We start from the raw sequence: 243,793 nt of genomic DNA, 5'->3' as shown, positions 1-243,793 counted from the left end.
AATTTGTTGCTATTGTTGTTGTTGTTTTGTAGATATCTCTAGATACATATGTGTATACAGCTTTTAAATATATCTATGTTCTTGGCGTTTTTGTTGTTTGCTTTTTGTTGGCGTTGTTGACGATAACGCAGCTGTTTCTTCGACGAAAGCGCTGGCGACTCGGCAATGCCATCGTCATCGACAACGACGACGGCGACGGCGAGCACTCGAAATTTGTGTTGTCATTTTTGTGTGTGATTTAGTTACTTCGACACCTTCTAGCGCTGCGGACGTACAAAACGGGCCAAAACTGAAAACTCTCACAGAAAATACAAAAACAAAAATTCTCAAAATAAAGGAATTCAATGTTTTAAAACGGTAAAAAATATAATTAATTGGAGAAAACAAAATAAAAAAGTTTAAACGAAAAATTAAAAAAAAAAAAAACAAATAGTTAACGGTAAAAAGTGTTGAAACAGAAAGTGTGGCAAAGTACTGGTGTGTGTGCTGGTGCAGCAACAAAGCTCATTTGTTTTTCCTCTTTTACGCCTGTTCGCTGCGGCGTTGCACTCACAAACGGAAAGGGGTAATGCAAACACATAACTACCTTAATATTTACAAAAACAAAAAATATAGCTGCTGGCATATGTAACAAGTAAATATGTATATACAAATTTACCGACTAGCAGTTGTAATTGCATTGAGTTGTTGAGAGGGGCCGCAGTTGTCGCCAGCAATGTCGTGCCCACTGTCAACGCTCAACAACAACAACAATAAATAAACATCTACATCAAAACGTATATATGAATAATATATATATATATATATATATATATATGCATTTATTTAGCATATAGCTAGAGTAAAGCATATAAAGAATTATATAAAGTGCCAAAAATACACACATATGTATACACATACATACATATACATATATATATTTTTTTTTTTATTTAAATGTTTGCACAAAAAATATATCCAATTTGTGTATTCAATTGCATTGGAATTTTGACGTCGTCGTGTTCACCGTTAGCGTATGAACACACTCACCTGCTCCGCGTGCTCTGCTAGTCGGCCTATCAGCCGGCCAGCAATGTCTTCGACGCCATCATCAACAATCTCATGTATTTGTGTGTGTGCGTGTGCAGAATCGTTTTGAATGTTTTCTTTTTTAGCTTTTATTGTGTTTTTTTTTTGTTTGTCTCTCCTCCTTTCTTCGCAAATTTGTACGAATTGTTGACAGTGTTGGTGTGCAGTCACCTGCCAGCACTGTAGCTGTGTAGCTACATGTTATAAGCATATTTCGACAGGCTTTCAAACGACACACATACATGCATATACACTTAAACACACATGCAACAATTTTAGTGCCAAAAATGCTCGTCTTGCACTTGCAGTCGCCGTTAGTTGCAACGAAATTCGTTTGTCCTCTCGTGTGTTGCGCCTTCAAAATACGCTTGGCTAGCTGTTACAGTTGAAAAGTTAGATAATATAATATATAATATAAAGCTATATATAAATAAACAAACATGTTTATGTAAATATTCTTGTATATTTACAATGCGAAAACACTTTAATTGCTTGCCTCGTGCCTCGTGCCTAGTGTGTGTGCTGCGCTTTTGTAATGCTAATATTTCAAGAGTAAAAAACAATAAAATAGTAACAAATAAAAATTAACTGCTTACAAATACAATAATTTAAATAAATAATAATAACAATTGGAAAATATATATGACAATATATCAGTTGTGCAATCATTTATTCAGGCGTATTTACCCACAGCAGTGTGTTAATATGTAGAACACAAGCGAAATGAACGTGCAAAAAGAAAATAGTTTTAAAAATAGCCATAGAAACTAAATAAATAAATAAAAAAGTATTAAAAATAATTATACTAGCAAAGGTGATTTTTATAACTAACAAATTTCTTGAAATTTTTAGTTAACAAAACTTATTGCAAAACCGAAAATTTACTACAAAAATTTGGCAACATTTTTTTGGTACTTTTTTTGCTTTTGTTGCCCTTGAAATGCTAATTTTATAAAGATTAATAATAATAAAAAATATAATAAATAAAATAAATAAATTTTATAAAGTAAATAATATTAAATAAATATCTAATGATAAAAATAAATAACAGTTATGATAAAAAGTTATTTATTTTTATTACATAGAGCAATTTAATGTAATTGCTTCAGTTTGCAATATATAAATATAAACAGTTGAAAAAATGCTTAAAAAATAAATAAACTTTTTTAAAAATTAAATAATATAATAATAATTAATAACATTAAAATAATGGAATAAAATTTAATTTGTTTTAAGAACTCATATTTTGAAACTAAAATAACTAATAAAGTTACAGAAAAAATATAAATATAAGAAAAGTAAAAATTAAGTACTCATAACAGTTACAAAAGTGTTTAAAAAATAAATAAATTTTTAAAGAATTTAAAAAGTTATTATTGTAATATAATAAAAAAATATGTATATAAAAATTTAAGAGAATTAAAAATAATTTAGAACTTAAATTAACTAATAAAATTTAAAAAATATTGTATAAATATGAGATAAGTAAAAATTAAGTAATTTTTAAACAAACAAATTTTTGAAAATATTTTTTTTTAATTTAATTTTATATGAAGTTTATACATAATATTAAAATGTGTTTTTAATCCGTCGGCAGTTTAAGCCAGCGTTAGCATAAACTTAAACTAATCTATCTTCGAAATCGTAACTTTCGAATTCAAATTTATTTAATTATTAATTATCTGCGAATTCACATTTTTCGAACTCGAATTAAATTACAAGTCCGTTCATGCCATCGGCAGTTCAAGCGAGTCCCGCTATAAACTTGAACTATCCTATTTTCGAAAACATAACTTTCGAACTCGAATTTATTTAATTATCTGCTATCTTCTCTACATTTTTCGAACTCGAATTTAACTGCAAAATTATAAAAGAAAACTATTGTTTCCGAACCGAAATCTCTGATTTTTTCAGTTTTTAGTGATTTTTGCAGACCAATATTTAAATTTATTCTATTTTGCTCATTGGGACGTCATACAAATACTCTAAATGTACAATTTTATTACAAATTAACAGGCCAACTTGGTTGAGAGTTTCTTTAAAACTACACTCGAAACATCTCAGCTTGAACATCTTATTGCAACTCGCTTACAAGAGAGCTATGTTTATAATGACTCATTATCCCTCCAAAATGAGTAACTTTGCTGGTATACACATATTTTCTAAAGTACTTTTGCAAAACATGTCTTGCCTTTTAATTGACAAATGCCAACAAGATGTTCAAAATATCATTTGATTGACTCAAACGGCACAGGTAATACCTGCAAGTGCGTTATCAAAACAATAAGCTATCTGAATTCAAAATTTCCAAATATTAGTCACTACAAAAAAGAACTGATTTAGCTAAGAATTTTTGAAATAACAAACGAGAAGTCAAAAAGAACTCAAGATAAAAATCAACGAAGTCTAGTTGAGTTAAAGTGACAGATAAACAATTTATCAGCTGTCTGTCAAATTTGAGTAGATGAAAGCGATGATCCGTTAAGAATATAACGTTAAATACATATTTTAGAAAATGAGCAGAAATCAGTGACCTTGAATTTGCTGCTGCTATCTCTACAAAAGGGAGCTTCAGTAAGGTATACCACGTAATTTGAGAATAATGAAATTTTTTGTCATACGCGAGTGCTTGGGGGCGTATGTGAAGTGAATGTCTCGACTGAAAATCATCTTGAAATTAAACAACACTGATATGCAGTCAAAAATATGAATGTAAACTCCCAATAAAGATAAACAATTATTATTAAGAGGCGTAGAGGTGCGGTCAATGTACGCGGTACTATGCGATATTTCGAACCATTTTTTGAGTAATTCAAAGAATTATTGGACTTGACAAGATAAATTATTTACTAAAGTCTAGCAATTTGTTATATTTCACTAATATTCAGAACTATTTAATAATTGGGGCGTAACGACGCTTTACAATTTCGAATAAGGTTGCCATCCGTTATTTAACTATTGTAAATTTATAAGCATAATCCTAACTTTGAGAAGAAAATTCAAAGGAATAAAGACAAATTAGATATAGAAAAATCTTTAAAAAAACAATTAAAATAATAGGGTTGCCACATTTTTTCAAAAATAAATAAATAAAATTCAAACGAAATATTCTATAGAGAGTTAAATTTTTATTAGAAAAAATATTATAAGACTTAAATGTATAGACTGGCTGATATATTTTCAAAACTATTAAAAATACTAACTGATTTCTTTTAATTTTAAAATAAATTTGTATGTTTACTTAAATATTGCTTATTAAAGTTTCAATTGTTGATTTTATAAATTTTTAAATATTCGTGTAATTTATTAAACAAATTCGTTCAGTGTTGCCATATTTTGAATATTTAAACATTAAAACTTAAATAAAAACTTTTGGAACTTATGTAACAAAGTTCGGAGCGTTAGCTTTTGATATACAACTAATATATAAGTTTTCTAAATCCGCTAACTCCTCATTCTCTCATTTTTGTAATGTCGATTTACATACATATAAAACAATAAATTATTTATTTTTCAAATAATTGAAAATTTAATTGGATATAGCTATGTGTGCGTGCGTGTGAATCTAAAATATTTTATTATATCCGCTCATCACAATTTTTCTTTCTGTAAACCGATTTAAAAATTGGAATATTTCATACAAATAATACTTCCAAGTTTATTTGAAAAATTTCTAAACAAAAAAAAAAATACCTTTTAAAAGTTATTAAAAAATTTAAAATTAAAAAAATATAAAAAACAAACAACAATTATTTTTATTTCAAATAATAAAAAAAAAATTTTAATAATAAGTATTAAAAAATAATAAAAAAATTAATTAATTAAATAAAAAAAATTTTAAAGTATTAAAAAAAAGTATGTAATTTTTTTTTTATTAATATTTAAAATATAATTGTTTTATAATTGTTTAAAAATATTTTTTTTAAATTTCTTTAAAAAAATTACTAGTTAATTTGTCAATATTTTTGCATACAAAATTTCTTACAAAATTTCCATTTATTAACATTTCAATTAAATACGAATTAAAGACCGTCATTATAAAAAAAGCCGCTTAAAACGTCGTTATTGACACACTAAAAAAATTAACTTCATAAAAAACAATTGCTTCGAACGCCATAACACAGCTTAAACCCCATTTCTACTGCATTCGCTTAAAGTCAATTTCTTCGTGCTAAATTAAAAAATATGTGTACACACAACTACATGTATACAAGCAAACAAACTTATATAAATATAAATGCGCGAGTGTGCACGCCAACCCCTTCCAACGGGTCAATTGTACGGTTTATTTACTATTTCATTTAGCTTACGCTGCGCTCACTTGTGGGTTCTTGAAATTTGATTGGCGCTCAGCAGCGCTCTTGCGCGCTCGCTGGCACTCCGGCCCACTCCGGCGCTCAACTCTGGCGCTAGATTTGTTGGCGACGGCACAACAAGCAGTTGGTTCTGACTCGGCTGCTTTTGGGGCTGTTGTCAGTCATTGATTGTAACTGTTGGACGACGCCAGCAAATGACGGTACAACCGCTCCGCGTGCTCAACCAAAACACAGCCACACAAATTATTAATAAAGAAACAACGTTTTTTTTTACGCTCAGCACAGTTCGGTCGTTTTAGCAGCGCAGTTGTACGCCAAAATACATACAGACGCACACACAAACGCGCATAACGACAAGTGTATGTAAACAGTCAACAATAACTACAACAGACAAGAAACAAACCGCCCAGTCAGTGAGGCAGCCAAGCAGTGGGCCAGCCAGCCATTGAGGCACTCAGTCAGTCGGTCGCTCGTCGCTCGGTCAGCTGTTTTGTGTTTTGTTGTCTCCGCTGTGTGCGCTCGGTGTGCGCATCTCATATGTAGCGGTGCCCGCCACCTTTGCGACTACACTTTTATTCGAGCATTGCAAGCGCTAAGTGTTGAGTGTGTCGCGCGCGCGTTTGTCGTTATCGGTGCCGCAACTTGAACATTCTCAGTCGGTTATAATAATTTCAATTTAATTAATTATAATTTATTTTATAGTAAAACAAGTCATACATTCAACTAATAAAAACAAAACATACACACACGTATAGTTTCAAATTCAAATCGGCGTGGAAAAGTGCTTGTGAGTGTGTTTATGTGCGTTCAATTGATATAAATATTCAGATTTAGCGGGAAAGTGTTTTAGTAAAAAATCAGCAAACATAAAATATCATACAAATACACGCCTATACATATATAGAGGCAGGGCGCAACGGATGTTCTAAAAGGCAAGTTAATAATTCTACGAAAGTCAGAGGAGTGGAAGAACACTGTATATGGAATATTCCATATATGGTATATTTTTAAGTGCATAAGGAATATACACATATATATATAAATGTGTGTGGCTGTTGGGTGTAAACACATTATAAACAGTTTTAAGTCGAAAATATATCAAATATAAATATCGTTATAAATATCGATATAATAAAAACAACGCGATAATATTTTTAAGTGCCTCAAACATAAAAAAAATTATTTTGCTAATTTTTAATGTGCCAAGAATTTCACTTATCAGTAACCGAGGTCGATAAATAATTTTTCTACTGAATTGGTATTTATTTTAAAATTAAATATATTTTATAATTTAAATAAAAATTCTTTCCAGTGAAAATTTCAGTTAATTTCGATAAAAATATGTGTTAAATCTTTTGTTTTAACACAGTCACAGTCATCACATTTTTCTACGGAATAGGATAAATTGTATAGTTTCAGCACTGAAAAATACTTGCTCGGGAAAATTCCAAGTTATTGCGATAAAAAACATGTGAGACAAAAATTTTTGTAAATAAAAAAAGTTTTTTATTCAAGACTAAACTGGTCTAAAACTTTCAACTAATAATAAAATAAATTAAATGTGTATACATATATACAAAAGCATGCATAAATATATTTCAACAAAAATATTTTGCATAAAAAATGTTCTTTTATTAAATTCTTCTTTTTTAACTCTAACTTAGTTTATTCTAAACTTTTCCTTTTAATTGAAAAAAATATATATCTACATTTGTTTCTCTAAAAATAATTTTCTACAAGAAAAACCATAAATCAGTCTGACTTCAGCACAAACATTTAAGGTGCCGAATTTTATCAAATGAAACTTCCTCTTCCTTCCCTCTATAGTGTTATCTAAAAATATAAATACGCGTAAACGCTTATCTGCTCAAAGTTTTCAGTTTCACATTATTGCCAGCAAATTTCATGAGTTGCCATTATATTATATTGTATGTGTGGGTGGAAACTACAGCCAAATAGGCGAAAATGACTTTAAAGTTTATGTGCAAAATTGTTAACCTTGAAAAGCTTATCGTCTGCTAGCTGGCTGGGGGCTACGGAATTTGCTAGTGGCTGCAAAGAAGTGTGAATCTTAAAATGTGTTAAAATTGTCTACAAAATGTGTAAATTAAATTTTTATTTAGAAAGCATAAAATTAAAAAATAATAATTTAATAATTTAAAATAAGCAAAACAAAAACAGAATTACTTAAGAAATTGTAAGCAATATAATAAAAATAAAACAATATGTGAGGAAAAAATATACATAAAAAAATATATAATATATTTAAATTTTTTTTCAAATTAAACATGAATATTCATGATTAATTATTTGAATCATAAATCGTGTTTGGAACTTCAAACTGCTGTAAGGGTTTTTTATTTAAATTTTTTAAATGAATTATGCATCAATCAGTCTAATATATTTTAAATAATCTCCCTTGAGAAAATGTTAAAAATAATAATTGTAAATAGTTTTTTTAATCAATTTTACCTTTAATGGAAAGTATGCTTAATAAAGTGTTCAAATAAAATTTTCACTTGCAAGCCAATGACGCCTCGATTCGCAACCTCTCTGTTAGTTATGTTAGGACGTAACTCTTATAAAAATATATATACAGTGGAACGCAAAAGTAAAACTTATTCAGTTGAATTCAATTCGAGTTTAGTACTGTATTCGGACCCCTCCCTATTTTTTCTGTATTTTTATGGTAGTCTTTTTGTTGGACAGGTAGTTTGTTCTATTCGACACTTCTAAGAAACTGATTTTATTTAATATAAAAGTGCAAGTTTTTTTGTATGTAGTAATAATAATCTAGTCCACCTATTTTTAACTTCAGATATATACATATATATATACTTGAACTTTTTTGCCTTTACTATTTTTTAACAATTAATTGTACATATGCTTTATATTTTGTTTCAATTGTTAACTTATATTAAAATTGTTTTCATATTCGAATTAATTTTTTTTATTCATTTTTTTAATTTTTTAAATTTTTTAACTTTTGTTTAAAATTTGTGTTATTTGTTTAGTTTTTTTATTTACTTAATAAACTTTTTTTTTAAATTTATTATCTTATATTTAAAATTTTTTATTTTTTAACAGATTTAAAATTATTTTTGTACTTTTATTTTCGATCAAATTTTTTTTTTTTAATTTGTTTTTCCGTTTTTATATATCTTTTGCAATTCTTACATTTTTTAACACTTCTCAAATTATTTTGCTTTAAAATTTTTTTTTAATTTTCTTAGACTGTTTTACACATAATTACAGCGAAAATTCTAAATAATAGTTTTTGAGCAAAAAACTATTTAGAAATTCAGCGCTTAAACCACTTTCGATAGTTACATTTCACTAGCGATTTCATATTTTTAATCTAGATAAAAGCCTCAAAACTCGTAGTTTTCTACTTGAATGAGCACACGTGTGAAAAAAATCAGCAATGCAAAAATATAACTTTAAAGAATAGAAAATAAACTTAAATGTATCTAAATTAAACAAAGCACTGTTTGGCACAGCTGTTTTTCTCAAGCGAATAGCACGAATTGAAATGCAAATCACAAGCAAAAACAATTTATCTCTTAATAGTAAACACTTGTAGGCTTCATAAAAATTTTAAAATTGTGTTACTTTTTTGGAAAATTTCCCATTTGCAGCGCCGCGCACGTTTTTATAGGCGATTAAAGTATTTCGCACTTCGCTCGGCGCACTTTAAGCCACACACATACACACATACATATGTCTGTATGTGGCATTATCATTAAACGCTTATTCATGGAATTTGAATCGAACCACAGTATCAGCGCTGAATCGTACCATAAACACGCGGCATTCAGCATTGACCGGCGGGGGAAAGCCCGCATCATGCCTAGGCGATTACGCGAAAGTCTGTCTGTCCATTCAAAAGTCCAATGAAACAAAAACAAGCAACCAACTACAAAACGTTGCAAAACGTCATAAGCGGCGGCGGCGCTTTATGAAATTCACGTTTTAGTTGAGTTTTATTTGGATTTGGCTGCTCTCGCGCGTAACGTAAACAAAGCAATTAAAAGTAAAGTAAAAGTAATTACGTCTATATCTATGTCATCTCCAGCGTGCAAGTGTGTTCTGTGCCATTCATTCTTCATTCAATTTATTTAGTTTTTTCCACAATCCCTTATCCACTTACAAAAGCCGTAGTGCAAATTGTTTGAAATGCAAAAACAAAAAACAAAATCAAAAAATCGTTATATTTTCAATGTAAAAGCAGTTAAAAATGAAAGCGAATTGTATTCAAAGCTGCAGCTTTCAATATTTGTTGCGAGCTTTTGCTCGACTCTAAATTGAGTCACATTGATGGCGCAGACTGTTGTCAAGTGCGGTAGAAATGTGTTTGGCGGGAAGTTAATTATATAATTTAAGAATGTACGCAGGTTAGTTTATTTTTACGGTCGCAAGAAGTTACAGTTAATCACAATAATTAAATATTTAAGCGTATACTACATTAAAGACTTCAAACATATACTCAATACAATATAAAGGAAATTTTCTATAATGTGGTGTTCGATTCACCGTTTTTTGCTCGTTAAGTTTGAGCTTTGAGCTCTTACCAAAAAATTGACATGTGAAAGCAGCAACAAAGTTGTACTCAATATATGAAAGATTTTTCGTAACAATAAAATTGTATAACTTTTTACTATTTCAATTCAATTCCTAATTTTTCTTTGCAAAAGCATTGTATGAAGTAAAAAGTGCTCAATTTTCTTAGTGACAAAACCTGACTTACACAATATTTTATTACTATTATTATACTTAAATATTTAGTGTAACTAAAACATGATTTAGGGCCCGACCCTTGCAAACATTGTAGCACTTTTATTGTGCATAAATCTCTCACCCAGTAACTTAGCTATACATTTCAAATTTTCAATCACTTAGGCCACATAAAAAATGTAATTCATTATAATTATATTTTCTTCATAATATAAAATTAATATGCGATTATTTAGAGATTTGTGGTTTAACGGAAATCTGAAATTGGTGATTTTTATAACAAATTGACACGTGATTCCACTGTGTTAAGCAGAAGTTTGCTTTTATATTTAGGTATATTACTCTAAACATATTAGTTGTGAAAAAAGTGATAAATGAAAGCGAAAATAAAACTGAAAGCTTCGTGTTCAAAGTCTTAGATTGTGTATAAAATAATTATTTTCAAGTATTTCACGACCATTTTTAATTTAATCTGAGTAAAGTAATAGTGAAATTTAATATAAAATATTAACAAACGAAGTTAGTTGTATCACGTTTAATTAACAGCTTTCGTAATTAGCACAACAGCTTAAATTCTATATTATTTAATATATACTTAAATTAGATTTTTTCATTTGCTTCCATAACAAAAATCTCAATGCAAATAACTCAATTTTTGACTAAAATTGAGAGGTGAAAAAAAATTCGATTTCTTAAAATTTTCACACAAGTTAGGAGAATCAAAAGTGATTCAAAAATTTTATTCAGTTTTTAATGAGCAATTTTTTTCGAAAACTCTTACTACTACTCTTTTGTTCTTAACCCGAATTTGTCTAAATCTTAGCAGATACTTATAAATAATATAATTTTTAAAAAAATTTCTGCAATGAAAGTACATTTTTTTGAGGTTTACGAAAACAACAGATATGTATATTGCAAGTAAAATGATTGTGATTTCAGAAACTATGAATATCTTTGAAAGGTAGTACACATTTATATTTTTTAATTCTGAGATTAAGTCGCTGTTATTTCTAGTCATTATTTAAATCAATATATTTCTTAAAACAGTTTTACTGTCTTTACAACATAACAGATACTTTTATATAATTTCTAACCTTATTCTACGAGCCGAAGCGCAAAACTTCGTACTACTATATAATATAAATAAGTACCGTTAATGTATTATATATATTGTCGAAACGCGCGACGGTCTTTTTGATCACACTCGATTAAACATTTTAATTTTAACTGCTTCTCTTGCAGTATTAACAGTATAAAAGCTTTCCATCACAATTATGCGTCAAGTAATCCAAAATAAATACAAAGTTTACCGTTGTTATCAAAGCACACATTCATTTGTAAGCGCATGACAAAGTATGTTGTGCAAATATTTACTTTCAATCAATCTAAAAAAGCAGCATTATCAAAGAGTCTTCTTGCGACGCCCCGAAAACTTCCACTGTACACATGTGTATACATAATTATGCATATACATACATATATGTGCATAAGCATTTACATACTTCCTTACACGCTTGACTTAATTACCAGCACGCGTTTTTCAACTTAAATTAATGTTGCGCCGCGTAACACATTTATTGGCAGCGAACTATTTAACAGACCTTCAGTTGACACTCAGTGATTTCGGCAAGACATAAACAACAAAAGCACTACATAAGCATGACTGTATTTGTCGTCTGCGAACTGCTTTAATAGCAATCAATCTTTTTACTTTAAGTTTTATTGCCTTCTTAAGTGATTGTTGTTGTTAATAGTGTTAACAAAAAAACCACTTTTGGTTAAAGGTCATTTGAGTGCATTACTTGCTATACTGATGATATTCTTTCGGAAAATTTATAATTACTTTTGGGTGTGTGCTTTGCTAGCAGCGAAGAATTTAAAACGAAAATTATCAAAATTTCACAATTTAGTGGCTGTCACTATTTGCTTTTGAGTCAGCGAAGTTGTCACCACATGTTAGCAACATTTTTTTATACCACGATGTTTGTAGCACCCAAAAGTAAATGTCGGAGACCCTATAAATTATTTACATATGTACTTGTAAATTGATCAGCGCGACAAGCTAAGCCCTGTCCGTCTGTATATATGCGAACTATTCCCTCAGTTTTTGAGATATCGTTATGAAATTTCGCACCCATTCTTTTCTCCGCTAGAAATTGCCGATATCGGACCACTACAAGTATAACATATAGCTGTCATCAAAATGAACGATCCAAATCCAGTTCTTGTATGGAAAACTTTTTTATCTGACGAGGTATCTTCATAAAATTTGGCATGGATTATTTTCAAAGGCTAGGGCGCAATCTTCGAACAAATTGCTTAGATCGGTTCACTATAGCATATAGCTGCCATACAAACTGAACGATCCAAATCAAGAGTTTTTTATACACTTTTATGCTATAAGAAATGCACCTATGAAGGGTATTATTGTTTCGGTATAGTCGAAGTTAACGTTTTTCTGGTTTCGTAATTTTTTTGTTCAAACGATCGATTTGGAAATCAGATAACAGCCTTCGAGATATTTTGACTGTATATATGTATGCAAATTGTTAAATATTATATTTGTATACGCTTAACAACATTAGTAAGTTGTCTTAGATTTATTGCCATAATTCACGGTGCACTTATAGATACAAAGCTATATACACATTATATAATAAATAAGTATATATGTTAAGCGCTGCACTTGGCTGGCGTCGATAGGAAGTGCCACTTTGAAATGCCAAAAAATTAAAAATGCCCCATATGTGTTAGTACTTACATACATACATACATACATACTCGCACATACAAATACAACCAAAATCCAACTACGCGACAGTATTTGCTAAAAATATGCTCACGTGAGCTAGAGCAAGATATATAGCCTTAAGGTGCACAAAATTCTTGTCTTTTATATATTTGACGGCACAACAACAACAAAAAGCAACAACATTACTTTAGCTAAAAGCTAAAACCAAAAAAATAAAATGTTCAAAATACCTTTCGCACACTCATACATACATGCATGTATACGCCGTGGAAATAACGCGCGAGGCCAGCCGTATCGCATGTGCGCAATCTGCTATTGCAAAGTCAACGCAAACGAGCCAACAAAAGACGAAAGATATTCCGGTGTTTGTTTAAAAATAGGTCTGCCATTAGTAATCGATTCTATTTCGGCAGCCGGTAGTTGATGGAGATACCAGCTACAAAGTCAAAATTTTGACTTAAATGCTGACAGGCGAAAATAAATGAATGAATGAGTGCGTAAATGCTTATGTAAATAGAAATTGTTATTGTTTTTGGTTTTCAGAAATTGAAATTTTTTCCAAATTTTTCGGCGCGTGGATAATGCGATGGTGGCGTCAATGTACAGCATTGAGCAAGTGACAAGCAAGAGAAAACAGCAGTGGCTAAAAAATATGTGGTACTTCGGGAAAACGTGTCGCTACGAGATTACTTGTTAGCACATGTCAATGTATAATATATGGGATTGTTTATGAAGCTGTTACATAATTTGAAATGTCTAAAAATTAAAAACTTATTTTGAGTGGCATAACAGTTCGAAGATCTGTGACAATTGCAAATGCAAGGAAAATGTAGTTTATTATTTTACTCTCTCGCTGAACAATAGGCTTGGTTATGAACAAATCATTTAATATGCATTATGAATTACTATATTTTGAGTTATAAGAACTAGTGTACCTAAGAAACGGCAAAAATATGCAACGAATATCGAATAAGTTACTTCCGAAAGCCATAAAATTTAACTTGTCCTAAAAAAAATCCGTTAAAGGATATACAGTAATATTTTATATAAATATTTCTCCATTTTTATATTAAAAATAACTGTTATCGAAAATTCTCGACTAATCGATAACAACATTTAGAATTAAATTATCGATCAAAGCAATACCATTTTTCAAATAAAAAATTATTATTTGCGACCCACGATGAGAATAGTAGATTACTTTGAGCTTCATTCATGTATGGCAAGATTTATCATTTACTAAATATCGAATATTTATTCTCAAAGTATACAAGATCGTATTTTGTACCCTCCACTGATTAGTTGGCCGTTTATTTTGAAACAAAATAGTAAAAACACATTGTAGGTCATTATTAAAAACAAAAATTATCGAACATTGCGATTCATCGATATCAATTTTAAAAATAGAAAAATAGATTGCTATATTTGAAAGTTATTTATTTTAATCAAAAATTAATCGATAACAGAGTTTTGTATTGAATGATCGATTTAAACATGATCACATTATAATCGATTTTATTCGAAAAATTACATTTTGCACTCTAATTACTATGTTGAGAGAAATAAAAAGTTCCATCAGAGCATTAAATTTATTTCCATATTAAAATCAAAACTTATCGGTAATTGCAATGAATTAATTACAACTTTAAAAATTGAAGTACTAATTATAGCTTTGCAAAATTTTAATCAATAAGGGGAACTATTCAATTTAAATTAGTATTATGAGGAACACGAACCTACTAGGCTGCTGGATTGACCACAAAACGGAAAATAAAATTTATCGAAAATTTTATTAATCGATAACACTTTAAAAAAATATTGATTAATCGATTAAATTATTATAAGCAAAATTACTAATGCACAACTAGATTATGTGGTGAGTTGGACTTGGATTTTAATCATTTTATCAGAGCCACAGCACTTAATAAAGCTGGATTGAGTAAAAAATATAAACTATTTATTGCCGCTCTACACTTGTAATGGATTCTAGCGTTGAGAATACAAATACGTTTCAAATAATGGAGTAAAATACACTATAGAAAGGTCAAATTAGACTCTATAACTATCCTCCCAATAACCTTTACAAAATAAAAATACAAATCTAGTATTCCAGTAGAGTGGTAACTCTATTAAAGTTACGACTTATTGATTTATAATCTATTTTCATACTGTTTGCTTTTTCGAAATAATATATGTATAAATAATTTTCTAAGCATTTATACATATATTGTATACACACAATAAATAATGTATATATAATAATAAATACAACTCGATTTCGACCTTACTAACAACGTACACAAATAAATGCCCGTTATGTACAAAACTAAAAGAAATACATATCATCTGTTATATTTATATAAATAAATAAGCAGCCATATATTTTTGTATCCTTTAATGCGCATTATGTGCTTGGTCAGCATACACATACATAGCATACAAATTTACATATCTATATTTAAATACAAGAACAACTTGATAGAATGAAAATTGAAAAGAAAGCTTGAAATTCAACTTTCGCTCCCCCGACTACCAACTAAAGTGAGCTGTGTGTATTTTAATGGCTGTCATACATACACATATACTTGTGCATACACGAATGTCCCACGCAAGGAGGCGAGCCTTTCACTGCTTCTATGCCCATTATAGTAGCAACAACAATCATAAGCATTTACACTATTCAGTGTACTCAATGCGCACGCAATGCTTTCGCTGGTTACATTGTTGTCAACAACAACAACATGCAACAACAATTTTACATTTATGTTATATACATATGGTATGTATATGTATAATGTTAGCTGCCTGTAGACACCGTCCGAAATAAATGCATTATAAATATGTTTGTCTCTGTATGTATTTGTTGTTGGTGTAAAAAATTCTATGTGAAAAATCAATAAAATCTGGGGCAACAGCTTTTACGTTTACGTACAACCACTCAAAGCGCTCACACCACAACTTTAAGCGCGACCATATGTATTGAAAGAGAAAGGATAACACTCGGCACAGACGTGAGAATATAGAAATATGTACAGTGTTGTGCAGAAAAAATGCACCAACACTATCACATTCACATAAACATATGTATATGTAGTTACATTCATGAAAATATGTCTTCGTTGTTGCTGTTGGAAAATTACTCAGTCTCGCTCTTTCTCTCACTGTGCAATATTTTAAAATTGATTTATATTTAGTATGCAACAACACACACACACGCTCACACATGCGCACTCTCACTCTCATTGGGAGCTACGACAGTTACTCATTTTCCATAAGACTCCGCAAAGTCATTGAATGTTACGTATACGCCATGTAGACGCTATATAATTCTGCTAGAGCAGCTGTGGCGCTAAGTTGCCTGCTGCAATGGCTTTTGTGTTGGTGTTGATTGTGTTAACGACACTGCTGCTGGTGTTGGTACATGTTCCTGCATGTCAGCTGCCCATTAACATAGTGACCCACAACAAACTACGCTGCTTTGGGGCTGAGCGCAAGGGATGCTCAAATATTTGGCACAGAAACGACGTGGTGTCCTGCTAGTGCAGCGAGTGCTCGTGCAGGCACCAGTAGTAATACATGGCTGTAGTTGTGATACATAAAGTTGAGGCTGTGCTTCGGAGACTGTCGTTTACTATTTTGATTAAAAGTTATTTCTCGCTCTCGGCAGCGCTCTCTCGAAACGATCTCTCGGGAGTGGCAGTGGGTTACCCCATACGCTTTGCATAAATTTTCATTGCCATATTTGGCGTAAAAATAACTTGAATTGCATTGACATGCACCAGCAGTCGGGCAGTTCGGCTAGAGTGCAAGTCTGTGCTTCTGCCTTCGCCAGCCGCCTTCGGCAACACACCTGCGTGCATGTAATGAGTTTGGGTTTTGCGTAACCTAATTTTATTTTTGCATTCGCTTTTTATAGCATTCACATAATGATGCTTCGTGCCTGCAATTCCTCAACCAGCAGTCCGCCTTTGGAGTATGTGTTAGTGGAGCTACTCTCGTCTCACTCCTTTAACGCCATATACATACATGCACAACATCTCATAAATTGTTTTTCGTTTGCTCACAAACTTAATTAAATTTAAATTCAACTTCGGCCGCTGTAAAACTGGCATTCCTTTAAATATCCACCTCGTCACTGTAACGGTGTAATCAAGTAGGGGGGGTCGTAGCGATAGTTAAAACGACTTGTTGTTGTTCATTAAGTTTTACATTATTCATAAAAACAGCTGATATTTCGTGTTTGTGTCTGTATGCGCTGGTGTGTGTGCGCTCGTGCGTGTTTCACTTTAATTACATAATTTACCACAAAGTGCGGTGTAAAATTTGGGTTAAATTAACTAATGATATATTGAATGGTTAATTTGGGTGTGTATTATGGAGCACTTTTAATTTGAAAAATTGTGTTTTTGTATTATTTCATGTATGTATGTGTCCTAATTTTATATAATTTTATAATAACATGATGTTTTTGGACATTATGCTTATTGGAAGGAATTATTGTCTCATTCTCTTATAAATCAAAAGCAATTTTTAATGTTTTTCACATAAGCTTTACACATTTCTTTCTTTCAAAAGCTTTACATTTTTGTAAGTATAAATAAAATAATAAATTAAAATAAAATATAAATAAAATAAAATAAAATCTAAACACAAATTATAAATTATAATCGATTATATTTCTACTATAAATATAATTTATAATTAATAAAAATAATTTTCTTTCATAATACGAAGGTATATTCAGAACACTAGTAATACTAAATCATTAGTGCACCATTGACACCAACGCTATCTAGCAAGTCGATTTTTTTGCAAACGTATATACTCCCCAATTTTTTTTTCCGAATCGTGAATGCGATATTAACTATTACTTTAACTAGCTCAAAGAGTGAATTTTTTGTAGTGATATTTTTCATTCCATTACTAAAATATCGGCAAATAATTCAGATATCTCGATTATTATAGAGTGCAATAGGAGATATTATACCTTTAGAAGTGTTGACTTATTTGTTCAACGCTTCATGTATGGTTATCGTATGTATAGTATAAAAATACATACAAAAATTTTAAATGCATCTGTAGAACAAAATCTGCTTAGATTTTTGGATAGAGAGCGCTTAATTTCTTCATAGAGCCTCTAATGACTCGAAGAAATATTTAAAAAGAATTTCTTCTTTACCCTTAGCTCATTATCTAGTCAATGAGATCATTTACCTATACATAATTTTTTTTTTAATATTGTAAAAATAGCAGGTGTGTGACTACGCTAATTACAAAACATCAGCCTAATTGTAGGCAACATTTATTTTTTGTTTTGTGTATGTGTTTTTATTTTTGCGTTTTTTTTCTTACTATGCCAGCAACTTTATAAAGTTGACTTTTGGTTCGCAAAATAATTCAACCAGTACTCCCATTGATTTTAAGTATATTCATATCCATTTATAGCTCAATACGATTATGACGAGAAAAGATTACGCAAACAAAAATATACATGCCCCTTTCCAACACTTCCGACATATTTACTTACACAGTTGGGATTTCCAAGTTAATTTGTGTTACCAAAATTTATTTTTATCATATATATAATATATGTTCATATATATAGCAAATTCAAGTGAGTATGTGGGCGTCACGCAGTTTGTGTAAATAATTATATGTGTAGATTACGTTGCCTGCGTAGTTATGGATTTGCATACATACCTACTTATACATTTATGTTGGTATATATATATGGGTATGATCAAATCAGTAATCACGCAATAAAGTTTATGGGCATCTATCTAGCTTATTTATATACATTAGCTGTATATTTCTACGTCAAAATTGTGTACATTTGTATATAAACCAAAGTTTGTGTATCGATGTGCGAAGTTTTTTTGAATTAAAAACGTGTTGACCACATGTCGCTTTCATCAATGATGCATAAATGCGGACAAAATTACTTTTTTTATTTATATAGTAAATATATAGCAGTAAATATATACTATTAAATATATAGTAAAATAATTCTGGTATATATGCACAGGTGGAAACACCTCTATAGAATGTACACCAGAAGTAAAATATATAATAATAATAAAAAAATAATAATAATAATATGCTATATAATAATAAAGTACGCCCACATATACTTTGCTGCTATTTTTTTAGCAAATAATATTTAATTAATCAAAAATGTTGTTTTTTCTTAAAATAAATCAATTAAAAAAATCAAAAAATCGCTTAGTTGAAAATGCAGGGTTGCATTAGAAAAAAATTGAAGTTAATATAAATAAATTTAGCACCCATTTACAGCCAAATGCATACATATGTAATAATAATATATTTTCAAAAAAAAAATATTCCCCAATTAAAAATAACTTATATATAAATTATATAATATAAATAAATTTTAGTTTTGCATATTCTTTTTTACTAATAAACATTATCCATTCATTAACTACAATATTGCACAATAAAATTTTCGTTTTTCAGGAATAAAATGAAATTAATTCATCTGCCATGGCGTCCATCAAAAATCACATGCTCATTAATATTAATATTTTTGATATTCAAAAATTATTCGCAGACATTAATAGCAAAACACATAGTATTTCACATATAATAAATGTTAACAAAATTTGCGTTAATAATTTATAAATATTCGCATTTAATCGGCAAATCATGTCTAACAGAGATCTTTATGAAAATGTTTTATTTACGAAATGAGCACTACAAATATTTTGGCTCTTCGTAAATAATGATTTTGGTACTTAATTGCTAGATAAGGCGACCAGAGATACACACACACTAAAACACATACAAAGCTTATATAAATGTATAATATACTTGTTAAGTTTCGAATGTACTCTAGAAACTAATGAGTGAGCAAGAAATCGACAAGTGAATTTGCCAAAAACTGTAGCCATGCAACAAAAAACACCAAAAAAAAAATTGTAGCAAAACAATAAAATAAAATAAAAATTGAATTACGATTGTCACCATTTAGCCGTTTTGGCTAGAATCATTGCGCAAAAATGTGGCGGCACCGTCCGCAGCTAAAAATACGCGCTAAAAATAATGCGAAATTCGCAAATAAATCGCCAGCAAAGAGGAGACTGCACATTTATCAAGTTGAAAATGCAGGCCATTTGTAATGCCAAATGTATATGTACATATGTATATAAGTCTGTCTGTCATATAAAAGCCTAAGCCAAAATGTAAATAAACAATCTTTGTGATACACAGGCTGGAGAGTGTTGATGAGAAGGGTGGGTAGGGGAAACTACAAATAATATTTCTTGCATCAAGAAATTTGGCATTTCTGAGAAATCGTAAAAGCCCCAAATGCCAGGGTTAGCGATATCGTCAACAGGCAGCTAGCACGGGATCCAGATGCCTTGTGGTTGAATAGTTTGTATTAGAAGCGCAAATAATGGGTGTTCGATGAAGTAATTGAATAACATAAATTAAAAAAAAAAAAATAAACGAATATAGTACTTTAAAATTAAAGAATTGTCATTCTGAAGATTAGAAAATACCATACTCATAAACTTATTACTCAGCCCGGTTTACATTCTAACATCTGCTCCAGCAACTACAATCAATCACAAACTTCTAAAACGCTTAACTTCGAATAAAAATTCAATCATTTCAAAAATTCAAAAAAAATTAAAAATTTTGTTTAAATTATATAGAGAGTTTCCTATGCAAATCTTTACATATTCTGTATGAAATTTTGCCATGCAACCCTGATTTAACGCGACTTGTTTGTTCGTTTTTTCAAAATACGTACATCACTATTGCTTTTGGCAGTAAAAATTGTAAAACTTCATTACGAATCATAACAACAAAGCCAATGTGAACAGCCGAGATCAATGAGGAGAATTATTTGGATTTGAAGAAAATAAATTTTGGTTTGAAAACTGGTATTTTGATTTCAAAAAAAATAGTTTAGTTGGAAAAAACTCTATAAATTGAATATTCGTTTAAAATTCATTTGTGAAGATATCCGAATTTATGATTTATCTTCGTAGTTCGGAGATTATTTCCATAACTTTATACAAATCGAAATACACGCTGCAAACTTATAAGATATTGCTAACTTATTGCTGACTTATAATCTAGAGAATGAATAGGTAATATCCGAAACCTACTCACGTACACTATTATTCATTCATTTATTTATCCTATGTTAGATTTAATCAACTTCTGGTTTTCCGATATCGAAATATTATATACGAATCTCCGAAATTACGCATTATGCTCTTACTGAAGTCTTCCGATATTGCTATATTCGATTTCAGCCGAATAGTTATTCGCCAAAAATTTCCAGTCTAACATTAAACCTTCTATATATCGAAACCTAGTATGGAATTATATTACTTTTACTTATTTTAAAAAATTGTGGGTAACAAGTCTATTTCTAAAACTTCTCTGGTCGCCTTATCTAAAAATAACGTCGCTTCTTATTAAAAATATTTGAGAGAATTCTAAAAAAATCGAAAAGTGCGCAGGAAATACGCCAACTCACTTTAGTCCACCATTTACGCATTTACCTGCTAAGCATAAAACGCCACTCATCCTTTTTGTCTACTGCAAGCTACTTCGTCTGCTTCCATCGCAGAGGCACCGCCCCCTGTCCATTGCCACCAACACTACGAACGTCACCTCTGTGTTTTTATGTCACGCTGAGCTCTTATTATACAGATTTTCTGTGTCAGTGGCGCAATTCGCCTTAAAAATAGCCAAAAGATCGGACAGATACAAAAAGGTGCAAGCAGACATCTTCGATGTACAGTGTCTGAGTATATGTATGTTTGTGTGGACTGGGTAGTTGATAAATGAAAGTAATATATAAAGGACTTAAGAAATGAAAAAAATACTGCTATGCCAAATGAAGAAGAAGAAGAAGAAAATTATAAGCTATAGATGCATTTATTATACAGACTTATGCAAGTAGCTATAAGTACTTGGCTTAGTTTTCGGCTTGCAAAAGTATGTAATTTACTGCAAACTTGCAAACTTTGCAAACTTCTCTGATGATACTGAGGGGATATGATGAAAAAAAATTATTACTAATAAAAAAAAAAATTTTTTTAATTAAAAAATGTTTATTATTATTTTAAAGAACATTTTTAAAATAATTAAAAAAAAAAAAGTAAATGATAATAAAGGAAAAATAACATATAAATAAAAATTAAGTTAGCTATGCAAGATATTATATACATTTATAGCAACATATTTTGCATATATATGTATATACGCATTCCGCTTCTTAATTATAGAAAATATGCTTGTAAATTGCTCATAAAATTTTCTACTCACAATTTGCCGTTAGTTGTCGTGTCTGCGGCTTCGCTGTAATGGAGGAAAGCGCGCGACGTAATGCACAATTTGATATTTGATTTGCGCCTCAATTGCAATTCTCGCAATGGTAAACATTTTCAAATTAAAATAAGAAACATAAATTTTCAAAGTTCATAAATTTCGTAATTTCAACACACTGCAACAAATTCTCTTACAACAACAGCTACCGCACAATTTTTCTACAGTTCATATACATATAATATTATACATATATATATTATATATATATGTATTATAAGCATGTATAAAGTCATATAAGTGTCTTATATATTCACGTGAGTTATTCTATATAATTATTACATTTTATAGTAACAAAGGGGCTTTTGTTTGACAATACACTTCACATGCGATTTATGGGCGTCAATTTGATTTACGACACTTTTATAGCTTCTATATAATAAATATGTATAATTATGTGTGCTATGTGTGTAGGTGCTGCTGTGAGTTGTTACAAAGTAATTTGCTATTCATTAGATTATGAATTGATTGGTTCATCGGTCACACATAACCACTTTTTGGTCATTAATTCTGTGGAAAAAATGTATTTAAATTGCAAATAATTATCTATAATTTTTTTATGTTTTTGTAAGAGAAAGCAATTATTCTAATTTTTTCACTAGTGGCAATAAAATAAGAACTATTTGTGTTTGAGAAAATTAAATATTTTTTAGTATTTTTTCTTACCTTATTGCTCTAAGCGATGCCCGGAAATTAAAACAAATTTTATGAAAGTACGAAAATGATATTAATAAAAATTATAAAAATAATATTACCTAGATTTTATACCGTGAGCAGGTTGCATTTAAAGTTGCCACGAACTTTGTAATATCCAGAATATTTTCCTCCAAAAGAAGGTGCTCATTTGTCAGAGCCACTAATATCAAACCACTATAGCGTATAGCTGCCATACAAATTGACTTTTTTATGCTATAATAAATACACCTGTGAAGGGTATTTTTTTCGTTGCCGTTAATCGTTTTTTTTTTTGTTTTCCATTGTGTTATTGAATATTTATTTATGCATGTACAACCTATAAATTACCTCCAAACAATCTGCAACAAGCAATAATTATTATTTACACAAATTTATGCAAGAAAAGTTCAAAGCGAAAAGTAATCTCTACTTACACATATTTACACATGCCTATGTGTAATCAAAGTCGTAAACGTGCAACATTTGCAAAAACATTTCGAACATCTATGAAATGCCAATTCACTTCTAAAAATACCAGCAACTACTTGCCCCATTTTCAAGCGAACCAAATTGAGCAGAAAGCTATAAAAATCCAAATTTATCATTTAGAAAAGTAAATATTTAGAAATGCAATAAAATTTGTGCGGGCAGCGTTGACATTGAACGTGAACTCGCATTGGTTGTTTGCTTGATTTACATATTTATTCTCGCTCATTTTTTAATTTTGTTTTTGTTCAAAGTTTTTTTTTACATTTTTCTGCTTGAAACAATAAAATTATTTGTGAAATTCTTCCAAAATAAATTAAAATTACGAGTGTAAACACACGCTACCTAGCCCAGCTAGCGCACAATGAAAACAAAACACAAAGCAAAGCGAGCAAACAACAAATAAATGAGCAGCTAAGTGTGTAACAGTTTCAGATGCCAGCGAGGCGTGTTGCTCCAAGGCCAGAGGATGTAGTCAATGTACTCATAGGTACGAAATACGAAAATCTAACGAACAGATTTGCACGTATGTAGGTGTAATTGTAACAATAGATATATATATTAATATAGATGTGTGCGGGGGAAAATAGCGCGCAATGGATTTCAACAAACAAACTGTAAAGTTTATTTTCCTTGCCTGTTGTTGTTGTTACGAAATAGCAGCATTTTTGCTTTTATAACCCCCAACTCGCTCATATGTAGTCGCATAAAGAATGCTTTAATGAGCAATAAAATGGCGAACACCAAGCACAGCAGAGAACATTTCAAAAGCGCACTATCGCCTCATCTGCCCCCTGTGCACCGTGCGGGAACTAACGGTTGTACGAAAATCTTGCAAACAAATAAACAGCACATTTCTCTGACAGGTAAATGCACAGAGACGTCAAAACTTTGCGCAAAATCTGCGAATGGCTAATGTCGACTGCCGCGGCGGTCGGACAATCACTAAACTCACAGCGACTTAATAATTCAAGCCATAAGCAATTATAACAGCAAGCTGCTGTTCGCCAATGCAAACTATGTGTGTAAATAAACTGAATGAACGCCCACAACACAAATGGTTACGCCACACAGAGGCGAGCGCGCATACACACACACCCATACACACACTAAAAGCCACCAAGTAACTTGTACTCCCATTCCCCGCTCTAGCGCGCTCATTTCACTTTGTCATTTGTCCGAGTAGTTTTGGTCAATTACCGAGCGCTGCCTAGCGGTACGCCTGATTGAATGGAAAGCAATGCAGATTTTCATTTTCATTTTAGTTCCCATTGAAAACTGTGCTGCTGTGGCCAACGCTCGCTCGCTCGTTCGTCGCGCTCGTCATCAGCGCACATTAATTTTAATAAAAAAGAGTTTCAAGTGCATAGAGTTCCGGTGGTGCGGTCGTTGTCGTTAATCAACAAGCAGCCAGCCCTTCGAGCGGACGCAGTTACGTATACGCCTCAGTGTCTGCAATTGTGTGTGGGAAAAAGTTTGCAACTTACATAATAACAAAGCGAAGCTCACACGCGAGTGTGTTTGTGCGCAAGGCGACAATCTACATTTGTGTAAGTGTTTGTGTGTGTGTGTGTAGCGAATTGAATGAAATTGAATGCGTCCTCTGCCAATTAAACGTTTTAACGCTTGAGCGCGTCACTCATACGCCCCGCCGGATGCCTGTGTGCTTAACTTTTGCGCGAATGTGTAGTTTTTTTTCTAATATTTTCAAATGTGCGCGTGTTTTTTTTAATTTTTTTTATTTCGTATAAATGCACATATGCAATCACTGTACTCCGCTTGTGTGATCTAACAAATGATGACTATTTAGTAGTGGCTAGCTGGAGGGTATTGTGTGACTACACAAATGCTTGTACAAATATGTATGTAGAAACGTTATTGTGCATTGATTTAATCAGTAAACACACGTTGGCTCGTAAAGTCGCATGAATGAAAGGTTTCATTGTTGCGTTGCAAGCCTAAAAATGCGGAAATGTGAGCAAATAAAACAACACAGTTCTTAATTGCGTTAGCGTATCTGTCTACTTTTATTTGAATTTCATTACTTTGTGAAAATTTATTACTGCGCAATGTGGAGAAATTTGAGAAGGTTTCGTGATCTAATGAAAATTTACGATATTTTGAAGTTGAATATTTATTTTCGAAAAAACAGTAAGCAATTCTCATCTATTCAACTACAGCCTCAATGTGGGCAACCTTTTCTTTAATGGCAAAATTAATTAAAATAAATATGACTAGATGTTGAATATGTTTAAATATAACTTTTTAAATAAGGGCATATTAAAATATGCAAAAATAGTAATAATTGAAAATCTAAAATTTAAAAAAAAATCTTAAACTGCAAACGCAAGGTTATGAATGAAAAAATTAACTAAATAAATAAACTCAAAAAAAATACAAAATGCTTAAAAGTAAACCTTAAATAATAAACAACAACGAAAAAGTGTCAAAATAGTTAAAAACGAGACTTCAATAATGAACAAAAATAAGAAAATATTTAAAAATATAATAATATAAATTAAGACAGAATTAAATCGAAAATCAATCAAAAAAAAATATATTAATATAAATTTTAAAACAAGTATTTATTTAAAAATAAATCCAAACATTTAAAAAACAAAACCAAAATTTTTAAGCACATTTCAGAATACACATATATTGTTAATAAAATTTAATCATTAAAATAAAACCATCACAAAAAACATATTTTTTACTATTTTTTTTTATAACAATTTTAATTCATATTTTTTTATACACGTGTTTTTCAAAGTTAATGAATTAATATTTGTAAATTAAGAAAATAATATTTAAGTATTCTTAAAATGAAAAAAGTCAACGTAGATAAATAAAGCAAACAAAATTGCAAAAAGATAGATAGAAGCACTTAAACAAACTTTCTAGTACACTTGTTGATAAATAAAAATTAATAGAAAAAAAATTCTAGTTATGAAATTGTAAACATGTTTCCAAAAAATTTAAAAAACAGAAGAATTGAAATAAAATCATTAAAATACAAATATATTATTTAAAGAAATTTTCAATTTCGGAAAAAAAAATTCTAACGAAAAAAATTTATGAATTTTGGAAAATTTTTCTGTAAAAAATTTGGCAATTCAAAAAATGGCAAACTCATAAAAGTTCAAAAATAAATCAATGTTATTACATAATATTTTAAAATGTGTATTAATATTTTTTAAGGCCGCTTTAAAATTTATGAAAAACTATTTTATTCTACTTCTTCTTAAATATTAAAAATACGTATTTGCAATAAACAAATAAAATTTACTTAATTTTTTTGTCGAAATGCATGATCATACTTATTATTTATTTAAATAAAGTAATACTGTTTGTTTTATTTTTAATTTTTTGCAAGAAATGCGCATCTCTATATAATTTTTATAGAGCATATGTTTTGCAAGTAAACAATAACAATTCAACATTGAATTTTAAGTTAAACAATTTTTTTTTATTCTTCAACCTATTGTAAAAAAATATGTATTTTAAAAAAGTTATTACTTTTTGAGAAACATTGTTCAATTGAAACTCATTCTTTTGACCCGCAAATAATCTAATTAAAATGCATATTTATGCCACAAATAAAAGCAAATGTATTAAATGTTGAAAGTTGTGTGATGAAATTTTCAAATTTTCGATTTTGATCAGCGCTTCAAATTGGACATATTAACCACATTACTTTCTCATTTTTTATTTTTTTTTTTCTTGATTCTATTGACAAAATTCTTAAAAAGTTCAATATACGCATTATAATATTTAAAAAACAACAAGAAAAGAAATAAATTGTCAGTTGTTTATAAGGGAATCACAAGCAATTCTTCTTCAGTACACACATATGTATTTACAAGTATGTTGTGTGTATGTGTATATTTAGAGTGACTTCACCGCAGTTAAAAGACATTGACTCGGGCGAACAAGTTTTCAAGTAAAGTTCAAGTTGCCTTTTGAAACGCAATTAAGTGACATTTTAGATAAAATTTTTTAGCTGTTTATTAACTTTGTATGTTTTTTGTTTGCACAATTCTTACTTGTATATCCACTAGTCAAGTGTATATGAGTGATTTTAATTAAAACGCATTCAGGGTTAAGGTACGGAGTGTTTCGAAAATATTTGCATAGAAATCAAATACTTGTGAGATTCATATCTATACTAAGCTATAAGTACGTAAAAGGAGTTAATGGAGCAGGAAATTTGAATATTATTAAAAAACCAATTTTTTGAATAAAATAATCTTTATATAAAAAAATTCTATTGAAATCAATACTAAACTTTGTTCTGTACTTTAGAGAAATAAACTCTTGTTTGCTTCTAGGCACCTAAATTTAGTCAAACCCATAGCAGTATCGGAATTCTTTTTCAAATAGAGTTGCCAACTTTTAATGAAATTTGAGTTATTGAAATGATAAGGTGCATTTGATTTGCAAGAAGTTAAAGCAGAGTCCAACTGAAAATTAAAATGTATTATTACTTTTTTATGTTTAATACTATTTTTTTTTTAAATTATTTCAAAATAGTTGAAAAAAAGTATTAAACACGAAATTTTTAAATATTTTTGCAGCAATTTGCTCCAGAAATTTTTGTATAGATAAAATCAATTTTGTTAAAATTCATAGTTACCGTTTTTTCCTTATGCAATTTTTCATATATTTATTAAAGGATTGCCATATTTTTAAATAGTGTATGAAAAACTTAATTCGTCACTTTTTCAATACTAGCAGTAAAGTGTTTATTAATAATCATAAGTATAGGTAATTTGTATGCAAAGCAGCAAATAACTATCGCTTTTATACGTTTATTTTATAGGATTGCCAATTATGTAATAGCTACAATAGAAAATTTTAATTTCTAATACAAAATGTATCAGAAAATGTTAGCAGTGAAATTTTGTAGTATATTTAAATCATTTAAGAAAAGCATGAATCTTTTTTTTTACAGAGTTGCCACCCTTAATTATGTGCAATGATTATAAAACCAATATGGGTATCAAATTAAAGGTTATAGTCTACATAGTGTTAACAATTAATTAGTAAGTTAGCGCAGTAGAAGTTTTTCTGTTCAAAACTAGTTAGTATGTATATATGTAGCGAGTATTTACAACAAATATGTGCATGCAGTTACAAAATAGCGCTGTTAGCTGTAAACTAATTACAACAACCAAAGGGATTGCCGCAAAAATCACCGCAAACTAAACAACCGCAAGTGCAAATATGTTAAACACATACATACATATATACATATACATACAAACATACATATACACATACACACTTGCATATATATTACATTAGGTACTTAACAAAGCAGTGCAAATATTTTCAATGTCAAGCCAACAAAGTGTCAGCAATAATAAGTACAATGTGACAACCAACAAATACTGAATGTCAAAAAATTCAACAAAAAGCAAATCAAATAAAATATACATGAACTGTAAAACAAAGAAAACGAAAAATAAAAAAAGCAAAACCAAAAATAAAGCTAGTTAAAAAACAACGACAAATTGGCTAGCGGAATGCATTGTAATTGTCAATTTCTGCTGAGTAGATACTTAATGCAATTAGAAATTGTTATTGTAAGTTTTTCTCCTCAACGTTTTATTTTTTGTCTTACAACAACAAAACGGTATTGTAATGCTGTGTGTATGTAGTTTGTACTGTCGCTCGCCCAAACGGAATGCGCTTTGCTACTAAACAAATGTCACGTGACATTTGTAGACGGGTGCATGCTAACACACAGACTTAGATGCACACATACAAAACTTTTTTGTGTGCATACATCTGTAATTCCTTTTCTCTGCTAAATGCGGCTTCCTTGTCAAGCACAACAACTTAGCACCAAGTATGTTTTTGGTTTTGTTTTCGTATTAGTTATTTCCTTTACCATTGCTTCTGGGTGGCTGTGACCTAAGCTGCCGCAAGACTATGCGGACGACTCACATGGCATGCCATGTTCTCGTTACGTTAAGTGCCAATTTTTATTTCTAAATGCGCTGACACACTGGCATTTATTCAAAAGCGAGCAGAAACACCAACAACAACAACGGTAAAATAGCCAAGGAATTACCGAATCGAACAAACAATGAGTGCCACACAAGGAAGGAGTTCTATCACCTCCATACATACATACAGACATATGTATGTCCCACTGAGGCGAAAATGGCACACATATTGATTGAAATGCAAATATTTGAAAAGATACAATCGGCGCTGTCTACTTAAATACAAAAATAGACAGAGAATTACATATGCTTTGAAAGAATGTGTATGTTATATATGCCCACTAAACTAAAAACGTTTTCGATGCAATTTGGCCGAAATCATTTCGAAAAAGTAAGGAATTTTGATTTTTACGTGAAACTTAGCTTATAAAATCGATTAGTACACAAGTTGACGTAATAGATTTTGAAACAAAAATTTTCCAATTAAATCTTCGAAAAATACCTGAGTTATCTTCGAAAAAAATAAACAGTTAACAACTCTCTAAAACCCAAAAATAGACAGAGAACTATATACGCTTTTTATGTATGGTCAGTAAACTAATTGAAGCTTTTTGCGAAGTTATTTTGGGCGAAGTGATTTCGAAAAAGTTACGAATCTCGAATTTTTTACGAGAAACAGCTTACAGAATCAAATAAAACAAAACATAATCGAATAAAAAATTAAATGTTTACGAACTAAATCTTCGAAAAACTTCAGAGTTCATTTCGAAAATTGTTGGCTGTAAAATAAACAGTTTCCGACTCTCAAGAACATAATTTCGAAGTATATGGTTAGAAATATATTGAGCATAACTAAAATAACCAAAAAGATTTCGTTAGGAAGCTTCTTCAAACTGAACTTTCTGAATACTTCAATGAAAAAGTATGAAACAGCAAACAAAAAAATAGAACACAATTTCGAAATGCATACTACTAAACAAATTGAATACAAAAATAATTGAAGAAGTCCTTTCTAGAAAAGAAACTTTTTTCGGTTCAAACTTTTTCGAACTGAATTATCGAGAAACTTGAAAGAAAAAGATATGAAACAGATTGCTAATGCAAAGAACAGAGTTTCTAAGCATAAAATACAAAGCGAGTTTAACAACCATTTAACTAACGATTTTGAAAGAAAAGTTTCGAACTCAAATTTCGAAAAATTTCAAAACCGATTTTTTAATAATATTATATAACTTTTCCGAGCTCATAGCGAAAAATTTGCATAGCTGATAAACAATGTAACATGAAATGCTAATTATTGTCACTACTGTACAATTCGATTTCGAAATATGTAAATACTACTACAAACCAATATAAATGTACATTATTCTAACAAAAGTGTCGATTTTCAATAGTACTAAGTTTTCGAATTTCGAAAGTGCGAAAAATAGCATCAGTTGATAACACTTCTCTTATATAATTTTGTAACAACTTTCACACTCGATACATAACGAACGAGTGCAAGAGATTTCGAAACCATTATTAAAGGCGACAGCATACGAGTTGTCACATATTCGGATATGTTTAACATTTCTCATTCGAAGCAATTCGAAACTGTTTTCTTTATGTGTAATATAATGTGCTAAATTTGAGCGTCGCTTTAACGTGACTATGACCTAACAACCTGACAATGATTTTCATTACTTTGAGTGCCAAATTTTATTTCGATGCGAGTTGATGGCCCGAGTCACTGCACAAATATTGTTGGCAGCTCTTATGACATACGATTTTTTTCTATTACGCTACGTAATACTCGTTTAAACGCCAATTTTTACAAAATACTACATTGACATACTGGCAGTTATTCAAAAATGAGGAAAATTAATGATTCTAATGGTTTTTTAAAGAGTTGGCGAACTAAGCGAAATTGAAAATCTTTCGAAATAAAAACTTTTTAAAAATGAAATTCGAAACTATTTTGTAACTGAAATTGAAATTAATTTCGATTAGAAGTAGGATTTTGGAACTTATGTTAAGTTTAAAATTATTTCCAGAAAAATGTGATGTTAAGCCATTTTGCTCGAATTCGTAGTAATGAAAACTCATGAGGTCAGGTTTATTTGCTGTCGAACTGTTTTAGTACTCAACCGATATTCTTAGGACCAGTTCATTTTTGGTTCTAAAATTCTAGCTCTAACTAAAATTTTGCTCACTAATTCGATCCTATTTAAATAATCTAGTGACATACTAGTCCCTTTCGGTCTAGTTACTATTTTCTACAAAAAGAGCAGTTGAATACTAAATCTTAACTGAAACTAGTATTTTTTGGTCTCATCGGTCTGTATGAACTAAAGTTCTTTTGTATTATTGTAGTTTCATGTTCAAACATTTTCAACAAAAAAATATGCAAATCGCAGCAGTGATTTATGGAATATGATTTGCACTAAAATGAAAATAACACTCATTTGCCTAATGGCAATGAAAATTATGCCATAGGGATCTTAAGAAATGCTCTGCAATATTTATCCTCACACATGCATACATTTTTATTTGCATTTTGGAAACTGCTGCTATCTCTAAACTTTAATCAAACACAAAAGTCCCGTAAGCCAGATTATGCAAATTCTCTTTTTTCGGCCACAAAACTGAACGGAAATTTATCATTTCTTGGGTCATAAAGGCTTTCAACAGCAATGCAGCCAATTTTCTCAGCAAAAAACCATTTAGCGAATTTAGAATTGACGCAAAACTTTTATATGTGCTCTGCCTGAATAATCCCCGTTCGCTCATTGTAATGAAATTAAGGCTTTGGATATGCAAAAAGTTACAATAAATAAATGACACATGTGCTTAGGCATAATCATGCACAAAATACATGACTACAAATGTCGAAAGAGAAAAATACATAGAAATACACACACACATACATACAATTGCTCACACATATGCTTTACCAACACTTAAGTACACCGTACGGCTCCAAACCAGCCATAGACATTGTGGTGACAGCTTTCGAGGGTTAAACGCCTCACCCTGCCTTCCTCCCTCACACCCATTTTGCGCTGACAATTTTCTTTCCACGCCATTGAGTCGATTTGGCGACGAAAATCGTTGTATTGTAGTATTTACTTTAAATAAAATCAAGTCAGCAATAACGCAAGTTACGAATGAGGCAGCAGAGATATATGCATGTGGTAAACAACAATAACAACACGGGGGTTATACGCAGTGACTGGAGTCAAAGTGTGTCTGTTGACATGACTACCAATCCTTGTTAAAATATTACTTTACAGTAACACATATGTGAGCATTTACACATGCATAACAACACACACATACACATGCATATGTATATATATGCACATATACATAGTGTGTACATAAATTTTTACTTAGACGCCTTGCAATCATTTACTCGCAACATATCTGCGACAGCAAATCTAAATGGAGCAAGACACAGTTATTTATACACAGCCACACACACATGCGAAACACATTTACATACATGCATATATTCTTAGTGTCAATTTATGTGTGCGTTGGGCTGAAATAAAATATTATGGAATTTTTAAGCCTTAGATATTTTATAAATTCTCTTTATGTCATTGCAATGGTGTGAGTGGAAATGTGATATGTGACATACGCACACACACACACAGCGGCAAATATAATTCACAAAAAGTATTTGATTACATTTTACAAGGACTTGTTGTCGGTGTTGTTGTTGCTGTGAAGCACTTTAGCAAATTTTCGAAGCGAAAGTGAAATCGGAGCAAATGTATCGAGAAATTAAGTGGTTGCCATAACTTTTACAGCAAAGCATTTGTGATAATGCGGTTAAAGTATGAGAAAATAGAATTTGCTCAACTCGTCGAAAGCAGCAAAGTGACTGAAATGCTATTACATAACTTTCGGTTTAAGCGATTTTTCTGAAAGGCATTGAGCTTTTGCTATTCTAATGACATTGTTTCATTGTGTTTTAATTCAGCTTTAATTTCATGCGGTCTCAAAAAGCCTTAGAATTGAATTTAAAAATAGAAAAATATGTGTGACAAAAAAAAATATTGCGAATTCGAAGTCAATAAACCAAAAAATTTTACAAATATTAACTGTTGTCATAATTAATTAGTCATCAATCATAATTAATTTGTTGTTCATGTTATTCTTATAATTACTTTGCTATTAAACATTTTATTTTGTTGGCATGAGTTTTATTAAAAAAGATGTTTAGATAATTAAATTGATTTTAATTTACAATAACTTCGTTTTTACTTCAAAAGCTCGGCAGCTTTTATTGATATTTAAAATTTGATAAATCTTTTGCGAGATTTTTAATAAGGCCTTAAGGTTTCACACAAAGCACACCCCACATTGTTAAAGTGAAATCACCAGTGCCAGCCAATGAAAGTTTGCACAGCATATTTATTTTAAACTTTAAAAAATTTCATAATCCTCTAACGTGTGTGAAACGTAAAAAACACAAATTATAGATAAACTAAAATATGGTTTGAACGCATTATCAAAACATATACTTTCAAAAATTGCTAAGAATTTCATTTATACTGACAATGAAAGCTCCGCTTATGAAAGCTCTTAAAACAATTTATTATATTACAATACAATTAAAAAATTCAAAGTCATCCGGAAAGTCATACAAAACTTTGGCATTCCAAATTATATTATATCAATTTCTATTGTTGCATTGAAATAGTAATATCACAATAATTTCGTTTAAAAAAATATCATATTTTTTTAAATTAAAAAAGTGCATTATTAATGGCAACTTTGATCTTAAATTTTCTTAAAGTAAGACACTGTGACACTATTTTTTCAATTTTCATTATTGGACTGAAAATCCTAAATTTTAGAACCTAAAGCTCAAAAGGGGTTAGTATTAATGGGACTCCCAAAATATCAACATAAGTGTTTTCAGAAATCAGTTATTTATTATTATGCCATATAAGTCATTATCAGCCCAATATCAATCTTAGAGAAAAATTTAAAAAAATTTCATTTGAAAACAGCTTTCGGGGAATTTGAAGTTGAAACTAATTAAAAGCTTTCCATCAGTCAACGTAGTTAATGTTTACAAAGTTTATAGAAAATTAAATTTTTAATAAAAGTTAATTTCTCTGTGAAGTATAATTGAGTTCATTTTATCTTACTTAAAAGGCTCATGGTCACATGTTCCGAAAAATTAATACTTTGCACTAACTCAGTTGTTTCTATTAATTTCATTGACTCATTTTGATGAATTTGTTGTCACGTGAAACCACAAAAAACTTGCGAAAATTTCATATATAAAGCTATCACATTAAAATGTGGATAATTATAGATTAAGCAAATAATACGGCAATAAAAAGCTTAAGCTCTCCACAATAAAGGCAAAGGGAAAAAACCTGCGACTAAGGTTACAAAAGCGCAATTATTTTTCAATTCAACTTGTTTGTTTTTTTTGGCTGGCGAGAATTGAGTCAAGAGCATGGCGCACATAAATAAAAATCATAGCAATAAATAAAACCGAAAATTTACACCTTCGAAAAATGTCTGACACTGCACTATGAAAAATTTGCTAAATAATTTCGAACAACAACAACACACGCGTAGTTTTTGTTGTGCTGATGCGTTTGCTGCTGCAGCGGACAGTCAAAGCAATGCGGCGCAGAGATTTACGACAGCTGTTTAGCATGCTGTCACGGGCATTCGTGCTACCTAAAAGCAACAGCAACAATAACAAAAAACAAAACAAATAAAACTGTATTTAAGACGTTGCAGCATTTTTCCTTTTTTGTTGGCCTTAACGCAAAAACGCCCAAAAAAATTATATCAAAGCGAAATCTTGAAAATATTCTAACAAAATAGTAGAAAACATTATAATGGTAGCTCTGAGCTAATAAAAACCTGAAAACTCAAAGCTAATGCAAGCTCACAAAAAAATATATTTTATATAATATCCCCCCAAAAAAGGCAAACAATTCATATGGAAACAGCGAAAGCTCTGTACTAAGGAAAGCTCTCAAAAACATATATTTTGTTTTATGGGATAAACTAACATTTTCTCTCAAGAATTGCTAACAAAATTCATATACAAAAGGTGAAAGCTCTAAGCTAATTAAAGCCGTTAAGATTAATTTTTTATAATATCCCTAAAATATGGCAGAAAATTTACATGAAAACATGGAAACCTCTGAGCTAATAAAAGATTTCAAAAATATAAGTTTTAGTTTTATAGTAAAATTTAACATTTTCTCTCCAAAATTGCAACAAAAAATGCATCTACAAAAAATAAAAGCTCTGAGCTTATAAAAGATCTAAAAAATTTATTCTCAAAAACTAATTGTTTATAGTATCCTTCAAAATGGCAAAAAAGGTAAAAGCTTGAGAGCTTGTTTTACCTTAGAGTAAAAACTAATATTTTCTCTATAAAATTGCAAAAAATTCATTCTAATAAAGGTTAAAGCTCTTATCTTATGAAAGCTTTTACAAATATGATTTATTTGATTATAACATAAATAAATATTTTCTCTCAAAAATTAAAAAAATTTAAGCTAATGAAAGCTCTCAGAAATATTATTTTTTTAGGGTAAAATTTAATATTTTATAAATTTTTTGTTACAGGTAGCCAAGACAAATCTCCAAAACAAATAAATGCGAAGCTATTAACGTGAAGAAGAAATTACACAGCTACACAAACAACGACAAAGCTCCCGGAATACTTCGATGAGTTACACAGCAATAGCAAATACAAGAAATAAGTAAACCAAAACAAATAAATGCGAAGCTATTAACGTGAAGAAGAAATTACACAGCTACACAAACAACGACAAAGCTCCCGGAATACTTCGATGAGTTACACAGCAATAGCAAATACAAGAAATAAGTAAACCAAAATTTGAAAAACCAAAAAACAACAAAAATACAACGTATACAAAGAATTCTCAAACAGTTATAAAGTAAACTCAAGAAAGCAAGCTTAATATATACTACAACAACAACTACATAATACGCGACAACAACAATAAGAATGCGCTTAAACTTAAAAACCCCCAGACGACAACCACAAACATAAACAAAGACAGACAGACGACCACAGACAAAAGTCAAGTCATTTCGGAATACGAAATTACAAATTTATAAGAAATTACCAAAACAAAAGCAAATAGCAATAACAACCATTAAATAGTTTGAAAAACGTGCAGCCACCAAACGCGAGCGATTAAATTTGCACCCAACAACAACAACAGCAGCAACAACAAGCATAAAAAATAAGCAAATAGTATCGGCTTGCGAACAAAAGGCAGTGGCAAAGGACCAGCCAGACAATTGAAATAAACCTGCGACCCATAGCAACAACAACAACAATAATAATATTAGCTGCAACAACACGTTCGTTATAATTAAATTATCACGACGCGACAGTATTCGATAACAAAGGCAACAACAAATCAATATATTAACATTGCTATAAAAACGGCAACAACAATAACAAACAGCGCAATTTTAAAACGGTGACAGCGCCATCTACTTGCATACAGCCATACATACCAACAACCTGCAATTAAACAAATATAATAAAATAAAGTGCGTCTGCACCAACGGCAATTACGATTGAGCATACATTGTAATACAAACATACATAAAATAAATCACCAAGCAGTCGCAACAACAATAACAACAGCAATAAGCAGCACATCAACAGTAACAGCAACAGCAACAAAATGCATATAGAAATTCAGGTGGCGTTAAATTTCGTGATTTCGTATCTTTATAATAAACTACCAAGGCGACGCGTAAACATTTTCGGCGAAGAGCTCGAGAAGGCGTTGAAGGATAAGTTCCAAGGTCACTGGTATCCGGAGAAACCCTTCAAGGTGGGTACTTAATTATTGCGTAGAAATTACTATCTAGATGTAAAGTACTTGTAAGGACATTCTTGAAAGCTGAATTAGAAAGCTCGTGCTGGGATGCAGGAACAGTTCTAATTGTCACAACAACAATAAAGCTTGGCCAAAAATGTTCGAAATAGAGCTTACATTGCCATAAATTTCACAGTTCGTGTTATTTATGACCCTAATCTTGTATCTATCATTGTAACACCTTGCCTGAATATAATACTCTAGTAATGTTCATATTGGACGCTATTCCTAGTTTCAAACAAATATCCATATATGATAGGGATTGGTTCTCAGCAGGTAATAGCAAAGAACCGAGAGAGTTTTCGCCATTTAATTACTCAAGAATGGCTTAAAGCTTCATGTTGCAAAGGTAACATTAAGTCAGAGAAAAAGTTCGAGCAACCGGCCAAGTAAACAAAGGAACGAATTAGAAATTAACCTATTTATCAATCATACTACCATAACTGTGTATGGACTCTACAGTTCTTCTCAGTAAAGAAAACTGCTATACCTAGTGGAGGACTGGTTAGAAGCACCTAAAGACCCAGTCAAAATGTTGTAGTAACTTTTTATTATAAAGTTAAGCCCATTGGTACAGAGCACAATAGGTCTCAGGTCGCAATGCAAATCACAAAATACTCTATAGCTACAGATTTAAATCCACGAATACTCTGAGAATACTCATCCGTGGAAAAGATTTTGGTAGTGTCATATACATTTTTTTCATAATTATTTTTTTTCGGGTTAACTAGAAAACAGTTTCCGTTTGAGTCAGTTTTTTCTTTTCATTACGATTTTCGCTGAATTTTCGGAAGACATGTGTTCCAAACAAATCACTGAGAGGCAGTTAATCATTTCTCGGACCTAATGTGTAAGTCAGAGTTGATTCTATGTAGAAGACACGTTCAAGGATTCATGATAAAGTCCAAACTTTTATGACAAGTATCAAATAGCTTGAAATTATATGCCCAAGCTACTCTCCAAACACCGGACCTTAAGCAATGATAAACTTTTGACCAGCACACTACTTTTTAGAGGATTCTAGATTTTAGAAATAGATGAATACTAAAAAAAATAGATTGTACTAATATTTAATTAATGACTCCTAGTTTTACTAATACCTAATGTTTCAATCCACAATTCAGGGATCGGCATTCCGTTGCTTGAAAACAGGCGATCCAATTGATTCGGTTTTGGAGCGTGCTGCGCGCGAGAGCGGTGTACCTATTGCTGATATTTTAGAAAATTTACCAGCTGAGCTGTCAGTTTGGGTTGATCCCGGCGAGGTCTCGTATCGCATTGGCGAAAAGGGTGCTGTGAAGGTAAGTTATTTCATAGTTTTGTTTTCAGCTTATTTAATAACTGTTTATTGTCTGCACAGATTCTCTACTCGGAAAATAGTGACAATCATGAAGACAACACATCGGCCGATCGTGAGGTCAATAAGACCTTCAATCCTGAAGCGCAATGCTTTCGTCCCATCGATGCGGTCAATACAAGCATGAACAACTTGAGTTTGAGTCCAAAGACTTCACCGCATGCTGGCTCATCGCCACATTCGGCCTCCTCCAATTCGCCCACCTACAAAGGTAGTCCCAATCCGGCTGCAGCCGCAAACGGTTCGTTCATGCAGCGCACACAAGCGCCACTAACATTCACAACAGCCACTTTTGCTCAGACCAAATTCGGTAGCACCAAATTGAAAACCAGTTCCAAGCGTACCAATAGGTTAGTACACTCACACACACATACTTATACAAGAGAGTAACGGTTTCATTCTTTTGTTCGCTCCTTACTCACCAGCAGCAGTTCGTATCGCATGTCGCCCACTGAGTTCTCCAACTACATTAAACAACGTGCCATGCAACAACAGCAACAGCAACTACATCACGGCGGCCATGGCGGCCCGAACTTGGCGCAACCACCGAATCATTTCGGTCCCATCGGACCCGTCTCGCCAGCACGTTCACTCTCGCCGAATCCACTTTCGCTGGGCCTAGGCCAGAATGGCGCCACAGTCGATCCCTTCTACTTCCCCAACATGGCCACCATGGGCATGTATCCACAATTCAATGGACATCGAAATGTCTTCGACACGCATTTCCACGCCGCCGAGAATAACGCGCTCTACGGCGGCGGCGCTGCCAATCCAGCCAACGGCGGTCACGGCAAATTCAACAACTACCTGGATCCACATGGCTTCTACGGCCTGGGTGGCAATCAGCATTTGCAGCAAGCTGCTGTGGTGGCGGCTGCTCATCAGCAGCAGCAACAACAACAGCAATCGCAAATGGCACCACCACCCGGCGTTGTGGGCGCACCGATGTCGGCACAGCAGCAGCAACAACACATGAATGGCAACAGCAAACATGTGGTTGAGAAGAACGGCGCCGACAACAACAGCAACGGCAATAACAATAGCAATAACGGCATAACTGTGACTGTGTCGAATGGCAGCAGCGTTGCAGAAACAACAAACACCATCACCAACAACGCAGTCAACAGCACTGCCAATGCAACAACACCAACAGCCGTCAGTCCGTCACCATTGGCTGCCGCAGCCGCTGCTGCCGTCGCTGCCAGTGCTGCCGCCGCCGCGGCGGCCAATAGCAGCAATCAACAACAACAAGACTCAAACAACTCGAAACTGATCGATGGTCTCAACTCGTTCTATTCCAATGCAGCCGGTCCCTACCAGCAACTGTTGGTGGCCAACTAAGATGTTTGTAATATATTTTATGGTTTTTTCACATTTTTTTACCGTTGGATAGTAGCAGCGTGGGCCTTGCATAAGCGCATAGCGCCGCTGCAGTAGGCAAGCATAGAATTATTTTTTTAAATGCTTATTTTTTTAGAAGCAAAAAACACTGCAAAAGCAAAAACAAAAATTAATATAAATATATATGTATGTATATTGTATGTATTACAAAAACAACATAGCTAATGTGAAAACAAAAATAAGGAGAGGGAGCTGTAGCAAGAAGACAGTGCAAAGCGTAAACTTTTTTAAAGAAAAATTATAGAAAAAATTCAAAGTTATAAATAGAGAAATTCTGCTAGTGTAACTGTAATTATTACAACAAAAATATGCAAATAACAAAAACAAAACACACATACATACGTACGTACATATAAATATATTTAAGCAATGCTGGCAAACAGCATGTGCAACAAAAACAGTGCAATATAACTGCAACAACAAAAACAAAAATGCAAAAAAAGCATAAAAATAACAAACTACAACCACATATAATATATAAACATATTGTATAATCGGCGCTTTGCAAGCAGCGCAGCAAAAGGCACGAAGTTTTGTAATTATGTATGTACTAGCGAAACCGACGGACGGACAAGAGAAATGCTGCAGCGCGTTGTTTTTATAAATCATTTAGCTATTTATAAAGAAAAAAACAACAACAAAGAAAAGAAAACCTAACCTAAAGTAACACTATCAGCATAGTATACAAATTTCTCAAGTCGTTTTTTTATTAACTAGTTGTAAACGGGACAAAAGCGGAAGCGGAAATAAAAACGCAAGCGGAAGTGGGTGTAGCCGGGCATGTAGCTAAGGCGCAGTTGGCAAATACATATAGTAAATGATACGAACTAGATAAAGTCTTATTATTAATAAGTTTTAAAATTAGTCAAACAAAAAGTGAAAATCGTTTTGCTGTTTTTTATACCCACACATTTTTCTAATATTCAAATGTTGTATGTATTACGTAAGAGAAAACAAAACAAAATATATATATGAAAATATGAGAATGTTAAATGTTTTATAATGCTATATTATTGTATAACTACTTATTACTATTATTATTATATTATATTACATTATTATTATTATGATTATTATCAACATTATTGCTATTATTGTAACTAAAAAACAAACAAAAAAAAACCAAAAAAAAAAAACCAAAGTGAAATGAAAGCAAATCTAGTGAAAACAACAGTTATGTAAGCTAAACCGGCGAATTATTGTAGAAGCTTCAGCAAAAACTTAAGTGCCGATGCAAAAGCTTAAGTACACATGCATGAGGCACACACACAAAAGCGCACGCACGCTGCTGGTCACGCAGAAGCAAGCAAACTAACGGTATATCAAAGAAAAAGAAGGAGTAAGGAGCAGGAGTAAAGTGGCAGACAAGGCTGTAAAGCAACACTACTTGTAAGAAAGAGCGTACAAAAAGCGACTTAAAGTCAGTAACAATCAATATGCCATAGCTGTATGTGTATATATTACAACAACAACAATAAGCAACACCGCTTTCAAGTTTCGTGTGCGCCAGCAGCGTTTATTTAGCAAATGTACCTACAACACTTCGACGGTGTCCGACCTTAAGCGTTTGCGCATGCGAGTGTGCAACAACAAAAATATGTAAACTAACAATTGTGCAATACATATTATATATACATATAAACACATATAATGTTTCACCAAAACTACCTATTATTTGTCTAAAATGTTTGTAGATAAATTTTTTTTTTAATTTTCTAATTAGTTGAATTTTTTAGTGCAATGTAATTGTTTTGCATAGATTATTATAAATAATGTTAAAAAGTACATTTCGTAATGCAAATTAATATACATATGCATATATACATATATAGACATTATATAAAAATATATATTTTTTCATATTTTTCTAATTCAATTAAATTTGTTACTGTGTATAAAAACGTTTTTTATTGCTATTACTATTATTATTATAAATATTTTAAATTGTATTATTACTAAATGTTATTATTATAACACATAACCTACACTTACCTATAAAAACCAAAAATAATTATGCTAAAAAAAAGAAAAACAAAAACAAATAGCAAATATGTTAGGCGTTAATTGCAAAAACAAATACAAAAGCAAAATTATTATTACAAAATCAAGCAAAAAAAACAACTGCAAAAGCTATGAGCTGTTAATTTTGTACAGAGTCTTTTGCTAGTACATTGCAACACACACATACATACAATAATCGTTTTTATTTTTAACATTAATGATTTTTTTATACTTTTTATACAAAACAAAAACCAATGTTTGTAGTGATTATAAATTCTGAAACTTTTTTATTGAGAATATAATAAAAACTTTTCCACGTTACATAAGTTAATGAAAACAACAAAAATATAAAATGAAGGACTTTTTCATTTCTATAATTTTTAATGCGGGTAGTGTGAGTGTGAAGGTAATTGTTGAAACATGGTGTTCGGTGGTTGGTGCGGAAGCAAGTTTAGTGAAGTGTTGATAGTCTCCTCTTTAACGATAAATTTATCGATAGTATGCATACTTTTATTGTATTCCAAAACTTTTCAAAAACTTCAGTAAATTATTTTTTTTTAAGTTAAATTTTATATTCACATATATATATATACATATTTTATTTTCACTATTATAAATATATGTATATTTAGCTAAACAAAAATATATATTCTTTAACTTGACAAAAGTATAATTTTTTCGAAAATCCCACACTTTGCTTTGAACAGTAGAACAATGTAGGAAGAAACTAGTGAAATTTAAATTTTTTCAAACTCAGTTTCTAGTTTCAACACTATTATATTATATGCGTCTACTGGCTTCTACCTTTTCCGCATTTCTTCAAATTCTAAACCATAACCAGCTTTCTAATATTATTTTAGTTTATAGCTTGAAAATATATTTTAAAATAGACGTTATATACATAATTTTGAAATTTCTAAACCCCAAAACTTACAATAATCACTTATATATTTGTTTTCTAACAAACAAAATGAAGTTTAGAACTAAAACAAACAATTTAATACCAAGTGAACGTAGCTTCACTTTTATGAGTGTAGCTGAATCGGTTTCTTGAAAGATAGATAAAAAAACCACCATTTTAAGTGTCTATTTGCATTTTCCAAATCAAAACCTTAACTTAAAAGCATTGACAAAGTCGCATCCTCCCAAAAAAAAATACAAAAAAACTATTTTTGAATTTATTTCCGTTATAAACGGCTTGTCAGTTCACTAATAAATTCCTACTATTCTAATCCAAAGTTACTTAAAAAATATTAAATTTCACAAAATTCATTAAAAAAATTATTTTTCAATATTTCAACTCTATTCAAAGTCAATAAAACCTTAAAATTATCAAAAAAAAAAAGTTTCAAATTACAATAAAAGATAAATATATATTTTGATTCTTAGAAAAACAGTTTAAAATTATAAAAAAGTATTAAAAATATATTTTTATTCTTGGCAAAATGTTAACGCGTTCTCAAAATCTTCTAAATACCCTTTCTAAACAAAATAATATACCAAATGTTTCTAAACTAAACACACAGTTCATATAATACCTCTAAATGTCTTATCGAGCGAGTTCTTGTTCAAATTTTTCTATTAAACTAAAGTTTGAAAAAACAATTCTAAACATCTTGATGTTGTCACTTAAGCTCAATTTCAAAATTATAATTATTCAGTTCACTTACATACACCAAAACAAATTCCGAATTGTTCCAAATCTTCTGAAAAAAATCGTTGACTATATAAAGTTATTGAACCAGTAAATTTCTTTGAAAAAAATTCTTTCTAAACTACAATCCCGAAATTCAAACCGACTAACTCCTAAATATAATATGAATTTAACCAAAATACTACCAGTTTTGAGAAAAAAATTATTATAAGTCGTTTTTGAAATAAAATACCTAAACATTTTTAAACTAAAAACTTAACCACCTTAAAAGTGTCTTTTCGAAACTTTTCCCCTTAATGAAGTATAAAGCAAACTCACATCTTAGAAAAGAATGCGTTTGCGTTACTTTGTTTTCGAAAAAAAAAAATGTATTTTTTCAGTCCATCATTTTGTAATGATCACTAAGTGTGAAAGCTTTTTATATTGCTTTTAAAGCTTTCACTTGTTTTCAAACAAATATATAGTATTGTTTTCTCATAAATAAACTCTTATAGCTTTTAAGCTTTCACTTGCTTTAAAATAATTATATTTTGTTTTTTTATTTTACTGAAAAATGAAGTTGTATATAGTTTTTTAATTGAAAGATGAAAGTTTAGCTGCTTAAAACTTTTTGAGCTTTTAAAGCTTTTACAGCTTTAAAACATGTATATTTATATTCTCACAAAGATTTCAGCATTAAAAAAAAATAATATGTTTATTTCCTGAGTAATTAGTTATTAAAAGATGAAAGCTTAACTTTTTTAAAGCTTTCACTTAAATCATATTTTTTGTACTAAAATCATTAACACGCTTTAACACTTTAGTTTGTTTAATTAGACGATACATTTAAAGTGTTTTTAATAATATTTTAAAATAATATTCTTTATAACGTTTTTATTTATTTTTAACCATACATTTTGTTAAATTTTCAAACCACTTGTAAATACAAAAACACTTATTCAACAATTTCTAACAAAAAAACTAAAATATTTAAAAAATATTGATGTGTATAGCAAACCAATTAAATGAATCTAATGTGCTAGCGTTGTTGTTGTTTAAATCGACAACGACACCATTTTTATAGAAAAAAAAACAATATTTTTTAAACCATTAGTATAAAATTCAAATTGAAATGTAAATTACGTAAACATAAATTAAAGATTAAAAATAAAATCATTTCAATAATATTTATTACGCTTCGAACTCCCAAAATTATATAAAAGTTAACCAATAATTGTATATATATATATATAAAATAGTAAAAAAAGTACCCAAATTACGCCCCACCCGACGTATTATTTGTTGAGGTTAGATAAAGTACGGAACACCACGCCGAAAAAGGAAATCTCAACAAATATTGTAAGACTGGCGCTAAAGATTTTTTATATGAAATTATTATATTAGTTGTACCTTACTTTCTAAGACAACACACATGTAAATCTCTACGTTTAGACGAATGCCTGGTAAAATCGAAGTGTCGGCGTCGGAAGTGTAGCAGCAGTTTTCAATGCGTGCGCACGAAATGGCGGCGCGCTGCTCGTGTTAACTTGCAACACACGACGAAACGACGCTTTGTAGACACAAACGTACCTACGCTTAGTAAATAATATGAATAACTGTTATAATTTGTAAAATTTGTTCAGTTACATAAATATTTCAAACTAACGGAATGCATAGAAAACTTGTATAATTCAATAATATTTGTGTGTTAGTTGTGTGTTGAAATAATTTAACGAATAACTCTTTTTTAACAAAACTCAATACAACAAGTAATAAACACTTTACGTACCTTTAAACAAATTTAATATATAATATATATATATATATACATACTTACATATATGAATATGATAAAACTGTGTATTTAAAAAACTGAAAATTATTTTAAGTGTAAAGAATGTACTCTAGTAGTTAAGGAGCGCAAGTATTTTAGCAACTAAAAAAATGTATATAAATATATAAAAAATATTTCATACAAACATACATACACATGTAGTAAACTATCGCGAAAACAAAAATTAAAATATATAAATTATAAAAGCAAAACCATAGAGAATTACAAAAACTCAAAAATTATAAGCATAGTGCATACTATATATACTTATATATATAAATATATTGCAGTAGTGAATTTTTTATTCTTGTCATAATTTTTGTACTTTTATAATAAAACTCAATTAGAAAAAACATTTTATTTCAACACAAATGGAGACATATACTAACAAACAAAGCGTAAATTTGTGTAAACTTTCGAAAATCAAATACAAAAAGCGACACAATCACTTCAAAAAATAAAAAATACACTGAAAAAAAGAAACACTAAAATTACTTAAGTTCTCTTAAATGTGCGTAGAAATTTAAAAAAAAAATGCATATTTTATTATAAAAAATTATAATTATATAGTAAAAGCTATATACTATATATATAAATTTATTTAAGCAATTTTTCATATTTTTATAAAAGTAAAAAAACATAATTTGCTGCTTATACTGGGTCTGGTGAGCAATTTAATTTAAAAAGAAAACAATTTATATGAATTAACCGCTGCCAATTTCAGTTTATTACTTCAAATAGTAGTGCAAATAAAAAACAGAACACAAAAAACAAAAAACAAAAAGTTTAAAGAAAAAATATTTATTTGTTTTTGGGATGAAAAACTAGCGGCAAGAGATGGGTAGAGTTCTGCTTACAAATAAAAAAAATGTATAGAAATATAAAAATTGAAAGTAACTGCATAAAAACAACTACACACAAGCAAATAACCACAAACAAATTTTTTCAAGCAAAAAATAATAATTAATAAATAACTATATCAACAAAAACAGACACTCAAAATTTTCAAAAGTTTGTCTCCAAATGCGAAGAGTTGAAACAAGCAGTAAGCAAGCATGTAGGCATAGCTGAATGTAAGCAGTAACTGTTAAGCAGCTTAGCAACTAATGGGCCTGTAAAGTGAAAAATAATAACATATTTTTTTAATTTTATAAACGAGTGAAATGTCAAATATAAACACAAAAACAAAAATAATACAACAACTTAACTAAGCAACACACAATTATCTAAACTCCATAACGGAAACTGCAAATTGTCTACCAGAAAGTATTAACTAGAAACTGAAAAAGTAGCAGCAAACAAAAAACCACAAAAAAAAAACATAAAAAATTTTAAATATTAAAAAACTAAATATAATTTATAAATAAAAATATATATATATTATAATTAATTTTTAAAAATTAAAAAAATTAATTATAATTAAACAAATTAATTATAATTTTTTTCTATACAAACAAAGCAAGCAGGAAATGAAATTTGAAATTTGCAATATATGTTTGGAGTATGTTGAGCTGGCAACACACACACGCCTACACGTATACAGTGAAAAATGCAACAGTGTATAACAATAAGTAATGTAATTAACTAAAAAAAAACTTGCATATCAGTAAAAACAATAATATTTCATAATATTTGTACTACTACAATGTAAGGTTATAACCAAAAAAAAAAAAAAAACAACAAATATACATAAATTAATTAAACAGAAAATACACGCAAAAACTTCAAATAAAATATTATAACTGTATAACACAGTAATCTATTTAGCTAAGTGCAGCTGTACCTATACAATTTTTGCATAACTACTTATATGTATGTATGTAGTTTCTAGCTGTAAGGTCACATGTCAAGTTTATAGCAAAATGTAAAACAAGCAGAAAAATAGAAAAAATTGGCAAAATTTTAAATATTCCATTTTTAACATTTTTCGAAATCTCTACGTATTTTTTTCAAATACAAAATTGCTAAACTCCAAAAAAAAGCAAAAACAATTCTCAATTCTGAATGTTTTCAAGCCGTTTTTTGTCTCTTTTATACCTTGCATGTAAATTCCAATAATAATTACGCTTATATTACATATGTATGTGTATGTAAATACGTATAACAGTACAATATTATGTGCGTTTGCTTACGAATATACCTGTGTATTAAATATAAATATTCATATGTAACCAATATTCACTAATAAATACCCAAAGCAAATACCGAATAATCAATTAATCCAAAATGCAACCCTGCAACTGCATGCAAAATACATTATTACACATACATACATTTAAATTAACCGACTTAGTGCTTAGAGCATTGATATTTCGCTGTGGTCCAATTTACCACCTGAAAGTATGCAAAGTGAAATTTAAAATTTACAAAGCAATTACATACAATTTCGGCTTATATATGACACAATATAATTTTTGTTTAACCAAAAAACATAAAGAAACGGCTTGACAAGGGTTAACGCAGTATTTGTAAATGATATAGAAAGCTCTAAGTTGTTCCAAAGCTTCGTAATGTAAATCCAACTGGACTTTAAGTATTTGAATAGCTAACTCAAACCGTAAAGCTTTTCGAGCTTTCATTTTCTAAATCTTTTCTTTTTTCTACTTTTTTTTACATAAAATTTTTATTAGTAAAAACATTTTAATAAATAATATAACTATATTATGTTATTAATAAACTTTTTCTAAATATTTAAGAATTTTTAAAATTCTAATTCAGAAAATTATTTCTTTTTTATTCATCCCTTTTTATACAATACAAATATGTAAGCTTTTTTGGCCCACTTCTAATAAATTTAAAAGTTTTAATATTCATCTGCGAATCAGACTTTTGACCAATCGACTCCCACTTAGTTGAAAGCTTTCGAATACGTTAAATCAAAATGAAAACAAAACTTTTATTTGGTAACAGAAATTTTCAATTAACTTGATGCTTTATTAAACTTAAAAAAGCTTTGTAAAAGGTTTTGATCGATCGAAACCTACATACATAGGCGAAAGCTTTTGAATACTTTACAATAAAAGGTGCAGAAAAACAAATTTTCAATTAGCTTGAACTTTTTAGAAGAAGCGTTTTGTTTGTCAATTGAACCTTATATAGGTGAAAGCTTTCGAGTACCTTATAATAAAAAGTACACACAATATATATGTTAGAAAAAAATTTAAAAAACTGGCTTCTACTATAAACTTTCAAGGAAGTGCTTTCATAAACTATAGCTAAGAAAGCTACCTAAGCTAATTATCCTTTTCGCGATTCAGTTCCATTTATAGCCGAAATTATTTGAAATTCTTTTTACAGAAAATTTTTCATTTTCTGTTTTTTAATCATGCTTTATATCTAAACCTTTATATTGAATTTTTTTAAAGCGTTGCTTAATATTTCAAAAACTTTCAAATTCAATATAAAAACTTATTTCAACCGAAAGCTTTTTATTTAATCTTTACGAAAAAGTTTACTTAAATCTTTTTTTAAACTTTTCAAATTAAATATGAAAGCTCTTTCAATCGAAAGCTCGAAATAAAATTCCCTCAAAGCTTCTTTAAAAGTCCAGTTTTGCAGATTTGTACATATAACATTGTATATAACAGTAATTGAATGCTTGGTCGGACAATTAAAAAATAGGAAAAAATTATTGATGTAATGAATACTCGGTAATAAGTGCGTAAGCTTACCGAAAAAAAACTTTTGTTACCGAAAATATGCAGTTACAAGCGAGCTAAATAGCATGTAAAAGTAGATAAATGTAATAATCTCGCGTTCAACTTGTATAAATAGTACGGCAATAATGAGACGACGAAGCACGAACTGGAGAGAGCGCGGTCAATGTTTGCTTTGAAGTAAATTAAAACGGTAAAACCAAAATTAAAACACTAAATAAAGTTAAAATAATGCTCAATAGCAAAATATATTAGTTGAAACAATCAGAATTCGAGGTAAAAACAAAACATTAAAATAATATATTATATTTAAAGTGCATAGCAACAAAAATAATGGCAAAATCCAAAATATCTAAGCATAAAACATACACACCTACAAACATACAGCAAACAATAAGATATGTAGCAATTCATATGAGATATTTTTAATTACTTCAGGTACCTTTTTTGTACATGTATGTGTATGTTTATATAAAATGCTCTAAAGTACCTGGTTCTCTTACATAAATGTCGCACAATTAATTGAGAATTAATATTTATTAATAAAAGATAAAAGTTACGCTTTACCTGCTGGAATAAAATATTTCTATGTATTTATTTGAGGCAAATAAAAATACTGTACATAAAATTATTATGTTAATTAATGTTATGTAATGTTATGTTGTATTATGTTATGTTTTGTTAAGTTATGATATGTTGTGTTGTGTTTTATTTTGTTGTGTTATGTTATGTTTTGTTAAGTTAAGTTATGTTATGTTGCATTATGTTATGTTAGGTTATGTTATGTTAACTTATGCTATGCTATGTTATGTCAAGCTATGTTTGTTTCCCTTACTTTTAACAGTCTAGAAGTTTTGCTTTTCTTGAATTCATTTAGAGAGCTTTAATTTTTAATGTTTCTATTAAGTTTTTTGAATGCTTTTATATATAAAATAAATAAAAAAATATTTGGCCAGACATAAAGCAGCGAAAGGTGCACATTCTTGATCTGAACTCGTTTAAGATTAAAATTGTTGACAAAGAAAGACGATTTCTAAAGTTCAAGTGAAATCAAAGTATTTCAGCGTTGCCAGCAGTTAAAATATTTGCCAATTTTTATTAATTTTTTTCGAAAAAAAGCAACTTAAATATTAAACTAATGCTCTAAAATACAGTTGTTGTACAAAAAATAAATGTTCAATAAGTTACACAATGTAAACATAACCTAACAATATTATAACCACTTAAATGCGACATTTTTATACATTTATACGACTATATATGTGTGTGTTAAATGCCAAACGAAAATAGTGATCATCTGTTTGTGAATATTCTTTGAAAAATCTACGTGTGAATCCTTTTGTAAAATTTCAAGTTAATAAAATAAAAAATAAAATCGTAAGCACTGCAGCAAATTCGAATATTGGCAAAAGAAAAAATATTATATATATTTTTTCGTTTTTTTATCTTTTTCAATTTTCAAATAAAAAACGTAATCTAACAAAGAGAACTTTTAAAATGTTTACTATTAGCATGTAAAATTTGTAGATTTTTTATTCGCATTTCTATTTGGCATACAAACATACATAAATGTAAATTATGAATATATATATTTGTATTTGCAAATATGCAACTTAACTGAATATATCAAAAGAAAGAAGAAAAAAATCAATAATTAACAATATAAAAAACTTAAATTTAAATAAACACACTGATAAAAATACTTACTATACACATACACTGAGAAGAAAACACATACAAATTGTACTTATGAAGAATATTGTAAAAAATAAATTAAAATAAAAAATATGTATGTAATAAAGTAATGCAAAAATGTGTATATTAAAAGTGTTTTTATACTAATTATTTTTATAATTGGCAAAACAAGTTTTTTACGTGATTTTTATACTAAACAAATACAATTTATTTGAATTTAAAAATATAGAAATGAAAACTAAATTCAACAACTGTAGGCAACTAACTGAAAACTTATACTCAATTCAAGTAGAAATCATGCAAAGCAATTGATATTGAAAACAAACAAAAAAATAATAATAATTGCAAGAATAAAAAAATATATAAAAATTACAGTTATCGCACTGAAATGAAAATAAAAATTAAAAACGCTCATATTTGAAAGATTAAGCTAAGAGCACACGCTACTGAGTTTCCCCAAAAAAAAGAGTTCCAAATTCGGCCATAAACTGTAAAAATCACAAAAACAGTTGCAAAAGCAAAAGCAAATGTGCTTCACTATTTTTCAACAGAAGTCAAAAAATTTCGCTCAGTGTATACATGTTATAAAAAACAGCTGTACTGCAATTCTTTACTAAGAATTTCACTGCAAGAAAAAAGGTACTTAAAAGCTTTTCTGTTCGCCGAGCAAGTAACAAGCAACAACAGAAATATTTTGCAAAAACAAATGTGCTGGACACGAAACATTTTGTACGACTATAACTGTAAAATGACAAAAGGATTGATTTGTGAGCAGGCCCTATCGGATATTGACTGTGTACTGGAAAGTTGTAATGGGAAAATACAAAAATTTTACTATGAAAATTATACAAAATAACAGAACGATTTGCTATAAACTTCAAAAATCATTAATTTTTACTTTTGTTATTGTTGTAATATATTATATATATATATAATACATATATTTCATATATTACTGTTTTGAATTTATTGAGAATTTAGGAACTGATTTTAGAAATGGCATTTTTTTAAGTGTAACTTTAAACTCTACTCTTTAAGTAAATGCCATCTTCTATTCATCACAACTCTGCTAGCCGTTTGAGCAGTGATCGCTTGTAAAATAAATTACATGCGATCACAAAAACAAAATTTTACAGAGAATACTTCTGCGTTTAGCTTATTAAAGCGACATAAAGTAGTATAACCTCACTTTCTTAATCTCTTTGATCAATGGCGGTTGTCTGTTCGATACACCATTCTTCAAATTTTGCCAATAAGAAGGCAAATTCAAATTATTTTCAAGAGCAAAAATTCAAGTGAAATCTTCCATAAGCGAACACTGGCGGGACCAGCATTACTGTACGGTTAATAGAGTTGTCTGCTTAATTGGTTGTTCTTAATAAACATAAAAAAATGTTGAGACCAGTCAATGTGCACAATTAATGAAGATGTCCGCTTAATAGAGCTTTGAAGTAGATTCACTTTTTGTTCTTGCTCTTTTTCCCATATTTTTTTTTTATTATCTTGTTTTTTTGCACTAAACTGTTTTTGACTTTTTTTTTAGACTAAACAGTTTTTATTGCTGCATTTTTTATTTAAATTGTACCAAATTCTGCAAAACTTAAAACATAATAATTCGAATAGCGAAGAAAATACAAAACGCAAGTAATGATAACAAGTAAAACTCTCAGATTACTCCCACCAAATAAATTTTGCATACGAAAACCGAAATAAAAATAAAAAATAATAATAGTAACTGTAAATGAGAGCCAAATCGCTGCTGCACTGCAAATTAGAATCACAATGCATGCAGTGTTAAAAATTCCAAAAATTTTAAAAATAAAAAATTAACAAACGCTCCTAAATATGAACAACATTTTGAATGATAAAGCTTACAAAAACAACCAAACAACAGCTTATTTTCAAATTTATAGAGTACTCTTCATACCCAAGCAACTTTACACGAACAACTGTAGAAAAAGAAAGAGAATAAAATGTAATTAAAATAAATTCCACAATCCGCGAGTTGTAGAAAATTAATGCTCATTTTAATTAAACTTTGGTGTATATAATTTAGTATTAAATTTACTATAATTTTTTAAAGCAAAAAGAAAATGACAACCGTAGTAAAATGGTAAAAAAGTAGCTGAAATGCAAAACAAAAACAAAAACAAATTTATATATATTTAACTTAAATGTAATGTAAGAGAAAAAACAATTAAATCTTACAGGCGCTACAATATGTACATGACTAATTAATGGAAAACAAATTAAGCAAGCATTAAATTTAAATAACAGCAAAGTAAAAAACGAAAAAAACCAAAACACTAAAAAGAAATAAAACGCAAATGTGTTTGAAATCAACACGATCATGTAGTCAAACGTCATTGTCAGAACCCAAATACCCGAAGAGCGGCAACGCGCGAGGAATTCAACTTTTTCATACCAAATCATCAGCAGCAATTGCAAAAACAACATTTTCATATTTGAAAAATCAAAAAATGCGCAGAATTGTGAAGAACACTACGCATATTCCAAAGTCTAGCGGCATTTCCAACCTCTAAGCTAACTCTAGTCACTAGAGCTATTTAGTAAGCGTCTTAAAGAGAGAAACAAACATTAGCAGAATTTACTACAAAGAATTTATTACAAAAGTACAGTTAAAGTAAAATTCTGTAAATGCATATTTTGAAATACGTAATTTTTTCAATAATTTTATATTTTAGAAAACATTTTAGCTACTTTTCGATACCAACTTTATATATACATACATTTGTAGATAAATCCGAATATAGGTTAGTTTTTCATGAAGATACTTATTTTTTTTTTAAGATACTACACTCGCACATTCGAAAAAAAGCATTTTCTAAACTTACTTTAACGAGCATTATAATTCGACTTTTACCCTAGAAGGTTGCAGAAATAAATATAATAGCAGTATGACAAAAGTTTGCAAATTATTTTATTTATGCAACCTGCTATGGTAGTGTTGCTATAATAAGCAAAAAAAAAAACAAACATTCATACATTTGGCAAAAACAAACACTGAGCAAAATAGACCAGCATAAATAAATAAGAATAAGCAAACAATGTGAAAAACAAAAGAAATTAAAATACTTATATAAATAAAACATTGAATGCAACACTTAAGAATTTCGTAAATGTAATTGTATTCAGATTTCTCAACATAAAATAAAAATACAAAAAAAAAAAATAATATAAAATAACATAAAACAAAAATGAATAAAAATAAAAACTATATATTATATATGAGCATATAATTATATATACATATGTATGATCTGATCCATATAAGTAACAAGTAATAAAAATAAAGGATTGAGTTATTTAATTACAACTGTTATTTGCATTTTTAATTATTCGGTAAATTGCGGAACGGTACTGTACAATTTTTCACAAGTTAAATACATACATACACATATTTATGTACATAGGTAGCGAAAGCATTCGGTTCAAAAATTACCATTACAACTTACAACAAATCTACCCACATGCGTAAAAACCCTAATTATGTATTGAGCTACATATCTGTGTGTTTGTATGCAGGTTAGTATACATTTTGTTGGTACATATATTTCCAAGTATACGAGCATATGCTCGAGTACCCCGCAGATATGACGGTTTGGCATTCTGAACAACCATCTGCTGCAAATATTGCAAAAAAGGTACTTTAGGTTATGCCTGAATACTTGAAATGAATGCGAAACATACCAAATCGACCAGTGTAAATAAAAAATTATATAAATTATATTAATTAATATTTTCAACACATTGGATAAAGCATAAATATTCTTGCTTTTTATATAATATATAATTTATATAATTTTTTTTATACACAAGCCTCATTAAAACTGCTGGTACGTTAAGGGTTAATAACATCTGATCAAATTTAAGCCGGACTTTTAAAAAACAACCATTTTACGTATTTTAATACAAATCTTTATTATCGCCTTGAAAATACTCTCCTTTTGCACCAATACAAGCATGCCAACGCTTAATCCAATTTTCCATACACTTGTTATAAGACTTGTCTGGGATGGCCATCAGTGCCTTCAGCGAATGACTTTGGATGGCTTCAATGGACTCATGACGCGTTCCCCGTAGCATATTTTTCAGTTTCGAAAACAGAAAAAAGTCGAAGGGAGCCAAATCTGGCGAATACGGTGGCTGAGCGATGACTCTCGTTTCGTGTTTGGCCAAAAAGTCGAGCACCGTTATGTTAGAATGTAACGGCGTATTATCGTGGTGTAAAATCCATGAATTTTCCGCCCACAAATCCGGTCGTTCACGACAAATTGCTTCATGTAGACGCCTCAAAACGGCCAGGTAGTATTCCTTATTGACCGTTTGACCCTGTGGAATGAATTCATGATGAACCACACCGCGGTAATCAAAGAAAACGATGAGCATCACCTTTATTTTGGACCGACTTTGACGTTGTTTTTTCGGTTTCGGCTCATTATTGGTGCTCTTTTCGGTAGATTGTTCGACAGCTTCGACGTCATATTCATAAACCCATGCCACGTCCCCAGTAACTATGCGTTTAATGAATGTATGGTCCTCAGCTACATTGTCAAGCATCTCTCTTGCCACCTCTACTCTACGTCGTTTTTGCAAAAGATTCATCTCTTTTGGTACGAGTGTATCATTAACACGCTTCATACCTAAAACATTAATCAAAATTTGTTGAGCCGATCCATAAGAGATGTTGAGATCCTCTGCTATCTCTCTGATGCCTACCCGACGATTTTCGAGCACTGTTTCTGTAACTTTATCGACGTTATTGTCATTAACAGAGGTGGATGGACGACACGCATGAGGCAGGTTTTCGATGACTTCACGACCTTCGCTGAATGCTTTGTGCCACGCAAATACTTGTGATCGTGATAAAGTGTACTCCCCAAAACACTTCTGCAACATTTTAAATGATTCCGTAGCCGTGATTTCATTGGCAACACAACATTTCAAGCAAGCCCGTTGTTCAATTCTTTTTTCCATGGTAAAAATTGCCAAACTTTCTGGGTCGCAAACAAACAACTGTCAAACACGTAATAATTGACATAGAATATCAAGTTTTAACGGACATAAAATAGGTTTCACTTATCGAGGAAAAATCTTTTATCGTTTCGGTTTTCGCGCGTAGTTTAAATGGACCAGTCTGGGTCAAATTTGATCAGATGATATTTATTTTCTTACATTCCTGCATTCGTATCTACACGGCTGTATTTATTTACCTTCTATGAATTGTTAATTTGGCGTTGCCGTATAATAAACATATAAATAACCTAAACTGTAGCTTTCCTGATTAAAGTCAAAATTATTTAGTACCAAAATCTTTTTATATTTGATATAGTTATCACGCTAAATTTAATATTTCTAGTAAGTTCATAAGCTTGCTGTACTCAAGAAAACATCCTAACGTATAGCATACTCCAAAATATCTATAAATGTTTTAGAATAACTGTACATTACAAAGTAATTTATAAGCAATTACGATACTCAAATTCTTTTGTAAGCAAAAAGTTTAAATTTTACTAATATAATAAACTTGTTGGTGTTTATATTTGTGTAAACGCGTTAAATATATAGATTACTTACAATTTCATTATTGTATTCAGCAATTCAGCGAACTTCAAGGCATCTGGCATCACGCTTCGCCATATTTGTTTAATATGGTAGTAGCACACAGCAACCCTGGTGGCGTCGTTCGCGCCTGTTCGGTCTTTCAACGTCGTTATATGGTCGGCATTTTTCACTACTTCATCAAGATCTTAAGAGGAAGGAGGAAAAGCAAAAAATTTGCACCGATTAATTTAACAAAGTGCGGCATCGGTGGTTTCAAATTTGTATCTCTATTTAACTGCAACTAAGTAAAAAACTAAGCATCAAATATGTCTGACGAAAAGAAGGTAAGTTTGTGCATCTGCTGAAGCTAAAAAATGTGGAAAAGTATAACTGGGATCGTTCAAAATACAAGAAACAAAGTGTACTTCTGTCAAAAGTGTGCGAACTAAATAGAAAAAAAATGTGTATGACGCCGACAACATGGCGCGGTATGTGCGGATTTAGGCGCTTATACTGTGAAATATACTCGTATTAAACATTAAAGCGAAATCAGAAATTTGTTTGTCTATACGCACACCTTGTCTAGAGCCTGTTTCTGACTTAATTTGTTAACTAAATTTGTGCTGGAAGAACCTGGCTTTGACCTAACCTTAAATTAGCTTTGTTTTATCATTTGACTGCCCAGAGTTCTCCGTCCGTGCTATCATGACGGCAGGCAACGCGGTATCAAAAAAAATATATACATGAACGCTTAGTGGTACCACTAAATTTGCAATTGTGATTTAAAAGGTATATTTTGGATCGACTGCACAAATATGAAATGCAAGCCCTTCTATATGGTTGCACAGTGGAGCAATCGTTTAAAAGTTGCAAAATTTTGCATCCAGACTTTATAATTTTTTAATAACTACTTGTAATATAATAGCTGAAAAAAACTAATTTATATTTCATTATCTCTTATTTCCAGGGAGAAACAGAGCACATCAATCTGAAAGTGTTGGGACAAGACAATGCCGTCGTTCAGTTCAAAATAAAGAAGCATACACCTTTAAGAAAGCTTATGAATGCATATTGCGACAGAGCGGTAAGTCAATGAAATTTAAATTTACTTATAGTATGGAAATACTAATTACTTGATTGTTTGCTTGCAGGGTCTGTCGATGCAAGTAGTACGGTTTCGCTTTGATGGTCAGCCAATAAATGAAAATGATACACCAACATCATTGGAGATGGAGGAAGGCGACACCATTGAAGTATATCAACAACAGACGGGAGGTCGAAATTAATTTTGAAATTAACCAAGAAAATCTATAATAAACAAAAACTTAAATATTACAAAAAAAAAAATCAATTTAATAATACATGCAGAAATGATAAGAAGTTAAAATAAGTGTCATCCAAAATATGCTGAAAAATACTATCTGAGCAGCAAAAATCCCTCTCAAACACAAAATATGCTGCTCAAAATTGAATCGGCTCACATTTCACAATTACAGTTTGAATCAAGAAGTCGTTGATCATGTGCGAGACGAAATCCAAAGCCGCTCAAGAGTGCTTGCAACAGAATGGATCACATCATCCATTTATAAATTTTACATTTTCTAATACTTTAACTTAACGATTATTTAATAAGCAGTTTGTATCGAATTACTTTTAATTTATTAATGGAAACTAAAGAAAGCATTTATTATTAGCCAGACAAAACCTTTCTCATTATTTCAAAAATCCTTGCCGAGTAGAATATGTTGCAGTAGACGCGAGCGGTGCGGAACTTACGAGTTTGGTCACATATCTTGGTTTGTTTTTAATGCAAACGAATCGGTTGAAGATACAGACGAATGAACGGCAGGTTTAATTTACATAAGTGAATTTTTAGATCATATAACTGTATTAAACAAATTATAAAAATATACTTATGAGTACATAAACAAAACTGCCTACATGTTTCATTATTGAGAATGGTTTTTACGATGACTTCAGTTAACAAAATATTTATGTATATATACATATGTTAGACGTGTCTATAGTGGTGGTGGTTGGTACGAAAATATTCGGTCATTTTGTACCACTGTGCGTTTGTGAGTCATTGCTGTGAGTAGTGCTTGTACAGTTGCTTCAAAACATGTTCCTTAGAATGTTCAAGAACAATGATCATTTGCGCCACCTATCGTATGCTTGAAATAACGTACTTCTAACCTAACCATCCTAGTGGGACCACCAATATTTCAAACAATAATTCACGAATTTATATTTAATGGAGAAATTAGTCATAAGTACATATGTACATATGGATCTCTTAACTGAATTTATATTATCTGAACAGGAGCGGCTTCAGATTAATAACCGGGCATTTTTCATTATACCCTGAATAGGGTATATTAAATTTGCCACCAAGTTTGTAACACCCAGAAACATCAGAGAACCTGAAGCATAAAGCTACCTTACAAACTGAGCGATCAAAGTGGATTGTTGTCCAAGGCAACGGTATAATCTTCGAAGAAATTGTTCAGATCGTACCACTATAGCATATAGCTGTCATACAAAGTGACAAATCAAAATCAAGTTCTTGTATGGAGCCTTTTGTAACTGTGGAGGGTATTTTAGCTTCTGTGCAACATTTTCTATTTTTTTATTAAAACGTTATTTTCTAGAAGTATTTGGGATTTCAAAAGATTTATTATATTATATAACATTATATATATTTATACAATACCTCTTCATCACGGCGTGTGTCACAATTTCAAAGCAAACGATAATGATTTTGAATCTGGGTATAATTTTTTTAGGGCCCCGTCCGTTTATTGAATTTAGAGCGATTCAAAACTTACATGATTATTGTAAACACTTAGTATATGTTTGTTAGCGTACAATTCTACTATGCTAAGAGTATACATACATACATGTGTAAAAATATTGCACTATGTGCTATTGATAAACGTTTGCCTTTTGCCCGACAGCAAAGCTCGGCCTCCTTCATTCAATACAATCATAAGTTGTATTACAATAAATATTTTGATTTTGTTGATTTGCATACGTGTTCTATTAATTTCGTTAGCAATAGTTTTTACCTTCTGAAAATAAAACATTTAACATCAAAATATGCATTAATCAAGAGCTCCAAATATTAGTATTGCAAAGCAGCATATACATATTTTGCAATTCACTTTCTATAATAAGAACTGCAGAGCTAAGTAGAATTACTAAGCTGAGTATATTCCTAAAACTTCTATATTGCAGAACCAAATGATTAGGTAAAGCCGCTTAGAGCTTCGAATCGGTTTTGGTTTTAGCCTTGTCTTTAACTTCGATAATTTTTTTCATATGCTTTTTGCCCGCCAAATGTTGTTGTAACGCTGCTACATGACACATGGACATATTACAGCACTCACAATAATAGGAGCCGCTTGGTGTGCGATACATTGAGAAATCTGTACTTGGGTTACTTTTTTTAAGGCTTTCTAGTATCGTATCTTCGGTTTTAACCAATACAACTGGCGCACTGGATACAACTGGACTTTGTTCAAGCGACTCGTCCAAGCATAAAGTTTTCAACTTTTTTTTGTGTTTTATGCCTTTTAAATGCATTGACATCTGCACCTCAGACGTAACATTAATTTTACATATTTCACAGCGCAGGGATAAAGGTTTTACTTTGAGTGTTTCACCGGTGGACACTGAAATTTTGTCGATAGAGCTAGCCACAATGTTTTCTGGCGCAGATGTTTGCATAGCAGTAGTGTCGGCAGTGGACACAACGTTGATAGTTGTCTCATCGGTTTGTTGCTTAAATAATTCACCTATACCAAAACGATTATCATTATCGGTTTTTGGTATAAATTTCGTACCAGTTCGAATCCATTTATTTTCAGCATTATAATAACCAGATCCGGATGGTTGTGATATTTTGCTAACGACCAGTTTATGTTTGCGACCCGCATAATGTTGGCTTGCATGTGCCAAAGAACCGAATTTCAAATCACACACTTCACAATAGAAAGTATCTGGTCCGCATGGACCGTCCTTAATGAATCGTTTCACTGTCGGCGCAGTTAGTCCTTTTTCAATATAGTTTATTTTTAACCAATTTGTTATATGACGATCATGTTGTTTAGATTCGTAATGATCTTTGGCACTTTTTGACGAATTCATTTGTACGCCACACAACGTGCAATGTAGCGGATGCAACAATTTGTTCAAATCTTCCGGATAGCTAACATCCCGACCGTAAAATATGACTAACTGGCCATTTGTGGGAGTTTCTGTCACAACGTCCTTGCTGCCGGGACCCACATCATATTTACGTTTTAGTGGTTTTGGGGGCGTAATCGGTGCGCTGTTTGTACCTTGTAAACCTGGAGGAATATATCTATTAACATTTTGATATTGATTGTCAGTCTCCATAGTTTGCAGTTGACCCTCATTGGAAAATGGCACTAGCGTTGTTGTGGGTATTCCGTGAGATATTGTTGGGATGTGATAACCAGCCAAAAATTCGTAGCTCATCTTAAAAGTTTCATCAATATGATTTCAGGTGAATTATTTACTATTTTTAAACAACGATTACCACACAGGCTGCAATGTTTTGAAATATAATAGAAGAGTTGCCATGGCAATAGTAAATTATGTAAACCAATATACACTGTGATATGAAGGCGATATTTTGCAAATTTTGTTTGTAGTCTTTTTGTATAAAATATTGTGCTTTCTACTATTTCTGATATGTAATTTGGAAATAGTCGTTTTTAAAGGTTCAGCTCATTAACATTTTTCTTTATTATTTCTGTTTTATTTCTAAAAATTTTAAAGAGGAGAAATGCATCGTTGTTGTTGAACTAGATTCCATACTTGTCATAAACAGCTGATACCGCGGATTGTTTCACAAACAAAAATGATAAAACGTTTACGAGTTAATTTCTCAATAATTTTGTATTTTTTAACGTGAAGAAAAATAATTATAACTTGTTTAACTAATTGGCGAAAATGGATGATGACGATGTCGGTGTGCACCGCCTTGAAGGCTCCACCGGTAACGTTCGTGGAGGACTTGTAATTAAAAAACTAAAAGAGGAGGGTGGTGATACTAAATTCAAAGTGCCCAAACCGTCCATACTAGGTTTAGATCGTTTAGCAGCGCAACGTCGTAAAGAGCGAGATGATGCACAACGATTGATATCCTTTAAGGATAATGAAAATGATGAAGATGACCACAAAGGTGGGGTATCTGCTACATCCGCTGGTGATGAATTTGCTTTCAAAAAGCCTGACACCAATAATCTACATAAGATACCAAGGCAGTTAAGGGAACCAAAAGTGGAGACACCTTCACATACCGGTGGTGTGTCTGACGAGGCGCGAGAACGTTTACGTGAGCATGTTAAACGGGATAGAGAGCGCACTACTAAAGGAGGAATGCGTTATTCCACAAGTGACGACAGTAAACGAAACAACAGAGATCGTTCATCTTCAAGTCGTGATCGAGATCGCGATAGAGTTCGTCGTCGCGATAGAGATAGACCAAGAGAGTATGAGCGTGATCGCAACCGTGGCAGATATCAGGATAAAGACAGAAATAGAGACAAAGAACGTCGAGATCGTAGCAGAGATAATTCAGAACGTGGTAATCGTGGAGATGCATTTTCGGCTCGTAGCGAGGAGCACACACCGCGTTTTAAGGATGAGCCACGCACACCTATGGACGTGTCCGTGAGTGGTAGTGCCTGGGATGACGACGACAATGATCGACCTTCACAGACAAAAAAATCTTCTTGGGATTTTCCAACGCCCAAGTCGTATGCCAGTTCAGAACGCTCCGACTGGTCTGTTAGAAGTAGCAGTAGCAGTGGCATTGGCACTAGCAGTTCTCGTGGTCGTTCTCGTCAAGAACGAGAAGATGATACGCCAAGACCGACACCTGCCCACAACTACAATGTTTGGGCAAATGACCGCAAGCGCTCTGGTGCTACACCCGCAACTGGACGGAGTAATCGGCAACCATGGGGTGAAAGTGAAGAAGATCGAGACATGTGGGAAGAAGAGCAACGCCGCCTAGATCGTGAATGGTATAACATTGATGAAGGTTACGATGATGAAAATAATCCATTCTCAGGTGCCAATGCAGACTACTTTAGGTAAGTGAATGCATACATTTATAAACGTATATATTGTACGAGTACCATATACTCATACTAAATAACTTGCTACTTACAGAAAACGTGAAGAAATAATTGAACAAAAGCGTACGAAACGTATTAGCGCACAACAGCGCCAAATTAACAAGGATAATGAATTATGGGAGCGCAACCGTATGCTTACGTCAGGCGTAGTAATGTCCATAAATGTAAATGAAGATTTCGATGAGGAGGCACTAGAGCGTGTCCATTTGTTGGTGCATCATATCATTCCACCGTTCCTTGATGGACGAATCGTATTCACCAAGCAGCCAGAACCCGTTATACCCGTCAAAGATCCAACCTCTGACATGGCTTTAATTGCACGTAAAGGCAGCAACTTGGTACGTGTTTACCGCGAACAAAAGGAACGCCGAAAGGCGCAAAAGAAACACTGGGAGTTGGGCGGTACCAAATTGGGTAACATAATGGGTATTGAGAAAAAGGTCGATGAGGAGGATGCCAAGTTCGATAAGGACACAGATACGGCAGACTATAGACGTGATCAAAAATTCGCCGAACACATGCGTGACCAAGATTCTGGTGGTAAAAGTGATTTCGCACGCAAAAAGACAATATCTGAGCAGCGTAGATTTTTACCCGTATTTGCTGTACGCCAAGAGCTGCTGAATGTAATTCGGGAAAACTCGGTTGTAATTATTGTGGGTGAAACGGGTAGCGGCAAAACTACACAATTGACACAGTATTTGCACGAAGACGGTTATAGCAACTTTGGCATGATAGGTTGCACGCAGCCGCGTCGTGTTGCAGCCATGTCTGTGGCGAAGCGTGTCTCAGACGAAATGGGCACCAAGTTGGGTGAGTTGCAATAACTTTAGTTTATGCATTACTTATTTTATTATATGTTTGTATTTTTATTATATTCTTATTTTTATTATTTAAAGGTGATGAAGTGGGTTATGCTATACGTTTTGAAGATTGCACTTCTGAGAAAACTGTTATCAAATATATGACCGACGGTATCTTATTGCGTGAAAGCTTACGTGATCCGGATTTGGATGGTTACTCTGCTATTATTATGGATGAAGCGCATGAACGTTCTCTCTCCACGGATGTGCTCTTCGGTTTGTTACGTGAGGTAAGTGCTTGCCAAAATTTTCAAAAGTGTCCATTTATTTTCAATAGCTATAAGTTTGAAAGCGATGCAATTTTATTGGCAACGAGAACCAATCTGTCTAGAATTAATCTAATTTGTGTGTGTGAAGTTGGTTTTTTTTACTTTTTTGGTTTTAAATATGGTGAGAACTTGACGATTGTTTTTACCAATCAAGACAAGATAACCCGAGAGGACGAAATTCATTGCATATAGAGATATTATAGAGATCAAATCGAAATCGAAAAGTAAGTTTTTAGATATAAGGGGTACCAACATCTAAGCTAGGATTTGTTTCGACATTTTTTTTAATACTCTACATTATACAGACACATTAAGTTAGCCACGTAGTTTGTAATACCCAGTAAGAAGCGTTAGAGACCCTATTAAGTATATTTAGCCATTTCGGCCTCTCTGTATATATACGCGGTTACGCGAACTATTCCGTCCATATTTCCAGATATCGATCTGAAATTTTGCACATGTTCTTTGCTCTTCAAGAAGCTGCTCATTTGTCGGAATCGCCGATATCGCACCACTAAGCATATAGCTGTCATACAAACTGATCGCTCAAGATCAAGTCTTTGTATGGAAAATTTTATTATATGACGCGGTATTTTCACGAAATTTTGTAGAAATTATTGTTGAAAGCAATGGTATAATATCTATTTTTAGATCGGACCACTCTAGCATATTGCTGTCATATAAACTGAACGATCAAAATCAAGTTCTTGTATGGCAACTTTTTATTTGTGAATGGTATTATAGCTAACAGCTTTTTTTGTGATAAAAATTCCACACATTCTTACAAAGAAATACACGCTTACAACTTTTGTTGTCAAAAAACGAACCTTTATTCAAATTTCGATGCAAAAAAAAAACGTTTTTTTAATTCAATATCATAAGCTTTTCATATATATCAGAGCGGCTTATCGCTTTAACCCTTACGTGCTAATTTCTAAATACAATACGATATTTTTACATATCATTTCTATTAAATTTAATTTATGTAAATACTGCGATTCACTGAATTCGCCAGCAATATTATTGAATATTTTCATGATATTCACCATATACATACATATGTACATATGTATGTAAAGTGTTTGTGTTCGCTTATTGATTACTTCTTAAAAATGATATAATTTAAAGTTTTTATGTTTTATAATAAACAAAACAGATCACATCAATTTCCACTAGCATTGTTGTAAGATTTATCCGTATGCATTCAGCATATGCAAAAACTTAGTTTACACGCTAACGCTTCTCTCAGCGATAAAAACAATAATAATAATCATAAGTTTTGCAGCTTCACTTAGATAATAAATATCAAATACATATATACTTGCAGTACATAGATAAATAAACGAAATTTATATAATAATTGCATATACACAATAGACCACAGCGAAAACGAATAAGGATAAACTTTTAAAGTTTATTTAGCGCTATATTAGGCAATACGCATATGCATGCAATGCTAAAGTTTTACAGTTTCATTTTTTGGGTACATAAATCTTAAATCTTATATAAATAGAAATCAAGTCTTTTTTCATATTAGAAATTCACAGTGTGTCAGTAACGGGTACTGTAATACAATACTCGTCGTGGCAGAGATGAGCGCACAATGCCTATATATACATATACATATATGTATGTAACTATATATATTGTATGTATATATTGTATTGTACTTATATAAATGTTTTATGTATGTGTGTATATGTATCCTTAAGTAATAGTTTGTTGTACAATAAGTAAAGCTACAATACAACAACTTAACAACTTTAAGGTCATGAATGTTTTTGTTGTTACAATAGTTCCATATTATTGATTGATATTTGTTTTGCTTCTGAGTACTAACACATTATGCATACCCGTATGTATGTATGTGTATGCATGTGTGCATGTGTGAATGTTCTTTGTATTATGTTGGAGGGGGGAGGCTTCTGGGGCTTGGTTACTGATCCGTTCACTGCAATCAATCATCATAATCAGCGAGAGGAAGAACGTGCGCCTAACGGCGAGTTATACGCATGTACACAAGTGTGTATGTATGTCAGAATTGGCGCGCAACTTAATTTACGTCACTTAATGAGAAATCATAAAAATTATATATTATATAAAAATTATATATTATATAAAAATTATATATTATATAAAAATTATATATTATATAAAAATTATATATAATAAAATAATAATAACGAAAAATTGTTTACAAAAACATGTTAAAGTTGCCAACCGCTCCTTTAGTAATACTTTGGTTGCTTAGCAAGTTGCAATTTATATAACTCGTTACTAGTTATGCGAAATGTCTGTCGCTGAAGTACATTTTTTTTTTAGTAAATTAATGCGTTTTTAAATTTTTTACAATTTTGTTTGCGTTTTTCATACATAATACTTGTTTTCTTTTTTGCTTTTTCTATGTAAGTTTTTTCTTTTTAAATATATTTCACGTTTAAGCGGCGCCTGCGCACTAACATTTGTAACAAATTTTTGCAAAAACAAGTTTCTGTGATTTGAGCAGCGCATTTCATTTGGTTTAACAAGTTTACATGCCAATCTGTGCATTTTAAACAATAATAATACAATATTTATGAACTACGCTTTTTATCAATAACATTTTAAAGTAAATAATTTTGTAAGTCGCTTATTGGAAATCAATTATGAAATAAGCAGCTGGACATGTGCTTACAATTGGTTTGTGTTTTTTTTTGTTTTGTTTTGTTTTGTTTTGCTTAACTTCAGTACAGTATTTCGTTCTTTATCTCTCTCCTTTGATTGATCGATTGATCGTGAATCCTCACTGGATTTGCTGAAATCTTCTACGCCGCTAACAATTCTGTGTATATGTGTATGTTCACTTGGAGGTGGAGTAGGATTTCTGTTTGTTCATGAGCAATATCATGCCGGCATTCATGCCAACGCTGCCCCACTTCACGCACTCGGACATCTGCAATGCATAAATAAAAAAGTGTGGTTATGTTTTTTATACAACATACATTTATATAACATTATATTATGTGTGTACAGTTATATGCACGTCACTGTACCAACCTGTCGCTTCCGCACGTCCTGCTGGCGGCTGCCGTACCGACACCAGTACACAAAATGCTTGTTATTATTCCAGAGACTATGTTTGGCCTTGCGCGCAAAGGACACCTGTGCGTGTGCGAAGAAAATAAAATATGTTAATGAGCCACATGCTTTACTATTTCATATATTTTCTATAATAAATAACTATTTTAATAATTTTATTGTAGCATAATTATATACGTATGTATGTACAGCTAAATTTGTGTTTGTCCACCACCAACCTGATTGCGTATGTCCTTTTCATTGTGTGCTGATTTCTCCTTGTCGGCGAAATTATTGATGCGCAATTCCCAGCCTTGATTCCAGATATCCTCCAGCGTGAGTTTGAGCATTTTGAATGTACCGCTTTCACGTATTTTCACAGTGTAGATTTCAATCGTCTCAGGTTTGGGTTTATTGTCTGCAAGAAGAGCGAGAAGCAAAGTTAGATTAATTATTGTTACTCAAAATTTTTAATATGCTGTGTAATATACACATACCATACATATTATATGTACATATGGCATGCAAATAATTGAGTTATTTTTAAGCACATAAGATTTATAAATTTATTTCGGGGTAAAATTCCAGAGCAAAAGAAGTGCTATAAATCAAGCTCAAGCGCATGTGTATTTTGCGCTTTAAAAATGCATTCTCAAGTTCATTGTGCCAAGATACTTCTAACTTGGTTAAATGCTGTTATGTCTAAATAAAGCTGAAGCTGTATAAATGTATACATGTTTATTTGTTGATAGATTTAGTGTAGCTTTTTATAAATTCTGTTGAAATCAAGAGTATTATTATTTTCGAATTTTCAATATTAAAAAAGGAATTTTAACTTATACTTGTATATACAATTTTAGGATACATATTTTTATATAATATTCCATATTTTTTTATTAATTTTTATAAAATATTTATAACATTTTGTACATTTATTTATATATTTTAAATCATTTTAATTTTATGTATGTGTTATTATTTTATTTAATTACAATAAATTAATTTTTTTATTTTATCTAAAAGTTGTTTTTTTATTTTTATTTTATTTAAATTTTTTTTTATTTTATTAAGTTATTATTCTATTAATTTTTTTTCAGGTATTTATATATTTTTCTATATATTATATATATTTCTATTCTATTTTAGTTTTTATTTATATTTTATTTTATTATATTTTTTAATTTAATTTAATTTTTTTTAAATTTAGTTTTGTTTAATTTTATTTTATTTTTTTTTAATTCCATTTTTTTTTTAATTTCATTTTTTTATTTTGTTTCATTTAATTTAATTTTAAAATTCTTTTTATTTGTTTTTTTTTAAATTATTTTTTTTTAGTTTTAGATTCCATTTAATTTTTATTTCATTTGTAATTATTTTATTTTTATTTTTCTATTTATTTATTTATTTTATTTTTTTGTATGTTATTTTTTTATTTATTTATTTTTTTTTTTTAGTTTAGATTTTTTTTATTTATTTCTTATTTAATTTAATTTTTTAATTTAATTTAAGTTTTTTTTAATAAAATTATTTTTTTTTTACAAATCACAATTTGTATGTTGTTAATTGATTTTTAAATAGTAAATAAGCCTTATCAGTTACAAGAAAACAGCCGAGCTAAAAATAGCCCTGAAATGCGCATTCCAACCACAAATTACAATCGGTTCTAAAGTAAACAAATAAATCCTATAAATTTCATTAACAAGCAATTTAATCTCTTTCCCATTCTAAAAAACAATTAGTTGAAGTGACTGTGTGTATGTATGTAACAGGGTTCTGTTTAAGGTGTACGTGACGTGTCGCTATATGTCAAGACTTATTGTGTACATAAATATGTAATTGTTTGTATTAAATTTTGAAAAACTTTGAAATTATTAGTATTCAAAGAAAAGATTAATGTATTTGCCATTTTAAGGTTAAATGTTTTTAAATTTATTTTATTATAGTTTTTGTTTTTTTTTTTGAATCAGCAATTGTCTTTGTCCACTAATCAACTATTCCATAAATACCGCAATAGTTCAATAAAATCTGTGTGAACGACGTACAAGGTTAATAAATAGGGGTTTATCAGTGTAACGGTAATTTAGCGGTCATAATTTATTAACTCATCAACGATGCTCTGTGCGCCAATGAAGGCTCATTAATTAACTGATACACATATGTATGTACATACACACACATACGTATATGGATATGCATCTTGTATGTGTGTTTATGTCTGAAGGCTGCGATTTCTAACATTTCTAGCTTTTATTTTTCTACATAACCTCCAATTATTTAACGATTTTTCTGTAATTTAATGTTTACAAAAATATATTATAGCCTCAAAATTTATTATTTTGTATGAAAATATCGATGAAACACGACTTAAATGGAATTTGTTTTGGAAGCTGTTGGAAATTCATATTTTTCATAAAAAAAATTCTGTACATATGTATATGAAAACTTGCGAATGTATTTCTTTTACATAATTACTCACTTCGCCCAAAGCATGTGATGACATGCTGACAATATTCCAAAGCTATCAATGAAATTCTAACACAAAAAGTTTCTAATTGTATTAGCAATTTTAGCCTGAAAGTCGCAGCTGCTTCCTAATTGTCTGTTTTGTGGAAAATTTCATTCTTTCATTATTGCCTGTTGATCGCTATTTCTTTGTGTGGAAATGTGAAACTTGCATTTATGATTAGTAATTCCACTTAACAATTATTGCAATTGCTAAAAGACTTGTAAAAATTCAAATGATAACTGAAGAATGCAAAGCATACAATAAAAATATATACAAATGTTTGTATGTGTGTAGTAACCGTTATTTTTCGAAAACACGAGTTTCGACATGTGCACTTTTTGTGTTTGCAATTAAAGTCGCATATGCTAAGCGAGTTTTGTAAGACATTTGCTATTTGTTCTTTTGAGTTATGCAATTTTATTGTTACATATTTTTTACCCTATTGAGGAGATAGCATATTTTCCTCGCGTATAATTATAAATTGCTGATAAGAACCGAGAATTCTTATTTTAAATACATTGTGTGTTGTTAAATTAAACTAATTTGTTGTAGTATGAAAACCATATCGTACTGAATATGATGAGGTATATATGTATATATTTAATCTATACATATATAAAGCAATCTAACTTCATTCAAAGTATAACTATGTAAGTGTAGTTTTCAAATAAATAATTTGATTAGATGGCCTGCAATTGAAATACAAGTACTATGTAGTCGTCGTTCTTAGCTATTAATCTGAAACTATTAATAATTTGTCTTTTAATTAGCTGTAGATAAAAAGTATTTTGTATAAACAAAGTTGATAAGAAGTGTATAGGAATTTAGAAAGAATGTTTCCTACTAAGAACATTAATGGCAAATACTTTATTATACCCTAAGCAGTGTATATTAAAAATTAGACCCTTAGTTTTTGAGATAAAATCTTGCTTTGAAATTCCCTTTCTTCCCAAGAAGCTGCTCATTTATCGGAACCACCGGTATTCTCGACCACTATGACATATGGCTGTCATACAAGCGGAACGATCAAAATCAAGTTCTTGTAGGAAAATTTGTTTATTTGTGAAGGGTATACTTTTGTTATTTTCTTGTTATTTTTTTAATCTTTGTTTAAAAAATTAATTTTTTTTATAATAAATTAATTTTTTTTTAATATATTTTTAATTTTTTTAATATATTTTTTTATATATATATTTTTTATATTTTTATTTTTAATATATTTTTTTTTATATATATATTTTATATTTTTATTTTTTTTTATATATATATTTTTTTTTATATTTTTATTTAATTTTTTTTATATATTTAATTTTATTTTTATTTTTTTAATTTCGTTTTGTTCATTTTTTTATGTTTTTTATTTGTTGTTTTTTTGTTTTGTACATAATTTATTATCAAATTATTTACAGACCCCTGAGTTAATTATAATTAAAATTTTCTTTTTAAAAACTGTTATTTGTAATGATTTACAACAATTTATTTAATATTTATGTTTAATTTAATTTTTATACCTCATCAATAGACATTGTAACGTGAACAATTTTTTTATAATCTTCTTAAAAAGTGAAAGAAAAATAAGAGATAAAACATAGAAAAATATATATTTATTTAACCCCCCTTCCCTTTGATTTAACCAAATTGCATTTATTTTACTCATATTTAAGTTTTTAGAATTTGTTAAATTTTTTTTTTATTTATTAAAAAAATGCATAAAAAATCTCTAAAATTTTTGCTTCTCATCAAAATCTAATAAACTCGTAAATTTTAATTATAAGAAGTATATTATATTAGCCATTAAAAATGGGGATATGATAGATAGTTCAGTCCATTTGTAGTTAATGCGCATTTAATTTTTGTATTATTACTTTATTATTATATTATTTTATATTATTCTGTTGTTAATGTTTTTATTTATATTATATTAATTTATTTCGTTTTTTATTAGTTACTAAAAACTCTCCTTAGTTGAGAAAAAATAAACGTTTTATTCTAATTTACTGTTATTTTGTTTATTCTAATTTAAATGTGCAGAAAACTTCTCCACACTTCATGGTGTATTTCATATGTGTGCGATAAATTGTGTATAACAAAAAATCCGAGCAGCACAAATGTTGCCTTCATTACAGCGCTGTGGCATAAAAGGGTTGTAAAGACATAGCATTAAGTTTTGTTTTCATTGAAATAAGTGGTAAAGTGGTATATGTTTTATTGAAAAAAATGTGCTAAAACAATTTTTATGGGGTTTTAGATTTTTGAAAATTTTAGCATATTTAAATTTTCTATAATTTTTTTTTTTTTATGTGAAAAGATAAAAATTAAATTTTGTTAGGCACTTGCAATATCGCCTCGCCTACGGACGTGGCTAAGTGCAGTGCAAACATATGAAAGCGTTTAATACTTTAAAATTAATTTATCGCTTACCGCGTTTGCGTGTACAACAACAACTGCCTGCCTATCTATATTGCAAATAAGACGACTTACTCAAGTGCTTAAAAGTTGCGATAGATGTAAAGCACGCGACTACTTATATATGTATGTATCGACAAAAGCATATGCGCAACTACTCATACAGACATATCAATATATATACATATATACATACATACATACATACAGAATTATATACATACTTATACAGAAGTAGTTCAGTGCATACGGTTTGAATACAAGCATATGTACATACAAGTCTATATACTGATGCACCTTTGTGCTCCACTCAACTGAGACAACTCCCAGGACCTACCCGATTCAAGAATTTATTTTACCATTGAACCGAAGATGTGGCAATCAGCAATAAAGCGCTACACATTTCCAAACATATGCACTTATTTGCCTACGTGCCTCGTGATAAGAGTGGCCGCCCCCCCCAAGTGTGGTGAGTTGCAATTTAAGAGTGAACGACATGCTCTTCACTGCTGAGCGCCGTCAAATACAAAAGAAATACGGCAAAAGCAACTAAAAACAAGTAATAAAATGTTAATGTAAAAACATAAAACTTGTAAATAAGGCGCCACACTGGGTAAATGTGGGAAATCATGAACTGAACGATCGACGGAGCGCCCATAAGCGCTGGCTCCCAAGCCAATGTGTTTTCCGCTTTACATTTTCAGCGCAAATTATATCTGTTGGTCTCACTTTATAGATATCATACTTACATATCTATATACAACACATGTATGTACATATGTTTTATATGTATATTTTGAAATATCTAAGCCGCCTGTGCCTCGTAGCGTAACTGGACAAATTACGGCTTGTAGCCGAGGAATGCGACGAAGAATGCGTCGTATCATTTCTAGGCCTACTTCACGCCCTTTTAATTGGCTAATAATAGCAAATAACCGTTAGAAACTATACCAATTAGCTAGACTAGACTCTAGAGTTGTCTGTATATACTTAGATTAGAAACTAGTTTTAGCGCGTTCCAACAGGCATTAATTAATGAAATGCTATAACATTTTGTTATTTTTGTTTTAATTATTTGATTATTGGCTTATATTTACGCTCTTTGCGCTCTCCATTTAAATTTTTGACGTTTTCAAGTGATTTCACACGGTTTATGTCAACACTCGAAATTAGGCTGCGTGTGATATGTGCCAGGCAGCACATCGTTCACAACCCATGAGTGCTTCGGTGTTTCTAGAAGATTCGCGTCGCTTGCTGCAGCTTTGCTCTTGCGTTTCATTCTTCGTTTACAAGTATTTATTTATTTCTTACCAATTGTGGTATGAAACAGTGAACGCAAACGCTATTCGGCCCCGTTTCTTATTTTGTTTTGCTCTTCGTTGGCGCAAATGTTTAGTCGGCGGCGTATTGTATTTCAAAAATCATAATGAAATTGCAGAATTTTTTGTTTTTGCATGAAATACGATTTTTTTCCATTGAGAACTTTTATTGCTTATTTAACAGGTGATTAGATTAGATTATATTAGACAAAGCAAGTGTGTGTAATTGCTTAGTTCAAGCAATTCAAATGACGTCTCACGGAATAAACGCGTATGACTTATACATACTTATTATACATACACACATATTTATTGGTTTACTTTTTTTAGTTTCAGTTTTGCGGTTTTGCTACCTTTTTAAGATTTGATTCATAATTTTATAACTGTATGAGTTATTAAAGGATTAAAGTTTTATAAATTTAGTGTGATTGAATTGGCTATAAATACTTATTAATCTCATATTTTGGGCGGACGGAACAACAGTAGCAACCAGCTATATATAGTATGATCTGTTAGTTGCAAAATAAAAATTAATTCCAGAGAAATTTTTCACTATCGCAAATTAATTTAAAAGAACTATATAAAGTTATTAAAATTCGATTTGAAAATTGAAAAAAAAAATTAAATTATAATTTTTATGCATTTTCTAAAACATTTCAAATTTAAAAAAATATTTTTTCCCCTCTTTTGAAAATTAATAATAAAATAATTTTTTTGACTTAAAAAATTAAATATTTTTGGGCTTTTTTAAAAATTTAATTGTTTGTTACTGCTTTAAACCAATACTACCATACACCACTGTACTTGTGCAAATATTCACTAATGACAACAACAACAGTAACTATGTGACACTATTCAGTAGTTCAATAATAAAGCAAATATTAATTTAAATATAAACTATAGAAAAGCAGTAATAGACAATCGGTTTTACTTTCGTTACAACAAAAACAACAATTAGCACTTTTCTTTGCGTGCTTTAGAAAGTGTCTGACAATTAGTTTAGCATACTACTAATGCCATCTTGCGCCAATTATATATTTACAGCCACGTGTTGCCATCGATTATACAAATGCAATCACATTTGTAATATTTTTTCAAATTATTTGCAAAATAAAATTAATTCTAATGGCAAAAATCTACAACAATTTGAGGCATTTCGTAAAAATCGTAAATCGTCTAAATTAAACGTGTGCCCGTGTTGTGATTGACGAGCTTTGAGCGTTGAAAACTTCGAGCGTATCATTGAATCGCCTAACGGCTCAAGAAATGACGCGCGCAACGAGGCCTATTAGACTAATTAGCACAATTTAGCTGAAAATTCTTTATTTTTTTTTATAAAAAGGGAATAACATATTTTGCAATTAAAATTTCTTAAGTAGAAAACTTTTTTAATTGGTTTAAATGGTAATTTTGGCACAAAATGATACTTTTGACTTTTAAATTGGTAATTTATGTACATATATGTATGTACATATATATATATATGTATGTAAACAAATGAACTTGCCCAGCTTCACAGCACACTTTTCTTTTCTTTTAACTAACACACGTGATTTTGTGATAAATAAAATAAATATTATCAGTCTCACCTATATAATTTTGTCGCGTGCGCATATGTTTGTATATATATATAACTATTTAATATAGTACATATGTACATATACAATAGTTATATGGGTATGTATGAATGCGGCATAAATTATCTAATTAAATGTTATAGGCTATACAAAGTACATATGTAGGTATGTATATACTTGTAGCTAAAAATTTAAGTACAAGCATCATGGGATGAGTGTATAAAATATGCGTTTTAGTATAAAATATATATTTTATATATGTTAGTAAAACAAAAAAAAAATAAAAATTTATTATTTTTAGTAAAAAAAAAGAAGAAAAAAGGTTAATTTTGTGAAGATAATTCTCCATATAAAGACGTTTCGCATAAAAGGGCTTAATTTTGATCGGTCAGTTTGTATGACAGCTATGTACATATATGACATAGTGCTCCGATCTGAATAATATGTTTTGTAGCCTTGCCTTGGATAAAAGTCTATGCCAAGTTTCGTGAAGATGTCATGTCAAATACAATAGTTGTCCATACAAGTACTTGATTCTGATCGGTCAGTTTGTATGGCAGGTATATGGTATAGTGCTCCGATATCGGCGCTTCTGACAAATGAGCAGCTACTTGGGCCGAAAGGGACATGTGCAATATTTCAGATACTTTATGTTTAGAGTACAATTAAGTTTAAATAAAAATATACATTTTTGCACACCAAACTTGCCCACAATATGCGGAAAAAAGGATTATATCTGCACTTTGAAATAATATAATTTGTTTAGTATATACATTTGTATTGTATGTATCACTTAAAACAATGCATTCCACTTAAATTATCTTTTACTGTTTACAACACAAGCTTAGCAAGCTGTTTAAATACATACATATTTATGCACATAAATAAATATAGTTCATATAAATATATGTGTATGTGTGTTTGTACATATGTGAGCACTTGCTGTACATTGGCCCTGCATTTAATCTGACCTAAAAATGTACAAGCATACACATTCAGTGCTGTATACAGCACAGCACAGCAAACACGAGGAGCCTCACTTTTGAGGCACCCAACGCCCCAAAATCGTCAACAAAGCCTCGCTATCTTCGCAAGCACATACAAATATACAATGTTGTTGCACATAAATACCTAACAAACCCACTTTATATCTACTCTATACATAAATATGTATGTATCTATGTAGGTATATGTGGGCACAGCTATTGTCCTTCATGCCGTTCGTTTACTCACCTTTAGCCGTTTTGCACAGGACAATGCCGAACCATGACGTCATCGGTGTTTCGTTTTCATCCTGCGCCCGCATTGCCAACTGCAGCGTCTCCTCCTCCTCATCCTCCTCGTCATTATTGAGATCCAATTCGTACTCATCGACGCCGCTGCCACCGCTGCCGCTGCTATTGCTACGCATCGTACGCTTATTGTGGCTGGTGGTGGTTTTCGTATTGCTGCGCAACTCCACGATGAAGCCGCACTCGACAACGGCACAGAAAATGCGCTGCTCATCACGTTTGAACCACTTGGATTCGCGCAGCTTTTGCACTGCCACTGAGCTGCCGAAAGTCGCCGTCTTGCTGTGTAAATGCCCCAACAGACTCAAGCCACTGGCGGTGCTGGGGCCAGCGCTGACACAGCCACCACCGCCGCCACCCGCGCCCACACCACCGCCACCACCATGCGCTGCATGATTGGACTGCTGGTTGTGACCCTGCAGTGGCCACCACTTGAGCGCGTTCACAAAACTGTGCGAGCGATTTATATTTGTTGCTGTTGCACTTGTCATTTTAAGGCTTTTATTGTCGTCCGCTGCTTGGCTGCTGCTGTCGCTGTCACCGTTCCGGGCACCTTGATGCGTTTGCTTGTTGGCGAATATGGAACCGATTCTGTGGTCAGTGCTGACTGCCGTGTGATTGGCTAAGCGTAAACAACAATTTGCTGCACCCAATGTAACGATTTGGCTCGTCAAATGCACGTAGAATGCAAATTGTGCACAACAACAAATTTTGCTTTTCAAATGCTCGCTAATTCGCTTTGTTGTGTGTTTTCAGTGCAAGCTTTTAGCTTTTGTGACTTTCACTACTTGTTTTTTATGTTTTGCAATTAAAAAAATTTTCTACCAAATTTTCACTTGATTTTGTGTTGTTTTTTTTTTGTAAAAATTGCAGTTCGTTGCGTGTCTCACGCACTCTTTCTGGCGCCTATTGGTTTTAGCTAACTATTAGCCAAAGTATGATTTCTAATTCGCTAGTATTTATTTTTGTTTTTGTATGACAAAAAACTCTAGACACACTAAAATGCACTTTGGTTGTGTTTGGTTTGCAGTGGGTTAGTTGAAATTTGGTACAAATACTTTGTTTAACCCCAAAAAATCTATTTGAAATTAAATTTTATATTTTCCTTGATAAATCTCAAATTTATTTCAGAAAAATACTTGTAAAATTCTCCTTATTTCTCGTAAATTTTCGCAAAATAAATCACTTAGTTGCGCTAAATTCAAATTCACTTCTGCTCTGCAAGAGACCTAAAAGGCGAATACCAGTCTGCAGCACTGCATGCGTTTATTTAAAGCCGGTTTGAGGCGTTCGCTCGCGCTCCCAGCTGTGTGCCACGACATAGCGCGAGATTACCTATGGTGTCAATTGGTTCTCTTATCAACATTGGCGCTTGACTCCCCCTAAAAACATTTGGCCCCACTCATCAACTACAACAATATTTGTGTGTAGATATGTATATGTCTGTTTACATTGTGTGTATTGTTGTACGAATATTTACATACAATATGTCATACATGCATGTGGCTTTAAGTGTGGTGAATTGTTGAATTTATTTACCTCTTTTTATGTCGTTGAAAACGTGCGAAAAGTCAAGAGAGAGAATTGAGTGAGAGCGTTGTAGCAGAAGAGAGATGAAAACAGATAACTTGTTGTTTTTGCAGTTAATAAATATATACACCTACTTACATACTACGAATGTATGTATATAAAGTATAGCTGTATGCATTCATACATACATACCAACCTACAAACATACACATATATAAAAGCATGGGCACATATTTAACAAATGATTTCGTGCAATTTGTCGTATAACCACATGGTTTTTATTGTTCTTGTTATTGCAGACAAAGTAATTATTCAATTTTTCCTATAATCTTCATTATCTTTTATTATCAGCACAACCTACTCACTTAAGATATATTTTTTGATTTCTTATATTTTGTTTTGGATTGATATGTAGATGCGTAATAATGACAGTTGCTTGACGTTCATTTAAATTTGACTGATGCACGTCAATCGTCAAATCATTGCATTAAATTTAAATAAATACATGAAATCGTATTTAGTATATTCATATATACTTTTATAAGTGATCTTGACCTACCAAAACAAGTATTTGATCCTGACCTAACCCATTTCGAGCTCTGATGCCGTTATTGAAATCATGACGCTCAGTGAGTCTAACAAATATTAGAAACATATTGAGCATGTCTGAGAAATATGTAAGTAGCTGCTCGACAGTTTTTTTTTACCGACAATTATTGGCTGTTAATAGCTCATTTTGTCACGTTACAGTTTTTATGAGACCATTTCACGAGATAGCTTGAATTATTGGCAAAAAATACAAAAAATAGTACTGCTTGAAAGTTTTTTGTTTACAAAGGGTGGTTGTCTCTCACAGAACATTACTAGTATGCCGTTAGTTGCACTAAAAGTAGATCTGTTCATGTACTGTTAAAAACTAGTAGAACTGTCAAAAGACAAAAATTCTTTCAGAGCGGGAGAATAACATCAAAAAGTACAATAACATGTTTAAAAAAAACTGTAAAAATATGTCGCTATTTGCTCTAACAGTTTGCTTACATTTTTGCTTATTTTCAAAATTCAAAAACTGTATTAATAAAGCGGCGATTACTGACATTAAATGAAATTTTCAAAAGGTAGAGAATCAACAAAATTTGAGATAAACACCAGTGCTTGCCTAGCTATAACAGAATTTTCCGAAATTTTTTTTTGGTTAAATCTTGCAACTTCTGAATGAGAAAAAAGGAACGATTTTGTGGTAAAATCTTGCAACTTGTTGAGAGAGAAGGCTATATATTCCCGTTTGTTTTTTTATCTGTCAGAATATAGTGTCTGCTCGCTCATCTAATAAATTCTGGTAAAATCTTGCAACTTCCGGAGAGTCGAGAAACAGTAATAATTTGTATTGTAATTAAACGACTAATATTGAAATCCGTGATTTTTGATTATTATATATTAGAAATAAATTTACAATAACAATAACTTGTAAGGATATTTTGATATTCTTCACTTTAGTTATTTTGGAAATATCGTTAAAAGTTGCCAGATTTTTATACAAGTCGTGTGAATTTGTTTACGCCATTAGAAAAAATCACCCAGAGAGAGTAGTAGATTGTGAAGAGAAATTATGTTCGCTCAAAGCGCTCAAAGAGAGTAACAGTACTATATATTAACTAAGTAAGAAGTTATCAAATGAAAAACCGGAATTATTTACAGAAAACCATATTAATGTCGAATTTGTTCAATTACCATAAATTCCTTGCCAAAATGAAAAAACGGTAAATGTATAATTTTGAAAATGTTATAATAAATTTTGTAAGATTGTTACAGAAACTTCCACAATTAAAATTTTTACGCATGTGACAACACTGAAAAAAGAATATTTTAATAATGTTCAGATATGCTTCGTATCGTAAAGCTTCTAGAATATTTCTGACAACAGAAGTAGAGTCAAAAGAAATTAAAAAAATTTTACAAAGTAAGCTCATATGAAAAATCGACTAAGCTTTCGTATAAAATTCTAAATATATGTATATAAAAAAATATATTTTAAAAATATTTAAATTATTTCATGAATTTCGTGTTTTAAAAGTTTCATAAAATTAATAATTAAATAACTTTAATTTTGCTCACAAATACAATATTCATTGTTACTAGTTTACATAATTTTTATTACGCATTATTTAATTTATTGCTTCTTCTGCTTATTTTTTTACGAAATAAAACTTTCCATAGAAATATACATATAATAATTTTCAGCTATTCAGTTCAGATATTACGTTTACATTTCACAACTCCGTTTATTTCTACTAATTATGTGTTTATATTTGTGTTTATTTAAATTTCTATTCTCATATACATACATACATATGTACATACATTCATTAATAAACATTGAGGTACAAAAGTCAGTTTAACATGACCATAATTAACCAGGCAATACTTTTATAATACATATGTATATAAGCTGCTGTAAAAAGCGGAAAAATTGTAAACAACTTTGTGCTATAAATAGGTCTAAAATATATATTAGAATTTGATACGTTCTAAATATAAACGTCACATGAGCACACTGGCACTCTGGCACTCATTTACTCACCCACTTACATAATTGATAATTAATTTACATGAATGCATATTAAACTGGTATGGGTGTGATATTCATTTACTTTTATAAATATATACATCGTTATATACCTACTATATACATATAGGTATAAATTCATCTATGGCGCGAGCTTATCTGCTAAACACTGGTAATAGCCTGTCGAAACTTTAATGTGCTTGAGTTCTGTAAATATCTCATGCAATTATATGGAAAACATATTCAAAATCAATACTTAAACAGAGAAAGCACTTTGATTAGCACATTTGCATTTGATTTTATAATGATATTTGAATATAATATACAGTGAGGCCTATACTACAGGCGCATGTGTAATATTTGTATGGCTTTTGTAAGCGCAAAGTAATTACGTAACTGATATTAGTTGTTTGTAAGTAGAAGGAGAAAATTAAATAAAGCCATTCGATACTTTATTGCAATAATCAGAGGGATTAGTTTATATAGGCGGATTTGGCGGCCCTTCCACTATAGCACAAAGCTGCCATACAAATTGAACGGTTGAAAAAACTTTTTTATTTGACGAGATATCTTCACAAAATTTGGTATATATGATTGTCCAAGGCAACACTACAATTTCCGAACTGATCGGATCACTATAGCATATAGTTGCCATATTAACCAATCTATTAATTTACTTTTTTATTTGTTTTCTTACTTTTCATTTGGACGATTCTATATTTTAACGTTGTCTAACTGAAATTAAATCTGTTTTATATAATTTCATACTATAATTGTGAGTTATAACTCTATAGTGGCAAACTATTAACTTGAAGTTCAAACTATTTTCTTAGTTTTCAAAACTTTTTCCTTAAAAATATAAAATAATTTACCCCGGTCTTTAGTTATATTACGTTAAACAATGCCTTTCCATCATTACTATTATATAAAGTTGTTACAATTTTAATTCCTCGACTGTATTTTCGATTTAGTTCAACTTGCTTGCGCATAAAAGTCACTTTGTATTTATGGATAAACATTTTATAATATACATATGTACATACATTAATCAATGCACCATTAATATTATAAGTATATTCATTCATCATCTCATTGTATAGGCTGTATCAATAGGGACTTCGCAATTATAATAAATTATCTCAATGTCAATAGCTGTATTTGATTCTCCATCTCTGTGCTCGGTTGTCAAAAAGTGTAAAACAACAAAGTCATTCAGTTAAACTCAGTATAATCGAGAAGATTGCTGTGTCAGTTGTTTGTTCGATTCTTCGCTCTGTAAGGCTTAGTAACAGTCGACAACAATGATTATTTCCTTACACCTATTTTATTAAATGAGTTCCTTAAGAAAAGTTAGCGTCTACTGGAGATAAAATATTAAACACTAGATATAAGAAATATTTTCGTCTCGACTCACCCTTTACATGCATTAAACCAGCTCTATTTGCATTAATCTTAATTTATCCGCACAAAAGCAGCTAAAATATACAAATATATAGATGAAATAAATACATACCGGCATTTATAGTGCTTGCAAATCTACCCAATGAACCATTTCTTGCACTTTGTACGATAGAAAGCTTTAATTGAGACTTCATACTCTGTTCAGAGAGAGGTTAATGAAAAGTCGTAATTAAGTTTTTTTCCAAAATCAGCAAAATAAACGGCATGTGCTTAATACTTCGATGTTAGAAAGAACCGCAATTCAGCAAACGTTCGAGTTTTCTTAAACCTGACGGACAACCTTCATAAGTGGGAATAAAAGCGTGGTGCAATCTAGAAGAAAGGGGTAAATGTAGTTTGTTCAACCAAATTGCACAGTCGAACGAAATTTTGAACTAATGTGCTTATTTGCATAATACATAACTGCGTATATAAATCAAACGACAGCATGAACATCATTATAAATATATCTACTAAAAGTGGATTTCACTCAGCTTCGAATTGCGCAATAGAATCTTAACGCTTCGTAAGCTCGATGACTGTATCAGTCAGCTTAGAAAATCAAAATGGTTGCATACAGAATATGTACATACATATGTATGTATGTAAGTATATATTTGTAAGTTTGAATCTCCCTTTCATTAAATTTATGGCTTCATACCCTTTTTGATCATTTCAATATTGAATAAAAATTATCGTTTTTTTTTGAATATAAAATTATAAATACTATTTAAATCTTCACTAGATTTATTATTTTTAGACTTCATATGGAATTATTATTTACTAAAGGCTACACTTAACTGCTGTTCAGATGTGTTTCTCTTGCTTTCATAATTGTGTCTTCTTCAAAAGCAGATTTTTACTATTTTAAAATAATAACTTTTTCGCTTAGATTTGCTAGGTCTCTGTGCACATATTATGAAATATAAGTACATATATGCATTTTATGCCAATCAGTTTAATATTTGCGTTGCTACTATTATTACAATACTTTTTTTTTAGCAATTAGGGACATTTACAGCAGCTGGCAGACATAAAGGGACATTGACAGCTTGATTATTGGACTCGTGGGGAATTTGATACAAACATAATTGGCAAAACTTATGGAATTTTATATTACCAATTCAATAGGTTTATTTTATACCCAACGTATCATACATTTAGTGCACTTAAGCATTATACAATGCCACTTATTTAAGCAATGCCTTGTAGAGGGTTCTTAATAAAAAAAAATTTTGAATAGAGTTGCCATTTATCATATAGAATACTATAAATAAATAAAACAAACGAGTACAGATATTTTTCAAGCTTTAAAATGTAGTTTTGAGAAAAACGCAGTTAAAGTTAAATTCATGAAGCTGATTGAGCTGAGCGGCTACACTTTAGAAGGCTGTGAATCAAAAACTATTTAAGATAGCGATTTGAAATTTTAGCATGTTAATTGTAATGGTGTAACGTAATGTGTAAGAAATATTTTTTTTTATTTACCCACTAGGTGTGCCCCTTAATTATTAACGACTACGTTGGGTTAAAAAATATCGCTCTACGCTTAGGAAACCCATACTCATTATAATTAGACAATTATATTTAACAATACAATTAATAATGCGACTGCAATGGGTAAATGTCAAATGGAGTGCTCTACATTTTCTGACAGCGTATAAAAGCTGACATATCAAGAACTATGTACATATATGCTTGTATATACATATGTACCGAGATCGAAATTGAAAATATTTAGATAAAAGATAATACACGAAATAAATTGTGCTGAGCGCTATCGATTATACAAATATTTCGATTGCAACGTTCTCCAACGCACGTAACACTTTTACATACAATTATTACAGTTAGTGAGCAAGAAAGTTTAATTTTCGATCCACGAGTGCTGCCACAGTAGTAGAAAAACTTAAGAAAAAGAGTTCAGTTCGTGACCTTGAGTAAAATAATTTATGCAAATGCCTTGATTATTGACTAGATTGCAGCAAAAAAACAGCTTTTTATTCAAAAGATTGACGTTTATGTGGTGAAATTTTGATTGGCATCAAGGGCGAATGCACACACACATATATATACACCATGCATGAGTTCGTGTGTCCAAATTTAGGCGTTTGCACATACTACCTTAATTTATTCTATTTTTTCTGAGTCACTGTACTTATCTGCCTAATTCTTTATCTGTACTTTCTTTCTGTGATTAGTAAAATTTTGCTTTACCTTGACACCGTAGATAAGCTGTGATGTGTTAAGTGAACTAAAGTAGCCTAGTGCAAATAACTGGCTCTCTCGTTGACTACGTCAGCAGGTGACGTAGTGCCGCACACCTATTTCACATTCCGATAAACGTCGTTGTTGATATAAAAAAAAACACTGTAGAATTGTCTCAAAAGTCCGCATAATTTACATACATACCTAAGTAAATATGTTTGTATTCTGTTATGTGGTCCAACAGTTTCTCGTACAAATAATTATCTCGAGATGATGCAGCCATCCGCTCTATTATACTTTCAATATTTTTTTATGCAAATACCTTTATGGATACGTCAGCAAAGTTTTATGAACGCGATGAATAAATACAATCGACTCATTTGTATTACACATTCAATGGTACTTTTTTATGTACGCAAATGTAAAATCTAGAACACAGTGTATCATAGAACCAAGCTCTGTTCACATTTTAGAATGGACTTTATTGCTTTGCTCTACATATGCTCCAACTCTAAAAGAGTGCGAGTTAATTTTTTTTTAAATTTAGAGAGGTTTAAGAATAATTGTTTGAGAAATTTTAGAGTCACTGGTAGCCATAAAGACCGTTGCGATAGCGTACTGTTTTGTTTTTCTTGACATTGCTTGAATACATTTTGGAACCACAGGGATATCGAAGTCAGATGTTTATTGTTTTCTTTTCTGTAAATATAATATATGTAGGTTAAAAATCGTCTAAACTCACTTAATCGGTTACTGACATTTGGACTTGATTTAATTACACTTTTATTCTGGTTGCTATATTTGAGCTCCAATCTGCTTAAGCAAGGGAAATAAAAAATATTATATATTGCATAGAATACGAGGTATACTGATGCTAACCTCATTGAAATGGCATTAGGCCAGTGCTGCAGCCTTTGAAAATGATAAAAAGTGACAAAAAACCATAGTATGTTAAAAATCATTGGATATGGAAGTTAAAACAACAAAAATTAAAGGAAATATAATTTTTGGGCGGGACTGTGATCGAGAAGAAGAAGGGGTGGGGCGTGGTTGAATTTTCAAGAGTCAAAAACTGTTTACCTCGTTTTCCGGCAAAGCTACTAGTCCTATGGAAAAAAGTTAAATGACTATGTTGTAGATAATTAAAATATGTACCACTTCAGTATATACATACATATGTATGTATGTATATCTTTTTCACATAACTTCAAAATGTATGTGGAAAATTCAAATAACCAAGTTTTTAATTTATTTTATTATTATGCTTTATTTTATCTTTTATAAAATTATTTTTTTAAAGAAATTTGGTGGGAACCTACGCCCCAAACACATTGTATTTTTTCAGGATTTCAAATATTTATATTTTACCCTATTTTTGCTTTCAAAAATTATCGAACCTGGTCCACATGGCTCTTTCCCTATTTTATTATGTCAGTTTATTTCTTTCATACCAGTTGTCTGTTTGATTCGCCACTTTCGAAGCGGTGTTGAATCGAGGAAAGCTATAGCTCACGTTAACTTTGAGCTCTTTCATATTCAATGGTTTAACAGTTAATTAAAGCTTCCTGTAAAATAATAAAATAAAAACCTCGAGAAGAGTTTTAGAAAACTGTTGCTACTGATTCATTTCTAAAACTAGCGATGTTTCGCAGTTAGATTGACATAATTAGAGACTCCGAAACTCAAGTTAGCCATACAAGTAAATTTATTTTCAATATTTTCGAGAACTTCCCACCTTCAACTGAAGTCTAGTGGGGTATACTTTTTTCTCGCTAGCTCTTAAGTGCGCTTTACCCTACCTCATCTATTGACCAGTTGTCATATGAGCAACTTAATTTACCTACAGCTTTGACTAAATACGGCATGTATTCAAATGCTAATTCGCAAGAATGTAGTACTCGCACAAAATTGGTCACTACTACGTATCATTCAATTCAATTCAGCTCGGACTCGTGTACTCGGTTTCTGCTGCACAACAACTTTTTATAGCAATGCTTTCAAGTGTTTTTGTTTACGTTTTTGTATTATTGTAGATATGTAAGTATGTATTTATGCATGTAGGTATACCTACAAGAACAGTGACAGTCATCTGACCGGTGATATGACAGTAGTAGCTGAAAAAGTTTCTATCATTTTCTTAAGAGCCTTGTGCTCTCTTTAACATATTGGCATTCGGAAATGATTCACTATATATCCATACTGCTTAGTCTCATGTCTTTTTCTGAGTCATTGCTGACCATAAATTCATCTTAGCTGAAAATTGTCTGTTATGACTGAAAAGCTATCACAAGTGAAAAATTCTTTTGCGCAGTAAATAATATAATTTTTATTTCTTTAATAAATTCAAAATTTTAATTTAAATTAGTTATAATAATATATTTATTTATAAAAAAGGAGTGCAACAAAAATATAATTAAAAAATAAATTATGAAAAGAAATTTTCACTTAATTCCACGCTTGTTTCTCTTAAAAGCTCTGCTGTACGTGTTTCTCCAGTTCATGAATATTTCGGAATTTATGTCAAAATGCCTGAATAAAAAAAAAATATATAATAAAATAAAATGAAAATTAACTAAAAATATAATTTTATTTCAAACTTAATAATAACTTACGTATATTATATTTCGTTATTTATTTATTATTCATTTATTTTTAATAAAACAAAAATTGTTATTGCACAGAAGCACGCAACACTTTTGCTTCATCGCACAGAATAACAGCTAAATAGGTATTTCACAACTTCTCGAAACTCCTATGGAAATGTGTGTTGTCTCATTTCGACAAATTTTGCTTTCGGAAAAATCGTAAACACTGACACTCATTTTACTGTTCATTTGACTATTACTGGTGACAGTACTAAAGCATTCAGCTATTTCATTCTTACACATGTAAGCAATATAATTCGAAGATGTCTCTGTTTAACTACAAGTTGATAAGTAAACTGACCGTCACGACTGGTAAAAAAAATTTGAGTGTATTGGTGAGCCCATCAGCAGTTTCTTGTAGGGTATGCATGTTTATACAAATGTAGGTATGTACAAGTAAACACTATGTATGGTTCTTATGTAAAAAGGTAGCTGCGCAAGTTGGAATGCATATAATTATAAAATGTGCAAAAACGTTGTCTGTTTGAATTGTCGCCGTCTGCTCGTATACAACTCGGTATTTCTACACTCGTCATCGTTCTGGCGGCAAATAAAGTAATTTTTTTAATGTAGTACGTATGTACTTATGTACATGGTAAATATAAAATTTTCAATTTAAACTGAAAGATGTTAAAAATATAATTTTGTAGAATTTTGTGTAAAATATTTTGATGTAAACAAAATTTTATTCATATAATATCAAAAATAACTAATTCGGTTCCTTATTTCTTCTTGTATCAAGGGTTATAAGTTTTTTGTGAAAAGTGTTTAGAGTTTATCCTCTAAACCTCTTCTAAATTTAATCTGGACTAGTTTTTGGCAAGCTTTTTTCTATGTTTGGCACATACATACGTATGTATTTAGTAATATTTCGACAGTTTTATAGGTGGTAACTCTATTATAGAATATATCTCAAGGTATAGTTTCTTCGAATAATATTGATACGCGTTTTAAAAGTATTTATTATGATCGGCAAATATTTTTTTTTATTTGTAACAATTCGACTTTTTTAGTGGGACTCAATATGCCGCAATGTGTCTTACAAGCCTGTTCTGATACGCTCAAAACTGGTTGTGAGACTATTTGCATTTTTATTATCTTTCTTTACACTTGCAAAAGTACTGGATATGCATAAAACCTGAAGAAATCTGACAATATTTTCTCATCTTCCATTAGAGGGCTTGTTCCCCGTAACATACTATAAATTACTTACATTGTTTGTTTAACGCTTGCACTTTCGAAGATTTTTTGATCCAATTGTAGTCTCCGTAGAAACTCATTATCGTTTCATTAATCATCTACCAGTCAGTATTGATGTAGAGTTCATTAATTTTTTTAGCATTGTGACGGTTTAAAGCGATTTTCATAGTTCAATTTTGTATGGGATGTATTGATTCGAAATTGAACTCGTTACCTTTTCAAGATTTTAATATTTTGTCACGCTATTCTCTAAGTTTCAGCGTAGAAAACTGCTTAAGTTCTTTTTTAATATTTTTTATATATTTTATAATGATAGTCATATTATTTATGATGCTAAATGTTGAATTAACTAACCATAATAGGTGATCAACGATGTAAAAAGCTGTAAAGCTTGTTTATTACCTGCCGAATATTAAATAAAAGCACTTATGACTCCTGTCAAATGAGAGTGTTAGCATGTCTCTCTTGAGACACTTAAACGGGCAATATAAGGAGAGAAATAAATACTACTCCCACTTCCGATATAATACCGTTAAGAGATACGAAATGAGAACGTGTATTACACTCTCATATATATACCTGTTTAAAAACAAACATACCTCTTATATATTACAAATGGGACTACATAATAATAATATATGCGTAAGATCTAGTAAATACTTGTATGTAATACTACAACGAGTTGTGTCTATTTTTAGACTCATATGTATATATAACCGTTGAATTATCGAAATAGTCATTTGCGGTGTCGTGCTTCACATAGTCACGTTCACGTCTGTAGAATGCGAAAATAAAATTGAAAACAAAACAAATCAAAAACAAAAAAAGAAATATGTAATTGAAACAATAAAAATATGTAATGGAGAGCAGAGAGGACTAAGTTTGGACCGAGCCGCATGTGAAGCACGTAACGCGACAAATAAAGAAGTGTCTCTTCGTTTATTACAGATTTGTGGGGATTAATTGGTGCATATTTCAAGTCTTATCTTTAGCCACTTCCGTTGTTTGATCAGAAAACATCGATTTTAGTATTGAAAATGTTATTGAATCTTTTATTGTGTACATGAATTGTAATTTTTTACCCTGAAGAGGGAATATTAAGTTTGCCACGAGTTTGTAACACAGAAGAAAATGCTGTAGAGACCCTATAAATTATATAAGTATGTACATATGTGTCGAGCTTGAGTCGATTTAGCCATATCTTTCTAAGTATAAGTATATACGGGAACTAGTCCCTCAGTTTCTAGGATTTCGAATTAAAATGTTGCACACATCCTTTTCTTGCCAAACTGCTCATTTGTCAGATGCGCTGACATCGGACCACTATAGGTTATAGTTGACATACAATTTGATCGATCAAGATTAAGTACTTGTATGGAAAACTTTTTTATATGACAAGATATCTTCACGAAATTTGGCATGGATTATTGTCCAAAAACGCTACAATTTCATATAGCTGCCATACAAAGGGCTCGATCAAAATCAAGATAAAGCACTTTTTATACTCTTTTATGCCATAAGAAATGCATCTATGCAGAGGTGCAGTTGAAGTTAACGTTTTTTCTTATTTTAACTGCAGTTTACTTAGACCCCCCGCAAAGCTTACAAAAACATATGTTTGGAGATCTTTTTTTTTTTTTGAGACACACATAAGAAATAGATCTTGTCCTAATACACATACAGTATGTACTTATATTTCTCAAGCCGTCTTTTAGAACTAAACATCCCTGCTTAACCCCATATACTATTAAAATCAACCGTTATTTGCACAAAGTTGCAATACCCGAATGCAATAACAATACATCGGATGCAATATGTCTGCTGCAGTGTACACGACCGTTTCAGTCCCACCTGCTGACAAATCTGGCTCGTGCAATTCTCCAACGCCGCGTCAATGAGTTTAGTCTGTCTGTGATCAGCAAAAGCACAACAGAAGCAGAAGAAAAGCAAATGCAATAAACAAAACAACGGCGGTTTCTTAAAGCAATAAGTTGTTGCATTCGACAAGGTTGAATTTATTCAAAGTGAGTATGTGGAAATAAATAACCCGCGCGCTCGCACATTCGCTTGTTCGCCTGTTCGCCCACCGTTTCAGCTTCGTTTGCGTGCTGTGCATATTCACGATTACCGCGTTTGGCACACCGATGCCGCCTCGCGCCACGAGAACCGTTCATGGTCCAGTCCATGTGAATGTTGCTTCACAGTGTATTCAACTTTGCATTTTTTATGGGTTTACACGATATTCGTCGTTGTCTGCTTCGATGATTTATTTTGCAAATCGAACACCGCACCACAAAGGAGTTTGATACGTTATGCGCGTGTAATGGGGAGAGTACGATGATTGCTTGGAATATATGCATATTTTTTGGTGATTTTCACAGTACCTACAAGTATAATAAATTAATGTCAATTTCATGAATCAATATTAATGAATGATTGGAAATTAGAGAGACTACAAAACTACAAAAAACATCGGTGATTTGTTGCGTGAGGCAATTTTCCGACTTTTTTCACAATTTTGGCTTCGCGATCAGCTGTGCATGAATCATGTATGATTTCTTCGAACCCTTGCGAATTTGAATAGCTTTCTCTTTGAGCGCCAAAACGTTTAAATCCGCAGAAGCTTGCTGCCGGTTTTATACTTTTTCAAAAACTATGCGAACGGAACTACGGATCCGTATAGAAATACTTACATATGTGCATATATGTATAATTATATGTAAGTATGCATATACTTTTTGTGCACTCATTAAACCTCTTTTAAGGTATTATCTTTTATTGTTGTTTTGCTCAACAGTTTTATCGGGCATTTCGCTTTGTGCCTCACTTTATTACCTCGGGCACGTTGTTCTGTTTACATTTTTTCTTCCGTTTTTAATTTTTATTACGTAGCGCTCCGTTAAATTGAACGTTGAAGTTATTGTTCGTCTTTGTTTTCATCGTTTTTTTGCAACCAACTCAGCGGCGTCCTAGCTCTCAGCTCTGCGCGCCACTTCAATCTCATTTATATACATACATACATACATATCTACAATAAGAAAAAAAGTAATTTGGAGCAGATTTTGTTCGTGGCTTCATACGTTGGCGTAAAAGAGTAACTCAAGTGCTACTCTTTAGTCGCTAAATTCACCACACTCACCTCATTTCATGTGGTGTACAAGAGATGTAGTTTGCTCTCTTTTCATAACTAAAATTCTCTTGCAAACCACACGATGTTTTCACTGGTTTCGTGCCCGTGCAGTTGGCTTGCTTCGGCTGCTTCGATAATATTGACATGAATACAATAATTTTGCTTAAATTTAATGGTAAAAATTTACTCGTTACCTATTTACTTTGCTTCTCTGTTTACCTTTCATATTTTTGCAATTCTTGCCAATTTCGGAATGCCGCAAATTTTTCAAATTCATTTGCGGTAAATGTGCACTGGTGTATATTTGTTTGTAGCTATGTATGTGCATGTGTGCAACATCTGCTTGAATTCGCTTTTAGCGTGACGGATGAGGTGGATTTCGGAGTTTTTATATACTTACAAACATATGTATTGTATATATTCCCATATGTATTATTTGTATGCATTCCCTGCATTGTATGTATATACATATGTATATATGGAGTTAGGCACCAACTTATGGAGGCGTAGAGTCATTTCATTTCATTCATTTCATTTTTTATAGCTCCCAATACGCACTGAATTTATGTCGGATTTTAAACATATATACATAAGTACTATGTAAACACGTATATACATACATAGATGTATACATAACTACTTGTTTTTGTATTTTTAAATGAAATGTATCCTCACTCGACTACTTCTGTGCCGATTTGGGTATTTTTTCTTAACAAATTGTTCATCAATCACACCGATAGCAGAAAATAAATATTATATTATTATAATAAATAAATAACTTCCGATTATTGTGTAAAACAATTTGGAGATTAAACTATGAAATCTTAAGCTTTTGATTTAAAACATTCGAAATTATTTTCCGAAACCGCTTTTAAAGCGCAGTAAAATCTTTCTCACGCAAGCTTTGTGACTTCTTGCTCCCATCACTTGCTTTCCATCACACCTTTCATTTTCTGACACGTTCCTTAATACTTAGACAGAAAATTGCTGACTTTAGTATATACATATGTAGTTATTGGCCAAGCTGAGACATCACATCACACACATACATCCATAAATAGTAGGTTGAAAGTCAACTATGAAATTTTATCTGACTTCCACGTAGTCAGGGCGCCGCACAGTGGTTTAGTCACATAAATTTTTTGAAAAAAAATAAACCGTGACAAACTCAACCAAAAGTTTACCTTTCTTTTTATGAAAACTTTAGCAAAATATAAGAACAAATAGGTAGTGTAGGCACGTTTTAAATCAAAACTAACCTAAAATGAAAACTTAAAATTTATATAAAATGCATATTGATTGGCATACGGCTATAAAGATTTGTCTTTGGAACAAACATTTTTCGCTTGCATTCTATAAGTTCGTATGAAAAAGATCTCCAGAAACAGCAGAAGAATCAAAAAATAAAGATTTTTTAATGTAGCCAAAATTAGCCTACTGCCTGGCCCATACACAAAAAAACTAGAAATTAAAATTAAAAGCCAAATCAAATAAGAGTAGTCACAAAAGAAATGTGTTAATATATGGAAGCCAATTTCCATGTACTTGCTGAGGTTCTTCAGCTAGAGAACTTCAGCTGCATTTCATATTTAATCCTAAAAGTATGCTATACTTTTCAATAAGAATTCAGCATTTTTTTAAACTTAAATTCCCGTTATTACATTAAGCATAATCTCTTCTGCGTCCTCTACTCTACGTCGTTTTTGCAAAATATTTAGGCCTTTTGGTACGAGTCTAGCATTAACACGCTTCATACCCGAAACATTAACTAAAATATGTTGAGCCGATCTATAAGAGATGTTGAGTTCCGCTGCTATTTCTCTAATGCCATTTAGATTATCATTTTGATCACTTGGAGACCTCAGCGTAACCTTACTGTTTCAGAAAATGCTCGCCGATTGCTTCGATGAACAGCTATAATTTTAATTTCTGATACTTCGATGAAGTTTTTGTGTTGTATAATTTCTAAATATCATTGAGTTCCATCAATAGTTGTTGTAAAACTTTGTATCGTCATAAATCATTCCCATCACCGCATACAAAGTGATTGCACTGTCTTTAACAATATTTTTTGAAATTTTTTGTTTGTTTACGTTTTCATTTTTTAAGAATAAGCAAATGCTTTAAATGTATTGACTTTGCTTATTGGCTGTTTTTATAGTATTGACCGTGTATTAATAGTAATATTAGTTGTGAATGTGGAAACCTGTTCCGAAAGCCGGCATCATCACGTGCCGCGAAGTGTGTTTTCATATCAATTAAAGTGTCTTAATGTGCCTCTACTCTTTCGTCAATTAACAAATGCGCAAATTTAACGTATTTTGCAAATATACAGACATATATATATATACGTGTGTATTACTTAAAAGCAAATTGTTGTAGACATGTAGATGAGTAATTGCAGTAAATAAATATTGTAAGCTTGGAGTTTCATTCTCCAGTTTCTAAATTTAGCAAAGCAATATTAATTGTATTGCAAATAATAATTTTTTGTTCTCTTTTAGAATAAATATTTTGCTATATACACATACGTACATATACAAATCTCGTGACGTTTTAAAAAATATAGAAAAAAGTTAGACAACTAGACACTAATTCTAAAATCCGAAAGCGAGCATGTGGAACTACGCATTGAAGTGAGAACGCTGATGCGTCCAGAAGGCGGGAACCGCAATGCAAAAATGATTGGGAAGGTCGCATGAGCGAGTTGTTGGAAATGTGCCAATTTTATTTTTTTCTAATTTGTTGTTGTTTTCACGCATTTGTTTATTAATGGCTATAGATATGTTTGTATGTATGTATGAATGCGAGTTTATACGTTTCATAAATGTATCTTTTCTTAAACTTTCTTATTTTTGTTTGGCGCGTTAAAATAATTTTTTAAAAAGCGTGAAAATTCGCTGTTATAAATTAGTCCATAATTGATTTCATTTTTTTTTCGCTTTTATGCGCAATTAATTATATACTTACGTATATATAATACTTATTAATTTCGTCTACTAATTTAAGAGACATTTCGTTTTAAATTAACCAGCTGACATTGAACAAAATACATGGTCATAAAATTGCATAAAAATTAGAGACGAAAAAAGTCGGACTTTCTCTGAAAAAAAAGTAAAGAGGTCGTCTACGAAAAAAAATATTATCGCATTAAAGCTGCAATCGTAATAAATACCATTTAGAAAATTGTTGATCATGATAGAGTCACAGTTAGATTGTGTCAGGTGATTTTTTTTGATCTTTTGCGAATGAGTTATGTGTTAAGCGAAGCTTATTTTTCAAGTTCTCAATTCCGAACAAAACAAATGTCTCATGATCAACGATGCAGTGACTGAATCAAGAAATTCCGTAACGGCAATAAACCTAACACGATCACAAAGTATGCGCAAGATGTTTGCATACTTTTAGGCTTATCGCATACTTTTAGGCATATCACATTTTCGCATGTCTCAAGCGGAACAAATCAATTGAAGAGCAGGGTGATTCAAAAATAATAATATTTAAGATACAATTTTTTTAAAGGCAAATAAAAATATGGAATTTAATAAATATTTAATTAACACAAAATAAATTATTCAAAATTCGGAATCATAATATTAGTAACATTATTATTATTTTGGTAAATAGCTACCTCACCTTTTGGAACAGTATCTCGCTTGAATTGAACAATACAATTGAAATTAGGTATTTCAATCGGATTATTAATGGTAATAAATAAACCAGAGCTGTTCAAAACTTTTCTTTCGGAAGAATTGAATTTGAAAATGATTATTGATCCACAAGAATCCACAACAAAATATGGGACCACCATTGATACGGTATTTTCCAGATATTTAAAGGATATCAAGTCTCAAACTTATGTTTCTTATTTCAGTTACCACAAACCTATAGTTTCACTGATCAAAATTCCTGAATAACCTACATGTATTGTAAGATAATAAAAATATTTTAAACAATATAAACTTCTCATTTATTCAATAAAAGAAAAAAATTTGTTTACTTATCGGTCATCACGCTCAAAAAGTTTAACTTGATAATAGTTTTTGGGCGGACAAAAATTCGAGTCCGTTGCGGTTACATAGACGCGTTTGTCGGGGAACTGATGTTTATGACGTCGTAATTAAAACTTAGATAGATAGTTAGCTCATTAATTAAATTTTTAAGAGTCACGTTTGCAAAGAACAACTAATCTTATCACCAATATGAAAGAACAATGCTTGACCCTATCTACTCACTTTTTCCAAAATTTTTTTGGCGAAAAACACCACGATTTTTGCCGAATTTATTGTCATGTTCGTTTTATTGTTTCCGCAACCGAAACATCCATGAAAGGATAGAAATATGCTGCCATTTCGAAAATAAACGCTAAAACAGTTCAAGACTGTAGAGAAAACTATCAACGACGCTTTTAAAGTTTGAAAATATGTTGAAACAAAATTAAGATTAATATATAAATAAAATATTTTCTAAAGGAAAAAGTTAAAACACTTTCTCAACATAGACTACATATAAAATATTATATGTGTTTCTTAAAATAACAAAATATTTTTCTAAAAAAAACTATAGCAGTCGCCATTTTGCAAGCGATGTACAATGCTGAGATTTCTAAGTTCTACCAGAACCACCATCTCGATTTCAGACATTATGTAGTATTTCCCGGTAAGTTCTAAACCGTTGTCATTGGATTGCTAACAATAGGCAGGAATGTGAGAAAATTGTAAAACGAGCTTTTAGGGTGGCCCGAATAAAACTTTTTCCTACCTTATTACTTGGTCTGTTGGCATACAACCACCAATGTACTGTATAGAATCTCAAGAAGAGACCATATATAAAAATCAAATATTTTTATTTTGATTTTTGCATCATATTTTTGTCATTCTAACCCACTGTATCGTACAAAAATGAAATATTTTTGCATCACATTTTTGTCATTCCAACCCACTGTAGTTATGCATGCTTATTAGCAAAAATATAGTAAAATCAAAATGCTTTAAATTTGCTAATTTCCTATTTTGTAGGTATATTTTCAGCAAAAAAATATGTATGTCTGTATATTCGTCTGTCTATAAAATATTTAAAAGCAACTCGTGATAGCCTGTCTTAATTTTGTCTGATATATGGTCTTTTATGTATGTACATACATACATATGTAATGTGTGTATATATTTTTTTGTTTTCTTGTATTTTTAATTTCGTACGTTTCATTGCAAATCTTTCGCTTATTTGAAAAATAAAATTTTAAATTAAAATTTTACAAGTGGTCTCATGGCGGATAGTAAGTATGTTTGTATATATTTGCATATACATACTTATATGTGTATGTATGTATGTATTTTTGCCTACGTAATTTTCGTGGATATACATATAAACAGTTTTTATTGTGTTGAGACATTGAAATTTTGTTTATGTTCTTTTCGCCATTGGCGCCATTTACAGACTAGCCATATAAATATGTATGTATGTTTGTCGGTTTGTTTTTGTTTTGAATGCTTGTCTGCCATATTTTAGCGCATTTCCTCTTCTTTGTATTTCATAGCGCGCGGAAAAACTGCATTGAAAGCATACAAACTGTCGCATTTTTGCACAAATTTGCTCAATACAAATCTTTGAGGGCAAGTATTTAGCACATATTTGCAATACAGCTTCCGAGTACAAGCCTCCATTCCTGAACATTGTTTTCCCATCAACACTGTTTGCACCACAAACAATTTGCATGCGATTTGCGTAAGTGAATTCCATTTCAAAGGCCTGGCTTCTTCCAGCCGTCGCACGCGCTGAACACCTGGTTGAATTTCAGCGATGTAATTTTTTTTGTTTTTTTTTGGTGACATTGCATTACAATTGTGCTCATTATATGAATTCTTCTATGTGTGTTGGTACGTATTGCTTCAATGACACACCTTTTAAATACACACACACACACACACACACAATATCTAAACAATAACCACTGCTTGCTTTCTTTTGTTGTTGCTGCATTTTTATTGTTGCCTGTGGCGTTTCTATCAATGATTGCCGAAGAGGTCACAACAAAAGCCTCGCCATTGTCATTCAAAGCTACACAATAAGCTTAAAATATACGTGTTATATAATATGTGTGTGTGTGTGTATGGCGGCAAATAAGAGCAAATTTGTGAAAAATTAAAACATAAATACACCTCAGTATATATGTATATATATATATATATCTAACAAAGTAAATACTTTTGTGTTGTTAGTTGCTGCTGTTAGGTATTTACCCACAATCCAAGTCCATGTCTACGTGCCTTCTCGCATGTGTCTCTGGAGCGCACACTGCTACCGTTTCATTTCTTCTTCTTCTTTTACTTTAGACATATCGACGCACCTATGCACATACAACTGTCGTACACACCCCTTTGGTGTGGTGAATTCGGCATACACTCATATTTCATGCGTTGTTGTTTTTGTTTTTTTTTTGATTCCAACAAAAACAAGTTTGTTTTTTGAAATTAACTCTTATTTGCCGAGCTCTATTCGTTAGTTACGGTTGGTTCGTGCCGCTATGCTTCGTGTATGGCGCAGAGCAAGGATTTCGTACACAAATACAGTCGTATGCAGCTCTAGCACGAAAGCTTTGTTATCCATAAGTTTCCTATATTTTTTTGTGTATGCATGTGTGTGTGTGCGTGCATTCCTTACTTTATTTTCGTTTAATTTTCACCACAAAGCTAAGGACTCTGCTGGAGACTGTACATTACTATATTGCGTTATTACATTATACATGCTTGTTTGTGTGTTGCGTGTGTGTCTATGTGTATATCTGTATTTTGAGAATTAAAGTTGAAGTGTAATCTGCACATAGTCACATACATACAGCCATTACAAATACATAATCCACGTGTTGCCTTGACCTAATACACACTATGATAAGATGCTGACATTGCAGCACATAACTGTTAGTAGTTCAATATTTCGTTTGTCGCTATCGAATCAACTAGATTTTGGTGCATAAAATTTGAGACTGCAGTCTAGCCATACACACATACATACAGCCATATACTATAAATGCGTATTTATTCATTTTTATTGGTTCACATTTTAGCTAACGCTGTGAAGATGAAATTTGTAATCTGAGTTTATGATCATTATATTATATATTATATGTATACCATCTGATCAAATTTAAAATTTTATGTTTCCGCTGAAATCTCGGCTACGGAATCGTTGAAAATGTTTCAGAAGGGTTTTGGCGACACTAAGCATTCGGTGAAGGTCGTGAAGTCATCGAAAATTTGCCTCATGCGTGTCGTCCATCCACCTCTGTTAATGACAATAACGTCGATAAAGTTACAGAAACAGTGCTTGAAAAGCGTCGGGCAGGTATCAGAGAGATAGCAGAGGATCTCAACATCTCTTATATATCGGCTCAACAAATTTTGATTAATGTTTTAGGTATGAAGCGTGTTAATGATACACTCGTACCAAAAGACATGAATCTTTTGCAAAAACGATGTAGAGTAGAGGTGGCAAGAGAGATGCTTGACAATGTAGCTGAGGACCATACATTCATTAAACGCATAGTTACTGGGGACGTGGCATGGGTTTACGAATATGACGTCGAAGCTGTCGAACAATCTACCGAAAAGAGCACCAATATTGAGCCGAAACAGGAAAGAACACGTCAAAGTCGGTCCAAAATAAAGGTGATGCTCATCGTTTTCTTTGATTACCGCGGTGTGGTTCATCATTAATTCATTCCACAGGGTCAAACTGTCAATAAGGTATACTACTTGGCCGTTTTGAGGCTTCTACATGAAGCAATTTGTCGTGAACGACCGGACTTGTGGGCAGAAAATTCATGGATTTTCCACCACGATAATGCGCCGTTACAATCTAACATGATGTTGATTGACCTTTAGGCGAAAAACGAAAAGAAAGTCATCGCTCAGCCATTGTAAACGCCAGATTTGGCTCCCTGTCACTTTTTTCTGTTTTCAAAATAGCAAAATCCGCTTGAGGGAACGAGCCATGAGTTCAATCACCCAATATAGTATAAAAATCGCCAGACAAACTCCAAAGCAGTTCGGCTCAAATTAGATCTTGAGTGTACTCGTCCTTCAGGTTCGTCGGCTCAGCGTTTTTTCCAGAATCGACCCCGCGTTCCCTTATATAAAAGCAGTTCTTTGGCTAACGGAATATTTGATTCTCTGAGTTGACTATGCAAATAGTAAGCAAATCTAATATGTACATTTTCCAAATGCAATAGGGGTTTTTAGATCAGTTCACTTCGTTGAATACCTGTTTTCGTTTAGGGTTATAGTTAAGTAGTACTGCTTAGATCCAAATTAAGACATGCATGCTATTGATTTTAAGGGCGCTACGTCTGATAAGCTCATCAGCTCTTGAATTCATCTTTGGAAAGAAAGTATTCTATTTTTTATATTTTTTACCTCGGTGAAGACGAGTGTAACGGCTTTAATAAATTGCTTTATAAATAGAGAATTCAGACCGCTATGGAACGAACGTTCGCATAAGGCAATGTTAAGCATCCAAATGTGTTCTAGCCTGAAAACCAAAAATTCTGTGAAGCGTTTACATTTATTCATAAGTAAAACTAAGTCGCAAACTTAAAAAAGGATTCTAGGAACTATAAGATCCTCGATGAACAATATATAATAAATCGCATTTTTGGTAAATTTCGAAGTTTTAAAAAAATGTATAGTCGTCTTATAGTTTTTAATGAGTATTACCGCAATATGTATCGAATTTTTTCATTTTATTTCTATATAGCTCCAAACCTTTGATATTAAAATGTATTGTCTCATTCTTCGCTTATAACTTCTTAATTCTCTTTATATCTCTCCTTCCAACTCTTTTCCAGATCGTTGCCCGACGTCATGATCTCAAGCTAATCGTCACTTCTGCCACTATGGATTCCACAAAATTCGCCACATTCTTTGGTAATGTACCGAACTTTACCATACCCGGACGTACTTTCCCCGTCGATGTGATGTTCAGTAAAAATACTTGCGAGGACTATGTCGAATCGGCGGTCAAACAAGCACTACAAGTCCATCTTACACCCAACGAGGGCGATATGCTAATATTCATGCCCGGTCAAGAGGATATTGAAGTCACTTGTGAAGTGTTGGCCGAGCGTTTGGTGGAAATCGACAATGCACCTGAACTATCCATACTACCAATCTACTCACAGTTACCCTCGGATTTGCAAGCGAAAATATTTCAAAAATCACCTGAAGGCTTACGCAAATGTGTGGTCGCTACAAATATAGCAGAGACCTCACTTACCGTCGACGGTATTATCTATGTCATCGATGCCGGTTATTGTAAACTAAAAGTCTATAATCCGCGTATCGGTATGGATGCACTGCAGATTTATCCCATATCACAAGCAAATGCCAATCAACGTTCGGGTCGTGCCGGTCGTACCGGGCCCGGACAGGCGTTCCGTCTCTACACACAACGACAATACAAAGAGGATCTACTGCCGCTGACTGTGCCCGAAATACAACGTACCAATTTGGCGAATACGGTGCTGTTGCTGAAATCGTTGGGCGTTGTGGATCTGCTGCAGTTTCATTTTATGGATCCTCCACCACAAGATAACATACTCAATTCGCTGTATCAGCTGTGGATACTCGGCGCTTTGGACCACACTGGCGCATTGACACCGCTCGGTCGGCAAATGGCTGAATTTCCACTCGATCCGCCGCAATGTCAAATGTTGATCGTCTCCTGTCAAATGGAGTGCAGCGCTGAGGTGCTCATCATAGGTAAGTGTTAATATTTAATTTGTTTGTTTGCTTATGCTTATATAATATTTGTATTTTCTCACTTTTGCAGTATCCATGCTCTCCGTGCCCTCTATTTTTTACCGCCCCAAAGGACGCGAGGAAGAAGCTGATGGTGTTCGAGAGAAATTCCAAGTGCCGGAGTCGGACCATCTCACCTACCTCAATGTGTACCTGCAGTGGAAGCAGAATAAGTAAGTAATTGGCGTTAACTTCTACAATTCACTCACTAACGGTTTTCAATATATTTTCCACGCCCCGCAGTTACAACTCCAGCTGGTGCAATGAGCACTTCATACACGTCAAGGCAATGCGTAAAGTACGTGAAGTTCGCCAACAGCTCAAGGACATTATGATACAGCAGAAACTCAATGTGAAATCCTGCGGCACCGATTGGGACATTGTGCGCAAGTGCATTTGTTCGGCATATTTCTACCAAGCAGCGCGTCTCAAAGGTATTGGCGAGTATGTCAATTTGCGTACCGGCATGCCGTGCCATCTGCATCCTACCTCCGCGCTCTATGGTCTCGGCACCACTCCCGATTATGTGGTTTATCATGAGCTCGTAATGACCGCCAAAGAGTATATGCAATGTGCCACAGCTGTCGACGGCTATTGGTTGGCCGAACTGGGTCCTATGTTCTTCTCTGTAAAGGAGACCGGTCGCAGCGGACGTGAGAAGAAGAAACAGGCTGCGGAGCATCTGAAAGAAATGGAGACACAGATGCAGTTGGCGCAAGAGCAGATGGAGGAGCGTAAATTGCAGGCGGCCCAACGTGAGGAGCAAATGACACCGAAGCAGGAGATCATAACACCCGGTGATGCCACGCCCAGACGTACGCCGGCGCGCATTGGCTTGTAATTGTGGCAAGTTCGCAGCGTTGCACCGCCGACAAGCACACATGTGTATGTGCATAGCTACTCGTGTTACACTTCTTATGACCGTGGAGAATGTGTTCTCTGTGTTCACTAGGTCAATTTAATATTCTGTATTTTATCATTGAAATAAAGTGAATTGCAAATGTGTGTTAAAAATCGGATTTGGATTCTTATTCGAACAAGGATATTAAACGGAATTCATTTCTTAGAGATGATTGTTGTGAAAACGGTTGGGAATTCGAACTCTACCCTAATGGATTTTACATACCTCATAGCACATACATTTGTATGTATGACTTGATTTGAGATAATTTTAAGCAGAAAAATATTTCCATCGCCAGACACCTTTTTTCGGACGTGTTTCAATAGATCGGCTACAGGATCTAGGGAATCCAAAAAATTTCGAAAATGAATCGCCGATAATGAAAGTACATTAAATTCTGCAATTATTTATTAAACAAAATACCTCTCCTAAAAAAGTACACAAAAAAAAAACGAATTTCTTTCTGATTTCCAAAAATTGCTCGTTCATTAGTTTTCAATGCTTAGTTCGTGTGCAAAATTTTCATTAAATATGTCATAAATTCTGTTCAGAAACAACTTATTTCTATTACTTATTATATTTTACTGATAATTAATTTTTATGACCTTCATAGTGCAATAAATTGGTTGGAGTAGACAAGCAAATCGAGTCTATAATCTCTATGGGTTTTTTTATAAACTTTGTATTTGCTGAAAAGATATTTTTGACGTTTTATATTAGGAAAAGAAGTATAAATTTTCGAAATTCAAAAAAAAAAATATTTAATTGAGCTGCTACTTTACAAAAGTTAGATGCACTAATTCACAGTTGAAAATCTAATTTTTAATTCCGACATCTAAAATAAAAATTAAATTTTTATTCTGTTTTTCGGAGTCTGAGATGTTTGGGATTGAAATTTGAAAATTTTATTTTTTAATTTTATAGTAAAGTTTTAAAGTTTTATTTTTATAACCAAATTCAGAACTGAATAATTATAAAATATAAATCCTACGAATGTGTACGATTGCCGATCAGTGGTCTAGACTATTGAAGATGATGGCACTGTGCGAGCTCTGGTTGAAAATGGTAGAACATACCTCAAACGCGAAAGAATGCAAATTCTAAAACAATTTGTTTTTATTAAATTTTTAATCCCAATCCTATAATTAAAAAGTAAAAAAGAATTGTTTTAGCATTAACTTTTTTTTCACATTTTGAAAATAAATGTCTAATTCGGTTTTCGAGATTGCAATTTTTTTTATTTTGCAATCCCATATTTGGTATTAAATCTTATTTAGTTAACATTCCGGTATTTGAAATTAAATTATTTTTAATTAAGATTCAAGAGATTCCAAAATAAAATCAAATTTTATTCAAATGTTAATTCAATTATTTTTATACCCTGAACAGGGTATATTAAGTTTGCCACGAAGTTTGTAACACCCAGAAGGAAACGTCGGAGACCATATAAAATATCACATACATACATATTCAGCATGATCCGCTGAGTTGATGTTGATTTAGCCATGTCCGTCTGTCTGTCTTTATATACTCGAACTAGTCCCTCAGCTTTTAAGCTAGCTGACATACAAACTGAACAATCGGAAGTGCTTGTATGGAATACTCTTTCATTTGACGAGGTATCCTCACGAAATTAGATCGGAATCAAGTTCTTGTAAGGAACCTTTGTATTTGTGAAGGATATTATAGCTTCGGTGCAACCGAAGTTAAAGCTTTTTCTTGTTTAATGAATTATTTGCAACCCTGCTTCCAATGAAAACAGTTATTAACATAATTAGACTTTCCTTTATTCAATATATAATAGTTGAGCGCAATAACAAAAATATATAATGTAGACAATGTAAATTTCCAATAGGGAATGCTTACATAATGTGTGTATGTGTTAAATCATGTGTTTTTTTATATTTAAGGTATACAAGTATAAATCATTCGTAGCAATCTAATCTAAACGAAACAATCAATATATAACGTGCTAGATAATTGCTTGCCAGGTAACAGCTTGCTTATTCCTTGCGATTAGCCATGGTTTGTTCGATTTCCTCCACGGTGCGTGGCACTTTGGCGAAATTCTCACAACCGACCTCTTTAATGAGGACATCGTCTTCTATGCGCACACCACCAAATTTGCGGAAACGTTCATACACTTCTTTCACGATGAACTTGTTGAGATTGGGATCGGCAAGTGCACGATCCATAAGATATTCAATGAAGTAACAACCCGGCTCAACGGTTACGTACATGCCCGCTTTCAAAGTGCGCGCGAAACGTAATTTGGACAGCCATGGTTCAGCTGGGCGTTCTGGGTGCCCTGTTAGGTAGCCACCAACATCGTGCACATCCAAACCAAGTAAATGGCCCAGACCGTGTGGTTGGAAAATGCCCGCCAAACCAGCGTCAAGCATATCCTCAACCTCACCTTTTAGCATGCCACCTTCTTTTAACTTCGTTAGCATAACACGGCATGCCAATTTGTGCATATCCACCCATGAGACGCCTTCGCGTGCTTCCGCCAGCACAGCGTTTCGCCCAGCCAAGACGGCATTGTAAATGAATTTCTGATCTTCGGTGAATTTGCCATTTGCTGGGAAGCTGCACGTTATATCAGCTGCATAACCACAATAATTTGCACCCATATCGAACAGGCACATATCACCATCGCGTACTGGTCCATCATTTGGTGCACCCGCGTGACCGTAGTGCAGCACTGACGAATTCACACCACTACCGCAAATGCAAGTGTATGAGGCGTGACGACAGCCACCCACGGCATAGGCGTGGTGCAGAAATACCGCCTCACCCTCATACTCTGAACGTCCTGGACGCATAAACTGCATGACACGTATGTGAGCATCCGAAGACACTTTTGCGACATAACGTAGAACCTCAATCTCTTCGGGTGATTTGATGACGCGACACTCAGCTATCACTGGATGCAAGAGTTCACAATCGACGATGAATTTCTCGATCCCCTCAAAACGTGCTGGTTTCGATACTAAGCCACTATCCGTGTTGGGACCACTCAATGTCAGAATGACGGAAGGCTGTGCCCTCTCGAAGAATGTATTTAATTCGTCCACATAACGCACCTCATCTACTTCGTACATTTTTTTGAATTCATCACATGTATACAATTTTCCCATCCAAGTGGCATATTCTTCAGGTAAACGGGGCACAAATAAAGTAGATAAGCCAGTATGAACTTTCAGCACACCATAACAACCTGGCTCCTTGACACCAAACAAATATTGGAAATAGGACTCCTGACGGAAAGCATAATTCACATCCGTATCGTTGAAGCTAACATCGTCACCACCAGCCAGCAAAACATGAGCTTTAGGTTTAACAGAACTGTGTTCCTTCAGTGCAGCGCACAATTTCTCCCGGTTTTTCCGGAATAGTGACATTGGCACAGAGTGCGTCATTGGACCCAAACGAAAGGTGGCCATTTTGTTGTGACTTTGATTAGTTTAGTACTGTAAAAAAAGCTAGCTGTAAATTATGGTTCTATTATTTATATGTCAGTTTTTCTGCTATCACTTACGTGTGCTTAGTTAAAATTTCAAACCGCAACTGGTTTTTGTTCCCGTATAAGTTTTATCTCGTTTTCTGTGGTTGTCCACTTAATATTCCAATGGTTTTATTGCAGTTCAGCTAATCAGTAAACTGGGTGGAAGACACAAGTTGTAATCGTCAGCGGAGAAACTTTTTCTATTTTTTATTTTTGTTATTGTTATTGTTTTGGATTCATTTTGTTGTTGCACATTCAGCTGATTAGAGCTGACACTATGATTTTGTGCTAGTACTGACAGGGCCACAATTTCTGAACGATAATTTATCGATTAAAAATTATCGAAATGTATTGTGTCGAAAATGTCAATGTCAAAAAGGTTTTTAGACTTACATTTTAAATTGAATAAAGTAAGATGATATTAAATTTTTTTATTTTAATGCATGTTTCCGCGGTAAAATAACTTTTAAAATAGTTCGGAATATAAGGATTACGTACTTGCAAGCATACTAGATTATCAAAAATATGTCTACTATTAAAATCCAGGTCACTCACATAGTTGCAACGGCGTATCCATACGCAGAAGGTAGCTTAAACCAAATTACTTCAATTCAGTTTTTCAGGCGGAAAAGTTTCTACTTCTAAGTTCACTCAGTAAAATTTAGGGGTCATCACAGTTAACCTTTGAAAAATTGGTAAAGTGGATTCGGCGGAATGTTGAACAGGCTGTTGAGACGCTTTAATATTACCTTTGCGAATGCCCAGTCGTCAGCCGGTTGAGACGGGATATATTTCAGGGCTCCCAATGCTCCATATGAGACATTGGACAGCTGGGGTGAAACAAACCAAGTATTTTAGCAAATTCATTGCGTTGTAGGATAAATTTTATTTGGTTACCACTCGAGAACAAAATGGGCCTAAAGCATTATTTGCAGAACACACTTTATATAAAGCACCATGTTTCCCAATATTTCTCTCTTAATCCGATTTTTACTGCTCTTACGTGCGCCCACAGATGACACCCGACGGATGACAGTTGTGAATAATAAAATGGACCCAATCTTCAGCTTTTTAAGTGAATTCCCAGTCTTTACATTTATTCAGCTTGATCTAATTTTAGTTTGAAAAGGAAAAAACCCGAAAAAAATATTGAATGTTAAAATTCCTAGAGCTATATTAGAACATATAAATTTAGATAAGCTGAGTATCGACAAAAATATATAAAGAGCCTATAAACGGAATGAAACTGAAACTGGCTAGCGTTAGGCATCTATGCAAAATTAAAGCCTTATTTTTTACTGATCACCACTTTTTCAAAGTGTTCCTTGGCGGTGTGAGTAGTGTGAGCGCCGCCCGCGTGACGTGGCACACACATGCGCATCGAAACTCTCTGCTGATTGAGCCAGGCGTTTGGTGCATGCGGAAAATCATCTTTTCGATAATAGCCCATAATGCCTGACTTGCGTATCGAACCGATTTCGTAGGTGATTAGTGGGCTCAACAAATTCGAAGCGTGCGCATTCGGCAGTTTTGCCACTTTCGATTTCTCCATCGTACGCATGACACATGTGGTGTCGCAGGAGATGCAGGCAAGATCTTGCAACACCTTTATACGTGCACCCGCTGCGGCGCACTCGTCATTCGTGGCGTCCATATACTTGCGCAGTGTCTCCTGTAGTCCCTGTATTTGCGCCTCTATCTTCTCCTTAAATCTATTCAGTATATCATCTACAGATGCCAAACCGAGCGTTATCCTTATATTATCCATAGCCTGATACATATTCTTATCGTTGGTTTTGATTTGATTTTGAACTTCGGTGAATTTCTTATCCAAACGGCATTGAAACTCTTGCATCTGCTCGTTGGAGACTTTACGTTGTAACTGATTGTAGTCGACTTTATCGGCTAGTAGTATCTCAATTTCACTCTTATCGATCTTATCATTCATAATTTCGTCTATGGTCTTGGTGAGCTCATCAATGGTCTCACTATAGTTAATGTTTTTCGATTCCATGCGATCGGTAGCCTCTTTCAAACTGGTCACATAAAATTTCAGATCTTTGAGCTGTTCCTGTAGATCGGCGATGAGCCTTGTAGTGCGTTGGCAATCCTGTTCGAGTATGGTGGCAGTAATTTCATTGACTTTATTCGTAAGCATACAGAACTCTGACTTCAGGTCCATCAGTTGATCCAATAGCTTGTCAGGTGAGTAGCAGAGATGACCATCTAACTCGTATTCTTTTTGTGTTTGTCGAGTTGCTGGTTGTACCGTAATGTGTGAGGTCAGTGGCGATTTGTAGGAGGGATCGCTACGCACGCTTTCCTCCTCACCTTCCTCATCTTCAACTCCATCTTCCAGACGGTCCAAATCGGGATCGAAGTAGGTATCGTCTATCCGAAAGCCATATGCATTTTCTATATATGTATTCTCCTTTTGTATGGCAATCATTTTCTTTACTAAGGATTGCAATTGTTCTATTTGCATGGGCGTGGCTCTCTTTTGTACTGTAGTAGAAACGATAAGCCGCATAAGTTCCATTACCAATTCAAGTTGGTCCTTCATAATGGTAATGCCACGATAGACGGAACTCGTTAATTGTTGATGTTCTAACTGTATAGCAAGATCAATTTCTTCACCCGAAGTTTTTGCTTCGAGTGGTTGATCGAACACCTCCTCACCAGTTGCTGGTACAATTTCTAGTTCTATTGGTTTGTCAATTGATTGCTTTGTCGCTTGTGGTGCAGCCGGTTCAGATGGTGGCTCTAAATGTCCTTCTTGCTCTACTTCCTGCAGAGGTTCCTCTTGTGCCAGTTGTGCTTCCTCGCCTCCTTCATCTCCCTCTCCTCCTTCAACACCTTCACCACCTTCTGCTTCTTCAATTTCTGTTCCTTCAGCGGTCACAGCATCATCGGGATCAGCCCCACCCGTCTCTCTTTTACGATTGCGTTTCATCAATTTCTGGTTAAATTCCGCTAACGGCTTTGCTGTTTCTTTAGCATGACGTAGTGCGGAGCCTTTACTATGTGCAAAAGTGACTGAGCCCTGATATTGATCACAGGAATAACTACCGAACTTGCCACTGCTCATAACTATCGAAACATTTTCGTACTTCGTGTTGTCCACTGGTTCATCGATAAGGTTCAGCTTTTCGGCGAATGAAAAAAGTAAAAAATGCAGCGCGTAAAAATTTACATGTCCCGGCTCCGGTGAACCGATAGCCAGATCGATAAGTTGTCGAAAATTCAGTTCTGTTGACATTATAACTTGTAAAGTTTAAGAAAAGAATTTATTTGAAATGGAAAATGTTCTAAAAAAATAAGTTCTCCGAAAATATACTAATATTCTATTTCTGTTGTCAAATTTGAAATGTAATTCAATTCCTTAAAAAATTAGTCAATTACGAATACTTCGAAATGTGAAAGCTTTCAGCACTGATATGTATTTTTTTAGTATAATTCAAGGGAGGGGTTATGGGATCAATCTTGATAGAAAATTTAACTTACATACAACTATACTATCGGGTTTTTAAACGTGGAGCCTATAGTAAAACAGTTAGATAATATTCTTACTCATAAGGTAAGGTACAAGATATTGGTCACAATAGGTTTTGGTTCCTATTTCTTATATGGAGGAGAAATATTAGATGAGATCTGACTTGAAAAGACAATATCGAAAATTCGAGACGATTAAACCGATAACCAGTAAAACTGAGCCTGCTATGAACCATACCCTTTTTTTAGAAATCGTGAGGAATAGCACATAGGAATTCGTTATCTATAAACATCTTTATACAATTTTAGCTTGATAATGAAGTTTTGAGTAATTTTTTTTGTTTTTGGTTAACGTTTGAACGAAGCAGAAGAGAAAGTGTAGGTGGGAAAGGAATTCGTTTTTAATGCAACAGACTTCGAACGATTTCGTTAAAATCATCGATGTCGCCAGACAAAATGCTCAGAACTAAACCAACCACGTTAAAATAAGTTTTAGGATGGAACTAATATTTTTCTAGAGCCTAACAAGGATTCTGATCATTATCGTGTAGGGCCGTGACACACATGATATCATTGCCCTACTGCTTGCAAAATAAATACATCCAACAAATTCGCTACTCGAGTTTTTTTTCGAGTATATCGAGAGGTACAACGATAATTTCCGCACGAATGTTTACCTTCAGCTATTCAAAGATTCGAGGATGGATAGTGTTGGGAGATTTCAGTCTGGAGATATGGATGGTTGGTAAGTGGCATATTTTTTTGACACCAAATGTTTTGGAAATATTCGGTGTAGAACTGAATGGTTTAATTTATAGTGTTTCATGACGTGCCATCTTGTTGAAACCTGGAAACCTTTATACACAGATATAATGAGCTAAAATTAATGGATATCAATTTCCATCGATTTTTTTTGCTTTATTTGAAAAAATATTGACAGCGTGCTTCGACCTTAACAGTCATTGGTTGGTCATAAACTGCGCTCCATTGATCTCTAACGAAGTTTTCATTCCCTAAATACGAAAATTTATTAAGACCAGACAGTGCGAAATGGGTCTTAGGGAATTAAAAATATTTCCTAATAAACAAAAAAAAATATATATATACCTATATGTATATACATTGTCTTTACAGTTTAAAAAAAGCCTTTTAAATTCGTAAAGCAATCGAAACTCGCTAATATTTTCACTTTGAAGAAAACCGCCGCGTATTTTTGAATTGAAAAGGAAGAACAAGAATCATGGGCAAAAGTTACGCACTCTTCAGAGCTTTTCACGTTGGCATATATTTTATAGTATTTATCGAGAAAAATCGTAAATATACAAATTTTTTAGCCGTTACACAGAACCCGATGCTAACTTTTTAACCTTAAAAACAAATTTTGAGCTGAGTTTAAATAATGAATGAAAATTTCCCACGTAATTTGTCAAAATATAGCAATTATGGTAAAATGTAGTCTAACTGCAAGCCATATGCTCATACTACAACAAAGATTCACGGGTCGATATAGGTTAAATGCTTTAAAAAAAAGGTGAAAAAATAGTTAATAATTAATTTGTCAGTCAAATGTTCCAAACTCGCACGCTCTCTGTTTCGCTTGCAGGCAAATGACGTCACGTGCTGCCTGCGGGTGCAAAAAGCTTCGATAGCACGCACACAGTTCAGTATATATGTACGTATATCGGCACAATTGTAAACAGAACAGCTTCGCCGTCGAGCTTTTATGACTGTTAATCAATTTGGCGGCTTTCTGCCAACCAATAAAAGTCTCAATGCGACAGAAGTTCGAAGGCATTCAAACGTGCGGAACGTGTATTTCGGCGAAAGTGAAAAAGTGGAAAAGCGGAAACGGAAAACAAATTTAAAAACTAACTGTGTAAATAAACAATCGAAAGAAGGGAAGTAACTAAAAATAACAAATGGATATACATATGTAAGCGTGTGGATAATGGAAAAAATATAGTGTCTAAGTGACCTTTGGGCAAAGTGTGTAAAAAACAAAGCAAACAAACGCTCGTATACATACATATGTATGTATGTTCGCGTAGGCGTGTATGTTTGGCTAACGTGTGAATTGGCAAGGAATGCTGGATGGCTAGAATCATCAGGTGGCAGGGCGAAGAGCAAAATAAGTGTTTCTTATGTTTACAACGATTTACACACATAGTTTACGTAACTATGTAAACGGGTAAATTAAAGTACAAGGGAAACAACTGCGTGAGTGCGGAAAAGAATTTTTTTGGTAATGTAATTAATAGTTGGTTGTAAAAACAAAAAAAAATTAACTATAATAAAAATAAATGAAAAATTATACTAATAATGATGAAAATATATTTGTAAAATTGTGAATATATGTATATAAAAAAATGACTTTTTGGAGTGTGATATTTTTTTATTGCTTAAAATTATAAAAAAAAATGTGCGTGAATTATGCAACAGTGTTTTGTGAAAGCATCAATTCAGAAACACTGAACAAAAATATTATATTTTAATAACTGTGCTGCTTTAAAATATTATATGAAATGGTCAGCCAACTGGATTTATGCGAGTAAGTACATATTTTTATATACATACATGTATATTAAGTAAAATGTTTTTAAGTGTATTTAAAATTATTATAAGTATTTTTGGTAATTTTTTGAAATTATAATTTAATAATTATTAATTGTTTTAGTTATAATTAATTTAAAAAAATATATATAAAAAAATAAAATTATTTTAAATATAATTTTTGTAAATTTTATTTTATTTTTGGTTTCATGCAAATATTTTTTCCACAACTTCTATTTGCAATAACTAAATTGAAATTTATCACAAAATATATAAAATAATAATTATAACCTGCAAGCTCCTATATTTATATAACATCCTAATTGCTACCGGTTAGAGCTACTACTATATACATACATATAATACATACATATGTATGTTCATATATAATATACAGATATGTAAATCTAATTTTGTATTCAAATTGTTGGAAAAATGGTGATTCTTTTTTGTTGCGCTGTTAAGAAAGGCGCAAATATTTTAATATCAGTTTCCTTACCAACAAACTTACCTAAGTTTTTTCTAAATCGAAATGCAATCATTCACGCTAACTTAAAAGTACAAAGATAAGATAGCAATGCCGCCAGGCGTCGTAGTAACAAAAATTGCAAAGAAATCAAAAAATAATCGATTCGTTTACTTAAATAAATACTTCAAAGTGGTAAATTGATATTTACAACACGGTGAAATACAGATAAATTTATGTAGATGTATATTTAAACGGACCCAAAAGGGGGTTGGTTAGGGTATCAGGAGCCCCTGAAAAATATTGTAGTCTATTTGGATTATATACTACAAAATAATCCTATGGTTTAATATTTAATTTATATATATTATTACAATTTTAAGTTTCGTTTTTAGCAAAGAATTTTAAAATTTTTTTATATACAATAGGTTTGAATCTAATATTTTAGATTTTCTTATACGTCAAACATATAAGTAATAATATTTAAAAATTTTTCACTCTTCCCCTTTTTTTGTTCAAGTGGCAACTCTATTACAAAACATATCAAAATTAAGCACTTTTCGTAAAGCAGTAAAAACGTACTGAAACGTCTCAGAGTTTCAAATTTTTTTTATTCTTCCTGACTTTTTTCTTACACGTTTTATATTTGTCACAACCTTTAAAATCTCAGTATTATAATTATTGTTTTCTCCGAATATATGTATGTACATATCTAAGGCATATTGTGAACTGATTGATTTAATGAAAATAAAGCAAAACCATAAATGCTCCTCCCTTAAAAGTTATTAACGTTGTATTATCATTGGCGATATTGTTCAATAAATTCTCATTTTATTATTTACAGTTTTTATTTTATTTAGAACTGTTGCTTTATTTCTAGCAAAGCGCTGTTTTTGTTAGTCAGATGACTTCACGCTTTTATAGGTATTTATACGAAGATATTAAAAGGTTGCCTTTTGGACTTAAATCGCCGCCAAATGACACTACCTGCTTGTGGTAATCATTACTTCGAAATGTTTATCAATGTTTCTTATACGTCGTGGACTTCGAGCCTTTTGTCTGCTGAGTGATAAAAATTAGCGAAGCGGTTTAAAGTTAACATACACCATTAAAGCACAGACATCGCTTTTAATTAAAAAAGAACGGAGGTAGATTGTCTGATTTTGTTGTCACACATTTTATGTTGCTTGTAAAATTAAACTTCAAAATAGCGCATATGACCAGACTGATATATTGTATTTCTACAGAGCCAATTTCGGTGTATTTGTGGAGCTTTCTATATTATATGTATTATACTAACAGCAGTGGAGTGTATTTAGAAATTTGAGAGGGGGTTGAGTTCTGTTTTCAAATTTCAATTGCTCGTTTACTTGATGTTGAAAACAAGCTTTGTGCGAAAGATTTGTTTCGAGAATTCTTGCTGTCTGATTTGCAATTGAACTAACTGTCCACATTATTTATTAGAAATCGTTTCGGTTTACTGGAGGGGTCGCTTTTGGATCCAATTATAACTGTGATTTTTTGAAAGTTCTTTTATATCCATTTTTTTCATGCGACTTTTGAAGTGGCTTAGTTTTTAACTAACTTTCTCGAACTAAAAAAATACTAATTTTTGTGTTGTTGGTTTACTTACTTGTAAGAGAACGGTAATGCATTAAACAATATCTTGGAATGCACATCATTCAATATACAGAAGAGTGCTTGAAGAATGCTTGTAAGTGCTGCTATATGAGAGGGCCATAATCTCTATCATGTTCTCCAGCAACTCTATGAATTTCAAGAGATGCCCGGTTAGAAATCTATTTATAATATAAGAGTATGTAGTATATGAATCTTAAATAACTTTACTAAGTGTTTGGTTGGCCTTCTGCTCTTTATTTGTGGGTTCTGTGTTGATGTGTTCTGACACTAAGAGGGTGTTTTTAGTTTTAAGCCGTCACTGGACAGCTGATGGATTTTATTGAAAGTTTTTGCATGGCAGGTATACACTCGAGGGTTTATGATTGTTTGCGTAGACGTAACGGCTATTGGAAACAAATTTTTTTGATGTTGGTCGGAAGGTGTGTGTCTTGATTCTGTTGACGATTAGGGCATCTAACTAATTCAAATAAGTACCCTATTTTGAATGCTTTAGCGAAGTCGACTAGACTTCACCGAACAACCATCATTGCCTTCAATTCAAAAACGTTCTTTAATAATTTTTTTTTTGTGCCACAGCTATGAAAGGCTTGGTAACATAATATTATTCTAACTTATGCACCATTGATTGTCAGATACAAGTATACCATCTTTTATATATATGTATGTATACCTAAGTGATATAAAGGTGTGTATGTAAAAGTAGTTTGGTACTTAAGATTACATAATACATTAAGGACGTGTCTTTAGTCCTCTAAGTCGTAGTGAACTGCATTTATCGCAACGCATTAAGTTTGATATTGTGTGGCATCGTAAGAACGGAATAACGGACAATTGCGATATGTACATATTTTTCATCATAAATCATAATGACAACATTGAAAATATACAAAACAAAAGAAAAATAATCAACACTTAGGCAGATACCTGCTGTACAGCAATGGCCAGCTTATTAGTGCAATAATTTAATATTATTTTAAACGTTATGGGGTATTGGTGTAGGAAAAATATTATATGTTCTTGCTTTAAAGAAGAATTACTAAAAATAAACGGGCTAGAAATAATATTCAAGTCATTTTGAGATCTCTAATTAGCTAGCCAGCACTGTGAATGTTTATGTTTTGAGGGTTTTATTTTTCTAGGATAATGCCGAGACGTCACTGCTACCTGAAGCAATCTTCTTTGCGGTTGTTAAGGTATTATGAGGCATATTTGAATCATGATTACAGCTAACCGATACGAAACCTACTTCGGTTTAATTAATTATTATAAATAGTTTAATCGAAATTAAAAAGTTCCACTATTAGAAGTTAAGTATTGTGGTGAAAATGATAAATATGAGTCGAGTGTCCCAAGATGTCTCCATAGTCGACGTCATTATAGAGCTAGCGCCTCAGAAAAACTTATTAAGTTATGTATAACTAGAAATATTTGGAAATGGTTTTGAATCATAATAGTTTTTTTGTCGTTTAGCTTATCCAAGCTTTTCTACGTCTGGTTTTTATACACTGTAATGAAGGGTCATACAAATTTCAAGTCATTTCCGAAGTTAGATTCTATGAGAAGCTGTTTGATGACTAAAGTTTACTTCGAACTTTTACAAGTATATTAGCTGCCATTCTTTCGTTAAGCGTTAGAGAGTAAGGATTCGAACAAATTATAACATATGTTGAAGCTATAAAAAAATATTTGTATTTTTATTTTAAACCGAATTTTGATATATGAAGTAAAACTGTTATAAAAACTAAGCAAGTCGGCATTGAAGATGGCATTTATGCCAATTTTATGAGATCTGCGCATACTCTCTTATATCGAATTTAACTCACTAACTTTGTAGTTGGTATTATTGCATGTACATTTTTTGACAAGAGCGCAGCGCATTGAGACTGTGAGCAGAGAAATGGCAAATCGATGATGTATGGTATATTGTCAATCGATCGCTATCAAATCGAATATGTTATATTTTAATTTTCATTATTTTGCGACACCTATATATCTTCTACAAAAAAAAAAATGCTATGGTATAGTTATATTATCGACAATAAAACATTTTTTTTTACAAAAATTCAATTTTTATGAAATAAATTTTATTATATCAAAAGAAACTTGCACTCGGATTAGCCTTTAGTCACTAAAAAAATTTAAGTTAAAACAATTGTACTCATACAATGCATATTTGTCATCTAAATCGTATACTACATACCATACATACCTAAGTGCATACAAATGTATCTAGACACCTAGTGTCAATTGCAGACATATATACATATGTATTTTCATTATCTATTATTTACGACCCTTTATAAATTTCATGGTACAAAAACACATATGGTTCATTTAACTGTTCATATACTTAAATATTTATTTATGTATGAATGTATGCATATGCATGTATGTGTGTTAAAAATAATAACTAGCTGTCAGCGTATTATTTTAAATTGGCCAAATGCGCATCTTCGCCTTCGCACATGTGTGCGTGTGGGCGTTTGTGTGTTTGACACTTTTTTTATTCATCGTCTATAAAATGAATTTATTGCCGAAAATTTCTGCGAAAACCACCTATAACTCAGTTTTTATTAGATTTACATAGCTTGACACATAATTGGAAAATGGTTAATAATAACACAATTACTAATTTGTTGTACATGAACAAACACATGTTTCCGACAATATCATTGCGCCCATTTATCAAACAAAGCTATCAATAAATGCTCAATAAATAAACAGATTCCATCAATAAACTCGTGTGTAAACATGTTTCGCGCATTTTACCGCTTATTGTGCGAGAGTCAACTGCACACAAAATGAGTGGTAAGAGGGGTGAGAATTCGGGAGGTTTGGGAACCCACCCAAATAACGGCAATATGGGTTTTCAAATGTGTAGAGTTCGCTTTCACTATAAAGTTAACTTGTACAATATAACCAACATAACTGTATATGAAAAATTATTTGCTTTTGGTGAATAAACACAATTTTTAACAGCTGACAATTAACTAAATTTGTATGCATACAGGGTGTGTCAGCCATGTAAATATGTTACGTCATTATGTAAATATTGCATCAATAGACTAAAGTAGACATCTCTTTTAAAAGTCAATTAAGTAAAATTTTAAGTTAGGGAAATTTTTTAATTCTAGCTAACTTTTAGGTTGCGACAAAGTTATATTAACCGCTGCTAGCTGGACAGTGGAACATCTAATGACGCGCAAATAATGGGAAAGGGACACACTTAGTGTGACAGCCTAACAAAGACGACTTTTGAGATGTAGAAAGAAAACAAAGCTACAGTATCAATTGTTTTCAAATATTAAGTGTATACTTGTAAATATTTTAGGATTACGCAGTAAATTTTTTTAGAAAAAAAATTAATATTTTTCGAGACACACGCGCTCTAAAAAGGTTGCTCCACTATTGCAGTTATTACGGCATACTTCACGGATGAAACCTAAGAAACCATATCGGCAAGAAGATATTGTCCGTACAAGGACCTATAGCAAAAAAAAAATTGTCTTAATGTCGACTTTTTTAAAAAAGTTGAGTTTTACCCAAAATGTTGGCCGCTTTTGAGCTGAACTGGTAAGTCACTGTATGGAGAATTATATATAGTATACATATATAGTGTATATATACAAAATATGCAGAAAAAATTTGATAGTGCAACTTCGAAAATTGAGAAACACTCGTTTAAAGATCGAGAAAGACTCGTTAAAAACTCCAAAATTTTTTGAAATATTCATGTAAAATTTCAGTATAGTTACAGTTATTTTTGTAGTTATAGAAATTTCGCTCTAGGTCTGCTCTTTAAAGAGGTGCTCAGTAGAAGGCCTACCCCCTTATGTGGATGTGTGTAAAATTTCAGAGCGATATCTCAAAAACTGAGTAGTTCATGTATATACAGACGGGCAGACACGCAAACATGGCTTTCGATTACTTATATTTATACTTCCATAGCGTCTCCGATGTTAAATTGAATACATATTTATACGCGCATACAGCGATTTACGTATTTTGACATATGTCAGATTGTCATTCCATAAGCACTAAATACCACTTTGCTCGTTTATCTCTCCACTCTTGATAAAGGAATCAATGTTGACGGCGGGTTCAATTGATGGTTAAGACTATAATTATAATCAGGACAGCTGTCATTGTTTTACTCTCTATATCGTACAGCATGTATTTAAGGCTTTTTTTCTACACTGGGAACTACAATTAATGCTACATAGCTGATTTTGGTTAATTAAATATAAAGTTCTTTAATAAGAGAGTCATTTAATGAGAAAAGTGTAATGGCAGAATATGAGGAGAAAGGTTAAAGCTTGCTTTATAGTGAAAATGAAAAAAGAAGCAATATAATATACAGTTATAAAATGGGTAATTTTGTCTTCTAATGTGCGTAATTTTGCCATAGTTAATTGCAAGCTTTATTTTTTTTTTGTTCTTATAGCACATTTGCTACATTGCTAAAATATCAATAAAAGTGTGTTGAAATAATTTTTCGTCTAACTTTTATATTTGTATATTGTTCTAACAGCCACATGCTGCACCAAATTACATGTACATACATACATACATAATTGCGTGTATGACGTGGGCGGAAGCAATAGCCGGAATGGCTGTTGGGGAGTTTCATCATTTATCATTGCGATTTCGCTTTTTATAGCGTTAGCCACCAAAGGCTGATCGAACGGATTCAATTAAAATAAAACGTACACATACATATATACGTGTATTTTTATACTCTTGCAACATGTTGCTACAGAGTATAATAGTTTTCCTTAGCAAAAAAGGGCGACCTCGTAGATGGGTGTAATCGGACCACTGCCACGCCTACAAAATTCATAAATTGCCATAACTAAGCACAAAATTAAGTTATAGAACTGTAATTTAGCACAGAGGATTGCAGTGGTAAGGGAAACCTTTAAGCAAACAATTTTGAAAATATGGGCGTGGCCCGCTCTCTACAAGATTGCATGTATATATATTTTCAAACCATTTAAGCTACAATAACAAAGTTCTCTCAGGACGAAACTACTTAAAGCGCGATTATTCAATAACTTAATACTCCAGAGACATTAAATTTTACCCCCAAGATGGTATGAGATGACTTTATAAGAGCCGTGGTGAAAATTGGGCGATGGGCTTGGTACCGCCCACTTTTAGGTGTAAACCTATATCTTGGGATCTGCTGAACCGATTTCAACCAAATGCAGTGTATAACATTCTTCTCATATTTCTATGTTATAGTGCGAAAATGGGCGAAATCGGATTACAATCACGCCCACTTCCCATATAACACAATTTTAAATTCCATCTGATAGTTTCCCTTTCGAGTATGCAAAATCAAGCACCAATGAATATATCGGGATAAAACTTTAACCGAATAGTACGCTTATAGACATTATATGACCAAAAATTGTCAAATCGGACTATAACTGTTCAAGCCCCCAGATACCGAATATGTGTACCCCAGTAACTATAGTTGACTTTTTACCGAAAATATCGGTCAATGTGTGGGATATATAATTGAAATTCAGAGAGGAGTCTTTCCTGATAATAGTATGTATGTATGTATATCAAAAATGGGTTCAATCGGGTCAATACTTCCCTAAGCCACCATATACCTAATGTAAAGATTTTCGAACTTTCGGGCTTTTATTAGTCTGTGGCATATAAGTAGTATGTGGTATTGGCAAAAATTTATAAAATCGGGTCAATATTACACCCATGCCCATATGCTTGTACTGCTTATAAAGTTTTCGTTATTCAAACCAATTTTGTGCCGAATATATCGGTGTTAATATTTTTTTTCTCAAACGAGTATACCTTTTGACTTTGCGAGACAAAAATGTTCGGCTAGTTTCAAACTCAGCCATTTCTTACTTGTTACATATATATATATACAAACAAATGTATGTATGTAAGTGAGAAATATGTATTTGACAGCAAACCTTTACTCAATGCGATTTCCACTCAATATAAGAAATCAATATTACGCATACGCCGCGTAGTACCCACTCTGCTGGTCGTTAAGTCCAACGTGGTCTCTTTGGCGCCAAAAATCGACTGGAAATTGCTAATTTGGCCATGCAAATTTCGGACATCAAATCAAATTCAGTCAGTTAGAATGTCTACATATTTTTATTATGGGGCGTGGTGGATATTTAGCTGCTACTTGCTTAAGGCGTCAAGTGCGAAAATACGCACTATATAATTGGATGTGCGTGTGTGCGTATATAAATAATTTTATTTCAAACTGACATAGTTGCATAAATAAACACAATACACGAGCATGTAAATTTCTTGATGATAAAGTCAATCCATAAATTGCTTCATGCTTCTTCATGTGTGTATGTCAACATACATTCATACATTTAATTACCGTTAGAAAGCGACAAAATATTCACTAGATTGTATGAAACTATGAAATTCTAGGATATAAACATTTTCATGTTTACTTTTTAGGTAAATATCAACTTTCAGAAAGCAAGATATTGCTAAAGGTAACGTTAGTTCTGGGAAGATTCCTTTAGTTAAATCAGTATTTATTGAACAAAGAATTTTTACCGGTAATTCTGACTTGGCTACTATTGGCGCAGATTCACAGCGACTCGACCTCTACCACTTTCTCTTGACTCTGTCATAAGTTACCCACTTTATATCACCTGAAATCATCTGCTTTGGAAATGGATCGATCTGTCTGCGATTCAGTAGCGATTCGCTGATGGTAAACACTCATAATCCAGCTTCTTTTTACATACTTGTATATATACTATTCACATTTTTAACTAATAAATAACGATCATTGATCCGTGCTCAAGCCATACTGAGTCAAGCAATCAGAAAATTGTCTGAGACGTTTTTTAATACGAAATCTTATCTTTCAACAGAAGTTACATATAAGTAACTAAAGTCAGCCATTGAAAGAATAATGAATTTCTTTTTACTAGATTTTATATTTATGGCAGGCGAGAAATTTTAACCAGTAAGTTATATAAATGCTTTTAGAAATGTAAAAGCTTCTCTATTCTGTTCCAACAATCTCCTACAATTGGGTGAGTCGAATTCTGAAGGTCCTAAAGGGCTTTCATGTAATATCTGCAAGCGACAGTGATCTAGTTATTACGATTATAAAAATGGTTTAGATTTCGAAAATACGGTAATACCCGGTTAGTATGATTAAGAAGCTCCAAAATCTTAATTTTCGAAATGCAGACAACTTTATGTACCGAAATAATTTTATTAAAACTACCGAAACCGTTACGCTTTTGGCAGATTTATATAATGCGAATTAACTATTATTTAAAAATGATTTGTTAATGCTATAACAAACATACACTAATACTAAATAAAACAAAGCAATCTTAATACAGACTTTTCTTAATACTTTTGGCTTTGTCACTTCTTATCTTTACCAAAATGTATACAAATACCTGCAAGTGACAAAGTTTTGGTGTTATGAAGGTGTTTTAAAATAAAAATGCACACATAGACTGTGATGATATGTATGGTATGTATATGTATTTTGATAGCGCGCTTATGAGTGACCCTTCTAACGGCGTCCATAGACTACACCTGCGTAGTGGAATTTTATTTTTATATTTGCAGCAGAATTTATAAATTATCAATAAATAGATTTTCAATTTCGAATATTAAATATTGTGTTATCTAAAGTTTGTGGGTGTATGAAGACGCTTAGTGATACTTATCCAATGATTTTGGGCAGAGCTTTAGGAGTTATTTAAAGTAAGTAATTTTCTTTTGGTTTGAAGAGCGGCTGGAGGGATATACCCTTTAAAATAGGGGTTATAGCGTGGCCTATAGTAGAGTGTTTATAATCATGAAGAGAGCGTTGCTATACAAGCCAGTCCAACAGCACAAAGTTGTCAGTTCTCTACATTTTACATTTTCTACAATTTTGAAACAAACAAACAAAGACAGCCATTCGTTATGTCATTTCAATACTTTTAGTATTTTCTGTTTCGTGTGCAGCAAATGTCTCTCCAATAACTGTTAACAAAATTTATTTTTAAAAAATGTTCAAATGGGTGGCAACACTTCTCCAAAATATATACGATAAATATTTTTCTCAAAGCTGTTTAGTTTGATGTCTTAATTTTAAGATTATATTATTTGTTCAACTAAAATAAAAAGCAATTTAATAAAAAATGTAAACAGGTGGCAAGTCTATGCGATAGTTTTTAAGTTAAAGTCTTTTTGAGTTTGACATTCGTAATAGAATAATAAGTTTTAAATTTTTTAAGTTGTTTATGAGCTTTAAACTTTTTTGTTGTAAATCATCCTAAACTTCAAAAACGGTTTATCAATTCGGGTAACAGTATTTTTTCTAACTTGTCTCAAGAAGTTTCATTTCGAAAATGCAATGTTGTTTTGAAATGTGTGTTATTTAAGGACAGTATAATGTGATGTTGCCACCTCATTTGATTTAAGTATCTTTTTTATAGTTAAATCTTTCCTCCATTTTTATTTAAGCAAAGCAGCAGACACCGATTTATTTAACGAAAAAAACTTACAAAACTATTATTATATTATTTACTATTTGTGTTTTGTTGTTTTACTATGAAAAATGTTGGCAATCACGACTGTGATACTTAACGATCTAAAAGTTTGCTCATTTGATTAGTATTTCTTATTTTTCTTGTTCTTAAAGTTTACTGTGATCCCTAGTATGTATGTACCATATATGCATGTTATATGTATGTGTTATATATGTATGTGTTTATGGTATAAATGTATTGCAATAACAACAATTACCATACAGTATTAATTCTGTCACCAAATATTATATATTTGTGATTAATCACACTTGACCAATATGTACATTCAACTGAATAATAATTTTTGACCAATCTTCCATGAAACGAATCTCTCAACAAGGGAAAATCGATCACTTCTTAAATATGTTTACGTCTCTGTCTTTGTTTATCACAATGCAGAGACTACGAAAATTTCTTGAATGAGTGTTTGAAACTTACTCGCCGGCAATTGCTGGGTATTTATATACAGTGTTAATCAATCAGCGGAGCATTCAAATAACTTATTTGTTTCTTTTATCCAATATGTGTGTAGCTGCGTAAAAAGTATTTTAAATTTCTTTCAAAATACTACAACAATAGCTTATATATCATAAGCATTGCGTTGTACATACCTATAGTTTCATGGCTGGCGAAGAGTAAAGAGTTATAATAAATTGTCTTCTCATATTTACTCTACTAATGTAGCTTAATGGATGAGTGGGTAGTAAGTCAAGCTGACCAAACAGCATAAACACAATAACTTATGCTCATATTTTGCGCTCCACAATTTATCTACAATACATAACGCTGAAATAAACAAAATGCTTTGAGTGTTTGAACAACACTCGCAGTTGTTGTTGCCGCGCGCCCTCTACTGGAACATACAAAATGAAATACATACATACATACAAAGTATCATACTTTCAGGTGAAAGTTGTATTTATTTATTTTTTGTGACCTTACCTTAAAGTTTATACAATAAAATAAACAACTGTTAACTCCTCTCTCTCTCAGATAAAATGCAGAAATTGCCACGATGGCAACATCAATATATGTTGTGATGCTTAAAGCTTTAAAATTGTTTCTAAATTTTTATCTCCTATACGTGTGGAAACAAAAACAGTAAACATAATTTGGAAATGTTTTTTTTTACAATAGTATAGCTTATTTATAACTATTGATAAGAATAATATGATATATTCACGCTATGCCAAATATGACATGAAAGTAGACTGTCTATTTTGAATATAAATATTATATTGAATTTGAAATAATTTTTAATTATACATAGATTTCGTTATATAAACATAAATAGTCTAAAGGGCTTCTAAAGCTTGACATTTCTTGAAGACATACAAGCTCATTATAGTTATCATAAAATAAATATGGTATATGGATGTCTTGCTTTCAAGATCTAAGATTTCGTAGATATACCTGTCAAAAATGATAACTCATAACTCTGATGTTAGATTAAAGAAATCGCACGAGAAGGTTTCGTTCATTTCTTTTTTTCGTTTAATGAGCAGGCATACCTCGAAGAGAGCATTCCCAATCGAGATGCAGCTGTTGTATTACATAAAGCCATAATTTTATGTCATACCACAAATCGAAGTTGAATTTAAGATCCAAAAGTAATGATTTCGATACTGAAATTTAAATCTGACAAATTGGGTTGATAGAATTCTGGAAATTTATTAAAGATTTACTGCAATCTTTCGTTTAACAACCGTGATAGATCTTAAAAAGGAACAGATAGTGCGTTATCGTTGATATGCGAAGGTTATAGCTCAAAAGCTCCCCATAGACTTCGGCAACATGATTGCCTTTCGAATGACCTCCTTGGTAAATTCCAGTCATCAAGTTCGCCCGACTCTTATTTCTCGCTGAATTAAACTTTAGCGGTGAAACACCCTAAAACCATTCCTTCCATTGATATATTTGGTGTACGTATTTCTATTTGGAGATAGTGATTGTAGTCAAGTTATTTACTTATGCTAGAACCAGATGGTACAAACAACCATGTTAGTAAAGTCAATCAGTCACCGTTATCTAAGGTATATTTATTATCGTAGGAAAAGGTTAGAGGACAACGTATTTTCTTCCATTCTTCCTTCGTAACAAGGGCAAAAATCAGTTGAATGTTTAGAATCTTTTTATACCCTGGGTTTGCCATGAAGTTTGTAACAACAAGAAGGAAACGTCGAATGATCAGCAAGCTGAGCAGAGTCGATTTAGTTATAACTGCCTGTCTGTCCACCTGTATATACGCGAACTAGTCTCTCAGTTTTTGACATACCGCTCTGAAATTTCACACGTCCTTTTCTCCCTAAGCAGCCGCTCATTTATCGGAACCGCTATAGCATATAGCTGCCATACAAACTGGTATGGAATACTTTTTTTTTTTGATGAGATATCTTCACGAAATTTGGCACGGATTATTAACTAAACTGCCATACAAACTGAATGAGCGGAATCAAGTTGTTGTGAGGAATCTTTTGTATTTGTTAAGAGCAACTGAATTTAACGTTTTTTCTTGTTTTTTAGATAAATTTTTGCAAGATGCCAGCTAAAATGAGATCCCAAATTTGAGTTAGTTTAGTCATCCTGCTGATAATAATCCGGAATTTTGTTTTCTGACAACAAAAAACAGTTCGAATAATTTTCAGAAATGCTGTCGAGTTGACAGTGCTTAGCCATATATAAATCAGAGTGCATTCCAGTAATGTAAACTCGACTATCGTGAGTATGGTTTTGGTCTGGTCTATTCGAATATCTTGCTTCGACTGTTTGTCATACTTGTATACTACAGCGGCTGAATAATCTGTCTAAAAGCGCCAGGTACCGATTTGTGTGAATTTTTTTCTCTGTTGCATAGTGTAATTACGTATATTAGATTGTTTGCGAAGAAAACATACGATAGTGATAACCACTATTGCTGTTTATGAAATTTTACTACTTTTGAGTTTTTGCTTTCTGTCGCTAAAGCAATAACTGCACTTGTATGTGTGTATACTAACTACCACCTTAATTAGTTAGCAAGTGTTGGTATGATACATCTAAAGCTCAGAAAGTGTTTTTTTTTTAATATTTCAAACAGTGTTAGTGTATTGTTGATAACTGTGTATGACTTCTATGATATTGTACTACGTACTAACTACGTATTTGCGTATCGTATGTACTGTAATGAACTTGAACTTAATCAGTAACAACAAGTAAAATTTCACACATTATCTTTGTAACAGTTTTTTTTACAAAAGTCATTAGCTCAAAACAAATCACGCTTTTTACTAATCGCTTTGTTACGAAGGTAAATACTAAACAATAAAGATATCTGCGCATGCTTCTCCTATACAAAACACGAACTTATGTAGATGATCTTTATCTGTTTGTATTTCATATGACAAGATGTTTGCAAATCGTATACCAAATTCAAAGTAATAGACAAGTGCGTCACTACTTTAGGTTAAGCGGAAGATCTATGGAGATGAAGATGTCAATGAGTGAAATAATGAAATTCATGTGAGAAATTGACAGATCTCAAAAAAAAAAAAAAGTGCAAGACTGGCATCTTCAAATGATTGAAAGCCTAATGACAATAGCTTATGCGGTGATTTGCTCTTGTCGGCGACGTCACATCAATGTATGTTAATGTTAATATAGGCAACCAGTATTGCGTAACAATACATCTCCAGCAAGTCACGAATAATGAAACACTAATCCTTTGAAATAATTATTGTGGAGACTAAGCCATACACATCGTCCAACTCATGAGCTCTATGCATAATAAAGAGTTAAACGAACACACGTACACAGGAGTTTCGGTTAAATTTATGAATTCGGCCTTTAGAAACTCATAGAAACTTTAACTCTTAACTTAATCTCTAGTAACGCTCTTGGGTGATTAACCGATAATTTGCTCGCAGTGATCCGATATACAAGTATGCTTGTATGCACAAGCGAATTTTTTTTCGTATTATTGTCTAGATATATTTAGCAATGGAAAATTCTATTCGTAATTAAATCACATAGATTTAGATTTGCGTCCGTTGACATTTCTTTACATTTTTCAGTACTTAAAAAAACAAATAAATATAATATACAAATAAATACCATATATTAATAAAAAATTTATATACCAAAATTAAGACATAAAAATAGACTTTTTAACATCTCTGACATTTTTATGACACATCTGTCGCGGGATTCCACTTTTTTGCACCTACAATCCTACAATAGCAAAAAGTAGCATCAATGTCAGAGTAAACGTTACGTAGTTGCGTAAATATGCTTGATAGAGCAGTCAATACCGAAAATTAGCGGTTTCGGGACTTTCTAAATTTGAATTTCTAAACTAAGAGATTTTTTTTATTGAGAACACATACAAATTTTATTATTATCAAAAGCAATAAACTTGCCCTTACATTAAACTAATATATGTATATCCCGTCCGTACTTAGCTTCGCCTTACTAACTATGTTATTATTGGGTTGAATGCTTGATTCAAATACTTTAGCTTAATCGTCTCTCGTATATATTTACATACACACATACATTTCACACTTTAATAATAAGTTATTGATTTTTTCTATTTAATACTAACATTTTTTTTTAAAACATAAAGATTAACTTCAACTTTTGCTGTGCTTTAAATTATGAATTAAGTGAATGACAAACACGTTTTGACAATAAGTTGTTTACAAGCGTATTAGCTCCGTGAGAGTGTTTTTTATCGTCAACTTGTGGCATGCGTTTTATAGGAGACTTCAAGAAGGTCAAATGACTATTTATTTTTGTTAAAATTAAAGTAGTTTAAAGTGGTCCCGACTTACGGATCTGCATGAAAAAAACGATAAATTTTAAAGCTATTTTTAATAAACTTTTTTATGACTTTTAAGAGTTTTATTTTTAGGTCTTATATAAAGGCCTAGTAGTTCTTAAATTTATGTTTATTGTAGCTGTTTTCAATTTTATTTAAATCCCGATCTAATTTACTTTGTTTGGTCCCGAAGAATATATGGTAGAGCTATATTTTAAGAGGATTTAATTTGTATGTGCTTTTTCAAAAAGCTTCCGAAGAAAAAATGTATAAAATTTCAAAAAAAGTCGCGGGATTGGGTGAAAATTTAACCAACCTCATTATAAATATTAATATTTTCTATGTTTTCATATGTGATTTTTTCTATTTACACTTAAAAAATTTTAGAAAAAAATTAAGTCCCGTAAGTCTTTTACAAATTATATTAAAATCTCAAACAATTTTTTGGAAATCGATACCATTTTTTTCTAATTTGAAAAAAAAAAACGTTTGAAAACAGTTTTCGAAGCTAAAAGTTTACAATTTTCTTCAATTTGATCTACACCTTTGATCTATTTGATTTTATTAAAATAGTATCTCAAGCTTCATGTTAACAATTTTATTTAATCGCATTACGTGAAATTTTAAATATTTGTTGTATTAAATAAATTAATTTTCAGCTTTTATAAAATCTTTAAACGGTTTAAGATTTTTTATAACCATTTCATTAATCCCGAAACTCTCAGCGAGCTTTCACTTTCACAGCACTAATGATAACAGTATACGTTATAAACCTTTTCTTAAACTTTAGTGATGAAATGTGAGTTTTGTTTTGAGATAAAAACGCTAGTAAAAAAGCAAGACAAATATTTATATAAGCGAATGAAGCTAAGATATTATTTATGTATAATATTTGGCAATTGTGTTTGAGTTTCGAGTAGTGTGAACCAACAGTACACCGCCACCAGTGATGGAGTTCACAAGTCGAAATTCCGTTACCAAGCACCAAAGAGACTCGCAAATAAACTAAGAGAAATCCCATAGTCAACCGTACACACACAGACATATACATATATATCTGATTAAGTGCAACTAGTTTAACGGTTAAACTGGTTTTCTGTGCAAAATTATAACGCTGTAAAAGTAAAGCCAAAATATGTTGTTAAATTTGTGTAAAAATTCACAAGGCGTTTTTCGCGCTGAATTTCGAACGCAATTGCTGGCGGCAGCGAGCGGTAAATACATAAAAATATGCAAAAAATAGTTACAAATAGTTACAAGCGGAGTGAAGGCATGACAGGTGGAAAGTGGTTTCGTGTATTTTTATTTAAGACTATAAATTTTTTAAATAATTTTTTTAATGCTTTAAAGTGAGTGTTTATTGTTGAAGTTTGTGGAATGAGCTGAAAAATTTAAATAAAAGTAAAAGTAAAAAAATTGAGAATAAAATCAAAAAATAAATGTAAATATTTGCTAAAGATTATAAATATTTTTATTTGTCATAAAAATATATTGTATGTCTAAAAAAAGCTTTACTATCATAAAAAAAAACAACTAAAAATTTAAATTAAATGGTAATTAATTAAAAAAAATAAAAACGTAAAAATATTGTACAAACAACATACATGCAACAAAACCAAACATTTCTAAGATAAAAAATAATAATAATAAAATATGAAAAATGTTTTTTTGTTTAAATAACAAGATTAATTTAAAAAATTCTTAAAATAAAAAAAAAAACAATTAATAAAATGTTTTGTTTTTAAGAAAATATGTCATAACATAGTTATTTCTTTATAATAACAACTACAATAAAAAAATAAAAAACATATCTTATCCAAAAGAAAAATTTTTATTTAAAAACCCAAAAATAATTAAAAGTCCAAATAAAATTAAAAGAAAAGCAAATTTAAAATTATATTTAGTTTTACAAACAAACGAAAAATATTACAAAACAAAAATAATAAAATATTAAAATATTAATTTAAAAATAGTGTTTTTGTTTGTTTAAATAACGAAATCAAACTGATTAAAATATTAATAAAAATTAAATAAAATTAAAAAAAAATAAACAATTAAAAAAAAAATTTCTAAGAAAATATGTCATAACTTAGTTATTTCACTACAATAAAAACAAAAAAGCTATAAATAAAAAATAAATTAAAAACAAAAAAAATGTAATGTCAAAAAAATTTTAAATCAAATTCCAAATAAAATTAAAAAAAAAATATGTTTATGTGTGTGTAGTAAATACTTGGTTTTAAAAAACAAAAAAGTGCTAAGGAAAATAGTTTTTTATATTTAAAAAAATATGCATATAGTTTTTGGATATTTGATAAAAATTTAATTTGGTTGGTTTTACATATCATAATTTAGTTATTTGCCTACAATGAAAACATAAAAATACTCTTAAGAAAAATAATTAAGACATATGTAAATAATATTTCAAAAAACCTAAATAAAAATAAAAAAAAATTAAATATCACATAAATATAATATTTGTTTTTACAAAAACAAAAAAGTTCTAAAAAAATAATTTTAAACATTTAAAAAAAAATGATAATAATACAGATACATATGTATTAAAAAAGTAAAAAATATAGTTTTAAATATTAAATAAAAATTTAAAAAATTTTATTTCATTAAATTATGCCAAAATTTTATTTTATATTAATAAAAAATTATTTATTATATAATATAAATTTAATACAATAATATAATATTTTTTCGCTTTTAATAAAATATGCGATAACTTGGTTGTTTGCTTACAACAAAATAAAAAGTTCAAAAATTAAAAAAAAACAACATCCAACATAATCCGCTTTCATGGAAATCTGCAATATTATTATTGCATAGCAACAACAGCAACCACTCACGAAAGAAACAAAACAAACAATTTAATTGCCACTTGTCATGCCTTCAATTGTCTTAAGAAAGAAGAAGAAGCACCACTTGAGCGATCTATTACTGAAACTGAAATCTAAGTATTTGTACTCGAAATATTAAATATTGCACTTGCCTTCGTGTTGCCACCTAGTAACCATAATCACATTTTGCCATGGAATCGGACTTGGCTGGTTCGCGCCTATGCTGTTTAAGCTGCAAACACCCGCTGAAAGTCCGCTTGACTTTGAGGTTTCCGTGGAGCAGGGCTCCTGGATGGGTGCGCTGGTGTGCCTAGGCAGTTTAATCGCCAATGTGTTCTTCGGTTATCTATTGGATATAATTGGGCGTAAAGCCTGCATATATTGCCTGGCCGTACCGCATATTGTAAGTATACTCAATAAATCAAAATAATAACAACAGGTTTACTTCAATTGAATATTTTGAACCGTAGTGCTTTTGGTTTCTCGTCTACTTTGCACAATCTATCGAGTATCTTTATGCGGCGCGCTTCCTTGGCGGCATGACTGGTGGTGGCAATTACGTTGTCATACCGATTTTCATTGGCGAAATCGTCGATCCAGCGTAGGTCAAACTTTTTTCATTTTTTTTCGACTTAAAATATACAACACGCTCTACACTATGCACTCTCACATAGGATACGCGGTCGTCTCACTTCATTATTCACACTCACCTTGAATTCGGGCATGTTGATGGGTTTTACCCTATCTTCGAATGTGCCCTATCACACCATACCGCTGTTGGTGATCTCACTACCCTTACTCTTCTTGCTGATCGAAACATTCTTTCCGGAAACACCGACGTATCTCTTGCATCGCGCGCAAGTGGAAAAAGCCGAGAAATCATTTAAATTCTATCAGGGCCTCAATGCTGCGAGTAAGCAGGATACCGATAAGTGCAATGCGAAATTTTCGGAGTTACGCGATGCGGTTATGTCACAAAAGTTGCAAACAGACGTTGTCACTTGGCGAGATTTCTGTAAGTCGCTTTCAAAATATATATTTTTTTTTACTTCACCGATAAAAAAATATACCGTTATTCAACTGCAGTTAGCAAACGCGCCATGCATGCGCTCAGCATGGGCAGTCTGCTGATTATAATTAACGTATTTAGCGGCAGCTTTGCAATACTCAACTATACTTCGTCCATATTCGACGCCGTCAAAACGGATATACATCCGAATACGAACACCACAATAATTGGCGTGGTGCAAATCATCGGCACCATAACCGCCATCATTTTGGTGGATCGTTATGGTCGCAAAATGCTGCTTATGCTCTCCACCGCCTCCATGGGTATTTGTTTGGCTGCATTCGGCATGTATGCCTTCTTTGCCGAAGAGACTAGCGTGGATCTTACACCTTATCGCTCGTGGTTACCGCTGCTGCTTATGGCGCTTATCATACTTGCGGCGAATGTGGGCGTAATACCCGTCACATTTGTAGTGCTGGTGGAGATTCTACCACCGAAGGTAATTTTCAATATAGCAAAAACACACAGACATACCATTCGTTTGAATTTGTCGATATTTTTGTGCTCGAGTCGTTTAAGTGGCGTTAAAGTGGCTTACATGAAAATCAGATGTGAACTCAAGTGCGTAAATGTTCGGTGTTGAAGACCAAAAATGCATAACTCAAAATTTTTGAAAAGAAATGAAAAATAATTTTATTGAAATAGGTAAAAAAGTAAAAAAATTAAATGAAGTATGAATAAATGGATATGAAAGATAAATAAAAGAGTTGAGGGAAGCAGATTAATGACAGTTCAGGGGGGCACAGATCCCACTTGACCAGCTAAGAACGCGGCCACATTGTGATACATATATACTTCTAAATATTGATGGAAAAAAACTCTCGAAAATCTTGAAAGTGAGCCTGCTCTAAGTTTGACTAGACGGCTAATATCAATTCCGGCTGTTTCGCACGGTTCGCCGATAGTGGGGACAAACACTCCTTAACTAACTTTTAGTGCACAATGTGCGAGCACAAAGTTAATATTGCCGCTCTGCTATCGGAGTCAATGCTCACCTCCATGAAGGAGCCTGTATCTCGGAACATAAAAAGCAGTTTTTAGGAAGATTCCAAGCAAAGAGTTGGCAATTGAGATCGATTATGCGACTTTTGGGATACTCTCACGATTTCTCACTAATGTCATAAAAATATAAATAAATGACGTCGTTACGCCAGTTAATATAAGGGAGCGACGAGCAGAAAGCGTAATAAATTTTTACGGTTCTTGTATCTTCTATAATATATACCACGATTTATACTGGTTTTGCAGGATTATGCCGTGAAATCATCGCGTTATCTTATCTGGAATGCACTTGCATGTTGAGATTTACATAACTATATTAGTTTGAATATATGGCCTCACCAAGTTAGACAAGCTAAACAGTGTTGCTGAATTTAGTAATTTAATTCCAACCTATGATTACAGTCGAAAACTCCACAGTGATATACTTATGCATTTTAAAACTAGAAAATAATTGTATTGTATTGCGACAATTTCGACCCTCGACGTTGTAATAAAAAAAAAAATGCTCAGCAAAAAGAGTAATACTCAATTGATCGCTTATAAAAAAAGGAGTACAAAAATGTCGCGTAATTCGTAATGAAAATATTTAACTAATTAATTCAATGTTTTTGTAAAATAATCGCATATCTTTCTCATTCATGCAGATACGTTCAAAGGGCGCATCCTTTTGCTTGGCACTGCTTAGCATTTTGACATTTATATTGATAAAAGTATATCCACCCTTCATGCAGGCCTTCGGTTTGTCAGCGTCAATGTGGGCCTGCGCTTCGTTCGCCGCCCTCGGCTTATTCTACATAGCCATATTTTTGCCAGAGACGAAAGGAAAGTCTATGAGTAAGGAGGATGCGTAAAAAAGCATTACAAGTGATTATTATAAGTGTTTATGTAAATATGTTTTAATAAAATTAAGCTTTATATGTATGTATTTAAAAATTATTTGTTTTGGCAAAAACCTTACTATAATATATGTATGTATCTAGACTCACGAGTTGAAATTACAAAGAAGTTGTTCTAATGAATATATTATTATATTATTTTATATTATTTATTTACTTCAATAAAGACAGCAGAATTACTAAAGTCGTAAAGTAATAATTTGAATAGTGTGAAATATTTTTTAACGAATTTTCTAGCTGATTAAATGAGCTAAGCCTTAGTATATCTATCAACACTCGCTTCGGCCACCACACAAGTTAACAACACACATTATTTCATCTCTCACCCCAACTAACAATAAGGATGATCCGCGCAGCTAAGTCACATCATTCGCGAACCATATATTCTTTTTTCGTGTCATCTCGATCGGCAGCACCACAAGTGATTTCGACATACTTTATATTTATTTATTTTAAATAAAAATGTGTATTATAATAATATAGTGCGCGAATAAATATAAAATATTCATTTTACTTAAACATTAATTGCAAGTGTTTCTGTTAATAATAACATTTCATGTGTGGTGGTGAAGGCACTTCTCGCTAAATGGGGTGCCTTGTAAGCTGAGGATTTTTGTTATTTGGGGCTACACTACTACAATACAAAATCTAAGAAACTCAAGTGATTAAAGTTAGAATGAAATGATTGTTCCCTAATCAACTTATAAAATTCTTGGAAGTAGAAGGAAGTGGAAAGTAGAAAGAGCAGATTTTAGATTAATTGCGTCATTAGAACGTAGTTGAGCTTATATTTTTCAAAGTGAGAGCTCTAAAAGTTGACTCACAGCGTAAACTCGGAATTGGAGATCAAACTTCATAGCCGACTTTCGCGCAAGCCGCCGACTGATCATCAAATATGTGACTTCATTCCTTCAGTTACATTCGCTGTGCTCTGAGAGAACGTATGTGAAGAAACACCAGACGTTCTAGAAATGAAATGAGGGTTTTATGATGGCGCTCAGAAAGCATAGCGAAATACTTAGGATATACTTTTTTTCTATAAAAACCATTCTTGCAGACATTTCTTAATACCAGAGTCAACCTCACACATGCTGTTCAAATTGTCTCCAGTGCAATATATAACTACAATTTTGATTTACTAGTAGGTTGAGCTGTTAAACATCGAATTTTCCAGTCTTAAATCTGACACATGCAATACTGCACTAACCAACTTTTTGCATAACCATCCAAACTCATTTACTCATTTAACTACAGTTCTCTATTCTATACTCCAACGTTATAGAGAGGTGTCCTTTTCTTCGTCAAATCATTAGGTGAAATCGATAACAAGACTACGCACTAATTTCAAGCCATCTTAAGTACTAAATTGTATATTGGGTATGTGAAGGTTCTCCACAAAAGTCCATTGGGCGTTCCAAATCTACTTTAAGCTCTATTACCCGTCTAATGCAATATACATACATGCCTTATAATTATTTGTAATCTAGGGTGTTTTGCATTCAAATTAAAATTTAAATTTTTAAATTGATATCGTCTATTTAATTGGTACGATTTAGTGGTCCCTGCAATTGTGTAATTAAATAATTATTATTTTTTGCCAGGGACAATTATTTTCATACTTACTACGTTACTACGAGAGTCGGGTATATCGAACCGGAACCAACGCGGATTTTAATATGTCCAAAAATCGTCAACTCGACATTTTGCGAATGCATTCTGCCACAACAACAATAACAAAGCAGTTAAGAGAGATAAATCATGAAATGCTTATCAAAAGCGGAGAAAAACGTGTGGTATTCTGGCTTTTGACCAAGCTTCTTATTACTGACTCGAAAATGTTACGTCCCACATCCTTTTAAAAAAAGATTCCGTATTCCTTTGGACTTGTAATACAAATTATCTTCGCTTCGTTCGTTCGTTGTTCAAAGCTAAAGTTCGACGCTGTCGTTACTTTAATTATTTTTAAAATATTTCCGTTACAACCAGACTTTTTCCTTACTACCAGACTAAACCGTTGAAACTAGGCATTTTTTAGGCCTCTAAGCTAGTGTAATCCTTTAAGCTGTTTTTATTTACAGTATTGCCAGGCGCCAGTTGACAGGTTTAGTGTTACATTTAAAGCGACATGACATTATCTTTAATGTTTAGTGATAAGAACACTTAGATTCTATTTTGCACATTCTGCAGACCGCCTATTTAGTCTTAAATATATTCACATGTATAAAAACAAAATAGAAAGCACGTGTTTCAATCAACATTGTCTTCGAATCAGTATATAATAATTAGTCTTACATCCATTAGTCTAAGAATATACATAGAGCGCTATATTTACATATTTGTATATACTGTATTCAAGGCCTGTAGGAAAAATCTGTTAACTGATGAAATTTAACAAATGCCATTTTAATAGAGTGGAGAATGGGGTTTTGGAATTTTTTTAACTTTTAATTAGGGTTGCAAACGAGCTCGTAAAACTGCACGATTCGAAGCGGCAGCTAAAATAAAGTTATTAATGCTCCTCTGCAGGAGAGTGCTCTCGCTATTCGTGCTACCGCTAGATGATATCGCATTCAATATCTCCAAATCTGGACTTCTTGATGTTGTTATGGGGTATATCCATCTTATGCGATAAGAACGCGGTTGCTTGTCACTGACATGTTGTTTTTAATGTTAATAAGTCGATAAGGAAGTGTATCTGTTTTTCTCAGGCCATTTACCAGATTTAAGTTATGATAAAGACTGGAAATCTTAATTCCTCAACACTTCGAAGTAGAATTTGTGTTGGGCGACTACTATTTATTTGCAGAACCAGGTTATTCAATTATATCAATACTTAATCTCTATAATAATGTGCGAACTAAACACTCTTTCCTGCAGCTTTTATTAAAGCTTAAGGGGTTACATGGGTTTCGTCGAGCAAAAACACCATATTTTCAGTAATTTTTTTTTTCAAATAAAAAATTAACTATTTTATTCAAACTTTTTTAATTTTCCAAAGAAACATATTGATGAAATTTTCAAACGAAAATATTCAAAATTCGGTTATTACGATGTCATTTCCGGCAGTGCCTCTGAAAACACGTGCTTCCGCGTTGACAGCAGAATTTCTGACAGGATCATCAAAAGTAAAAAGAAAAAATACGTATTTGAACTAAGAGGGTTAAACTAGGTATTGGAAGGGGAAAAAACAAATAAAGTGAAAATTGTATTTTTGGCGGACGTTTTTACAAAAACATGCAAATTTTGGTAAACATTTCACGACGTTTTTTGTTTTTTAAACAGTTGTAATTGAACAAAAATAAAAAAATCCTCTGCAGCAAAATCTTGTATATTAAATCACAAAGACCTGTATAAAATTTTAAGATCGGTTGAGAAATCTTGACAACCGATTTTGAAAACACAGTTTCGAGAAAAGCACGTTTAAAGTCTTAAGTCACTATATACCTGATCTCAAGCGCGCAACTTTCAAAGCTGTATCTCCAAAAGTATTACTGGTATCAACTTGAGAATTTCAAAAGGAGAAAAAGAGAAAAAATGTTTTTTTTTCAAGCCGTGAAACCCATGTAACCCTTTAAGCATTGTATCTAATTCAAACTATTCCTATAAGGCAACTGCATTCACCCAAAGAAATACTTGTATAGTAAGTTCTTATATATTATACAACAAACATAGGTATATATACTTGTATACAAAAGTCGTATAGTTGTATAGTTGATGCAAAGCTTAAGGGTGGGCGGTGTACTTACATATAACACCAATCCATCCACACATTTTTACCGCATGTTGACATTTCACCACACGGATGGTCGCACTTTTCATGCTCCCCTCTATCTCTGATATGTAGGACAAGTAAATGAATGTTTCAAGTTTTTGACGTTAAATTTCCCAGAACGTGGAGGTTACTTTAATTGATGAGCATTTATTCATTTAATTTACTGTCACTTCGCGCAGGCTTTGGAGGTTACAAATCGCAATTTGTTTTGTATTAAGTGACACATACATACTTGTATGTTAATGATAAACGACACAGATAATATAAACATTACATGGGGTAAATATGTATACGCACGGTTTAGGAAAATTTGTACAACTTAAAGTTAAAATTAATTAATTTAATACTTTTTATAATATTAAGGTAACAGAGATTAGCAGTGAGTCATACTTTCGTACCTGGACTTCTCGTAGGTTAACACAAAAAAAGTTTGAAACATATACGTCTATTTTTAATTATATTGAACCTTCCGGATTTAGGTACATCGCATATCATATTATATGTTTGGGGAGTAAAGAGTGTACACGTAGATGTTAAATGGGTCTCATATTCTCTTCCTTAGATTTTTGTGTCATCATCAATAATGCGCATACGGCTCGCATGTGATGCCAGTAAGTTGCGACCTGTGACTTGTGGCTCGGATGCATAATTTATATGCAGCCGCTTTCTGTTAGCCACCATATCTATCGGTTTCCTTTTTTTTTTTTTTTTTTGTAAGTAGGGGGAAGCATCGAAAGCCGAAGTGCGGAACTTTAATCCGCTAAACCTAACCTATTCCCACCGCATATCCCTCCCACGGAACTACCTGATTAAGTATTACTTCTGTTTCCTTCAAAAGCAGTAGATTTGCTACAAGTGAACACAGGAGAAGCGACAGTACACTATTCTTAGGAGTTTCTGTTCGCGCTAATGTGAGCATACTGGCTTCGTTCCATTTTACATTAATCTTCCTGCAGCTCATAAGAGCTTGTATCCATGTTATGATTGAAGCTTCCAGATTATTAACGACTGCTCTATTGGAGGCATTATTAAATGTTCCGCTTATGTTAAGAAAGACGCTCAGGGCATATTCCTTATGTTCTAAAGCTCTCTCTATATCTAGGGTTAGAGTGAAATGTAGTATCAGTGGTTCTACTCTTCGTATAGGCATTTTCTACATAAATATACATATTTATATATACAATATAATTAATTATTATTTACACTCAAAATTCACCAAATTAATTTTGTATTTCTTCATTTATCTTCCAGCAGAAGTCAATGGTTCAAATCCACAACAACATGACCGGTGCCAAAGTACGATGAGTAGAGTGTGAAAATGTGTTCGAAACTCTTGTATATGCAGTGTGTGACCATCTTGTTGCTTTCCATTTTAACGACCGTCACTTTACGATTGGTAACATCCACAACAACAACAAGCGCAGAGGCCGCGGGCGCTCCTGCTAAGGTAAATATTTGCGAACGAATGAAGCCATACAGACTAATATTGTAGTACACCTGTATATGCATACATATGTACATACGTATATAACTATTTAGTAGTACAAATATGTGCGTATGTGTATGTAGGGAAATGTTTTTGTTTATTGGCTGCAATAAAATAAGAATGAATAATTTGTTATATAATTATTACCAGCAACAAGGCAGATAGCGCCATTAATATTTTATTACACATACTACATATGTATGTATGTAAATAATTGTGAATTACAATATATGAATGAATGCGTAGTAGGTGTGCGTGTGCCTCAGAGCCATTGTGCAGCAAGTAAAATAAATAAAAATAGAAATTATTTAATTGAAGAAATATTTTTGGGTAGAGTTGTTTGCAAATTTTTTAATAGTCTAGAAATAAATTAGGATTGCCAAGCAATTTTAGACATATTTTTTAAATTATATTAACTGATTAAGAATACTTAGCTAATTTAATGAAATCTTCTTATTACAGCGTTTAACACGTTCTGGCAAAATAACAGGTAAAATATAATAAATATTGACATAAATTAATCAGATGAATAAATATAGATAAATATAGAGCGTCTTTTTTGTGGAAGAGAATTTACTACAACGTTCAATTCAAATTCATAAAATTTTCCAATTAAGAAAGCCACTTTCGTTAATTATACGCTGAACAGGGTGTATTAAGGTTGCCACGAAGTTTGTAACACTCAGAAGGAAACCTCGGAGATCATATAAAAGACATATATAAATGAACTGCATAATAAACTGAGTTGATTTAGCCATGTTCGTCTGTCTGTTTGTCTGTATATATATACGCGAACTAGTGTCTCAGTTTTTGAGTTATCGATCTGAAATTTTGTACACGTACTTTTCTACAGAAGAAGCTGCTAGTTTGTTGAAACCGCCGATATCAAATCACAATAGTATATAGCTGCCATACAAACCGAACGATCAGAATCAAGTAATTGTATGGAAAACCTTTTTATTTGACGAGATATCTTCACGATGCGTATAGAAATTTTGCACGGACTATTTTCCAAGGCAATGATACAATTTAGGATCTATCGAACACAAGCATATAGTTGGCAAGATGAATCCCTTTTCTGCTATAAGAAATTCACCTGTTAAGGATATAATTCGGAGCAGACGAATGCAACGTTTTTTCTTGCTTTATTTTTTAAATTAAAATAAATGTTCTCCAAGAAAACACCCTATATTTTTATAAGCGTATGTAACAAAAGCTATATGTTAATCAAATTCGAACGTCTTTATATTGTAGAATGAAAAAAAAGTTGCATACGGTTTCACTCTTTTTTAATGTGATTTTATAGTATTCACAAATATTTATGGTATAATTAATTAGAGTGGTTCATTAAAACTCTTGACATTGAAATGAATCGGGTGTAAAAAAAGTGTTTTTGCTATTTAAAGAATATAAGAATAAACTTGAACTTGTCCTTTTGTTCGACCGTTTGTCCTTCACTTTACATTAAGTCTTTTTACATATTTTATAAAGTCAATAAAACGGATAGTACCATAAATTTAAAAAAAAATTTATTGGACGAAAAAAAAAAATAAGAACTTCTGAGAACTCTATGTAAGAGAGTAGCGAATATAACATATGCATCACTAATATAAATACTATAAAGTTATCATTGTAATGAGTTAACAAAAAAGATAGCGAATCGAAGACGAATAGTATTTCTAAAATACTCATAAGCTATCCTGAACCAAGCAAGCTTGTATTAAACTACTCATACTCGCCAGTACAGGCTGGCACAGTACTCAAGCTTCTTTCTGTTGCGGTTTACAGAGAAAAATTTATTTATGATTTTAACAAATACCCATTTTTCAATATGCTGAAGGCGCAGTAGCTGTCTTCAGGACTTATTAAATCACTCTTTCAGCTGGATTTCTAAATATAAATTTCATAAATCTTCACAGGTGTTAGAACTAATGTAACATTACACGAAATAGGCGATATTGTGCAATTATTGATCAGCTGGGATGACAATTTGCCCAAAGGTATATAAAATATATTAAAAAAATAATAATAATTATATTAAAGAAATATTAATGTGGTTTTAAAGGTACCTCATACAACGTTATTGTGACTGCAACAAACTACACGAAGTGCAGTGAACCGCCTTGCAGTGTCTACGGCGTTGTTAAGGTTGGTTAGAAATTCTAATAATGCTAAATCTCAAATCTTAATTATTGTGTTCAAACAAGAAAGTTCAACAGATTTTAAACCAAAATCATAAATTGTTCTATTCAAATGCAGGAAACTAAAAGCATGATCATACCGGAGAATCCAATGACGCATGTGGATCAAAATGAGTGTGGCTTCATGTTTGGCTGCGATTATTCAGTATTAGTGGAAACCTCGAATACATTGGTATCCGAACGAACGACAGTGTCTGTGCCATGTAAGACAGGCGAGTTAGTTGTGTGGACCGTAATTCATATTACTGTCTTTCGTAGATTGCATAATGGGCGCGTGTTCCTGTCGACACGCTGAAACACTACCCAAAGTCATATCATATGTGAATATACCAGATAATGAGACGATAATCTTCAATTGGTCGATTGAATATGAAAAGGTTATGAACAAGCATAATCATGATGATATATACACAAATAATCACTGGAAATTATATTTAATGTGAGTGTGGTATTATTACAAAGAGCTTCTACAAACGAATATTTTTTTTAAATTATTTTTTTTTTTTGATATGCCTACATTTTAACATTCACAGCATCAGCGAACAAACAAATCCTTCACTGTCGTGGGGTGGTCGCCTCTTACCCATCACAGAGCATTTGTATTCCATAAAAAATGCAACACATCTTAATACCAAGGGCACAATGAAGGGTGTCTTTAAAATACGTATACCAAAAGAAAAGCAATTAGTTGCCAATGCTGTGCTCAAAATTCGCTCATATATAATAGACGATTTGCAATGCGGCGGTCCAGAGTATTTCTCAAATGTTACAGGTATGTTACAATTTCCTACAGGGATAGTAGATATTTACTCTTTTATTATTATTTGTGTTTACTTCGCAGTTCCTGACTTTTTAAAAGCAGAAGAAAATGTTGAAGCTGCTGACTTCGATTTGGTAAGTAAAATATCGTAAAATAAATTCTAGAAAAGCGCTCAAAAAAGTTAATATACTACAAGTATTCTGAAAAATTACCAAACGTTCCAATACATTCCAAACATACAAATAGCACTTAAATGGCTTTAAAAATGTGCCGAGAAGCATTTTTTCTTAATACCACTCCAGTTGATTTTCGATATATTTTCAAACTAAAACAGTGAAGCTATGAGTTCTTCAGGAAGAACCTTCATATTAATAGAAAAGCTTAAACAAATATTATCCTTAATTTTATCTGAATCGAAATTTGCAAAAAGTTGGCAACCCCAACTAGTTCATGCATATAAAAATCGTAAATACTTCCATTCACTGTGTCCATTTGTCTCATGTTTTAACTGTTGTCATGCTTCGAAAAGAGGTTTAAGGAAATATTTTGAAATAATTTCCAAAATATTTGGATTCTTATTTCATCTATGGTATATAAACATATTTATGTTATTTTCTCTACAGGGCATTGCCTTAATTATTCTCAGTGCGCTTTTTCTCTGCATTGTCGTTTTGGCCTTGACATTTTGCTATTGGAGACGTAATAAAATTGCCAAATTCCATAACGGTGTTCTACAAAAGGAAGAACATTGTCTGGCGCCATTTTCCACAATGGTCGAGTAAGTATGCTTTGAGCTTTATTTATATGATTTCGAATATATATAACTGATTTTTAAATGCATTAAAATTATAATCATTTATTAAAAACAAGTGTTGAATTGCCAAAGGTTAGTTTTTATGCATTTGTATTTCAAAAATTTTTTTTTTATTGTTTTTAGAATGGAAGACAACATCAACTACGTCGATAAGTATGTTGAGGTGAGTAATACTGGATAATATCTCATAATAAGTCTGATTTTAGATACCTCATAGCCTGAAAACCTCTCAAAATATTAATAATAACTGGTAGACTCATGGTCTCCTCCCCAAAAGTATATAGCGATATTAAAAATATTTTCAACTTTTTAATATTCAACCAGATTCGTTTAGGTAAATCAGTTAATCTGGAAAACCATAAAATATCTTTTTTTATACCCTGAACAGGGTATATAAAGTTTGCACCGAAGTTTGTAACACCCAAAAGGAAACGCCAGAGACCCTACAAAGTATATACATACAAGTATTAGGGTGGAGCGAAAAAAGAATTTTTTTTGCTTAGACTTAGGGTAAAATCTGTAGATTATAACAAAAAAAAAAAGAATTTTGGACAAAAAAAAATTTTAACATCTAGAGGCAGTCCACTAAGTTTTAAAGTAAATTTCGAGTTAAAATTTTTTTTGGACAAAAAAAATTATTTTTAACCCACATTTACATATTTATATAAAAATATACAAAATTTATTTAAACGCTTAAGGAAAACATGTTGTCATTTAAGACTTTTTTTAAAACTCCAATAATAACCACAAAAAAATTGTTTAAGTTGATAACTTTTAATTTTAATCCACAGCATCTAGAACACTTATCAAAAATTTTAACTCGAAACTTTACTTTAAAAGTCACATGCCTTTAGATGTTAAAAAAAATTTTTTTTCCAATAATTTTTTTTTTATAATCTAAAAATTTGACCCTCAGGCTAAGCAAAAAAAATTTTTTTTCGCTCCACCCTAATACATATATACCATAATTTAATCAACGAGCTGAGTCGATTTAGCCATGTCCGTCTGTATATATGCGAACTAGTCCCTAAATATTCGAAGAAATTGTTCAGATCGGGACACTATAACATATTGCTGCCGTATAAACTGACCGATCAAAATCAATATAATGATCTTTTTATACTCTTTTATGCTATTAAAAATGCACCTGTGAAGGCTATTATAGCCGAAGCTAAAGTTTTTCCTTGTTTTATATAAACTCTAAATCTAAATTATGAATTAGAGCATCTTTTATGTATTTAAAAAAAAAAATGTTTTAGGTTAAGTTTTTAAAAATAAAGTCGCTCTTGTTTCTTTCCCTAGGAAGCACAAGCGAAAGGCTTGGCTGATGTATTCGAAATACCACATACCGCCATACAGATTGGTCCCGAAATTGGCGAAGGAGCATTCGGGCGTGTCTATAAGGCCGTCGCTGTGAACATACGACGAATGCGCGGCAGCACTGTTGTTGCTGTAAAGCAACTGAAAAGTGAGTGCCTTAAAGAAGTTCAATATAAAAAAAAAAATGTTAACTAAAAAAGATTTTATTTTGCAGAAAATCCAACTTCGGATGAAGTGGGAGAATTTCTAAGTGAAATCGAAATGTTGAAGGGTGTGGGAACACATCACAACATCGTGTGCTTCTTTGGTTGCTGCACCATACGACCGCCATATCTGATGATCATGGAGTTTGTGGGTCGTGGTGATTTGGTAATATTTAAACATGAATATATTTTTCAGCACAAAATCGCTTAAAAATCATTTTATATTGACCTTGGCAGCTAACTTACCTTCGTACCGTGCGTCAAGGGTCCACAAAATTCAAACCCAACGGCGACGTCGCTTACACAAATCGCAAAACAGCCGAGCCGCCAAAGCCGAAGGTTAAATATATTGAATTAAAATTATCCTCGCAATCGGTGGATAGTGAATATGAGACTGAACGTCAGCCGAAGACATCCGTAGCGGAGAGTGAGTAGCAATGTCTTATTTGAAAAGAAAAAAGTATAAAATTATTTTATAGCGACCTATACGATAGTCGAAGACGAGGACTACAATGAACAATTTGAGTATATTTTGGATCACAAGGAATTGCATAATTTTGCGCTACAAATCGCGAATGGCATGCAATTTCTGGAAGAGCAGGATATCACTCATAGGTAAGGGTATCTCAGGGGTTTTTTTTTTTGCAATTTAAATATTTATTTAACTTTCTATATTTACAATATTTTAAAATTTCAGAGATTTGGCTGCGCGTAATGTACTCATAGACGATCGCAAGACCTTGAAAATTTCAGATTTTGGTCTCTCCCGCCATGGTATTTACACAAATACAAAAACTCGAAAGGTTCGTAAAGCAAATATAAATGTACATATGTATATGTATATATATTTTTGGTGGTTCATTCCAAATTTTCTGACCGATATGGAAAATAGTTAGAAAAAACGTATATACTTTGAGATTAGAACGTATACATCTAACTTTTTAGAAGAGTATCTGAGTCGATCTTGTATTTTAGCTATAGTCGGATCACGGTACAGATTAAAAAGCATTATTTCAAAAAGATTGGACCATCGATGTTGTTGCTCGGCGAGTTTTTACTAACTTTCATCGTGGTCATAGAATTTCGAGTCCAAAAATATGGTAATTTCTTTAAGATCCGACCGATCGTGGCACCTGGTTTTTAAGTTATATATCTTAAGGTTAAGAGAAAGCGTATTTTTAACGTAGCCCAATCACGTGAACATTTTTGTTTTGTTTACAAACGAGTTAATAAAATGTACGTATACCTCTTTATAGCTACCACTACGTTGGCTCTCTATTGAAGCGATACGTGACAATATCTATTCGAACAAAAGCGATGTTTGGGCATACGGTGTCGTTCTATGGGAGATCGGCACGCTGGGCGCCTCACCATATCCAACTATCAGCAATCATGAGCTCATACCGTTTTTGCTGTCCGGAAAAAGACTGGAGAAACCTGAAATCTGCACGAAGCAGGTTTACGCCATAATGTTGCAATGTTGGGATGAGAGCGCCGAAAATCGTCCCACCTTCGCCGAACTGTACAAGGCATTGAGCCCCAGTGCGGCCTATGTTGATATTAACAGTCTGAGTGATGATTATGTCTTTCCACCAATTTAGTTAGTAAATTTACAATAAGCAAAAGTGAGCAAAGAGCATTAAAATAGCTGTAAAATATTCTAAGTTTACACAGAATGTAAATTTGGTGTATGTGTTTGTAAATATGTCGGCTTATGTTTGTATATGTTAAAAGAAAGTAGTGTAAGTTCGTGTAAAATGCTTTTATAAAGTGTTTACTAGATGATTGTAATAAATAGTAGATAAGACAATTATACAATTTGTAGCTGTATACCATAGATTAAGGAAAATCAAACAAACGCTTTGGCGAGAGAAAATCGAGGTGTGTTGAAGAAATAAAAATTGGAATATATTTTAAATGACAAAATATATATATTTATATTTGGAAATATGCTACGATAATGGCTTTTTCTTAGCTACAAGTTAGTATAGTATTCGGTCATAACAGCAACAGATTCTGTTTTCGCTAAAAAACACGCAGAAGCAGAATATTGAATTTGCTTAATCTTCATAAATAATAAAACATTATGTACATACACATGTATGGTATATATCTCAGTAATTAATTAACCGATTCATTGCTGGAATCATATTGAACTTCGCTTTCCTTCCCATTTTCATAGACTATTTGATTTTTCGTCAGATAGAAGACCTCAGCATTGGCATTTCTTTCAGCCAAAGCGATTTCCTCATTGCCCACTAACTGCGAGATTTGCAATTTTATTTTCGCAATCGACAATGGCGGGAATGTGCGCATAGTACTGGCAATAGATTCGAAAAAGATTTGTAAACTGTCATTCTTGGGTAATGTAGACGGCGCTTTCGACGGCTTAGGCGGTGGAGGCTCTACCAAAATTTGACGTTTATTGCTAATTAACTCGGTCGGTGTTGTTTGCTGAATTTCAGCAACGGCACTAGTTCGTTTTCTCACAGTTCGTGGCGTTTCTTCGGGTGGCGCAGTAGGGGTGCGTTCCTTTTTTGTATTAAATACGGCGTGGCGAACCTTAGCGCTGGCAGTGTGCTGCTTTGATGTTCTAGCGTTTGCTTTCACGCTACTAAAATTAAAAAATTAAATATTTATACAATTTTTTTAAATTATATATTTGCAATAAGGTGTTACTCACGATTTTTTTCGCAGTGAAGTGTCCATTAAGAACATAAGTGATTCGTCTCGTTTAGTAAGTGGCGCGACCGAGCCATTGCCTCTCTTATCTTTAGTTCGCATAAAGTAATCTCGCATAGTGGTCCATTTTCCCTTAACGGCCTCAGCTATAATTCATATAGCAAATTTAATTTATATATATTTTAGCATGCACAAACAAACAATGTATATTGAAATAAATTAGTCAGAAAAAAAGCTGCAAGCAAACGCCTTTGTGGCTGCAGTGGGTCTTTCAAATATCAGTTAAAGAAGTTAAGTAAATTAGTTTCTTAACGCAAATAAAACAATAACAAACAACTACTCACATTTAATATCGAGCTGCTCTGCTATTTCAAGCCACAAGCGTTGTTTTTTCTCACTATCACGGAATTCTTTGTGACGCTTATTATAAAGAATTTCGTGATTCCTTACGAAATCTATTATTTTCTCCTCGTCTTCAGTAGTAAATTTAATTTTCGTCATAATTTCTAAACAACTTTACAATACAATTAATACAAATAATTAATATAGCGCTTTATTTCTGTTTATATTGCTGAAATGATAATTTCTGCAGTTAACTTCACTGTAAATGAATTTTCTTTCTGTTGGTGTGCATTCTGTTTCTGTTTCGATTAATAAACAGAGAGCCGAGAAAGTATAAACAGAGAACTGTATTAATTATATTATATTATAATATTTGCCTAACGTTTACTTACTTTACACGCTTTCTGGTCAACTAAGTGTTTTATTTATAAACGGTATTTTATTATTTATTGATAAAAACAAAAATTTGCTAAGATTTCTTCCTACTTCCATTAAAAGTAAGCAACGACAATAATTTATTATTTAAAAACGTACCGCATCGGTAATTACGTTCTTTGTTATCGATATGCGTAATTTCAAGGAACGGCAACCCTACCTGGTTATGTTTACGAATGAAGGTAAGCAAGCTAAGTAACAAATTTCACATGTTTTTCTGTAGATTTCCCGGCTGATTGTGTTGGAAATATTTAATTAGAAGAATTTACGTTTAAATTTAAAACGAAAATCAAAAAAACCAAGTCTCTATATGCCAAATGCAATTAGAAACGAAAAATACTTTTCCAGCGAAACGAATTATTGTAAAGCTAATCGAGGAGGCACTGCACCAATACGAACGAAATACGAGCACGGTGGATATAGAGTCAAGTAAGTTTCATGCATGCTTCAATGGAAATATCAAAAATCTTATTTGTCTCTTGCTTTATTTAAGGTGTAGAAGTGCACACAAATCATTTATTGCAGCAACTCAAAGCTCTTTTGGGCGATATCCTCGTTGAGGCATTGTGCATTTTGGATGAGCAAAGCATAATTGTATACACTAATGAAAGTTGTGCAATTGCCGAGCTACAGATCAAACATCAACAATACAGTAGCTCTATTTGGTTGTTTCCCGGCGTGAACTATTGCAATTGTAAACAGTTCAACGAGCGTGTGTTGGGTTTATCAAGTGAGCTACAGCACTCAAATTCAGACACACAAAGGGAAAACGTGCAGCGGAGTTATACTTGTGCACATGTATTGGCTTTACGTCTCGCACAGCTGTTACGCCCAGTGCCAAGCACTTACAAAGTGGAAGCAGTGACACAACAACAATTTAAGAATCTGAATGATCGAATGGAATGCAGCTTTTTAGAAATATTTAAAGAAAATTCGGATTGAAAATTAACGAATGCAACATTCAAAGACCCTCTATGAGAAGGGACTCTTAAAGAATCTGAAAATGTTAACGCAACGTCAATATTCGAATTTCAAATTTGTAGCACGTTTGGACCAGACTAAGACATTTTATACAGGCATAAAAGCTTTAAATTTTGAAAATGTAAGTAAAAGAGATTAAAAATCAATTTTATACCTATAATTTAAATATCTAACTTCTTAACAGAATGGCAAATTTCAAATAAGTGAAGAGGGCCTACGTGTAACCGTGGAGGAGGGTAATTGTGTGCAAGCTAATCTTTTTATGACCGCATCATGTTTCGCCGAGTTTCATGTTGTCGACACGGTGACCTTTGGTCTAAACATGAATATCATCTCCGAGTGTTTGGGACTCTTCGCTGGCATACCATGTAGCTTGAAAATGTTCTACAAAGGCGACGGTGCACCATTGGTGCTCGTGCTGCGACCAAACGATGAGCCGGATATATCAGCAGAATGTTCCATTAAAACTACCAACGTCGACGAAGTAATCGATTATAATCTCGATGAAGAGAGTGCCAGTTTAAATGTGGTCTTTGTGCGCGGACCGGCTTTGGCAAATCTCATACAAGAATTAAATAAAGCGGCCGATGAGTTGAGAATAACTTTATCGCCGCGCACGCCGCATTTTAAAATCGAGACATTGGGTGTGATGAAAACTGAGACATTTGTTGAAGTGGCCAAAACTAGTGATATGATTATGTTATTTAATTGCCGTGAAACGACGTCGGCGTGTTATCGCAATACAGAAATGCGTATGACACATAAAGCGCTGGCGGCCGCCACCAAAGTTGCAATCAAAACGGATGCAAGTGGTTTGCTCGAAATGCACTTTATGATGCAATCCGAAGACCAGGCAGAGGTATATGTACAATTCTATATAATGCCGTTGGCGGATATTTAAAATTTTACACATTTTTGTTGTTGTTGTTGTTATATGAAATTAAGAATTTCTGTGAAATCTAAAAATGGCAAAAATGTTACACTAAGCGAAGAGTTTAAAAATAAATTAAGTTTTAATACCAACATTATACTAATTTTGTTTTTTCTCCTTAATTATTTCACTATTTCTTCTAAAATTGTCAAGGGTTAATAATCCTGCAAAAAGTACGACCGTTCTTTTACATTGTTGTTGTTGTTGTTTGCTACCTGTAGTTATGTGTACTTACGCTAATCACCGTTTAGCAACCGCCATTAGTACCTGCTTGCAGCCTTACTTAAACATAAATTCGCAACTATCATTTCATTTGCACTCGAAGTCTTGTGAAAACTAAACAAAATTCAAAAATGCTAAAACAAATATTATTTTGTCGTGTAATTTTATTATTGACATGCTGTGTAGCATTTATATTTGCACAGCTAGAGAGCACATCTGACGGAATGGCACAACTTGCCGATTTATTAGGTTTAAGTCAGGCCAGCGCACGTCTCAAAAGACAACCATCGTTGAGGTGCGTACTCGCAATAACTGATAATTTTTTTTTAATTGAGGAAGAGCTAAAATATAAACAATTTATAATTTATAGCAATTCAGCGGCGAAATTTTTGCTTGAGGTTTACAAAGAACTAAGCGATGAGGATGAAAAGAATTTACCAGAAGTGTTGCAGAATCTACATAAAACGCGACATAGACGTGCGCTCAGCGAAGACAACTTCATAACACCATTCGATCGCAGAGAGATTGAGTTAAGCAACAACATAATCACATTCGCCAGTAGACGTGAGTGCGATATTTTATATTTTGAGTTTATTACAGCTATAAGTCTACATTACTCAATGACTTTTCTCTTACAGCCGTGTCGTTGCATGCGATTTCTACACATTTGGGCGACATGCTTATCAATTTTAATTTGAATGACATACCAAACGACTTGGAATTAACACATGCCGCCATACGCCTGTACCAAGATCCACAACTGGGACAATATAGCACGAATGTCGAGTATAATTGCAGCATCGCTGTCTATCAGCCCGTAGGCGTTTCTACGCTACACATTGCAACGATAAACACCACCACCGCATTCAGTGGTTGGCTGGAGTTGAATGTAACAAATGTGCTCAATCAATGGTTACGCTTTCGCACACTTAAGCAGATACTCAACGGCAATGAGTTGCTAGTTGGCGTTACGCTGCATACGCCACACACAAACGCGGCAGTTACGCTTAAATTGCAACAAGTTGCTGCTACTGACGTCGGTTTAGTGCCGGCGCAAATGCAACCGGAACTGCTTGAACTGCAGCCCTTCATTATCGGCTACTTTAATGGTCCCGATTTGATGGCCAAGTTGCAACAGCGCACAAGTCAACAAAACAAGCGTCGCGTGCGTCATGCCGACTCCTTTCGGCAGCAAACAGCGCCACATTTGCCGCACACCATTCATATTAACAAGGAGATCGTTTTTGAGCAACCCAAAGCATGTGAGCGACGCAACTTTACATTGGATTTCAAATATTTGGGCATGGAGAAATCGGTAATTGCACCGAAAACTTTCGAGGCTTTCTACTGTTTTGGCGAGTGCAATTTCCCCTTGGGTACGCCTATGCATAATGCCACTAATCATGCTATTGTGCAGACGTTGATGCATTTGAAGCGCTCAAATCTACCGAAACCATGTTGCGTGCCAGTCAAGTTGGCCTCCATATCCATACTGTACTCGGTCAATGAAGATAGCGTGAATTTGATGCGTTTCTCGCACATTGTCGCCAAGGAGTGTGGTTGCCGTTAAATGTTGACGTGGTTTTAGACATGGTGTGGCAGACGAAATTCAGAATAAGTAATAGTTTTAAATAAAGTAGCATAGTAATTATAACGGCAACATGTAAATACATACATACATATATTTAATTATTGTAAATTTGTTACGTTGAACATAATGAGATTTTGCTTGCTTACATACATAAGTATATACTAAGTGTTAAAATGTAAGTATGTGCGCGCGTGCGTATACAAAAAAAAATGTGTTAACAACAACAATTTACTTTGTTTGCTTTTAATTTGTAGTAACTGGGTTGGCTGCAACGAAGTAAGCTTCAGTAAAACTTGTAACGACTTTTAATGGACTCAAATATTACATATTTTTACCATATTGTCAACAGTTTTTGGAGTGTTTTTTTTTGTTTTTTTTTTAAACTCCCTAATGTTTAATAGTATTTAAGAGTTTCGTCTTTTTGAATTAAGGTACGTCAGAATTGCACATATAAATTGAACTAAGCTCAAAATAGAACCGAAAAATAAACAGAATTTCAGACATAACCTAGAAATGAGCGACCACTGCTGCAGCAATCGTACAGTTTATAACAATTTTTAGCACTATGGTTAGCATCTCAGCACACATTTTATCCAGTCGGACATTTCAATTTCGATAACATTGTCTTGATTGTGATCCTTGCGTTGGAAGTAGTCGAATGCGGCGGTCAAATGCAGCACAGCGGATGCAAAATCGCTTAAACGCAATGTGCCATCCTTTCTTATGTAACGCTGCATCAGACAATTCATGATCTCGGTGCTCAGTTGGAAACCGACATCGTAGAGTGCGTCACGCAAGCGTTCGGCGCGCAAAATACCGGCCTTCTCTTTTGTGTAAATCTTAAAAACACCTTGCCATGACTTCAGATTGACCATGAATGTTTTGAATTGTAGGAAATTTATGCGTCCTGTGCCGGTTTTGTCTTGTAAGGCAATCACCTGACGACATATATCGATATTGGCACAACCTTTGATGTAATCGTTGGGCAAACACGCCTCTAGCAGCTCGTGCAATTCAAAACAGTTAATTGTTTTGTTCTCATCAGCCAATTGCATGAACACTGGCTCATATTGGCAGACATTTTTGACTTTTGTGGTCTCCACCTCGTTCTTCAAAGCTGGAAATGGATCTAACAGCATCATTGTTTGTGTTTCAAGTAGTGAGAGACGCAATGCGGCGGTGCCCAAGAAACGTACGGTGAAGCTGGTCTCCTCGCCGGGCTCATATGTGGTGGGCATGAGCACATATTGACCCACTTCCAGTTGACAACGATAGCTGACGTGTCGCGTATTGCCGTAGTCCGAGTTTAGGAAGCTCACTTGTGTTTTGAAGAAATCCTTTGGCAGGCATTCGCTGAACTTGCCCTTACCGCCATTTACTAAGCCACTTAATTTGTACATTGTAAAGCCGATGACTTTGGGCTCCACAGCTGTGTGTTGATTCAACGCAATCACAATTTCCTGCTGCTCTTGTATGTTCAACAATAGCTGTGGATTTATGTGAAAGGATTCGTGATTGCGGCAACCACCTGCAGTGACGCCACGCTTCCATTGGCCCTGAAACATTTTCATTTGCCAGCGCTTAGGGCGTTCTTGCAGCGTTATTTCATCTTTGGCTGTGTCAGCGTCCAGATAAATGCATTCGAGGCTGGTGAATGTTTGTGTGAAGTCCAAAAATGACATCCAGAATTCACCAACATCAAGTTGACCGAAGAGGCGATCACGCTCCTGCACTGAAACGCGTTCCCACGATGCCGAGAGGGCTGACCAATCGCCTTCAAATACAGTATTGTTGTCGAAACCATTGCAAGCGAGTGGATCCTTTAAACGTACCAATTGCACCGCATCGCCCAGCAGTGTCTCTACTTTATCCAGCGAAGAAAGTCTGCGCAAAGCATCAAAAGTTTATGAAATAAATATGCAAAAAATTTAGTTCCAATACTAATATATGTATATGGCTAGTTGTTAGTGCTACTAAGGCAATACTAGTCCACCTACGCATGCGCTCACTCACCTGTAGTTGACATTGAATGCGACACCGTTCGGTAGCCGCTCTGCAGTGCTTTTGTGTTGTCCACTCGCTGTGCCGCCCGTTGCTACAATACACGTCACTATGCAGGTTGTTTCCAGATGTGATTTCAATTGTTGTGGCCGCAACAGATCTGTAGCATTACTGCCCGTCTTAAGTGATATACACTCTACCACGCCGCCAAGCAGATCGCTGAGACCATCTGAACGCGTGCCATATTTAAGTGCCTCATAAGAGCCGTGCAACTTTGCAATCGCCTTCTCCAGCAGTGATGCCCAATAACAGTGTGATGATTGTGGTTGTAGGAATGCTAAGCGCCCGTTTATGGTGGGCAGGCGATCGTCAACGAGCACCTCCACCCATTCACCACACCACCACAAACGAAACCGAAATACACCGTGCGCTTTGTCTAGACTCTGATCTGCGGGCACAACGCGATAGAATAGATTGCGCAGCGAATGCAATACGCCCAAGCATGATACCAGCCAACGATCACCCATTTTGCCAGGGATGACGTCAAAATTTTCACCTTCATTCATGAAGCACGCCTGCTGTGCTTCCGCAATCTCTGCAATGCGCCGCCACTGAAATGTGAAGGGCGGTGTTTGATAGTAGAAAACTGATGTTTGCACGGCGGCAAAGTCGGGATCCTCCCATAGGACCTTGCGTGCCACACAATCAGCTTTGATACGCTCATATCGTGAGGTCATTGCGTAGCGTTACGGTTACACAAAATCACCTGTTGTCTTCATGCAATTAACAATATGATTGTTACGAGTTGTCTAGCTGTCTACGCCTTACCACCAACACTTGCAATTCGTGTATTGCTGTAGGCTCCGTAATAATTCAATTGGAGCTTAAGCAACAACAATAACATTTATAATATACACTCCCAATTGGCAAGTACTAAGCAGGTGGTTTGCTTGTTACTTACAGCTACACACTATAATTGTTTATTAATGGTTTATGGTCTTGCTGTCACGAAATTGGTTAGAATTCTAATATTCTTGACGCGTACGATTTGTTTTTGGGCTTCTTTTCCGTTGACCTTGTTTGATTGAATTCCACAATCAAGTGGAGTGTGCACACACGGCGGATTCACAACAAAGTGAAAGTTGAGACAAAAAATTAATGCAGAAACCCAAAAGTTGAAAAGAAAACAAACTGGTGTAAAAGAGTGGGCCAAAAATACGCATGCGCAACTTGTTTAAATGATAAAATAAATGTAGCGAATAAGCAAAGAAACGGAATGTGCAAAATAATAAAAGTGAAATAGCAGTAATTGTGAAAAGCGCACAGGGTTGCAACAACGTGTAGCTAAAATATTTTTGCGCTAATAACTTAAGATTATACCAGAGAACGTAAATGAATAGAGAAGGAGCAAATGTTAAATGAAATCTTTTTGAGTACTAATTTGTAATTCCAGATGAGGGAACATCGAAAAATATAACTTCGAAAAAGAAAAATACACCACGCAATGTGCGAAGTGCTATAAATAGACACAACGAATATTCCTATATGAAAATTTACGTTCTCTGATATTATCTTATATTCAAGTTATCAACCTTATTTAGATGTATGCCTTCGCCGAGAGATGCCTCCATTGACACACTGCGTATTTTATTCCTAGAACACAGTTAACAATACAGTTATTGCTAATTCACACATAACTTTTGCTTCGCTTTGCTTCAGAGAGGTGCGTCGACAGATACTTTCGAGATATCGGTTCGTGCACATTGAGGCGAAGCTACGAAAAATGATGGGTCATAAGTGTTTAGAATAATTAAACAACTAGGTCTTTCATTTATGGTATATTTACGATAAGTGCTATCCAAATTGAGAATAAAACGAGAGGAGCATGAATTAAACCAATTATATATTATCTGATTAAAAGGTTATTAAGGTGCCACTGTTGTAGCGTCAGAAAACATGCTTGAAGTAATTTGGAGGAATGCTAGCGAGTTGTCTATGGGTGCATTAAAAGCCGCGTTCGTTCCGGTTACGTTGACCTAAATGTCTTCAGAACGGACTTATTAAGGTGGCGGCTTCGGTTTACCGCAACGAGTGCCCTTTTACTGCTCATCCCATTTCTCCGGACGCGTATTATATTCCCCTTAAGAGTTCTTCAGCGCAAAACTGCCAAAGAACCAAATTCATATGCAATAAAAAATTTTATACTCCGAATGTCACCACAGAGGAGGTAGTATTGCCATTCTTAACTCCATACCCCTTCGACTCTTCTTCTTTTTTTCTTTCATGTGCATCTAAAAGAAAATTTAATGTGTTCAGCATTTGCATTTCTTGATGCAGCTTAAGGATATAACATGAATATGCTTTGCGAGTAAGCGCTAACGGTTGTTTTTGTGTAAGCAAGAGGGGAATGGCGGTGGGAAGAGTCGCCTTGCGTTGCTGTGGGTATGGCCAAGCTGCCACAATGGCCACACAAATCGTCATTACAAATGGCATATGCAACTATGAGACTGTGTGTGTGTGTGTGTATGTGTGAGAATGTGTTTCACAGGATAACGAAAGACACTGTAATGCGACTAAGTGCTGATGGACGAAGGAGTTGTCGTCTTTTCGAGGCAAAAGCTAAAGTCGGCTGCAATACATTTCGCCTACAAGTGAGTGCTTTCCGAGTTTTGTGAGGTCAAAAAGGATGCTAAGCACTTTGTAGAGCATGTACCTATATATATATATATATATATGTGTGTGTGTGATGTATTTATGTTATTTTATTTGATTTCATTTAAATGTATAGTTGCTTGAAAATGATACACTCGCAAGCACATAAAAAGCAGCATTAAATACATATGTATGTATTTGCATATGTTCGTACGCTTCCGTGTCCTTTACAAATGGACCTGTGATGTAGGATAATGCTGCCGACGCATGTGTGTGCCTCAAAGATAAAAAAGGACCTGAGAGCATTAGTTGCCGCGCCCAGCTGTTGGCTGCTTTGTTTGTGCGCATACGGCAGCTGTGTGTGTGTGTGTGTGTAAGGCAAGTATGTATTTGCTGTAGATATGTGTAAGTATGCAAATAAATCAGCGTTTTGGTGTGCCTGTGTGTTTTCATTTAATGAAATGCGTAAAAGGATGCTGAAATTATTTAAATTTGTCAAAACTTTTCTTTTAACTCCGCCCACACTCCTCGAAAGGGTGTTTTTCCTGCTTACTCTACAACATTTTGCTGAAGGTAATATACCATACATATACATATAATATATATATATGTATATATATATAGAAATGTCTGCAAGTACACACATGTATGTGCACTAAAAAGGACACTCTCCACTTTCGAAAAGTTAAGCAGCACTTGTTTCGAATTTGTTGTTGTTGTTGCAAACACATGCAAATAAATGCAAAGTTATGTGGGCAAAACTAATGCAATACATTCGAAAATATGCACGATTACAAAAACACTTCTGAAAGCCTACAATAAGTATGGCTCTCCTCCTCTAAAAGCATAGCCAAGTTCAAAGTGATTTCATATTCGAATGTGGCTGCAAGTGGTGAGAGTTTAATGCTAACCGTTAAGGTTAGTTAGTTATCAAAGGGCAAATATGAGCAAAGCCTCGATTTATTGAAAAAGTTCGCTAGCTAGTGGACAGTGGAAACGCGTTAGCAGACACGACTGTGGTTCAAGATCAAACAACTTGTTAGAAAGCTAGGAAATAGGATACAGAAGAAAATGTCTACAAAACCTTATAAGATATAAAAGTAATAAAAGAAAATCGAGTCAAAATTGAAAGGTATTCCCACTTTGCGACATAGTGTGAGACTATCGAGAGACTTGTAGTGCCTTATTCGAAGACATTGTATGAGACTTGTATAATGTGTTGCCTTTTGAACACTTGATCGGCGGTGAACCACAGAAAATTATATTAGTATGAGCTTTTACGTTTCTTTCTTTTTTACTTTCTGTTTTTTTTCTGAAATTTCCGTTTGAATAGTTATATTGCAACAGAACTAAATACAGTTGTTTAATAAGCTCTACTTTTTCTTTATACAGAGATTTATTATTGCAGAGTTCAGAGACTCTGTCGCAGAGGGTTAGAAATCACTCGCATAGTTTTAATTTTTTGTACAGTCTTCGCTGCTTACACATTCTTTCAGAGCCTCAATTATCGTACATGTCTTCATGTTTGAAATCTCTTGTAAGACTGAAAGATTGCCCACTGACAGACAAACCACTCTTCCTTAGTTGTGAACGAAAATCAGCTGTTTCCTTCGGAAGCAAGTAATATCTTAGCATAGAAATGGGCACTAGAGCTCGTTGTCAACTTAGAATATGAGGAAAATGAGGCAAAAGTATCTGTCGCAGAAGAAGACCACAACTGAAAGTAGAAGAAGACCCCAACTCTTACCTATGTTACTGAACCTTTAAAAAGAAAATGTCACTTAGCGGGTATACTAATACCCACAACTAACAATAAAAAGGCTATAAGAATGATTATGACGTGACCACTAATTCCTTCCACAAGGATGTAATATTTCGTCTAGAAAAGTAATCCCTGCGGTTACTAGTGCTTCTGGATGGTGGTCAGATTTTCTGTAGAGTTTTTTTTAACTGCGAACTCGAATGTAGGAGAACAGCTTCGCCAACTAGATGACACATTGAGCTTTCAATTGAGACTATAATATATCTTTCTAATCTAATAATTGTCTCAGCTCATCATAATAATCATTTATAGACATATATAATTTATAGAGTCTCCGACGTTTCCTTCTGGGTTTAAAAATTTCGTTGCAAACCCAATATACTCTGTTCGGGGTATAAAAAAATACATCTTGACATATTATGCATTGAAAGGATCGAAAAAGCAAAAATTAAAAACTCTACTTCCCCCATAAATGCTCTATGTATGCAAAAGTTTCAAAGCGTCCGACTTGGGCGACATCAAAACCCTTCACGACCGACTATGTGCATATATATTATATATATTAGGTCAAGTAAAAAGTTCGTTCGGTTTTTATTTAAGAGATGGCGTTATTGTCCATAGTACTAGTGTTACGTGTCGCATCATGTCATACTATACGGCGCTGAAAACGTGTTTATTCGCGCTAAAAGTTTTTCATTGACAGTTTTTTGATTGATTGACTCAGTACGTTGTGAGCGCTCGTCAAAGATGGACACCAGCAAAGAGAAAATTCGCTATATTTTACAATTTTTCTTCGATCAAGGCGAAAAAGTAGCCAAAGCGGCTGAAAAAATTAATTTAGTTTATGGGCCCGATACTGTAAACGAACGTGTAGCACAAAAGTGATTTGCTAGGTTCCGTTCCGGTAATTTCGATGTTAAAGATGCACCACGCGTCGGGAGGCCTGTCGTCGAAAATTGCGATAAAATCATGGAAATAGTGGAAACAGATTGTCACGTGAGCACTTATTTAATTACTGAGGAACTAAAGATTAGCCAGAAAACCGTTTGGAACCATTTGCATAACCTTGGATTCAAAAAGGAGCTCGATGTTTGGGTGTCACACGAACTAACGCAAAAAACATGATGGACCGGATTTCCATCTGCGAATCGCTGCTGAATCGCAACAAAATCGACCCGTTTCTGAAGCGGATTGTGACTGGCGATGAAAAATGGGTCACTTACTACAATATCGAGCGCAAACGGTCGTGGTCAAAGCTCGGGGAAGCGGCCCAGACGGTGGCCAAGATCGGATTGACGGCCAGGAAGGTTTTGCTGCGTGTTTGGTGGGATTCGCAGGAAATCATTTACTACGAGCTGCTCCCCTATGGCCAAACGCTTAATTGAGCCCTCTACTGCCAACAACTAGACCGCTTGAAGGCAGCACTCATCCAGAAGAGGCCATCTATGATCAACAGCGGCCGAATTGTGTTCCATCAGAACAATGCCAGGCCACACACGTCTTTGGTGACGCGCCAGAAGCTCCGGGAGCTCGGATGGGAGGTCCTAATGCACCCACCTTATAGTCCGGACCTGGCACCAAGTGATTACCATCTTTTCCTGTCCATGGCGAACGCGCTTAATGGTGAGAAGTTGGCCTCAAGAGAGGCCTGTGAAAATTGGCTCTCTGAGTTTTTTGCCAATAGGGACGCAGCCTTCTACGAGAGGGGTATAATGAGGTTGGTATCTCGTTGGCAACAAGTTTACGAACAAAACGGCGCATATTTGACTTAAATCGGACAAATGTACACAAAGTTATCATCTTTTGAAAAATCAATAAAAAACCGAACGAACTTTTTACTTTACCTAATATTATGTATATAGGTATATATGTACTTACTATAAGTACAAATATAAGTACATAGGTGCTTGAAATACATAGTTCTAGCTACTTGTAAGTAACCAGGTTTCTATTGGTAATCACTTTCCTTGTAAGCTTTCAAAAGATATCAATAAGTACGGCCTTAAAGCTCTTTCAAAATTCTACAAAGATTTAAGTATTGCGTTGAGTTTCATTAAAAACCTGAGAATTTAAAGACCTTTAATTTAGCCTTGCCTTGCTGAAGCTGACAAAGTTTATGATTAAAGAATGACAAATTCAACAGCATATTAAAGCTTTCTTACAGTTTCTTATTAATTTTGCCAATTTTACTAGCCTTTATGGTTTGTAAATGGCATTCGAACAATTTATTATTTTAAGAATTGATTTACTTAAAGCAAATACTCTCAATCACTCCTTCCTTCCGGCTACCTGTGACTACAATATGCTTCCGCATGCGCTTCCGGCACACTTACACTTCAACGCTCAAAGCGAACATACACATGCATACACACAGACACATGTGTGTATATATGTATGTGAAGTTGCTTGTGTGCAAGTGTATTAATGTCCTTTTCGTATTTTACAAATTGGCTCAATTGCAACTTTATGTCACACACTTGTCCACTCGCTCACTGGCGTTGTTCGGTTGGTTCGGTTCGGTCAAGCGACGCAATAAAAAGGAGCACAAAACGGGCAAGAATAATGAAAAAAGCTTATAAAAAAGACAGAATGTGCGCCGAAAAAGTGAATCAACAGCAACTTTTACCGCCATATGTGTCCAATTGTGGGCAGTCGTCGGTCGGGTCACTACACTTAATGCGATGTGGCCGCCAACTTCGCCAACGATGCTACTAGACACCCCCGCACACACGCGGGCGCAAAGCTTACACAAACACACACGCATATGGGGAAGCCAACAACAAGCTCGTGTCTGTCTGTGCGCGCAGTATCTTTGTCATCAGGATAATAAACGTTTGCGCGCCATTGTAATAACAGTGCGTCTCCAACCATATATACACACACACACACGTATATCCATACAAATGTGCCTGAGTGTGTGTGTCGGTGTCTCGGCTGCTGCGGAGTGTCGGAGCTGTCCGCCGACGCACATTATCGGGGTATCATGGCACGAAATTGTATTACACCTCAATAACAACGGTCAGTACATGACGATATACTGGACACGCGAAGACATTAATACACGCGCTTAACTGCAAACATACACCTATCCACACATGCACATATACATATATACACAAAGGCACGCATGGTAGTGCGCTCGTTGGGCACGAAAGGCACGCAGGGTTGCTGTGTGACAAGTGATGCGTGTTTTGTTGCGGCACTCCTTAAGTGGTAAGTGTCCTTTTGCCATGTACTTGTTGTCTCGCTTACTTTTTTTTGCAACATTTTTTATGTGCTTTTTGGCCATCGCCTTGGGTTGCAAGTTTTTTCGCCGTTTTTGCAATAAATTTTTGCACTTTTTTCATGCTTAATTGAATGGGTCACTCGAATTTCAATGGCCTTCTCCATCACTCGTCCACTTCATTTCGCTCCGTAAATTCGATTGCGCTCATGTGCGCCCAAATCGATGATGATAATGATGATTCCAATAGCTCGGCGTGTGTGTGTGTGTTTTTTGCAATTGTTGTTTGTGTTGCTTCATATCCGATGTCCTTAAGGATATTGTTCAACACGCACAAGCGTTTCCATTTCAATTGAAAGTTAAAGAAGTTTCAATTCAATTTTGAATTATACAGCGCACAGTGGGTCTCTAGTGGTGATATTTATTCCAAAATCCTAATAATTTACTTATATGGCAACCTTCATATTCAAAATTTGGTATCCACTCAAAGTGGACAGCTCACAAGAATAAAAGTCTTACTATTTGAACCTCATTTTGATTTTAAGTGGGATACCCATGAAGTCATATTCATCTAATTTTCTGACTTATCAACAATTATCTCCTCGAACAGTATACAAATTCCGAAGGGTGACCAGACTAGGGAGAACAATAGATTGACTGGGATTTCGTTCGATTTTATTGACCTTCTCTTTCCTGAATATCGCTAAAAAAGCCTCAAACATATTGGTCGACTGAAGTTGGAGCCTTCAACATATACGAGACCTTTCATTACTTTATTTCTTTCTTTAGACTTGGGAAAGCGCTGACGGTTCATCAGCATTTTCATAGCAAGTTCATGTGTATAATTATACTTCGCTTGCCGATCTGTTTTTTGCCGATGTGTTTTTATCAAATACCAAAGGCTTGTATTATGTAAAAGGTCAATCACTTTTCTTCCACACTTTCCTTCCACACTAGACCAAGCTTTCTATGTGCTGTGAAGAAAGCTCATTTCATGATAGGTGACCCAATATATTCGTTGTTGCCTCTTATGAGCATATCGCATGTTCTTATGTTCTATTATGTAGACTAGAGTTAAGTTCCAATCTTATATTAAAACCTTCCATAATGCTAAACGACTCATGTTTCCAACTCCAGATTTGCTTAGATCTGTTGTCATAACTTTCGACTGTGAGATCAAAGACACCTTACTTGCTCGATGTATGCACTTCAAGTACTCTTTGATTCATTGTTGGATCTTTCGTCGAGGAAGGTCGATACATTTTGGATTACAAGACCAGAATTTATCGGAGTTAACGACAGTAGTTGCCGATGGAGTCTACTTATAACTTAGGCAGGTAGGTAGCGTGACTGTTTGACGACGCAACTAGGCCCTTTGGGGGGCCCATTATGAAACCACCGGCACTAAAATACCTTCACTTCCTGAACCACTTCTGATGAAGTTCATCAGTACAAAATATTTTATCTATGAAACCTCCAAAATATTTTTGATATTTCGTTTTATACGTTTCATCACCGAGTATAAATTGTCTGATAAATGGATTGAACATTTTTTACTCAGTACGGAAAACTGGTCGATCCATGGCGATATGCTCATTCAATATGTTTAATGAAAGAACTCTTCAAAGGAGTTTACACCATGGGCGTTATAGTGAATAGGCCTTACACTGTTCATTGAATTTCTTTGATTACGGCGTTGCTAGGTTTGTTCAAAAGAATAAGTATTGCGGCTCTGTTTTACCACACGATAGGATCTCAATACTAATGTATCGGACATTTTTAGTAGATATATTGTACGTTGAATCATTGGATAGTTAATCGAAATATTATAGAGAGGCTTTATTGAAGCCCAACCTCAACCAACTGCGACCCAAGGTCTCACATAAGTTGGTTACCGCATTTTGTATAAAGTTTGCTCACATTGCTCAGGGTCTTGAATAGCATACATTTTGTGGATCCTATCAACTGCGGGTGCAAACCCGGCTATATACAATATATGTATATTCATTTGCTTGTTAATTCAAGAATATTAATCACTGTGCAGCACTTCAACTCTCTGGCGGTATTGTTATCTGTCGGATAGTAAGAAGTAGATTATGAACGACAATGGTCAATTTGATTGTATTTGGTCATTATTTCTGCACATCACTTGTTGTTATAGTAACAGTTGTTGTGGCAAATTTTATTGACAGAGGTGGCAAAACTCTCCCGACATCATTATTATTTTTTTTGCAGACAATATTATATGTGAGTTAGGGTGGAGCGAAAATAATTTTTTTTTGTTTAGCCTGCGTTTGTTTTTTTAAGATCTACAGGCGGTACTCCTGCTCACTTTTAAAGTAAACTTCGAGTCAAAATTTTTATTTCGTAAAAAATCTTTGATAAGTGTTCTAGAAGCTGTGGAGAGTCCTCTTTATGACCAATTAAAATTTATCAACTTAAAATTTTTTTTTGTGTTCATTATTGGAGTTTTAAAATAAAAGTCTTAAACGACCACATGTTTTCTTTCAGCGTTAAATAAATTTTGAGTCAAAAACCGTCAAATTCGGTATATTTTATATAAACGTTAAACCAACAATTTTTTTGTTTTGTCCAAAAAAAATTTTAACTCGAAATTTACTTTAAAACTGAGTGCGCCGCCTCTAGGTATTAAACAATTTTTTTTGTCCATAATGATTTTTTTAAATTTAATTAAAATTTAATTTAAAATTTTTTACGATCTACAGATTTTACCCCCAGGCTAAGCAAAAAAAAAATTTTTTTCGCTCCACCCTAATGTTCGTACATATATTGTATATATAAATATTTCGATGAGTACAATTCGTATTTGTTTTTGTATTTTTTCAATGGTCAACATAAATTTATTGGCGAAGTTTAATTCAGTACCAAGGATAGTATTGTGGCTCCTTATTAAAAAAAAGCTGAGTGGCATAAAAGGCAGAGAGGAAGAGTGAGTGGTTTTGCTCATTCACCACACGTAACGGGTCGCAGCAAAATGCCAATGACATTGAACATACCAATCAAGGGTGGTGAGGTGGGTGTGGATAGGTTTTCGGGTATACACAAATATATATATACTTATATATAAAGGTATTTTGAAAAGAGCCGCGGTATATTTTGCCAAGAGTTCCAATTAATTACGAATTACAAATCACATAAATGAATTGCAACGGCTTTTTCTCTCAAATAAATTTTGCATAACAAAAGAGAACATGCACATTATAAAAATTGCGGGAAACATTGAAAGGATTTCTTGTTTTTGTATTTTCAGTTATTGATGGTAGTAGTAATGCCGGAGAAAAGGGCTATTTAACGCAACCCTCCTTAATTTGTTGCAAAAAATACCGAAGAAATGGGGTTGCGCAAAAAATGACTCCCCGCAAATAGCGAAAAATAGACGTATGTATATATGCACATACGTAAATACTTGTGACCGAGCTCGCGCATGTCAGTGCAGCGGCAAGGGGGCTGCTTTTTAAGCGGCATATTGTCAAATTACCTTCGTATATACTCGTACATACTTACAATTTGCCATTTTGGCAATAAAAAAAGAGTGGCGTAATAAAAAAACTAAAGGAAATAAATACCGTTGATCAATGGAAACAAACCATAAAACGCGGTTACGGCTCCCATGTGTGTAATCGAAACCAAGTCGTTGTAAGTACTTTGTATTTCGGAATATATTACTGACATACGATCATATGCCAACTTTTGCGTCGGGCGCTAGATTTGCGAAGAAAAGTGAGACTATTCAAAATTTGACAAAATTGAGCTGTCATTGCTGAGGAACGAAGGTGAAATGAAATTACAGCTCAATGTATTGATTGGTGGAAGAAAATTATAACAATTTACATAGACTGTCTTTTATATTTAGGGATTTGGCAAATTTTGAAATTTTTGATGTTATACATACTCCGAACGTTTTGACGTACGAGCACTAATTGTGTGGTTTACAGTAACTTAAAATATTCACCTCGGCCAAAAAATATCTCTACCACTAATGCACCGGCTCATACCGCAGCCGTGATCATTGCCATATTGCTCGAATTAAACTACGAACTGTTTCTCTTTTATTTACAACTTTAAAAAGGTTACTTGCCGGACAGACATTTGTGAGAGAGTGTGTTTTTTTAAAAACCTCCAGACCACTTCACCATTTTTTAAACGGCTTAATGAAGTTGGAGAAACTCTGTGGCAACTCTGCAGCGAATCGAACAAACTATAACAGATGCTCTAACATACGGGTTGCACTTGTGGTGCAACTCTGTGCTAAAATATCTTCTGTCGCATGCGCAAAAGTGTTATGATTCTTTCTTAGGGGAAAATAATTTTTTTCGCCTCAAAAACGTTGCTCTCTCTCTCCTTTCTGGTTTTCTATAAATTACTATAAATGATTTTATATTTTATTGTAAAAATTGTGTTTTCATTTGTCATTTGAACTATTCACAATAGTAAAACTAGCTTTGAAGATAGCGGCAATACCACTTTAATAAGTTATCCACATACTCTCTTGTACAAATTCAACTCGATAACTTTGTTTTTGCTTTTACATGTAATTTTTTTGACAAAAGAGCGGAAGCGACAGAGGAATGACGAATCGAAGACAGCTAATATCATACCGTTGCTCTATGTTCAAGTCGACTGAATAACTTGTTGTTGTTTTTCAGGTGAATTTTTTACAAACGACCACAGTAGTGGCGAATCGAAGAAAGCTTGTATAGAGTAGACACCTATACATATACAAGTATTTATTTTTATGTTCAAATAGCTGTACTAATTTCGATTGATAATTCGACGTTGTAAAGGAAATTGTGACAAATGACAAAAGAAATGTAATTTGTTTTGGCCTAAAGAGCTTACACATTTTTATGTACGGATACCGATGCACTAACAATCAAACATTATAAAGAATATATTGCTTTACCGACATATGCGCGACAAAGCTACACCCTGAAGACATTAGTTGTAAAAGGGTTTCAAAAACTTCCGGCGGCATTTTCAGTACTTGTAGACCGAAACGTCGAAACATGTACATATATACTCATATGTAGGTAAGCATAAGTAGACATCACCTACAACCAACTCGCAGAAGAAGGACTACACTTTGCAGCTCCTCCCCCTACGCTAGCTTACCAGCATTCGTCATTGCTAAGCCTTTCATTCATTTGACTGCTTTTCGTATTCACATATATGCATACATATGTATATATGCATATTTTAAAGGCTTCGTGTGTTTTCGCGTCAAGTGTTTACCGTGTAAATATCCCTGTGCGCGACTCGGAGGTTACCCTTCTGTCATTGTTGCTGAGGTTGACAAATGTGTCAGAATGGAAGTCCGCAACAATTAAAATTAACAACTACAAGAGAGGCGAAGAGGACGAGAGCATGAAAAATCAACAACGCTAAACACAATAGCAACAATGTAGCAGTATTAGCTATGCATTATGTAAACAACAAGGAATACAAGAATTGTAGATTCTTGAAGAAACAAAAAGAAACAGCACTGCAAGTGCAATTGAAACTGGCGCATTTATGTGTGTTTGTTTGTATTGTTCAGGGCTTTCCTTAGTAAAATATTTTTTAGTACTATCCTGCATGTATTCTTATTTAATATGCGAGTGCGCTGTAGGAAATTAGAGACTATTATGAGAATTGCATATGAAAAAGCTGTGGAAAGAAGCAGTGAATCTGATTTTAGTTATATAGCAGAGAGGTTATAATGGAATTAAAAAATAAATACTTTGAATAAATACTTTAAGATCTAAATTGATATAATTATTGCAATAACTTATTTAGAGTTTAGATGATGGCATATGCAGAAAGATTACATATGAGAAAAGGTTTTCTACACGGTACAACTTCTAGGTAAGTATATATATTTCTGTGTGTCGTGCTTGAGCTTTCGCCTTGGGTATATTGTCACAGTTGTTTTGCTTTTGTTTTTTAGCTTAATTTGCGCTGTTTGTGGGTGTGATGTAAGCGGAACCAACAGTATTGCCGCGAGACACACTTTCGGCCTCTCAGCGCTTGCCACTTTAGAATGCGTGTTTTTGGGTTATATTTTAATTGGCTACGAATATGAAGAACCAGAAGAATTTGTATGTAGAAGAATTTTTAATGATTATTGAAACTAACGGCATTTGGTGGGGTAAGTTCGAAACTAAGCTCAGGTTGAAATATTAAAGATCTTGAGTTAGGAGGTAAAATTTCGTTGCTGCTAGCTTTGCTAAAATTTCGTATGTTAGGTGAATGTAGTAGACCGCCTATCTAAGACCTTGCTGATGCGAATGATCTCAGTTAATCGGAATATTGTAGAGAGCACTGTATATCGCAGAAAAGTCTTGTGCTCGTTGCAGATCCAACAATGCTACTAATCTTAATGCAGAGAATACATGTGCAGAAGAAATGGAATCGAAGGTTTTTTTTACCTTGGTCACATAAAATCGGGATAGTCAAAAAGGAAGTACTGAGAGGATTCCACCATAGCACCTTCTGAGATCCGGCACTCTTTTAACGCTTATCACATGTATATCGATCGACAAGTGATCAGCTATAGCCCATATATCAAGGTCGGGGAATGCAGGGCCAAGATTGTTGCCTTGCTAGAACTCCCTTTCGGGGTGCTTTCCCCCATATAAATACCCCTTAAAGCATTATAAGCTTAAATTCGTGCTAATAAACTAGTATTCTTAGTGCGAAACCTTCTCGTATTTCGATGATAATCGACACTTTCTACACTCTATTCTAAACCTTGGTATTTCACCTCATTAGTAAATTGAAGGTAAGTAGTCTTTAACAGAATATTCCGGATTTCTAACCTTCTTAAGAATGTGTCCAGACTTATTCAGTGAAAACTTCATAAAAATCGACTGTAAATTTACTTATGCGAAACCTGAGCATTTATTAGAGTCTTAGCAATCTCTGTATTCTTCAGATACACTCCTAAAAATCTTGCAGAAGTGTGGATAAGATGCATGAAGCTACGTTCTCATGCTACAAGCTCACAATCCTTTTGGCTTTAAAGGATGAAAAATATTTTACTGAAATCTAAGAAAGCTTTCTTGGGTGTACCTTTTTTGAAAACATATCTAATTACTAGTAAGCCGATATTGTTTATGCCGTCGGGGTAACCACAAAATCAAATAACAAGAACAATTTGCTTTCCTTACACACATATTGAACAGAAACGTACGATGAAATTCCGACGGTAACGAAAATTGTACAAAACGACAATGAGTGAGACTTTTAAGAACGCAAGAAAATCGCCTTAAAAGACGTGATAAAAGCAGCTTCCAGTGAGCAGAACGTCGGCGGACATAATGGAAAAAAGAAAGGTGAAATAAATAATAAAAATGCAGAGAAGATGCTTAGCAACATTTGACTTGGCAACCGAAGGAGAGTGAAAGGTTCTCAAGAAAGTTCATTGGAAGTGTTCGGGTGCTGATTATAAACATATGTATGTATACTCGTAGTTGGGTGCCTCTGTAGTGCGAGTTAGACGAAATGCTTATATACATATAAATATATAAAAAGTAAATAAGTGAAAATTGAGTGGAATATTCGGTTCAATATATAAGTACAATACATGAAATAGGTGAGTATCAATGTTTAGATGAAATATATACACTTAGTTATGTACTTAAGATATATAAGCCCGGAAATATACTATCATGAAGGATTTAGCATATTCTTTCATACTGAAATTAAGTAAATAGTATGAAAAGTGCAGCGCGAGCTGGCAGGACTACTCCGTTGCTGTTGTTATGTACCTTTAGCATATTTTCGGTGGACCACGAAACGTTGTCAGTGGGAGACCATTCGTGTGTAGCCGCAATGAGTTGCTGTGGAAAGGCTGTGTAATTTGCAAATACAGGGTGATGTTGAAAAGTTGTAATTTTACTTGTGAATAAAAAAAATAATAAAAATTATATAAAATAAAATAAAATAAAATAAAATAATATAATATAAAATATAATAAAATAATATAAAATAAAATAAAATAAAATAAAATACAATAAAAAAACACAAAATAAAAACAAAATAAAATGAAATAGAAAAAATAAAACAACTAAAATAAATAAAATGAAATAAAAAAAATAAAAAAATTAAATTAAATTAAAATCAAAATAAATGTAATAAAAAATAAATAAAATAAAATTAAAAAAAATATAATAAAAAAATTAAGTCAAATATAACAAGATGATAAAAATATAAAATTAAATAAAATAAAACATAAAAAAAAATAAATGAAGCAAAAAAAAAAAAAATAATAAAAACATTAATTTCGGCTACAAAGTGAAGATATATTGCAAAATTAAAAAAGTTTTCCATACAAGAACTTGATTTTTATTGGTCAGCTTCTAGGGCAGATATATCCTATAGTGATCCGATATCGACGATTCCGACAAATGAGCAGCTTCTTGGGAAGAAGTACGTTTGTGTGCAAAATTTCAGATCGATATCTAAAAAATTGAGGGATTGTTCGCTTATATACAGACATTTCTTAAACGGCTCAGCTCGTCACGCTAATAATTTATATGTATATACACTTTATAGGGTCACCGAACTTTTCTTGTAGGTGTTACAAACTTCGTGAAAACTCAATATAATCAGTTCAGGGTATAAAAATATGATTATTAATCGGCCAAAACCGCATCAAAAACTTACTTATGTCGAAAGAATGGTCCGATTAGAGTATCTGTGAAGTCGAAATTCGTTAGTGAACTTCACTGTTTGGACCCTACTTTCAAAACAATCCGATAAATATATGATTTGAGTATCATAAAAATGTGCCTCTAACATCAACAGGTTCCTTCTAAAAGACTTTTCATAAAACACTTCAGCCTTTCGGAGACTGATTAATGCTAATAGATCTCTTCATACATATATCTAATAACATTAACGCATGTTTCTATAATTTTCTAAATAAAACTATTTAATATGATCGTGTATAATTTGACCCTTTAAAACTGACTTAAGTTATGTACCGACTTCGCTTGCATGGCACTACAGCAGTAAGTAGGCACGCCATTTTCATTTCTTATCTCCTCAAATGCCACAATCAGTTCAACCCTGCACTCCCAATGTCGTCGTTAGACATTTTTTCGCCAGGCAACCTCATTGGTCGGCAAGTTTATACACTTATCGACCGCAGTGAATAATAATTCTTGCGGTTTTATAATTCAACCACAACCACACATGGCGAGTGGCGAGACAATGCATCTGTGGATGTTGCACAGCGAATGCGTAGCGCTCAGAGTGAGTGAGTGAGTGAGAAGCAAGGCGTTTGCACACACCCTTTTGGCGAATGATTTGTAAAACCACAAGCGAAAAATGCAATGGGCTCCAGAAAGAGTTGTTTGCGAAGGAGAGGGAGGACTTTGACTTTGTTTTAGATTTTGGCTGAAAATGTAGGAATGCGAACGCGAAGACTCCGCCCTATTGCTTGAGACATCTTGATTAACAACAAAAAAAAAAAATTTAAGAAATTAAATGCCCCGTCTAATTTTGCTAACTGCCATTTTCATGTGTGTCGTGAACAACACCCACCTAGTGGTACTGACAACGCTACCGAGACCGCGGCTGCGGCCAACTAGACACATACATGTGGTTTAAGCGGCGAGCGACTCTGCCAGCTGATGCGCTCTTCGTGTAGCCCCAAAAATCCATATGCAGGAGGAGCTGGAGCACTGCGGCGGACAACAACCACATGGAAAGTCATCAACTTGATTTTTATAGGTTCACCGAATGTCTTTATATACTTACTAGCAGTGAGCGTGTGTAGAAATGAGTAAGCAATGAAGGAAAAAACGAAGACGCCGCAGTCGGTGATATCGAGGTTAGCCAAGAAAAAAATAAATGGGTTGTCTTTAGCCACAAATGGAAGCCACAAGCACACTGAGGCACTTTAGCTATCGCTCTCGCTCGCTCTTCCGGCTGCGCGTACTAGCACTTGTATACCATATACACAAAGGTATACGAAGAATGCCACACAGGCAGCATATCGACACCCAATAATTTGCAATGAAAGATTTCATGTGATCGGTGAGTGTGAGGAAGAAACTGGCGGCATGATGTGGTGGACTTACGAATGTTTTCGTATTTTTGTTTGCTTATAAAGAGATACGGGGGAGTAAAGTAGCAGAGATAATGTACCGCAGAAAGTCTAAATGTACATATAAGCATATTATATATGTAAATGTAGTTTGACAGACTTCAATTCCATATGGATCTCTAAAATCATATTGAAATCATAAGGAAGAGTTACTGAGTCCATATACCTTTTTTATAGTGGCATGAATTATTGAAAGATGGAGTGCATAATTTTAATCCGATAAACCTAATCTACTCCCGACTCAAAACTCTTCCACGGAACTACCGGATTAAGTATTACTTGGTGAGTTCATATAGCTGTGACTAATTTTATGTATGAGCATCCGGTTTCGAGTCGGACGGGCCTAAAGTCAACTCAAAACTCAACTACTCCAGTAGTTGGAATATGTGGAACGAATGGATGAGGGCTCTGCAGATCTGAAAGTAGTTACTACTGTATAAGTTAGGTGGATTTCTAGCTCTTGTAAAAATAAATCCATTATTTTTGCTTTAAATTATGTTTTATTGAGCATAGTTATAATGAGATATTCACTGTGTTGTTCAATAATTTGTTACCATCTCGAAGGTAGCTTTTGAACGAAACTCTCATAGAAACTCTCGTTCTGTTTGGTAAAAAGTAGTAATTACTTGGAGCCAGATCTGAACTATAAGGTGGAAATGCATTAAAAAGTCCCAACCGAAGTCCAAGAGCTTCTGTGACTATCGATGAACGTGGCCTGGCATTGTCCTGATGAACCAAAATTTCTGTCCTATGGGCCAAAGTTGGTCGCTTCTGGGAGATTGTTCTAATGACCAATTGTTGACAGTACAAGTGCGAATTCAGAGTTTCTAAGTGGAGACCTTATAATTGATTCCGCTTGGAATCAGCACAAGAAACTGCTTTCGTGCTAAGTCGGCTACAGTGCTAGTACGATTAAAACAGATTTACTCAACCAGATTGCATTTAAACATAATTCTCAGAGGTCTCATAAAAAATGTGATTGCAACGAGCTATTCCAAGCAGAGTATAGAATTTAGGTCCTAAAAATCCAGCCGGAAATGAATTAGTAACTAATTTTTTTCAATTGTGAGACTGATTTCTGGAGAAATCGGGTCAAAAACATTTGGTATATAGAGCAACCATCTCATAACGATTAAACGATGTCAGTTAAAGTAAGAAACTCGAGTTTCACACCACGTAAGAAATGTGGTTTATACCACAACTCAACCAATATGAAGTTATAGCCTTTGCTGCCGAGCTCCTTATAACATTTTCAAACAACTAACCGATTATATGAAAAGCTCTTTCGGCAATTGTCGATTGAGAGGGAAGTACTAAAAAAATTTACAAATTTGACCACTTGTCTCGCCTGGAGTTCAAGCTCAAGACCTATGGAGTCACGCTTTACGCTCGATTGCCGTTAAAATGTAGTTCAAATGTGTTAAAAACAACTTAGCTAGCTGTCATTACCAGCTGTTAAGCACCGGTTCTATTACTAACCTTAGTCACACTTGCGGAAAGTTGAGTTTTCATTTTAGTGGCATTTTTAAAATTTCAATTTACTCGATGAATTGCTTAGCAATTGATAACCACATGCCTTTTAATCATATGACCAAAATGACAGCTATTCTATTTGCTTGAAAATACTTTTCTTTGCTTACTACCACAACGACCAGAGTTATTTCAACTCAGCCTCTCTTTTCGGCGCACACATACCTTCTCATACATAACCTAATACATAAGACATTAGCGACAGCGCGAGTGTCCACGACTCCGCTTGGCAGTAACGACGTTTAGCCAAGAAAGAGAGAAGAAATATTGACATAACTGGTACTTAGAAGAAACGAAAGAAAAGAAAAATTGAAACAACGAAAAAATACACCCTCAATTTTGGAACGCTAGAGCGCCAGACGAACCACTTCAGGTCTGAGCTGAGTGAAAAGTGCGCGTATTTTTTAATATCCGCAGTCCCCCGCCTCCTCATAATGTGGATGCTGAACGCTAGCCTCCCCTGCCACCACTGGATGTTGAGGGGGTATGCTTCTTGTGAGCAGAATTTCCTTTGGCGCTTGGAAGGAATAAAATATCATTGCTCATACGCTTTGTTTGTGAGCAAGGAAAGCAAAAATGGGGGCGCCACCCCTACTAAGGGAAGTCTGGCGAAGGGACTTTTTTTCAGAGTTGAGTTTTACGCTGCTGCGTCTTAAGATGCCGGCAATGGAAGGCGAAAATGCTCAAAACGAGCTTTGGCGTGTGGAAAATTGGAGCGCCCAAGCAAGAGTCTAAAGCAATCTGTTGGAGAAATTTGGATGAGGGTTTGAGGTTTTGCTTTCATTTTTTCGTCACTCATTTTTTCTTACGCCTTCCGCCAATTTGCATTGCTATGGTGGCGGCGGTTTTGAGTGGAGTCTTTTGGGTTTCTTGTGTTTCATTTTAAAAAAAAAAATGTGTCTCTTGCTTGTTGTTGCTGCAGCAGCTGCTAACGTCTGCTGCGCATCAGCCGTTAACGGTATGCGGTGCAATTGTGGCCCATTGTTGGGTTTCGGCGTGCGGTATCGGGTCACACCACAAGAGAAACCGCTGCTACTGGTTCTCGCGGTGAGCTCGCAAAGCCAAGAAAAATAATAAAAGGAAAACAACTCAAGAAATATGGCGCGGCTTTAAAGAAGCAAGAGAAGCAAACACTAGGCTGGATTTTCGTACAAAACCGTTGCTGCGTTGTTGTTGTAATTGCCGTGTTGCAACACATTGTATTTGTGCATTGCAGATTTTCATCGCGCTTCTGCTTACTGCCGCCTCCCACCATTTCCGCTGCCCGCTCCACGCTGGTGCTCTCCGCTGCGCGCCAAATGCGTCACTGCGGCAACCTGCCGTTGGCCTTATTGCCACCCCGACGTGGCGGTGTCGTTGACGATGATGATGACTGCTCTGCGGTGGTGGTGGTGAGGCCACTGTTGTTGTTGCCGCCATTGCGCTTACTACCGAAACTGGCACTCCGGTCGCAATTTGTTGTTGCCATTGCCGTCGCCACAAATGCTGATAGTGGTCGGTTTGTACGGTGCCAGCGCGCGTAGCCGGAGCAGCCCAATAGTTACGGGTGTGTTTCTTACGGACGCGCTTGTAGATTTTGCCAGCCGCAACAATTTGCCAGCCACACGTCCCCAACAACAGCGCCTGCTGCGTCGTCCACGTTGCCCGTTGTCGTATCTCTGCGCTTAGTGTCATCACCGTTGCCGTGGCCGACGCTGTCATCATTGCTGGTTGACATCCGTTTTAGACATTGATGCGCGTGCACGTGTTGCTGTTGTTGTTGCCACACGTTACATACATATATAATTTCGCACACATATTCGTGCCGTTGCCGTTATCGTTACTTTGGCCGCTCATAGCCGCGGTCGCGTTCATAGTTACCGCAAAAAATAGTTTAATATCGTCGGGTCGCTTGATTTGATCGCCAGGATAATTGCGCAACTCGCTCATACGCTCGTGTGCGTTGCTGACGCGCTTTAGCCGTTGTCCTTTTAGTTGTTCGCTTGCAATTTGTGCGTTTATCACAGGTGTGCGGTCGGTCGTCAAAGACTTCAAGTGCGTTTTTCTGAAGCTTGGCGTGTGCGGTGTACGGTCTGTCAAGTGACAGCTGTCAGTGGTGATTTTTCCGCAAAGTGACGTGTCAAAGTGTGAATTCTGTGAAGAAGACTTTTTTTGAAAGAAATGTGAATTCATTGGAGATGGAGAAGAAGAATTGATACAAATATGTGATATAAATACTTATTAAATAAAAATACACAGGTATAAATACAAAATTTAGTATTGAAGAAAAAAAAATTGTGATATAAGCATACCAAATCAATAAAGAAACGGCAACCAGTCATGTGATGAGTGGGTAATTGTCAAAAAAAATCGCTGTTGCTTGTGGTGGGTTCTAAATCTCAAATAGCTGCATTTACGTGTATCAAGCAGAAGACGAGGTCTTTCGATAAGCAGCTATAAGGACAATAATGACACGTGGCATGAAGCTTTACTACAAATATAATGTTCATCAGTTGAAAATCAGCTCCGAATATATCGCTTTTTCTACTAAGAATTTTGAAGGTGTAGAGGGAGGGGAGATAAAATTTCTAGTCCATAATTTTAAAATCGCTGTGTTACATAAATGACCTAATAGTTTCCATTCAATGAAAAACCTGACAAGCTTCGTTTAGAAACTAATAGGCTATTATAGCCAGCACTTTCACGTAGTGGTTTCCATATAGCGGAGTGTTAAACGAAACTATCTGAGTTAGTGCATTTCAGTCTATTAACTAGAGTTGCATGTGATCTTTGAGAAACTTTTTATTAAATAATTACTAAAACTTATACTTTTTATTACTATTATTTTTTTAATTCGTATGACGTAAAAATTTAAATTTTACAAATTCCTGTACCGTGAAATTACGCGACAAATTGTTTGCTCGTTTAAAGTTAATATAATATAAAATTGATAGAACTGCAAGTGGTCAGCAGATTTTGCACTCTCTTGCTCTTGTTTTCTTAAAAAATACCATCCTCAGCACTCCTTCTTATCTAAAATGTTCCTGCCGCCTCTTGATTACACTTAAATCAGTTGAAGTGGAAGAGACTTTCGTTCCTTCACTTCTTATTCGTTTTAACTTCCGCTTTAAAATTCAGAATTTCTGTATTATTGTGCAAGGTATGCTCCACAGTTTGGATCACTATATGAATCTCATTTATTTCAGGTGTTAATTGCAACGATTTTTCGTTTTTCAAGATTGCTATTTCGATAACAACAATGTTTTGCACTTTAGTTTGTTGCAATTTTTGGAGAACGGGTTGGCGAAAATATAAGCACATTTCGAAAGAGCGGTAATTATTATATATTTTTAACAAATCGCCATTACCTCTCTTCCAGTAATGATTAACCTTTTTGAAATGTTTAAATATTTACTTTATTTTTATCATAAAAAAATTGTGAAGTTATGACATACAGAGTAATATTATACTTATATAATATATTATTTAAAATGTATACCTTTTTTTAGATTGGAAAAAACTTAGTTAAATTCGTTTATTCAAATATCATGCATTTTGTATTTAAAAATTTTTGATTTAAAATTAAATTTTTTTTTTTAATCCCGATGTTGGGATTAAAAATTTAATTTTCATTTTTTACTCCAAGTTGTTTGGGATTAAAAATTGAAAATATAACTTTTTGATTTGAATGAACGCGAAAAAATGTTAATTCTAAAGCAAATTCTTTATTTTTATTAAAATTTTTTATTTTATTTTTTAATCTGGTATACGGGACTAACATTTTTTTATTATTTTTGAATCCTGATGTTGAGATTAAAAATTAAATTTTCATTTTTCAATCCAAGTGGTTTGAGATTAAAAATTGAAAATGTAACTTTATACTTAAGATTGAAATTTTTCTTTTTATTTTTCAATCCGGTAGTTCCAACTAAAAATTAAAAATACATTTTTAATCCGGGTTTTGGGACTAAAATTTTTTACATAAATTTTTATTCCCGTATGCGAAATATTTTTTTTATTTTATTTTTAAATCCAGAAGTTGGGATTAATAATAAAATTTTAATTTTTTAATCCAAGATGAAATTTAAAATTAAAAAAAATTTTTTAATCCGGTTTTTGGGAGTAAAATTTTTTTATATTATTTTTTTCTCCGGTTTTTGGGATTAAAATTTCTTATTTTATTTTTTAATCTGGTTTTTGGGTTTACATTTTTTAATCCCACATGCGAGATACATTTTTTATTTAATTTTTTAATCCGGTTTTTGGGAATTTTTATTTTATATTTTAAACCCCTTTTTGGCATTTCAAAATAAATAAAATATTGATATATGAATTAATATGTTATATTTATTATGTTATTATTTTTTAATGCATTATTTGCAACCCCGTTTGCAAAGATATTTCTTCTCTAATTATACCAGTTTTTGGTTTGAAACGCCACTGTCGAATGTTTGGCGATTTGAGGACAGTTGCTATAAAATTAATAATTTTTGAAAACAAATACCTACAAAAATAATTTAACAATCTTTAAAATAAAAAAAATTTTTTTTGTAAAATATTGTCTGCGACACATTTGAAATGGTTAAAAGTATTTTAAATATTTAATATTACTTTGTGTATTTAATTATCTGATTCTAAGACTTCTTCGAAGAATATGAAGTACAATTTAAGATTTTAGCAAAAAAGCCTGCGTACAAATGTCTTGAGAATTCGTCCAAGCCTCAATATTACCAATAATTAGGCAATTAATAATAAGTTATGCATTTTTATTCGTAAATAAAACACGTTTGAAAAAATTGTAGTCAATCTTAGCATAAGAGTATTTTTCATTATTTAACATTTAGTATGGGTTTTGGTTTGATGGTTTTTATGTTTGAGAATATTTTATGAGTGCTCAGTAAACACACTTAAGTAATTACCGCTTTTAAATAAATCGTTTTGCTTTTGTAGTATTTATGTAATTTCTATTCAAGTGCTGGCTTAGATAAATATGACGAGCTTTATTTAATAAATACTTATGAAATGTGAAATATATTTGAATTATAGACTTATACAAATAGCATTGCATAGTCTAGAAGCTAATATTATTTGCATACGATAATGGCTACAAATTTATTGTATACAGGGTGATGAGTCAAACCCGAATAAATATTTAATAAATATTCAAACAAAAATTGGTTTGAAAATTAATAGATTGATTGTAAATACTAGTACATTGCATACAAATACAGGGTGAATCAGAAGTTGAAAAATTTGAGTACTATTCTCGCACTTATTTGTGAGGAGTATAAATATATAAAATTTCTCAAGATACCCTATTTTGCCCCGACTATAAGTAGCTAAAGTTTTTATGAAGCCATTTTTTTTTTTGAAATCTGTAGCCTTAAAAAAGCTTTGCGGGCAAAGAAGCCAATAAAGTGTTTTTGGGTGAATACTGAGTCTTTAGACATGTCAATTTGTTGTTAGTGTCAACAGCTGGCAATTAAAGTCACTTCTAAGGAATTCAAAGTACTAACGTAGGTAAACTTTTCTAACATTTCATTAAGAAACTGAGTCCTTGCCACATATATTTTTAATTTTTTACGTAAGAATGAGGTTTAAAGCTGTTTTGTTGAACTTTCGATGCTGTATTAAGCTTTCGGGTAGAAAAACAAGGTTGTTTATCAGTATAAGCAACTGATTTTATTTACACTCCATTTTTAAGATCGATATTTTAAGCGTTTTGAGAATGCAAGTTATGTTATGCTTTACAGTAAGAGCTAAAGAACTGAACTTGTAAACTCTTAGTTTCAAATCATCGTGATTGCACGAATAATTTTCAAATGAAATGTAAATAGATTTTTGGCTCACCTTATATCTTTTTATGTAAAGAATACTTAGGAATATGTCTGCAAATGATTGTAAATAACTGAAACGTTTAATATTCCATTCACAATAATAAAATGAGTCTCACTCTACTATCAACTCTCTTTTCGCCTCAGATTACGCAATTTTATTTTATCAACATTTTGAGTTGACCGTTATTTACTTATGAACATACTCATATGTAATTGTAACGGCGTATTTTTTCTATTGTCGGTAAACCATTTGCCGCAACTGTTAATTTATCAAACACACACTCATACTCTTCACTTATGTAATACATTTGCAATAAAGTTTACGGCACAATATTAAATGATCTCTGCTGGGGGGAACCTCCTTAGCAGCCGATCGGCAGTCTCTGCGCTATCTATATCTCCAAGTGCTGTGTGTGACCGTATTTGTGCAGCTGCTGACCGCGTTCGCGACCGGTGTGGCAACACGCATTATGGCCAACAACTCAACTTTTTGTTCATTTTATTTTGCAAGCAAATTTTCAGTTTTATTTTATTTTTTTTTGTGTAATTTTTTGTTTTGCACAAGTTTTGTTTTCAATGCGTGGCATTTGAATTACTTTGCACCATCGTGTATGTGCGTATGGTATGTATGCGCATGTGGCAACATTTGCTGCTAATTTTATTGGTCGCGGCAGTGTTGTTGCTGTATTTTCCTTTAAAAAGAGTTAAACAAAAGCCGCAGATGGTAAGGAGTCATTCCATAGAATATAAAAAATCTGAATAAAAATAAAAAAATTGCAAAAAATACTAAAAAAAAAAATTGCGAAAATTGCGAAAAAGTTTAAATGCCTCAGAATAATATGCGCGGATATCGCCGGTCAACCAGGCGGCGGCCGCACCACATATTAGCTGGCAATTCCACGATATCATCATCGTTCACACGGTAGGCGCGACGTGGGGCTCGCTTCACATGTCCGGGATGTCCTTTCACGCAGACAATCAGAAAATCAGACAAGAGCAGATGGTTAACAGTGTTAACGCGCTCGTCAGTTTGTCGTTTATTGTCCAGATGCTGCACTTTGTATGGACAAATGGTGAAATTGGTGCTCATGTGAGCTGCTGATGAAGTGCGGTGCCAGTGGTGGGGCTCTGCGATTATTATTGTCATCATCAGCAGTTTCGCAGTTCATTTTAATTCGTACAAATGTGAAAGGTACCGTAAAGTGGCGCATATTTTTTGCAAAAGGACATTAAAATATTCGACATGTTTCTATATCTAAATATTTCATTCATAAAAGTGAGTGGCAAGTTGACATAAAATTCAGAACTCTTATGCAACTTTAGATGAAACTTTATATTTGCGCCTTAGTGTATACTACTCAAGATGATAGTGAGTTGATGAAGTCTCAATAAAATCATCTTGCACTGATCTAAATGTTAATGTATATTCAAACCTCATATATTTACATACATATATCTCATATATCTTATCTGAACTTCTTTTTTGATGGTTAAAAAATATTCTTACTTAAACTGTTATGAGCGGTTGCAATGGATTACTACTATGAAACAATCCACTGATAGCTGGTAACAGTTAATTGTAAAATTCACATTTTTTATTGTTTTGCGCGAGCTGGCGATGTTGCAAGACCATCTGAGTTCTAGTTACCTTCCAAAGATCTGAATTGAAAATACAATCAATGTGAGAGCAGGGAATGTAAGAATGTCAAACTTCTTGAGATATTGTCCGGAAATACCTTTTTTTGGTCTAAACAGATAGAATTGTCTCGAAAATTTTAAAATCTTTGCAGTTTTTTAGAAGTTTGAGTCAATTATGGTCTTTATGGTAAAGAAAAGTTGCAAGTCAGAAAATGTGCGTTTATTCGTGAATTTTTTTCGATGAGGAATTTTGTTTAGTAAATAAAAATTTTTTTTTCTGTTTTACTAACGTTAATGTAGTTTAATAATCGGTGATTCATTTTGAAAAACTTTGGACTAGTCACGTAGCTGATCTCCAGGTGGACCTCCGACAAAAAGTATCTGGCGGTGAGTGAAATTTTTCTGCTGAAAATTATCTCAAATCCTAACACCAAAAAATTTTACTATGGCTATAGTTAATGATCGAAGGTCTAGCAGAAATTTTGGTTTTTGATAAAATAGCGGCATATCAAAAAAAAAAAAAATTGTGTTCAGAGTAGCTTAAAAATCATTTTTTTTCTTTCTATCATTACTTAAAAATATATGAAAGAAGTTCGTGTGTAAATTTCAAGTCGATCGAACTAGCTGTTTTCTAGTTTTCCTTACCGACTGTGAAAACAGCTTTTCCAGAGCATCGCTTTTAAAGTTGTAAGAGTCAATTACATAAAGTTAAACGATTTTTACAAATACGTTTATATCTCCAGAACTGTTTGCGAATCAGTTTTAAATTTTCGAAGAATATTTTTCCGTTGTTGTATTTTGTGTTTTGCATTATTTTATGTATATATTCCCTTATTGCTCCGTTGTACAGCAATGTGCACCGGCGCGTATGAGTAATATATAAGTACTTTTGACGGGTCGTAGAGCAATATGCGATAATCTTCTAATAAGAAAATCTATAATTGTAAATGCATTAGATTAGTATGTAAGGTAACATATAATATTTTCTCAATCTTTAATTTAATTAGCTTTGCATATTTGTGGTTATTTATAAAGCATTTCTAATAAGAAGACATGGTAGTAATTGCATTTATTATAGAAGGTTTAGGTACATTATATATGGAATGTGTATTAGGTTGATTGATTTGGTCTCAAAAATATGTAATTGAAAAATCGGTAATATTTATTTCAACATAAGCGGGTTATTAAAGTAGATATGGCATTTATAGTACTAGGAAATGCGAATAAATAGAGTTTTATTGGATAAAAATTATTTTTGATATATGGAAAGAGATACTTTTTTTAATTCGGAAAAATAACACAACAACAAAATCATGCAAAGCCATATTACTAAGCACAAGCGACACTCTCTTGCGGTACATTTGTATGCGTCAACATTTACGGAGATTCGGTCCACCGCAGCCACTTGATATGGAAATAAAAATTACAAGAAAAAAAACAGCAACAAATTGATTAAAAAAGTACTATAAAACGGAAATTGTTACAAAAATGGCAAACAAGTAACAAACTGTGCGACAATTGTGAAAATAAAAATCGCAAATACGTGTACAAGTGAATAAATGAGTGAATAACGGAAAGATAAAAAAAAAAAGAGAAATGAAAGCTGAAAATAAAAAAAAAATAAAAAAATAAAAATAAAACTGTAATATATTCTGGTAAAATGGCGAGGTTGTTGTAACATAAAAGAGTGGGCACGCAATTAATAGCATGCGTATATAAGTATATAAATATATATGTACATATGAGGAGCATTTATATAATTTTTTTCAATATTAACACTTACTTGTACAACTGGAAACAGCTGCGAGCAGTCAGCATATGTGCGATTGTAAGGGACTATGTTGCATAAATCCGCACACATACACAAAGCGTGTATAAATATGTATGCAAAATATGTGTGCGAGTGTTTGGCGTTTTGTTTGATTGTGTATGGCAACGCCACGCATTATCAACCACGGTTTGGCAGTTTTCAGTTTTCAGTTTTCGCTGATTTCTTTTTTCGTTTTTGTTTTTTTATTTGTTGTTGTTATTTTTGGCTTTCAACTTCTGGCAGCAATCACTTTTCATTTCATGCGCTGCTATGTATGTATGTGTTTGTATGTTTGGTGTCGGCGTTCAGCAGTTGATTTGCTTAATCGAATGACGGATTCATAACGATGCGGACGCAACAAAAGAATGTTGTGGCAAGCGCCGAAAAAATCAGAAAGCAACAAAAGAAAATGTTGTTGTAAATTTTGTGACTTTTTTCGCCGTTTGAAGTGCAGCTGAAAGTTACGTGCGTGCCGTTTTGTGGTAAAAAATTGTTGCACACAATTTGAGCGGCGCGACGCGTGGAAAAAAGCGCGAAGATCAAAGGATAACAGTGCTGTGTGCCGTTATATGTATACGTGTGTGCATGTGTGCAAATGTGTGACAATACTTTGAACTGAAATTGTTGATGATTTTTGTAAATTTGCTGTGATGGCTTGCAACCCTTTCACATAAGGCGGCGAAAGAGGGGAGAGAAATAAAAGCGAAAAACTTCAAATGCGCCAAAAGTGCTACTACCTTACCAATTATGTGTATGTGTGTGTGTGCGTGTGTGCATATTTCTAAGCATTTGAAATTGACGTAAGTTCACTTCCGTTTCCGTTTTGCAAATTTGCCATTCAACAGGTTCCACACACGCTTTGATAGCTGTGGCCACACACTTCAAAGTTCACCAGCACACGAACACTCTTACACACACATGCCCAACACATGACTTGTCGCCGTTTACTTTGTATTACACCCACACCCCACCCGGGTTATGCAAATGAAGTGCGGATATGCGCCTCATTTGCCAAATTGAAGTTCAAAGTTTATTCGTGCCAATCGCTTAAGACACAAAACTTCTAAAAAACAAAAAAAAAAAATAGAATAAAAATAAAAAAAAGTAAATTTTGAAAATTTTCCCAGTTGCAGCTCGCTGGCATGAACGTGCGTGTTTCATAAACCTCTAATAAATTGTGACGTGTGAAAATTCGACAAAATGCACATCTCAAGTGAAGTGAGTTCCACCACGAATCATCAGCAGCCACCACCCGCTAGCGCCACGCCGTCGAAACGTAACGCCACCAGTGCTAATAACAACACGAATAACAATAACAACAACAATAACAATAGTGTAAATAACAATAATACGAGCGGTAGTAATAAGAAAGTCATTGATACGAGCCCATATCTAACACCTGAGAATCTCTTCGAGCGTACTGTCGATGTGCTGCTGGCCGAACATCCGGGGGAATTGGTGAAGACCGGCTCACCGCATGTGGTAAGTTTTAAAAATGTATTACTTCAAAGTGATTTTTAAACAGTTTACTACTTTTTTCTTTTAATAAGGTATAAAAAAAATTGATGAAAGCTTTTTAGCGAAAAGTGTAGCTTTTAAACTTTCACTCATAGATCTTAAGCTTCATCGGTAAACTTTTGTAATATTAATATATATTTGTTATAATATGAAAGTTATTCGATAGAAAAAAGATAAAAATAATATTCGATGGTCGAAAATGTTATTTTAAGCTTTATTAGGTACAACGGAAGTTCAACATTTCTCAAATACTCGCAGTTTTAAGCTGCACACTTAGTGTGAAATTAAAAACAATCAATTCTTTTTATATTTCCATAGGTTATACCATTAATTTTTCAGCATACTCGAAAGTTATTCGGGATAAAGAAATAACGAATGTGGATGCCGTACTTCAACCATTTATTCTGATCCCTTTTTTTCAAGACAAGGAATGGAACGATTGTCTTACCTGTCGCATTAGATTTAAAGGTTAAGAAAGCTTTTATACTGATGGCACCAATCTTTCGCTAGTAGTGAGAACTTGTGAGTAACTATCCTATTGAGAACAGATGAGCATAAAATCAGCTCGGTCGAAAGCTCGACCGATATGTAATTTTGAAGATTCCTGAATATTATGGTTCATAGAAATCATTTTGCCATTAAATATTGCTCTGAAATATTAACCTAATATGGTTGACTGCTGTCTCTTCAGAAAAATGTAGCCTTATAGTCTAGTCAATGTTGCAAAATAATGCAATGACTTTCTGTTCTCAATATATTGTATTATGAAAATCTATTCAGAAGACAGAATAAGTCCCTAAATATAAAAAAGTGTATAGTTGTGACCACTTGTATAGTTGTTGAAGAACCAGACGGCGACTTTTTCTGTACAATTAAGATTATTGCGTTAATTCGGAAATCGGTTTTTATAGGAATCTGTTATGAATATGGGAAAGAGTGCTCGGAACAAGTCCCTGAAAAATGAGACCTTTAAGAATAGACAAAGAAACCAGTTTTCAACAGAGGCAGTTTTCGTAAAGATTCACACATGAAGAGCAGAGCGAACTTTAAGTATGAGCAGACTTTTCGAAAAGAACAACAGCAGTGGATATATAGCTATTAGAAGATGACTTCATATTTTTAAACCTTTTTAGAAAAGCTCAAGTGGAATTAGTTACAGATTTAGTAGAATTCGAAAGATATTTTAAAACTACCGCCGTAAAAGGAGCTGATTAGAGATTTTAAATTTTGTGGTTTTATTTTTTCTGGATTTCAAAACTTAAACCTGCTAAAAATTGTATTTTATGTGACCCTTTTTGTATATTACACTTCCATGGAGCAGTCCTAACTGCTGGCAGTTAAATTAGTTATTATTGAACCAAATAATTTATTGACACTTAACATTTAGTTATTTACCAAACAGAACGGGGAAATATAATTGAATCTGTTCATTATTTCCACAGGTTTGCACAACGCTGCCCACGCATTGGCGCTCGAACAAAACGCTACCAATTGCCTTTAAAGTGCTCGCCTTGGGCGAGGTAATGGACGGAACGATTGTAACAATACGAGCGGGGAATGATGAGAACTTTTCAGCGGAGTTGCGGAATTGTACGGCCGTTATGAAAAATCAAGTGGCTAAATTCAATGATTTGCGCTTCGTTGGACGCAGTGGACGTGGTAAGTTGATGGCAACTAGAGGGAGGTGTTGTAATATTTTACAGGTTAGAAAAGCTGGATGAGGTGTGTAGCAGTAAATTTTGTTTGTTTGAAATTTAATTTTTGATTTTCAATGTACATACTTTATGGGAAAAATAGATATCCAGACCAGTCTACCTCAACATTTGAGTCTTAAATTATTTCAAGATCACGTGATTTGGAATCTTAGTTCTAAGACAAATTTTAGCTCACAATAGCTAATTTAGTTTCGGAAGACATTTCGATTCTGAAAAAACTTAGATCTATAGAGCCAGGTACTAGCATCCCAGATATTTCCAGCCGGTGATCTTGAACCAATATTGGATTACACTCAAAAAATCATTTCAAAACTCTATTTATCTCATAGGTTAATATTTTATGATAAACTCAGCTGAACTGTTTTCAAAAATATTATAAAATGGGAGCAGAACTTAGATATAGGTATTTAAGAGCTCTAGTTGAAACTTGTACTAACAAATATCCGGTAATCGACTTTTACTAATGGCGGAATTACGTAAATCCTTTGTTTAGCGGAGACACGTCCCGAACTTTAGCGAAGACCTGCACCAGCTGATTATGAAAATCTCTTAAATACCTTTAAGTCGAACAGACTTTTCACAGCCACTGTAAAACTGACCAACAAATGATCTGCCAAGTCTCAAAGCTGACGTGTACCGTCTGTCTGCTATCAATCAATCCATCACGAGTAGCCGACACATTTACTACTCCATCCTGTGAGACTACAAGGTCAGGTTGCTGGTTCGTCTGTGTTAAGATTTCTCTTTTTACTACATCTTCTCAAAGCAAATGGAGGGTGACACGAAATGAACAAGCTATACAATGAAAAAAAAGACAAACCAACTGATTGATTGGGTGTGAGATTGGTAGTAGGTGGGGGTAAGGCAAAGCAAAATCACTAAACAGAAAATTAAATCACCGTAGCTGTTTATTTTGTGCTCCACAAAGTGACTGCCCATACCGAAAACCAAAAGAAAATACAAACTAGCAAAGCTTTTTCTTCGGAAGAATTCCTGCACTTTTTCATTTCTTGGGAAAACTGAAGTTTCTTTTTAATTTTGGGGTAGCAAAAACGGTTGTTTGGTTGTTACCGTCGGTTGCGGGTTGGGGCGGTAGGTTATTTGTGGCGTTTGACAATTTGCTCATTAAGCAATGCCGGTTCGTTAAGCGTGCGCTTTTTTACTTTTCTTATTCAATTTATACAAATTTTCTTTATATCTTTTTTTTTGTATTTTTGTATTTTTTTTGACAACAAAATTTTTAATGTCGCCCCAAATGCCGGGTGACATTTTAAATGCGGAGCCAAGTGGCCGATAATGCTCGAGGCTTTGCTGGCAAATACGCACTTATTTGCATTTGTTTTTTTTCTAAAATTCTTAAGGGTGGCAGCACGATTTCTACACTTTTTCTCGCACTCGTTTGAAGCGTCCCTTCTTTTATTTATTTATTATAGGATTTGTAGCGAAAAAGTTACCGAAGAAATGAATTTAAATTACATGCTGGTTATAATCAAATCTAAACCCTTTCTTCTCAAGCGCTTTTTGCATATTTACAAAGGGATTACTAGGGTCAGTGACAGTTACGCGCGAGCTTTTAATGTCAATCCTTTTGTAAAGTAAAAAAAACAAAGTTTATATAAAAGTAAAAACAAATAAAAAATTATTCCGAAAAATCCTTTTAAGCCCCTCAGAAAAGCAACTCTGCGGATTAAGTAGTAATTTTTAATGCTCAGTCGTTAAGTTCCGAAATTATTTGCTCATTTCGAAAATTATTTGCACATTAAGTATAGTGGTTGGTGTAAGCTCCCAGTAAGTGTGTGCTTGCCACAAATATCTAATGCTGCACTTAATATTATATAATATTACTAACGCACATTTACACCGGTTGTTCTTGAGCTTAGAGATCCAGCGTTAGCAGGTGTTGACCAGAGGCTTGAGTGGTTAGATTGTAGTTTTGGTTGCGTGTGTCCACCAGAAAACTTCATCAAAGCTTTAACAAATAATTTTATACACTTTTGCATTGTATCACTTATTGTGGTTGTTGTTGTAATTTTCATTTAGCATATGGTATGTGTGATAAACTTGCTGTGCAAAAGTGTGTTTGGGCGCCGAGCATTAGTAATGCATTAGTAATTAATTAACAACATTCCACAGCGTTGCTGCCGTTTGTGTTAGTCTCTCATCCATCGCTTACTTATTATCTTTGGATGTATATGGGTATGTGTGTTTGTGTGAATGTATTGGTAGCTTGTACCTTTGAGCTGATGAACTGCATGCACACGCTGCAGCTGCTGCTGTTGCTGCTTCATTTTAATTAAATTTATTTTCCAAGCTAATGATAAGATCGCCAGTGCAACCAACTGCTGCATATAGTTTTGTATGTATGGGTATTGTACTTACAGGGTTATGCATTGTGCGCTTCAAGAAATAATTTTCTTAGTGTTTTAGCAAAATTGGTTATTTTAAATTTGGGAATTTTTCGAAACCATCTCTTTTTGAACTTTGAAATTTTTAAAGTTCGAAAGTTTAGCTTGAAAGTATTTGAGGTTATGCTGAAGAAACTTTTTATATAAATTCGATTGTCACAGTATTAGATATCCATATGTTGTTACATAACGGTACAGCATTATGAAATGAGAAATTGAAAAGAAAATTGTGTGCGTTCAACTGCGTATTAGGGATAATAGTTTCTCCTGGCTGTGGCTAAGTTCAATAAGGAGAGTGAGAATATAATTTTAGAGATTTTTAACAATTAGATTTGTATACAGTAAAATTTTCTGGTACTAAAACGATTATTTTTTGATACTAATTATAATTGAATTAAATATTTTTATAGGTGGCAACCATTTTGAAAAATATCTTATATATCAATTATTACTTTATAAAATATTCTATATTTAATTTATTTAATTAATTATTTATTAGGTGAAAAGTATAAGTCTACCTTAGCACTTCATAAATCTCTGTATTAATTTTCTACTCACCTCTCTTTTGAGATAGGTTATTGCGACAATTTCTCATTAGCCGCCAATTTTTGTAAGACTTTTTCGCTCAAATTTATGTTAAATAAAGCCTGAAAAAGAGAAATTTTTCTTAATTTTTCTCTACTTTCAGCATAAAGTGCCAAAGTTTGGCCTTTTGAGGGTTCTACTCTTTCACTTTTGCCAAGTATATGCTCTCTAATGTTTCATCAGTATGCATGAAGGACTAGAAGAATTCGATTGATCCAAAGCTTTCTAATTAAAGTTGAAAACTTAGGTAGAACTTTTTAAGCTAAATTAATTAGAGAGTCTTCAATTTGCTAATTCTTTGTATGCTATACTTGAAGTCTACTAGAATCTCAAAAAATTTACATAATAATAGAGGAAAGCATTTAAATAAAGTTTTTGAGTGAAATAACCGTTTGATATACTAACTATCCTTGATTATACCAGTCTATGTGAGTTATACCAGTTGTTTGTTCGACTCGTCACTCTCAAACTTTTGAGTATCAAAGATAACTTATAATTAGTAATAAATATAGCCTTCTGATAGGCTGATAGTTGCAATCGAAATGAGTCCCCCAGAGTAACCTTTCTAGTTGCTAAGCGCGTTCGGAGCCCTGTCTAAATGTCTGCCGATTAACATTCCGCAGCTCGAGAGAAATAACCCATTATATGTAACAGTAAATATACAGTAGAATAATATAGTATGTACGTATATTATATACATACATGTAATTCGCTGTATGTAAATGAACATGTGCCCATTCGACCGGAAATGCATAATCCCAGGCGTAGCAAAAGCAGCAGCTCATGAAATGCAATATAGGTGTGCACTTCCCCTCTTCCCGCCACGCACTTACCGCTCCGAACCGAATAATCTCTCTAAGTATGTACAAGCTTTATTACTTCACTCTACAACTACTTGCGCCATCGACCAGTGAGAGCTGGCCATTTCGGAGATTGGACCGCCGTCGTCGTCGTCAAAGCACTTAAGTTGATCTGCATTGCTTTGCATCTTTGCATTTTCTAGTGCCGCTTGCGTTTTGTGGGGACTTACCGTTTTGCTGCTGTCAATAAGCGCTCGCAATCATCGTCATATTGCATTGGTAAGAAGAGAGCTAAAGCAGCAACAACAAAGGGTTGCTTTGTTGTGGATACACTTACATACACACAAATAGCTAATGCATTTAATCACTTCAAGTAATCATTAGCGTCGTTGTAATTATTTTGTTGCATTGTTACCGTTAAGCGTTAAATACTTGCTGATTAACAGGAAATGCATTTGGAAAATTGCTAGCCATACCACGAGCGCCTACGATGTGGCAAGTGGAAGTTTTCAAATTTGCATTCCATGTAAGCACTCATTCTCGTGCTCATACGAATTAATGCGCTTCAATTCGACTGCAGCCAAGTGTTTGCGGCACTTCATTTGACACAACTCAGGGAGGTGAGAGTGTTGGAGAGTGGGTAGAGCAAAGGTGTGTGTGTGTGTGTGGCATTGTGGCCAATATATAAACATGCGTAACCATTTTATTGTTGCGGCATTTGTGGATTGGGCAGCAAACTTGCTACGCATGTCGTGTTGTTGTTCGCACAGTTGCTCGCTGCTGTTGATTATTGCTCATTGAGGAATCAGTGATGCGTTGACAAACACTTTATTAATATTTGATTATTACAATATCTAGCATTTTAATTGCAGACTTAATTAATTTGATGTGATTTTAGTGTAGTGAATGCGAGCTCTCAAGTGCTAACCCATTGTGGGGCTTTTACGTGAAACGTAGGTTGGAGGGTAGAGAGTAACACTCACTAATCTGTATTATGTGAGAATTCGAGTAAGGCATTAGGGGTCTCTATGATGAGTGGTAAGTGCTCTATGATGAGTGGTAAGTAAGTATAGCAATAATTAAACCAGTTTATATCTAATATTAATATCTGGAATTTGATTTCTAGTTATTGTAGAATAGGGGTCCACGAGGGAACGGCGCTTCTACAAAAGAATAACGAATATTTTTTCAAAAATGGCGATTTATTTCTTCTTATAGCTCGATACACTTGACCCAGCAAGACTTCAACTTCTTCATGACGTCTGAAAAATACGTTTTCTTGAGTTGTAGAAGTAGTTTTATAGAGATTACGGTGGATGCGGCAACAGTTCGACCAAGTGAATCGTGGCGACAGCGGAGGTGTGAGCCGGTGCGTTCTCATGATGGAAGAGTACTTGCTTTTTTTTTTAATTCGACATAGATTTGGCGCAAAAGCTAGGTGTACTAGAAGAAAAAGCTTCATGAAAGCTTTGCAAAATTTTCATGAATTTTAGTTTTTTCTTAAAGTAACTATCATTCCATGCAAAAAACCTTCAAAATTCAATGAAAACCTCAAACCTTAAATCAATACCAAGTTTAATATTGTATCACTGCTCTTACCACACCTTGAATAAAAAAAGAAATAGAAACGCATGCAACAGGACTCTATTAAAAAACTTTGCATTACAAATTATGACCCCAACGGTGAGCTAACAAGCCTAACTCAGTCGGACAAATAAACAACCAAAAACAAACAACGAAAACAAGAAAGTTGAAATTTAAATCAAAAGTTAAAATGAGCACGAAATCAATGAGGAAAAACTTGGGCCACAAAGAAAATACAAATTTGCATACAATGAAGTGAATAACAACAAGAAAGACAAATAAAAAAAAAAACTGAATAATAATAAATAAAAAGCAGGTGAGTGGAACGCGCCGAGCTATAGCTACTCGGCACGCGAGCGATTCCAGCTCGCCAACTAACACCATGACCACACCGAAACAAGCCGACGAAGTGGTTTGACGCAGTCACGAAAAGACCAAAGGCAAACAGGGCGAAGATGTCGAAATGAAAAATTTAGGTATATAAAAATAATAATGAATGCGAGTGGAGAATATTAAATTTTTAATGAAGTTTAATGGATGCCGGAAGCTTAAAGCACGCGCAAAGTCGAATCTTCCAACTGACTGTATTAAAGCAACAATGCTGGAAGAAAGTCCGTAAAGGCGACAGAAAGGCAAAAGTTAAAAGGCGGAAGTCGTTAGGCAAAAATGAATGAAAGTCGAGAAATTCACGCGGCGGCAGAAAAAAATGAAGCGGACGCTAAGGAAAAAAGTATAGCACTGTAAATGGCGGAAAAAATGTGCGTAGGAACAGCAAGAAAGCATTGAGCTACGGCATAGATAAATAAACAGGAAGTTACAAATAAAGTGAGCGTAGCAAAAGCGCTGTCGAAGCCTAAGTGGCAGGTGTGTCTTAAGTGGTTGTTAGGTTGTTAGGCAGTTGAGGCAGCGCCGGTGGCCATGACAGTATTGGAAGAAAGTTAAAAAGCTATGCAGCGTTTACTTGTTAGATGGTTAATGATGGTGGCAGGGGAGCTGAATTTTCTTGGATGCTGTTGTGAAGGAAATTTGGTAGAGAAATTATAATATCTAAGCGGATGACTTCTAGTTTAAAAAGCGGTTGATTTTGAAATTATAAGTGTCGCTTTTGCAGAATTTCTTTAAGTAGTGATAAACTTTTGAGGATGATAATAGATCTCGATGCAAATACTGAGGTATTAAAATGACGATTTTGGGGTTAAAAAAATCCGGAAATCTTTATATTAGATTTTTTTATAAAATGAGTTGAGAGCGAGAGTAAAAGTCGTATTTTATTTCAAATATGTCTTAAACATAAGATATATTTAGCTAAAGAGTTGCCACCTAACCAAAAAGTAAAAACCGTAGATTTTTGGCAAATATAATGTCTTTCTAAAAGCTTTCCGAAGAGTTTACGAACAGTCGATTCAAAAAACATTTCTTCAGGCATGAAGTCATGCCAAAATTAGATCCCAGTTCTCGATATACTAACATCGATATTTGTAAACCTGAGGATCTAATAAGTCCATTACTTTCTTCACAGTATTGTTAGCGTTTAGCGAGGAATTGATCAGGCAATTAAGGTTCAACACACGAAGGAGAGGTACGAATCGGTAAAAATCTGTCGGTTCGATCTTTTATACGAAGATTGTTCAGGGATGCTATTGTCTGTTCCCTAAGCCTTATAGCACTCGGGAGCTATCGTTTTGGTGAATATGCTATTTTTAAGAATTAGGAATAAAAATGTGAGAAAGGGGTTCTGCTATATTTTTCAAAATGGGCTATACTACATAGTTATTCTTAAATGTGATTTCCGTGGAGTTGAATACAAGTCATTCATGAAAATAACATCATGAATTAAAAAGGATTGCCCACCATCGACAAAAATTTCAGAGAAGCTTTTACCAATTAGCCGGAAATTCAGCCATGCTTAATTGAGTCATCGATACAGAGAATTTGGAAGAAACGGTGCGAATAATAGGTAATTCTTTCACAAATTTCGAGAATTGAGGTACTACTACGATCTAAATTAGCTAAGCCCAACTAACCAGCATTTCAAGCATTATTGTTAATTAATTAATTTATTGCCAATTAATTGAACTAATTGAACAATTAGCCTCATTATATGCTAAATTGAAAACAATTAGAGACTAAATTATTAAAATTAGTTTTATTACATAATTCCAATTTTTTTTGGTCGAGTTAAAAAATTTGGAGCAAAATATTTAATACTGGGTGCAAAACACTCTACTTCTTTGTCAACATTATGGAAAAAAATTAAAAATTCAAAATCGTAAAGATATCACCGAAATAAATGCGTATTTAATTGGATTTAAGTAAATAGTCGCAACCGAAAAGAGGCCACACGGACATGCCTTTGCATGCTAAAGTATTTGTTTGATTTACTTTTAAACGCACACACATGCGCACAACCATACAAAGTGAGTGACTGATTTTATGCAAATGAGATTTCGATTGTCTTGTGATCGCGTCGGGCGGGAGTTTGACTGCAACGCCTTTGTATTTGCAAAAACCCTGTTGGAAAAATATGTCTTGTTGCTAAAACTGACTTTTAATTAATTAATTAAGACTTTTGTTGTATAAAAATTTATTATAATATGATTCTTGAGTCATCGTCAAGCTTTTTATGTTTTCTGTTATTTCTTTTCACTTTTAAAAATCGTTAACATAAAAAAAATTATCGTTAATATAATATTTTCAATTTATAAGCAAAGCTTCTGCCTTTACAGTCTCTCTGGCACCTTTATATTTATATTTTGTAAATTTATTTAAAAAAAACTTTTTAAAAAATACTCTTTTTGAAAACATTAATTACCATAAAAAATAAAAAATAATAAAAAAAAATTTTTTTGGCGAAAAATAAGAGGCATGCTTATGCATTAATACTCTCCTTCATTTATTTAGAATTTTGTAAAATTATTTTTTTATATATTTTTTTTTAATAAAACTTTCATTAAAAAGATTAATCATCATAAATTCAAATATCAAAGCACAGTAAGTTAAAAAAAAAACGTTAAAACTTTTTTGCCGATAATTTAAACTTTCTCAAAAATTTCCTAGAGGGCCATCATCCTGCCATCACGCATAAGTGCGCTTATAAGCATGTTGTAGGCATATCTACACATGTATGCGTGCATGCTCATACTACACACTCATACAATGCGCAATTGCGGCAAATGCGAAATCGTGACTTCAATTAAATTCCTTCGATTTCCGAGCGAATTCCTCAACGTCAAGTAATTTCGAAATTGGATACTGTATGTATTTGCTTACGTACATTTGCATATGCTTATTGGCACGCATGTATGCACATATTAATACGAATGCCCCCGCGTGTATGTGTGTATGCATGCGCGTTTGCATAAGAGGAAATTTAATTGCGAATACTTGTCCTTTGGCAAATATTTGAGAAAACGATTGTCATTGTGCGTGCAATGTGCAGCGTGCGGAACGGTTTGAGCCTGCACACGACGCACCTCACCCGCATCCACTCTTGTATGTGTGTGTGATTGTTTGGGCGTGTAAATCTCTTAAAAAGATTAAATTAATTCTAAAATGATTTTTTGCTTCAAGAAGCTGTTTTTTTTCTTTCAAATTATTCTGAAATTAAATTCTTTTTATGAATTTAGAGATTTTAGTTTTGCTTCGAACTGCCAATTCTTTCATCTGTTTGACGATTTGATCAATTACATAGGTGGGTATCATGTTGATCTAAATACACATAAAATATTATATTATATAATATCAAGAACTTGTATAGTCAGCTTACGGCATTACAATATAAGCCTAGTATAAGCCTGTCCTAGTAGGCCAAAGCTAGCTTAAAGCTTTTAATCTTCTTCTCTTCTAAGTTCTCCAGGCAGCCCAATGTTATTATGTTTTTTCTAAATTTCTACAAAAACCCCTTAAGAAAATTCGGGTTTCTCTTAAGGGTCCTGACATAGACTATATTTATATGCTAAGTAAGGAAAGTGAAGTTTAGACATACAGTTCAAAGATTTAAAGCCCTATCCAATCAGACTAAATTATTCTTGCAGTCTTTCTTGTTCGTTTCTCTTTCTAATTTTTGCCATGCTTCTTTATCTTATCCGACTAAGCAAGCGTTCTACAAGTTCTCCGGCTCCGAACAGCTAAAGTTTTAGTTTCAAGAAAGCTTAGAATTATTATAAACAGATAGTCATACTTGAACTAAATAATGAACTCTCACTAGTTTGAAATTGGGATCAAGAGATGGAGACTTGATAAGCAGACGTGGAAACATTACTTCCATTCAGAGAATATTTTGCCGCATATATTTTTTTTTGGAGAAATTTGCAGCGATGCTTATAAGCACATTTTCTAATATAGGAGTAGAATTCTCTCAGAAGATCTTTCGCAATCAGTATACTCATTTAATTTCGTTTTTTGCTTGTTTTCAAATAAAAAAAATGGCATTGCAGAAATGGTGTTTCGCTTGAGTTGCCAAATCAATCAGATTTTTAGTTTAAAACAAGCAGCTAGCGTTATTAGCAGCAAGACCAGAGTTGTCAAATTATACAAAAAGGCATTTACTAGATTTTTTTTTAGCTCAGAGAGTCAACTTTTTATGGCTCTTGGATCGTTTAACATTAAAGGTAAAAGAAAGGGCTAACAAGATGGCTCACTTTATTGCCGACAACGATCTCCATCGACATAATGAGATCCTTTCTTCTTTATGATAGGCTTTCTAATCCTCAAAGTCTTGTTTCCTTAGTTGGGATCAAACAAAAAGGTCACTAAATTCACTCTTAATTGATCGTGATCTCTGAACTTTTATTGCTTTTAAATGCTACTTAAAATACTGGAATATAATTCATCGTGTGGAAGTAGAGCTTCTAAAAATAGTATGCAAGTTTTCTGATTTGAAAAGAATGAATATTAATTTCCCGAGTCTAACCCGACCATACCTTAATTATTAAGGCGAAGTCTGAGAAAGTCAAATTTTTTAAAAACTACTTCCCCTTTACATAAAAAAATGTTTAAAATAATCTTGCATCCCACAAATACTCTTTCTAAACTTAGAATTACTTCGTTGAAACTTTGTTGCCGAAAAAGCAGTTGAAAGCGTTTAGTGTTTCACAAATAAATTCAAAAGCTGCTAATCGCGTTAATGTGTCAACAAAGTAAGGAAAGTCCTTGTGAAATGTACACCAATAACAACAACAAAAACATTGCTTGAGCGCAAAAACATATCTACTTGGAAAAGTTTCAGCGACAAGCAAAAGCGACGAATGATTATCATTATTAAAAACGAAATACACCAAGAGGCCAGAGTCAAAGGATGCCATAATGACAGGGAAGGAAGGTAGGAAGAAAGGCAGGAGCCATTAAGGGCGAAGTATACTTAGGCAAATGAATGTGGTGTGGTAAGTTTGGTGCGGGCGTTAACCAGCACAAAAAGGGTTGAACGCAAAGGACACTCAAGTAATGAAGAGTCGTGGAGAGAGAACACCCAAAGAACACGAAGCAGAAGAAGCAGAGGAGTGGAGGAAGCAAGGCAAAGAAAAGGTTAAATACTTTGAACTGCAGCAACTTTTTGCAAATGGAGCAGTATGCAACAAAAATTAAAAGCATTACATTTACAACAATAAAAACAAAAACAATAACAATAACAACAAACAGTAGAATTAAATCAGATGAAGAGCGCACCAGCGAAGGTGTCATGAAGCTACGAAGCGGTTAAAGGGCAGCGCGCAGGGCGGGTGCTGGCTGCGGTGGTATATATACAAATATACTATTTATATACACATATAATATATGTATATGTATATATGTAAGTAAGCACGAGCGTGTTGCTCGCGCTGATATTTTGCTACTTTTAAAAGACTAATGAGATGAGGGCGAAATTTCATTATGCCACCGGATGGATTCTACAAAAAGTTTGCATTTCAACTTATTACAACAACAACAACATACGCACGCACACAACTACAAGAGTTAAAGAGGTAAGGCTTAAGTAAGCAGCAGCTGATATCATCAAAGACATCGCAGCGCGGGTTCTAACCCATCTTGTTGTTGTTGTTGTTGTTGTTGTTGTTTTACTTGGCAGTCCGGTTTTTGTAGCTTAGTGACGCTTATGGCGGCAATGGCAGCAACTGGAGCGGATGTTAATGAAGAAGACGCCGACCGAAGAAGCTGAGCCACTCGATACACCAGTCTAACACATGTATGTATGTATGTATATATATGTGAGTGCTATTTGGGGCTGTTGCTCACCGTCGTCGCCGTAGCGGTGGCGGTGTTGTAACCTCGTTAAGCTTAATTAATAGTAGCGAAGTGATAAACGCCCAGCCGTGCTGACGGTGACTTGACGAATGAGTGGCTGCTGAAAGGGAAGTGGAGTGAAAATATATACATAAGAATGTGAGTATTTTCTATGGAAATCTCACACGAGCGTTGAAAGAACAAGCTCAGTTGTTACAAGCGGCTTTATACTCTTTGAAAAATTTATTAATAGGCGCCAATAACTATTTAAGAAAATATAAGAAATTTGGAGTTTGGCTCGAAAAAAAAATTTGTTTTTCTTCAAATGTACAATTAGCTAACATTCCACCTGTTTCTGTTTGCGAGAATGTCAAATCATTGATTTTATAGGTTCACAGCTACATTTTTTATAGCCTTAAAATGTATAAAAGGATCTTTATCTTGGTTTCGATAGGTTAGTTTGTATGATAGCTATATGCTATAGTGATACGATCTGAAAAATATATTCAGAGATTATAATCTCCTTATTGGATAATAATTTGTGCCAAATTTCGTAAATATGTCTTGTCAAACAGAATAGTTTTTCTCACAAGGACTTTACTTTGATGGATCAGTTTGTATGGCGGCTATATACTTTAGTGGTCCGATATCGGTAATTTCAACAAATGAGCAGCTTATTGGGGAGAAAAGGACGTGTGCAGAATTTCAGAGCGATATCTCAAAAACTGAGGGACTAGTTCGCGTATAAACAGACAGACAGATGAACATGGCTAAATCGACTTAGGTTGTCACGATAATATATTAAATTTATTTCCGACGTTTTTTTATGGGTGTAACAAACTTTGTGGGAAACTTTATATACCCTGTTCAGAGAAGTGAAAAATAATAAAAGGTTATATTAAACTACAGTGGCGGCTGCACGGGGGGTTTTTCTAGCGAGTCGAGGGCGTTTCGGAAATGCTTGACCAACCCATTAACTAAGCCTTAAATTTGGCTTTACTTTCAGGTGTTACACAACACTAGTATTAGCAAAAGTCATTTGTTACTTTCGCTAAAAGATATCTAAGAGTCTTAAAAGAAGGTACAACGGTAGTTACAAGCTGAAAAAGTTAGTATGGTGCCTGTATTTCAAGGTCCCATCGGAGCCGTGTGCTGGTCTTTTTAAACAAATTATGATCTTATTTTTCATAAAAGCAGGTAAGACGAAATAACCTTCGTCTTTTTTAAGATTTTAGAATAAAGCGAAAAAAATAAAATTTTAATTTTCTCCATAGTCGAATTTGGATAAAAATCTTTACGTTAGCGTAGCCCTACAAAGGAGACAAGCCAACACACAATTAACCACCTGCTCTGCCATATTTTGTAAAATCTCCGGAATATTCACACCCTGAACAGGGTATATTAAGTTTGCTACGACGTTTGTAACACCCAAAAAAAATCGTCGGAGACCCTATAAAATATATATATATACTGATATCTGATGGATATTTTGATGGAAGAAACATACGTACTGCTGTGCTGGTGGTTTAAGAGCCATTTTTTAATGTTGAAAAGAAAATGTGGTTATTTTCTCATTAAACGCAGAAAAAAAGTCTTTCCGTTTTTCATCATCAATTTACATTACCAGAGCTTACAAATTTTAATTATTTCTTTCGTTGATTTTTAGGAGGAGCAATTTCTTAAGTGAGACCTTAGAATATGTTGCGAAGAGTCGTCTTTGATCATGATTTCTTCTGCAGAAAATTATAATTATGATTCACAGGCGGACTGAAGCGTACTATATATTCTTGAAATATTTATACATTCAGCAAATGCAGATTTTGAAAGTCACATCAAATAAAAAATCTAAATCACATATATTTTAGCTACCTACATACATACATACATACATAAAATATTTAACATAAGTGAAATTGATATTACAGTCATAAATAACTCTAAAGACAACCGCAAAAGACCCCACGAACATAATTGGCCATATTTTAAAATGTATCTCAATAAAACTCGCATATCCGTTTTGACCCAATTTGTTTGCAGTCACAAATAATTTACTGGCATAATAAATTTTCACAACAACAAAATCGCAAATCACTTTAAATCTGCAACAAAACAAGCAATTTTACAAAATACGAAAAGCGAGAGAGCAAAGAAAAGCTCGAAACCGAATAAATTGCTTGTTTTATTGTATTTAACAATTTAGGGGATGAGCAGATTTAAACCGAGCCAATATATACGGCGAACCAGAAAGCATAAACAAAAAAAAAAAAAACACGTTGGCAGTAAAAAATCAAATCCTCAAACTTAAATCTTCAATGCCATAAAATGCTTGTGTACATTGTATTAGAGGAGGCGCACGCCCACCCGCCGGTCAACTGCCATCCGCTCGCTAAGATGTATGACAAATCTTGAACATACCCATGTATCTATCTATGTATGTATGTATATATATTTGTAAGTGTGTTTGTGCATATATTTGCAGTCTTGGCCTTCGGTTGCTAAGATGTATGACAAATCTTGAACATACCCATGTATCTATCTATGTATGTATGTATATATATTTGTAAGTGTGTTTGTGCATATATTTGCAGTCTTGGCCTTCGGTTGCTAAGATGTATGACAAATCTTGAACATACCCATGTATCTATCTATGTATGTATGTATATATATTTGTAAGTGTGTTTGTGCATATATTTGCAGTCTTGGCCTTCGGTTGCTAAGCTTCTTTTATATTGGCATGTTCGTGAAAATGTATGTGACCTCGTATTTTTTCATTGTTTCGGCATTTATGTGACATTTAGCGTCTGCTGCTTACGGAATTACACTCAAGGGAAAACATTGGTGGTCCAGAGAGTATTTAAGCTGTAAGCTCACTTAGAAGTTAAGAAGTTGTTTTGTAGTTGTTATATAATAATCTTTATTTGAATGGTATTTTTGTATGATGACCAATTTTCAAGGTTGCAATTTTCATGAGAAATGTCAATCAAAACAATTACTCAAAAATCTCACTGAGAGCATCGTCTTGAAACAGGGTATTATTACTAAGTCATTCAAGTTGAAACGTTAGATTGGAGGCATTTACAATTTTTCTATCAACTGGAATGAAGAGAACAAAAGAATCGCGGTGGTAGACAGGAACAAAGTCCATAACCGTTATTAATTTTATAGTTTAAGTTCTGAAACTAAAACGCTGCGAAAATCGAGGTTTGCCCGACTAAGGCCGTCAAACATGGTAGAAAAAATGCAGTTAGGTTAAATAAATTCTGAAAAATAAATTTTTATGGACAAATTTAAGTCCCCAGTCAAATATTGGAGTGTAGTCAAGAAAGGGGATCAGCGAAACATTAATAGCAATTTTCATTTTTGGAAATATCAGTGATAATGACTTATTTTTTGTAGATTGGGATATTAAAACTAAATAGTATTAGGAATGAAGAAGAATAATTTAAGCAATTTTCGAAAAATCGCTAACATTTCTGTTGTTGTTGTAGCCGAATAAAAACTGCCTGAAGTAGTTTTAAGAAATGCTAATGAGACAAAAATTCTAAGACGGATATAAAACCAAGTGCATTTCTCGTATGTCGTGAGAACGGTTAGGATTAGACTCTATGTATCTTGATTTATTGAGAAAAGATGATAGAAAATTTTCAAAAGACCAAGTTATCTTAGATTGATGAAAATTTGACTTGAACAAATGTTTAAAAGACATTTCTTGTTTTTTTATACCCTGAACGGGGTATTTTAGGCTTGCCACGAAATTTGAATACTCATATACGTGCGTCTGTTTGTATTTATATACGCAGAAAGTTTTTGAGATATTGATCTGAAACTTTACACCTGGTCTTATCTCACCAAGAAGCTGCTCATCTGTCGAAATCGCCGATATAGAACCTCTATAGCATATGGCTGCCATATAAACTGAACAATCGGAATCAAATGTTTGTATGAAAAACTTTTTTATTTGACAAAATATCTTCACGAAATTCGGTATGGATTATTGTCCAAGGTAACACTATAATCTACAGATGAATTGTTCAGATCGGACTACTATAGCATATAGCTGCTGTGCAAACTGACTCATCAAAATCAAGATAAAGAATTTTTTTAAACTGTATATCTTATAAAAACTGCTCCACAGAAGGGTTTTATAGCTTCGTTTTTTCTTTAAATTTGTTTTAATTTAATTTTAATTTAATTTTTGCATAAAATTCACAACTTCCAATACTTTTCATTGGCTGTAAATAAACAAAAAAATATTTAACATATGTGGCAACAACCTTACATAGTTCTGTTAAGCTACTTAAAAATTTTTTCCGCACACGCACACTAACAAACATATGGTCGCCATCATTATTCTTATCTCGTAATTTTATTGCCGCTTTTGCAGAGCATTCTTCGCTTTCAAGGCTTTTGTTGTTGCTACCGACATTATTATTATCAGCGTCTAGCCATAATATAGGTAGTTGTTGTTTGTGTTTTTAGCCACTGCCAATATCAAGTTAGACGCAAACACTTTTGCTTTTCCTACACTTGCAACGCCTACAGAGAAGTGTCATCATGTCTGCGCATTTTTTTGCTTAGTCTGTCATTATGAACATTTTCGGTGGCTGTTGTTGTTGTTCGTGCGTTCGCGCTGCTGGTATCCATTGTTGATTTCGTTGTTAATTTTAACGCCTAAAGGCATTGTTTTGCTCAAGTATGTCCCAACTTTTATTTTCAGTCGCCGCTCGCTCGCGAGTTTTTTGCAGCTTTAAGTATGTATGTGTGTATGTATTTATGTTTGTATATATATAATATAATATAGCGCGTGTGTGAGTGTGCTTATTTGTGTGTTTGCCATTTACTCGTGTTTCCGTTTTAATAAACGTCGTTTCCTTCTTGCCATATTTGCCTCCGTTCGCTTTCAGTGTCTACTTATTTGACTCTGGCAGCCTGTGGCACAAACACCCACACATTCATCAGACACTACAGCCGCCCCGCCCCGCCCCGCTTGACTAAATGACAGCGCGTGCTTGCTACATTGTCTGCCGACTGCTGCCGGCATAAGCGCCGTTGTGGTGTCTTCAGGCTCGCGCTTTGTCCTCCTCCCGAGTGCTGAGCTGGGGACTACGCTGTGCAGGAAGCGGCAAATTCATTGCAGCGTGTGTCGGCATAGTGTGTCTCGTCGCCTTTATTGCCTCATTGTCATTTTTGACTTTGGCGAAATTTAATTTCCTCTCAGTTTGATTTTTAAGTGTTAAACAGTCGCGTTATCAACGTTTTTTGCCACTCATTGTTCGCTGCTGACACCTCGGTGCTCGCTTGCAAATCCAATTTGACCAAGTTATTGTGTAGAATAAATTGTGATTATTTTAGATTTAGATTACGTGCACATAATCAGATGGCGGCGATGGCGGTGGCTGTTGAATCAATAAATGATTGCGGATTTTCAGTATTGTGAAGCTGTGAGTAGCAAGATTGATGGGTTTTCGAAATAGAAAGCTCAATAATTCGGCATAGCAGAGCCCTGTGACAGTTTTGTAGTCTCACTCCGGTAGCCGATTTACATCACACTTTCTGATATGGAACAGTTTTCGCCTTCTTCAAAGTAGGTTCGTTGCGTGCACTGTTTCGTGGGGTTTTTGGGCTCTGTTGTACATATATCAGTGTATTCGTGTCTCGTCGGCGGTCAGGAAAGAACGCAGATACAGAATTGGTCTTACGGTTGTGCCACGAATGTTGTTCAAAAGCGACATCGACGACGCCGACAACGCTCTCATGCCTTTTATTTTTTATGTGAAATATAACCACGCGGTTTTTTGAGCTGTCCGCTCTCTCAGCTATATCGCTTAATTTTCACTGGGGATCTGCTAATCCGAGAGCGTGGGCTTTTCTCCCGTTATCCCTTGTGGAAGCAGTTTACGTGGGAACAGGTCGTGGCTCATTAAAAACCGACGTACCGAAACTATTTTTTTGACTGCTGCCATTGAAGTAGAAGAGTCACCGAAGATAGTATCCAAGCGCTTTTCGATTTGTTTAGTGATATCCCTTTCAAATACAAGAATTAAATCACTGAAAGATATTCCTTTCCTTTTTGGTTTTTGCAAATTAGCGGTTCCGCGTGTTGGTGTCCGCAGCTAAACTCTATTATTTTCTTATTAAACTCATGCTATTATTTGGTTTAAGATGACATAAAAAGAGTCAGCATTTGGAGTATTCGGGAGGAGGATAATTATATAGTCTTGAAGGTGTATGCATGTAATAAAGTCCATTAGCCATTCGGAGCTTAAAAGTTTAAGGCTTCATCGTTTAAAAAAAAAAATGAAGATACAATTTTTGAAGGAGTGATTCGATAAAATTTATTATATGCCAAGAAAATATAATACCGTGTTTTAGGGAGTTCCGCTTTCGAATGTATACCGTTGGTATTTAGTAGGTTTTCGCTTATTAATGCTTTAATCCATGTTGTTCTACATAAATCTCATTATGTATGGCATATATATATATGTATGTATGAATGTATATTTCTGGTTACCATAATCAGGCACCCAAGTAGACGAGTACTCAAGCAGCCATGTCAAGCGATGCTATTGTACATAACTTGTGGCGTCCAACGTATGGCAATTTATTTATATGTATATATTATATGTACATATAAATTTATATTCCTTGAGATATGTTTGTGTATATATTTTATTTACTTAAGCATATGTTTGTGTTGACTCAGGATCATGTTGGTCCAGTTATTGCTTTCACTGCCCATCCTAGCACGCTTGTATCTAAATAAAGCTACCGTATGCTGCATTTATTGTATTATAATTTGCATCTGGCTAACCCAGTAGTAAATTTTTGGTTTACTGGTATACTCATCACATACTGGTTTTATATGGACGTCAACAGTTATAGTGTTATAACCCTTGACAAACGAAATGTGTAGGAGAAGGGTATTTAGTAACGGCCAGGGACTATTAGTCGTCGATTTTTATTAGTGAAACCAGGAATATGCTATCTTCCCTCAACTACTTGCCTGATTCTATACGGGGTTTCGCCTAGTTGTCCTATCTGATGCGATCTTACTAAAAATTCGGCACGAATTGCTAAGATCCCTGCGAAAATTGGGTGATATATCATCGCTAGCTTGGTCTTATCATACATAATATTATACACCTTAACTTCGTATAAGGCTTTACATATAATTTTATGACATTTCATAAAAATCTACTGTTCCAAGTTGCACTTCTAGACATTTAAGTACTCCTGAGATAAATTTATTCTATTTACGATAGTCAGCTATTCCAAAGTGATATATACAACCGATTTTATATGTTTTCTGTAATGTATAATTTATTAACAGATTGCGGGTGAAATATTGACACTCAGACAAATACTTAGCCTCAATAATGCAGGAATTTCGTTTACTCTTTAAATAGTGTAACAGCCAAGTTGGCTACAGAAAGTAATAGCTTCGAAAACGACTGACTTCTCCCGACGAAATTTGTTTGACTCATTTTTACTAATCTTGAAGACTACAGATTTTGATTTAGGGTATATCAAACGGCTTATGAGATTTCGATATATATTCTCTGAGAGGAAGATGATTAAAGGCCTCTCTATTTCAAAATCCACTCATTACGGAGAATACTCGTATACTTGAGTATATTATATGCTAATTAGAATTGTATTTTTGCTTTCTTAGCATTTTAGTTGTTCCGAAAATTTATTATGCTGCAGAAATTTCCAGTGTTTGACCTCAAAGAACTAGTTTGCCACTAGTCAATAATAGTTTACTGCCAGAGTAGTTATTTTTTTCTTTACTATCTGGAATAATTACTCCAGGGTTGCTATTTGCATGTCCACAAGAGATAACATATATATTTGTTTACCCGTCTATGAGTACGATTTCAATCTAATGCATTATATGCTTGCGTCATATTGCGCTGCCTGCTCAGCTTCCCCGTTAAATGTGTGTGTAATTTCTTGCAGCTGATTGGCGCTCGAGGCGCTTGGATAAATATGCTTGCATATAAGTATGCTACGGTATGTACAAACATAGAGAGTTGGTGTTTGAGTATGCTCGCTTATTAATTACTTGTCTTGGGATATTTGGCTAAGAACAAAGTCGCATTAATTAATTTTAGCTTAAAGGCGGCTATTGTCACAGTTGCTCGGTGCTCACAACTAAGCCATAAAACATTTTTCAATAAAAGGGTTAACGCTTGCTCTGTGTGTGTGTGAGTATATATGAGTTCGTTTATATGCATATAGCTTTATTTATATATGCATATTAGTGTGGAAAAATATTTCAATTTCCAACCATAAATTATGTGTGCAATATTTGGTTAGAAACTGTATATATTTACTAAGAAATATACAAATTTACTTCAAACATTGCATACTGCAAGGCGCTGAGCCATCCGAACGCTCTGCCATTGCCTGAGGCGCTTTCGCTGTGTGTTGAAAGAGTTGAATTAAGTAGCGGGGACTTTTACCATAAAATTTCGCCGTTTTTTTGCTCGCTAGCAGCTGGCGAACTAGGTGGGGCATGGCTGGAGCATTGGCCGCGCGACATTTGGTGTAACAAATGTGTTTTGTTAGCGCATGCTGTGACCCGTTTTTGGCGTTATTCGCTGAAAGAAGTCATAAAATGTTTATTTGTATATCTATATATGCAAATGTATATACTACTTATATACTTTGGCTCGTATGTGTATGAATAAGTTAGCATGTCTGTTTGTATTCCTCCTCTGCTTTGGGAATTATGCATTTTCTTTGTCCTCTGTTTTGTTTATGAATTATTTGTCTCCATTTGTATTTCGTTTGTTCCTATTTGTTTGTTGTTGCGATATTTGACTTTCTCCCTCGACATGACGGTATGGTTTAATGATAATAAATTGTAACCCCTTTTTTGGGTGAATGCGCGACTTTTAACTTCCGTTTTGCTCCTTTAACGGTTTAAAGTACTTGATGGGAAACGTTTAATGGTAGCGAAGTTTAAATGTTGCTGATGTGTTAACTTTTAAAGTGTTTGAGAAAGATATTTTAACCTAAATTTGTAGGTTAAAGAGACCGTTAAATTTTTCTAGATTGAAGTTTTTGGGGATATTTTTAAATGTCAAGGTTTGCTTTAATACACAAGGAAGGATTGAAAATTTAATGTTTAGACTATCTAGCAGCTAGACCTAAATCACAAAATGTAGAGAAAATAATAGTTAACCGAGAGTTAAAAATCGTAATGATGAAGCTCTCAAGCTTAATACTGGATATATAAGTAGAATTATATAATTGGCGATCAGACGACGTACGCCGATGCTCTTATGATTATATCTAAATTAACCGGTGGTTAATGTGGGGGTTTGACAATTTTAACAAAAATGTAAATTTATATAATCAGTTTGATCCATAAGTTGTAGTCGCATATGCTTTTAGGATTATATATACACTAACCGGCGGTTAAAGTGGTGGTTAAAGTTTGACATAGATAAATTTGGTTCGCAAGCACATAGTAATAATTAAACTTTAACTATGTACAGAAACAAAATTTGATTGATGTTTATGCAAATTTTTTTTCCAAGAAGAATTTACCTTAAACTCAGCAGACTCCCATTTGATTATATTTCAAACGAGCATTATACACTTAATTTATAGTAGTTACCGATTATAGCTATATTGTGAGGGTTCACGATTAATATAAGCGTTTTAAAGCGATATGTAACCTAACTGACGGTTAAAGTTCCGGTTAAATCCTAACCAATAGTTGTATATCTTTAAATTAGTAAATTAATTTAATCATTACAATCATTTATATGAATCTAAACGATCAAAATAAACGCTTTAAATGATATATATTAACCGGTGGTTAAAGTGTGGCTTGAAGCCCACTAAAAAATTACATATATGTTAACTAGAGAATTTGTGGATTTCATTCTAAAGGACCTGCGCCAGCTTGTCGGCCAATAATGAATCAAGCCGATTTTTGATACCCTGTTCGGAAGTGAACCCATATTCCAGTGAGGACGTTCTGCACTGACCAGAACAAATAGAGGTCAGCTATAAAGCATTAGTTAAATCACCCAGATTTATAGGCTCATAATACATTGGAATAATAATAAAGTTACGCCATCTCTTGGCAAACCGCACGATAGACCAAATAGAAAAATTCCGCCTACTTGTACTTGTGACTAAATCAAATATAGGTATTGAATAACTATCAATATTGAAAATTGAAAAATATTAAGATGGCTGAAAATCCATTTAGCTAACAGCAGGTTAAAGTGGTGGTTAAAAAATTATCGATATCTGATAGGCTCTTACTTATAACTACTTTCAATATTTAATGTTAGTTTGATGCCTAAATTGAGCTAACTGCAGGTTAAAGTGGCGATTAAAAACTTATTTAAAAAAATATCTGAAAAGGCTACTCATAACTACTACCAAAATTCAATCTTAGTCTGATGCCTAAATTTAATTAAACACAGATTAAAGTAGCGGTTAAAAGCTTATTGGACAAAATGTCTGAAAAGCCTTTATTTATAAGTATGTATTTCCAAACATCAATGTTAGTATTATGCATAATTTTAACTAATCGCAGGTTAAAGTGGCGGTTAAAAATTTATTGAAAAATGAACTGATAAGCCTTTACTTATAAGAATACCTTCTAAACTGAATATTATTCGAATATTTAAATTAAGTATATTCTAAATCATAGTCCGATAGGACCTTAATACAAAATATTAAGGTGCTCTAATTCAAACCTTGCCTTTATAAGTTTTCGATAAAGTTATTCCTTTCTGCCTTAGCCACACTAACTTGTATGAACCCCATTCTAGTACTGCTGTCCTTACTTTATTCCATACATGCTTTTTAGAAGTCCCCAACAACAACAAATGAGTTGCTTGTCAAAACTGTCAAAAGCAATGCCAAACACTAAGCGGAAAGCTAGGAAAACAACGCTAACAACAACAACATTAGAAGGTGCTTGGTATAAATGCTTTTTGAAATTTCAACGCTTTTCTCATAAAACTGATTTTTGAGTTATGCCTCCACCGAACGCACAAAATATAGCGAAGTTGTGGCAAGGTCAGGAGTACATGCCACTCTGGGGTCAAAGCGCACAGGCTTCAAAGTGTTAAAATTGCGAAAAGGCTTGCACATTTAGTTGAGTGATTTCGTTTTGTTTTTGGCGACCACCAACAACAGGTGACGGCTACAGGGCAACGGTGCAACACCGCAGGTGGCAGGCGGAGCAACCTTGCGCTCTTCGACGCCAAGAGCGCTGCTTTGTTTGTTGTTGCATATTTAAAATGTCATTTTGTTGTCAGCCTCAGACTTGTTTAATGTCAAATTACGTCAGCTACCGCTAAAAACAAACAAAGAACAACAACAACAACAACAACACTGAAAGCAATTAGAAATGAAAGGAGTTGCTGCCGACACCTCAGACTTGCTACTGTGAAACTAAGTTAGCGGGAGAAGACAATGCGTTGCAAATTGCCTACACCTACAGCAACAACAAGAACGTATTTTAGCGCTTGCAGCAAGGGGAATGCTCCAGCATTCATTTTCATTAGCGTGCAAAGTAAAAAAGCCGCCAACCTTCGCTGCTCATTGCGAATGTTTCAACTTTGTTTTAAAAGTCTTAAATGGAAATAATTATTTTTGTTGTTTGCGTTGTTTTTGTTGTTGTTGTTGTGACTGTTGCTGGCACTTTAATTGCGGCTGTTGTTGTTGTCGCCTTAACAAAGTGGTGATAATTTGCGCTTTGTTAAAATAAATGTCTGTTAAATCCAAAGGGGGGTAGGGTGTGGCACACACACACTTCCATACACGAACACACATACAAATACTTATGTTATTCTCATATATCTGTAGTTAAGCCTGTTTGTGCTCCCACTTCGCGCATTCTTGCATTTTGTCACAACGTTTCTGCCGCTGTTTGCTTTTACTTTTGCTACTTCTCTCCCCTGCTCACCTCCTTCGCCGCCAAGAGTTTTGGTGTTATTAGTGAAAGTTCCTTGCAGCCTTTTGGGCGCTGTGGCTAGCCTGCCGCTGCTCATTTGCACTGCCACCAGCATATGCTTGCCACTCTCCTATCATCGCTACTCTCTAAGTGTGTTGGTGTATGCGTGTCTGCTTGTTCATGCCTTGTTTACGCTTTAATGTCTTGGCTTAAAAATGGCGACAGATTTATTTGCGAATTTCACTGTCTTCTTACTTCTCCTGTTGTGTTTTCGTCTCCGTTTATCAGTTGCTCCGTACGCAGCAACATTTCACACCCTCCCCCTCATTCCGTTACTTCATGTGCTTGTTGGCAACTCCTTGGCGTCGACAGTTGTCTTTAGCGTTGCATAATTAAAAAAGTTTCATTTCATTTCAATTTCGTGTTGTTGTTGTTTGGTTGGTCTCTTGCTTCTTTTATTTGTTCTATGTCAGTGTTTCTAGGTATGTCGCTTAGCTTTGTTGCCTCGGTTTTTGTTATGTTTCTTCTTGTTTTTGGTCAATGTCGCATTTAATGTCAGAGTTTTTCAGCTTCGTTTAATTTCACTTTATTACCGTGGCTTGTGTTCGTCGAATGAGGTTAGGCAGATTTTGGAATATATTTGTGGCAGAATAGAATTTCAAGCTGGAATTTTTAGTAGTTGGTAAGTATTATGACTGCCTACATGACAAGATGATATATAATATTATAGTAAGAAAACATTTCAAAAGCCTCTTCAAAAGCAAATTTTTCCGCTTCTTCTTTTTTTGATTTGAAGTGGAGATAACGTCCAACTAGTTATAAAATTCTGACCTGGACTACTGTATAAGCGCTTATGGTCCACTCCCGGAGCAGTTCTCAAAATCATTTCGAATATTTGTTTAGAGAATTCCAATAGATGTTGGAGGAAGTTAGAAGAGATAATTCAGATCGCGAATGTCTCTTCATGCCTGCCTAATAAAGCTTTCGCGCGTTTTCTAAATTACTTTCGTAAGCTTTACATCTTTCGTGAGTAAGTAGTAGTGACTTTATTGTTTTCAAATCCGTATAATGTTTTATAGAGAACTACAATAGATCTTCGGAAACGTATAGAACTAACTGAGTTTTATAATTTTTCTTAATTTCATAAGCTTTGTGAATAGCTTTCACAAGTTCCCTAAACGAGTTCGAGAGTTGGTAGTAGTGACCTGTTGTGTTTATTTCCCTAAGCGGTTCTCCACCTGGATCGAAAGTCTTTCGTTTGTAAATTCTTCTTTTTTTGCTGCTATCTTCGTTCCTTTTGTAGTAATCAGAATAGTATACAGTTGCTTACGCTCTTACAGCACCTGTTAAGCCTCTGAAAACCCATTATCCACTAGATCCCGATTAAGTTTAAGTTTTAAGACCCTCTTTATTTTTATACGTGTGTTTTTCGTATCAAATAAATTGACACACACTTTGAAGAATTACTTCTTGTGCTTTTTCTAAAGTATATAAAAGACTTTCCATAATCGCAGTTTTCTTAAGTTGCTTCACGTTTGGCAAGCATTTTAAAATTCTTTGCTTAGTTTTACATTTTAGTTGGCAACTCCAATCGAAAATTCAGATAAATTAGCGACTTTCTTTATAATTACCTGAAAACATTATATATGACACATATTTTGCTTTTTTTGTGGCTACTTCAAAAAAATGTCATATTAAAGACCTTTCAAATACTTTTCGTTCGATACCCATTTTGTTTGGCTTTGCTTTGTTCGAATGTTGATTTTTTGGTTCTTCTGGAATTGTGTGGAGATCTTTATCTCGGGAACATATTGATATTACTGAATGAAGTTTAGTCATAAAAAGCTCTCTGTGAAGAGTAGTTATTGTCTCCAAATTTGAAATTAAATGGGCAAGCAGTTCAAAGTCATCGGACAACATAAAAACCAACAAATCTTCAGCCTAGTATACCATAGAATATATTATATATATCATTATGGAATAGTTTCGTTTTTTAAAGCTATTCATCTCATTTTAATAATTTTGATAAATAGTTCAATTATATCATTTGAGTGTGTTAATGATGGCTAAGTAAAGAAACCTAAATCTGAGTACGGTGTGGAGTTAGTTCGAAAGCTCAAACATAGAAGAGGTTGAGCTAGTCATGTTCCAGGGAGACCAAATGCTCTTCAATATTCTACAATATTTTATTAAATTTATCGAAAACTTAAAGAATTCGTCAAATTCAAAAACGCGTTGAGTGAATCCTAATAACACCACAACATGCAGCCAGAAATCTACTTCAGCCAATAAAGATGTTGGCTTGCATAACTGACAAGCCAACCAGACACATTAGAATCGGGTGCGAAGGAACATGCAATGCGTACGAAGTATGACGCTGCACGGTGAATTCTGATGCGACGGTTGTTATGGGTGGGCGGTTGTTATGAGGGCGCAAGGTGGATGGAGTGCAGTTTATGAATTTTTCAGATTCATATCTGTGAAAACAATAACGAAATGTGATTTTCGGTCGAGAGCTGGGCGGATAAGTACGAGAGTAATACAAATGCAGTGGCACACACATATTCAACTGTATGTTTGTATTCGATATACACCAGTTGTGGCTCTGCAACTGGCAGAGCTGCCATTGCGTCCGTGTGTATTTATAACGGTGCGTGTGGCTCGGCGTTGGATTCCTTAGTCACACTTCAACATTTCCGGCATTGCAATTCGCAAACGCGCTGTGTGAGTATATGCGAAATGATACTATGCGCTTGTAGTGGTGTTTGGATGTGTGTGTGTGTGTATGCGCGCCACAAATTGCCACAAATAAAAGGGAAATCAACGGAATTTCGAAACATTTGAAAATTTTATGTCTTCATTTTCGGTTGCAAAAATTTCAGAATTTTATATGAGCAGAAGGACGGGCGTGTGCGTGTGTGTGTGTTGGCTTGCATGACTGCCACATTGTCTCCTTCGACACAATTCAAATTTCAGTTTCAATGTGGCGCGATATGTTGCAGGTGTGGCGGCGATGGTGTGGGGTGTTGGCGGAATGGCTTGTGCATATTTCGCGTTTTATGTTTGGGGTTAATTTAATGATTTTGCAAGTTCATTGCGCGCAACCAAATGTGTTGCAGCGTCGCTCTTATTAGCTGTATGCTTTTGCTTAGCGCAAATTTGCAACCGTGTCTGGGGTGGTGGGGGAGAGGGGTGATGCACATAGAAAATCCATAAATTCATAAAATAATTGTGTTGCGCCATGCATACGGGAATGCGTTATGGATGCCCCCAAACGTGGCGTGAACGCATTTGCAAGGCTTTGTATGTGTGCAAATGTGAATGGGCGGCAAGCTGGATAAGTTTGCGGATTTTTGTTATGAAAATTGTTGTTCGGCTAGGTAATATATACTTTTGGCTAAAGATACTTTACCTTTTCAACTTGGACCCTTAAAATTTTTTCTCAAGCTCCTCAAATTTTACGCTTTATTTGTGTAGTGGGCTTTTTATGTATCTTTGCACTTCACTCATATTCACAGGCCTGAAAACGTTGGCGGTGCATGCATCCCGCCTGTTTGGTGAAATTCCCCAAATGAGCGGGAATTTTGCTTACAAATTCATAAATCTTGAATATTCCTCAGCAAGAAGTCAAATCTCAACTATTTTCATATAATTTGTCCCCTTAAACTTATAGTTATAACACCTTGTTTAACTGAAAGGACGTTTGTTTCGACTTTGTGTGAAGTTCATATGAAGTAATCCACTATTTTCAGGGTTCTTGACCAACTTGATCAACTGTGGAAGCTATAGTTTTGTCCAAAACTATGAAATGTCTCGAATTGTTTTTGGAATCGAGAAGTGTAGGTTGGTACATCTAAAGTACAAAGGCAAAATTTGATTGTGGTAAAAGCTAAGTGACGTGCCACACCGACCGGATGAAATAATATGATTTTACAGGTCCATATCTTTATTTTCCGATCACCGTCTGAAGTTTATTATGCCGCTTAAACTATAAATATTAGTTAAGGAGGCGCTTACTGCTGAGGTTCCACAGAAACAAGAAAAAATGTGAACTTCGGCTGATCCAACGTCATAATACTCTACCCAGGTGCAGTTCTTGTAAAAAATATAAAAAATCTTTAATTTGCTTTTGATTTGTATGGTAGCTATATGCGATATTGGTACAATATATACGGTGATTGCAAAATTCCTTTGATAATAATCCATGACAAATTTCATGAAGGTATCGCTCAAATATAAAAATGTTCCGTACGACATGGTTTTGATCGTTCAGTTTGTACGACAGTTATATGCTATAGTGTTTCGATATCGGCGATTTCGATAAACAAGCAGCTTCTTGAGAAGAAATGGACGTGAGAAAAATTTCAGTTTGATATCTGATGAGAACTGAGAGACTAGACTATACAGACGGACATGGCTAAATCGACTTTGACGATGCTTTCTGGGTGTTAAAAACTTCGTCATCCGTTAAGACATCTTCAAGTTATTTTAAAATTTTATTAGATGCTTGCTCCTCGCTTTTATTAGTTGCTACGATCTTTCAAATCCACTAACTTATCCAACAGCACTCGTATGTCAGCTCAGCTCACATACACATGTTGCATAGTCATCGTCACTTGCAACAACTGCAGCAACGCGCGCTTTGTTTAGATTTTGTCGGCGAATTTTATACATGCACCCACACCCACACATGCACAGCAAGTTATAATAAATGCGGCGCGTAGTGAAATTTCAGCAGGAAAAACCTACCAGTTTGGCTGAGCGGCTGTCGGTGCGCCGTGCGGTTACACAATTTATGGCGGCGTTGAATGGTTATTTCGCGCGCTGTAAATTCTAATGCTTACATTTTTACAGCTATGCAATTTCAGGCACATAATTCATGCAACACTATCCGTTCGCGCTTGTAATTAATTAGTTTTAAGTTGCAGCCAAAAATTAGCTTTCATCCATTGATGCATTTCGAATTTATTCTCGTTTTCAGGCAAAAGCTTCACCCTGAGCATTGTGATATCGACCAATCCCATACAGATCGCCACCTACAACAAAGCGATCAAGGTGACTGTGGATGGTCCGCGCGAGCCACGCTCCAAGGTGCGACATCCAGGTTTTCATCCGTTTGCCTTCGGACCGCAGCGTTTCGGACCGGGTGATCCGTTAATGGGTGGACTGCCTTTTAAGTTTCCAGGTAAATACATACAATATATAATAATGTGAAGATTTTAAGTATATGGGTATTCTTAAGGAGGGATGTACAAGTATGTAGATGATAAAGTAACTTCAAGGTTTGAACTCCTTGCGGGTTAAACCAAATTGTTCTCTAAGACTATTCTCACCTTGGAAATCACTAAAATCCAGTTTTGGTATTTTCTAAAATTATGGCGTTTTCTGAAAATCAAGCATAACCTAATATTTTTTATAAGTTATATATAACTAATGCAAATGGGATACAGTGCGATTTTACAAGGCAGATTGGGAATCTAACATATATAAAGGTACACTGAGTAATTTAGTTTTACTCTCTATATACCTAAATGTGCGCTGAATTTTTCAAGAAACGTGGCATAAAACTGAAATATATTATACCACAAATCTTCAACAAGCCCGAAAGCTTTTTCAAAATACTATAAATAGCTTTTATTGTTGAAAACATTAAACCCAAGCTTAGTATTGATTTCACTTCTGTCAATTTAGCGTCTCTTTCCAATGCTCGCTTTGGGTGATTCAATGAAATTTCACGCCAATCAGCAGTCGATTATTCGCTTTCATTGTATCATGTCAGGGATTTGTTGATGCCAGCGGCAAGAAGGAATGTTATCACTTGTTGTTGCTGGTAAAACTGTTGCTTCCCAACGCTGAGGGGATACTTTGCATATACAATATATATAGATATATATATGCGGCGCTGCGTTTGCCACTTTGTTGTTATCAAGTTTGCTTTCAAACGCATTATGCGGATAATATTTAAAGTGGCTTGCTTACGTAACAACGTACCAGGCTACTAAGGCTCTGCAGCAACACAATTAGCTTTGCATGAAAAATAGCTCAAGGCGCTGGCAAGTTGCAAAGTATTAAATTACTGTAAAATAGGCAAACAAAGTCATCGGCTAAGTAAATCATTAAAATTCATTTACTAAATGTTTGAGGCTGATTTTGTGCGGATTTGGAATTGAAATTTGCCTTTAGCGAGCGCAGTTTTGGGTAATTTTATGTACAAAGTGTGTAAGCTGTATTGAATTAGGGCTCTTCGATACGTCACTTCTTTACTTGCTATAAGAGAACTGTGCTCGCTTTCTTTGAAAGTTTTTTGTAAAAAAATTCTGCTTATGAAGCATAAGAGTACACGAGAGCATCTGAATACCTCACTAAAGTGGCATGACCGCTTGCTATTCGTTTGTCTTATGTATTTGATTATGCAAGTTTGTGTATTAGTTGTATATCAGTTTCTTGTTCGATTCGTCACTTCTTTACTTCTTGAACAATGAGTTTGCTTGAAATTTTCTGTTTCCAATGAAGTCACGGCTACGAAATAGTTGCAAATGTTGCAGCGATTCTCAACATTTCTTATGTATCGAGTCAACATATTTTGGTTTATGTTTTTTGTATGAAGGTGTCAATGTTAGACTCGTACCAAATGACCTGAATCTTTTGCAAAAACGATGTCGAGTAGAGGTCGCAAAAGAAATGCTTGAAAGCGTAGCTGAGGACCCTACATGCAATAAACGCAACACTGATGGTGACGAGAAGTGTGTTTATGAATACGACATCGAAACTGTCCAACGCTCCATTGAATGGTGCTCCAAAAATGAGCCGAAACCGAAAAAAACAAAATTCGCTGAAGCCACTGAAGGTCATCCTAACCGATCTTATAACAAGTGTATATAAAATTTTGAAGGCGATAATAAAGATTTGTATTAAAACGCGTGAAAATACACAATTTTCTTATAAGTGTGGGTCATTTTAAATTCAGTTGGTATACCAGTGGTCTGTTCGATTCGCAACACTCTAAATGCTGGCGAACCAAAGACAGCTTTTGTTTGCTATCAAGAAATGGACTTAGCTTCGAAAATTTGCTTTTATGGTACTGGCTGTGTAGCTTATTGAGGGCAGAGGTAACATTTAATCCCATATTATACTCCAGAAATGTTAATAAGGTATAAGAGGAATTCTCAGCCGTCAAAAAACTATTGAAATATTGATGAGAAAAGAGTTCTCAGAGCTGTTTTCTAATAATTTAAGAGCTTTCAAGCTTCTGTCACTTGTCAATTTTAAAATATTTCTCATCCCCTACTCGTACCCTCCTAATTGTCACAATTGTATGAAATACAAATTTGAAAATGTTCACACTGTTGTTTCACAGCCTCTTTATTGACATCGAACTATACCGTTAAGCCCGAAAAGCCATTCGCTTTCCAACTTCTCTCGGCAAAGTAATAAATTTACGCTCTTTAACAATTTCTTCCACCAGCCATCGACAGCATTGTAATTATTAAGCCTTGTTGCAACAAAATTGTGCCAAGCTTGGAACTGCCGAAGCATACAACACACTCACACGCACTCACATTATAAACCTATACTATGAACACTTCGCCGTCGTCTTATTAAAGGATTAAACATTTTAATGGATTTTATGAGCGCTGTCTTCAGCATCACCACCTTATTTAGGTTGCATATGCTGTCACACACACTTATTCGCACATAATCACACATACTCGTGCTACACATTGCCACCGGGTGCTCCTTGTTTCGCCGTCTTTTGTTATTTTAATCGCTGTTGTGCATTTTGCTGTTGTTTTCCTTGCTATTTGCTTTATTATTTTAAGTGCTGTTGTTGTTATTGCTTCTGGCAACTGGTTGCTGTTGCCAGTGATTATAGCTGATGACTTAAGTGTATGCAGTGACATCATTTCGTTGATTATTATTGAGCCAAGTGACGCGAGTTTGGCGGCTGGGAAGAGCGCCCCACGATTTCGTATTGTTTTGAAGCGTTGAAAGCGAAATTTTCTTAACTAATGTATTGAATTCTTTAAGTTAAAGCTTTTGAAAGCTGCTGCATCAAATTAAGATGAACAGTTCATCTTTAGCTTTTGAATTTTTTGGTTCTTCAGAAATTTCGATTCCTCGGCTATAATAAGAAAAAAATGAGATTAAGTTTAACATTGAGTCTAGCATGTTTCAGCCGATACAGAATCTTAAGGAATGCCGAAAGAAGACCGTAGTAAAGTTAGTGTGAAATAGATTTTTAGAACATTTTCAAATTGCATTCTTCTTAAACTATAAATGAAGCCTTAGAGTCTGGTCAATATGAAAAATCGAAACTAGACCTGTTCAGAAGTTAAACTGTTTCGACTCGCAGATTATTTCCGTCTCTTTTTTCAGTTTTTAACTCTATTTTAGAAATCGTCACTTCTCTCGTTTTCGTATTTCTTCCAAAAGAAGCCAACCTAAACACAGGAGATGAGCCTAACTTTTAGAAGTGGAAATCTATAATTGTCGTAGAATTGTGGAGAAGTCGCATCAAAGGAGATAGACAGAGAGCGCAGTCTTCAGATTTACAGAAAAACATTTCTATCTATCTAAGCTATCTAGCAAAGCTAGGGCAAGTTTCGGATGAATATTTGAGAGTGAAAGAGAGATGGAGAGAAGAGAGAGAGAGAGAATTCGAAGAACTTGCTGAGCGAAAGAAGGAAAAGTTAGAAAAAAACACCTAATCTCTCTGACTGACTGGATGGGAATTCACTTACACTAAAGCATATAGAGCTTCAGGCAGAAATCTTCATATTAAAAGCAATTTCGACTGGAAAGCTATTTCTTAGACTTTTCTAATTTTTATATAACTTTAGAGGGTTCGGCTTTATATTCTTCGTTTGTAACACGAGGAAATATCCGGTTAAGTTGGACTTTGTTTTTAATGTTTGTTATTAATTTCCGCAAGTTTTAATGCGGTAGAAATAGTATGTGTCGTAATTTATTTGTGTTATATCGTTTACTTAGCGGTGTATTCATGCTTATTAGAAAACTTTATCCGCATTTGTATACCTACATAGTATATGTATATATATCTTTAATACCGTTAAGTACAACCCATTAGTGATATGTCTTTTACTTGCTAAGATCCAAGATGGCGGATGATGGGAAGGTATTAGAGAATATACTCAGCCACACATATGTACATACATACAATTATGTCTGAAACAGAAATAAATTTATGCTTGTAATTATGTTGAGTCATATACAAACGTAGTGATAGTCATATGAGTATAAAACATGTAGCAGCTCCTGCTTCACACTTAGATATACATACCTATGTATACAGTAAGTAACGCACTACACCGTGTGTCTAAAAAGTACAGAAGAGAAAAGTTTGACGTTTTTAGTGAAAATTACATTAAAATTTTCCACTTGAAAGACTCTTTGTTATGAAAATTGTTAGCACTTTCCTTCAAAAGAGTTCACACGGTTACACAGACAATATGTATACCGACTTGTACTTGCTCATTTATGAAAGTAATTTTATATGCATGATCTCCATAACATATATAAATTAGTATATGTGCATTTATGTACATAAGAACCCAGTAGGAAATTTCCAAATACGTTTTCTGAATTATAATACACTTTTAGAACAAATTATTATTGCTAGAAAATCATTTAATAAAGTGAAAAATAATTAATTTTAAGTTAATAGTATTAAGAACTAATAAGCGGTACCAAGCTACAAAATTTTCCACTTTCCTCTTGCTTTTAACTTTACTGCGATTGCCTTGTGCGCCTTAAAGTGGTTATACATATGTAAGTAATACTCGATTAACCATAAATACTTGAAATGAATGTGGAGTCCCGAAATAGCAATGTTCAAGTCCCGAAATTTCGGGATTAATAGCTGATTACTCATTTAATATACTAGAGGCAAGATTCGAAGTAATTAAAAAATGTGTTGGGCAATACCGAAATTTCGGTACTGAAAAGCAGTGCGGTATTATAAATTTAAAAAGTTAAAAATATATGGTTTATTAACTCAGTTTTAATAAAATAATTAAATTAAAGTGATACAATTTGGCGAGAATACCAATGTGAAGAACCCAAAATATTAGGATAACGTATAATTCGCGATTAAATAGATATGAACAAATTTGAAAGAGTAAACGTAATATCGTTTGTAAAAAAAAAAAAAAAAATTCGGGATTTTTCGGGATTAAAAGGGGATTCATAACTTTAAGTGCTAGAAAATAAATTTAAAATAATTAAAAAATTGATTTGGCAAAATCCCGATTTTGGTAGTGAATAGTAGTTCGGGATTACAAATTTTAAAAGGTTAAATATATATGGTTTATTGACTTAGTTTGAATAAAATATCAAAATTTATGTGTTAATTTTTTTTAGAAAATATAAAGTTCAATATTCTAAAACTTGAGGATTATAATTTAATTCACTATTAAACATACAGAAAAAATTTTAAAATTTTTGATGAAAAATGAAATTTAAATTAATTAAATATTTTAATATTAATTTAAAAATTGATCATTTTACTTTTCTCAATTATTTATACAAATATCCTTTGTATTCCAAAAAATCGGGATTTTTCGGGATTAAAAGGTGATTCATAACTTTAAGTACTAGAAAATAAATTAATAATAATTAAAAAATTTATTTGGCAAAATCCCGATTTCGGTAGTGAATAGTAGTTCGGGACTACAAATTTTAAAAGGTTAAATATATATAGTTTATTGACTTAGTTTGAATATATATCAAAATTTTTGTGTTAATGTTTATTTAGAAAATATAAAGCTGAAGATTCCAAAATTTCGGTATTATAATTGAATTCACATACAGAAAAAATTTTAAAATTTTTGATGAAAAATGAAAAAACTTAATAATTTTACCGACTTTTCTCAATTATTTATACAAATATCCTTTGCTATAAATTAGGCATAGCTTTTATGTATAGTTACGAATAAAGAACCCATTAGAAATATATTCTCAAATCCAGTGAATACCATTTTCGACAGGGTCTGCACTCAAGCATGTGTGCTGATGTATGGCTGTGTGTATGTGTTTTAATGTTCTAAATGAATTTTCAACTTGAATTAATTTACACATGCACGGAGTCCTTGAATCCTTTCACACACACACACACATACACACATAACTGCGTACACAAAAGGGGTTGGGCGCTAAACTTTTTCCGAGCAGAAAGTCAAATTTCAAAATTTCTCAAAAATCATTATGTAACTACTCATGCACACACATACACCACACTATTTGTTGGTTTTTGTGTGCGAAGAGCGTGCTGCAACAAAGCGAATGGAGGTGCACGAGCGCAGAAGAAAAGTGTTGACAGGGCGTTGATGAAATTTCACCAAAAATATATTAAAATTTGCTTAAAAGTGTTGAGCACGTAATCAAACACATACTACAAGCGCACATACATACATGTATATGAAAAAGTGCAAGTGTGTGTGTGTGACCCGATTACCGACACACATGCACAATCCAGCACTAAAAGGCGCACACACATGCAATTAAGTAGTTCATGTAAGTGTGTGTGTGTGCAGATGCCTAACAAGTCAGCGTCGCAGCTAACGGTAAAGGGTTATTACCAACACATAATTTACATAAATTTGCCCAACCCACGCGGCCTAATGGCGAAGCTCCTGTTTCCACATGTTGGCATCTCAAGTGCGCCACTTCTTTTCACGTAGCTCTCACGCCCTTCACCCGGCCTCTCTTATGCGGCGCAAGTAACGAGTATGCGTTGACAGGCTGGCTGTTTGATGCAGACACTCGTGGAGATATACACACACACACACATACATACATTCACGCATGCATATAAGCTTGTTTGCTGGCGTGAAGCTGGTGGGAGGGGCATACTTGCTTGTAGTTCGGCCTCATATGTGATTAAAATTACGATGCCGCGGTAAATTTTCATTATTTTATTTCGCGCGTTGCTCGGGTTGAGGTAGAGGTAGTGGGGGGGGGGGTAGTAAACCTGACATTCGCGTCAGCCATTTTTCGGCATAAAATATTTAGTGAAAAATTAAATTAAAAATGCAAAAAGGCATAAGAAAAGATGAGAAAGCAACCTTTTGGTCGCGACATTGAAAAAAAAAACTCGAGTTTTTGACTTTGAAGCATCTGAAAGGGGCTTAGATACACACTTATATACTTACGTATACGCATATGTATTTGCTTTTTCTCTGCGTGTTTTGAGTGGCTTAGTCCCTTTCCCTTTTGCATACATAAATATTGCTCATTAATTATTTAAAAATCAATAACATTAAAAAAATTCTTAAAAATATTTTTTTTATAATTTCAGAATTAGACGCTCTAACGTACATATATATAAAACTAATATATATGATATATACTTATATTATTAAAAAAAAATTTTGATAAATATATTATATAAAGTATTAACTTAAATTTGGTATTCCAAGAGTTACTTTTTCTGTATCTCTAGAATACTTTAAGAAGCTCTAGCATTTACCCTACTACTGTGTCTTAGGGCTTGAAGATTTATATTTGTAAAACAGGGTACAATATGGAACAATACTTCACACAAGCTTTTGCATTTTTAGACAAAATAAAGAGCGGCAGAGCCTTTTGAAGAAAATAAAGTGTAATGTACCATAAATATCATGACCAAACGGTCGCCGTTGCAGTCAAGTTTATGCAATTGACTGATTCGTAGGAAGCTATATTCGTTCGAAAGCTCCGTCTACAAAAGCTTTCGTTTCACAGCGGATATTATCGGTGTTCCAATAGAAGCGCGTATGAACCGGAAGATTAGAAGAGAGTTTCTGCATAAAATGAAAACATGGTAATTTATAGATATAGCGAACTTAAATTGAGTAGCAATAGTTTGCCTAACAAGCAGCAAAGTTCCGGATGCCGACGAATGACCGACTAGCATCCTACTAAATATACCACATAATGTTCTATAGATGTTTTCTCTTTAATTCTTTAACCGTAACGGTTTGTTTAATTCTTTAACCTTGTGAGAGACATATATTTACAAGAGTGTGGAAACCTCGTACCGTATCTATTGTCCAGCTTTCTATAAAGTGATTAAAAAATTATGTAAATGTTTATGTTGGCGAAAAGGTCCACTTGATTTGGTAAACAGCTGAGAAATTAGTTAAATCTAGATTAGTATTATAGTTTATAAGATTACGATAGTTGTGTAATATATAGTGATCTACGATGGCAATACTCATAAAATGCGCTCTTATAGAAGGGATGCCAAATCAGCTCGAAACATTTTAATGGAATCTACACCTCGACGCTTGAAAGACCTTTGCCTACCGAATACTTCAACTTGTTGACTTTCTAGTTGAAAAGCAGGCATACAAGCCAATCAAAAACTTAAACTTTTGGTCGCCAGATATTATTATAGTTTTCTACGTTACAGTGCAAGTAATAACGATCATTCGCTATCAGCGGTAAGATCTAAAAATATTCCAGCAATCTGTTTATGTTATGAAAAGTGCGATGGCCGACGCACTAGTTCGACTGATCATATAAGGTCTTGATCTACAAATGATTTAAGTCTATCGTATGTGGCGTCAGCTAAGTCATTTCGTATATGATATTCCACTCTCACAGCGATTTTCACTGAATAAGTTCCACAAATTATTTAAGAACATTTATTAAGCGAGTGTGTTTGGCAAGCGCTATAAAACCGAAATTTACTACTATATACATATGTTAATGGGATGCGTGCAATGAACTGAATCCACAGCGTGGAAAAAGCAGCAGTCAACTCGCAAAATTACATTAATTGGGGCTTAAATTGCATCCTTCATATTCTCTGAAATTGACACTGAGGCACTTTTTCTTATTACGAGACCACAAAATAATGCTGACTGGAAAGAAATTTAGTGACAATGAAGAGACAAAACCTAAAATAAGACCTATTTTGAAAAGACAAAGACAAATAGTACTACAAAAATAGTACAAAAATGTTGGAAGATCGCTAAAATCAGTTTAAAAAACTCGGTGCCTAATACTTATATATATGTTCAATATTAACAATGACATTTCAAAAAAAAAAGTCTTAAAAATGGTATGAATTTTTCAGCCCTTTTGGTAAATGGCTTAAAGTTTGAAAATGGACGGGCCTAAGCGATTACGCTATACATAGATCATGCTCATATTCATGGTGTACATTTCTAGTCAACTTCCGGATAATCCAGAAATATCTCCTATACTTTTTTACATGCACACAGTGTCACCTCTTCAATGTATAGCTTCTTCATTCAATAAAAAATTCAATTAACTGTTGATTATTTGCAAATACTTCACAGCAAATACAACTCGAAGCACTTCCACTGCTACTCCCAACAAGCCCTGCCGTGTGTTTATTTACTTATTTCTTTGACGGCCGACACAACGGTTTGTGTCAAGTGTCAAAAAGTCTCTATAACGGTATAATTATGGATTCCTTTTCCAGCGAGAATTCAAAATGATTATTTTTAGATGAGGCATATGGCAGATTCGTACAAATTTCTTTATATACATGTGTATATGCATAAGTATGTGTGTGTGTTTGCTTGTTTAGCAATGTCGCTAGGTGTAGCCATGACCCCCACCCCTCCCCATTAATATTGGCTTTTCGCACTCAATTGCAAATTTCTGCACCACCAACTCAACACCCGATTTAAAACCGACAAATTCGCACAACAATAACAACAACAACAACAACGATTATAACAGTAATAACAACTACAGGAGTTGACAACGTGTTACACACAAAAATTTACCGTTACACAAAATGTCAACACACGCAGAGATTGTCAAAAGTGAGATGAGCTGATCGAGGGGTCTATTTTGCTGTTGTTGTTGTTGTGCTGCTTGTTGTCGTCTATCAAGTGGGTAGTTAACCTTAAATTCAGCAAAGAAATTTGCACATCTTCCCAAGACTGGGTGTGGTGTGAGTGAGCAAACACTGGCAAATAATGTTGCGAAGGACTCTATCAACGTGTCAAGGCACGCAGGGGCAGTGCGGTGCTGTGGTGTCGGGGTGACAAAGGTTAAATGCCGGCCGGGCGGTGAGACGAATTTCGCAAATGTTATAAATAATAAGGTGAACAAGTTGTCGGCTGCTTGGCAGTTGGCATATGTGGCAGCTGCGGGCGTAGAGCATTGCCCCCGTACCGCAACCCCTCTTAATCTACGTATTTGGCAAAGTAAGTGTGTGGTAGTTGTTGTTCTTGTTATTGTGCATATTAGTATCGCATTGACACGCAAATTGACAAGAAATTGAATCAATGCTGTAATATGTCCTTGGGGGTTGTTGCTGCCCCGGCTCCGAACTCGCCTTCCCGCTGCTTAAAGCTTGCCGGGTTATATTGGCCGACCGCCGTTTGCCCGCTTCCTCTATTGATGACTTAAAAATTTCATTTCACTTTTTTAAATTGAGTCGTATTGAAGTGTGACCCAACCCAGCTCGTTCCAATCGAATATCACCCGGCCGATTGTGCGCGCCCTGTGTGCCAAATCGCCAGCCCGCCGAGCATACATGTAATATTTAACAAGTAATATAGCATTTTCAAGTCTACCATATGTTTGTGTGTGTGTGTGATTGTAAGCGAGCTCAATAAAGTTATGAATTCTTAGTGTCGCCGTGGCACTGTTGTTGCCGTTGTTTCCTCGTGGGAGGATAAATTTTCATATCACTTTGTTTGCAATTTTTTATATTCCCTTATGCTCGGCATCTTTTGCCCTTCTTTATTAGTTGAGCGTGTCAACAAGAATTTATGATTATATATAACATATATGTATGTTGTCTCTGTGTGGTGTGTGTGTGTGTCAGCACCCTTCCTCAGTTGCACAGTTTATTATTTGGCTCTACGATTTGTCATCGGTACATGTTTGTTGTGACATTTTTTAAGTTTTGAAATTATTATTAAAAACAGTTCCGCATGTGTTGCTGTTGCAGCCCAGCATGGCATGCCCCCTTTGCTTGTTTGATAATGATGTGTGCTAAATTGCTGTGAAAATCAGAAACTTGCCACACGGATAATTGATGGTTTAGTTACTTGCATGTCAACGTATCAATTTTTTGCTTTTGTTGTTGTATTTGCCTTGTTTGAGGGTGTAGGTCTATGCCACAATCCTTTGATTGCGGCTTAGAAGAAGTTTGTTGCAGATATACAAATAAGTGATATTTCGATTTTTCAGTAGGAAAGTGAGAATTAATTCTTATTAGATTTCAAAATATCCCTGCTATCAAACCAATTATAAACCTAGTGATATGTAAGGTTACTATTACATCGACCAACATAAAGCTGCGTTCAGAACCACTAGGCAGGCATCATTAATTTAATCTAATGCAGTAAGCAGTAAGGACTGGATATATGGCAAATGAAATTAAATTTTTCCTGAATACAGACTCAGCCAGTTCGTAAGATCTGAAGTGAAGCTCGTACTTTCTATAGCACTGTTGATGATATATGTGCCTCCACATTGATAAGTTGATGTCGGATCAGCGTTGTTCTGGAAACACTATAGAAATATTATATATAAATATATATATTACAAGTATATATATGGTTAACATATATCCTTATCACAGTCAAAGAATATTAGCGAGAGTACAGAGTGGATTTCGTTTTTAAACGGACGTTCAGTATTCCAGTCAGATCGTCTTAAGGTAATAAATTTGCGATCAGTTGCAGTCACGCTAGATTTAAATGCGTTCGATTTTGCAAAGCTGTTCAGGACCTTGATTGGGATGCACATTTCGAGGCTTGAAGAGGTTAGGCAAGGTTATGTTTGATGGCTGATCTTCAAGGGGGTGAACGCACTTGGACTGCTATATTTATGTTATATGTAGTCCTTTATGAAGCCATATAATAAAACTCTTGTTGCCGATTTTATAGGTCGACTAAGCGGCTTGAGGCCAATAAATATTTTACTCTCCTCCCATCAGCTCAGTAAGATATCTGCAAGAGTTAGCTCCTAGTTGTTTCCACCTTGACCACGCAAAGGCGGGACAATCAAGAAAGAAGAATTGATGTATTTGTATCTCGTCTTCTACCAAACAATTTCTGCATTTGGCATCCGGTAAGATTATCAACCTTACAGCGTAGATGCCGATAGAGCAATGAACTGTTAGAATCCCACAACTAGAGAGATGCTAGCTTTGCTGATGACAAAGAGCTAACTGGACCTCTTGCGATCGAACTTTAGCCGAAAGAATCTTGCGACAGCGCAAAAACTGACGTTGGTCAAGCTCCCTCGAGGAACAGCTATCCAGTGATAGAACGATGTGACTCGGTACCATCGGTTACAAAGTTAGGTATTCCTTAACTTATCGTCACTCTACTATAAGAGTTGATAGCCACTTCTTTGCACTCCGGAGCAAAGCTTGACGAGACTACTCAAAAAATGTCCGACCGTTCTTATCGGCCGGTAAAATTTATAATATCGAGAAATTCGGAGAGCCAGAGAGAAACATCCGGAATTTTGGATTTGGATCTTCCGCCTAACGCACGACAGGTGTTGTATCGCAGAGGTCTCTGAATTTGAACGGGCAGGACTAACCGATGCTCGAGCGATCATTCAATATTTCCTTCTTAGTTTCAACGGCCGAAGCTATAGGAATTATGTTAACATAATTCTCCCTCCTCTAATACAAGTTTTGGGTCTCAAGATAAGATTTGGTAACAAGAAAGAGCAATTATAGAGTTATTTAAGCAACACCAAAATCTTGTGGGTTGTCCTTCGCAGTTATCTTATATCTTAGATATTTATACTGGACTGAAAGATCAATGTTATCGGGATGAATTCTTACGAATGTGTTTAATTAATGCTATGCCCCAGTATCCTAAAGTTCATTTATGCGTGGGATAATGTGCCATAGTCTTCGTCTCACTCATAAAGTTCATTATTTAAATATTATGGACCAGATTGGGTCGAGATTAACTTAGCTCACTTCGTTTATCATTTTCCAAAGGAACTGGCTATTTTGAAATATATTTTTTGACATTAAAACATGGCTATGTGTCTTAAAATTTAATATTGCAACAGGTTATGTATTTCTATTACAATATTACTTTTAAGAGTAGAGACGCTACTGGAGAAAGTGCCATTTAAAAATACTTATTCGGTATAAGAAGCATACTTCAAGGCGTCTTCTGGGTATACTGCTCAGACTTGTTAGTTTTTTATTATTTTTTATATTTTTTTTAAATATTGAAACTCGTGTCTTTTAAAGTTACATTCTACAAATATTGCTTTAAGATTTTTAAATTTGTAGGTTTTCTGTTACTCAAAATTCTACCGAAAACCAAATTATAGCCTAAAAAGTATTTCATACTTAAACAAACTTTAATATTCTGAGCGCTCAACTCCACATAGACTAGAAAATTTGTTTAAATTTAAATTTGTGTTTTTCCTCTCTCTCTGAAAGGAGTCCGAAATAGTTTCTTTAAGCCAGCCAGACATCACATTATCATTTCTTTTTATTCCACAACTAATATACTTACATATACATAGACATAAAACTAATTTTATATACTTGCCAGCTGCAAGTACATGCCACCGAATATGAGACCCGAAATGGGTGGGTAGCCAAAAAAGCGGAATAAGTGTGAATGCACCAACAAAAAGCTAAATAATGTGACCAAAAAAGCCAAGAACCTCTCCAGCAAAAACTCACACACACACACACAAAAGAAAAGCAAAAAGTGAACACAGAAAAAGTTGTAAATAAAATAAAATAAGACAACGAAATGATATAAAATTTTATGGGTTGTACTTGCTCGCTCGATGTATTTGTGCGTACATCATAGTGTTGCACGGCGATGGCTGCTGTTGCACTTGTCGTCTGGCAACCCGAGGCAGCGGCAAAGGCCGTGCTCACCACCAATAGATGTCTAAGTAGGTGGTTTTCAGCAAAACTACAAAGCATTCGCTATGTTTGCAGCAACTGCGGTCGCTCTCGCTCTGATTGTGGTTGCTGCGCTGCGCCACGCTCATATTTGCGGTCATGCGCATTTATTGAGTGAGCATACAATAATCAGCTGTTTCGCTGGCTGTTGAGTGAGTGGCATGCAATGCACTCAGTTGCCGCTGTTGAGTGACTGCCCAGCTGGTGAATGTCTAACGTAAGGGGTGATTGTGGGGAAAAGATTATTATTGGAATGCGGTAGTGGCATGTGATTGTGATTAACGGCATGACAGGATAATGCTCTGCGGCATTGAGTGCGATTTTTGAGTGGAATCATATTTCAAGATGTGGTGAATTTGCGGCTAAGAAACTTGCGACGGATAAGAAAAGCATGCGACCAAATGCCGACGGTAAATGTGAGTTGGTGTAGGAATAGAGTTTTTGATGCATATTTTGAACTAATATTTTTAGGTAAATTTTCTTAAACCAAATATAATTAAACATACAAAAAAGAAACTCGAGTCAAAATTATTTTCTCAAAGACTTAACAATATAAAATTGATGAAATGAAGATGATTGATTGAAAAGGAATTTATATCAATATTGAGTTTATGGGATTTTTGGAAAAGAAATGATCTACAAATTTTTAATATTTGTCATTTACGTACATACAAGTATGTGTATGTTCATATATATTAACGTACTGATTTTTATACAATCGCAACATGTTGCTACAGAGTATAATAGTTATGTTCAATTAACGGTTGTTTGTATCACCTAAAACTCATCGAGATAGATATGGAGTTATATATATATAATATATAAATGATCAAAATGTCAAAACAAGTTGAAATACGGGTCACTGTCTGTTCGTCCGTCCGTCTGTCTGTCAATTTTGCTAAAAGGAAGGTATTTAAACACCTATTCGTTTACTGTGAAAAGGGGTAAAATCAGGTAATAACCACGCCCACCCAATCATCTCATTGAATAAATGCGCCACAAATATAAAATTTCCCATCGAAGACCGTAAGGAAGGGCTTTAGGAAGAGCAGGTGCAAAAACTGGACAATGGGCATGGCACTGCCCACTTTTAGGGGAAATTCTTTATCTCAGGAACTACTTGACCACTTTCAACCAAATTTGATATCGTAGATTGCCCAATCATTTCTAACTAACTAACGCCCAAAAAGGGTCGAAATCGGACTATAACTTTTCAAGGATGCAGACACCAAATATGTGGACACCAGCGCGTATGTCAGATTTTTTATCGAACATATCGGTCACTCTATGAGTTCTGGTATTGAAATTCGGGGAGAACATTTTTGTGATAACTTTTTTTTGCTCTTGCACTTTATACCGCATCTGTCGGTCGATATGTAAGAAATTTTAAGGAAATTCCTAAAGAATCTCTTACTAAGAACAGTGTAACATCTTGGCTTAAATGAATAAAATCACGGCGATACTATCCCTAGTTTGATATGGGGTTTTGCCAACAGCTGAAGGTGTTACTTAGGCTTTGATCCTTGCAAGTTGCAAGAGTATGATGTGCGGTTGTATCCGAACTTAACCCTTCCTTACTTGTTGTTTATATTATTTCATATATTTTTTTATTTCGCTATTCATTTGATATCATTCAAAATATGAGCTAAAATTACAAATGAAAAAAATTTTTATTTTAATATAAATTAAATATATTAAATTAATTAATATTGAAAAAATATTTTTAAATAAATAAAAAAATGTAAAATGGAAAAATGTATTAAAATTAAAAATATAAAAAAAATCTTCAAATAAGTTTAAAAATATAAATACATGTATATATATACTCTTTTAGTTTTATATTATCTTATTTTTTAAAAAAATATATTTTTATTTTATAAATATATATATAAAAATATTTTTTATGTATTTATTTTTATTTAAGTTTACCACAAAGTTTGTAACACTCATATTTAAATGATCAGCGTGATGAGCTGAGTCGATTTGGCTATGTCCGTCCGTCTGTTTATACGCAAACTAGTCCCAGATTTTGAGATATCAATCTGAAATTTTGCACACGTCTTTTTCTCACTAAGAAGCTGCTTATTTGTCGGAACCGCCGATATCGGACCATTACAGAATATAGCTGCCATACAAACTGAATGATCGGAATCAAGTCCTTGCATGGGAAACTTATTCATTTAACGAGGTATCTTCATGAAGTTTGGTACAACTAATTATTTAAAGCAATGCTACAATTTCCGTTTAAATTGTTTAGAGCGGACAACTATAATATATAGCTGCCATACAAACTAAATGATCAGAATATAGTTTTTGTATGGAAATTTTTTTTATTTGAGAAAGTATCACAACGAAATTTAGCAAAGATTATTATACAAGGCAATGTAAAAATATCCGAAGAAATTATTCAGATCGGACTACTATAACCTATACCTAACATACAAACCGACCGAACAAAATCAATTTCTTGTATGGAAAGTTTTTTATTTGTGAAGGGTATTCTAGCTGTGGTGCAACCGAAGTCAACATTTTTTCTTGTATTTTTTATTTCAAAACGTAAATTTCAATTTCTTTAAAATAAGTATTTAATATTTATATTTTTTTATTAATATAAAATATAATTAAAATAATTAATTATTTCTGTACGCAAAATTAAATTTCATAAAATTTTTATTTTAATTTTGTATATTTATTCTTTGTATTTTTATATTTTTATAAGGCCTGGAAGTTGCTCGTGCTTTTGATATTTACAATAAAAAATATTGAGGTTTTATTCATAAAAATATTTAAAAGCCAAAAAGCTATTACTAAAAGCTAGTTGAAAAGTAAAATTACTTAAGCAGTAAACTTTTAAAGCAAGTGTGCAAAGCTAAAATTATTAAAAAAATTATATTAATATATTTCTAAACAAATTTTATGGCACTTTTATTCACTTTCAACCAGGAAGCAAAGTGCACTTTCCATATTTTTCTAAGTAATTTAAATTTTATTTTATGCATTAAAAACTAATTTCATTTGAAAGAAGTTTCTGCACACATTTCCGAAAGTTTCAATCCTCGCCTGCACACATACAAACACGCACACTCACATTCAAGAAACTTCACCATAAATCCGTGTATTTCTTCTACTTTTATTGCACCGTAAAATATTCCATTTGTGGGTGTATCTAACCCACACATCGATCCCCGCAAAAGGGGTAATAAAATAAATTTTCATAAATAAATACAAAAAACGAAAGCAAAGAAGGCAAAAAACGCCGAAAAACGTCAGAGAAAATGTGAACCAACCGAAAACAGGCATGGAACTTTCGGTTGGTCGGTTGGTTGCTGGTTTGGCTGGAGCCACACCAGCTTGTGGGGGGAGCAGCTAGCAATTTGTGTTGGAATTCTGTGGCATACATCGAGCAGTCACACACACAAGCACACATACACTTAGGCGCATGGTTGCTTGCCGGTAGGGGCTGGCTGCAGCAGCGGCAGTGGCGGCGGCAGCATCGCTGTATGGGACACTAATGTATACAATTACCACCACTACTGCTGCCACAAAATGCCACCACAGCCACACAGTCAACTGGCGGCGGCGGCGGCGGCTGCCGACCGAACGATTGTCCGACCGCAGCGCCGCAGCGCAGCTAGAAAAATGCCAGCAGTGGCAGACCGTGGTACACGGAGCGCATAGAGTAGGCAATAAGACAGCGGCAACTCAGACTTGCGTCGATGTGATGGCTGCCAGTGGCAGATTTGGCTGCTCCTACAGCAATAGCAACAACAATAGCAACAGCATGCCATGTCAGTTGTGCTGGTGGCGCAGGCAATGCCAGCAATTGTCGAAGCCTGTGACACACTGATGTTTATGCGAATATATATATATTTATATATGTGTATGTGTGTGTGGCATGCGAAAGCAAAAGCAAGAAAGCTCTTTGCGGCGCACCAATGGGACCACGTTATGCCCCGTCGGCTCCACCGCCAACAAGCAACAAAGCCAACACACAGAATACAATACCATACTAAGCGCACACATGCATACAAACGTATAACGGTGCAGCCGATGACTGCGTTTCGACGCACAGCCGACGTAAACAATTGAGCTACCAACAAAATATGCGACACGACAGCGACAACGAGACATCCGACGACCCACATTTTCACAATCGAACACATACATACATACATACATAAATTAACGTATGTGTTTGTGGTAGCATCTCTCGCCGCCACCAACGCCACCGCCACTACCACATTGGTACCCCACCCGCACCCAACCGTATTTGTATACACAACCTAACCACGAAGAAGGCTTAAAAGGCAGCCGAAGTATGGCGAGCTCATATGCGACCGAATTGTCGTGTCTGTTGTTTTATAATGTCCCCCCGCCCCCTGAAATTTTTCTATCTCTCTCTCTTGCCCGCCTGCAGCGGCTGAGCTGCGCTCATGCTCCAACCCTCTGGCGGAGCCGAAGAACACAACACAAACTGCGACCAACGTGGCTAACCCTTTATCGCACATGGGTTTCCTTACAGGACCGCATATTTAAGGTTTTAGTGGGAGTGCAAGCAAAGCCACTGCCATTGCAAACTTGGCTAATATCTACACAGACACACACACACGCGCACTCATGCGTACACACGAGATGGAAAGTGGTTAGTACGAAATCATACTCAGGCATTAAACTCAAGTGCTGTACTCGTATTTCTGTGGTATCGGCGGCAGACTCTTTGCCAGCACTGCCTTAACCGCCGAAGTGAGTGCATAGAAATGACTCGTGAAAGGATTGTCGATATAGCAGTTCATTGGAGGTTGAGTGGATCTATTCATATGTTATTAGAAGATATATTGATTACGATTCGAAAACTTTTAACTTTTAACTCTTGACTGGTTTTGACAACCAAATTGGAGGTTAGTTGAGCATTAAGGGTCAAGCATAAGTCAGCAAAAGACACATCTTTGAAGGGCTATCTCCAATGCAGGCATTTATCGTCCTATATCCGCTTTCTGAATACTGAGGACTTAAGTAAAACTGTCGGTTTTATAAAGCCTTGTCTCTATTATAGTCGCCAATCAGACCCATTTTATAAAGTCTTGCTCCTACAAAAGACCCCAATCAGAGAAGATAACATTATCAGAGACTATCGAGTATGTTAAAATCAATTTTGACCAGATCAAGTCCTTTCAGGAATAGCGAACTTGGTTCAAGTTCATCCCAGTCGATAAAACTAAAAAAATATCTTGAGAAATGATCTTGTGAGCATTAGATGCCTAGGCCCAGACGATACTCTTCCGGATTTATGTGATGCAGACTTGCCAGGCCAAAAGACGTGATTTCTAGAAGTAGAACCTTTGCTCATCCTTTTCAATTGCCACAACCAAACTGCTTTGATCGATTCTTAAATCAGAAACTGAAATAATCAAAATTATGTCTGTCTGCTGAGGCCTGACTCTAAAGCAGCCAATCTTTTAAGCTATATATACGAGTAATATCTGAAAATGTTATATTTAGAGTTAAGGTTATACATATCTGATAACTAAAACCGAATGTGTAGTGGGATAACAAGTAACAAGTGAACTCCGATTATCTCCATATTATGTTGCGATCCCGTAGAATTAGCTAGAAACCATAATAGCGATCTTTGGCATTACGATTCTGGAAATATTTGACTAAAAAGTTTGGGGTTTCTGTGGTCAAATCTACCATCTATTTAAGTTCACTTGACTCCAATAATGGAATGTCGACTTCATTATTGCTTCACCTCTGTGGACCCAACTCAATAACGAGAAGAAGCATTTCCTTCATGGAATAAGATTATTTCGAGCAGTGACGAGCCACAGCGGTTATTTTCTTTTCGACAAATGGTCAATCCAAGAACCTTTTGAGGTTAAAAAAAATTCTGATAAAACCTTTCATCCGTTACCAGACTTGTCGGAACAACGCAACTGGCATGGATTGGTATTTCTATCCTGCTAAAGACTGTTAACTCGGCATCATTTACTAAACAATATTTTTGTTTTATATCCCCAGAACAGATCTTTCAGATATTCTACATTCTCAACCTCAACATTTTTTTTTTAAATAAAGCACAATTACTTTTGCTCAACATTTATTTCAATTCTACATTTTTCAGGTTTCGCACATCACCTCGTCGGCATGCATAGTCACTTACATGCACCCGATTGGCGGGCGTTGAGTAACCCAGCAGCTTTAGCGCGGCCGGGCTTCGCACACGGTGCAGCTTTCTTTCATCATCAGCATCCCGCTTTCCAGGCGCACAACATCGCTGGCAATTTGGAACGGCATGGATTGAGGGCGCTAAACGGTACGGTAACTGAAACAATATTTTGAATTTGTCTTTAAGATTTTTTCTCCGTCTCCACAGAAACCCATCCTCATCTAACACAACTGCGTCAATTATCAACTGTTGGTACAGCACATAGCACTACAAGCCCCGAGGGTTCGCCGACAACCACAACAATTAATTTGGGCACACAACCGACATTAACCATATCGCCGCCTTTAACCACCACAAACAGTGATAACGATAACAATAACAATATAGATACGGGTTTCGAAAGCGATAGCATTTCGGTGACGGGTTCGTCCAAAAAGACCTCCTCTTTGCACGAAGACGACGATGGACGTAGCACTTCACCGCCTTCGAATAGCGGTTCGGCCAGTGGTGGTGGTGCCTTCACTTCGCTCATACAACGAAACGAAACGCTGCGTAAGAATGAACTTCTCAATGGTTTCGCTTCACAATTCTCCCCCACCGCAAATAGTTTCAATCCCGCTTTGGCGGCACAGCTTTTCCTACAGAGTCCGCTTTTGCCGCAACCAAGTCAATGGCTATATACGCAATTATATGGCAACTACAGTGAGTTTCCTTGGTTCCGAGGCACCGGTAATGCTGTTGGCGATGGCCTTACGCAATCTGTACCCGGTGCGCTGGCAGCCGAAGTGCCGAGTGTAACGAATCTTACAGCCACGGACGTAGCTAGCGATGGTGTTAATTTGGTAAAGCGTTGTGTAACGCTAGTCTCTCATTCACCCGGTGTGGAGAATGCGAATCCGAATGCTTCACCGCCCGTAACCTCAACGCGACACTCACCACCGCTGGTCGAGACCATCGATCTGGACGATGTGAGCACCACATCACGTACTGAATTGTGGCGTAGCGAGTTCGGTCCTATACGTTGCCGTACACCTAGAGCGACGGATGTGTGGCGTCCATACTAGCGGCTGCGTAACGCCATGGTGACGGCGTTGGGCTTAAATGTGCTGGTAGAGCAAAAAGATGAGACTCGCGAAGAACTCTTGCTCGACACGAAGCAGTGATATTGAGTTTTTTAGGGAGGGAAATGGAGCGGTGCTGGAAAAAAAGTGAATTCAAGGAAGTACAGTTAGTTTTCATATGCCAGACGGACGAATGTTGACGAGGGGGCGAGATTTTAAACTAATTTCATTTAAAATAAATATGTAATTGAAAAGGTCTAGGCATGTACTCTCTCAGAGTATGAAAATGGGGGAATAGTTTAACGTTTTATAAAACGAAGAAAATCACATATCGAATTTATTAAAGAAAGTAATGTAAAATCAATATAAACAAATTATATTACAGTTATTATTAAGAACATAATCAAAATTTCACTCTAACTGTTGAGTTAAGTCCTAAGTTTAAGCATATTTGAGTCACGTGTATATGTATATGTAAAGTTTATTATGTTTTGTAACTGTAGTTTAGTATGCATACATACACATTTCAAGTAGTACATACATGTGGTATATGTACAGTTATACGATATGAGCTAGTAATGTAAAAATTTTAAATTATATCGATTTCATAAGTATGTCATAGTGCAGTAAGCTGCTGGAAAATTCCAGTTCGCTATAAGCAATAGTTTAAGATATTCTGTTGATATTTATAAAAAAATAAAACTCAAAAGATCCAATAAATATATAAACTTCAAGCAAGCCCCATTCTAAAGATGCACATATTTGTTTGATTTTCAGAAGATACAGAAGAAATATTACATATTATATTTTGACACAGTAGATGTCTTCAAAGCTTTGAGAGTGACGAATCGAACTAACAACTGGCATAAACAAAATATAGTGGCATAATCTAATCTGTGAGAGTGGTGGTAGCAAGCGCTTACATCACTTTAATAAAATATTTTCATGTTATCTTTTAAGAAATTAAGACGAATGATTTCTGAAGTTCTAATTACGTGAAGAGAAAAGTGACGATTCGGAGATAAACCTATTTATATACCAAAAGGTAATGCCTCAAAAGATAAGCTATAGAGAGGGAGAGATTTATAAGAAATACATGAAATACAGAATGAGAAGAACAGAAGTGAGAGCGACACTATAGAAGAGAAAGAGAAGTTAAAAAACCAAGTGAGAGAAGAAAAGTAAACATAAAATCGGAACTGCTCTTAGTTTATCACAATAGTATGAAAGCACTAAATAAGCCATATCTTACAGTAGCTCTAGTATCCCTCCTAATTTGTATAGATCTATTTGCCCTTGAGTTTTTGGTTATCAGAAATTATTTTTCCACGAAATTTTACTTGAACTTTGCAACAACAATTGAACAGCGAGGAAGCGACTACATTTAACCTATACAATAGAAAATGAATATTTTCGGAGTTATCATGCTGTGGTCCTTGAAGATCACGTTTCGTGAAGAATAAGACTTTCTAATAGATGATTTTCAAATTTTATTTTTCATTGTCTGCGCCCTTCTTACACCACGGTATGCGTACTTTCATTCTTACAGGATTACAACTATGAATCCATGAATACATAGATCTCACTTGACGTAAACTTTTGAGAGATTAAGCTGCTCATTGAGCATCCACAGATATTTCTGCTTGTAATCTTTATTATACACTTCTTTCTTTTAATTACCAAGTTATTACGGCATCATGAACCGATAACCACGGTGACCTCGTATGTAAGAGTTTAGTAAGATTATGCATTATTCATCATTTGCCAATTACATTTGGTTACTCTTATTATAGAACCAATTGGAGACATTAGTTGCTCTAATTTTTAGAACTCCCCATTGTTTTCAGTTAGTATCGTATATTCTTCACAATTTCTAATACCAAAAATTTCGAAAATATTATTGATTGGATCTCTATACATAGTTTCAGCCTACGGCGGAAGAACTCTTTTCCACAGCTGAAGAATCTATTGACGAAAAAAAAATAAAGTGATACAAAAATATCTGTTATTTCATCTATCAATGCATTACCACATCTGGTTCTTTGGCAAAGTCTGTTCGAACTGTTACACTTAAATAAAAAAATAATTTTATGCGTTTAAAATATTAATTTTTTAATAGTGCTGAATTTTATTCAGTTTATTATTGCTTATTCTCACAAAAGATAATATAAGAATATAGATTCCACAAATGCTTCACAGTAAGAAATAAAAGGGAATTCTTCTTTTCTTATTAGTTTTCTCATATTTTAGACCCATTTAAATGAACTTGTGGTAAAAGGTATGTGACTTCGCTTAGATCGACAGAAATGCGCCTAGTTATAGGCAATATTTTATTTTAATTGCTTCTATTACGTTGGTACAATAGCAATATTGTAAACAGGTTTGTATTCTTGGAAGGTTCTCTTCATTTTCATATATTGTGATATAATATTATAGTCAATTCGAAAGTGTTTTATATTTATTTTCGTCCTTTTAAAAATTACTATATTTAAAAAAATTATTCTCTATTAACGGCTGCAACAACACACGCAAGTAGAGTAGTATATCTATATAAATATATATATTTATATAAACTTGGTGGAGCGAAAAAAAATTTTTTTTTTGTTCAAACTAATTTTTAGCTCGAAATTTACTTTAAAAGTGAGTTGGCCGCCTCTAAATGTTAAATTTTTCTTATAATCTACAAATTTTAGCCTCAGGCTAAGAAAAAAAATATTTTTTTTTCGCTCCACCCTAACATGTATCTTATTTTTGTTTTAATGATGACAATTCTTCTTTAGGTTTCATTTCCTTTTGAATTCCAAGTAAATTCAAATTTGTGAACAACCAATTAAAATTAATGCAAATATGCATTGCCAAAAGAAATGATTTCCAAAACAAGACATACGCAACTGACGAGTCAACCTAAATAAGCGGACAGACAAGAGTATCCATAAAATCCAGCGCTACGTAGATATATTTATATATACGATTATATTCACATATCCTTTAGTTAATGTCATGTAACCTTTTTGGGCGCTCGCACCAAAGATAAGAAGAATTTTATCTAGCGTTGAAAATTTCGAGAACAAATGACATGAAATTAACTTGACTTATGAGCTGGAACTGACGACCAGCTGAGACCATATACATGTGTACACACAGCTTTCTCTTCCTCTCTTTTCTTCTTCTAACTATTGTATATGTAAGCTCGGACATGCCATTTGCTGAGCTTTCATTGTGTAAGCGGGTGGTGAGTATGTCTATGGCAGGACATTAGAAATGAAATTAACATACTAAACACATAGGCAGCGGGTGACGGAGCGGCGCTGAGGCGCAGCGGCGAATATGAGTGTCGAGCGACAGATATTTAATTTTAAATTTGGTGACATATGGCAACCAAGTATGTGTGGTAGCAGTTTGTAAACGTGCTTTCAGCTGTATACCGTTATGAAGAAAATACCCTCAAAAGTAGCGAAAGATTTCTAACGAAATCAACACTTTGCTCTCAATCTATTTCCTTTCGTTGGGGGCGGGGGGGGAGGTTGCTCGGTAGGTTTTTGTCTGGTTTATGATTTCTCTATGCTTGGGTTCACTGTCTGCTGTCATATAATCATTTCACCTTTGACACTCAGTATGTGCTAGCGCTCAGCAACCGTATTGTCTAATATCTGCCATAAAACGTCGACAGCAAACGGAGTAGACACAGTCGGTTCAAGAAGTGTATGTCGCTATGAATGTGGAAGAAGGCAGCAGTGTATGTATAATATTTTATTTTATTTCTCAGTTTTCTTAAAGTTCAAGCATATCCAAGGTCAATCCAGATCTATTAATTTTTCCAAAGGATCTACTAAGTGCACTTTTAGTTTTCATTGACAAAACTTCTTAGTTTAATCTGAAAATAATTTCCCTTCATTTTGTTGTTACTTCTTTAATTATTCTCAAATTTAACTTGTCACCATTTATTTGATATATTTTGGTTTAATTTTAGATTCTAGTATAATTTCTTTGAATCTACTGTTTTTAGTTTTTAATGACAGACCTTTACCCGTATTTAAGCCTGACCTCAGTGGTTAGTAGTTTCTTCTAAAGTACACAAATCATGCACTTATTTGTTTTGGTTGAAAGTATTTAGCTTAGCAAGATACTTTATTAGTAGTTCTGGCATAATATGATGCGATCTGGTAGTTCAGAAGACGCTTAGTAGTTCTAAATTCGGTTTCATTAGTACTAAGATACCTTAAACTTAGCTATGAAGTATATAGGTTTATATCGCTATAATATCAATATATTTGCAAATCGAAAACATTCGGTTCCAGCGAATTCAGAAGAACTAGTCTAGACCTTTTAAAGGCACTAACGGTCTTTGACAATATTTTTACAAATTTTTTTCTCAAGCCATTGCATCTTCTCACTAGAAATAATTCTTCTCAAATCTCTATTTGTCCGTGTGTGTTTCAAATAATTGAAATGAGCTTGTGTTATCTGAAAATATCTGAAAGACTCTAAACACTTCAGCATCGAAAATATGTAGATCTCGGGATATAAAACTACACTTCGTATATGAAGACATTATATGATATGATTCGATGATTTCAAATAGTTCTTCACACATTTAGAAACCTTTCACTTCAATCCAAAAAATACTTGTAGTACCATATCTCCTCGCACACACTGTATGCCAGTGTAAGTAAAAGCAAATCAGCTTGAAATCGTTAGCAAAAGGTAAATTGCTGGCGTATACTTCGTAGTCTTCATTCATGTCCTGTATGAGAATATGAACGTTGTGTTGCTAGTGCCGTTATGCGTGTTGTTGCTGTTGTAAATTTTAGTTACCTACGTTGGCTAACCAAGCAAAAATGTTCATTATTATAAAGGATTTCAAGTCGTTTATTTAATTGGGTTGCTTGGTTGGTTTGATTGTATGACTGAGTCGAGTATTGTTGGTTTGTTGGTTGGGCGATCGTTCGGTTCGATGGCTGGTTGACTAGCAGCCGCTACCTTGGACATAATAAGCCAAACCTCAAGTTGCCACTGACGATGATGACGATGACAACGGTGTGAGCCTTTGAGTTTTTGTCGCACTTAAGGTAGACTTCGAGAATGCTTTGTATGTAATACTTATATGTGCTTATATACAATATATTATATATATTTTATATAAATGTATGATTTTATATGCAATATAATATATGTGTGTTTCCTGGGTGTCCAGGACAACAGTCACTTCGCTGAAACAATAGTTGACTACTTTCAACTATAAATTGGCTTTCTTTGCTTATAAATCTTAAGAGCAAAAACGAAATTCTAACTTGTGACACACCTATTGACTCTCTCCTCTTCGACTTTGATAAGCATTCTCTCTTCCACTTTCTACGAAAAGGTCCAGAGCTCACAATGTATCTGCGATTTTATTTGGCATTTATTCATAATTTTAAAGCACTTCTTTCAACTTTTGTTTGCCACATGCACCTTTCCCCCCTCGTCCCACCTCTCCAAATGCATTTCTGTGTTTGTGGCGCATTTGCCGGAATTTCTTCATTTATTTTGTTTGAAAAGCTTTGTGTGTATGTATGCCCATTTTCTTACCTTTGAGTGACAGTTACTTAATAAACTGTGGAAGGAACTTAACTTGACTGTCGACAGTTGTTTGGTTGGTTTCTTGCTGGAAAATCGATGGTTTATTGCCGTCGTGGCGACACATTTCAAGTGAAGTCTTGTATTTATCTACATAAACCTACAAACACATATAATTTTTCATGCTTTCCAGCTAAAATTTGAGAGTTTTAAAGCGCATGTATCAAAAAGCATGTTAAATTTCGGTTACCCTTCATGTAGGTGCATTTATTATAGCATAAAATGCTTTAAAAAATCTTTATCTTGATTTTGATCGACCAGAGTTTTCCATACAAGAACTTGCTTCTGATTGATCAGTTTGTATGACAGTAATATGCTATTGTGTTCCGATATCGGTGTTTTCGACAAATGAACACTTTTTTGGGGAGAAAAGGACCTCTGTGAAATTTCAGATGGATATCTCAAAATTTGAGGGATTAGTTCATGTAATTGCATCAAGTCTGAAGAGGCTTCATAATGTGATACGGTGCAACTTTGACCACATATTTCTACCCACTTATTACTGTAAACATACGCCACTCCAAGAAGCAACGTAAACAGTAGTTGAGGTTTAGAGCAAAGAGTCTCTCAAGATATGAGTGTTACCTTTCCGTCGCATTGACTAAGACTGTTTTTTGCAGATCCAAGGCGGTTGTGGGGTTTTTCATCCGGCTTTTTCTTAAGAGGCAAAGTCAGGCCTTTTCATTTAGTCTTTTAGTCTAATGTCGGTTGGATTCTGATGTCTTTTATGACACAAGACAATATAAATTCTCAGAAAAGAATTTGGAAAACGAAAGTATGCCTTATAGGTCTGAGATCCGCAAACAAAAAATGGTTTTGAAAAAGTGCTCTGCTTTCTTTTACTAATGAAAAATACTCCATCGAAAAAGGAAGCACAAACGAAGAAAGCTAACTTTTTGCTCGAAAAAGTTTACACGCCTTGCTTTTAGTTGAATAAATTTTTTCCTAAAAGTCCTAGATAATATTTTTATCATACGAGGTCTTGAAACCAACTTTTCAGTAAACTATTAGTTAGTTATTGGGTAGAATAGTTGCGCAATTCTAAATTTTAATAAATAAAATATATGAACATGTGGAACACCATATATTCAAGCGGCTGCCTCGGTGGTTTTTTGATGGATTCTGGGGCTATTTAGAGAATGACTTACTGCATGCTCACGTTCAGAGCATTTCGTAACTTTATTCGGCTGCTGATATAAATGTTTTCGAGCATGGTTTTTGGTAAGCGCTGTGGTGAACGAATGAAAGCTATGTTCTATTCATGTAAGGGTCAGGTTGAAAAAGACTTAGCAAATAATTATTTTCTGAAGATGCAGCGATTATTCGAGAAACGAGCATTTCGAGGAACCCTAATATATTGCTAATCCAGCTTAGATCCAAGCACCAAATTAAAAGATGCTCCAAAACATGTGAACTTTAATAAATATTATAATTCACTTGCCGTTTTAATTACAATCAATTTCACACTGATTAAGTCAATTCGACGATGAGAGCTTTCGATATAAAGCACATACGAGAATTCCAATGAATTTGCAACGCCGCACAATTAACGCTAAAATTAGTTTCAAAACGTGCCAGCACTGATTTAAATTTATGTCATTCTCAAGTGCGAACATATTCGTAATTGTACACCCGACCCCGCTATGCTGACGCTCCACCACGTCGCACAAAGTAAAGGCAGGGAAACTGCAATAACTCATTATGTGGAGTGGAGGTTGCAACCATAAAGGAGCTGCTAACTGACAATCAAGTGCAAGCGCCTAAATGTATGTATCACAAATGCGTTTCTAAGTGAATTTACAACAACAGCGTGTAACTGTGTATTGCGTGTATGCACAACTGGCTTCTGTAGCGATTCTGGAAGCTACTAAAGTGCATTAGTTGCAACGACAAAGATTCATGTAGGGTTAGGTTAGTGGGTTGTTACTTGTAGATGTGGATGTTAAGTGAGTAGAGAGCGGAGGAGTTGATGAGTGTGCGACACTTTGTGCTAATTATGTCATCATTACGCAAAGTGCGTGCCTAATAAATTTAACTACGAACATTACCATTACCTACATATGAGACAAACAATAGGCATTGTAGTGCTTAAGGATTAGGGTGGGCGCGAGAAAAGTAGAAAAATATTTGAATTCAGAGCTTTATTTATACTTTGTATATTAAAAAGTTATACAATAATATTAGAAGACGTTCATTAAAATGAAGATACCATTTTTCTGTATTTCTCTTTTGTGTAATGTTCAACACATTTTTTTTTTATAATTTTATCTATTATATGCCATCATTACTTCATTATAAAATTAAGCTTACAAGAGAGCTCGAGCGTTTTGGTTATTCTTCTTTCATAAACTCTACAAAATCAATACAGGAGTAATGAAATTTTTTTGCGGCATTTTATGACACACCCTAATAAGAAAATTTCTTGCGAATTCATAGGCATATACAATATATAAGACAATTTGTAGTTGCAAAGCTATGGAAATTCTCAGTAGAGTATAATTGCGCTTGAGTACCATTATTAAAGTTAATACACAGGGAGAAAATTATTGAACTCTCATTTGGTAAAGGTTACACACTAACATATTATTCAAAGAGTTGTCTATAAATAATTGGATGAAGAAGTCAGTAGTGCCAAAATAGAGATAAAACTAATAGAAACGTCAACTTGAAATATTTTTTTGCCTACATTTAGGCATATTGCATTTATATTAATCAAAAGAACGTTTGGCAACATTTTTATAGGGGATGATTCTTGGTACCTACTGAAAACGGACCTTAAATAAATAAATCCTTCGAAAGATGTAAATTTCAAATAACTTGTTGTCTACATTTAGGCGTATTACATATAAAGCACTTAAGATTACTTTCACTGAGCTTTTTTATAGGTTGTTCTTCTTGGTAAGAGTCTCTTAAAAGTTGTTGTCTTTTGCAATATATGCATTTATAGTATACCGTTACTTACATTTAAGCGGTTTACATATGTAATAGCCAAGAATTCACAATAGTTAAGCAAGGTTTCAATAAGCTTCACGATAAAAACATTAAAAATTAACTCAAATTGATTAAACTTTTAAAATATATTATTTAAAAAAATGTTATTGCCTACATTTAGGCGTATTATATTTAAAGTAATACCGATTTTATCAAGCTTTTTAAAGCTAACATGAACTTTAAGATCAAATACTCGAAAATTAACTCAAAGAATTTAAACGTGTAAATTATGTAATTTTACGCAATATCGTTGCCTACATTTAGGAGTATGTAATAAATTTTATGAGAAACTGACATTTAAAAAAAAAAAAAACGAAGAGAACGTGTAGCAATTTTCATATATAATTAGCGTATCCTTAATTAAAATCTAATTTTTAAGTTTATATGTAAAGGAAATGCCGGCTCTCTGATTTCAAGACTATTTTGAATATAAAAAGAGGCAGCTATGTTGTAAACAGTTAAACTTTTTTTTTTTTGATATAATATGTATTTCCGAGAGTCACAACTTCAATAAAATTGCAAGTGTATTGACAATCTTTTACAACTTTGGTCCCCCTGTAGCTACCACTCTCCTCGCTCTTCAAAAGCCGATAAGTGCAAATATCTAAGCGTCAAACGCATTCCTGCACAGTTTCTCAGTTTCCACGCGTGGCTACAGATATTGACGATAACACAAATATACCTATACATACACACACACATATATACAAGTATAAGCGATATGCTCTCGTGGTATGGCAGAGTTAAAGGACAGGTGTTGGCGGTGTTGTAAGTAGATGGATGCCTTCAAAGACAGGAAACGCAATTAATTTCGCATATGTTGCTTGGCAAGGCGTGAAAGGAAATTAATAAATTGCTCTTAATTGTAGTGTGAATGGCATTCAAACGACGCCGGGAGAGCGAGCGTGAGTGTGAGTGAGTGAGTGACGAAATGCTGGCAAGTCAGAATGTTAACGAGCTGCCATGGCAGGGCAACAAGTAATCTAAAAGGCCTATAAATAAGAGTTGAAATGGAGAAGAGAGGTGGGTACGCGTAGATATTTGTTAGAAGAATAGGAACGGATGTGAAATTGCAAAGGTAAAGGTTACATCAATATATATGAGAACCACAATAAATTTAAAGAAATTATTAGCCAAAATTATATATTTACTTGTAGTAAAGGATAAAGAAAAGCTATAATCTTCTACAGCTTTTTTGAAAGGTGCAAAAAAAATAAAATTTCTTCTTCCTCCATGGGATTATCAGCATAATACCGCTGTAAGTTGGACTTAACATTCAAATACCCAATTCACATCTTGGATTAAATGTACTTGCCTTCACCATTGAAATGAGAAAATAAAGCGCAAATGACAGCGATATAAATTAGCTGCAAATCCTCTCAGACCCAAACACTTTTTTTGCATTTTTATTCTAACTTCCTCGCTGAACGGACCATTCAATTAACAGTTTCTTTATTTCACCGAAAATAGAGCCCCAAAAACAAACATTAATTTCTTATTTCCTTTGGCACACTCGCTCACTCACTCACTCACCATAATATATTTTCGTATTACAACGAATTTTAGTTGAAAAGTCTGACGAAAAAAAAAAACGAGAAAAATGGAAGAGAAGTAGAAAAAACTTTGGCGAACTCGTAAAATTTCTCGCCTTGCCTCCTCATTCCCGCCTCGTCGCAGTGTTTGTTTTAATTTCCAACTTTTGTCCAGTTCGTCAATTGCGAATTTGCGTAAAAAAGAATTAATTTTCTTAAAAGCTTTTCTTGGCGTTGATTATCACCGTCATTACCGTCGCCGCTGCCACCGCCAATGTGTTGCCACTCGGTATTATCTGGCATAAATTTATTTACTAGTTTTGCTGGCAAAACAGGACTAAAGCGGATTAGTGCATAAAGAGTGAAGTAATTGTAAAAGAGCAGAGAAAAACAGCACATAAATAGCTTTG

General features: G+C 33.6%; 15 protein-coding genes and 2 long non-coding RNA genes across 26 annotated transcripts; 8 read left to right on the top strand and 9 right to left on the bottom strand.

Annotated features, from left to right (window-relative positions):
- The first annotated feature begins 225 nt into the window (after nt 1–225).
- On the top strand, nt 226–42,355 carry Tob (Transducer of ERBB2). 5 transcript variants are annotated; one of them, XM_036368983.2, is made up of 5 exons: nt 226–565; nt 35,946–37,198; nt 38,368–38,544; nt 38,604–38,950; nt 39,026–42,355. In XM_036368983.2, exons 2-5 carry the CDS (start codon nt 37,046–37,048, stop codon nt 39,939–39,941), a joined length of 1,593 nt encoding a protein of 530 aa, XP_036224876.2. In that variant the 5' UTR covers nt 226–565; nt 35,946–37,045; the 3' UTR covers nt 39,942–42,355. The 5 variants fall into 5 exon arrangements, with proteins under 5 accessions (XP_036224876.2, XP_036224879.2, XP_069966821.1 ...); XM_036368986.2 differs by having other exon boundaries at nt 230–565; nt 39,029–42,355; XM_070110720.1 differs by having other exon boundaries at nt 235–357.
- Nucleotides 42,356–54,736: 12,381 nt separating this feature from the next.
- LOC106618602 (protein GVQW3) lies at nt 54,737–56,068 on the bottom strand. Its single transcript, XM_014236402.3, has 2 exons — nt 55,234–56,068; nt 54,737–55,173 (listed from the first exon to the last, which is right to left on the bottom strand). The coding sequence occupies exons 1-2, from the start codon at nt 55,816–55,818 to the stop codon at nt 54,748–54,750; spliced, it is 1,011 nt and encodes a 336-aa protein (XP_014091877.1). The 5' UTR covers nt 55,819–56,068; the 3' UTR covers nt 54,737–54,747.
- Nucleotides 56,069–56,547: 479 nt separating this feature from the next.
- Nucleotides 56,548–58,318, top strand: Sumo (Small ubiquitin like modifier). The gene is made up of 3 exons (XM_014236403.3): nt 56,548–56,729; nt 57,353–57,469; nt 57,537–58,318. Exons 1-3 carry the CDS (start codon nt 56,712–56,714, stop codon nt 57,669–57,671), a joined length of 270 nt encoding a protein of 89 aa, XP_014091878.1. The 5' UTR covers nt 56,548–56,711; the 3' UTR covers nt 57,672–58,318.
- Nucleotides 58,319–59,144: 826 nt separating this feature from the next.
- Nucleotides 59,145–61,045, bottom strand: LOC106618595 (zinc finger matrin-type protein 3). The gene has a single exon (XM_014236394.3). It carries the CDS (start codon nt 60,886–60,888, stop codon nt 59,647–59,649), a length of 1,242 nt encoding a protein of 413 aa, XP_014091869.2. The 5' UTR covers nt 60,889–61,045; the 3' UTR covers nt 59,145–59,646.
- A 188-nt stretch (nt 61,046–61,233) lies between these two features.
- On the top strand, nt 61,234–101,371 carry Prp16 (ATP-dependent RNA helicase l(1)G0007). 2 transcript variants are annotated; one of them, XM_036368958.2, is made up of 6 exons: nt 61,234–62,513; nt 62,593–63,371; nt 63,458–63,651; nt 99,406–100,318; nt 100,389–100,530; nt 100,601–101,371. In XM_036368958.2, the coding sequence occupies exons 1-6, from the start codon at nt 61,366–61,368 to the stop codon at nt 101,196–101,198; spliced, it is 3,774 nt and encodes a 1,257-aa protein (XP_036224851.2). In that variant the 5' UTR covers nt 61,234–61,365; the 3' UTR covers nt 101,199–101,371. The 2 variants fall into 2 exon arrangements, with proteins under 2 accessions (XP_036224851.2, XP_069966460.1); XM_070110359.1 differs by lacking the exons at nt 61,234–62,513; nt 62,593–63,371; nt 63,458–63,651 and adding an exon at nt 89,348–89,457.
- On the bottom strand, nt 65,085–77,091 carry l(1)G0469 (lethal (1) G0469). Its single transcript, XM_014236404.3, has 4 exons — nt 75,789–77,091; nt 66,987–67,165; nt 66,727–66,831; nt 65,085–66,622 (listed from the first exon to the last, which is right to left on the bottom strand). The coding sequence occupies exons 1-4, from the start codon at nt 76,336–76,338 to the stop codon at nt 66,530–66,532; spliced, it is 927 nt and encodes a 308-aa protein (XP_014091879.2). The 5' UTR covers nt 76,339–77,091; the 3' UTR covers nt 65,085–66,529.
- On the bottom strand, nt 85,982–88,810 carry LOC138857544 (uncharacterized). The gene is made up of 2 exons (XR_011396651.1): nt 87,447–88,810; nt 85,982–86,117 (listed from the first exon to the last, which is right to left on the bottom strand). It is a non-coding gene; the product is annotated as an uncharacterized lncRNA (long non-coding RNA).
- Nucleotides 89,408–90,486, bottom strand: LOC138857545 (uncharacterized). The gene is made up of 2 exons (XR_011396652.1): nt 90,269–90,486; nt 89,408–89,817 (listed from the first exon to the last, which is right to left on the bottom strand). It is a non-coding gene; the product is annotated as an uncharacterized lncRNA (long non-coding RNA).
- Nucleotides 101,372–103,020: 1,649 nt separating the features above from the next.
- Dip-C (dipeptidase C) lies at nt 103,021–105,021 on the bottom strand. The gene is made up of 2 exons (XM_014236393.3): nt 104,800–105,021; nt 103,021–104,731 (listed from the first exon to the last, which is right to left on the bottom strand). Exon 2 carries the CDS (start codon nt 104,702–104,704, stop codon nt 103,262–103,264), a length of 1,443 nt encoding a protein of 480 aa, XP_014091868.2. The 5' UTR covers nt 104,705–104,731; nt 104,800–105,021; the 3' UTR covers nt 103,021–103,261.
- Nucleotides 105,022–105,841: 820 nt separating this feature from the next.
- nis (no individualized sperm) lies at nt 105,842–108,133 on the bottom strand. The gene has a single exon (XM_070109541.1). It carries the CDS (start codon nt 108,023–108,025, stop codon nt 106,055–106,057), a length of 1,971 nt encoding a protein of 656 aa, XP_069965642.1. The 5' UTR covers nt 108,026–108,133; the 3' UTR covers nt 105,842–106,054.
- A 1,897-nt stretch (nt 108,134–110,030) lies between these two features.
- LOC106618610 (proto-oncogene tyrosine-protein kinase receptor Ret) lies at nt 110,031–144,310 on the top strand. Of its 2 annotated transcripts, none has more exons than XM_036368978.2 (17): nt 110,031–110,806; nt 137,105–137,297; nt 137,799–137,826; nt 139,256–139,336; nt 139,402–139,484; nt 139,596–139,740; nt 139,796–139,976; nt 140,071–140,309; nt 140,379–140,431; nt 140,921–141,075; nt 141,235–141,274; nt 142,414–142,579; nt 142,646–142,800; nt 142,872–143,061; nt 143,114–143,249; nt 143,332–143,437; nt 143,891–144,310. In XM_036368978.2, exons 2-17 carry the CDS (start codon nt 137,169–137,171, stop codon nt 144,233–144,235), a joined length of 2,232 nt encoding a protein of 743 aa, XP_036224871.2. In that variant the 5' UTR covers nt 110,031–110,806; nt 137,105–137,168; the 3' UTR covers nt 144,236–144,310. The 2 variants fall into 2 exon arrangements, with proteins under 2 accessions (XP_036224871.2, XP_036224870.2); XM_036368977.2 differs by having other exon boundaries at nt 137,102–137,297.
- LOC106618611 (facilitated trehalose transporter Tret1) lies at nt 127,178–132,163 on the top strand. Its single transcript, XM_036368988.2, has 6 exons — nt 127,178–127,479; nt 129,282–129,514; nt 129,582–129,712; nt 129,786–130,126; nt 130,198–130,619; nt 131,827–132,163. The coding sequence occupies exons 1-6, from the start codon at nt 127,401–127,403 to the stop codon at nt 132,031–132,033; spliced, it is 1,413 nt and encodes a 470-aa protein (XP_036224881.2). The 5' UTR covers nt 127,178–127,400; the 3' UTR covers nt 132,034–132,163.
- Nucleotides 144,311–144,449: 139 nt separating the features above from the next.
- On the bottom strand, nt 144,450–146,128 carry LOC106618608 (uncharacterized). Of its 4 annotated transcripts, none has more exons than XM_014236408.3 (4): nt 146,051–146,128; nt 145,661–145,830; nt 145,318–145,462; nt 144,568–145,248 (listed from the first exon to the last, which is right to left on the bottom strand). In XM_014236408.3, the coding sequence occupies exons 2-4, from the start codon at nt 145,815–145,817 to the stop codon at nt 144,756–144,758; spliced, it is 795 nt and encodes a 264-aa protein (XP_014091883.2). In that variant the 5' UTR covers nt 145,818–145,830; nt 146,051–146,128; the 3' UTR covers nt 144,568–144,755. The 4 variants fall into 4 exon arrangements, with proteins under 4 accessions (XP_069966922.1, XP_014091883.2, XP_036224896.2 ...); XM_070110820.1 differs by lacking the exon at nt 146,051–146,128 and having other exon boundaries at nt 144,586–144,659; nt 144,731–145,248; nt 145,661–145,980; XM_070110821.1 differs by lacking the exon at nt 146,051–146,128 and having other exon boundaries at nt 144,450–145,245; nt 145,661–145,990.
- A 164-nt stretch (nt 146,129–146,292) lies between these two features.
- On the top strand, nt 146,293–148,097 carry Rad1 (Radiation insensitive 1). The gene is made up of 3 exons (XM_036369002.2): nt 146,293–146,522; nt 146,587–147,195; nt 147,259–148,097. Exons 2-3 carry the CDS (start codon nt 147,046–147,048, stop codon nt 147,973–147,975), a joined length of 867 nt encoding a protein of 288 aa, XP_036224895.1. The 5' UTR covers nt 146,293–146,522; nt 146,587–147,045; the 3' UTR covers nt 147,976–148,097.
- A 164-nt stretch (nt 148,098–148,261) lies between these two features.
- scw (screw) lies at nt 148,262–150,049 on the top strand. The gene is made up of 3 exons (XM_014236406.3): nt 148,262–148,522; nt 148,598–148,791; nt 148,866–150,049. The coding sequence occupies exons 1-3, from the start codon at nt 148,359–148,361 to the stop codon at nt 149,795–149,797; spliced, it is 1,290 nt and encodes a 429-aa protein (XP_014091881.2). The 5' UTR covers nt 148,262–148,358; the 3' UTR covers nt 149,798–150,049.
- On the bottom strand, nt 149,876–152,556 carry CalpC (calpain C). Its single transcript, XM_014236405.3, has 2 exons — nt 151,832–152,556; nt 149,876–151,702 (listed from the first exon to the last, which is right to left on the bottom strand). The coding sequence occupies exons 1-2, from the start codon at nt 152,554–152,556 to the stop codon at nt 150,388–150,390; spliced, it is 2,040 nt and encodes a 679-aa protein (XP_014091880.2). The 3' UTR covers nt 149,876–150,387.
- A 28,941-nt stretch (nt 152,557–181,497) lies between these two features.
- Nucleotides 181,498–233,978, top strand: RunxB (Runt related B). Its single transcript, XM_014236398.3, has 5 exons — nt 181,498–181,846; nt 183,325–183,541; nt 212,104–212,307; nt 232,139–232,330; nt 232,391–233,978. Exons 1-5 carry the CDS (start codon nt 181,565–181,567, stop codon nt 233,245–233,247), a joined length of 1,752 nt encoding a protein of 583 aa, XP_014091873.2. The 5' UTR covers nt 181,498–181,564; the 3' UTR covers nt 233,248–233,978.
- Nucleotides 233,979–243,793: the final 9,815 nt, after the last annotated feature.

The sequence above is a fragment of the Bactrocera oleae genome, chromosome 5 (genome assembly GCF_042242935.1).
Source record: "Bactrocera oleae isolate idBacOlea1 chromosome 5, idBacOlea1, whole genome shotgun sequence".
Lineage (NCBI taxonomy): Eukaryota > Metazoa > Arthropoda > Insecta > Diptera > Tephritidae > Bactrocera > Bactrocera oleae.
Note: the sequence above shows the minus strand (reverse complement) of the source record. Positions and strands in the feature narration are given on the sequence as shown.

Excerpts from the sequence above, each read along its gene's own strand:
- LOC106618608 (XM_014236408.3), bottom strand. The coding sequence starts at position 145,817 with ATGACGAAAATTAAATTTACTACTGAAGACGAGGAGAAAATAATAGAT. Across the intron at positions 145,463-145,660 it reads AGAGCAGCTCGATATTAAAT|CTGAGGCCGTTAAGGGAAAA; the intron begins GTGAGTAGTTGT and ends TATGAATTATAG. Across the intron at positions 145,249-145,317 it reads ACTTCACTGCGAAAAAAATC|TAGCGTGAAAGCAAACGCTA; the intron begins GTGAGTAACACC and ends TTTTAATTTTAG.
- nis (XM_070109541.1), bottom strand. The coding sequence starts at position 108,025 with ATGTCAACAGAACTGAATTTTCGACAACTTATCGATCTGGCTATCGGT.
- RunxB (XM_014236398.3), top strand. The coding sequence starts at position 181,565 with ATGCACATCTCAAGTGAAGTGAGTTCCACCACGAATCATCAGCAGCCA. Across the intron at positions 183,542-212,103 it reads CGTTGGACGCAGTGGACGTG|GCAAAAGCTTCACCCTGAGC; the intron begins GTAAGTTGATGG and ends TCTCGTTTTCAG. Across the intron at positions 232,331-232,390 it reads TGGATTGAGGGCGCTAAACG|AAACCCATCCTCATCTAACA; the intron begins GTACGGTAACTG and ends CCGTCTCCACAG.
- Prp16 (XM_036368958.2), top strand. The coding sequence starts at position 61,366 with ATGGATGATGACGATGTCGGTGTGCACCGCCTTGAAGGCTCCACCGGT. Across the intron at positions 63,652-99,405 it reads TCTTCGGTTTGTTACGTGAG|ATCGTTGCCCGACGTCATGA; the intron begins GTAAGTGCTTGC and ends ACTCTTTTCCAG. Across the intron at positions 100,531-100,600 it reads CTGCAGTGGAAGCAGAATAA|TTACAACTCCAGCTGGTGCA; the intron begins GTAAGTAATTGG and ends CACGCCCCGCAG.
- scw (XM_014236406.3), top strand. The coding sequence starts at position 148,359 with ATGCTAAAACAAATATTATTTTGTCGTGTAATTTTATTATTGACATGC. Across the intron at positions 148,523-148,597 it reads AAAAGACAACCATCGTTGAG|CAATTCAGCGGCGAAATTTT; the intron begins GTGCGTACTCGC and ends TATAATTTATAG. Across the intron at positions 148,792-148,865 it reads AATCACATTCGCCAGTAGAC|CCGTGTCGTTGCATGCGATT; the intron begins GTGAGTGCGATA and ends TTTCTCTTACAG.
- Tob (XM_036368983.2), top strand. The coding sequence starts at position 37,046 with ATGCATATAGAAATTCAGGTGGCGTTAAATTTCGTGATTTCGTATCTT. Across the intron at positions 37,199-38,367 it reads ATCCGGAGAAACCCTTCAAG|GGATCGGCATTCCGTTGCTT; the intron begins GTGGGTACTTAA and ends TCCACAATTCAG. Across the intron at positions 38,545-38,603 it reads GCGAAAAGGGTGCTGTGAAG|ATTCTCTACTCGGAAAATAG; the intron begins GTAAGTTATTTC and ends TTGTCTGCACAG.
- Sumo (XM_014236403.3), top strand. Across the intron at positions 57,470-57,536 it reads ATGCATATTGCGACAGAGCG|GGTCTGTCGATGCAAGTAGT; the intron begins GTAAGTCAATGA and ends GTTTGCTTGCAG.
- LOC106618602 (XM_014236402.3), bottom strand. The coding sequence starts at position 55,818 with ATGGAAAAAAGAATTGAACAACGGGCTTGCTTGAAATGTTGTGTTGCC. Across the intron at positions 55,174-55,233 it reads AAAGTCGGTCCAAAATAAAG|GGTCAAACGGTCAATAAGGA; the intron begins GTGATGCTCATC and ends TTCATTCCACAG.
- LOC106618595 (XM_014236394.3), bottom strand. The coding sequence starts at position 60,888 with ATGAGCTACGAATTTTTGGCTGGTTATCACATCCCAACAATATCTCAC.
- CalpC (XM_014236405.3), bottom strand. The coding sequence starts at position 152,556 with ATGACCTCACGATATGAGCGTATCAAAGCTGATTGTGTGGCACGCAAG. Across the intron at positions 151,703-151,831 it reads GCATTCAATGTCAACTACAG|ACTTTCTTCGCTGGATAAAG; the intron begins GTGAGTGAGCGC and ends TGCTTTGCGCAG.
- Rad1 (XM_036369002.2), top strand. The coding sequence starts at position 147,046 with ATGCAACATTCAAAGACCCTCTATGAGAAGGGACTCTTAAAGAATCTG. Across the intron at positions 147,196-147,258 it reads AAGCTTTAAATTTTGAAAAT|AATGGCAAATTTCAAATAAG; the intron begins GTAAGTAAAAGA and ends ACTTCTTAACAG.
- LOC106618611 (XM_036368988.2), top strand. The coding sequence starts at position 127,401 with ATGTTGTTAAATTTGTGTAAAAATTCACAAGGCGTTTTTCGCGCTGAA. Across the intron at positions 127,480-129,281 it reads ATTGCTGGCGGCAGCGAGCG|TAACCATAATCACATTTTGC; the intron begins GTAAATACATAA and ends GTTGCCACCTAG. Across the intron at positions 130,127-130,197 it reads TGTCACTTGGCGAGATTTCT|TTAGCAAACGCGCCATGCAT; the intron begins GTAAGTCGCTTT and ends ATTCAACTGCAG.
- Dip-C (XM_014236393.3), bottom strand. The coding sequence starts at position 104,704 with ATGGCCACCTTTCGTTTGGGTCCAATGACGCACTCTGTGCCAATGTCA.
- LOC106618610 (XM_036368978.2), top strand. The coding sequence starts at position 137,169 with ATGTGTTCGAAACTCTTGTATATGCAGTGTGTGACCATCTTGTTGCTT. Across the intron at positions 137,298-137,798 it reads CCGCGGGCGCTCCTGCTAAG|CGTTTAACACGTTCTGGCAA; the intron begins GTAAATATTTGC and ends TTCTTATTACAG. Across the intron at positions 141,275-142,413 it reads ACGTCGATAAGTATGTTGAG|GAAGCACAAGCGAAAGGCTT; the intron begins GTGAGTAATACT and ends TTCTTTCCCTAG.